The sequence below is a fragment of the Podarcis raffonei genome, chromosome 5 (genome assembly GCF_027172205.1).
Source record: "Podarcis raffonei isolate rPodRaf1 chromosome 5, rPodRaf1.pri, whole genome shotgun sequence".
Lineage (NCBI taxonomy): Eukaryota > Metazoa > Chordata > Lepidosauria > Squamata > Lacertidae > Podarcis > Podarcis raffonei.
In genome coordinates this window covers 78,652,896-78,941,253 of record NC_070606.1, presented here as the reverse complement: position 1 = coordinate 78,941,253, position 288,358 = coordinate 78,652,896, and the positions used below count along the sequence as shown (strand labels likewise).

At 43.1% G+C, this 288,358-nt stretch overlaps 1 protein-coding gene and 2 long non-coding RNA genes across 18 annotated transcripts; 2 read left to right on the top strand and 1 right to left on the bottom strand.

Annotated features, from left to right (window-relative positions):
• Positions 1-63,758: 63,758 nt before the first annotated feature.
• Positions 63,759-242,952, bottom strand: MBNL1 (muscleblind like splicing regulator 1). Of its 16 annotated transcripts, XM_053390298.1 has the most exons (14): positions 242,522-242,951; positions 206,303-206,489; positions 205,049-206,140; positions 109,163-109,333; positions 105,175-105,267; positions 98,658-98,765; positions 93,748-93,948; positions 88,074-88,331; positions 86,118-86,171; positions 84,980-85,133; positions 80,304-80,339; positions 79,363-79,457; positions 71,748-71,822; positions 63,759-68,020 (listed from the first exon to the last, which is right to left on the bottom strand). In XM_053390298.1, the coding sequence occupies exons 3-13, from the start codon at positions 205,220-205,222 to the stop codon at positions 71,766-71,768; spliced, it is 1,401 nt and encodes a 466-aa protein (XP_053246273.1). In that variant the 5' UTR covers positions 205,223-206,140; positions 206,303-206,489; positions 242,522-242,951; the 3' UTR covers positions 63,759-68,020; positions 71,748-71,765. The 16 variants fall into 16 exon arrangements, with proteins under 16 accessions (XP_053246273.1, XP_053246271.1, XP_053246274.1 ...); XM_053390296.1 differs by lacking the exon at positions 206,303-206,489; XM_053390299.1 differs by lacking the exons at positions 206,303-206,489; positions 242,522-242,951 and adding an exon at positions 218,014-218,034.
• Positions 241,578-242,345, top strand: LOC128414674 (uncharacterized). The gene is made up of 2 exons (XR_008330705.1): positions 241,578-241,794; positions 242,298-242,345. It is a non-coding gene; the product is annotated as an uncharacterized LOC128414674 (long non-coding RNA).
• A 103-nt stretch (positions 242,953-243,055) lies between the features above and the next one.
• Positions 243,056-269,377, top strand: LOC128414671 (uncharacterized). The gene is made up of 4 exons (XR_008330704.1): positions 243,056-243,209; positions 249,651-249,723; positions 256,993-257,126; positions 269,088-269,377. It is a non-coding gene; the product is annotated as an uncharacterized LOC128414671 (long non-coding RNA).
• Positions 269,378-288,358: the final 18,981 nt, after the last annotated feature.

Here is a 288,358-nt window from a genome sequence, read left to right as displayed (position 1 = left end):
TAGATTGGCTGCAGGCAAATCTTACCATGCCACCTTAAAGTAAATAGTCATTGAATAGAAAGCTTACGTGATCTTTGGATAAGGACTGCCATGAATGAACAACAACAATAACAGCAACAAATCAATTCAATTTAAAGAGGCCATTTGTAAATTATTTGCACTGTACCTTACAGTGGAGGAAATTGGGAAGTATGGAATAATAAAAAAAGCCCCACAAATGTTGCTACTGGAATAAATGAGTGGCATTCAATGCTTGGACTCCACTCCTACAACAGACCTTTGCTTGCACAATCCTTTCCCCTGAACACTCAGAATTGGCTCCAGAGGGTTGAGGGACCCTCTGGCAGGGAGGAGGAAAGGAAAGTCTCATTGTATGAGTCTTGCTAACTGTAAGCACTGGATAAAACCCTGTAATTTAAATGAGAAGTTAATGTGATGAGCTTTGAGAACCTTTCTTATTCTTGTGGTCAGAGGTGTTCCATGTTTCACTTTAAACTGAATGGCCAACAGAAGATGCTGTGGACTCAGTATGTCTTGGATGTCAGTAAAGCTTCTGACACAGCCGCCCCCCCCCCCCATGATATTCTTGCAGAGAAGCTGTTGAAATGTGGACTGATTAAAAAATACTCATTAATAGTTCCTTGTCATCCTGGGGTTCTGTTCAAGATATTTATAAATAACTTGAATGAAGGTATTGAAGGGATGCTCATCAAATTTGCTGATGACACCAAACTGGGAGGGGTCGCTAATGCCACAGAAGGCAGAATCAAAATTCAAAAGCTTAACATGAGTCAACTGTGTGATGCAGCAGCAAAAAAAAGCTAATGCTATTCGAGGGTGCATCAACAGAAGTACAGTGTCCTGATCAAGTGAAGTAATAGTACCACTTAGTTGCTTAGGGAATGCAGGTGGCGCTGTGGTCTAAACCACAGAGCCTCTTGGGCTTGCCGATCAGAAGGTTGGCAGTTCGAATCCCCGCGACAGGGTGAGCTCCCATTGCTCAGTCCCAGCTCCTGCCCACCTAGCAGTTTGAAAGCACGTCAAAGTGCAAGTAGATAGATAGTGTCAGGGAACTGCCATCGGAAGAACAGGAGGTGAAAGGGCTCACAGAGGTTGGGAGAGACTTATCAGCTGAGGAGGGAACCAGCAGGGGGAGAGAAGGAGCTCCAAGGGAAAGTGAGGCGGAGGGATGGCTCAGAGACACTTCCAGCGAAAACAGTGGGGAGGTTTCAGGACCTCCTATAGGGACACCCACTCCTCGCCGGAAACTGTCGCGCTGAGAGTCCAGAAGGCGCGTTTCCGTTAAGGAGCTTTTATGCTGGAAGAAATTCCGTAAACGCCCACTGTCGGATTCTACCAGCGACTGACGGAGCCATGCTTAAGGAGCTCCGTTACAGACAGAGGTTTGTGGACTGAGCCAAACTCTGAGGGACTAGGAATTTCACGCACAAGCAGCTCATCATCCCATCACAGATAGGTACCACTCCGGCGGGAAGGTAAGCGGTGTTTCCTTGCACTGCTCTGGTTTGCCAGAAGCGGCTTTGTCATGCTGGCCACATGACCCGGAAGCTGTCTGCGGACAAACGCCAGCTCCCTCGGCCTATAGAGCGAAATGAGTTCGCAACCCCAGAGTCGTCTGCGACTGGGCCTAACAGTCAGGGGTATCTTTACCTTGATTTTCCTTAGAAAGACCACACCTGGAATACTGCGTCCAATTCTGGGCAGCACAATTTAAGAAGGATGTTTACAAGCTAGAACGTGTGGCAGAGGAGGGCAACAAAGATGATGAAGGGTCTGGAAACTAAGCCTTACGAGGCATGCTTGAGGGAGCTGGGTGTGTTTAGCCTGGAAAAGAGGAGACTGAGAGGAGATATGATAGCCATCTTCAAATATCTCAAAGGCTGTTACATGAAGGAGGAAGCATGCTTGTTTTCTCCTGCTCTGAAGGGTAGCACTCCAGGCAATGGCTTCAAGTTACAGTGGTACCTCGGGTTAAGAACTTAATTCGTTCTGGAGGTCCGTTCTTAACCTGAAACTGTTCTTAACCTGAGGTACCACTTTAGCTAATGGGGCCTCCCGCTGCCGCCGCGCGATTTCTGTTCTCATCCTGAGGTAAAGTTCTTAACCAGAGGTACTATTTCTGGGTTAGCGGAGTCTGTAACCTGAAGCGTATGTAACCCGAGGTACCACTGTACAAGAAAGGATATTCTGACTAGCATTCGGAAAAACTTTCTGACAGTAAGAGCTCACGAGAGGTGGCGGACTCTCCTTCCTTGGAGGTTTTTAAGCAGAAGTTGGGTGGCAATCTGTCATGGATGCTTTAGCTGAGATGCTTGAATGGCAGGGGTTGGACTAAATAACCTTGGGTCCCTTCCAACTCTACAATTTTGTTATTCTATGGTTCAATGAGGCATTCGTTACATTCGTGATGAAAGGTCTTTCTATAGAATTGTTTAGTGTTTCACAACACACTCTCCGGTTTCTCAGAAGTTCCTGTGAAATGTTGGCTGGTGTTTCTTTGGCTGATGCTGCATGTGTCTGATTGATTTATATGCACAGTGCAGCACAAATCACAGCCCACAACCTTACAGTTCGTTCTTGCACTTGGCAATGTTAACTCTGATCCATTGTGACAGCTGATGAAGCAATAGTCAGATTTGTAAATGGTAACTGTAGTTAGCATGTACATAATGTATCACATTTACTCATCCCTTTAGTTCAAATTCATCTACAAGGTCTGACAAGCATTGCTTGTTTAGTGGCAGCAAATCTAAATAAATGTTTTCATGCTTTCATACATTGGAAATCGTGACAGACCGTGCAGCTTTGTAAAACCACCTTCTTTCCTTTTGCAGTTCCCCTCATCTCTACAGAATGGCCTTGCATTTCTGTAGAAAGCCAGCAAAAGTACCTTCCCCCAAATTCTCCATGCTATTTATGTTACTGAAATTTAGCGGTAGCCTGTGACATGTTCTTGGGAGCAGAGGTAAAATTCTCCTCCAAAGAAACCAGAAGATCCTTTCCCAATTAATTTCTGCTCACTTAATGTTGAATGAAACTCCATTCTTATCGGTGGTTAAAGAAATCAAGGGGTACAAGCCCATTGTTTCCTTCAACAATATGAAAATAATAGTTGTGTTCAAAAGATTTGGGAGGTGGACAATTTCACTGAATATTCTCCCGGGGGAAGACTAAAATTTTCTACCAGGGAGTTTGAAGAAGAATTTTTTCAAAAAAAATATTGTCAGATAATTCGTTTGAGAAATTTCAGCTCAGTATGTTGTCTCAGATGGTCTTGCTTTGCTGAGCAAGCTATGTGTATGAAATTTCACAACATCCCCAAAAAGCTGCCCTGTAAATGGATGCGCATTATAGCTAAACACATGTGTGCTGGGGCTTTACATGCAATAGAGAGGTGTAGTGTTGTGCCCTGTTCGTACCACCATTTATACGCTCATTATTAGCAGTTCATCCATGGGCAAGGGTGGCAGAGAGCAGTGCTGAAATTTCTGGGAATTGTAATTGGGAAGAGTGCTGTTGTGTTCATGTCCTCTTATGCAACAGAAATGTTTAGGAATCACATGCTCAACTAAGAACCATGTCCACAAATCAGATATGCATCCAAATGTACATCAGAATGATGATGATAGTATATTATTATTATTATTATTATTATTATTATTATTATTATTATCCTGCCCATTTGGCTGGGTTTCCTCAGCTACTCCGGGCAGCTCCCAACAGAATATTAAAAAGACAATAAAACATCAGACATTAAAAACTTACCTAAACAGGGCTGCCTTCAGATGTTTTCTAAAAGTCTGATAGTTGTTTATTTTCTTGACATCTGATGGGAAGGCATTCCACAGGGCGGGTGCCACTACCGAGAAGGTCCTCTGCCTGGTTCCCTGTAGCTTTGCTTCTTGCAGTGAGGGAACTGCCAGAAGGCCCTCCGAGCTGGACCTCAGTTTCCGGGCTGAACGATGGAGGTGGAGATGCTCCTTCAGGTATACTGGGCCGAGGCTGTTTAGGGCTTCCAAGGTCAGCACCAACACTTTGAATTGTGCTCGGAAACATTCTGGAATGCACCTCTGAGTATGGGTGCTCTTTATCCACCATGCTTTCAATGAGATGTGCATTCACATTCTGACACATCAAGTCACACCATTTCTAAGCACAAGAGCTGTACAGATATCAGGCTGTTTAAGAAAGCTCTTTAGATATTTTTATTTTGATCCCTATTTACTCATCAACTGTGTTATGGTCATTGTTACTGTTCTTTTTCTTCTTTTTAAAGGCTGTAATGTGATTCTAATATGTGATTTTATATAGTATTATGTTTGGTCAATGAATTTTTGTACGCCAACATGGGAGGGCAGTGTGTTCTGAAAGGCAAGTTAAAAATTCTTTCATAAATAAATGGCACCTCTGAAATTAATTAACATGACTAAATTTGGTCCGTTAATTTCAAGAGGTCTACTCTGAGTCCTTCAAGGGAGGGCCTTTTGTTGTTAGAGTGCAATTGGCAATGGCCCTTTGCTCAGTGGTAAGTAGGGTTGCCAGAAAATTTTGATGGAAACGAGAGCAGAAATTGCCAGTGTATACTTATATGTCCCAAATCTGGAGCGGAAATCAATACAGAGAATACTAGTAGTCACTGTTTTTCTTTCTTTCAGTCCACAAATGATGCATAATTGATTGTGCCTCTCATCTTTTGTGTTGCATTTCCATTACAATGAAATGAATTGGGTGGAAGAATGTAATGACAATGTATTTGAGATAACTAATTATGTAAATTATATAATTTCGCCACAGTGGATAGAAGAGCAAATGATGCAGTTTTGGGTAGAAAGTGAACTGCAGCAGATTGGAAACAGCACTGCATGTGAGATTACAGAGCAGAATGGAAAACAATCCTTTCTTCCATCCCTAGCACTAAAGCACATGTTCTGCATGCAAAAGAGCTCAGTTTCAATTGCTGAAAGCTTCAGTTGAATGGACCATGGAGCAGGTGGTAAGAAAGAGCTTAGCATGAGGCTTTGGAGAGCTGCTGTTGATCAGAGTAGACAATATCAGACTAAAAGGACAAACAGTTTGGCTTGGTATAAGGCAGCTTCCTACGTCTACTAATGCCTTATCAATTTCATCTCTATAATGGAGGGACTTTCCCAGACCCAAGGCAAAGGTGGGAGGAGAGCCTGCCAGTTTCATGGCTGATGTTGCAGCTTTTACATGCATTTCTCCAAACTTTTACAAGGTAGGCCTATAATAATAATAATAATAATAATAATAATAATAATAATAATAATAATAAATTTATTTATATCCCGTCCTCCCCAGCCGAAGCCGGGCTCAGGGCGGCTAACAACAATAAAATAGTACAACATTCTAAAATCATTTTATTATAAAATTAATTCAACTCAAATTGATGGCAACCGTTAGGCTAAAGTTCTGTGAGGATTACCAAAGGATGTGCCCTGACCAAAGGCCTGGTGGAACAGCTCTGTCTTGCAGGCCCTGCGGAAAGATGTCAAGTCCCGCAGGGCCCTAGTCCCTTGTGACAGAGCATTCCACCAGATTGGAGCCACAGCCGAGAAAGTCCTGGCTCTAGTTGAGGCCAGCCTAACCTCCCTGTGGTCTGGGACCTTCAGGATGTTTTTGCTTGAAGACCGTAAGTTCCTCTGTGGGACATACCAGGAGAGGCGGTCCCGTAGGTACGAGGGTCCTAGGAGGTATAGGGACAAACCCTTCTACTCCCCCCCCAACCAATATGTGTTTGAGCATCAAAGCAGTAAGCTTCTCTTCTCCAACTGGCTGAGAAAGACTCTGTTTTGCACATGCAGCCAATGATAATTTCTGTTCTGAGGGAAATTAAAGCAGATAGAACCAAACATAAGGCGTGGGGTTCTGGGATATTGTCCACACCAGTAGAACAACAATATCCACATTCAAAAAAATTGAAGCTGACAGATTTCCATGGCAGCCCGAGGATTCATTCAGGCCAGTCTTCACAATAGCCCCACAAATTGTGTTACTGTTCATCAATTGTATGCTGTTGCTTTGCTCTAATTTTCAGCGATGTCATGAGCCCAAATAGAACTGGCTACCTAGTCAACCAAAGTGCTTTCTCATGGGGTCTCTCTTGCTACATTGGGTCTCTTGTATTTATTCCTTATTTTTTAATGCAGCCCTGGGATATGTGGATCTTTTGTTTATTAGAAGCAGTAGTGTTGGTGCTGCAATGTTGCCGGACAAGGAGCACCAGAAACTGCATACAAATCAGTCTGACTTGTGCTGTGAATTAGCCCGTGGAATATGAGCCACTGCTTTATGGAAACACTGAGAAATATAGAAACCAAGCTTTGAAATTCAGAGATCTATAGTCAGTGTTTTTTTTCTAAAAAAATGTTTAGGGGTGTCCTCATTTTCCTACTCATATTGAAATACTGCCCCTCAATGAGGCCAAACTTAGATTCACAAAATGTTTATGGGTATGCATACCCCTGCGTAGCCCCCAGAAAAAAAGCACTGCCTATAGTGATCAGAAGCAGAATAAAATGGCTGTGTTCCCTAGTTCTGTGCTTAAAAAATAACTGCTCCTTTGGGTAGGAAAAAAAGCCCATAGGATATAAAAGGACCCCTAACAAATCAGAAGATGTAAAGTAAATGGCTCTGTGGTCAAGGGGGTTTAATTGCTAATAAGTGTGTCTGGAATTGCAAATTTGCTTGTCTTTTTCCTGAACAAAAAAGCTTCCAAACATAAGGAAGGTACTCCATCCCTTTGATTTTAGTTGTCTCCTTTGATTTGGTGCAGCGTTTTCTGGAAGCTCACATGCAGAGCATGACCATAACCCTTAAAGGTAAAGGTAAAGGGACCCCTGACCATTAGGTCCAGTCGTGACCGACTCTGGGGTTGTGGCACTCATCTCGCTTTATTGGCCAAGGGAGCCGGCGTACAGCTTCTGGGTCATGTGGCCAGCATGACTAAGCTGCTTCTGGTGAACCAGAGCAGCACACGGAAATGCCGTTTACCTTCCCAGTGGAGCGGTACCTATTTATCTACTTGCACTTTGATGTGCTTTCGAACTGCTAGGTTGGCAGGAGCAACGGGAGCTCACCCCGTTGCGGGGATTCAAACCGCCGACCTTCTGATTGACAAGTCCTAGACTCTGTGGTTTAACCTGCCACCCACGTCCCGGTAACCATAACCCTTACCTATAGTTTATTAAAACAAGCCAACTTCAAACCATGGTTTATAAAGTTGGCTTGTTTCAATAAAGTATGGGTAAGGGTTATGGTCATGCTCTGCATGTGAGCTTCCAGAAAATGATGCACCAAATCAAAGAAGGCAACTAAAATCAAAGGGGTGGAGTACCTTCCTAATATTTGGAAGCTTTATAAACCATGGTCTGAAGTTGGCTTGTTTTCAGCAGATTGAAATTAGACAGACCACAATTTGTTCGTGTTCAGACATAATGCTCAAAATGGAAGTGAAATCTGAATGCCTCCTCGTGGCTACACTAGAGCAGAAGAGCATGGGAGAAGCACACAAGGCTGAGGCTTGTTCGAATAATTATAAACCAGGAATGGTGAAGAAGAAGAGTTTGGATTTGATATCCCGCTTTATCACTACCCGAAGGAGTCTCAAAGTGGCTAACATTCTCCTTTCCCTTCCTGCCCCACAACAAACACTCTGTGAGGTGAGTGGGGCTGAGAGACTTCAGAGAAGTGTGACTAGCCCAAGGTCACCCAGCAGCTGCATGTGGAGGAGCGGAGACACAAACCCGGTTCCCCAGATAATGAGACTATCACTCTTAACCACTACACCACACTGGTGAACCTGGTGAACTCCCATCATCCCTGACCATTTGACATGCTGGCTGGGGCTGATGGGAGTTGGAGTCTGGTATAATCGGAAGGCTCACATGGTTCCCCGTCCCTGCGCAAAACCACAGTTTAGCGCTTTGTTCTAACAAGGCCAGTGAGTCCACAGCAGAGGTGGGAACCAAATCTCCGGAATCTCTTCAGATTCTTAGTAACAAACCCACAGTGACTGTTATGTGACCGGTGATCCTTGCCACAAACTTGGGCTGGATCAACTTTGTTATGAACCAGCAAGAGAATTCTTATGCATAGCCCTCCACTTATCCTCTTCCTTAGCAACAATGATCAGCCAAAGCCATTCTGCTTGAAGGATGCAAAAACTTCTCACCAACTATTTTTTTTTTGACAAAGCCACATTCTGAATAAGAACCCACTATTTAAAAAAAAAATGCAAAAAAATCAATCCAAGGGCTGCCACGCTAAATGTTTTAGACTTGCTTCTACACATCCTTTTCACTCACCTGCTCCTTTCCCCCTCTGTAGCTGCAAGGCACTTTTAAAAGAATATTAGTGTGTGTCTTCATCATCCTAAACTGTGAATTAGAAGTGAAGGGCTGTGGCACACATTGCCCAATTTAACAATTTGACTTGTGGTTGGCGAAAACATAAATGAAAGCAAGCATGAAACAGCTGTTGCCTCTCTCTTTTTGAAAATAGCCTGGTAGCAAAACTACTTGTGAGAGTGAGGCTGGCAGTGTTTGATGTTTATTTTTAAATGAAGTGGTTAAGAATATTTCCTAGGAATCCCATATTCCTTTAGGGCAATGCTGGGAATCTGAAGGTTCTAATTAATTAGCTATTAACTAGCCTTTCCAAATTCCTTAATATAGTTTTCATATTTCATGTGAGTGTAGCTGTGGGTTGTTTTCATGAAGTAAAACTATTGGCTGATTATATTTGCATATGAAACTATTGGCTGATTATATTTGCATATGAAGCAGTTCTTCACATGCAATAAATATGTTTTCTTTGTTTTTAGGTTACCTGGGAAGACCTCGTATGCGCAAGAGAATTTTAATTGCTTGCCATCAGCAGTTTTTATAAGCACTTGCAAACATATTCCAAACATCTAATGGTCTTTCATTGGGGCCATCATTTTAGTCACTACTATTTTTCTGTGAACTCACTATGAATGCCTCCCTTGTTCTCTTATAATGGCAATGGTGACCACCTGAGAGGTGTTGGAACTGAGTTCTGGTGCGTTCTGACTGAAAAAAAGCCCTGTTTTAGTTTATTTAATGCCTTTTAAAATGGCTTAAACAGATCAAACTGTTAAACATGGCAAAACCATGTCCCATGACTTTGTCATTCTACTCAGCAGCTCTGAATGTGTGGGCACAACTAGGTGTCAAGGGAATTGTCTGTGGCTATACTACCCTGAGCATGCCTTTTAGGAATAAGCCAGTTCAGATTTCTTTTTATTTATATGGTGGCAGGCACAGATCATAATGGCATGGTGAAGATGCATGGATTCACATGGTGGGCTGCAGGACATTCCTATAGCTGCCACCACAGGGAATAATAATTATATATATATAGACACACATACATACCCCGCCCATCTGGCTGGCTTTCCCCAGCCACTCTGGGTGGCTCCCAACAGAATATTAAAAACACGATAAAACATCAAACATTAAAAACTTCCCTGGTTCCCTGTAACCTCACTTCTTGCAGTGAGGGAACCACCAGAAGGCCCTCAGAGCTGGACCTCAGTGTCCGGGCTGAACGATGGGGGTGGAGACACTCCTTCAGGTATACTGGGCTGAGGCTGTTTAGGGCTTTAAAGGTCAGCACCAACACTTTGAATTGTGCTCGGAAAGATACTGGGAGCCAATGTAGGTCTTTCACGATCGGTGTTATATGGTCTTGGCGGCCAATCCCAGTCACCAGTTTAGCTGCTGCATTCTGAATTAGTTGTAATTTCCGGGTCACCTTCAAAGGTAGGAAGGAAGGCAGTTAACTGGCAGAAAACAAGCTCTGTACTCTGAACCACCTAGGTTCAATCCCCAGGATGTCCAGGTAGGGCCGTGAAAGGCTCCTCTCTACAACCCTGGAAAACCACTGCTAGTCAGGACAAACTAACCTTCTCCAACCTAGTGCTCTCCAGATGTTGATGAACCACAACAGTAATCAGACCCAGCCTTCATGATCAATGGCCAGGCATGAGAGGACCTGTCATCCAGCAACATCCAGTTGAAAAAGGCTAATGCTGGACCAAATGGGCCAATTTGGTATTAGTATAAGTTAGCATCCTGCAGGTTTTTGCAGTGGGCCTTGGGGCAAGTAGTTTGCATGGCATACTACCTTCATACCAAATAATGCTTCATATGCCCTCAAGCAGAATACTCTTCAAGGGAGTCACGCTACACATTGACTGGTGATGTCAACCAGTTCTCAGACATCAATCATGCCCATAGAAGTGGACAGTCCTACCTGAAACTTTGCCAAAGCATTGATTCACCAACACATTGCCTTCTTTCCAAATGCAATATTTAATGCCCGTTTCAAACAGAAGAAGTCTTCAATCTGAACTTCTATTTCTGGAAACTTGCATACACGAAAAACAGCAATTGCCTTGCCTAAAAAAATAATAATCCAATTTGATTTCTTATTAGCTGGTTTGCTGAGTTCCACAGCAGGCAAGGTAGGCAGGAAAAGAGTCCAAGAAATATTTAGTGACGTGAAATATATGAGAGAGGACTATTTCAGGAGCAGAAAGAGTAAAATTAGTAAAGGAATTAAGTGAAGCAGAACATTTGTGATGAATGAGGGCTTAGCTTAAATTTCCCATTTATTTGGGAGGATAAGTGAACAAGAATCGATACAAATGCCATGTAATCTAAATCACATATGAGAGGCCCCGTGGTACCTAATTTGATCTCATGTCACGAGGCAGCTCAATTATGCTGGCTCACATGACAAATATCACAAAATTCTGATAACATTTTGCATGAATTAGAATAAATCTAGTCTGATATTCCTTTGGAAGTTTTACTTTGGAGTGCTAACAAAGAAAGAAGAAATCAGGTGCAACAATAAATTAAGTCCAGATATATCTGCACTTGCGCATGAGAAAAAATTAATACAATAAGACTGAGCTCACTGTTTTACAAATGGGAAAATTAATTCAGCGGATAAGTCTGAAGTCTTGATAGAAAAAGAATATATTTTATCAAGACAAGATAAGGGTCAGATTTCAGAAGTTTTTTGAATACTTAGAAATTAGAAACTTTTAAATCTCTAAATTAAGGCCTGCTGATTTAGTCAGGTTATTGACAATTTGGGGAAGTGCAATCACATGGGGATGTAGGTCAACTAAGCTTTACTCAGAGTAGACCCAAGTAAAATTTCATGGAACACTACCCACATAGTCAATTTAAAGGTTTACTGCCAAAGACGCATGATTTCATTAGTAGCTTTAAACACAAAGGACAAGCTTTTAGAAAAGAAGGTACCGATACTCTAGTTTCAGAACGACAAAGACAGTATTTCAGTCAATCAAAACAGTATCATTTAGCCTTACTCCTGGGCAAACTTAGCATAAGTAAATTATTATATTGATAGTATGTAACACCAGCTCAATATAATAGGGTAATTTCTGTTACTAGATGTAAATGCTGAAATCTAGAGTCTTTAGGGTACATGTTTTACATATATGGTGGAGTATCGGTATGTACACTTGTTTTTGTTTTCACTTCTTAATTTTTTAATCCCTCTTTTCTTTGCGGGATGCTGCCATCATCATTCAAACAGGAGATGAGGTCACCATTGCTATTTCTACCCGGTCCTTGCTCCCATCCTGCACCTTTTTTGTCCATCCATGGTCTCTACCTCTACAAACCAGGACTCTGTTTTTGCTTATTTGTGAGTGAAGATGGTGGCTCGACAAAATACTCAGGGAAATTGGGCAGAAGCAGTTGACTGCATTGTCTCCTACTGACCCAGACCAAAGACCCTTCTGGTCCATCATTCTGTACCATGCGGAGAGGGGAGTTATTGCTTTTGTTTGTTATTATGGCATGTATGTTTGTGTTTTTATATTGTAAGCCTCACTGTGATCTTCAGATGAAGAGTGGCATAGAAAACAACAACAACCACACCACTCATAGTGGCCCACCAGGCACCCTTGGGCTGACCACAGATTCACAAAATTGTAGGGGCCATGAGAGTCATCTAGTCCAACCCCCTGTGGTCTTTTGCCCAACGTGGGGCTCAAACGCATGACCCTGAGTTTAAGAGTCTTGTGCATTACCGACTGAGCTATGCTTTCAGTCCACTTCATCCACAGCCATTCATTCTATCCAAAGTGTATTTCATGACTGATGACACATTATTTTGGGACAAAACTGGAGGGAAATCAGCAAGCTAAAGTAACATCACAGCAAGCGCGAAGCTGTCTCGGGATGCAAGTATTTCGACAAGCAGTTGTTGCAAAGGCTACACTCCATTGCAGAAATAACAAGAAGAGACTTGCCACGCGGGTTGCTTATTGAAAGACTGAGCATTCTGGTTCTCCTCCTGCTTGTCTAATTCCATCCAAGGGAATCCTATACTTAACTGGAGCTGTCAGTTAACAAGGATCTATAAGGAATGTGATTAGTTGCCCTGTTTTGAACACTGAACCTCTGATGGAGGAGGAATAGTGCCAGTAGATTGCTGTGTCTTGAGTCTTGTGCTCAAGACTGCATTGCTACAAGTTTGTGAAGCCTTAGAGGGATCAGCCATCCTCTGGCAATTATGTGCAGTTTTTAATTGCAGGCAGCATTCTTATTTGCCTTTCTGAAGGAGGGCAAGCGACACAGTGAGCTGTTGCTTTGAGGCACTGCATAATTCCTTTCTGAAAGGTAATTAGCTGGGGGTGGACATGACAGGAAGTGAGCCTGACTGAAGTCCTGGCACAGCCCACCCTGCTCTGAACTCTCCTTTAACTTTTACTTTGGCAAAGGTAAAAGTCTGCAGCCAAGCCAAGCATATGCAGCTTGTAACAATCACGCATGGTTGTTCAATCTTCCATGGGTCTGCACACTTTCAGGAAAGTCAACCTCCTGCTTCCTTTGAGCCTTTCTCCCACCAACCCATTTCTGAAGCTAGTTGTTCTCCAAGTTGTCCGTCTCTTTCACCAACTTCCAGTAAATATAGAGTTCCCTGAGTCATTGGATGAAACTGATTATTACAAACCATTTCAATCTGGTTCAGACCCCATTTTGAGACAAAAACCAGCCTTGGTTGCTCTGATGGGTGTTGTTGGCGTCCATCTGTCTTCGGAGACCATGGAGGAGTGTGCTTCTGGGGGTGAAGTCAAACTGCTGGAAGGTTGCAGCACCTGCTGTGGCTGTAGAGACCAATACCAAAGAGACATGTTATGTTGCAGCTGGGGAAGATGAAGGCATCTGGTTGTGCTACCATAGATGCACCATGGCATATCTTCTCCCAGCGCTCTCCCAGCAATCATTTCTCCTCAGGTCACTGCTATGGATGGACCCCTTGACCATCTGTCTCCAGGCACTGTGGTCATCAGCAAGGGGTTCCCATGTGGTGGGTTTGGTGTTGCCAGCCTTCATGCCACATTTGCCAACATATCTGTAACCCTCAGGAGAAAGACAGAATAAATTGATCCTGCCAGGTCTCTCAGTGGCTTTTGATACCATTAATGACAGTATCATCTTGGACTATCACAATGAGTTGTGGGTTAAAGGCATTGTGTGACAGTGGATCTGCTCCTACTTATGGCGTCATCCTGGCAGCTTTGCTGTAGAGTGATACAGAGTACCATCTTACCCCCAAACAGTATTTAACATCTACATGACGCCATTGGGAGCAGGCAATAGGAGAATTGGGATGAAGTGAATGGGACGATAACCAGAAGAGGTCATGCATAATAAGGACTAATAAACGGAAACTGGACCTGAGTAAGACAGAGACTTTGAGGCTGACCAGTCTGACACTTGACAAATTTGTTCTAAATGTTTTGCAACTCCTTTTGAAAAAAGTTCCGCCATTTTCCTCAGAGGCCCAGGTAACTTTGGTGGCAAAGGTAACCTATGAGCAGCTTTGGTTGGTACATCAACTGCACCATATTTCTTGGACAATGATAGCTTGGTCACTGTGGTCCACTCATTGGTAACCTCCCAATTTGATTACTGCAGCATATTCTCCATGGGCCTATCCTTAATCATCATTCAGGAGCTTCAACTGGTGCAGAGTGAGGCTGGCAGGGTACCCACTCCTTGCAGATATGACAGGGCTCAACTAGCCTGAGAAGTGTGTGCACACTCACTGGTGTTGCAGCACCTCTTGCACTGGCTGTGCTGACAATGATTCTTTTTGTAACAGAACTGGTGGTAGCTGTGGAAGATGAGACCTTCTATGAGGTTACTGAAAGCAAAGCAGATTTTTGAATTCGTATTAATTTATGCTAAGACTGTCAAATCAATATTGTGCCAGCATTTATGCACAGTATTCCTGCATTAACCTCAGCTGGTGATATAACATCCCTATGCAGCATTAAATGGAAGGCCAGCAGCGAGCTAAGCCCTTCTTGGCTAACTAGCTAGAAATTTGTCTTTTAAAGTCTTTCAAAAATGTGCAGTGAAGCCTGAGCACTAAATTCTTCATTATTTCCAACACTTATTGTCTTGTGGGAAAACCATTGTGTTAAGCAGACTCAATTTAACTGTAAATGTTTGATTGCATCAAATCCTCCTCCTAATGTGCTTGAAAGGTTTACGATTTGGGTCATTCATTATGCCAATTTTTCTTTAGGGTATTTTGTTACTGCAGTCACAGATTTGCAACCAAGTCCTAACAAAGGCTGCTTCAAATCCAGCAAGACGTTGTGCAGCAAAATAGAACATTATACAACTAAGCAGTGACTTAAAAAAATTTCAGTGCTTTGTTAACTATGATACAGATTCCAGGGCAATGCTGGGCTGTCTCTATTTTGCAGTGGAATTCAATCACATCCCAGCAAATTCAGGTTGGGATTGCCCAGGTGCTCCTACCCTTAAAAACATTCTTATTCAGCCATGCCTTTGGATCTTAATTTTAGCAGGGTGGGGTGGAGTTGGCTCTGTATTTTATATATTATTTGCTCATTTATTTTATATATATTGTTTATTTTCAGCTGTTTTAATCTTGTTTCCATTCTTATTTGCAACGTTTGTTTTTGTAAGTTGCTTTGAGTTTCATTTTTAGAGGGGGGAAACCCCACATAAACAGCAACAACCATAATAATGATGTAAAGTATATATAAAATATTCAGTTGGAGAATCAATGCATGTTTGATAGATTATAAATGACTGCAGAAACACGACGCCCATTTGGAAAAAATGCACATTGCCTTCAACAAATGATAAGACATGTAATTCTCACAGCGGCTGGTCCCATTCAGAGCAAATGTATAGCTTGGTTCTTTGAAAACCACTGTATCTCATTTGAAGAGAACACATTTCTTTGGACAATAAGACAAAGTGGAAGTCATTCATATTGCACATGACAAGTGATAATTGGAGAGCGGGGACAAGGAAAATCCATGTGCCCAAATTTGAAGGTGCATTAGAGATCGCTCCAGCTCTTTGTTGACATGACGGCAGAAGAGAAGGGGAACAATGAATAGCTGTCATTTCCTCCGTGTGTCCTGGGGAAATTGGTGTGACAAGAAGACAATCCAGCTTAGCTGTCAGTTTTATAGCAGGGTGTCTTAGTAATTCCCCACACCAGAAACTCAAAGGAAGTTGGAAATATGGGTAGGAATGAAGCTGGAAGAATGCAAGAGGAAGTTCTGGAATTCATTGATAAAAACCCTTCAGCAGCTCAAAAGTTGTGTGCTGCTGTTTTAAAAGGAAGACAAAAAAATTGCAGTTGATCGCTTGGGGATGCGGGGGGAAGGGGGAAGGGAGAGAATTTTTGGCCGACTTGAGTCATAATCCTTTAGAGATGAGCTCAAAGAATGAGAGACCCATGCATGCTTTTGTAGTGCAGGCTACCCCCGATTTGCGTGGGATTTGCATTTCAGGTCATCATGCTTGTCAGCAGAGCATGCATAAGCCTGCCCTGCCATGTTCTGCCCTCTTATGGGTCCAAAAACAGCGCATGCATGCATGGTGCTTTGAATACGCAAAAAAATGGTTGTTCTCTGTACAAATAAAATTCTTACCTTGGTGATGACTGATTTTTGTAGAGAGAGGAATGGTGCATTGAAGGGCCCATTGTAAGGTATGTCCAGAATGGCGCATTCCCCATGGTGCTTTTGCTTGCCTTGAACGAGATAAAGTGACTAACAAATTTAATAAATACTAAATAATAATGGTGTCTCTGCTGTTGAGTACCCGACCATCCTTTATTGGGGTGGAATTTTCTCCCAAAGGAATGGTGTCCCCCAGTAAAGTCTTTATTCCCGGCCACTATGAATAGATGGCAGCCTTGTTGACACTTGTATGGTGGACATTTTACCTTCCCCTTCCCTCTAATCACTTCAGTTTCTTCGCTAAGAAGCAGGTTTCCCCTCCCAGATTGCAGCCAATTCATCAGATCCACTAGGAAGGGAATCAGTGACCACCCACAAAGCTCTACCCCTTCACCATGGTCTTCCACGCTGGCTTACATTTTTGAAGGCATGGGACTAAAAGCATGGGTAGCCAATGTGATATTCTCCAGATGTTTCTGGACAACAGTTTCTAGCATCCCTGACCATTGGCCATGATGGCTGGGGCTGATAGAAACTGGAGTCCAACAACACCACATTGGCTGGAGTGTGCAGAACCAATGCTGCATAAGAACCTAAGAAGAGTTTGCTGAATTAGGCGGATGACCTATCTAGTCCAGCATCCTGTTCTCATAGTGGCCAACCAGATGCCTGAGAGAAACCCGCGAGCAGGACCCAAGCACAAGACCACTCTCCCCTGTGGTTTGCAGCAATGGTATTCAGAAGTGTTACTGTTTCTGACTGTGCATAGATTGTACGTTTCAACTAGTGGTATTGTCTTGTGCCATTCATTATAATCAAAGCTAGACATGGAAAACAAATAATCTCTATTCTGTTAATGGTATTACCCCTTTAACAGAAGACACCTTTGAGTGTCACATTCAAGAGCAGACAGAGGACGAGTGAATGGCTCCCAGTTCCTGTAGAAAAACCAAAGAGGGACTCAGGCATTCTACCTTCCTCATGCTAAGATGCCAAAGGTCTCCCACATTTGGTGTAGACACATATTTCATGGTGCCAGAGGAGAGATTTTAAATGTGTTTTTATTAAAGATTTTCTTAGTATGTGTAATCTCTCTCTCTCTCTCTCTTTTTCTCCAAGTAACATTTTTTACAGATCAGTTTCATTTGTTGAGACATTAGGAAGAAGAAGCTGGCCACATGACCCAGAAAGCTGTCTGTGGACAAACACTGGCTCCCTTGGCCTGAAAAGCAAGATGAGCAACACACCCCATAGTCACCTTTGACTGGACTTAACCATCCAGGGGTCCTATACATTTACCTACCTATGACAGCAAAACCGGAAGCCTTCATCTGTCCCATCTGTAATAAAACATCTCTCTCCTGTATTGGTCTCTAAAACCACAGCAGTCACTGTAACTCTCCAATTGTTCGACTTTACTTCTGAAGGCATACTCTTCCAGAGACAGACTGATGGCACCTTTGCAACTTTTTGCAATATGGCCTTTTCCTAAATAGACCACTGAAGTCACTTCAGTTAGCTTTTTTTTCATGCGGTTAAGAAATATCTTCCAAATGTCATCTTCCAGTAATATCTGCTTTGTGCCCTTACATAGAGACCAAAGGTATAGAGGTTGTGGTACCCAATTTCTTTCTGCTTGAATTAATTTCCTTACAAATATAGCAGAATAAAGTCCATGCTCAAATTCAAATGCATAAGTGAGGTTGAATATGCATTGCATGTATTTCATTATATTTGCATTGCCTTGGGGCAAAAAAAATAAAGAGAAGCTGCACACAGTTCTAGAAATTAATATTATTGGGAGATTGTCCAACAGTTACAGGCCTCTGATTCTTGTACCATTGATTATAATTAGGCCATGTGTCAGGTGTGGGAATAAAATTCCCAGTGCTAACAGTGGTGATTGTTTAATAGATTTGCAGCTATTGATTCTGCAAATATTTGGATACCACAGTATACATTTGCCAGCTGGGCTTTTGTGCAAAGAAGTATTTACATTCAATGGCAGTTTAGTTGCTCTTAATGTATTACTATGTTACCCCAGTGCCCTGCCTATTGGAGAAAGGAGGATGAGAGGAAGTTTCTCGTTCATCTCTCTCTCTCTCTCTCTCTGTCTGTCTCTCTCTCTCCCTCCCCCTCCCTCTCCCCCCCCCCCCGCATCTATCTACCGTATTTTCCCCTCTATAAGACACCCTCATGAATAAGATGGCCCCTATTTTTGGGGACTCCAGTTTAAGAAAATGGGGGGGGGGAGATGGCCCCCATGTATAAGATGCCCCCAAATTTTGGACATTATTTTTTAGGAAAAAAACTTAGTCTTATACACGGAAAAATATGGTATATCTGTCTGTATCTGTTTGCTGCCATGATCTTATGTGGTATGTAAGTATTTTTAACAACAACAAATAAAAATTGAACAAGGCAAAGACCTTGCACTAATGGGATGGCTTCATTAGATACAGCCCATTGTGTTTCTTTCCCTGGACACACCAAAAATTAGTTACTTTTTCATTTGGATTGATGTACTAAAAGTACCCACTTCCATCCCTCTAATTCAGGTATGGGCAGACTTGATGGGGTTTTTTAAAAACAGAACCTGAATATCTACCAATAAGTGGCTGCTTCTTTCAAGCCACATATGCCTTGCCAATTGCTGTCTGAAAAGCCTCACCAATTATATGCTAAATCAGACACAAAACAAAATGTATATGTATAATGCCTACAAATGTGTCAAGCCCTTTGCTGTATTATATTTCCATAGCACAGATTTACAAGTGCGTTAATAAATCTGTATTTCTACATAATTGCATTGTTATATGTATCTGCCAATGTGCGGTTTGCTTTAGAAAATCTGGAGGCTATGTGTATAATATTATATAAAAATGAATGCATATTGTTTTACAAGAATTGTTCTTTTTTTTTAGTAGAACTGGGTTTGTGGGGATCTCATCTTGCACTGAGATTAAGGAGCAAGACAGAAATTAGGGAAGAAACAACACTGAAATGTTCAGAAAACCCTATTTCTGTTTGTTTGTTTGTCTGTTTGTCTGTCTGTCTGTCTGTTTGTACTGTACTTCTTATTTTGATATGCTGACATTAGTGATAAAGAACCTAGGAATCTCTCCCTTGGCTAATTCCTTCTTCAGATTAAAGGAACAAAAGGAGAGAAAAAGAAGGAGAGTGACAGAGCATGCACCACATGCCAAATCAAATGAAAAAGGAGAAGCACATTTATATATTATTAAAACCCTGAATCGCTGACTGATAAAATGTGTCTCTGGGTTACATTTCACTACAAAAAGCATAGCAAATGAACTAGAGAATTACCCCTTCCCCCCTGTTATCTGGATTGGCATTCCAGAAAACACCTGCCCATCAGGGAATAAGATGGTGTCATGCATAAATTCTGGTCTTATCATGATTATGTCATCATGTCAGATGGCTCTAAAAGTGATCAAGAACAGCCACAATTATACAGGGTGGAAAGCAGTTGTGGCTTTTATGCTGTCAAGCTAGGCAACCTTTCTCAACCTGTGGGTCCCCAGATGTTGTTGAACTACAACTCCCATCACCCCTAGCTAGCAAGGCCAGAGCTCAGGGATGATGGGAGTTGTAGTCCAACAACATCTGGGGACCCACAGGTTGAGAACCGCTAAGCTAGAGGAAAAGGGGAAACTGTTTCCATTTGTCCAAGTCAAGGATGAGTAACCTATGACATTCCAGATGCCAGGACCGGCCCACCCATGCGGCAAGGTGCAGCAGCTGCCTCAGGTGACAGAATCCACAGGGGCAGCAGATCCCAACATATAATTTTATTCAGAGCCGGCCCACCCATGAGGCAAAGTGAGGCGGCTGCCTCAGGCTGCAGGGTCCATTGGGGCAGCAGATCCTGATGTAGATCTTTCTCCCCTTGTTCCTGATGTAGATTTTCCCTCACCCCTTCTTCCCTGGCAGGGAGAAGGACCCCATTCTACGGTCCGCCTCAGATGCCAAAATTTATTGGGCTGGCCCTTCCAGATGCTGTTTAACTCCCATCAGCCCCAGTCAGCATGCCTAATGGTCAGAGATTAGTTCAACAACATCTGGAGAGCCACAGATTGCCTATCCTGGTAGTCCAACAACATCTGGAGGGACATGATGTCTTAGGCCATCCCTGCCCTGTCTTGGACTGTAATAGAAGTGTGTGTGTTTTTCTAGTCTGGTGAAATCATGGTGTTGTGCATTCTGTTCTGAAAGTAAGATCTAATGTCGATCACAACAGGAGAAAAGTACTCATTAAAATTTAGTTGGCAATGAATTCTTGCATCTCAGCTGAATGTAAGATTATTTATAATGGTAAGTCAGTGCTGGAGATAGATTTTTGTGGGATGAAGTTTTGTATGCCAGGGCAATGATTATGGAGCATGGATGAGTGGTATCTTGAAAAGACATCAAGAATGATTCCATTATCTGATTCTGATTCCATATGGTCTATACGCAGTTACCACCATTATAATTAGCTTCCTTGAATACCTACTGAGCACTTAAAATTGTTTTGCTGTCTTTCAAATCCTGTGCCCTCCGAACAGCCTGTGCTGATCTGCCAAGGCTTTTGCAGAGGAGGTTCGTTGGAGTGTAATTTGGCAGGTAGCCCAAATAAACTTGGCAGAATGGGACAATAAGATGCAAAGCAAGTTTCCCACTCTCCTCTTTAAAGAAATTCTCTTTAAACACAATCTTCTGACATTATAATAGATTTTAGGTCTTGCTGAACAATATTTTGTGATGTGGATAAAAATATGCACTCAAATGGGACTCTGTGTATTCTGTACACCCTCAGTTCTGAAGTGCAAAATATGGCATCTGGTGCAAAGCTTGGTATCTTCAGACTCTCAGTCTTGAAAGAGAGAAAGAAAAGTTTCAAATACTTATGGTTCTGAAGGAAAGCTTATAAACGCATGTGCAGTGTCTGATAAGGAAACTCAAAAGCAAGCCATGAGTTAGGCATCCATTTGACTGATCAAGGTGGGACGCATAAGATGATTGGTACCCGCATACCTCCTCAGAGAGCCAGTGTGGTGTAGTGGTTAAGAGCGGTAGACTCGTATTCTGGGGAACCGGGTTCGCATCTCCGCTCCCAGTGGTGTAGTGTGGGGGGTGCAGGGGGGGCTGGCCGCACCGGGCGCAACATCTGGGGTTAGGGCAAATCCACGGGTTAGGGGGCGCAAATCCATGGGTTAGGGGGCGCAAATTACTTGCCTTGCCCCGGGTGCTGACAACCCACGCTACGCCACTGTCCGCTCCTCCACATGCAGCTGCTGGGTGACCTTGGGCTAGTCACACTTCTCTGAAGTCTCTCAGCCCCACTCACCTCACAGAGTGTTTGTTGTGGGGGAGGAAGGGAAAGGAGAATGTTAGCCACTTTGAGATTCCTTCGGGTAGTGATAAAGCGGGATATCAAATCCAAACTCTTCTTCTTCTCTTCTTCTTTATCACCCTACTTTAGATACTATTTCCCTCTACAGGCAGCTGGTTTATTCTGTCAGCAGAATTTAGGCTTAACTGGCAGATATCCATAGATGCTTTATAAGAACAGGATGAGATCTTGACTGAGCCCCTTCCTTGGGTTCAGAGATGAAGCAGGTGATGGCCCAAGACAGTGCACCCTCAGTGGTGGCACCTCATTTCTGAAATGCTCTCCCCAGGGAAGCTTACCTGACACCAACACTAGGGCATAATCCAAATTTCCCCACTGTGTTGGTGGGGCTTTACAAAGCAGCAGAGCCACCACTGAACCAACTTTCCTGCCCCACATGGGCCTGATGCTGTTGCACAATGGTAGTAAGACCATACTGGGATCCAGTGGGTTCATCTTAGCCCATCCCCCTCCCTGCCTGCTTTTGTATGTAAGTTTGTTTGGTTGTTGTTCCAAATTTTATCAGTTTCAACTGTTTTAGCTTGCTGCTCTGTTTGTTTTTTTACCTCAGTGTTTTGGTCTTGTTAGGCTTAAGGCATACTCATAAGTTGTTGTTAAACAGGAAACAAGTTATTTGTCCATCTAGCCCCCCTCTTCACCTGGACAGCCCTAGCAGCCTCATGTGGCAGTGATACTGGGAAGCTGTCACTGGACAAGTGATTGGGCACTGCCCCTTTAAATTTCCCACAATGCCCAAGGATTGTGGTAAATTAAAATAAATAAATAAATAAATAAACCATTTTTTTATTTATACCCTGCCCTTCCCGGTTCAGAAAGCTGGGCTCAGGGCGGCTAACAACAAATTTAAAACACTTAATTGATGCAGCAAAAAACAGCATAAAATACAGTATAAAACGTGAATAACAATAAATTCAGAATTCAAAAATCAATTTAGGGGGGAAATCCATCCAATAAACATTAGATGATCACCAGGGCTAGCTGGCTAAATTAGTTCTAAAATTAGTTCTATTTGGGCCAGCAAGGAGACCGGGGAGAATTAGCTGTGGGATCCCAGAGCGGGTAATCTTCATAAAAAGGAGAGGGCGGGGAGGAAGGGGAATAAAAGATCAGGCTAAGTTCAAATTGAAAGCCAGGCGGAATAGCTCTGTCTTACAGGCCCTGCGGAAGGAAGTTGAATCCTGCAGGGCCCTGGTCTCGTGGGACAGAGCATTCCACCAGGTCGGAGCCATCACTGAGAAGGCCCTGGCCCTGGTGGAGGATAATCTGACTTCCTTAAGGCCCAGGACCTCTAAACTATGATTATTCAGATAGACACAGCTTCTAGGAACACCAGACCCATGAAATAAAAAGCATTGAGGCTCTAGCAGCTGTCCAAGGATTTCAAGTGCTGATGTTGGGTATGACTATTGATGCATTCTGTCCCTGCTTCTTATCCTTCCTTTCTTTGAGCAAACGGTATTCATTCTGTCAGAATTACTTCCACGGCAACCCACAAAGCAGAATTCCTGCACAGGGAAGTATTGGGCTCTTTAACATTTGTCCAAAGAACCAAAAATAAATTTGGAGTCATATTTCATTTGGACAGTGTTTGCTTTTGAGCCAAGCTGGCAAAGAAGAAGCGGAAAGAGAGGTCTTTGCTACTTGTGTAAATTCAGTTGCTACTCATGGATTGTTTCATAGGTCACCTGCATGCAGAAAAACAGAAACATTACACGTCACCACATTCCATTAAGGGAATGGAGAGGCTGGATGTGTGGGGTGGGTTGATCCTTACTCACTGCATGAATCTCTTCCAGAGCAAAGACTAATATCCATGACAACATACTCTGCAAGCTAACCAAAGAAGGAAAAGAGGTGGGTACTGCTAGCCCTTTCATGCTTCCATCAACCACTTCTTTCAAATAGTGCTTTCAAAGTATTTTTGCTTAGAGTGTGCATAGCCCAACCCAAGTGTTCAATTTAATTACCGTATTTTTCACTCTACAGGATGCACCCGACCATAGGACGCACCTTGTTTTAGAGGGGGAGAAAAAAAAATCTCCCCCTCTCTGCTCAACATCCCTTCAGCGAAGCGGCAGCAGAAATGGAGCCCCTTCCATTTCTCCTCCCGCTTAGCTGAAGGGGCCCTGCACAGCTATCCCTCTCTGCTGAAGCCAGGAAAGTCTTGCTCCCGCCAGCTCGAGTTCCTGCTGCACTCCAAAGGCTTCAGGCGGCTATCCCTGAAGCCTGGAGAGCGAGACGGGTCGGTGCGCACCGACCCCTCTCGCTCTCCAGGCTTCAGTGAAAGCAACGCGTAGCCTCCGGAGCGCGGAGGGAGCGCTCCCTTTGCACTTCGGAGGCTTCGCGTTGCTATCGCTGAAGCCAAGGAGCCTGCATTTGCTCCATAGGACGCACACACATTTCCCCTTTATTTTTGGAGGGGGAAAAGTGTGTCCTATAGAGCGAAAAATACAGTACATGCAGTGGCGTGGTGGCCTGAGGTCACAGGCGGTCAAAGACGCAGCACTGTTTCTGCAGGGTCCCTGTAGCAATCATCGTGAAGAGGCAACTGTATGCTCCAAAATCAGTAGCTTAGGAATGCTGAAAATGCAAGGTGCTTCAGTATCGAGAGGAAATATATGATTTTTTTTGCTACCTACAGACCTTTTCTTTGTCACAAATAACCAGATTTCACTGCTCATCTTTGACCATCCATCCATCCACCCCCTAAATTTTTGTTTTAAATATTTTGTTTCAAAAGCATCCTTGCCCTACTCCCAGGAAAATCTCCATAGCTTTTTAAAACCGATTAAACACATCATTCATTATTGTTCTGCTTCACATGGCAGGAATACATTGGCATAAAACAGGGGATTTAAAGCTGTCAAACACAGAATCATGTATACTGGAAACATCTAAAAGTTAAATTATCTGGTGTGTTGTTTCAGCAGAGAATTTTTTTGTTTAAAATATGCATTTATGAAAGAGAATGTTGTGATAAGACATGTCATATATGTGGTTAAGTGAACAAGACAGGCTGCAATCCTAACCTTACTTACCTGGGTGTAAACCCCATTTGACTGAATTAAACTTACTTCTGAGAAGATGGTTAGAATTGCAGCCATAGATGGTTTTGTGATTGGCCACTAGTAGGGGTGTCAGAGAGTTCTGCCAGAAGCAGAAATGGGAGCTGAAATCTCCACATTTTCCATGATCTTCTGAAGTTAGGAATGGAAATCATGCAATCAAACATGTGCAGCACTCACTATTGTTGTTGCTTTTAGTCTGCAAATGTTTCATAAATAATTGTTTGCTGCATTCTTTTTATGTGTTCCTTTCACTGAAATGCATTGAAATTAATTACATCATTAATTATGTAATTTTCAACCATAGTGGATAAAGAGTAGAATAACAGAGGTTTTAGCATAGTGGATTCAATGCTCATCGCAACCAACCCAGTATGGGAGGGAAAACATTACATCCCTAGCCACAGACGACTTCATTATCTCTGTTTTTAAAGTGCTGCCAAATTCTTTGTTTTTGCTACAAAAAGCTAAATGAGAAGACAACAGATTTTTAAGTATCTGTTGGTGGCTGAGACATGCATGTCTGTTATGTGTGTTCTAATATAGGTAAAAATACACATATTTCCGCATCAGCTGATCACGAAACAGGAGAAACTAACAACAAGTCCATTGCAGCAGAACAGAAAATGCCACAGGAAAGTGTGAATGAATATCAGAATGGACCGAACCACTTTTGTACAACCCTAGAAGCGGCAGGTTGGGACCGACCTTGCCATTTTCCTAACGAAAGCTGAAGTTTAATTAATACTGTCTCCCTCATGGCTCTACTTTTGATGACAAAATAATGGTTAAGCTATTTGGAATCATTTCCTTGCTGCATAAAATATGCCCTAATTAGCTAAAAGAGCAACCAATTAGCGTGTAGTTTTCAGGAGACACAAAGTGGATTCTGTTGCTTAACTAAAAGAAAAACTGAGACGGGACCAAAGTATTAGAAGAGATAATGGCAGTAAAAGAAGAAGCTTTTAGTACATTTGCATAATATCCTCTCTCTCTCCCTCCCTTCCTCTATGTATCTCACACTTATTAAAAAGCAGATAGGTTTATTGAGCCAGGGGATCTTAAGGAACAAAGTATTTCAGTCCATCACTGTGCTAATTACCTGATGTGCTAGTGGCCTTTGAGGCCAGAGCACACCACAGTGTGCTGCTTCTTCCATCAACCCAAAACACTTCTGACTCTATTTCCAATCTCAGTGGTAGGTGGCATTTGCGTAGCACATGCTTGTTAACATTTCAAGTTACTCACATCAAATACTGCTTCTCACGCGGCAACCAAATTGGATGAAGCAAATGAGGTGATTCTCTGCTAGGGATAGACGACGGATCTTTCCATTATGCCCAATTTTGCAACCGATTTTGCTTACAGTGGTACCTCTGGTTACGTACTTAATTCTTTCTGGAGGTCCGTTCATAACCTGAAACTGTTCTTAACCTGAAGCACCACTTTAGCTAATGGGGCCTCCCGCTGCTGCCGCGCCGCCGCAGTGCAATTTCTGTTCTCATCCTGAAGCAAAGTTCTTAACCCAAGGTACTATTTCTGGGTTAGTGGAGTCTGTAAGCTGAAGCGTATGTAACCTGAAGCGTATGTAACTCGAGGTACCACTGTATTTGTTTCAGTGGTTCCCTCCACAAACCCTTTGCCAGTCTTGTGTCACTCTTCATAATCATCCAAATACAGGGCAACATTTAAGAATTCTTTTAGGCTAAATAGGATTGCTCTGTAAGGGACCAAATAATAGGAGTGTTATGTCGTGAAATGCCCTGGGATCTATGGATGAAGGGTGGTATACAAATTTAATAAATTATAGTAATAGGGTAAAGTGTGGTGGTAAATTTTCAAGGCGCTAAGAGGTTGTTGTAGTTTTTCTGTTCTTTGTTGTTGTTTTATATGCCGCCCATCTGACTGGGTTGCCCCAGCCGCTTTGGGCGACTTCCAACAAAATAACAAAACACAAAAAACCTTGAACATTTAAAAACCTCCCTGTACAGGGCTGCCTTCAGATGTCTTCTAAAAGTCAGATAGACGTTTATTTCCTTGACCTCTCATGGGAGGGTGTTCCAAAGGGTGGGCGTGACTACTGAGAAATGGTTCTTACCATTCAAGAAGCTGTAAATCTTATAAAAGAGGCTTCTGTGCCTTTAACACCTGCCTAGCACGCAGATATTTAGCAGGCGAAACTTACCTTGGCATGGATATGAAAGAATATGTTATATTTCAAACAATGTATCCTACACAGTGTATTCATTTTTGGGGTCATAAGTTGTTTTAAACAGTTTTTAACATTGTGTTTTATTTGCTGTAACCCGGCTTGGGACCTTGGGGCAAAGGGCAGGTAAGCAATTTAAACAGCAACAACAACAACAAATTTCAAAGCAGGCTAAGCACCCATTTCATATATTTTAAAGAAGCAACAAGATGCACCTTGGCAATGTGGAGGCGGTGAATGTACTGGTTTTGAGTAGGAATGGATGGCAGAAGTATTTATTTTTCAGGGCATTTTTAGGCCAGTGCCTCTTTCCCTCTTTTAAAAAAAAAAAGCTTTCACAATGTCTTACATAGAAGATCAAGTTAGACAGTCGAGCTCACTAATCTTAGCCCACACATTTATTTTTTTCTGCTGAAAAGTGTGGGGGGGTGGCATTTGAAGCAAAGGAGTGTTGTGCCAGAACGGACTGCCTTACCCTGCTATTTGCCACTTCTTCTTGACTGCAGCACCATCTCACCCAGCCCACCTCGGGTCCCAAAGCAAGCCCAGATGTCTTCTAACATGCCAGTGAGGAAAATCTCAGTGATATAGAAAACAGATATTTTTCTTCAGAATAAGGCATTTACGATAATACGATACAATAATTTTTATTGTCATTGTCCCATACAGAACAACGAAATTGAAAATCTACATCAGACATTCAGAAACAAACAAGCCTGCTGTCCCAGCCTGGTTAGCCCCCTGAAAACTCTGATACCCCATAATTAAATACAATAGACTACCGTAGAGACTACCTTAGTAAAGGGTAAAGGGACCCCTGACCATTAGGTCCAGTCGTGACTGACTCTGGGGTTGCGGCGCTCATCTCGCTTTATTGGCCAAGGGAGCCGGCGTACAGCTTCCGGGTCATGTGGCCAGCATGACTAAGCCGCTTCTGGTGAACCAGAGCAGCGCACGGAAATGCCATTTACCTTCCTGCCGGAGCGGTACCTATTTATCTACTTGCACTTTGACGTGCTTTCGAACTGCTAGGTTGGCAGGAGCAGGGACCGAGCAACGGGAGCTCACCCCGTCGCGGGGATTCAAACCGCTGACCTTCTGATCGGCAAGTCCTAGGCTCTGTGGTTTAACCCACAGTGCCACCCGCGTCCCGAGAGAGACTACCTTACACTGCGTTTAAAAGCAAAACCACATTTGGATAGAAACTGTTTCTCAGGCGACTAGTCCTAGTCTTTATAACCCTGTACCTTCTTCCAGAAGGCAGAAGCTGAAAGAGATCATTTCTGGGGTGCACACTATCCTGCACTATCTCTGCAGCTTCCTTATGGCACCTGGAAGCATAGATTTGATCCAAGGTGGGAAGAGTGCACCCAATTATTCAGCTCCCAAACCACTCACGTTATCCACTCTTAGTACCACAAAACAAAAAAAGTCATCTGCGGTAAGGATTGTAGAAGAGGGTCCACCTCCTGCTCTTTAGCTCATCCCACCAGCATCAAACATGCCTGAGTCAACTCCATATATTGCTAGACTACACCTACCCATCATCCCCAGCCATTGGCCCTGCTGACTGGGGTTGATGGTAGTTGAAGTCTGACAACATTGTGCTTTCCTACCTCAGTCCTGCAAGGCCACCAAGATAGCTAAGAACCCTCAACTGGCATCCTGTTTTCTGTTGAGATGCATGGTCCCTTCATGGAGAAAGGAGATGGGTGGAGCTGTAACTCTCCCCAAGGGACACACATGTTGCCAACTGCATCTCACCAGAGAGATTTCTAAATTATGCTGTCTACTAGACTTCAGAGCTGACTGAGCGGAAAACACGAACTCATAAGAGACAGAACCAGCCACATGAGATTCCACTAATGCCTTTGAAAAGGCGTATTTATGCAAATCCACACCTTTGGCAGTGATAGCTGTCCAAAGGGAGCTCAGAGAGATTACTCCGTGGCCCTACACTGATTTTACTGTCACAAATGTACAGACTTGTGCATGTGTACGGCAATGTGGGGGATGTCTGCTGCGACTTGGAGCTGTGATTGTTTTTCAAAACAAGGCATACGATGAGTCCTGGGGCTCCATTTACCCCTGTGACTTAATAACCTAGTTTGACTCTCCCTGACAATGGTTTCCTCCCTGCAACTGGAATTTCATGTTCATTTGTCATGTCCCATTTGTCCCAGCCTTAGTCACTGGAGTAAGAGCAACTTGTTTTGGATCATGGAGAGGCTGAAAGAAGAACTGATCTGCAGAGAAAGCAGTGGGGAGGGAGAGGATTTGCCAAGCCATCCTGGGTGCTCCCATCTTGAGTTATTTTCACTGGCCCCATCCCACTAGCATATTCAGAAGAAGAAACAGGGCAATATTAGCTTTCCCATTCTCAGTGCATTTGCATGCCAAGACAATTGTCTGACTCCCTTCTTACTTATTTACAGCAACTGTTGCTGATATATTATAGCAACCCACCACTGCTCTCAAATTAATCTGCCCACAGTGTGTGGCACCTGCTGGGGCTGATGATTAGGCCACTTTTCTGTAAACCACCAAGGTCTGTGAATGACAGGTCGGAAACAAGAAAAATGGCATTAAAACCAAAGCACGGCTAACTTTAAATAAATACATTTTAAAAATACTCCTGAATGCCAGGGGTAGAGAAACTTTGTCAGCCTGAAGGTTTCACATTCCCTTGGGGGACCTTCTGGAGGCTGCATGTCAGTTGTGAGTGAGGCTAAAGACCAAAATTGGCAGAGAAATGCTACCTTCCAGCCACACAAGTCAGAGGCTTCTACACACACAAAAACAGCCTTCACCATCCTCTGTCTAAACAACCCAGAGGCATTATCACACAGTTCAAGGACAAATTCTACCCAGGCAAAAGCATTCAAGGAGGGCATGGAGCAGAACCAATGAAGTGGGTGTCCTGGGGAGAAGAATGTGGCTTCATAAATGGGTGTGGTCCAGGGAAAGTCTCAAGGGCCAGACAGCCTTAGGCCTCCACATTGGACTCCTGGGCCTGAGGCTCTCTCCCCAGACCTAATACAATAAAAATCTCCATGGAGGTGCAGGTCAATTCTGTGTCCAGGGCAGCTGTTTATCAGCTCCATCTGGTATGCAGGCTTAGACCCTACCTGCCCACAGACTGTCTCACCAGAGTGGTGCATGCTCTGGTTATCTCTCGCTTGGACAACTGCAATGTGCTCTATGTGGAGCTAACTTTGAAGGTGACCCGGAAACTACAACTAATCCAGAATGTGGCAGCTAGACAGGTGACTGGGAATGGCCACTGAGACCACATGAAACCGGTCTTGAAAGACCTACATTGGCTCCCAGTACGTTTCCGAGCACAATTCAAAGTGTTGGTGCTGACCTTTAAAGCCCTAAACGGCCTCGGTCCAGTATACCTGAAGGTGCGTCTCCACCCCCATCGTTCTACCCGGACACTGAGGTCCAGCACCGAGGGCCTTCTGGTGGTTCCCTCGCTGCGAGAAGCCAAGTTACAGGGAACCAGGCAGAGGCCTTCTTGGTAGTGGCACTCACCCTGTGGAACACCCTCCCACCAGATGTCAAAGAGAACAACAACTACCAGACTTTTAGAAGACATCTGAAGGCAGCCCTGTTTAGGGAAGCTTTTAATGTTTAATAGATTATTGTATTTTAATATTCTGTTGAAAGCCGCCCAGAGTGGTTGGAAGTATAAATAATAAATTATTATTATTATTATTATTATTATTATTATTATTATTATTATTGAAAATTGTTGTGTCTTTTTTACAAACCGAGACTCATGATGATTTAAGAATGACCTACCACTGATCAATAACACCTCAGTCAAGAAGAAGCCACATGTTGCATTCACTGGACATACTTGACCTTAAATGAGCATCCCGGCAGTGGCCATGTCTCATGAATGCAAAAACAGGAAGTTGTCTTGGCTAGCTCATCCTCAAATATCCCTCTCCTTGATACACTAGTTGCTTATATGCAGAGAGTCCCTCCCCCCATGGTGAGCACTGAAAAACAAGATATGCCACACACTCCTCCAGGAATGGATGGCTCAGTCTATTTCTGCTTCATGTCAGGTTTTGCATGAGTTCATCAAAAAGTCTGTTCTCCCTCATTTAAGCATCCATCTGTGATTTCATTAAGAATGCACCCAAAATGCTGGTTTGATTCTGTTCCCGCCCCCCCTTAAAATGCACATTTTTGTACATGGATTTTTGTATATAAAGAAATTGCAGATTTGACTCTAAAATATGCATTTCTATACACATTTTGGAACAGTTTTCTACTCAAGAATTATATTGCAAAATTCAGAGACGTGTGAGCAGTGATGGATAACAGCATTCTAATCTGCATCTGTTCTAGAACAAGGGTGACTTCAGATGTTTCTGAACTCCAACCCCCACTGGCTTCAGCCACCGTGTCCACTAGATAGACATGAAGTAAGCTGGAGTCCAGCAGCATGTGGAGGGCCATAGGTTTCTCGCCTGTGATCCAGGAAGTGCAAATCAGACCAGTTTTTCTCTTTTAAGCAAACTGTGTGAAATTGTCCAGTAGATTTATGCCCTGCCTGCAATCTGAAATGATATGTTCCAGAATGCCACAATCTCATCCTGTGTCTTCTTCTTGCTTTACATCTGCAGTATGGAATCAACAACAGCACACTTTCTCCCAGAAGCTCAAAGGTGAGATAATGAAAGCTGGACCAGCCATCCTATCCGCAACCGACCTCAGAGGAGGGATGTAAGAAGGCATCAGAGGAGGGATGTAAGCAGGCAGCTTCCGGGTCATGTGGCCAGCATGACTAAGTCACTTCTGGCGAACCAGAGCAGTGCACGGAAACGCCGTTTATCTTCCCGCCGGAGCGGTACCTATTTATCTACTTGCACTTGACGTGCTTTTGAACTGCTAGGTTGGCAGGAGCTGGGACCGAAGCAATGGGAGCTCACCCCATCCTAGGGATTCGAACCGCCGACCTTCTGATCAGCAAGCCCTAGGCTCTGTGGTTTAGACCACAGCGCCATCCTGTCTAATGATGATGATGGTGATATTATTATTTGTATTCCGCTGTCAGGCTTCAGGGACTTGGCTTCCTTCCCCCTTTGCCTGTAGATAAGCAGGACAAAGCAAAAAGAGTCACTTACCATTTAAAGAGTCTTTCATGATCACAGCAAAAGAACAAAGCAGCCATTCTCAGAATGACAGTGTTCCCAATTAAGGTTTCCACCCACTTCCCCTCTAGTCACTTTCGTGTCTTGCAACCTGATCTCGCAACCACTGTGCTTTTTGTGTAGCCATCTTATCTGCTCTATGTGACCCTGGACTGATAGGCTGGACACATTCCAGCGAGACAGTCTGTTAGCAATCTCTCTCTCTCTTCCAGTTCTTCTTCACTTTGCTGTTCACCCCCCAGTTCATCCCAACTGTTGTCTTCAGAACTATGCCCCTCTGCAAACCACTGTTCCAAATCTATACTGCTCCACTGCTCCTGGGCAGCTTCAGGATCCTATTTAGGAGCAGGGCGAGGGGGAGACTCCCACTATTCCTCATCAGAGCATACTCCTCAGCCTGGTCTCTGACACCCGCTCATCTGACTGGGTTGCCCCAGCCACTCTGGGCTGCTTCCAATCGATATAAAAACATAATAAAACATCAAACATGTTTTGTTTTTTAAAATCCCTATACAAGGTTGCCTTTAGATGATCTTCTAAAAGTTGCATAGTTTTTTATCTCTTTGACATCTGATGGGAGGGTGTTCCACAGGGCAGGAGCACTGCTTCCATTCCACTGCAGACCAGCTTCCAACAAAAGCTACATTGCTCATCTCGCTGTCCGCTGTAGCAGAATGTTACATAATTGCAGAAGTAATTACATAATCATTGTATTATTCCACACCATTCATTGATGTGCAAAGGAAACGCAGTGCAAATGGTGGTTTGCGGGATGGGAGGGGGGAGTCTTCAATTACATATTGTTTGCAGATTGAAAGCAGTAACAGCAAATACCGACCGTATTTGCTGGATCAATTTCCTTTCCAGCTATGCAACACCGGCAATTTCAGCTCCCATTTCCATTTCTGCAAGAATTCTCTGATCTTCCTACCTGGAAGTAAGCCCCACTGAACTCAATAGAGCTTACTAACTGAGTAAATGTGTGTAGGATTGTTCTGCAAGTGCTCCTTTGGCGTGTGGGAGGAGGTGAAACAGGAAGACGGGAAGAAAACAGTTTGTTCAAAGCACATACCAAGATGCCTGAAAAGTGAGGCTCCAAAGAATCAAACTGCCTGCCTCTCGCAAGGCTCTGTAACCATTTGTTGCACAACCTCTCACTTCCGCCGAAACGTTGACCTTTACTTTATGTCAGCCTCTGTCACAATGGATGTAACAGATGGCACTGAGGAACTTAAGTCTTTCTGAAAAACAGGGCAAGAGAGGGAGGAGGGCTTCAAGACAGCAGTGTGACAGCTGAGCACTCAAATGAAAAAAAGAGAGAGCTGTTACTGGGATCTCTCAGTTACAACAGGCTGAGCTACACACTATGTTCAAATGGGTATAACAGCATCCCCATTCTGCTCGCTTTTAAAAGTGCAGTGGCAGCTCAGGTTACATACGCTTCAGGTTACATATGCTTCAGGTTACACACTCCGCTAACCCAGAAATATTGCTTCAGGTTAAGAACTTTGCTTCAGGATAAGAACAGCGGCAAAGCAGCAGCAGGAGGCCCCATTAGCTAAAGTGGTGCTTCAGGTTAAGAACAGTTTCAGGTTAAGTACGGACCTCCGGAATGAATTAAGTACTTAACCCGAGGTACCACTGTAAAGCAGTTTGGAAGAGGGGCATTTTGAGCAGAACAGCCTTTTTTCTAGCTCCAAATAACAGGCTCCCAGGTTTGTGAGGCTAAACATAGGACTGCCATACGTCCGGATTTTCCCGGACATTACCAACTGAACAACCTTCGGGTTTTTACTTTTTGAAATATGGCAACCCTCCTAAACACTCATTCTGAACGAGGTAGTGGGGGGAGAGAGAAAAACAGGCTGGGAGAAGTGGGGTAATTTGGAGCAAAGAGGTTGTGGGGAGGGGGAGGGGAGTACCCCTCCCCACTGCTATTTCTCTGCTGCAAATTCCCCACCTCGCCAATGTTACAATACTTTTCAATTATTGCTGGGATATGATATGGTCTGTTTGTGCATATTGTGTAGGGATACAGGAGCACCCAAAGAGTTATATTTTTGTAAGCATCTGGCTTGAGCGCTCACAAAATGCTCAGAGGTGCTTGCAGAGCTGCAGGAGAGCCAGTGGATGTGGCAAAGGCAGGTATTCCAGCTCCCCAGTCAAGTACCCCTCCATCCTGGAAGTGGAGTTTGGAAGAGTTTGGATTTGATATCCCGCTTTATCACTACCCGAAGGAGTCTCAAAGCGACTAACACCCTCCTTTCCCTTCTTCCCCCACAACAAACACTCTGTGAGGTGAGTGGGGCTGAGAGACTTCAGAGAAGTGTGACTAGCCCAAGGTCACGCAGCAGCTGCATGTGGAGGAGCAGAGACGCGAACCCGGTTCCCCAGATTACGAGTCTATCGCTCTTAACCACTACAACACACTGGCTCACCACACTGGAGACAGGAGTGGGATAATAAACCCAGCATCCCTGGTGGGAGGTCTTTCTCCTGGGTGGAAAAAGGATGCAAACAACATAACCTTGACACTGGGGATGTTGAGATACCTTCCCGACTCCCTGCTCAGCTGGAAAAAGCTGGTGCTGCTACTTTCACCACCTCGGACTGTCCTTTCTCCTGTCCCAGGTGAAAATATAAGAAGAGCCTGCTGAATCTGGCCAGTGGCCCATCCAGTCCAGTATTGTGTTCTCACAGTGCTTGCAGGTATATGCTTGGGCCATTGGCTCTTTGGGTTTTTTTTGGCAGGAGGGGCTGCAGAAGAATGAAGTGTAGAATTGAAGGTGGCAGTTGTGGGTGGCCTTTGGTGTTTCCATCTGGAAGATGGGCAGGGCCCCACTTGGTCTTGCAACACACTGGTCTTGCAACACACACACACACACACACACACACACACACTTTTAATATGCCCACGACATCCCTGGGAACACGCAGTTAGCCCCTCAATTTGTTTTAGCTGAGAAATGTCAGTAACAATAACTCATTTCCCCCCCAAGCACTCAGCTGTCGTCTTTCTGTCTCTTAGCACTCCTTCCTCTCTCCCTGTTTTTCAGAGAGCCTTAAGTTCCTTGACGCCATCTGTTCCATCCATTGTGACAGTAGAATTATCAAAAGAATACATCTGCAATTTTTTCTCCCTCATACACTTGAAAATAGCCGAACTGCACAAAATAAAAATAAAAACTTGCATATCAGCATCTTGCAAGTCACAGGCAAGCTATTTGGGAGCCAAGGCCATTTCATATATGTCAAGGCCAAAGCTGCCATGGTCTTTGTATAGGGAGGGGGGCATTATTCTTGTTTCTGAATTAACAAAAGAAATCTATACATTGTCTAACGGTATCCTAGTACTTATTTAATAACACAAGGCCCATTGTTGTGGCAGGTACGTGATGGGAAAGGGAAGTAAACCCTGGTGTGCAATGGAGTTTTGTGATGGTGTTGTAGCTTGCAGACCAGCTGCTGAGTCCTATGGACCTTGTGTGACACATTGGAAACAATGCCTAACATATATATATATATATATATATATATATATATATATATATATATATCTTACACACACACACACATATATATATGTAAATCATTTTTATTAGATTTTACAAATAAAAGTTTGTAACAATCCAAATACATTTCTATATATAGAGATTACTCCGAATCTTGAGAGTTCCCCTATGGGTCCAATTGTCAACATTTACAACTGCATATTATTCCAACCATATTATCCAACCATATTATCCATTTGTTACATTACAAGTGAGATTAAAATCCTGCTAATGTTTTCATCTGCTTGCAGTGGTCTTCTAAATAGATTATGAATTTTTCCCTTTCTTTTTAAAAAAGTTTTTGTGTCTTCTTGGTTCCTGAGCCTTCCAGTCAGCTTTGCCATTTTGGCATAGTCCATCAGCTTGACTTGCCATTCCTCTCTGGTAGGCACTTTGCACAAGAATATCAGTGATAAAAATGAATGTATTGCCAATAATTTTATTTTTACAGTCATACATCAGGTTGAAGTAGCTTCGGGATAAGTATTTTTGGGTTGTGCGCTGTGGCGACCCAGAAGTAACGGAGTGCGTTACTTCCAGGTTTCGCCACTCGCGCATGCACAAACCGTCAAACACCCAACCGAGCAGACCTGCTTCAGGATGCGAACGGGGCTCCAGAACGGATCCCGTTCGCATCCAGAGGTACCACTGTATTTCAGTTGATACCGGTGATCAGCAGTGCTGGACACTTCAAGGAATGGCAAAAAGATATCTCAAGATTTATCTGGCAGGGGAAGAAACCAAGGAAGCATTGCCTAGCTTCATAACCCCACCCATTGATCTGCTTAGACTTGTCTTGAATTATAGAATCATAGAATTGCAAAGTTGGACCAGACCCACAAGTATCATCTGGTCCAAGCCTTCGATGCAGGGATCACAAGTAAAGCATCCTTGACAGGTTACCATCCAACCTCTGCATAAAAACTTCCAAGGGAGTCCATCCCACTGACAAACTGTTCTTACCATCAGAAAGTTCTTCCTAATGCTTATTACAACACAGTGCCATAAAATCAGGGATAAAAACAAATTAAATGTGTTTAGGGTTCTTCTAGAAGCCGGGGGGGGGTGTATGCATCTGCCTAGGGATGCAGAGTAACAAATTGGGGCAGACCTTCTAACTCTGTCAGCTTCCTTCTCACACGAGGTTGTATTCTGGACAAGGACACTGCCTAGGGGTTGATTGGGTTTGCCACTGTGAAATTCTCTCAGGGCTGCTGGCTCCTTCTCATTAATACAACATTTTGATTTAATGCTCGGTTGGGTGTTTAAAAAAACATGCAAGCGGAATTGCTTATTTTGCCCATCAGTGCTATGGCACACCTGTCAGAATCTCCTCTCCCTTCCCTGGCTGGTAATTGGCTGCTGCACAACTGGCTGCATAGCAACAGGCAACAGATAGGGATGCTTCCGTTACCTGCTTTCTGCCTGTGCTGAAATCATTCAGGTTGTCATTGGAGTGAAGCTTGGCCGAGGGAGATGGCTCTGATAGTGCGAATGCTGCTCTAACCCTGGGATGTCCTCCTAGCTTATCCTGCCAACTGAATGGCTGATTAGAACATCAGCCATGACAGGTGTTAGGCACCACATTCCAATTAGGCCAAAATACCTATTGGGGAATTTATTTTAATGAGATCTTCATCTCACCCAAGCGCTTGTTCTTTTGCGAGCCCACGATCAAAAGAATTCATACTGAGCAGGTTGTTTTGCCTTGGCTTTTGAAGAAAGCAAGCAGGGAGGGAAGGCCTTCTCAACACCAACAGATCATAATGCAGGGCTTGGATCTGGCTTGCATCATCATCATTCTTTATTTGCATAATTAAGGAAGCAGAAAGACTAACAAGCAGATGGTAAGTTTTTGAGGTACATTTAAATAACATGACTCACCTTGACGGGAGCAAGAAGGCCTGTTTCAAGTTGGGTGCAAGTTAAAACTTTGATAGCATGCTTTCCTGGCATAAACAAGCTCAGGTGCTCAGGGCTGCTTGCTCTTAACTTCTTTCCTTTGCACATTTCTATTTAGAATAGTCAATTGCTTATTGTCGTCTTCACAAACCAGGGCTTCCTTGCCAGTCAACATGATTTCAATATAAAACCAAACCGTGAAACTCTTGATATCATATGCTATGCATAGTAGGCAGTTTTCCAGATTAAGACTGGGAGCTGCGCTGTGTTGTGCTTTGTTGAGGTGCCCGGTTAATGAAATATAAGCGGCAAACAGTGGTGTAGCAGAGGAGGAACGTGGAGCAGTATAGCCTCGGGACTCCAGTGTGGTGTAGTGGTTAAGAGCGGTAGATTTGTAATCTGGGGAACCGGGTTCGCGTCTCCGCTCCTCCACATGCAGCTGCTGGGTGACCTTGGGCTAGTCACACTTCTCTGAAGTCTCTCAGCCTCACCCCACAGAGTGTTTGTTGTGGGGGAGGAAGGGAAAGGAGAATGTTAGCCGCTTTGAGACAACTTCAGGTAGTGGTAAAGTAGGATATCAAATACAAACTCTTCTTCTTCTTCATTTTCCCAAGCAGGAGGGATGATATCACCCGCCAGGATAATTCATGGACTGGACCCACCTCGCTCTGGCAACTGATTGAGGCAATAATGAGGCTTTTAAGTTTTACTGTTGATTGCGTCCTATTAGCATGGGGACGGTTGGAGAGTAAAGCCAGCATCTGATCCTAATAAATTGGGTTGGATGGTATGCGTTGCTGCAACCCCAGCACCATGGTCCTGATTTCAGTCAGGTCTTAGGTTTAATCCCTGGCATTGCCAGATAGGTGTCAGGAGCGAGCCAGCAGTAAATCACACTGTGCCAGTTAGAGTTGACTCTTTATTAGCCAAAACATGATACGCACAGGAGTGTCAGGCTGACACAGTCCCTGCCTCCCCACAGCTGCCCAAGTCCCACCCTCTCCAGGGTCCCCCCCCCAGTCTTTGCTCCTCCCACTTCATGCCTCTTCTGGTTCTGGGAGACCAAGAGGGAGTGGACCTTGTCACAGCTGGAGGGGGAGACACCTGTGACTCTTCACCAGCCTGACTCATCTCTGTCTCTTGGCCTCTCCCCTCCCACCCTCCTGCTTCAGCTTCTGCCTCTTATTCTGAACTTCTCTCTGCTACTGCCTCTGATTCTGAACTTCTCTCGGCTACTGACTTTCCCTTCTCACTAAACCCTGTTACCTCTTCAGCTTCTGATATGTCCTCTTCCCAGTTTTCGCCCTCTTCTCCCGCTGACCACTCATCATCCCATCACTCCTCCCTAAGCTCTGAGCCTTCTTCCCTTGGGGGTTCCCCAGCTGGTGCTTCCCTCCATTCTTCTGTGACCAATCAGTCCATGACAGCAGAACTGAGCAAGATTCCTGTCTGAAACGCTGGGGAGATGCTGCCATTGTGAGATCCAGTGTGGTGTAGTGGTTAAGAGCGGTAGTCTCGTAATCTGGGGAACCGGGTTCGTGTCTCCACTCCTCCACATGCAGCTGCTGGATGACCTTGGGCTAGTCACACTTCTTTGAAGTCTCTCAGCCCCACTCACCTCACAGAGTGTTTGTTGTGGGGGAGGAGGGGAAAGGAGAATGTTAGCCGCTTTGAGACTTCTTCGGGTAGTGATAAAGTGGGATATCAAATCCAAACTCTTCTTCTTCTGCCATTCAGTGTAGATAATGAGCCAGATCACGCTTCCTCAAACTCAAACTGTTTTGAGACTACAATTCCCAGCATCCCTGATCACTGGTCCTGCTAGCTAGGGATCAGGGGAGTTGTAGGCCAAAAACATCTGGAGGGCCGAGGTTGAGGAAGCCTGAGCTAGATGGACCAATGATCTCATATGAGTTAAGGCAGCTGTCTACGTTCCTTAAAACAAAAACTACAAGAGCTATGATCATGGATCTCCTGCCATCACTGCTACTCCCCCTCCTCAAAAACACTGCTGCTGCTGAAAGGCTAATATACAGCCCTGCCCTACCTCAAATTATTATCCAAACCTGGGCCTGACCTCCATCCTATCCATGGCTCTCCTGCCTCTGTTTCAGCTCTGGCTCCTGATCTTCAGCCTTTATGACCATGCCTCTTGCCTCTCTCCTGTGTGCCTGACCCCACCTTACCTGTGCTGGATTCAGACTGCATGACAGCCTGTTGGAATCCAGGCCCAAGGCCTGAGAAGACCTCTCTTTATATATCACATCTTGACTTTCCCAAAGCACAGCATGACTTTTCGGCTTCAAAACGAAACCCGGGATAAATAATATAGAAAATAGCTGGCATTTCCTTTGAAGAATTCATCAGACGGTGATCAACTGCATCATAAATTCTTTCGCATGCAGGTAAAAGGTGAATGCCATCTCAAGTTAAATGCCAGCTTCCTCGCTGGAAGTATAACATATATTGACTTCATGAGATGTTAAATTTGAATAAGCTGCAGGCTGAGTTTTTGCAATAGCAAGCTCTGATACATGCCCTGCAGATTGCACAATGTTTCCATGTTCTAAGGAACATAAAGATTTAATTTGGTCGAAAAGTGTCTCTGTTTATTAGAATTATTTATTAGAATTATGGCAGGCCATGTTATTAGACTGAAACTGCATAGGAAAGACATGCCATTTTTATCTACAACTCATCAATAGATATGCCTAGGGTTGCCATATGTCCAGATTTTCCTGGACATGTCCGGAATTTGGCCATCAGGAACTGCATCAATTTTGGCGATTTCTTGGGGAGGAAATAAAAGCTCAACAGCTTTTCTGGCCGAATTTTCACTGTTTGAAATATGGCAACCCTACCAAAGTGGGTGGCACCTCCAGTTGTGGGATGGTGGAATTACCTGGGGGATGCTAAGAGGCAAGAGGGTGGCAAGGGGGCACTGAAGATGTAAATGGTATCACTGGATCAAGTTCATCAACTTGTTGTTGTTGTTGTTGTTGTTTAGTCATTTAGTCGTGTCTGACTCTTCGTGACCCCATAGACCAGAGCACGCCAGGCACTTCTGTCTTCCACTGCCTCTCGCAGTTTGGTCAAACTCATATTGGTAGCTTCGAGAACACTGTCCAACCATTTCGTCCTCTGTCGTCCCCTTCTCCATGTGCCCTCCATCTTTCCCAACATCAGGGTCTTTTCCAGGGAGTCTTCTCTTCTCATGAGGTGGCCAAAGTACTGGAGCCTCAGCTTCAGGATCTGTCCTTCCAGTGAGCACTCAGTGCTGATTTCCTTAAGAATGGATAGGTTTGATCTTCTTGCAGTCCATGGGACTCTCAAGAGTCTCCTCCAACACCATAATTCAAAAGCATCAATTCTTCGGCGATCAGCCTTTTTTATGGTCCAGCTCTCACTACATCACTACTGGGAAAACCATAGCTTTGACTATACGGACCTTTGTTGAATTAATTAAAAGAAATAGATTCAATTGAAATTGGAACAAATGTATGATTGTTTACTCCTTTGAACTTTGTTGTGTTCTTATCTGAATCATGCTTTTTATAGGGTAGGCTATGGGGCACTGGGGATAACTTTATTAAACCAAGTTGTGGGGTGGGGGAGAGGAAGTGGCTCAAAAAGAAAAAGTTTGGGGAGCCCTGGTCTAGACAGTTCAGGATTGATTGTAGTGGATCAAATGCAGCCTTGCACAGACACCAGTGTAAGACAGAGCAAAAGGAGGAATCAAGGAGCATTCTATAATTAATACTGTGTGTTGATATGGGATGAGAAATGAAGTTGGAGGTGGGTGGTGGAGCGATCGCTTGGGAGCTCATTACTGGGTCTTAGATGTGCTTGTAGAACTTGCAGTCCTCTTTGATATCTCAGAGACCACAGAGGGGGTTTAATCATACTAGGGTGACACAACATGAATTTCCCACCTGGCTACTGCGTACAGGTTAACCACGAAAAGCTAATCAGGAGTTCTGACAGATGGGATTCTAAACTTCTCTGTTGATATTGATTCTTCTTTCCACAGAAATGGTATTTCTCGCAGACCTTTTTATGTAGACAGCCCTATATAGGTTCATCAGCCGATCGTTTTAATCATTTTCTACTGTTTATATGGTGTTTGATGGTTTATGGTATATGGTATATGTGCGCTGCTACGTTGTACAACACAGTGCGATTTGGAGGCATATACAAACTTCTCTAAACAAATAAATCAAGCCTGCTTAATTGTGGCTGAGCTTAACATCTCGTAGCGTCAAGCATTTCCAACTAACTTGCAATCTTTTTCTAATTTACGTGGGACAATAATAATAAAATTAAAATAAAAAATTGGCTTCTCCTGTCAGATAATTATAGCATGATATTCAAACCCCCCCCACCACCCGGCCTCCTCTGGGCATTTTTCAGTATCGTTCAGATTTTTGGCAGCGTGTCAGCAAAAGCACCATAGTCAAATTTCCCCAGTTCGAGTACAATTCAGCAGGAAAGAACCTACTTTGTTAGAAAGGGATTAGACTCTCTACAAAGGGCCCCCCACAACAAAATGTGTGCAGCGTGTGCTTCTTCTGCTCAGGTTTGCAGCCACTCCACTCCACTCCATTCCATCTCCCCTGCTTTCCTTTTTTTTTTCTCCCTCTCTCTCCAACAGTCAGTCAGCATTCTGTGCCCACTGAGCATGCTCAGTTTTCGCAGGGCTGTTCCCCCACCCCTGCCTTTCTTCTGCATTTGGAATTATGTAGATTGGGATCAACAACAAAGGTCCGTATAGTTAAAGCTATGGTTTGCCCAGTAGTGATGTATGGAAGTGAGAGCTGGACCATAAAGAAGGCTGATCGCTGAAGAATTGGTGCTTTTGAATTATGGTGCTGGAGGAGACTCTTGAGAGTCCCATGGACTGCAAGAAGATCAAACCTATCCATTCTTAAGGAAATCAGCACTGAGTGCTCACTGGAAGGACAGATCCTGAAGCTGAGGCTCCAATACTTTGGCCACCTCATGAGAAGAGAAGACTCCCTGGAAAAGACCCTGATGTTGGGAAAGATGGAGGGCACAAGGAGAAGGGGATGACAGAGGACGAGATGGTTGGATAGTGTTTTCGAGGTTACCAGCATGAGTTTGACCAAACTGCGAGAGGCAGTGGAAGACAGAGGTGCCTGGCGTGCTCTGGTCCATGGGGTCACGAAGAGTCGGACACGACTAAACGACTAAACAACAACAACAAAAAGATTGGGATGGGCACACTTATGGCCAATCCAAGCTATATTAAAACCTTCAATTTCTCCATTTATTTCCATAGGCAGCTCTCAGCTCCATCCCTGGCAACATTTAAAAATAGCTTCTCAGTGTGAACCAGGGAATGGCCTATACAGTGGTACCTCGGGTTACATACGCTTCAGGTTACATACGCTTCAGGTTACAGACTCCACTAACTCAGAAATAGTGCTTCAGGTTAAGAACTTTGCTTCAGGATAAGAACAGAAATTGTGCTCCGGCGGGGCGGCAGCAGCAGGAGGCCCCATTAGCTAAAGTGGTGCTTCAGGTTAAGAACAGTTTCAATTTAAGAACTGACCTCCAGAACGAATTAAGTACTTAACCCAAGGTACCACTGTACAGAAAATGAGGGAGCTCTCTGTAGCCTTTAATATCTCTGTGGTTGCTTCCTCCACCATTCTTTTCCAGCAATCCCATTTTATTCCCCTTCCCCTCAACACCTGGTTTTCAGTCCTGTTTGAGAAGTGAGGTTCTCCCCTTAAGTTTTCTTGCCTCCCAGATATCTATTTACTTATTACACATGTATATACCTCCTATATAATTAGGTTCTCTAGGAGGTTTACAACAACAATACTTTTCCTTCTTCATTTTGGTACTCCTGCAAACCTTGAGGTTACCCTGAATTTGCTGATACCTCCCTCATGTGGAGGGAGGTGGTATGGTTGTGGCTACAAGGGAAGATTCTATCATTCTATCACTATTACACACCCTCCAAGTGTCCCTATTTTCCAAGGACAGTCCTGGATTTACAGATGCCATCCCAGATTCTGATTTGATCCCAGAATGCTCCGCTTTTCCTTAGGTCATCCCTATTTTCATTGGAGAAATGTTGGAGGGTATGTAGTTATGCAACACCGAGACACCAAAGACATCTGAAGGCAGCCCTGTATAGGGAGGGGGGGTTGGTACGCACGCTGAGACCCTACCTGCCCGCGGACTGTCTCGCCAGAGTGGTGCATGCTCTAGTTATCTCCCACTTGGACTACTGCAACGCATTCTACATGGGGCTACCTTTGAAGTTGACCCGAAAACTACAACTAATCCAGAATGCGGCAGCTAGACAGGTGACTGGGAGCAGCCGCTGAGACCACATAACACTGGTCCTGAAAGACCTACATTGGCTCCCAGTACGTTTCCGAGCACAATTCAAAGTGTTGGTGCTGACCTTCAAAGCCCTAAACAGCCTCGGCCCAGTATACCTGAAGGAGCGTCTCCACCCCCATCCAAGTTTGTTCTGAGTATAAGCTTTCGTGTGCATGCATGCGAAAGCTTATACCCAGAACAAACTTAGTTGGTCTCTAAGCTGCTACTGGACAATTTTTCAATTTTTTAAATTTTATTTTGACTGCGTCAGACCAACATGGCTACCTACCTGAATCCACCCCCATCATTCAATCCAGACACTGAAGTCCAGCGCCAAGGGCCTTCTGGCGGTTCCCTCACTGCAAGAAGTGAAGTTGCAGGGAACCAGGCAAAGGGCCTTCTCAGTAGTGGCACCCACCCTGTGGAACGCCCTCCCATCAGATGTAGAAATACACAACTATCTGACATTTAGAAGACATCTGAAGGCAGCCCTGTTTAGGGAAGTTTTTAATGACTGACATTTTAATATATTTTAAATCTTTTGTTGGAAGCCATCCAGAGGGGCTGGGGAAACTCAGCCAGATGGGTGGGGTATAAATAATAAATTATTATTCTTATATTTAATGTTTTATTATGTTCATATATATGTTGGAAGCCACCCAGAGTGGCTGGGGCAACTCAGATAGGTGTGAGTATAAATAATAAAAGTATTATTATTGTGATTATTCTTAGGATGTCCCTAGTTTCATCAGGGAAACGTTGGACTGTTATTGTTTTCTTTTGTTTTAAACAATTTTGTTACATATACAGGCTACAACCACCTTTGGAATGGCTGTAGGAATGGAATTGAATTTCTTTAGGATAGTATTCCACGTCTCATGAAGCTAATAGAGGCGATGCTATTCCAGAGCTTTTCTTCCAGATGATATTGTTTCTCCTAGCACAAAGCCATACAATGGATGCTAGGAGGCTGTCTGGAAGTAAATATATTAGAATTGGAAAGCTCATTGCCTAGAGGAATGGAGAGAGTCAATGAAGGATAGTCATGCTTATCTGCACACTTTATTATAGTCAAAAGTGGTATTTTCTATATTCTGGTGAATATATCATATTGCCACCGTGCTTATTACAGCGCACAGCACTGTGTTCTGTAAACAAATATAATCTGATGCAACTAAATAAATTGCTCTTCAAGGGAATCGGGGCTTGTCATGTGGATTGAATTACTGTGCCAGAACAGTATTAACTCTACTGCTACTAGCCTTTATTGGCATAAGTTAAGAGAGTAAAATCATAAAATCATGCAAAGCCATCCAAATACATTGATCCAAGCACATACAATATATAAAAGACTGGTTAGCCAACCATTGAATAAATCAGGCAACTTTAGATTTAGCTTTCAAGATCTCAGCTAAGTACCCTGAAACTATCTTGGTAGTTTCGGGAGTATCATCCCTCAGCAAATATTGGGATACTCTTTGTAAATCGATATTTTGAGCTGTAAGGGTGTCACTAGGAGATCTCTGCAAAGGGTGTCGAGAAGATGGCAATCCAAAATTATGTGATGTATTGTACCTGGTGTTTTCTTATGACAGGAACAGAATCTGTTCTGGAAGGGTTTTTTTTAAAAAAACACCTTCCAAACAACAAATGCATTCACCTCATCTGTAGATGAGCAGCATAAAAACTCTGTGATGCGATGGAGTATCTAAATTATAAAAGTAATTAGGCATTACTCCATGGTGGGGCTACAATTCTAAGAAAGCAGATGAACATACAAAAGGCTGGGAGGGGTAGTTTTTTTATTTCATGATCTAGCAGCTTCTGCTTGATGAGAGATAAGATTTGTGACACATCTGATAAGAAGGGAATCCCGGTTTTCCTGCATTTGAGGGTAATATAGAAAACCATGTAGAATTATGTGTATCTCTCAATAACGACGTTAGTAAACTTTCCGGGTCTGTATTAAAATGAATTTTTAGCCAGTTTTCAAAATCATAAGAAGAGTTCTGCTTCTGTTCATACCCTCCTAACCATCAAGGTGAAAAACTGGGACACATGTTTTCCAGGGCCACACTCCAGTGCACATGAGATTGTGGCCCCAAAAGACATGTTTTTGTCATAGCTGTGCTCTCACAGTACCAAAAAATGCAGGTTTTGAGGCACCGCATGAGATCATGGTCCTGAAAAAAAGCATTTTGGGGTGCTGTTTCTCACACAAAAAACGAGGTGTCCCAATGGACATTTGAGAGGTATGTGTGTTCTTATGGTGACCCCAACAAGATGCCTATGGGAAGTCTGAATGCAGGAACTGAGGGCAGCAACACTCTTCTCAGTTGTAGTTTCCAACAGATATTCAGAGAAATGCTGCCTCTGGCAGTGAAGATATAACATTGCCATGGCTAGTAGCCATTGAGAGCCTTCTTGTAGGACTTTTCCAGTAATATTACTCTTCCATATGGCTGCCTCTTCCCTTACGTTACTAGAGAATACTAGAGTTGATAAAGGAACTTGGGGGAGCAGGATGGTGAACTGTGGCTATGATGCAGTTGCTTCAAGCTGCACTTGTGTGTGCTTGAGTTTGTGAGCAGCAAACTATACAAGAAAATTGAGGCCCATGGGAAAGTCATGGACCACATTCATGGTAAGGATGGGAGAATCCGTCGGTTTTGGTTTCTCTCCGTTTCTTGTTTTTCCAACCTTAAGTTCAGTTCTCCACATTCCCATATTACTGTAGTTTTTTAAACATTCTCATATTACAATTTTTTTAAAGTACAGTGGTACCTCAGGTTACATACGCTTCAGGTTACAGACTCCACTAACCCAGAAATAGTGCTTCAGGTTAAGAACTTTGCTTCAGGATGAGAACAGAAATCGTGCTCCGGTGGCGTGGCGGCAGCAGGAGGCCCCATTAGCTAAAGTGATGCTTCAGGTTAAGAACAGTTTCAGGTTAAAAACAGACCTCCGGAGCGAATTAAGTACTTAACCCGAGGTACCACTGTACTCATCAAAATTTATTTGCACAAATATTTGCATTTTTATGGATGCTTTAGTCCAGTACAGTGGTATCTCAGGTTACATACGCTTCAGGTTACAGACTCCGCTAACCCAGAAATAGTACCTCGGGTTAAGAACTTTGCTTCAGGATGAGAACAGAAATGGTGCGGCAGCAGCGGGAGGCCCCATAAGCTAAAGTGGTGCTTCAGGTTAAGAACAGTTTCAGGTTAAGAATGGACCTCTGGAACGAATTAAGTACTTAACCCGAGGTACCACTGTATATGCATTTTTGTAGATGATACTTAGCTGGAGAACTTCATTGCAAGTGACTTTTGAAAGATAAGTGTGTTTCAGCTCTCCAATAGTTTCTGAAACTGTGAATTTTTTGCCAAAGGGTAAGACTAAAGTGTTTGTTTCTCCTCATGAGAAATGTGTAGCAGAGGCTCTGCATGCAGTTTAAAGCCCTGGAAAAAGGCAAGTTTTAAAATGTGATAGGAGCCTCAGCCTACACAAGGAGAGGTGGAATCTTCAAACAGGAATCCACACTCAAGGTTCTTTATAGAAAATACTAGCTCATGTGACACTCATTGGCTGGAGTGGAAAAGCAGAAGATATACATGCAGAGGCAGATGGATCAGAAGAACACAGGGAAAGGGTTCTAGCGCAGTGGTAGAGCGTCTACTTTACATGCAGAAAGTCCCAATTTCCAGGTTCAGTCCCTGGAGATCCAGGCAGGGCTATGAGAGACTCCGTGTCTTAAATCTTGGAGAGCTGCTGCCAGCTAGATGGGTCAATGGGCTGACTCCACAGAAGGCAATATAGATCTGGAACATGATTATGCAAGAGACAATCAGGACTGTTCAGTTTTCTTCCAAGTGCAATGCAAGGGGAAATGAATATTCAATACAGCTCCCAACACACAACACATCTTCTTTTCATCTATGTACAGTGGTACCTCGGTTCTCAAACAGAATCCATTCTGGAAGCCCGTTCAGCTTCTGAAATGTTCAAAAATCGGGGCATGGCTTCCCATTGGTTGCAAGAGCTTCTTGCACTCAGCGGAAGCCAAGCTCGGGTTCCAAAAAAGTTCAAAAACATTTATTTCTCAGTTTTGGGCATTCGAGAACCAAAACATACGACAACGGAGGTGTCCGGGAACCGAGGCCAACTGTGTGTGGAGAAGTGCAACCTCCCCCAACTTTGTGCCCTCCAGATGATGATGATGGTGATTTATTGAATTTATATATGGCCCTATACCCAGGGGTCTCAGGGCAGTTCACAGAATAAAATCAAGATATAAAACTACAAAATACATAATCAAAATAAAAACAATAACACACACACACACACACAAACATTTTAAAAGGGCATAGGATGTAAATCAGATTGACCAAAGGCCTGGTTAAAAAGGAACGTTTTTGCCTGGCGCCTAAAGGTGTATAATGAAGGAGCCAGGCGAATTTCCCTGGGGAGAGCATTCCACTGCAGAGCCACTGCAGAGAAGGCCTGTTCTCATGTTGCCACCCTCCAGACCTCTCGAGGAGGGGGCACGTAAAGGAGGGCCTCAGAAGATTATCTCAGGGCTGGGTAGGTTCATATGGAACGAGGCAGTCCTTGAGGTATTGCAGTCCTGAGCCACAGATGCTCTAGACGACAACCCCCATCAACTCCAGCTAGTGTGGTTAAATGATCAGAGATTATAAGACTTGTAATCCAAAATATCTGGAAGGTGTTGGGTTGCAGGAGGTTGCTCTAAAGAAGGGGAAAACGAGATGCTGAGGTGGAACTAGTTATAGGCTTCAATTGCCTTAATGCAGAGATATGCACCTAGGCATCTGAGCATATGTGACCCCCAAGAGGTGGACTGCACTTTTCAATGGACAGCACCAATCATCTCCTGATTGGTTAAAGGTAAAAGGTAAAGGTACCCCTGCCTGTACGGGCCAGTCTTGACAGACTCTGGGGTTGTGCGCCCATCTCATTCAAGAGGCCAGCGCTGTCCGGAGACACTTTCGGGTCACGTGGCCAGCATGACAAATCTGCATCTGGCGAGCCAGCGTAGCACACGGAAACGCCGTTTACCTTCCTGCCAGTAAGCGGTCCCTATTTATCTACTTGCACCCGGGGGTGCTTTCGAACTGCTAGGTTGGCAGGCGCTGGGACCGAGCAACGGGAGCGCACCCCGCCACAGGGATTCGAACCGCCGACCTTTCGATCGGCAAGCCCTAGGCGCTGAGGCTTTTACCCACAGTGCCACCCGCGTCCTGTTCCTGATTGGTTAGGGAGTTTTAAATGCCCACACATCTTCTCATTCTCTCTTATGAAGGCTTTTATAGGTACTCTTTGCATTTTTACATTTGACCACTGCCATCTTCTTATTTGAAAGTCAAGTTCACTATTGAATTGCATTATGTTATTGCACATTTAGAATATCCCGTGTTGAGACTTCAGAAAATTATAATGGGAGCTCCATGGACCAGCTTCAGGAGTTGAACAATTTGTTGCAGCATGCCTAGGGAAAAAAATCACCTTGTTGAAGAGACTGGAGTCTGATTCCCCAAGGCTAGTTATCCGGAGTGCAAAACACATTCAGGAATCTGGAGGCAGACAGATTTAATTGCTATATCTCAACACCTTCTCCGCATTTCTCCATTCTTCATTTACTATTTTTAATACTGGGTTATATCTTCACTGATTCATTTTTCCACTTTGCAACTACTTTATGAGGGTGGCTGATCCGTTTCTCTTTCCCTTAAAACTACCAACACAGATCATTTGGCCCATAAAATCATCATTTTCTGCGAGTTCTGACTGGTATGTTTAATTCCTCTGGGCTACATAGTAGCGTGAGCACCAGGTGATGTAATCACTTTCCCAAAATTTGCATGCATCTCTGTTCCGTGCTGTTAGTTTTCCCCTAGAGCCTTTCAATCTCCAGCCGTGCCAGCGCTGCCTCTGTCCTCCGCCTCCACCTTGATGCTGAAAAGAAAATGAGCCGTGTGTGTGTGTGAGAGAGAGACACTTTGTGCAATTGGCCAAATGCTCCTTTTTGTGCAATCCCTGTCCATTTAATTTGACTGGGTGCCTTGCAAGATAGGCTGCAGCCAAGATGGGGCCAATGGGTGCGCTGCCTGCCTGGAACACTTATTTGCCCAACGTGAAATTGGTTGCATGAAATTGGCTTTTTTAACTCATGAGATGACAACCTTTAGTTAATGAATGAAAGCTTGTTTTTAAGAATGGGAACAATTCTGGGTTGTTGTTTTTTAATGTAGAGTTGCTGGTGCTCACCCTCAGCCAGCCCACCACCAAAGTTACAATACAGTGGTACCTCGGGTTACAGACGCTTCAGGTTACAGACGCTTCAGGTTACAGACTCCGCTAACCCATAAAGAGTACCTCGGGTTAAGAACTTTGCTTCAGGATGAGAACAGAAATCGTGCTCCGGCGGCGCAGCAGCAGCAGCAGCAGGCCCCATTAGCTAAAGTGGTACCTCAGGTTAAGAACAGTTTCAAGTTAAGAATGAACCTCCGGAACGAAATAAGTTCTTAAGCCAAGGTACCACTCTAATGCTCGAATGCCACCCACCTGGCACAGTTCTGTTCACTCAAGAATACTCCTGACTCAGGGTGGATTTTTTTTTCAGGGTTATAAACACACTTATGCTTAAGTCACACTGAACAACAACAAAACCTGGTAGCCATTAGGTAAAAGGTAAAAGGTAAAGGACCCCTGAACGGTTAAGTCCAATCAAAGGCGACTATGGGGTTGCAGCACTCATCTTGTTTTCAGGCTGAGGGAGCCGGCATTTGTCCGCAGACAGCTTTCCGGGCCATGTGGCCAGCAGGACTAAACCGTTTCTGGCACTACGGGACACCATGCCGTAAGCCAGAGCACATGGAAATGCCGTATACCTTCCTGCCGCAGTGGTACCTATTTATCTACTTGCACTGGTGTGCTTTTGAACTGCTAGGTTGGCAGAAGCTGGGACAGACCAACGGGATCAGGAATCTGTGACCTTCTGATTGGCAAGTCCAAGAGGGTCAGTGGTTTAGACCACAGTGCCACCTGTGTCCCAGTAGCCATTAGGACAGCCTGCTCAACAGGGAAGTGGGGAGTAACTTAAAATGATATCGGAAAACTACCATCCGGGGGGGCAAACTAGATGCTACTTTAATTCTCTATTTGACAACAGGTGGGAGCTCCGCCATAATTTAGTAAATAAAAATAATAGTTTCTCTTCAACCAGCCATTTGGCTGATTGACATTCTATGGCCTTTTAAATGTGTCTGTGGGGGGGGGTATTGCTTTTGTGTTTGTTTCATTATGCATTTTGTGTTTTCATTTTGTATTTTTATGTTGTGAACCTGTGGTCTTTGGATGAAGGGCGGTATACAAATAGAAGAAGAAGAAGAAGAAGAAGAAGAAGAAGAAGAAGAAGAAGAAGAAGAAGCCTTAAAACTTCACCTGAGGATGGGGGAAGGTTTTCCACTGGCTTTGCACCATTGGAGGAGAGGGTGAAATCTTCTCTCCCTACATGCTGATGTCTCAATGAGAAATGAAGTGGTGGTGGTGACCCTGAACTTGTACCTAAATGAAGGCGGAAAATAGCAGCAAGCTATGTTTTTAGTGTAACGTGTAATTTAAGATTACTCTTAAAACCCCTTATTAAATTGACAACCGCAGTGGCTAAAAGGGTACCCACACCACAAAATATTTAAGGATGACAAAGAGTCAACCCACACACAAAACCTGTAGGGGGCACACACACCCCAACACACATATAACCCTGCCCTGCAAAAAGCAATGTACCCATCACACCTAGCGAGGAAGATAAGACAACAGCCCTGAGACCCATTAAAGTGAAGGGACCCGTTGCAGCAGGAGGCCTTGATGAACTGAATTCACTAGAGACAGGAAACCCCACGGACGAAATGTGGCCCGGAAGTCAGCCTCCGAGATGAGTCCTCACGTTTTAGTCCCCATAAGAACCTCTCATTTGTGTGTAGTAAAAAAGAAGCAGCAAAAACATATCTGCCCTGCTGGCTGTACAGATCAGATCTAATAACAATCAAGCAGCAGGCTTGCATGTTTAACTAATGAAAACATCCATGAGTTAAGAAATGAACCTTTACACAAAGAGGGAGAATACAGTTTGTGCTTTGCTGAATCTGTTCCGTCACCAGCTGATTTGCTAACTATCAAAAGTTTCGCACCATCACTGCACAAGGTCCTGCTCCAAAGTGCTTGCAATCCACACTTTGCCAAAGGGCAAGACAAAAGCCCATTCTTGCTAGAGGCCTTGTTTGTTTTTCCATGTGACACAAGTGTTGTGTAGGCTCCTCATGCCATTTAGAACCAGGAAAATGAGGGTTCTGGAAGGTGTTTACACCAGTAATGAATGTGCTCATCTCCACTACTTCCTCCCCTGCAACGCTGCTCATGTAGGGATGAGGGGAGTAAATGTGGGCTGAAGCTTTACCACTTCAGACTACAGCAGCGGATATATATGACAAGGTTCGTACATACAGTGGAACCTTGGTTCTCGAACTTAATCCATTCTGGAAGTTTGTTCAACTACCGAAACCATTTGAAAGCCAAGGCGCAGCTTCTGATTGGCTGCAGGAGCTTCCTGCGCTCAAGCGGAAGCCGAATTGGACATTCGCTTCCAAAAAATGTTCAAAAACCAGAACACTTACTTCCAGGTTTTCAGCTTTTGGGAGCCAATTTGTTCGTCAACTAGGCTGTTTGAGAACCAAGGTACCACTTTACTTACTTATTTTAAATGGCAAACCAATGTGGCGAACTGATTTTAAGATTAGAAAAATGAGAGACTGAAGTCGACAGATTTTGCCTACCCCTATAAATAGGTGTAAGCGTAATCAGAGCCTAAATGAGGAATTGCTAGTCTCATCCAAGCAGATCTGAACAGAATGAATAATTTGATTTAGTGGTATCCCCAGTGCTTTTTTTCTGGGGGACACAGGGGTATGCATACCCCTAAACATTTTGTGAATCTAAGTTTGGCCTCATTAGAAGGCAGTATTTCAATATGAGTAGGAAAATGAAAGTACCCATAAACTACTTCTTTTTTTAAAAAAAGCTCTCATTGGCCACCTCATGAGAAGAGAAGACTCCCTGGAAAAGACCCTGATGTTGGGAAAGATGGAGGGCACAAGGAGAAGGGGACGACAGAGGACGAGATGGTTGGACAGTGTTCTCGAAGCTACCAGCATGAGTTTGACCAAACTGCGGGAGGCAGTGGAAGACAGGAGTGCCTGGCGTGCTCTGGTCCATGGGATCACGAAGAGTCGGACACGACTAAACGACTAAACGACTAAACAACAACAACAACAAGGAATACTGGGAAGCAGGGAATATTTGGCTAATATTTCATTTTTTCTGCTTCCATTTCTCCCATTCCGGACACAATCCTTCCTTCTCCTTCTCGACATGTTTCCTATGTTACTTCGCTTGGCGTACAAGCAGGTACATTGCTCACCCAGCAACTCCTGGCCTTATTCTGGTAAGGATTTGAGTGCCAGGAAGTGACAAGTGTAATGACAACCTTTTGTGATGTCAGTCTTTGAACTCATAAAACGAGAACCTGACACGAGTCACCGAGCAGATGGCATTGAATCCAGCTGTCCTGCTCCTGAGCTGGGTGGGAATGACCTAGAAGGAAAAGATTCCACAGCCAATTAGAATTCCCTGGAGGAGAGACAGGTCAAACTCGTTAGCTGCTTCACTGCTTTCTCTCACTCTGCAAGGTTAGCCCAAAGCCTGCAGTCTTAGCATATCTGAAAGTAGATTCCCACTTCCTAGATGATTCCTTCCCCATTTCTATACTATTGTCCCATCTCTCTTCACTGGCTGGTGTTGGCTCACCAGGGTTCAGAAAAGGAGAATAAGCCTTATATCATGGATGCTTTAGCTAAGATTCCTGCAGTGCAGAGGGTTGGACTAGATGACACATGGGGTCCCTTCCAACTCTACAATTCTATGAGACTCTCCCTGACATGCTGGCTGTTGAACCTTCTCTACGGGGAAGACATGTGCTCTGCCCCTGAGCTACTTATTCATTGCTGTTTTACCTGCCAAGGGTGGTAAACGAATTAAAATTAAATCTTAGCATGGAGAGAGCTGGAATGGTGTTAAGGGTGTGAACTAGAATGCCACCTCCTCAAATCTCACGTTAGCTGTGATGAGCTCCCAAAGTGGTTTTGGATGTTTCCTTCTCTCGGCCTCATCTGGAACCCTGAAATATACTCAGAGTCGAGAGTGGATTTCATGCTCTTCATTCAGCTCATAGTGGTGAGGAGGAATGAAAGTTCCCCCAAAGTATCTGCTTTATATACATTATTTACACAGTGGGCTGTGCGTGATTGGCTAATTCTGGGATTCTCCTGTAGGCCAATCAGGTTGTGGATTCACTTCCACCTGGAGCTGGATTGGGTGGCTCCTGCGGACCAATCATACTGCTGCATTGTTCTAGGACCAATCAGACTGCTGCATTTTGGATCCTATTCAACTCAGTACATAACAAACCCAGATCCTGCTCCTTCTTTATCACAAGTCCGCTCACCTTTTCCCGGTGGGCGGCATTGCGGCTGGGCAGCCAGGTCACAATATCTTACCGGCCTAAAGGGCGGAGGGATGCCGCCTCTCCCCTGTGTCATGCCGCCTGCGTCATCATTGCTGGGGTTTGTTTCCCCCTATGGAAGAGCCCCAGCCAATCAGCTTTTGGGGTGGGTGTGGCCACGGGCGACTTAACTGCAATGTGGCCAGCTGGCACCCTCTCTCTCGCCCCATCGCCAGATCACCCAACCCACCCACCCTCTTTTCATGCATTGCTCAGATACGACCTTGCTATGGACAATTGTCAGTTGCCATATTGTTGGGGCTGGGTAGGAATTTTTCCACTGGGCAAATTGGCACCTGCCATTTGGTTTTTGCCTGTTGTTGTTGTTTAGTTGTTTAGTGTGACCCCATGGACCAGAGCACGCCTGTCACTCCTGTCCTCCACTGCCTCCCGCAGTTTGGTCAAACTCATGCTGGTTGCTTCGAGAGCAGCATCCAACCATCTCGTCTTCTGTCGTCCCCTTCTCCTTGTGCCCTCCAGCTTTCCCAACATCAGGGTCTTTTCCAAGGAGTCTTCTCTTCTCATGAGGCAGCCAAAGTATTGGAGCCTCAGCTTCAGGATCTGTCCTTCCAGTGAGCACTCAGGGCTGATTTCCTTCAGAATGGATAGGTTTGATCTTCTTGCAGTCCATGGGACTCTCCAGAGTCTCCTCCAGCACCATAATTCAAAAGCATCAATTTTTCGGCGATCAGCCTTCTTTATGGTCCAGCTCTCACTTCCATACATCACTACTGGGAAAGGTTTTTTGCCTACCTAGTAGCAATTGTCACAACTTTTGTGAGGTTAGGCACTGGGTGACCCTTTGTTTGGTTGGAGGGGAGGTTGTGGCCTTTGCCTGCCCCTCCTCAGTAAGGTTAAAAGGGATCCGGGTGTGAATACCGTCCGAAGCCTGGACGTGGGTTAGGGCCATGTAACAGCTCCTACAGGGACCCTTTGGGTGCCCTTATTTGATGTAAGTCATAGGGCACCCCCTATTGGTGGTTTACCCTTCTGTAAACTTGCTGAAAAAGGGCAGGAGTCAAGATATAGCTTGGCTTCACCCCAATGCCTAAGCCAAACTGCTCACATCTGTAACCAATAAAGTTGTGGCCTGTTTGAACCCATAAACCCAAATGCTGACCTTTAAAGCCCTAAATGGCACTGACCTTTAAAGCCCTAAACGGCCTCGGCCCAGCATACCTGAAGGAGTGTCTCTACTGAGAGAAGCAAAGCTACAGGGAACCAGGCAGAGGGCCTTCTTGGTGGCACCCGCCCTGTGGAACGCCCTCCCAGCAGATGTCAAAGAGATAAACAAGTACCTGACATTTAGAAGACATCTGAAGGCAGCCCTGTTTAGGGAAGTTTTTAATGTGTGACATTTTAATGGTTTTTTAAGCTTTGTTGGAAGCCACCCAGAGTGGCTGGGGAAGCCCAGTCAGATGGGCGGGGTACAAATAAATTATTATTATTATTATTATTATTATTATTATTATTATTATTATTAATGTCTGTGTGTTTTATTGTTCTCCTGGGAACTTTGTGGTTCGGGTGCCTTGTCATGCAATCTGCAAATTACAAAGCGGACAGCATGGACCAATTTTCAGTAGCAACACAAGCATATCTCCACCTCCTCTGGCCCAATGCACTGCTTGGATGCAGGTGTATTTGGAGAGGTGCCCCTGATAGGAAGGTGTTCAGAGGATCTTATTTCCTAGATACTTGCTCCCACGGAGTGTTCTCCACGTACTGCCTCAAAACGCACAGAGAAAGCAGGAGCCGGGTGATTATTGGACAGGCATCAAGCCCCAGGCTTTGAGGTGGCTGGGATCACAGCCATTGTGATTAGGATTAAGGTGCCGAACCGCAGAGCTGCAATCAGCAGGTGGTAATCATTATATAACTTTCTCAGATATTGTTTCCATTAATTAGTAGGGCTGAAATCCCAGCTGTCTGGAGAAAGGTTTTCGAGAAAACATTTGCTCATCTTCAGGCAACTGTTTTCACGATTAGCAAACCATAGCCATCCCTGCTAAATCCCCAGGCTTTCAAAGCAGCATATTAATGAGCACATCTCGCTCGAGTCGTCTATGTTGAATTCAAGAGGGAAAGAAAAGTACAGTGGGCTTGTATAGCGACCATCACCATTGCCGCTCGATGTAAGCTATTCCCATTCTAAGCCTAGGAACACACAAAAGAGCTTAGACTTTTTAAAAAGCATGATGGGAGTGCGCACAATATATGCATGCTTGGATGTGCATGCTTCTTCTTCTTGATAATTATAAACTGGGCCTGGATTCTGACTGGAAATTGCCATGCGTTACTGAAAGGTGTTAAACAGCAACAGATCTCCAACAAGCCATTTCTCCTCACGCATTTTAATGTTTGCTCATGGCTCATCATTAGGAAGTAAACTAGAGGCTCTGATTTTTGACTGTTAGATGTAGGCCTGGGTTAAAAGTTTTAGGAGAATTTTGTGGCTTTAGAACACCCAGGATCTTCTACATGCAAACCCCACTTTTTGAGGGGGGGGATTGTAGGGCCGTCTGCCCTCTGCCTGGAGACCTCTGCGATGTTTGTGAAAGATCCATTCCCATCTCAGGATTCGTACTAGACTGGTGGGACAGAAGAGATCCCAGAAGGAAAAGATCGGGAATCTGCTATATGCATGGAAGGAACCAGAACATGACACCTTGCAAACTTACTGCATTCAGATTCTTATTTCTAATTATGCCAGACCCTTTACATAGCACAGTTGGTAGAGCTTGAGTTTCTTAATTTCAGGGTCATGGGTTTGAGCCCCATGTGGGGCAAGAGATTCCTGCATTGCAGGGGGCTGGACTAGATGACCCTCATGGTCCCCTCCAGTGCTACAATTCTATGATTCTAAGAGCCACCAGATGGCTACCACCAATCCCACCCGTCCCCAAAGCCTGCAGAAACACACACACACACACACACACACACACTCCCCCCTCCCAACACCCCAGGAAGCCTTCCCTCAAAGATACCTGTTGTCAACCCTCTGGTGCACACGGCTCTCAAGCAAGCAAGGCAATTCATAAAGGAACCTTTCTCCAGTTCAGATGTCACATATTACTAGCCCAGAGAACGTGCATTAAAGCAGGGGTGGGGAGCCTGTGTCTCTGCAGATGTTGTTGGACTACAACTCCCATCATCCTTAAAAGGTAAAGGGACCCCTGACCATTAGGTCGACTCTGGGGTTGCGGCGCTCATCTCGCTTTATTGGCCGAGGGAACCGGCATACAGCTTCCGGGTCATGTGGCCACCATGACTAAGCCGCTTCTGGTGAACCAGAGCAGCGCACGGAAATGCCGTTTACCTTCCTGCAGGAGCGGTACCTATTTATCTACTTGCACTTTGACGTGCTTTTGAACTGCTAGGTTGGCAGGAGCTGGGACTGAGCAATGGGAGCTCACCCCGTTACAGGGATTCGAACCGCCGACCTTCTGACTGGCAAGTCCTAGGCTCTGTGGTTTAACCCACAGTGCCACCCACGTCCTATCATCCTTAGGCCATGCCAGCTGAAGCTGATGGAGTCTAACAGCATCTCTTACAATGACACATTTAATAGTAGATAAACTCTGGTGTTGGCAAAAGAGAGCATGTAGCACCATTCCATGAGCATAATAGCCTGAGCCTCCTCAGCCGATCAACAATCCAAAATTTCCACAAACGCCCTCTTTCCTCGACAAGATACGTTTTCCCTTTTTATGTTCAGGCACATTCCCAAATCGCACCACATTCCGATGCTGACATCTGCTGGTACAGTGTGTTATGCCAAGCTATTTCTCATCCTAGAGAAGATACGATGACAGGCAAAAATCAGTCTGCTTTGCAGTTGCAACACTCAATTTACACAAGCCTGATTGCCTGTTTACTTATTTTTAAAAAAACATCAATAGATAGTACTGTGGTGGTCTATTTGATTTTTGAGAAAAGCAGTAAACAGCTTTGCAAATACTCATATGCTTTTGCAATAGAGGTCAAATCCAATCAATGCTGCTGGAATACATAAACTGGCAAAGCAAAATTGTGTATGTGTATTTTGTTTTTGTTTTTTAAATTAATCTGAAGGTCTTGTTAAATGACAGTCCTATCCTATGTTTACAGGTCATGTTCCAGGTTTTTGTTCTTTCTAAAAACCCTTTCTCTTCTGTGCATGCCTTTGGCATACAACACTGGAAAGGTTGGACAAATCAGAACGCCAGTTCTAAATCTGCAGAGCAAAGGGCAGGAGTGTGATTACTTGTCTGCTGTATATGACAAGCACTTTTCCAATTGCTCTGTGCCTCCTGTTTCATGTAGTGCTGACCCAGTTGGAAGGTTCAGCTCAGAGATAATGGGTGGATCAAACTAGAGGAGGAAACTGCACTCAGCCAAAAGCAGTTTTGCTGTAATCTCTCTCCATGCAGTTGTTTTTTCAAAGCCTGCTTTGATTCTTTTCTTCCTAAACGATTGGAGCAGAAGAAAAGGCAGGGACAGATCATTTGGAACTCTTTTTTCAAAATAGGTAGCTTTTAAAACAGAGACTTTATATATCTGCTAAATACATTTCTGTCTCATCGTCTTGTTGCATCCATCCTTTATACCCTCCTCCTCTAATTTTATAGCCTCCTCCATTGCTGCAATTCATATTATCAGGCCCTCAGGGCATATGTTGCACTCTTAAAACATGGGCTTGTTCCGCTTGTGCAATTATTTAACTGAATACCGCCCAACACATTCAGAAGTTGCATTGCTTGCAGTAAATAAATGTGCATTTAGTGTATTAAGCAGTGAATAAATGCTTTGCTGCTCAATGGGGCTTAATCTGTACTGCATTTATATTTGCAGCCTCAGGCACTGTATATATTAATGGTGCTACAGAAACAAGTAACACTTGATTGGAATTCTGTGGGGTTGCCATGTGAGGATATTAATTTCAGTTTTACTATTTTTATTATTGTTACGCTGCTTTGTTTTTAATAGGCAAGATGGGGTAAAAATGCAAGAAACCAGTCAAACTGATCTTTAGACAAGGATGCAAGCAGTTCTTGTTACCTGCAGATGTGGCACTAATAAAAGGTGGCAGGGATGTTGCAGTGGAGCTGCAAGACTTTAAATGGGTTGGAATGGGGCTCACATGAACACAACAGAACCATAGTACTAGTTTAGCTCTAGTTAATGCATTAAGGGAGGAAGGCCATAGAGTAAGCAGTCCTGCCAAACTTGACTAGGTCACATCCCCTCACCTTGGGAAGGTTAAAGGTAAAGGGACCCCTGACCATTAGGTCTAGTCGTGACCGACTCTGGGGTTGCGGCGCTCATCTCGCTTTATTGGCTGAGGGAGCCGGCGTACAGCTTCCGGGTCATGTGGCCAGCATGACTAAGCCACTTCTGGCGAACCAGATCAGCGCACAGAAACGCCGTTTACCTTCCCGCCGCAGCGGTACCTATTTATCTACTTGCACTTTTGTGCTTTCCAACTGCTAGGTTGGCAGAAGCAGGGACCGAGCAATGGGAGCTCACCCCGTCACGGGGATTCGAACCGCCGACCTTCTGATCGGCAAGTCTTAGGCTCTGTGGTTTAACCCACAGCGCCACCCGCGTCCCAGTTGGGAGGGTTACCCAAGCCTTTCTTCATTCTCTTCCACCATGTGCATCCAGCCAGAATGGATGTCTGAGCTAATGCTCCGAGCTGAGACCACATGGCTTTAGCAAGCCATCTTTGTGTTTCTCTACAAACAATTTAGAAACTCTTTACCTTTTTGAAACTAAGTTAAACTGCCTGTCTTTTCTTGCTGCCGTATGAAAAAGCACATGACTTTGACCTTGGGAAAGTTTGTAAGTAAACCATTTGTAACTTACCAAACACGTGGTCTCTTTTTCTATGCTAAGGGAAGCTTTGGAAGACACTTAAAATGGGATATTTTAAAGATCTGACAGCCCATATTTCCACCCTTTACTTTCCTGCATGTTTTCTGATTTTAAATCCCTGCTGGGGCGCTGTCACCAAGAGAGCATTTGCGCCAAACCTGGACCTAGGCATCCAGGGAATTCTTCATTTATCCTTCAACCAAATTATAACAAAAAAACCGAAGGGTGCCTTGGTGGTCATCTAGTCCAACCCTCTGTGGTATGCTGGTTCTGCAGCACAGGATGCAACAACATCCCTGGCAGATGACTATCCAGCTTCTGCTCTCCAGCAGAGCTCACTACTTTCTGAGGCAGTCTGTTCCAAGGGCTCAATTTGCCTATCACTTTAAACCCCAGTTAAGCTTAACTAGAGTTTAAAGGTGAACTGGGGCACAGGGAGGAAATTCTAGCCATTCCTGCCACGCTACAGGGAGCTAAGCCACAGTTTGTAATAGTCTGAACCCAAAATTTTGGTTTGTTTCTCTCCAAATTAACAATGAGCTGCAACCAAGATTTCCTCATAGCTGACCGCTTGCAGTTGGGTTGTGGAGAGAAACCATAATCCCTGGGTTCAAATGTAGCATTAAGTCAATTCATGCCTTAGCTCGCAGTAGTGGAGAAGGAACAAGCAGCCGCAATCGTCTCCTTATGCAACAGCACACAGCAAACTCACCTTGAAACCATAGTTAAGCTTAACTACGGTTTAAAGTGAAGCGCAAATCGGCTAATTGCCAAGCAGCTTTTACCATTAAGATATTTTTTCCTTATGTTTCGCCTTCTCCCTTGCCGTTTCTACCAGTTGGTGATAACCCTGTCCTCTGTAGCAACAGAGGAAAAGTCTGCTTCATCTTCTCTTCAGGTAAATGCACTTTGGGCAGCATAGAACTGGCCCCAGAACTGTAAATCTGTGCTCCCATATAGAATACATGTAACAATGAGATTGCAGCAATGGACTTACCTGCCTTATTTTGCACAGGATTTCTTCATTCCACAGTCCAGTGAAGAAAAGCGTGAAACAAGGGAAGAGGGAAGTGGAGTGTCAGCTTGGTTTTAACAAGCAAGTTCCCTGAAACAGGGGGAGCTCAAGGAAAAGGAGCGAGGAACCTTTCCGTCCTGGTGACATGACTCCCCTACTTTCATGGGCCAACTTAGGCAGGACCACCCACCTGACAATAATCCGGCACATGTCAGGTGCTTGACAAAGGTGCTGGCCTGCAAGTGGGGCAGCGGGGGGAGGGTATAGTTTAAAAGCTTTAGCTCTGTGCACAGTGCTTCTCAAACACCCCCAAAACAGCTGATTTGTCAGGCATTTGGGAAGCACTGCACAAGGCCTTTGTGTGCACTGGCAGCTGCCAGTACCTGCAAAGCTCACTTTGGCCAAGTCTTGCCCTCATCTGCTCCACACCTGACCTTATAGATGATGTCAGGTGTAGGCAGATGGGGATGGCTTTACTGAAATGGCCTCATGAGCCAGGTGAGGAGGCCTGGTGGTTCAAATTTGGCCCATGGTGCTAGAGGCTCCGCACCCCTGGGCTAGGCTGAGCCCTCACATGGCTACCTACCTCAGAACTCCTTTCGTCTTCCTAATACTCCATTCAAATGAGAAAAGATAAGCATGGTATATTGAGAGCCATTGTGGCGCAGTGGTCAGAGTGTTGGACTAAGACCTGAGAGACCAGGGTTCAAATCTCCTTTGGCTGCTTAATTGTCTCTCAGCCTAACCTACCTCACAGGTTGTTGTGAAGATAAAAAGGGAACCATGTCTGTTGCTTTGATCTCTGGTGGAAAAGATGGAACGATAAATGTCAAAATAAAATAAACCAAATGTATGATGCAGCAATATATGCAGAATCATATATTCAAGGCCAAATGCATTTTTTATTTTATTTTTTGCAGATTTTCAAGAGGGGTTGAAACAGCGAATAATAATGGGTGGTGCTTAAAGACCTTTAGTTTTGTTAAACACTTGTCCAAATTCTTTTTTTCTTAATGCCTGGATTGGCAAGGTGTTTTAAAGCACGTCAAGGGCCTCCATGAAGACTTGGCTTTGCTTCTGACATGACCCAAATTTCTCTGAGATGCCACACTTTGGTGACTCCAACGCAGACCACTACTAGAATGTAGTATTTACTCACCATTTCAAATGAGGGGTGGGGTGGGGGGTCCGTGACCTTTCCGGAGTGTCATGGAAGGCAGACGGGGTCATAGATGCATGACTGTTGGTCAGCAGTTTTTAGCACAGGTATGGGCCATCCTATTCCTTCCACCAATAGGGGTGTGGTGCTCCCTTTGGCCATTTGACTGTGCTATAGCAGCTCAGTACAGGTAAAGGTAAAGGGACCCCTGACCATTAGGTCCAGTTGTGGCCGACTCTGGGGTTGTGGTGCCCATCTCGCTTTATTGGCCGAGGGAGCTGGCATACAGCTTCCGGGTCATGTGGCCAGCATGACTAAGCCACTTCTGGCAAACCAGAGCAGCGCACAGAAACGCCGTTTACCTTCCCGCCGGAGCTCTACCTATTTATCTACTTACACTTTGACGTGCTTTCGAACTGCTAGGTTGGCAGGAGCAGGGACTGAGCAACGGGAGCTCACCCCATTGTGGGGATTCAAACCGCCGACCTTCTGATCGGCAAGTCCTAGGCTCTGTGGTTTAACCCACAGTGCCACCCGCATCCCGTAGCAGCTCAGTACTAAGGAATATATTCAATGCAGCGCTAAGGTAAGCACTCCATCACGGCAAAGATTTCAGCTCAAGAAGAGATTGGTCAGCTCTGGTGTGCTTGGTTTTTCTGAATCAACTTTTTAACAGAGAGGGTTTCTTCTCCCCTTCCCTCCCCCCCAAAAAAGAGAGAGATACATTTAGAAAACATATATATATATATATTTAAAAAGTATACCCTTATTTATTATACTTGTTACCTGCCCTTCATCCATGAAGGCCACAGCAACAACAAATTTAAAAGTACAATACAGTGATACCTCTGGTTACGTACTTAATTCGTTCCGGAGGTCCGTTCTTAACCTGAAACTGTTCTTAACCAGAAGCACCACATTAGCTAATGAGGCCTCCCGCTGCTGCTGCGCCGCCGGAGCACAAGTTCTGTTCTCATCCTGAAGCAAAGTTCTTAACCTGAGGTACTATTTCCAGGTTAGTGGAGTATGTAACCTGAAGCATATGTAACCTGAAGCGTATGTAACCCGAGGTACCACTGTATTAAAACCCAGATTACTATCAAGGCACTAAATATGTAGCTCAAGTGTAAAAAGGTAAAGAGCTGATGTAAACCACACAATGAAGGTCCCAAGTGAGCCTCAGTGGGGAGGCAATTCCACTACGTAGGGGGCTGCCTCGGAGATTGCCATCTCCCAGGCTGGCACCCTCAAACTTCTGAGGGCGGTGTAGATACCAAGAGGGCACCGAGAGAGGATGCCACATCACCCTCCAGCTTAAAAACAGCAAAGAAGATACTACAAAAGAGAAGTTTTATTAGGGCAATTTAACTTTATTTATTTTTTTCTCTCCATACAGCTAGGTCAACTATAGCAGTAATAATAAAATAAGCATAAAAACAAATTACGGCCCAGGACAGAGTACATAATTTGGAGCAACTACCAAGCAAATTTAAGTCTGTGATTACATAATAGTAAAAAACCAAGCACACCTGTCCTTTCAGCAGATGAAAGTTGTAGGGGTTGCGAGGAAGTGCAACGTGTCCTAATTCATCGGTGTGAATTATTACCAGAGAGAATCCAATCCAATCGTTTTTCTCCCCAAACCCCCCACCCCGGCCCCTTCACTTTGGCTTCGTATATATTACACGGTTTCTCAAGTGCTTTAGGTTAGAAATGGTTAATTTTGATAAGGTTTTTTTTCTTTTCTTTTCCTTTCCACCTGCTAAAAGAACAGGATCACTACAGCAATAAAAATAATTACATAACGACTACAGCTATGATGTTTTGTTTTGGTTTGCCTGTTGACGAGTTTTTCTTTTTAAAACATTTTTGTGAGCATGTGAAAGTCAATATCGGTTTCTGTTTGTGTGTGTGTGTGTGTTTATTTCTGTGTGTCGGTGTGTGAATAATAAAACTACTGAAATTTGTCAGAAACTGTTTTGAATAGAATATATATCTTTTATATATATCTATATCTATATATATTTTCTCTTTCTCTTTCTCTCTCTCTCTTCGATACTTTAAACATGCAGTAGTTGTCTTGAGTAATGTACGACATATCTGATCCATGATTTCCCTTTAATGGTTTGAAGTACCTGTTTGTTTGAAATTTTGTTTTCTAAAAAAATAATTTTTATTTATTTAGTAATGATCTTCAGGCAGATTTGGACCAGTGCAGCTTTTTTTTTTTAAAGGCCCCAACTGCTCTATACATTCAAAGCACGATGTCACTTTAAACCACTGTGGCTTGCCCCAAAGGATCTTGGGAACTGTAGTCTCGTACGGGTGCTAGGAGTGGTTCGAAGACCCCTGCCCCCTCACAGATTCCCAATGGCTTTTTAAACCAATCCTCAAGGAACTCTGGGAATTGTAGTTCTGCAAGGGAAGAAGTGGTCTTCTAGCATCTCTCAGCAGCCTTAACAGACTACAACTCCCAGGAATTTTCAGCGGAAGCCATGGCTGTCTAGAGCACAGTCATAACTTGGATCCCGAATGCCTTGGTACTCGGACGTTTTGGCTCCCAAACGCCGCAAACCTGGAAGTGATAGTTCCGGTTTACAAACGTTCTTTGGAACCCGAACGTTCCGACGGGGCTTCTGATTGGCTGCAGGAGCTTCCTGCCGCCAATCGGATGCCGCGCTTTGGTTTCCAGATGTTTTGGAAGTCGAGCGGACTTCTGGAACGGATTCCAAGGTACGACTGTGGTTCAATAGGGCTTTAATTGTACAGTGCAGAAGGGTCCTTAGTCACGAGAACTGGGAACGAGGGCCAATCTTTCCAGCAGAAAGAATCCTGGCAAACTAGAAGCTGTTCACATAAAGCAAAGCAACTTTTTTCCCCATGGGGTTTGGAGTGCTAACTCTGTGCCACTTTTTTTGCAAGCAATTTTGTTCAGCCTGTCTTTTTTTATTTTTTAATTAGCCTTAACAAAACTCCTTGTATTTATAGACATTTTTATTCAAAATAAGATCTTACTATTATACAGGTTTCTCTCTCTTTTTTTTTTTTTTGACTATATACAGAAGTGCAAAAGGTCAACCTTCCTCTCTATACTTTCCCACATGCTAAATTGCAGCATAATCAACCCTCAAGAGTTTGCACACGCACTCATACATATTATAATTCTTGTTATACGTAAACTTTTGAGTATTTGGATTATCAACAAAAAGTCCCTTGATCTATTGATTATGCAGCTTATTTATAACAAGGCCTGATATTCAGGGATTTCAAAAAAATATTTAAACAATATTTTAACATTTGAAATGGATACAGTAGAAAATAAATTTTTATTCTGATATCTAGGAACTAGATTTTTTCTTTTATAATTACAAACAAAATAAATCATCAAAATATTACTCAGTTGTCTGCCAGGATCGTTGCAATAGCAACAACTTAACTTCTTACTTAGCAATGATTATATAAGATATCCATATAAAAGATCTTTGTTCTTTTAATGAAAACTAGACAAGAACTAACAATGACTGATATTCTTACATTGTAATATTAAATCAGTAAAATATAAATCATTTAGTTAACAATAATACGAATATTCATGACACTACATGTAAATTCAAAACTGCATATGCTATGAAGAAGAAAAAAAACTTTTTAAATTTTTTCCGTATTTTGAAAAATTCATTAGTTAAAATCTAATAAAACAAAATTCTATAAACTGAAATGGCATTCGTCTGGTAATAGAAAATGAAAATGATCTAATAAATGTAAGAAATAAAAACTACTATTTTAACAAGGAAAAAAAATAAGTAGTATTCTCTAATGTAAGTAAACTACAATAACATGTGAAGTCACCTATACTTTCTTAACACGACTGAAATTACATTGGTATGGGTTTTAACCCGTAATGTAATAATCTAAGGCTTTAATAGATGTACAGTACAATCAGTAAAATCAACACATCATTCTTTTTTTTTATTTTTAGAAAGCATCTCTCAAGCATAAAAACCTGCAAGTAAACTTGGAAGTACGGAAAGTTCTAGAACTGAACTCTCTCCTCTTCCATTCCATAAACTACCAGTGACCTGGCCCCCACCTCAGCAACCCTTTAGCTTTGCTGAACAGAGCAAAATATATCCTTTACTAGCTGCAACATCCAAACCACAAAAAAGATTTCCTTTGGATGAATCCATTCTTGAAAACTTGAATGCACATCTATGTTTTTTGTTTCATTTTTGTAAAGGCTTTCTAAGGCTATAAGCAGTTAAATCTGAACAGAAGAAATCACATATAAAATTCATCCCAATATTTAACCCACCCGATACCTATTTCTAATTAACATCTCCATTTATCTCATTGTTTTGGTTTCTTTTTTAAAAAATCGTGCATCTGATGTCAGTGCTTCTCTCATGATTAGAGTCACTATTTTTATTTTTGAAGTGCGTGACTTTGAAGTGATGCATTTGAGAAGAAAGCAAAAACCCATCTCCTCCAACACTTTTAGAGTCTCTTGGACTTCTGACAGAGGTTAGAAATTTGAAGCGAAATAAAATTCCTCAAATGTTTTGCAAACAGTGTCTCAGAAATGGCTTTTCCCTTTTTTTTAAAAAAAATGTATATTGTCTGTTATATGGTATAGTTTGCATAACTATTATTATGGATTATAATAATTTATATAGGTTAATATATCCAGTATGTGTAGGAATAACCTGGGTTTAAGACTGGTTTTTGCTTATTTTAAAAATGTGCTGCCTACTGTTAACTAAGGTAAAACTGGCCATTTCTGAGACAGCTTTGGTTTAAAACAGAAGGGGTGCCCTTTGACTGATTAGCAACTAGGAAAACAAGCAAAATTAAAAACGTGGCTCTTAAAAGTAACACTGCAGAAATAATACTCTACTTTGATTACAGTCTATGGCACTTCATGAGCATCATTAACAACATGGTACTTAAAGCCATTGATGTGCTTTAAAAATATACACAGTTGTGGTTTATACTTGGCACATTCATCTCTGTCAGATACCTCTTTTTACCACTTCTTACAATCTATTACATTTAAAAATATTAACTCTTAAAAGCAAAAAATGAAAGGAAAAATAAAAATTATACTGTGCATGCACGCTCTCTCCTATAATGGCAATTTTAAATACAAGGTGCACCTTTCGTTATTTTATTTTTTTTGTAAACCTTGAAAGAAATAAACTTACTTAAAAAATTATATCTTGGTCTACAGACGTACCAATACATAATAGATCTATGGCTACATCACAGTCTGTCTTTTCAAGATGACGTACATGATTATGTAGGAAGGAGTCTGCCAGCGCATACCTCTGCTGCGTATGCGCTGCTTTACCTGTGTGCTAGAAAAGATAGACAATGCTGTAGTCTTTAGACAATATGATCACCCCAGCACAAATATCTATTCAATGTACAAAGTATATAGGCAACAGTGTGCAGTGGATTTCCGAGTTGTCATTTCATCTTGTTAACATGCAATATGTGGATGTCTTACTGCTGAGGAAATTTGGGTGCTGTTATCTGACGGTATATACATTATGGCTAATGACCTGTTCCATTTCTTCATTCAATCACACTGTCCTCTTTTCTTTTATATGATCTGTGGAAAATAATGAAGAGGGTGGGAAAGGGGTCGCCTTCGTTTATTCGACACCTGCAGCTATTTCCCCCTCTACTTTTCTTCCATGCAAGAAAGAAATACCATGACCACCACCCTCAATGCTATTCAAATATGACAATGACAGCCCCTGAACACTTCTAATCCAAATGCACTGAAATACGACATATGATACTAATTATTTAATGAGGCATTTAAATCAACATTGATTGCAAAATCTGCGCTGAGTTAAAAGGGGAAGTGATGTGCAAAGTTTCCCCCTTTTAAATTTATTTAGCTTTGATACTCATCAGCACTTGCTAAACACCTGAGCACAAACCAGGATATAGGTAAAGGTAAAGGGACCCCTCGCCATTAGGTCCAGTTGTGGCCGACTCTGGGGTTGTGGCGCTCATCTCGCTTTATTGGCCAAGGGAGTCGGCGTACAGCTTCCAGGTCATGTGGCCAGCATGACAAAGCCGCTTCTGGCGAACCAGAGCAGCGCACGGAAACGCCATTTACCTTCCCGCTGGAGCAGTACCTATTTATCTACTTGCACTTTGAGGTGCTTTCGAACTGCTAGGTTGGCAGGAGCAGGGACCGAGCAACGGGAGCTCATCCGTCGTGGGGATTTGAACTGCCGACCTTCTGATTGGCAAGTCCTAGGCTCTGTGGTTTAACCCACAGCGCCACCCATGTCCCAACCAGGACATAACTAGTACTAATTATTATTTGCCATTTTTTTTATCTCACATTTCCCCCCTTTCCACCCATACTTATCCTGGATGGCTTTAAAAAGAGGAAGAAAATTCACGGAGGATAAAGCTATCAATGGCTATGAGCTACAACGCCTTTGCTCTCTCCCTTCTCTGTAAGAGGCAGCATGCGTCTCTTGTACCAGTTGCCTAGAATCGCAGGTGGGGAGAGACCTGCTGCTATCAGGTCCTCTGGGCATCTGGTTGGCCGCTGTGAGAACAAGATGCTGGACTAGATGAGCCTTTGGCCAATCCGGTAGGGCTCTTCTTATGTTCTTAGGTGTTTGAACCATAGCCAGACTGAGGAGCAACAATGGCAGCCTCCACCCAGCTGGTAATATCCTTCTGAGCTGTGATGCAAACTGGGCCCAAAGGGAGAGTGCAAATAGGGAGAGTTTGCAAGGGTGCTTTGGGGCTTGGAGTGCTGTCTCATGGTGTACGAAGAACCGAGAGACATGGACGGCGAGGGAGCTGCTGCGGCGATCTGCAACACCAGCACCATGTTGGTCTTCCTGCCTGAGAACGTGAGAAAATACACCTGCAGCAAGTGCAAGGTGGTTGACTGGCTGGAAGAGAAGGCGCAGCAACTTGAGGTCCACCTATCCAGACTTCGAACTACTGGGCAAGATGAGGGGTTTCTCTATAGAACAGAGTGGACTGTCAGGGAACAGCGACACAAGCGGGGCGGCCCCTAGGGAGAAGGAAGGCCGCCCTTGCAGGAGACAAACGCCTGGAGGAACGTGACACACAGAAGCAGGGCTGTCAGGAGCCATGCTGTGTCATTGGAGCTGCAAAATCGACCCCGGATGACAGTTCTGGGCCAGAGGAGCAAGAATAGCAGTTGCAGACCTCAGAATACACCCAAGTGGCTGTGGAAGGTACAGTGTACAGAATGATTCCTGCCATTACCAAGAGTGACAATTCTTGCCTTTTATTTTATTTTTAGGTGCCTGCCTTAACAGTGAAGTAATCTGCATTTGAAAGGTCAACTTTCTTTGAATGGCACTTTAATTGTCATGGAGCCTGCTGAGAAGTGTAGTTTTTTAAGGTTGTGGGAACTGTAGCTCTGTGAGGTCACTACCACGAAAAAGCTTCAGCTCCCAAGATTATCCATGCCAGTTAAAGTGGCCTCACAGCGCTGTCATGTGAATGCATTTGATGTCATGGCAAAACTTGAAGCAGGAAGAGGGAAAAGTTCTGAAGCGACTTCCATTTCCACAGCAGGCGTTGCCCTTGAAACAGGGATAGGAGATGGCAGAGGAGCTATTACCGGCAACTTAAAAATAGTCTTGTTGGATGAAGACATGATGTCAGGCAGAACCAGTACTGAACACTCCAATCACAAATTTAAATTAAGTGCAGAAAGAAAGAAAAACTCTCTTCCAAGCAGACAGGTGTAGTCAAGTGAAACCTTTTCTCACAGAGCAGAAGGTTAACTTGTAAAGACCTGACATTCAGTAGCTGGAGCTGCAGTTCAAGATTAATTTATGCAAGTGGATGAGTTTGTGGTCTTTGCCTGATCTCTCCTGACAGCCGGTGTCACAAAAGACACACACAAATTCAATATCACTTCGTAATTTGTGCAGGGGAGAGACTATCAGCTTGATGATTCCCAGTTCTAAGTCTCACACAAAAGGAGACTAAGGCCTGCACCTACTGAAAGGACATGATTTTTTTGGTGTGATGACAGAGGCAACTTGACTTGCGGCTATTATGGACCATGCAGGTTTAAACTGCATTGAATGACAGCTTGAGAGTCATTCATGTGCTGCATGATCCACCTTGCCAATTGGATGCTTATCCCTACAGAGACTTTGGGGCGGAAGGAAACTGTGGCAGTTAAAGAAAAATCAAAGGCTCCTTGATATCAGCCATTCCCTTATTAACCATCCTTATGTAATCATTAAAAATGACACCTGCACGGCACCTGGAATTTATGCAACGTTCCTTTAGGACATACACGCAAAAGCTTAAATCTTTTGCAGTCTCTGTATCTAGTAGTTAGACAGTAGGGCATAGTACATTATCCAGAATTTATGGGATTTTGGATTTGTATTCATTTTTTTAAAAAATGATACTTTCAAATGCCACTTACAACTAGCCTGTGTATATAGTAAAAGGTAAAGGGACCCCTGACCATTAGGTCCAGTCGCAAACGACTCTGGGGTTGCGGCGCTCATCTCGCTTTACTGGCCGAGGGAGTCGGCGTACAGCTCCCGGGTCATGTGGCCAGCATGACCAAGTCGCTTCTGGCGAACCAGAGCAGCGCACGGAAACGCCGTTTACCTTCCCGCTGGAGCGGTACCTATTTATCTACTTGCACTTTGACGTGCTTTTGAACTGCTAGGTTGGCAGGAGCAGGGACCAAGCAACGGGAGCTCACCCCGTCACGGGGATTCGAACCGCCGACCTTCTGATCTGCAAGTCCTAGGCTCTGTGGTTTAACCCACAGCGCCACCCGTGTCCCGTGTATAGTAGATGACAGGATAAAAAGTGTGAATGGACTTTCCCCTTCAGACTGCATGGGTGTGGGCATCAGAGGAAGGTGAGATTTTTTCCTCCAAGTACAAAAATTACCTGCCCTTGGTAAACCAGAGATGGAATCCTATGCACGTTTAGGAAAATGGGAAGCTAGCCGCCTTACATCAAGTCCATGCAGTTTGGCACTGACTACACCGGCTCTGCTTGGAGATTGAACCTTGGGACTTTCTGGATATAAAGCAGATGCTCACCCAAAAAACTACAGCACTTCTCATTTACCTGGGTTGACATTCAACTCATTTGGGTTTAGTAGGCATGCATAGGACTGTGTTGCAGACACCACAGAGGAGTCCTAGCTTAGTCTGCTCTCCGGCCTGCTGTGGGTATTACATCCAAACTGGGCTGCTAACTTGGTTCTTGTTCCAGGGAGGAGAAAATGCAAATCCAGAATAGCACTATCAAAATGCAATAAAAAGCACACTTGAGAAACTTACTGTTTGATGATTATATGTCTACATCTGTGTAACATACTTGTGGCTAGTCAGATGTTCGGCAGATATTATGGGTATCTATTGAAGAACAAGAAAAGGAATGTAACCTGTGAATAATGTGTTCCACAAGAATGCATTATTATTATTTTTTTACTAACAGCTCAGGTGAAAGATGGTGGACTTCTATATCGAAACAGCAAGTTAACAAAAACACAGGTATCAATTTAAATAAAAATGTTTTGTTAAGTAGTATATCAACCAATGTTTAGTAATGATTACTGATTGTTTAGAAAGAAGGATAAAATTAACAGTTAAAAGTTCATGCAGTGCAATAATTTCAAAAGTCCTTTTTGTTGGCCTACACATATTTATACAGTTTGGGGGACTTTGCCTAACTCGCTGTGGAAAAATTTGGCAACCTTTTGGCCCATGAATTTTGCACGCTCAATTTTAAGATACTTTGAGCCAGATTTGTTTTGTTTTGTTGCAAATCATTTCATTTTCTGGTTAAGCTGCGCTGATATTCAAGCGAAAGGCATATCGGAAGGCAGAGCTGGAATCTCCAACAATCAGAATATCCACTCCAGAACTGAACTGGAATAAAATCTCAAGCACATAAACTAATCATGCACCTAAGAATGTTTCCATCTTTGTACTGAAACACACAAACACACACAAACACATTTGGTGGGGAGGGGCACATATCAAATTTAAATATCTTCCTAAGAATAACCTCCTAATAAGGTTCTTGGATTTATTCCCAATATATTATTCTCCCAGCTGGGGTGGGGGGGTAGTATGTCTTCCCCAGATTCCTAAAGACTCCATTTTTGGCAAGTAAACTTAGCAAAGCAAGAAAGAGAACCATCTATCTCTATTCTGGTGTCACACCTTGGAAATGGCTTTCCAATGCAGATCCACCTAACTGTAGTCTACTAGCAAGTAAGGAGAATCCTTTGTTGCTGGCAGATGAGTAGCGGGGACTGTTTTGACTTACTGATTATGGCCTGATGCTGACACTGTCTGGATCATTTTTGTGAATGGCATTTCTGCTTTAAATTTTATAAATATTGCCCCAAATGCCTTTGTGCAGGGGAAGTTATTTATAAAAATAAGGCTGCAATTCAAACCTGACTTACCTAGGAGCAAGCCCCAATGAATTCAACAGGACTTACTTCTGAGTAGACATGGTTAGGATCACACTGTCAAGTGTCTTTAAATTGTGGGTTAAAAGTATAGAATTGTTAGTATCCATATTAAATTTCTCCCACAAGGGTCTAATTTTCCATAATATGGAAAGTAAGGCTACCTGGAGTGATATTTTAGATGTATTTTGTTATGAAACATAGCGTTTTGCACCATAACATACACAGTTATTCTCTCTCTTTCTCTCTTTGCCATTTGAAAGAAAGTCTTCAAACGGTGCATAACTTGGGAGTATCCCCCCCCTAAAAATCAATACTTTGAACTATAGTTGCAACCATTAAAACAAACTCAACTTGGTGGGATATGGATTGGTGATTATAACTGGGCGCTCTTCTTTGTTGACCAGCAAAATGTCTCACTGAAGGGATGAGGTGTTGCTCTTCCGCAGCTGGCAGTGGGAATCCTGCACAAGCTGGGGGCGAGAGCCATTGAATACAGGAATATGCAAACCATGAATGGCCTGGGCCTTCCCAAGATGTGGTCTGAACAAAGGAGCGTTTCTTTGCACTTCAAAGCTAGGAATGCAAGAAGCTGCCTTATCCTGAGTCAGACCATTGGTCCATTCAACTGAGTATTGTCTACACTGGCAGGCAGTGGCTTTCTAGGGGTTCAGATGCCAAAAGATGGCCTCTGGGACTAAACCTGAGACAGAACTACGTCCCTTCCTCAAAATGAAGTCTGAATTGGCTCAGAAAGGATAAAGAAGGACCTACTCACCAGATGCAAGGTTCTGCACTACGGTACAGTGGTACCTTGGTTGTCAAATTTAATCCGTTCCAGGAGTCGGTTTGACTCCCGGAACGGTTCGAAAATCGGAAGCAGCAGAAGCTGCGCCGGACGTTCGGATTCCAAAACATGGAACTCTCCCTTCCAGGTTTGCGGCATTTCGGAGCCAAAATGTCCAAGTACCAAGGCATTCGGCAACCAAGGTATGACCAACTACTCCCTCAAGTCTGCAGTGTATAAACTTCCCGTTGGCTGTTATTCAAGTATATATGCTCTCCCCAGGGAAGTTCGCCTGACGCCTTCATTATACACCTTTAGGCACCAGGCAAAAATGTTCCTTTTTAACCAGGCCTTTGATCAATCTTATTGACATCCAAACCCTTTTAGAATGTGACTTTTGCGGGGGGGGGGGAGTTATTGGGTTACTGCTTTTGGTTTTATTTTAAACGTTGTGGTCTTGTTGTGAACCGCCCTGAGACCTCCGGGTATAGGGCGGTGTATAAGTTGAATTAATAATAATAATAATAATAATAATAATAATATCCACCAGACAGGTCAGGAGATGGGAGACGAAGAGCTGTGGCACATCTTGTAACTGAGTCCCACATCCCACCCACCAAGCATGACTAACTGTCCCCTATCCACAGACTTGTTCTTTAGGTGTACTGTATACATTTCTACAGCACATGAGTGTGCACGGAAACATGTGCCAAGTGTAATTGAGCTTCTCGTACCATTTGTTTTCTACGGCAGCAGGAGAGGATGTTGCACCCAGCTGTGTAGAAGCTTCAAGAGCAGTGCTGTTGAAACAGACCAAGGACCTTGAGCACTGGCAAGTGACGACGGAGGGGCCAGTTCTCTTAAAAAAACAACAACTTCTGCATGCATGCACATTGCGGGAGGTGGGGGTGGGCGGGCTATTTCTGGTGGCGTTACATTATGTCAACAATGCTTACATACTATATACATATATGGCTCATATATGCATATACTGAGGGTTGGGCTGCGGAACTTGGCTGCAGTGCGTTATGAAGACCCAGAGAGATACGCATGAAATGGTCAGATTGCACAACGAAAACAGAATCTGGCTTGGAAAATGCATGGGGGTGGGCGGTGTCTTTTAAAAATACAGAAAAGTTACATTATCATCTGTGGGAGGGAAAGAGGATTTTGCCAGAGGTTTTACATTAATGATCCTAAAAGACATTTTTTAAAAAATATATTTTTAAAAAAGATGGCTGAACTGTTTATCAACCGATTCCTGCTGAATCGGGGGGGGGGGGGATTCCTGATATACAGTCCTTTGTTTTGCTGCTTATGAATCAATTATAATACAGTGGTGCCTCGCTAGACGAAAAGAATCCGTTCCGCGATTCTCTTCGTCTAGCGGTTTTTTTGTCTTGCAAAGCAAGCCCATTGACAGCTTAGCGGATTAGCGCTACAGCTGTCAAGCGGCTTTTCGCGATCAGCTGTTAAGCGGCTTATCAGCGGAACAGCTGATAAGCGGCTTAGCGGCTTAGGAAAAGGGCGAAAAAACCGGAAAAAACCTGCGGGGGGACGCAAGATTTTTTTGTCTTGCGAAGCAACCCCATAGGGAAATTCGTTTTGCGAAGCGCCACCAAAACGGAAAACCCTTTCGTCTAGCGGGTTTTCCGTCTTGCGAGGCGTTCGTCTTGTGGGGCACCACTGTATTAGGATTTGGGGCCATTGCAAAGGCTGTGGCAACAGTCCCATGTGGGGGCTTGTGGGGGCCCTTCAGAATGGGCAAGTCTATCAATTCCAGTTTTTTAAATTCAGTTCTCCACATTTCCACATCAGTTTGCATTTTTTTTTAAAAAAAAATCCTCATGAAAATTCACCACCATTTTAGTGCGAATCTCTCCTAACGTACATGTTTTTGTATATTGTATATTTTTATATTTTCCATACTGTAATGAATTTCCATGTGCTATTTTCATCAATATAAGCATTTTTATGCATGCTTCATCCTAGTATATGCATTTCTGTACACAATACTTGATGGGAGCACCACACTGCAAAATTCAGAGAAGTGTGAATTTTGAAGACTGGTTGTGTTGCAGTTTGCACACTGTCTGGGAATGTGCCAATGTGGCTGCTGTTTTCCTTTTGGTCCTTAACCAACAGAAAGGGCACACACCCGAGGTGCAATTTCCCACCACTCCTCTTTCACTGACATTACTGTGTGGAGTCTTGATGAGGTTGGAAGCAAGACATCTCACCCATCTGTATGCTGGAGATCATCATACAGAAAGCAGAAACAACAGTTGCCATTTCCAGAGCACATGCGCAAGGAGGTGCCCTGTGCAGAGGTCTGTATCCATGAGCCACTTATGCTGAACTTTTAATTTTGGCATAAGCAGTACCCTATCTGCGAGAGGCTCATGGCCAGCCTTTCAAGCAATATTTGAGAGAAAAATGCTCCATCCTGGCTGGAGGGGCATTTGGGGTGAGTGGCAGAGACGAGATGGGACAAGGGGAAGACTTGCCCCTATTCCAAACTCTGCTCAATTGGGTCACACGACCATGTGGACCCACCTGATGTTACACTGCCAAGTCTAAACTCCATTTTAAAAGCTTGCTCCCCCTCTTGAAGGCCAGTAGCCCTGCTCCTGAATGGAGTCTGGACTACGGATAAGATACAGCTGCATAACTTACACCTAATTTACATTGGCTTCCTATCGTTTGTACTGCTCTGTGAACTTCGTATCCCTATTCCGTTAATTCTCCTTCGTGCAATGCCAACTGTGTGCGTGGGGAGGGGCTACATCAGGGGAGCGCTAACTGGACTGACAGCCTCTGTCTTGCTTGACAGCAGACGTTTGCGGCAGGGACCTTGCACCGCATCCTATTGAGAACCCTGCATGATCAGTCTATGCTGCACGAGAAACCAACACAAACAGCCCATTCACCACAGACATTTAGCAGTGGGCGGCTGCAGGAGTGGGTCATCGGGAATGCAACAAGGGCGAATGGGTCTAACAAGCATACAGCTGCCTTTTGCCCCTAAGATTGGAATTGTTCAATTGCGAATGTCTGAACAGGGCTGATCAGATCCTGCTTTCCTATACAGTGGTACCTCGTCTAGCATCTGCCTTGGTGAGCACCCATTCCGCCGAACGTCCACAGCAAACCCAGAAGTACCAGAACGGGTTACTTCTGGGTTCACCGCTCGCGCATGCGCAGAAGCACAAACCGCTCCGCGCGCGTGTACAAACGTGGCACTTTGTCCAGTGTCTTTTTCGGCCAGCGACCGCGACTCCAGAATGGATCCCGGTAGCAAAATGAGGTACTACTATACAGAAAATGTGAAGCTGTACAGGTGAGTGGGAGAGGAACCATTAGCAAATGTGCATGAATCTGTTGCCATAGCACCTACGGTCTTTGTAACCACTCAGTTTCAACTAAGGCATGAGCTGTTTTCTGCAGTCCCAAGGGTATGCTTGCTTTTAGCTCCCAACCTTTCGTCTCTCAGTTATTCAACAGCATCCAGTGCAAAGCTAAGTGAATCTCAGTCTAAGCAGGTGGGTTGCTGAACCCACAACATTTTGGAAGATGAGGGGAAGGATCCCCCAGGAATGGAAAAAGTAACTCTTTTTACACATGTAAGGTTCAGGCATGGGGAAGGCAGAGCATGCTGGCCAGCAGCGTTTCATGGATCATCATCAAGTGTTTTGGAAAGGCTATGGCCTGTCTTGATGATGATTCCCTAGAAATCCTTTTATACAAATTCTCCAGTGCTCAGGTCCTAGTGTAGCTGCCGGTGTGATCTGCCTTGAATTTTCCACTTTCCACGCAATGCACTTATCAATGCAAGGTGCAATGCAAACTAATAATGCATTTAGGAAGGAAGTGAAAGCTGGTTCATGTTCAAACACTCTAGTCTTAAAGGGTGATCCTTCAGTGTCTGAAAATGTTCACAGACATGTTATTTTGTCAAAAAAGGTGGGGGGGGGACAGAAATACAGTGGTGCCCCGCAAGACGAATGCCTCGTAAGACGGAAAACTCACTAGACGAAAGAGTTTTCTGTTTTGGAGGTGCTTCGCAAAACGAATCTCCTATGGGCTTGCTTCGCAAGACGAAAATGTCTTGCGAGTTCCTGCGGGTTTTTTTTCCTTCCCCCCCCTTTTTCTAAGCCGCTAAGCCGCTTATCCGATAAGCCGATAAGCCGCTAAAAGCCGCTAAAAGCCGCTAATAGCACTAATCCGCTAATCCATCAATGGGCTTGCTTCGCAAGACGAAAAAACCGCTAGACGAAGAGACTCGCAGAATGGATTCTTTTCGTCTTGCGAGGCACCACTGTAATGGGAATATATACGCAGCACCATCAATGCCACCAATTCTTCTGCTGAGCACCTGTGGAGCAATGTGGTGCAGTGGCAAAAAAGTAAGACATCTGCATTTATGCTGATTCATGCACAACAGTAGGGTCCTGCGCATATCAGGGCTGCAATTCTAAACTTACTAGGGAGTAAGCCCCCTGAATATTGCAGGACTTCTTTCCAAGAAAAGATTAGAAGGATTGTATTGCACACCATGCTCTGTGGCCCAAGAGAATACCCTTGCCTATGCAAGATGTCCAGAATCTTTGTTCTCGCATTGGCCAACCAGATGCCTATGGGGAGCCGTGCAAGCAGGACCTGAGTGTAACAGCACTTTGCTCACTTGTGTGGCAAACAGAATGGTTTAATCAAAAAGCTGACGGTCTACCATTCATGACCTATGAACTGTGTGCTGCGTTGCCCTGAAATATTGTCTATTTAATCGTTAAGCATCTGCGCAAACATTTGAATCACTGGCTGTGTAATTGATGGTGGAATTAAGACCTATGCAAATGGATAAATCACATACTTAAATTTGAGTCAGATTCGATTCTAAATTTGATATTTGAAGCGCAATAGTTTTATTACTTACTGGCTTGTTACCATGTTTCTGTTTGTTGTAATTATACTGTCCAGGCAGAGAGGCAATTGCGATAGATTTCTAAGAGTAAATGTAATCTGGGTTGCAATGGACATGGCTGTCAATCCCCTGACTGATTTGAAAATTGAAAAGAAAGCCGGAGTGCTAGAAAGGCTTAAGCATTCAAATTTTGATAGCCTTGGAACATTCCAGCCATCAATAGTAATGATTTTATTATTACTGCGTCCCTGACCCTTTACTCCAGGGATGTGGGAACCTGTGGCCTTCTAGATTTGGTTGGACTCCAACTCCCAGAATTCCTGGTCACCGGCCATGCTGGCTGGGGTGAGCGGGAGTTGGAGTCCTATCCAGACTCTAATCCATCACTTAACAAATGCTGGTAAAATTCTACTTACAACAAAACAAAGTACTGTAGCCTTGGATTCCTTCTATTACCAAGCTCTCTGACTATTCTAAAAACAGATGGGGAGGCAGTGGGGTCCTTCCTATGCTGAGTAATTCATGAGAGGGACTGTGTCAAATATTTTAGTACTGGAAATGGAGGTGCAGAACCTTTCTGAGCATGGGCAAAAGGCTAGTTAAGCTATGCTGCGGATCTCAGGGAAATGTGTAGGCCAACAAGAGGTACGAACGAACAAAAAACGAAACAGAACGAAAGGGGGGGGGGACGGACAAAACCCCATGCTTCTGAAAAGCACTGATTCTGAGTTATGTTTTAAGAAACAAAGCTGTAAATTAGCAAACCTGGTTGGCTGTGGCTGCTGTAGCGAAGGGGACGCTTGTGGCAGATGTTGCTGCTGCAGACACAGTGGTGGGCGTACCGCCGTGCACCATGGGAACTTTCGGGAGGAAAATCATATAAGCAAACATACAGGAGAGTGTAGCAGTATGGGAAACCATGGCAACAGGTGGCGGAATCGTCGAGTATGGTATTTATATCAGCAGATAAGCCGTGGGGACGAGATATCACCACCAGCAAAGTGACATGCAATCGCAGAGCAAAAAGCGGGACAACATTCCGGAGAGCGAGGAAGGAGGGGAGGGAGAGAGATGAAAGAGGAGGAGGAGGAGAGAGGAGGAGAAACGCTTGTTACCATCAAATCACGGGAATCAACACAATCAAGCTCAATTATTTCAGTTCATAGGCAACCAACAAACTTGACGTAACCCCCTTTCTTTAACATCCCACGACAAATATTCCGCCGCCACCACCCGTCTCTCCCTCCCCCCCTTTTTTTATCCTGCCTTGAAATTCTAGTTCTGGATTAACTTGCACGAAGTATATAACCGAATGTTTTCTTTTCTTTTCGAAAGAAAGAAAGACGCACAACAGTTTCTAAAAAACTGGAACTCAGAGTCCAGTCAAAATCCACCAGAGCTGCTAAGGAGATTGTGGCATTGGGGGGTGAGGTTGGCGGTGTGGGGGGGGGGGAGACAGGGCAAGGGGGGATGTGTCACACAGCCACCTGGTCTGCTAAAGGGCTTCTAGGATTTCTGAGTCAATTAAATAGAAGCAAGTGCATTTAATTGACGAGTTGTTAGTGCAAGGGGAAAGGGGGGAGGAGGGGAAATGGATTGGCACAATAGCTACATGTTAAAGACCCAGCAGTGGATTTTGAGAGTCTGTGAGCTGCTAAACAGATTTTTTTTAAAAAAGATAATCAAGAAACAAAGCTGGCACCTACCAACACTTGTAGCGGGTGTCATGCACAATATTGAGCCTGCCCATCATGCATTGCAACAGGAAGGTGGATTTGCAAAGGGAAAAGAATTAAAACAACCCATCACACGTGTAATTAGGAAAATCTCATTTGAACAAAGAAGAAAAAATTGGTTATTATGGGAAACAGTGGCATGTAACCATCAGCACAGTCAACTCAAACAGCAAGGTGGTGGTCAATTAGAACTAGTCTGACATGAGCAGGGCAGGAGGAAAAGCAGATTGAACTGTGTGCTGGCATTTTGATTAAAATGAGCTAGGGCAGTAAGGGTAATGAAGGCTCTAACAGCATGAGAAGAAGCTTGAGTTGTTGGTTTTTAATATCACCAATTTTAATTAATCCATTCCTTACTAAGTGCGTAATGCCTGCTGGGTCTCAAACCAATTTCCCTGAAAATTGGCTTAAATTATTATTCTTGTTTTTAAACCTGCAGAACATTATTGGATTGTGATACTTTTCACTTGTACAGAGATCTAGTGCCTTGATTTCAGATATTAAATCAGAACTACAAAAGTTTGCAACACTGCATATCAGGCAGGTGCCACCCTAAATGCTGGCACACGCAGGATTTCTTAGGATAATTTAGGGGCGCCATTGCGCCCCTGTGATTCTCTACATATGAGGCTACATGCACACCTAAATGTAGCATTGGCCCCACCCTTCAACGGATGCACATTTAGTGTGATGTCTGCAAGTGGAAATGCACCTGTGAGAGCAACGCACCCTTCAATATATGCAGATTCAAGAGTGATCCGAGCTTAATGGCATCTATGTGTGGACAACTAAACACACAAAGGTGTTCTATACTGCTGAGATCCACACTAATTGTGGGTTCTGCATCTGGGGCTGTGCGAAAAGAGCATGCTGTCAGGATGGAGGCCAACTGTTCTCACTGCCCCCTTAGTAAGCAAAAGATGTGCTGATACTTTCTGCAAGGGGAAATGTCCTGGATGTTACTCTAGTGCCCTCTGCAGATTTTTCTAGCGGTTTTGCAACTAAAGAAGTCAGCGGGAACAAACACGTGCTGAAATTACGACAGTTATTGGGAAACTGGTTTTAAATTATATAATTATCTTGTTTCTGTTGCATACAATTACCACTACCATACAAATGAATTATGATATTAAAAGTTGCTTTCAAAATTTTAACTACTAAAAAAACTTTATAAATGACGAGTCACTATTGTGTGGCATTATTAGTACTAATCTATTTTGAAGGTATTGGGCTAGATCCAGACTAAGTTGAACAAAGATCCTATTGAAAGGAAGGGGACAAGTTTGTCTTGACTTAAATCCTGCTGATTGCACTGGGAACTAAGTCTGCTTAAGTTAGTCTGGATGCAACACAGGATTAGCCAGTGATATGGGCCAGTTGGTTTTTTCGGATGGATATAGCTTAGCTGCTTTTCTCTGAACTTAGCAGGACAACATGACCCTCTCTCCATTGCTTGTGTGCATGCAAACACACACATCTTCTGTGAGTGGAGTTTTGCTGATGGAGAGAGTGCTCCTGGTTCCTGCTAATGAAAGTGAGGATAAAATTTTGGCCAACACCCCTTCGCTCTGTGGCTCTGAAAACTATTCCACAGCTTTGGGGGGGGGGGACCCTACCCTCTTGGCCACTCTGACAGGTGGTACAAGTGACTGCAAAAGGGAGGCAGAATTGGAGAAATTAAGCTTCACTTCTTTTGTTAGTGGAGGTCAAAGCCCTTGCAGTCACAGAAGGAATATTTCTATGAACAAAGGGCATTGGGTTGAATCTATTGCAACTGAAAGGGCATAGTGTTTCCTGGCTCACCTCTGCCTCCACTTCCCTTGTGTTTATTCTTTAATTGTCCCTTGAGATTCAGGCCTATCTTCTTCTTTTGACAAGCATAATGTGCACATATTATACACCATCAGCATTATCTGTATTATTATTATTATTGTTGTTATTTTTATGCCATTTTCACCTACATATTATTATTAGTTCTATAATCTGTACATTTAATTTACTTGTACATATGTAATGAAAAAAGCATTTGCCTTTCTTTATAATTATTTCCTGAAATTTAACTACGCATGCTTTCGGTTTTAATCTTAGACTGACATTTTAAACCAACACACATTCTTGCACAGGGTTTGCAGCAAATGAATGTAAGGCAGCAATGAAAACCTATGGTGCAAAAACTGGCAGGTATGAAAAAAAAAGACAGTTGTGTAGGACCCCTTTGTTTATCAGTGATTAAAAACAACAACCCTGTTATTTACATTCATCACCTTGACTTCAAAAGGTTTAATTCACTAATCAAGGTGTAATTCAAAACTTGCTAATTCAAACTTTATCTTTCATTTTTTTCCAGCTCAAGACAAAGTTTGATTTAAAGTAGTAAATGGGGGAAGAAACCCATTAGAGTCCCTCAATATTTCTCTAGCAGAATTTAGCACACAAAGAGGTATGTTCTCATTAGGATACGAAACAGGTCATTTCACACGACGACATGTGAAATAGTGCCAACATACCATTCCATATATTTATCTCAATAAATGCAGTAAGAGACCACGCAGGCCAGATCTTCCCAGAAGCTAATATTACTGTTTCACTCCTGCTGAAGCACTGGGAATCACAATGGAAACCTAAGCGAGTTTTTGCCATTGATTTTAGGCGGAGCAGAAATGGGTCTAGCAAGGACTCAGTACCCTTTAAAAGAGATTACGTATGACTTTGCCATCCTCACCTGAACACGTAATCATCAGTTTTATGTGCAGCGTTTTGCCCAAAGCACCCGCTCTTGTGCAACTTTTTACATGAAGTCAATGATGGCGTGGGAACATCTTAGCAACTTCTCATGTGTTACTTGCATGAAGGGACAACACAAAACACAAAGGGGCTATGGAGCCATGTGTTTAGTCCTGCTCCTGAGGTCCGCTCCTAGCCTCTCATGTGTTTATTATTATTATTGTTGTTGTTGTTATTTTTATGCCATTTTCACCTACATATTATTATTAGTTCTATAATCTGTACATTTAATTTACTTGTACATATGTAATGAAAAAAGCATTGAGAGCCAGTGTGGTGTAGTGGTTAAGAGCGGTAGTCACGTAATCTGGGTAACCGGGTTCGCGTCTCCACTCCTCCACATGCAGCTGCTGGGTGACCTTGGGCCAGTCATACTTCTTTGAAGTCTCTCAGCCCCACTCACCTCACAGAGTGTTTGTTGTGGGGGAGGAAGGGAAAGGAGAATGTGAGCCGCTTTGAGACTCCTTAAAGGGAGTGAAAGGCGGGATATCAAATCCAAACTCTTCTTCTTCTTCTTCTTCTTTAGGGATGAAACATCTGCAGTGGCGAGCCTTTACTACCTGTGTAGCCCCTGGAACTTAGAACCCTGTGTGACTTAGAACCCTGGAATAACCCTGGTTATTCCTTGGCATGTAGGGGTGCAAGGAGGCAAACAACCCTTAAGTGGGATGTAATGGTCAACTTCGCAGTAATGTTTAAAGCGGGCTTTAAATAAGTGTGGAAGTCAAGTTCATGGCATGCTAGAGTGCCACCCTCCTTTGGGGGGAAAATGGACTGGAAAGCGGGTGGCAGTGTCTCTACTAACAGCCAGCACAATGGGGGCCCCTGCTCTTGCCCAGGTACGCCACAAATCCAATGGCTGATATCTGTAACACTGGCCATGCTTGAGCGTTCTTTCTGGGGTTCTGTCTCAACTTTCCCTTCCTGTTAGGCAAGGTGGTTGGGCGAGTGGATTAAGGGAAATTCGTATCTTGATATGTATATGATACAGTAGCATTGACAAAGCAACCCAGTTCTGCCACTGATCCTTCCGGAAGGGATCTTCCCAATGGACTCTCCAGTTTAGTTCCAACTTAGGGATCTCAGGACATAAATTCTAGGAGCACAAAAGCCCCTGAGTGGCTCTTCTTTCAGACTAAGTGGTGGTGGAATTTACATTCTGAATTTGACTTCCTTCAGCAAATGTTTTGTTCTGGATTGTTTTATTTGACGTTTCAATGTGTCGTAAGCAGCTTTGATATTTTCCCCCTTTAAAATATCAAGCGGTATAGAAATGGATAATAATAATGGTTGGTCTCGCTCACGATAAAATCAACGGCAAAGCTCCAAAAGGTTTGTGTCTCTCCCCACCCCCCGATAAACAATTAAAAAGGTTAATGGGTCTTGTCTTCCATAATAGGCCTTAGAAGGCGGTTACGACATACAGGAGTGATTTGTTACGCAGTCTAGAGCAAAGGGGTCTTACAACAATTTTTTTTATATATAAAAAAGAACCATACCAAACAGCTGAAGAGAGGTGAAATGGAGGATTAGGCAAAAGAGGCACAAGGGGAAAGACTTCAAATGCTGTTTTTGAAACGTAAGATCACACACTTTGAAGATGCAGATTGTCACATTAGGCCAGAAAGCACCCAGACACCTTGCTTTCAAGACAAACATATGCAGAATCTGCAGTTTAGCAGCAAGACTGTCTTCCTTCCCTACTCACAAAGGGCCAACCCTGGGGGGGATCTCTTTTCCTTGGCTCTCTAGCTAGCAACTAATCCTTAGCCTCCGAGGTCTGCTAAGATATGGGGAAGTCCTCCTGAGACCTTGGCTTGTGCCTGGCTCCCGCGCGGGCAGAGGGAAGCTGATTCACTTACCTGGTGGAAGGAAGGCTGTATGCTGTTGCAATTGCATGTTTGCAAGAGCCTGCTGGTATTGGAAGATACCAGTATTAAAGACAGCGGTGGCACCATTGGTTTTTTCAAGCGCAGGCCTCTTTGGTAATGGGGGGAGTACAGCTTGAGGAATTCCCTAATGGAGGATGAGTATAAGATAGCCCAGTTTTTTTTTTATATAAAAAATAATAATGATGAAGAAAATAAAAAGGAAGGTGGGGATGGAGCAGGGAGAGAGAAAAAGAGAGAAAAGAAACAGAAAAATCAGTAGGAGGAACAACCAACAGGCACCACCTTTTTAAAATATATATATATATCCTTGAGCAAGCAAGCAGCGTAGCGGACTTTACTATTCAAGGAAAGGGCAAAGCTGAAGATTTAAAGTAAGGAATATTTGCCCTCCAAAATATGGCATTGTGTAGTGACAGTGCTCGAGATCTATACACTAGCATATTTCTACAATATAAAGCTTCAGGTTTCTAGTAAGGAGGCAGCAATACCGGGGGTGGGGGGTCGGGGTGGGGTGTAAATAAAGAAAGCTGCACTGCTAGCTCCATGAGAATTGACAAGTAAAAGCCATGTTAAAGAGAAATCTTAACAGAGTGAATGAAACAGGTTAATATAATATTAGAAGCTTACTCCCGCAAACCCCAAAAGTCTTAACTACTCATGCAAAAATAAAAATGTACCATTCCATGCTGGTACTTCTTCATTTTTTAACATTGCATTACAAATGTTAAATCTACTTTAAGAATATTGTTAAGCCATGCCAACCAAACCGATACAAATATATATATATATCTCATATATATTATATACATTTCTTTATATATAAATATATATTTAAAATCCCATCTTACTCCCTTTAGAAACTGCTATAAGGTAGTTAAACTGAATGTGGGGTTCCTATATCCTAGGGGACATGGGCTGAAAGATTAAACGGCTCAACTTCCCCATGAACAGGACCAGGAAACCACACTCAGTTCTTTCTCCCCTTTGAGCTTCAGTTACTTTAATAACAGGAAATAAGGAATATTTACTAATAGAATTTAATTTATTTTTTTTAAATGCATCTACAGTAAAGCTACATGCCAAGCTAAAAGGTGAAAGGTCATAGTACCAGGTCAAAGGTTGCCTCGAGGGGTCGCTTCAGTGATTTGACAGCCGACTGAGTCTTAATTAGCAGGCAGCGAGCACATGATGGCAATGGGCCAGTGGGGTTCAAGCGCATTAACATAAACAGCAAGCAGAGGTGCATCATGGGGGCAGCAGTGCATTTTTGGGTAGGTGAGAAAAAACAAATAAAAAACAAATCATCGGAATGCCATATACAACGAATAACAAGACTAAGCATGCACAATAAAGGCACTACTGAGTTGTTATTGTGAGGATACACCTCTAATGTAGTTAATTACAAACAAGATACTCTATAACAGGGGGAGAAAAAAGGGTGAAGGAAGGAGAAGAGAGTGAGAAAGAGTCTGCCTTCTGTATTTTTGCTCAAGTATCCATTAAGCGCAGGGGAAAAAGGCCTCTCTCCTGTAGTCCGGCAGTGTGCTATGAAGATCACACAACAACGTTTCACATGAAGTAGTATTTTAATGGTCAAATCATGTAGCTATGTAGGAAAAATATACAGGACGACACTAACAGCTAAGCAAAGAACGGAGAAGGGGCCCATTAAAATAGCTATTTTGGCTTGACAAACCCCGCCATCACATTTTTAAGCAGTGCGCGCACTGACCAATTCTGTTCCCTGCCCCAGTATGCTGCAGTTTAGCTACTCCATGTTATGGTTAGCTTCCCAGTTGTGCAATTATTCGTTACACCATAGTTATGTTTAAGAGAAACACAGTAATAATAATAATAAAAATTATTTCAGGCCCCTCAATTCAAGTTAACAGTCTTGCTGTTGGGTGTGCCTGCTCCTAAGTAGTTCCAGATCCTATTGCCACCCCCTCGCCAATTAAATCATATATTTTAAAGTTACTGTGAAACCTCATACACGGAAAGAAGGCCCAAACCTGAAATATTTAATGCATATCTATTCAGTGACGTGTACGTTTTAGACAAGCAATAATTGGAATATGCATATATATTTCTCAGGGTGTGTCCAAATGAGCAGAACTCTGGATGTTACTTCTCTGCTACCAAGACTATTATTTGTGTGTCACCCATCTGAAACTCAGGCTTTGTCCTTCATGTGAAATGTTGCATTTGTGCCCCTGCAACAGAGGACCCACAACAGCTCCTAATAAGATTGTTTCCCCCACCCAGCAAAAAAAGGTTGGAGAGGGACCTTGGTTTTGTGAAATAGTTGTGTTCTGGAATCATGAAATAGCCAATTATGACCCGTTATATTCAGGAAGGAATTAGCAGACAGCATTTACAAGGCAAATAAGATGCACAGGGAGGGTCGTGCAGATTTGTCATCAGGGAAACAGAAATAAAAACTCCAATGAAGAAGATGGAGAAGGAGGAGGAGGAGGAGGGAGGGGGCATATTGTGCAGGAAGTGAGGCAAAAATAAATAAATATGTACCTCTTTATAAAGGCATATTATCTGTTGAACATAGCACAGGAAATGAAGCAAAAGGAAATGGCAGATCATGAGATCTGATGAGGAATGCACCAACTGCTTGTGCAATTCTTACGTCTGAAATGCTGCAGAAAAAACTGCCGATATGGACTGATCCTGACAAGCATATACATGCATATCAAAAGCTATAGATGGGCAGGTATAAAGGGATGTGCGTTACCATCACGCTAAATGCCTGTCTGTGGGTATATTCACAGGCACATGGCTAATGTTATGTACATTTGGGTACACACATATATACACAAGCCATGTACACACGGGAAAAACTCTATGATAATTTCCTTTTTTTCCTTTTTGAAGGAGAACCTGAAACTACTTAAGAGCAGAAGTGGCATCACATGCTTGGAAGCTTACTGGAATACGTAAGGAATGGGATACCTGAACAATAATATCTTCAGCAAGGAGAGTTAATACATTAATACTGTCCTGCAGCTGACAATGTTACTGCTTTTGCAATCATTTCTTTCTTTGGACTCACCATGGCTGCTGCAGTAGCTGCTGCCTGAGCAGCTGCTGCTTGGTTGACCTGGTACTGGGCAGCTTTTATCTTAGCTTGCAGGTGTGCAGGAGGGTGGAAATATTTGCACTTTTCCCTTGAGCATCTCCCTTTGATGTAATCCATGCAGACGGTAACGGTGTTGTCATTGGTATCAATCATTGCACTGTCGGCAGGGTGAGCGAACCGGCAATCGTTTTCTCCTCGGTTACAATTGCCACGCTGGTACTCTCGGCATACCTGTGGAGGGATTCGAAAGCAAAACCGAGTTACAAAAGCTGATCTGGGAAAAGTGACCTAGATCACTTTGCAAGGAAACGTCAGGTGCACCCTGACAATTGTACATTGTCCCACCTTGTGGCGGTTTTAAAAGCAACTGAATCCTATGCGTTTTAAGTCCTCATATTGTTCAAGGAGAAAAAAACAAGTATTTCTGAGGCTGGATGGCCATCTGTCATGGATGCTTTAGCTGAGATTCCTGCATTGCAGGGGGGTTGGACTAGATGACCCTGGGGTTCCCTTCCGACTCTACAATTCTATGATTCTATGCTGCAAAACAATTCCCCTGACCGCTGCCATTAAGCAGCTATTAAAACTTCAGTTTCTTTTGAGTGAGATTCTTTAGTTGCAATCAGAAGTCTAGCAATCTGCTTTGCCTTATGCAGGTTATAACCTTCCTAAATGCAAAAGCAGAATTAACAATTTCTAATTCAGCCAGTTGCTTTTAGTTCTAGCTTTGAGGTGCATGACCTTTCCACGCATTTTTTTTGTTCCACCTAAAGCTTTGTCAGCACACATGAGCAAAATATATTAACTCTGTTATTCCACGATTTTACCACACGAGGGGGCGCAGACACATGAAATGCTTTTTCAGTGTCTACGTTCCCTCCTTCCCTGTCAAAGTCTGTTCTGTTTTTACAGTTTCTCACATCACTTCGCTGCTGCTTTCTTTCACTAAGGCTGTACTCACGCATGCAGAAAGGCTTAATATTAAGAGAGAAGGACATAAGGCAATGTGAACACCTGAAACCTTTTTCCAATTACCTCAGGGACTTTTAAAAAAAAACCAAACCTGTGAATTGTGAATTGGTGCTAGATGAAAGTCAAGCAGCAAGGGGCAACAACATCTTTAAAAAGTGTGTTTTCCCACCTCGAGCCTTTTCATTTTAAAAGCAAAAAGAGCAATGGCTGGCCGCAAGGCAAATAGCAGGCAGGCAGGAGCATGTCATCATTTAACTTCAAATGGTATCAGGTGATAAGTAGCCCGGCTGGTGCATCCAAACCTCGCCACCCTGCCCTGCCCTCTCATTATCCTGGTCCAAGGGAGCGGTGTCCTTGCTAGGTCAGATTGAGGGCCTCACACCTTCCCTGCTGGAACTCATGCACCCCCCCACTTCTGGGCCTAGGACAAAAACGAGCATGGCCGATGCCCGTCTCTTTTAGTGCCAGAGTGAAAGGCGAAAAGAGACCTAAGGGGTTTCTCTTCACATGAAACATCTGAGGAAATTCAGGGGGAGCCAAAAGAATTTGAGAAGACCAGGGAAGTTCTGCACATCTCTTGGTTCCTGCTGAATTTCACACCATGAAATTTTGGAGGCTTCTTCTCAGGTGGTGCGTTCAGGGACTTCTGAGGGAAGCCAGAAAAGCTTCAATAAGATCTGATATATTTCTTTAGGTGGGGTTTTTTTTGGGGGGGGGGTGGTTTGCAGAATCCAAATGACTTTCCAGTTGGGAAGGTTTGGATTGTTGTTGTTGCTATTATTATTATTATTATTATTAAAAGCCCTTCACCCTAAGGCCTCAGGATGAGTTACAACATTAAAACATAATATTTAAAACAGTCTAAAACAATGAGAGGTGGGTTCTAAAAATATACACCTCAAGTTTATAAAGCCATGGTAAAGCCAGTGTGGTGTAGTGGTTAGGAGCGGTAGACTCGTAATCTGGTGAACCGGGTTCGAGTCTCCGCTCCTCCACATGCAGCTGCTGGGTGACCTTGGGCTAGTCACACTTCTTTGAAGTCTCTCAGCCCCACTCACCTCACAGAGTGTTTGTTGTGGGGGAGGAAGGGAAAGGAGATTGTTAGCCGCTTTGAGACTCCATAGGGTAGTAATAAAGCAAGATATCAAATCCAAACTCTTCTTCTTCTTTGGCAATCATTGGAAGCTGTATAAATGAAGGGGAGTTGAGGAGTTCCCCAATCTTGGGGCTGCCACTGAGAATGCCCTCTCCCCTCTTGCACTGTAGCTTGTGAGGGTAAAGAAACTACTAAGAGGAGCCCCTCTGCTGATCTTAATACCTGCAAGAGTCTGTAGGGAAGGAGGCAGGTCTGAGTCACCTAAATTCTATAGACATCGTGATTCAGCAGGATAATTATACCTGAAATGCTTCCAAGGTAGTCACACTCGACTGCTACAGAAGGGATTTACCAATGCTGCTTTTTATTTAATGCATACCCTGCTTTGCCTGCACGAATCTCAAGGTGGTATATGTGGAGCTCTCAGGTGGCTTCCTATCCAGGCCCTGACCTACTTAGCTTCAGCAAAGCTTTTATATCACCTGACTTCCGAGTGTGTGGACGGCACGTGTGTCAGTATCTAGAGAGTGGGAGCAGCCAGGGAAGCTCCTTTGCACATATGCTCCCCACAGGTTATGAACAACAGAACAGGTCTGTAGACTCTGATTCCGTGACTCAGTTCACTCCTGTGAAATGGGAACAATAATGAGATAACTCACAGGGCTGTTGTGAAGGTGGACTGGGCAAAGAGTGCCCAGCGTTAATGTGTCTGGGAAGGGGTGGGGGCGCTGAGGGGGCAATCGGATCCAAAAATAAGAGCTGCTGCCTATTTATAGTGGGGAAAGAGTTTTATGACTGTTGAACAGACAGCGCTGATTCATAACCAAAACAACGGTTTTGAAAGGCTGGCTAAAAACAGCGGCAGCAAACTTCCAAAGATGCTGCAAAGACGTTTTGCCCTAGAAGGACAAAAAAACCCTCACTTAGCTGGTTGGCTGACAGCAGTTTTGTCTTTGGGAGCTACAAAAATGACAGCGGAGCCAGCAGAGTCCCACTTCGCCACTTAACACACAGCAGAACAGGAGCCCCGCTCTGGAGAGAAAAAAGGCTCTCTGAACTCCGGCAAAACAAACAGCAGCAGATCGAAAATCGCCTAATTGGCCTCGGAAAAAGAAAAGAAAACCACCCCTAGCCGTTTCTCTTTGGTTTCAGCTCTTTCCTCCAAAGTCTGATCAATGCACCTGTCCCTCCACAGGCCTGGCTCATACTTTCAGCTCTCCCAGTACCCAATCAGCGCAGCTCGCCACCAGCAAGTCAATTATTTAATTATTTTTTATAACAGGGGCTGGTGTGGGAAGGGGAGAGATATATGCACAAATGGAAATTAACTAGACTGACCTGGTTCAAAACTGAATGTCTGAATCTACGCCACCTTACAAGAATGGCATTTACCACTTTTTCGTGAGTGGAAAGACTGTTGATGGATTTTACTTGCAAGGTAAAACAGCAGCCTATTAAAGTTGTGGTGTTAAGAAGCATCTTAGGGCATCAGAGAAGGTGGTACCGACTCCATCCTCCGTTACCTCCTTCCAGACCAGTGGTATTTATTTATTTATTGTCCCTTTCTGTGTGTTTTAAAACCCATATATGCCATGCAAAGCAGGACTTTTTTTCCTGGATTTTCCTGGATTCCGCCCCACGCCCAGGCTCCAAATAGTCTAAAAAGGCTGTGCAAAATTTCACAGGGGAGTTCAGTGATGCGAGCACATGCCTTGAGTGCAGAACAATCTCTGACATCACCATCTAAAAGACCTCCACCTGAGACAGAGGACAATTGCTGCGATCCAGAACAGACCATACTAGGCTAGACAGGCAAAGAGTCTGACAGGGGATAAGGCTGTTCCCTACATCCACAGTGTTATTATTTTTTATGTATGTTAAAAAGTGATTCTGAGAGCCTCCTTTTCTACCCACTTTTGGCAGCAAGCAGAAGGTAATGATCTTACCCCAGAGCACAGGGAGACTTTATAGCTGAAATAGCACAGATTACAGATAAAGACCCAGACGTCCCCATGCAACTAGCCAATTTCTCCTCACAATTCACAAGTAATAAGGTGCTACTTTAGAGATTTTCCTTATGGGAATTTTTGAGAAATTGAAAGTTCCTTCATGCAAGCAACTTTAGCAAAATCAGTTTTCTCCCTCTGGCTTTTTTTTAAAATGTACGTTGTACAATTTTTCTTGCTAGGTAAGAATCAACTTTTAGAAGCCAGGAGGAAAAGGAGAAACAAATGGGAACTCTGATGTGAGATGGAAGAATGGGGCACTTCAGCAACAATCTCGGGCTACATAAAATGTGGATGTCGACTGCTTCTGCAGCTACAAACCAGGATCTGAAACCATGGTTTGAAGTGGTTTTGAAAAACCGTGATTTCTACTGCCTAGGGAGGAGTGTAACCTTTCACCTCCACCAACAAAACCATGGTTTAAGCCAGTTTGCAAACCCTGTTTGCAATATGACAGTGAATAATATCCACCATGGGGGAGGGTTTATAACTCAGAAAGCTAAACTGTGATTTTTTTTGCTGCATTATGATTTTGTTTGCTATGCAAAGGATGATTTCACTGGGATAAATTAAGCCAACAGACCATGGTTAGCACTAACCATGATTAAGCATTATGCCTGCATCCATTTAAGGACAATTCAGATAGTGCCTAGACTAGCATGAAGAAGGCTTCATTTGTAACTCAGTTTTTTAGCGCAGTACCAAGCTGCAGCACAAGGCTGGCTGAGGGCCCACATCGCCACGGATGTCAGAAGATGCTGAAAACTCCTGTCAGACTCCCTCAGATAAGGAATTGTTGAGGGCAAAGGAGAGTATCTGCTATAGCAGAAGAACATTTGTTAGGGATGTAGCAAAACCTGATAAATAAAAAATATGAGACCTCATACAAGATTCTGGCAACAGGCATAGAATGGAAATAAGAAAGTCTGTGGAAAATATGCTGCCATCCTGGTATGATGGTAATACTATTGATGCTCAGAAAGTTTTACTTCCTCTAGAGTGCTCTAGACTGCAGTGTATGGGGCTTAGGGAGGGATTATATTCCACCCTTGTCAGCCACGAACTCCTGACAAATATTCCCATTTTACAGATGGGGTACTGAGGGTCAACAACAGTGACTTGGTGAAAATGTGTGAGGGAAGGCGTATAAAGCGATTTGCACCCTAAAACATTTGGAGAGCTTGGTAACAACCCCTCTCTCCAAAAGTGCTAGATTTTCAATTCTGGATAATCATTTTTTGAAAAAGCATTGCTTATTTTGTCAATTGCCAAAGATTAAGGAGGGGTAGTTGGTGCCTTCTCCTGCAGAAATACTTCCCCAAACCCACCAGCGAAACAGAATAGCAGCAGGCTGCAAAACAGGCTCATAATATCATTTGCAATTGCCCAAGTTATGCAGACACAGGGCTACATTATTACATCACCGTCTTTGCAAAGGATGTTCCCCAGGGTCACAGAGCGACGCCTTTCTCGTGCAAGGCGTTTATGGGGTGTTACCACTGCAAGACTAAACAATGCCGATCTGGGTGGTCGGAAGCTTTGCAAAGGGAAATCGTAACGTGTCGTTTCCTACCTCCAGTCTGTCTGTCCTCATTAGCTTTTGTGCGGCTGCTGCAGCAGCAGCAGGAACTGGCATGCCAGGATTCCCCGCAACCAGCATTGGCCCTGACGGCAGGATCTCTGCTGGGACCAAACCAGGAGAGACAGGCCCCAAGTAGGGGTTAAAGGCTGTTGAAGCATTGGTGGCTAAGCTTGGTGCAACTGAAAACATTGGCTGGAGTGGGGGGGGGGGGAAGAGGAGAAAAAAGAAGTAAATATTAGTCAGAGCATCACATCAATAACACTATACATACAAAGCCATATTTGAGAAAGTGAGCCTGCGCTCTTTATCATTATATTCAGAGGGACTTGCACACATTGGATTGGACCCAGCAGTCACCTCTATGAAGAGAAAGGCTGCTTCTGCTCATGGAAAGCTTTCGATCCAGTGTTGATCCCACTCATGGAAGTATGTGGAGGTTATTTTTGCTGAATCTCCCCTTCCCCTACAGAGACTCCGCCCCCATTCTGGCTGGCTCTTCGGCTATTTTGGGTGGTAGACAAAGGACAACCCAGTCCATGGCCAATAGACCTGCAGCCTCCAGTGAGCTGAAGTGATGGGAGGCGAGTGCAGGATAGTCACAACTCACTGAGTGCCACCAACCATGACACAGATGCTGCATTGGAGAAATTTGCACTGCACTGACCGGAGGTGCTGGAATTGGGTCTGGTCTTTTAAGCCACTGTTTTTAGCCATGACTTTGGTAAAAATCGGGAAGAGGCCGGGAATGGAATGAGCACTGCTCACCACTTAAAACTCTTGTTGCTCACCACTTAATGGCACCCGCCTGTGGCACACAAGAGCCGCTTCCCAGTGGAGTTCTGGTGGTAATGGGAACAATGGCATACAACGTGAGTGGTACAGGAATACTCACAGTGGCAACATATCACATCACAGCCTGCCCACCCCTGCTTTTTAAAGGGGTTCCTACCCCCACTATGATCCCTAGGACAAAAAAAAAAAACTGCGAAGAAAGTTGCAGTGCAGACAAGGCCTTGTCCCATACTGTAATTTATTTATTACTCTACTAATGCACCCCTCTTCCTCCTGCTGGAACCCAAAGCAATGATATTTAAACACAATTATCATAAAAGTAATTAAAAAATTATCAATGGAACAATAGCCTTTTCAGCGCCAAAAGGGCAGGCAACAAAAACCTTATCTGTTAAAACGAGCAGCTAACATTTTAAGTTGATGCCTAAATGCTGGCAGTGTGGGACAACCGTATCTCAGGATATGGGTTACATTGCGGGGGGGCGTGTATAGCTGACAAACAAGATCAGGGCACAATCCCTCCTCTCCTCCAGGGAACAGCTTAAAAACGAGTATTCACGTGCAACACGCTCGCTCCTTTAGGGAAAATGCTATACCATTCAAAACAGGCTGTTTCCTCAACTCCTGGACCCAGGAAGTGCCTAACCACAGGACCTCCATTTTAGCAGAATTCAGACTGAGTTTGTTGGCCTCCATCCAGCCCGTCACTCTCTCCAGATACTGGTCCAGCACCTGAACACTCCCTCCTGATTCACATGTCAACTGCATCTTGAAGGCACCACACTCCAAATACAGCAGTTTCATATAGAGATATCAAATATATGACAGGAGTGGGACATGTGGGCATTTATTTAAAAAATAAGAAAATGGCTTTGTGGGGCCAAGTAGAGCCATGTGTGTTAGGTCCACAGGCTAGACGTTTCCACTACTGGTCTGGGCCATTACTGTCTATTCTGACTGGCAATAGCTCTCAAAGGCAGAGAGGGAGTGAGATCTTTCCCAGCTCTGCTACTTATTAATTGGAGATGCTGCAAATTGAATCTGAGACCTTCTACATGCATGTGCTTCATCCTTTGCTGTGGCCCCTTAACATCATGCTCTCAAGTAGTTCCTTCCTGAATATGCCATCTTCTCCTTAGGCAATCGATACTGCCCACAGTTTAGGGCTGAAAAGGAACTATTCCCATCCATCAAAAGTGCATCGTTTTCTAGTGCTTGATAATAATCAGACTGAGGCTTAAGAGAAGTACGTGGGACAGGTATAGAGGAAGGAGCTTAATGCGAAGGATGACAAAGCAATGGTGTGATCAAAGGCTAAGTCAGGAATGGGTAGGCCAGCTCAACACCCATCAGTCCCTGCCAGCAGAGCCAATGGCTAGGGTTGATGGCAGCTTCTAGCACAACACTATTTGTAAGGTTGCAGGTTTTCTCTTCCTGGGATAAATGAAGACATGGAATGCGAACAAAGCTGCTGTTCTGTGACAACCCCCCCCCCCCGCCCCCTGATCCAGCTTGTCTTCTTAATGTTAAACATTATTTTCCCTACGAAATACAACAGCCTCGCTGCCTCAGATTTTTCCTACTCCCATCAGTGGAATGTTATACGAGCCCTGTTCACATCGCCACATCCAGGGAGCGCAGGAGGAACTGCAATCACCACTGGGAAATTTTAAGAGGTGCCTTTAAGGGCAAGGAATAGGCTGATCAGCTAAACTGCTAGCTCACTGGGTCACAGCCAATACATTCAAGAATCAACAGCTATGGTTACTGCTATCGATAGGACGTCCACAAATTTAAATTTGGGAAGCAGCACCCAAAATACTTTAAGTTGCAGTATTTTGCTCTTAAAGGGAGTGGGAAAAAGAAACCCTACTGGTTTTTCCTCTATTGTAAGCCAGCAATCTAGGCTACCTAAACCAGCCTCTGCTGCTGTCGCTATTTCTGCCACACTCCCTGGCTTCCTATTAATGGACCAAGTGGGCGCCACTGTCTGTGATTTGGCCTCTGTCCTCCCATGTGTACCTGCCTGTGTACCTACCACCCTCCCTGCAGTGCAGACGAAAGGCACAGGAAGTAATGGGAGGGACACATGTAGAAAATACTGTTGGCTACCCAAGCCCAACCATAATGTGTAGTCCGCTGAATAAGCCTTAGAGGAGGAGGAGGAAAAAGAAACATGCTCCTAGACTTGGCTACATCCTTAGCATCCACCAAAAGCCACTGCTCAAGAATAAACAAAGAAGCATTCCTTGACAGTTACAGCGACTCTCCCCAGCCCTCCATCTCTGGCTGTCAGTGAAGCTTCAATGGACTAAAAGGCAAAGTGAGATTTGGAAGCGTTTGAGGTTTAGTAATCAAATAAAAAAGTGCAAGCAGGACTTGCAGGTAAAAATGGAAGTTTCCAATGGCCCAGGACAGCATATCAACAGCCTGACTAGCCTGGGCCAACAGCTGAAGGGATGCAAACACCTTGCAAAACCAGGAACCAGATGAGCTGTCAAAACACGCCTTCTCTATTTTCAGCCAAAGCTCTTGCAAATCTTCCCAGTTAGGAACTGGGAAGCACTGGTGCTTGTTCCATGGGCTGTAGCACCAGGATCTTAGGTTTTCCAAAGTGTGGCTGCCCATACCAGCACATCCAAGAAAGAAAGACTTGCACTAGCACAGCACAGCACTGTAAAAAATTAGACCCTAAAAATGAACTCAGTTTGATGGTGTGTCTGTGTGAACAAAAAGGGGAATTCAAGTTGTTTGCATAAACTGAAAAGCCAGCATTTCCAGTAATGCAGCATATGAAAGAAAACACTTACTGCCCATATTGACATCACTTCTCTTTCTCTGCACTGAGGAATATTTAATAATAATTTAAACAACATTTCCCTACGGTACACAGTCAGATGGATAGGGCACGATCAAGAAAGTTAGCGTGCTGCAAGAAACGCAGAGAAGAAATAGGAACTCATTCATTCCGGTTCCAATGTCTGCTGAGTCACTGTGTGCTTAGTGGCCAAATCGCTAGTTAAAATTCATGTCCTTGACTCCCTGGTGATAATGCAATGTCATCTTGCTTCATTTTGCATGGAGGCTGCTCCAGTATAAAGGATATTTTATTTTATTTTAAAAATTGATGCCTTGGTTGTAGCACAACCAGAAAGTCCTCCCTTTCTAAAAGAGAAATGCTGGTGGAGGAGACACAATGCCTAAACACTCTCTTCCTGGGTCCAGAGCAGTGTACATGTTTTATGCTTCTTTACTTAAGCCACCATTCCCAATATTCTTTGCCCAGGATTCTCAGGTTGGAAGCACACACCTGCGAGTTGGGCACTGAAGGAGAATTCCCCAACTCAGTCCGGCAGTGGTCTATGGTAGCAGTCAGTGCAATGCTATAGCTCAGGGGTGGGGGACCCTTTTCAGTCTGGGGGCTTCATTCCCTTCTGGGCAACCTTCTGGGCGTTGGATGGGATGGAGGCGTAAGTGGGTCGAGCAATCAATGGAAAGTTTACCTTTGGACAGTAGGGTAGCTTCAACACATCCCTTTGTACCCTCCATTCAGAGAAGCAAGAACAAGTTCCAAGGACACATTCTGGTCGGGGGGAAACATTCAAGGGGTTGGGGGTACAAGGCAGGGCCAGCCAGTGGTGCAACTGACCTGGGAAGAGTCCCAAGGACCAGAGAGAAGCTTGGAGGGTCACATTTAGCCCCTAGGCCTGCAGTTCCCTAACTCTACTATACATGCATGCTCAGAAGTAATCTCCATAGAGTTCAATGGGTCTTATTCCCAGGTGTGTATAGGACTGCAGCCTTATAAGACATCCCCCCCCCATTGGATCCATAGTAAACAAAGCAGCAGACCTAGGAGTCATCACAGTATGAGAGTTAGGATAAGGGGGCAGTCGCTAAACTTGCAGGCTGCAAATTCCTGTCGTCTAAAGACCTGGTGAAATGGAGACATTCATCCTGCAGGATAGTCAGCCCAATCTTGAACACTATCCCAGGATAACAAACTGCACACAAACCCCTAGGGTAATAGTGACTTCTGTTCCCAGATCTGGGACACACCTGTAACCGAAACATACATTTGGGGACACTTTTTTTTTTTTAATTGTTACCATATATTTGTATTGTGGTAGTGCTGCTGTTGCGACCCATCTTAGATCAGTCTGCGACCCGGTAGTGGGTCCCGACCCATCAGATGAAGACCATTGGTCTAGGGCTCTCTAAAGTACAGGAAGTAGAAAAATGGACAATTGTGATAACTCACGTAAACAAAGGAAGATTTCCTCTAAGGGTGCATAGCAAAACTGGGAGATTTAAAAAATTTGTTGTTGGGGGGGGGTTGGGGGGGAGTGGGGTGGTGATGTAAATACACCCTGGCCTTGTAAATTAAGTAGCTGGTGCCTATTTGAATCAAAATGTTTGCAAGCTAGGTCTTTTCAGAGCTCATTGCCACCTCTTCCCTCCCAGTTCAGTGGCAGTGAAATGGCTGCTGGGAAGCTGGCGCTGTGTCTCTATTCCACTGGGTAAACTGTTCCTGATGTGCTGACAAGCTTTAAGTGTCTGTGGCAGAAATATTTTAATATGAGAATATGTGGCCCTTATTGATTGGCTTTCTTTCCCAAAGCTTCATCTCCATGTGCACCTGAACTTTGAACTCATCTGTTCGATCTGCCTTATTATCTACCAAGATCCTATAAAAATCAATTCAGGGTCAAACCACATGCGCCATCATCAACATTTAATGTGCATGCTTTTTAATTCTTTAAATCTTAGCTGGGGGGAAGAAGTATTGGGTCCAAAGCATGCGAGGGGCGTTCACCCTGTTTAGGGAAGCTTTTAATGTTTAATAGACTATTGTATTTTAATATCCTGTTGGGAGGCGCCCAGCCAGATGGGCGGGGTATAAAAATAAATTATTATTATTATCATTATTATTATTATTATTCAAGATGCTACAAGGCTCAGAAAATAAACCAACCAATGGGTGCTTGCTTCCTGGGGCTAATCCCAGTTTCAGAAATTAAGTGGGAGGACCAGGGCAGTGGATGTCCACATCGTATCTTTTCCTCTTCATGTGATGGCCCCAGGACTGTTTGCCATCTGCCCAACTGATAGTTAAAGGATATGCACTTTAAATTCTTGCATGTGTTTCATGTAGCTTTGCCCTCAATGCATGCAAACAATCAGTGCTCCATGTGCTACTATGTGGCATTTTAGCTTAGTACGAAGACTATAAACAGCATTGCTATTGCAGCTGCTCCTTGTAGTAAGGCTATACTCTTTGAGTTGTTTTGCAGGAGGTGAAAAACTGTTAGAGCCCATGGATTTTATTATAGTAGGAAAGAACAGCCCCACCCATTCCACAATGAGTCATGTTGGAACGCATCGCGGCCTACGTGATTCAGGTTGAGAACATGACCTTTTCAACTTTCTAAAGCTATCTTCAGTGCTGCTGGACTTTAGGGCGCAAAGGTGTGGCCCTTCTCAGTTTACACTGCAGCCGATCTCAGATTCATCGGCTGCCACCTTAGAAAGCTGAGAGTAACCCAGAGCTAACTCAAATGAGCAGGAACCAAGTCCTTAATACATAAATAAATGCTAAAGAAAGAAACTCATGGAATACTCTGTACCATCTTGAATAAACAAGGTTGGAGCACTTATTTGAAGGCACCTCAACTTCAATATTTCCTCCCATGCAGAAAGCTTAAAGGTAAAGGGACCCCTGACCATTAGGTCCAGTCGTGGCCGACTCTTTAGGGTTGCGGTGCTCATCTCGCTTTATTGGCCGAGGGAGCCGGCGTACAGCTTCCGGCTCATGTGGTCAGCATGACTAAGCCGCTTCTGGCGAACCTGAGAAGCGCATGGAAACGCAGTTTACCTTCCCGCTGCAGTGATACCTATTTATCTACTTGCACTTGACGTGCTTTCAAACTGCTAGGTTGGCATAAGCTGGGACAGAGGAGCGGGAGCTCACCCCGTCATGTGGACTCAAACCGCCAACCTTCTGATCGGCAAGTCCTAGGCTCTGTGATTTAACCCACAGCGCCACCCGCATCCGTGTAGAAAGCTTACATGACCGCAAAGTCTAGAAGAAACTTTCATTGATGGGGCTTTCTTTCCATGTGGAGGAAAGTTTGCATGTAGGAGTGCTTTCAAAGGAGGACTCTCTCTATGTCCACCGTGATCATGAGTTCTTTATCTTAAATCAAAGTGGGGAATGGCAGAATGTTAGATGCATGGACCCTAGAGAAATGACCCAAGTAGGGGTCAGGCAGACTACAGGTGACCCAACTAAAGCCTACTTGCTATTAAAAGACACCTGAAGGCAGCCCTGCTTAGGGAAGTTTTTTAATGTTTAATGTTGTATTGTGTTTTTAATATTCAGTTGGGAGCTGCCCAGAGTGGCTGGGGAAATCCAGCCAGATGGGCGAGATATAATAATAATAATGAAATAATAAAATTTTATTTATATCCCGCCCTCCCCAGCTGAAGCCGGGCTCAGAGCGGCTAACAACAGTAAAATAATACAGCATTCTAAAATCAATTCATTATAAAATCATTATAAAATTAAATAATAAGTTATTGTTGTTGTCAGATGGGCGAGATATAAATAATAAGCTGCTGTTGTTAAAAATCCAGCTACTTAAAAGGCACAGCTAGATAGTTAACATGACCCTCTTACCTTCGTGGGGGATGGATATGGGGTTTTTTTTAGGGAACGGGTCTTGTAGCGCTTCTATTTGTTTCCCTTTTTGCTGGAATAATCCGAAATCAAAACGTGGAGCCTGCCACTGGACAGGGAAGTAGGTACTACTTCATCTCTCATAATAGCACCCCGACCCCTTTGTTTGGTCCCTGAAAACCTACAGCTTTCCTCCGACTAAGGAGGTGGGGTTAAAGAGCCAGACTCCATATTGGCTGAGTATCTCTTTCATGATTATTACAAATGTCAGAAACCCAAGAGGCAGGAAATGCTTCCAGAGACAGCAAGCAAGGCAAAAAAGCGAACAAGAGAAGCAGCTCAAGAGTGCAATATAGAAAACAGACACTTTGCAGAGACATCTAAGCAGCCTGGAACGGAAGGCGTGCCTTGCTGAATTTCTTTTCTAGTTTCTAGTGAGGTGTGGGGCTGTATGTGCTTCTAGGCACTGATGCCTCTTTCTCCTGGAACTTCCTTTATAGACAATGCATTCACACAACTGCACCCACATCCCCCAATGCAGCGCCAAAAATAATTTGATTCCTTTTGTGGAAAAGGGGAGGTGGACGAAAAGCCTTGACAAAAACAATAATTACTTTTCAGCATCGTCAAGGAGAAAGGGCAGAACGGCAAAAAGAAACGTAGGTATCTTATGAAAAACAATCGTACACCCATCTGTACTTTCTAAGCAGCCCTTGAATAGATAAAAATATTATTTACTGCATGAAGTCAAGCACAAACAATGGGAGATCCAGGGGTGCTGTTTGGATTGTAGGAGTATCTGGGTGCACCATAAGAGGCTGCAGATAACAGGGTCTGGATTATGAAATCTCTCCTACATCTGCACAGTAATAAAATCAAACTGCTGTGGCACCGAGAGCCTCGCTGGAAATACATCAGGAGCAAAATGTAAATTAAGCAGATTTTAATTGCATGCAGCCAACATGATTTGCATATTATTTTCAGTCGTGAGTCAGATACCAAGCTGTACATGGTGGACCTCCTGCATTTCTTCTGCGCCCTTGTACTTAAACTTGCAGCCACCCACAGATGAGAAAAGTAAGGAAAGGGTTTTCACTGTCAAATCGCTTTGGGATGTTGCAATTCATAAATGAAGCAAACAAGCTGGAAATAAACCAACTTTCTTATTTTGCAACCTTGAAAACATGAGGCTTGCTTTAAAAATGAAACTGAAAGGAGGAGGGGGGGATTCACGAGTTCCTAACATGTAACCTTTACACACGGACAACAGCTCTGACCGTAGAGGCAAGCGACCTTCCGAAGGAAATGCTAAGGTTTTGGAACGAGGAGAGAAGGATGTACCACATAAATAATTGATGCATTCCTCGGGCTATATATATATGGCACAAACTGTCTCGGCACATGACTTAAGATGTTAGGAGACGCATCGCTGCCCCTGCTCCACGTCGCTTTTGCCACTCACCCAGACCTGCCGACGGCAAGGAAAATCACGCCTCAGCCCGGTGCCCTGCCCTGCCTTGCGCCTCATTATCAAGGCTGGCATTGCCGCCCGTCTGGTGGGCTCCCTGACTTTGCTTCTGTGCCTCTTGCCCACCCACTCCTCTCTCCTTCTCTGGCAAAGGCAAAGAGCAGCAGCCACCGCAGCCGGCTGTAGCTCAGTGGTCCCAGGTCCCAGGTTCAATCTGCAGCATGGGAAAGGATGAAATCTGGGAGAGCTGCTGCCAGTCAGTGTAGACGAGCTAGGGGAACTAATGGTCTCTGACTTTGTATAAAACAGGATCCTATATTCCCTTTCCCTCTGGGTGGCAGTGAGGACCGGAGGTCAGAGGGAAAGTGATTAGGCAGAAGGGAGGTGCAGGGAGGAGGACCGCGGTTCCTATTTGCATGGAGAAGGCAAGGAGGGAGAACGGGGCTCTCTCTAGCCACCCTGTGGGCTGCAGAGCACCCATATGCAGCAATAGCCTCCTCTGCTCACCTGCTTGTGCTCCCCAAGTATGGTAAAGGTAAAAGTAAAGGGACCCCTGACCATTAGGTCCAGTCGTGGACAACTCTGGGGTTGCGGCGCTCATCTCGCTTTACTGGCCGAGGGAGCTGGCGTACAGCTTCTGGGTCATGTGGCCAGCATGACTAAGCCGCTTCTGGCAGCACATGGAAACGCCGTTTACCTTCCCGCCGGAGCGGCACCTATTTATCTACTTGCACTTTGACGTGCTTTCGAACTGCTATGTTGGCAGGAGCAGGGACCGAGCAACGGGAGCTCACCCTGTCGCGGGGATTCGAACCGCCGACCTTCTGATTGCCAAGTCCTAGACTCTGTGGTTTAACCCACAGTGTGTAGGACCCTGAATTTAGGCATGTCTGCAGAGGGACAAACACACAGCATAAGATGACCACGAAGGGATGCATTGCAACCCCCTGGCACTTTGCCATCGGTCATTCTCCTAATGGAAAGACCCAGAAACCAAGCTGGGGGGCTGCCATGCATCCCTTTGCGGTCATCATACAAACAGTTCTATCACTTGCTTTGGGAGCCAGTGTGGTGTAGCGGTTAGACTGCCGGACTAGGACCCGGGAGACCAGGGTTCAAATCCCTAGTTGGCCATGAAGCTGACTGGGTGACCTTGGGCCAGACGTTGTCTCTCAGCCTAACCTGCTTCAGAGGGTTGTTGTGGGCAAGAAATGAGGTAGTGGGCAGAGAACCATGTTTGCCACCTTGAGCTCCTTGGAGGAAAAGGTTGGGATATAAATAAAAACAACTGGCTTGCTAAATAAAATACAACGCTGTAGCTAAAAAGGAGGGAGGTATACCAGCCATCTGGGCACCTACTGGGGACAAAGCCGTTGCAAAAACAGGTCCAGGTGCTCTCTGTGGCACCAAAGGAGAGGTGACTTGCCCTCATCCCTGCCCAGGGCATGTGAGGCAGCGGTTAACACCCAGTCAGCCAGCACAGGACACCTGGAGCTCCCCTCCTGCCCACCTCCAATCCTCAAGATTTCCGGGAGAAGCCTTTGTTTTTGCTGCCTCCCCTCCATTCACCTCTGTTGAGATAGAAATCGTTCTGCTCCAACAACTCTCGTAAGTGAAAAGCAGCAGCCAACATGTCGCAGAAGCTGCGACTGGCTCTGAGGCCCCGACTGCCCTCTTGCTGCTTTCACGCCAGGGCGCGGAGTCCCGACTGAATGCCGCTGAAGCTTTGCAGTCAAACGCAGATGCAGGGAGACTGGTGTTAAAACATCACCCCCTTGCTAAAACAGGGACTTTGCCAACAGAAAGCCAGCTTCCCTCTCAACAGCCCTGTTAATGCAGCAAGTGGAGGGGGGGTGGAATTTAAACCAGCCTCTCGCTGAATCTAAGACTTTGCCTTCTGTCCATTTTCAGTGCTTTTGCTACCTAAAGGCCATACCTCCTTTCTCCCACTGATAGATTTTAAATAAATGTTCAGGGCTTGGCCTTTAAGGACTTTGCTTCCCAGATTCTGTCATTATTTTTCCCCGTATTCTGCATTTGTGTTTCAAGGTGCTGTCTAATTTCCTCCTCTCGGTTGGCATTGTACTGTTGTTGTTTTTTACTCTGCTGTTCAACCATGTTGGCATCTGCTAAGGCTGACTCGGACTCTCCAGACTCTGTCCTTTAAACCGATCTCGTCATTCTATTCCTTCTTCTGAAATTTTTGCATGTTGAACTTTCTAAGCAATTTTCATATGGATTGAATTTTCAGATCCTGGGCAACTCTGAGCATTATATCAAAGGTGACCCCCCCACCCCCTTAATGTTGGCTTTGCAGTGAACTGTTCTAAGACAAATCAATCATCATAGCTAGAAATGCTGGCTCTTTGTCACGATATGAATGCACATTAAACCCGTCAGTATGAGCAACTAACATTCTAATTGGCAAGAAAACCCTCACAAAGCAGAAAGAAAACCCAAAATCATAATATTTTCTCACCTTTAGTGTTTGGTATTGATAAATGGAATCAGTGTCGATGAAATATGGAGATCCCTCCCCCCCTCTTTTTTGGAATGTCTGAGGCATATGGTTCTATGAAAAAATAATAACAGTATCGAGTTAACTAATTAAAACAATTAAACTAAGTCATCAACAGCCATATTCGGTAAAATAGTAAAGATAAATGACCGATACTTTAGATCTAAAAAGTGACGGAAAGTTATAACTGTGCAATAAAACAACAGTACCATTTCTTGAGCGCAGGTATAAATCAAAGGTTACATAAAATGCTCTGATGACAAGGAAAATATTGTGCAGACCTTTTTATTTGGATTAGCAGTTATGCAAGTCAATACAAACCATGGGAACAGAGAAAAAGAACTGTGGGAGGGTTGGACTCAGCCCCGCTTTCTATAGGTTGCTAATCTTTTCTCTATACTTTAAAAGTGCCCTGGTTGCTTTTTCGTGACTGCCTGGATCTGACGTTTCATAGCCAAGTGACGTCAGCCGCCGAAAAGTGTGTATTTGCTTACACACACTTGCACCTTGCAAGCAGCTTGCATGCGATTCCGGGGTCACTTCCAGATGACCTGTTTGCTGAGCATTTGCTCTGATTTGTTTGCAGGGAGGGTTATGAGTAAGCAATGGTTCTCACCACTTTCCTGATTTCAAAAAGTCAGGTTTCTTTTGTTTGTTTTTTGATAAATGGGTTTGTAGCGCTAGAAGACCAAATCCACTTTAATTGCACAAATCCACTGTAATTGCCATTAGGCTCTTGAATCGCTCTTGCAAAACAGCAGCAGCTTGGAAGTGGCCTTAGCTTACTCCCCGGGACCCCCTCCTTTTTAAAAAAAAAAAGCATTTTGCAGCAATTTGCATTGTCCAGGGAAGGGAAGTCTACGACCCTCCAGATGTCCAGCGGAAGTAGATCCCAAATGTTGTGGCAAAACTCCACAATGAGAGCTGGACTCCAAAAACACCTGAAGGAGTACAGATCGCCCACCCCTGGAATAATCTACAACCAATGCTTTATGTCTGTAAGAATTTTAGCAGAAATGTAAGACAAAGTTATGCAGGAGCTTTGGACAAGGAATCATTACCAAGTTTTAAAATACTGTTGTGCATTTTGCTTGGATTTTTTTGTAAACCACCCTGGGGTTTTGTTGCTTGCAACCAAGCAGTATATATATTTTATGAAATAAAATTACAGTGGTACCTTGAGTTACAAACGCCTCAGGTTACAAATGCTTCAGGTTACAAACTCTGCTAACCTGGAAGAGTTACCTCGGGTTGAGAACTTTGCCCCAGGATGAGAACAGAATTCATGTGCTGGCGGCGCGGCGGCAGCAAGAGGCCCCATTAGCGAAAGCACACCTCTAGTTAAGAACGGTTTCAGGTTAAGAACGGACCTCCAGAACGGATTAAGTTTGTAACTAGAGGTACCACTGTAATACTGCAAGGTAACATCCATCCACCCAACAGTAGTCCTATGCTCAATATCCAATTATACTTTTAAACTTCAAAATAATGCCATGGTTGTCATTAAGGTAACTTGGGTAGTGATTCTACATTAAGCAGTTTTATATATGACAACACGTCCTATCCAGATTTCCATATTTCTTTATATGATGGGCTGAGGAGGCTTTTCAATCCTGCTCTCTGCTGCAATGTAAACAATATGGAGGTGGGCTTGTGGGCTGAGCGGCAGAGCACATTTGGGCTGCCCCAGTGACAACCCCCCACATCTCCTCTCTCGGGTAGGAGGGCTAGGAGAAACCACTTCCCAAGACCTTGGAGAGAGCCTGCCAGTCAAAACAGGGCAGTTTTGGACCAGGTGGACCAAGGATCTACTTCTGCATAAGGTGTACATTTGTACATTCAAATTTTGCGGTGTGTGGGAATCTCACTATAGAAACGCCACGATGAGATGATCTCCAGTTAACTACAACCTTTAGTTAACTAAACACTCTCTTTACAGACAACACTATTTTCAGGCTGTGCACATGTTGGCAAAATTTGGCAAATCCAAACATGGTCCATTTTATTATCAATCAGACTGTGCTGCAGTCACAGTGCAGATTTCTGTTAGGTTCTCTTTATTATCACTTTAAGGAAAACATGATTCAGTTTACTGGTACTGCCCCAGCTAATTTGTTGATCCTGCAATTATTATTATTATTATTATTATTATTATTATTATTATTATTCACAGAGGACTAAAACCAGGCTTTCAGATTTGTCTCTTAAGCTGACTGCACTGCTGCCTCTTTGTGAGAATTCAGTGCTGGAAAACATGAAGCATTTATCGCTTGGCCCACAAATCAGATAAATTGAGGGTACTTAAACTGAAACTGGTTTGTGGGTGAGAGCTCCAGATAGTTATTTTCTACCCGTTCCCCCCCCCCAATGTCTGATAGCTCAATCTCATACATGTTTATTCAGAAGTGAATTGCACTGTGCACAGCGGTAAATGTGCAGCGCACTGCAGGCTTCCTAAAGCTCAGTGGGCCTGAAAGCATTTTCAAGGTGGAGCTGTTAAAACTTATGATCTCTAAGTCACACCAGCCAACAAAGAGAAGATTATGAGCTGACATCAGCGTATGGGACTGAAATGAAACAGGAAATTGGGGAATCACCCTCCCCAAATACCCTCTTCCCAAAGGAAGAGGTAGCGCTATGGATTAGAACCTGTCACTTGAGAAGTTGCCCCTTGACAAGCATGGGGGCTGCAAATTGCAACACTGACTCTCCAACTGTGGCCTCTGCCCTTGTTAATTGATGTTCAAAGCCCAAGATGTACAATATGGCACCATGGTGGTTAGATGGTAGCTATGCTCTTTATCTCTTCTTCTGCCTGGGGAAGTGCTGTAGCTCAGTGTCAGAGCATCTACTTTGCATGCAGAAGGTCCCAGGTTCAATCTTTTGGCATCTCCTGGACAGCCGCTGCCAGTTAGTGTAGACAGCACTAAGCTACATGGGCCAGTGGTCTGACTCAGTATGAGGCAGCTTCTCATGTGGATCCTGGCCTTGGTCCTGTATACCTGAAGGAGCGTCTCCACCCTCATCGTTCTGCCTGGACACTGAGATCCAGTGCCGAGGGCCTTCTGGCGGTTCCCTCATTGCAAGAAGCAAAGTTACAGGGAACCAGGCAGAGGGCCTTCTTGGTAGTGGCGCCCGCCCTGTGGAACGCCCTCCCATCAGATGTCAAAGAGAAAAACCTGACATTTAGAAGACATCTGAAGGCAGCCCTGTTTAGGGAAGTTCTTAATAACTGATGTTTTAATGTATTTTTAACCTTCTGTTGGAAACCGCCAGAGTGGCTGAGGAGACCCAGCCGGATGGGCGGGGGAGAAATAATATATTAAAATTATTATTATTATTATTATCATGTTCCTGTGCTTGCAGAGCAAGACAGCATGGCATTCCACCACGAGAAAAATCAGTGGCGGAGTTATAGAGGTTTAGGATCTTCTCAAAAGATGCTGTGTTTCAGGTGTGTGAGAAATTAGTTCCTCTGTTCCCTCTGTGCAAACCACTGGGAGGGTTATCTTGAGTAACTGAGGTTGAACCTGCTTGGAGATACAGCTGTTTGAAGTTCAGGGGCTCAGTTTTGATGAACCCATAGAGCTACGTGCCAAAAACACATCACACCAAGCGGGCAGGGCCCACAGCTGCAGAAGGTGGGCAAGGTAGGTCTTCGAGCTGACCCAGTTAACTCTCCAGATATTGTGGACACCAGCTCCCACCACCGATGAGGCTGGGGATGATGGGAGCTGTCATTCGTAGTATCTGGAGGGGACCAGCTTGGCTAGCCTGGCTCTCCATATTGCAGATGCACCACCCTGAAGTCTGGGTGAGCGATTGCGTCTATCAGCTAATTTAACCTATACTGAGTGCACACGACTGCATCTACAACTGGCAGAAAGTAAGACTAGAGCACAGACAGTGCACTGGGACACAAGAGAAGAACGGTCCAAACGATGCTCACCACTGGTTGTAACGGGGCACCAGGCATCATGGCATTGGCTAGTTGCATCTGCTGGGCCAGCATGGCCATGTTCTTCTGCTGAATCAGGTTATTGCGTCCATTGATCTCCAACTGTGTTTTTAAGTGTGGCGGTGGGTGAAGGTATTTGCAATTCTCCCTTGAGCATCGTCCCTGGAACACAGCAAAAGAGAAGAAGACGAATTAGACTTGTCTGCTATTGATTAATACATTTAATTATTCCGGGTGAGCTATTTTGAGGCACAAAAACAGCTGGAGGAACCTGGGGCCCTTCAGACGTTCTTGAACTCCAAACCACGTCAGCCTCAGCCAGCATGGCCAGTGGTCAGAGATGATTTAGGCAGTAGTTCGATGACCTAAGAAGGGTCAGAGGTTCCTCACCTCTGCCTCAAAGTGCTGCTTTCCAGCACACTTTTTTAAATAAAAAAAGAGCAGCCATATACCACAACGAACTGAGCACAATTCCCAGATGTCAACATCACCATGGAAAACAACCTAACATTGGCGTACAACCAGCAACTGTAATTGCTATATGTACCGCCACCATCTGGGAGAAATAGGGCAGATCATGTCAGATGTCCAGTTGAATCATTTTCTACTAGATGAAATGAATCTGTTTAAAAAGAAGGAGAAGATCACCACGTTCCTACTATGATTTAAGGCTGCACCACTGTGGTGCATCCTGAAGATGCCTAGGACATTCCAAACAAACAGTATGTGCCTCTACTACTCAGCCACAGCCCTTCTTAAATAAATGGGTATATTTGTACAGACATAGTAAAACTTAGATTTGGTGTGCTGCCTCTCAAAGCTACTTCCTAATAATGCTGGTGACAAGACTTCATGGAAAGGTAAGGGAGAAAACATCTTCCGAAACACACTGAAGTAATGTCAAATTTGGATTCCTTCTAAGGCAGGCATGGCCAAACTTGGCCCTCCAGATGTTGTGGGACCACAACTCCCATCATCCCTGACAACTGGTCCTGTTAGCTACGGAGGATGGGAGTTGTAGTCCCAAAACAGCTGGAAGGCCAAGTTTGGCCATGCCTGTGCTAAGTCCTAGGCAATACCCTTGTCTTTTAACAGATTAGGTCAATACACAACAAGGCCTCAGCATGCACAACTAGGAGAAGGACAACAGCCCAAATTTTTCAGTGGCACATAGCACTGAGTGTTGTTCATGTGCAGATTTTGTCTGAATTAAAAGGACGGTGCCCAGGGCACTGCAGAGAATGATGAAACCTTGAGTAATATTAGCAGCAGCAATTAGCCATTGACTCTCTTGAGTTTAAACATGACACTGCCAAAGAAAATCCCCTACCCACAAGCACAAGTTTCAGGTTTAAATTTAACCGCTCTTCTGGGTAATGCCTTTCTTTCATTAACGAAATAAGGTATTTTTCTCATTCAGCTAAGAACAACGCCTTAGAACAGAATGTCCAAGTCCCACCTCCCATTCCGAAAACCTTTCAGAGAAAAAAAATTAAAATAGAACAACATATGACGGATAAAAATGAATTGTATACAGAACCTTCCGTCGAATTTAATGGTCAGTTTCATACCTTCCATTTATTGTAACAAGATCGTCTCTGTAACTCTATATGTCACTGATCCTATTCTCTGTGACCTTTCTAAGGATATAGCAGAGCAGAACGGCTTGTATGGCCCAATCCTGCACAAAGAATTATTGAACCTCATGGGGCTTGCTTCCCCAGTGGGCTGCACAAACCCCATTCTTAATTTTACAAACCCTACAGTATTCAACAAGACTCAGTCCCAGATAAGAATTCACGTCAGTGTAGTCTAAAGCAGATGTCATGTCACAATTGTCAATAATTTTCTGGAGACCACACGCTAGATACTGCCCAATGCAAAATGAAGAGAAACGTCCCAACTCCTGAAGGCTGCTATGCTTCTATGGGCTGAGGCCTGACTGACCCATACTGAACCCGGGGTGGGGGGGTGGGGTTGTCACATCAAAATGGGTGTGGCCAGAGTGCAAAAGTGGGCGTGGACAATCACCTTTTTTAAAAAAGCATATATTTGGTCCTTCACTGCCCAAACTGGGGGTCACAGAGACATTTGGGCATAAGGGGGGGGGGTTTCTGAGACAATGATCAGTATGTACATGTATGGGTGCGCATATATAAGTGTGTGCGCATGTGGTGGGTGAAATTCAGAATCATACTTTTCCCATCGTTCTGCCAGTGGAAGCATCCCGGCTTTCCAGGTAGAATGATAACCTACACACTGTTGTGGGGGTTCTTCCAATACCACTCCTGAGCCAATTTCAGTGGGCAAGGGTTTTTGGGGGGTTGGGGGGAGGCAGCCCCACTGGACAAATGAAAGTTCTGTGCCCAGGGCTTCCATGGAGGGGGCTGGTTAAGTGGGCCTCACTCCATAGTTTCAAAAGAATTTAAACAGATAAATTCTGTGGGGCCTTGGCGGGAACGCAAAACCCTTTGCCATTCAAGCAGAAGAGTGGGCTGGGATGAGTCAGTAAAAGGAGAGAGAGAGAGAAAATGCGCAAGGAGGAAATATTGATGTAATGTAATGTGTAACATCGCCTATTCCATACTGATACCACCCTTCAGTGTTACAGTTCTGCCCCTGTCTGCCCCATGGTCTCCTTCATTTCCACGGCAGGCACAGACAGATTGCAGATTGGCTGAGCTCAGGTCCCTATTTGACTTGTGGGGATTGACTGAGCTGAATGAACACATCTGGTCCCTGAAACAGGCCCTCTTCAGACGCACTCTCATCTTGAAAAACAGCAATTAGTCAACAAAATTAATGTTTCCAATGATCACGGTTAAATGTATAACGGTAGAGTCTATTCTCCCAGGGACACGCGAAAAACAAAGATATAAAGAGGCACAAATTTCTTCTTGGCAGAACAAATGGCTTAATCTGAAAGGTTCCAATTCCCTTCTTTTCCGTAGTAATCAATCCAAAAAGCAGCCGTGGCAGTGAAAAACAGAACCTTAATTTAAGCAAAGGGCTGCTTGCATCAAGCTTTGCTTTGCTCTCCCCACCGCCTTTTCTTAAAAAGAACAAATTAATGCAGTACAACATGCCCTTATGTTGTACTTTTGCACAGAAAGCTACAAAGCTTCTCCTTGTTATAGGTCTGCCAGTGATCCCACCCAAAGCTCTCTTGTGTCAGTGTATATGATTTATTTCAACCCATCTGCCTCTGCTCTCAGCAGCCAAGCACACATGACTCTCATTTCTGCAGCTAGCCAGTTGGCATTTGCATAACACAGTATGTTTGATGACGGGATTTTACATAATTCTCGAGATCTTGTTGGGGGTTAAGCAGCAGCAGTAGAACAGTCAATCAAACCGACTGACTATGCCGATATGCCTTTCAAAACACATTCTCACCATTACATTGGAAACCCCAGTCTGGATCAACCCAAGGCCGTGAAATGTGTCAAATATGGAGGAGGTTTATCTAACATCATAGAAGAAATACAGAATGGCCACAGCATATTGAGGCAGAGAATGCGGGAAGTCAATAGGCACTGCACTTAAAATAAAAAGCAGACTTTCTGTTTAGGGTTGAATGTGGGACGCAGGTGGCACTGTAGGTTAAACCACAGAGCCTAGGACTTGCCGACCAGAAGGTCGGCGGTTCGAATCCCCGTGACGGGGTGAACTCCCATTGTCTGGTCCCTGCTCCTGCCAACCTTGCAGTTCGAAAGCATGTCAAAGTGCAAGTAGATAAATAGGTACCACTCCGGCAGGAAGGTAAACGGCATTTCCGTGCGCTGCTCTGGTTCGCCAGAAGCAGCTTGGTCATGCTGGCCACATGACCCGGAAGCTGTACGCCGGCTCCCTCGGCCAATAAAGCGAGATGAGCGCCGCAACCCCAGAGTCGGTCATGACTGGACCTAATGGTCAGGGGCCCCTTTACCTTTTATGCAGCGTGGGGGGGGGAGTGTACCAGACGTTGAGCTAAACAGGCTTAGTGTGTGCAAAATGGGAAACCTGAATTAGCAGGTGAATGAAGCAATTAACTTTTCAACAACAGAATTTACTGTAGAGTTCTACAGATAGTCATTTCTCTACTTTGAGAACCATGAGAAGAACCTGCTGAGGGACCTTCTGATCAGAAAGCCCAAGAGGCTCAAAAACAGTGAGTCAGATAAACAAGGCCAAGGGAACTTAAGAACATAAGAGCCCTGGATTAGACCAAAGACCCATCAATTCTAGTATCCTAGATCAAAGAGGGGCTGTAGCTCCTTGGTAGAGCATCTGCTTTGCATACGAACAGTCCCTGGCATTTAGACTCCAGTTTGAAACCTTGGAGACCCTACGACTAGTCAGTGTAGGCATACTAACCTAGGTTGGCCAGTGTTCCAGTTCAATATAAGGCAGTTTCCTATGTTCCTAACCTGTTCTTCACAGTGGCTGACTAGATGTCTGAAAAGTCCCCACACAAGTGCAATAGCCCTCTCCCAATACGGCTCACTAACAGCTGATCCTGAAAGTATTCATAGAATTGTAGAATTGGAAGAGATCTCAAGGGTAATCTAATCCAACCCTCTGAAATACAGGAATCTCAACCAAAGCATCCATGACAGATGGCCATCTAATATCTGCTTCAAAACCTCCAGTGAAGAAACAGCCCGCCACCTTCCGAGAGAGTCCATTCCACTGCTGGACAGCTCTTGCCGTCAGAAAGTTCTTCCACAGCCATAAAGACTAAGAGCCCTCCATGAATTTCTTCACATGTGTGAATTCACTGGGCAGCAAAAGAGCACTATAGAAGCAGCAGGGACAGAAGGGGAATGATGGCGGATCAGAGAGAGGAGGCGTCTGAGAAGGACCCCCCAAGTTATCAGACAACCAATCACATCAGCACCAGAGAGTTTATATATCACCAGGGCTATTATGCAACCCTGAAATATATATATTTAATGTAAACGACCCTAAGAGACCAAACACAATTTCCTTGCCAGGTCAACTCACACATGCACACTTTTAAACCTAATGCATTTTCATGCATTCGTACTAACAATTACTCATGACGGTTTGTTGTCAGTGTGCGGGTGCGTGTTTAAGCCCATTTTCCACCCCCCATGTGTACCGTTAGCCTATTTAAATCAATGCAGATCTCTGGCAGAGAATGCAGCTCCTCTAGAATTCATCCACTTTGGCACAAAATCTATGCGATTCCTGCAGTGTCTCTCCAGTGGCAATAAAAAAAATGGCCTAATTAGCTAAATATATCATCTAAATAAGACAGGAACAAATATACAAGTTGATCCCAGGGAGATAGGATACAGTCTGGACCGGTAAACTAAAATAATCTCCTTTCAGCATGAAACTCATTAAAAAAGTTGGTTGGATGAAAGATAGTCCACACCTGGTGCTGATTCTCTGTTTCTATAAGATACAACAGCCCTATCAGGGCACTGCACTCATGGTTAGCACCAAGACGCAAGCCAGAAGTGATACCATGATGAGTAGCCCCTCCTTCTGGCATCCACATCTGTAATGCAAATGTCTGGAGCGAGGGGGGCTAGCCTGTACACATATAGAGTTCCATGCAGTTATGGAGCTCTGATTGTTCAGAGTTACAGAACCAAGTGGAAACTTTTATGTGCAACCGCTGAGGATCAGTGCACTGCTTGATAGCAAAGCTGGTTAGAGTGCGGTGTTGATAGTGCCAAGTTGCAAGTTTGATCCCCGTAAGGGACAGCTGCGTTTTCCTGCACTGCAGGGGGTTGGACTAGATGATTCACAGCATTCCATGATCACTGCAGATGGTGACAGCAGTCACGAAATTAAAAGATGCCTGCTTCTTGGGAGAAAAGCAATGACAAACCTGGACAGCATCTTAAAAAGCAGAGACATCACCTTGCCGACAAAGGTCCGTATGGTTAAAGCTATGGTTTTCCCAGTAGTGATGTATGGAAGTGAGAGCTGGACCATAAAGAAGGCTGATCGCTGAAGAACTGATGCTTTTGAATTATGGTGCTGGAGGAGACTCTTGAGAGTCCCATGGACTGCAAGAAGATCAAACCGATCCATTCTGAAGGAAATCATCCCTGAGTGCTCACTGGAAGGACAGATCCTGAAGCTGAGGCTCCAATACTTTGGCCACCTCATGAGAAGAGAAGACTCCCTGGAAAAGACCCTGATGTTGGGAAAGATGGAGGGCACAAGGAGAAGGGGACGACAGAGGACAAGATGGTTGAACAGTGTTCTCATGAGTTTAACATGAGTTTGACCAAACTGCGGGAGGCAGTGGAAGACCGGAGTGCCTGGGGTCCATGGGGTCACAAAGAGTCGGACACGACTAAATGACTAAACAACAACAATGAAAATCACAAAAAATAGGGGGAAGGAGTAACTTTCAGCAGTGTTTTTGCTTTCCACCACTGGAGGGCGCTCTAGGCCCATCTGAAGACACCTCTCCAGCCATAAAGGAGTGAATCATATGTGCAAGTCTGGATTCTATGCATGGTCCCCAGGAGGAGGGGCTACTTGGTGAGGAAGAGGAACCTGCAGCTCTCCAGGTGCTGCCAGGGTCATAACTCCCATTATTCCTGACCATCGGACCATGGCTGCCCGGGACTGGTAGAAGTTCGGAATCCAACAACAACTGGAGGGGTGCAGGTTCCCCATAACTGACCATAGGTTACAGCTGCATAATAGCTGATGAACGAACAGTTGGAATCCAGGTATGTGTGTCGCCAACTGAGATTTGCAGAATTTGACACGTTCCACTTTTATGTATGGAGATCAATTTCTTCTCCTGAGCATCTTACACATATGCAATGGGTGGCTACTTAGACCACACACTGAGGCTGGCGGGGGGTGCTCTGAGTCAACATAAACTGGACGGAGCTTGGGAACCTGAGAACAGTGGCCCTTCAGGCCAGAAAAGTTTGCACGAGCCTTGAAAAAGCAAGTACCTTTGCAGCTTTCTGATTCAAGGTGTTTGGAATTCACAGGGAGGTTGGAGTGTGGGGGTAACACCCTTCTGAAGAATATGCATTAACCGGTTTTGAGCTTTTTCCTAGAATTCAGCACCACCCCACAATTACTCCAGTGAATGCAAAACCTACCCAAAGCTAAGCACTTTCAGACCAAGCGCACTGTTGATTTCTCTCTTTCGACCTCAGGTGATTCAAACTTCCCCAATGAAATCAGTGTGATTTACCGGTAACTTTACCTGGAACTTATATGCCCTTTCTGCATTGTAAAACATGGCTAAATATGCCAGCTGTAAGTTTTAGGTCCACAAACGCACACACTTTCTAGGTCTCCTAAGAACAACAGGACTGGGCAGAGGACATTTGCCACCAACGAACAATGGACCAATCTGTCAATTTCAGTTTCTCCCATTTTTTTCTACTTCACTCCATTTGGCATCAGTATGCAAACTTTTCTACAAAGAAAAAAGAACACACGAAAATTTGTGTGCATTCTTGTGTGCTTTTCTCCCAATATGTGCAATTTTACATGCATTTTCACTTAATGGAATCAATTTGAATATACAGTGGTACCTCGGGTTAAGTACTTAATTCATTCCGGAGGTCCGTTCTTAACCTGAAACTATTCTTAACCTGAAGCACCACTTTAGCTAATGGGGCCTCCCACTGCTGCCGCGCCGCCGGAGCACAATTTCTGTTCTCATCCTGAAGCAAAGTTCTTAACCCGAGGTACTACTTCAGGGTTAACAGAGTCTGTAACCTAAAGCGTATGTAACCTGAAGCGTATGTAAGCCGAGGTACCACTGTACTATTTTCGCTAATCTATGTGCTTGTGTGCACGCTTAGCCCCAATATTGTAGTGCCAAACTGGGAGAAATTCTGGAGGCTAGCTGAATTTCAGTTTGCTCCTTGTGTGAATTAAGTAGGTTCTGCAAAAATGTGCACTGAACCAATTTATCCCACATCCCTACCGCCAACGTCCACCCCTGTGAAAGAATCTTACTATTGTGTTACTACTACCTTTCAGTTTTCAGTTATTGTCATTGGAGCCTGTTGTCGATACATGAATACTGCAGGTAGGCAAGTACGTAAAAATGTACACATACAATTTCAGGAGCAGTACAGAGTAGGGTAAACACTGGGGGAAACTATGCAGCAACAGAGATCGACTGGCATAATCATATGACTGGATAACAGCAGCCAGAGTACTCAAAACATCACATGATGTGCAATATTTGCAGAAGGAAAGTATCAATTAGAGAGGCCTGTTACTTTCCCCACACTTAGATATAACCATCAAAGAACCATCAGCAACAAAACCCCTCCTGCGCTCATACTGGTTCTGCTAGTAAAGGTAAAGGTACCCCTGCCCGTACGGGCCAGTCTTGCCAGACTCTAGGGTTGTGCGCTCATCTCACTCTATAGGCCGGGAGCCAGCGCTGTCCGCAGACACTTCCGGGTCACGTGGCCAGCGTGACAAGCTGCATCTGGTGAGCCAGCGCAGCACACGGAACGCCGTTTACCTTCCCGCTAGTAAGTGGTCCCTATTTATCTACTTGCACCCGGGGGTGCTTTCGAACTGCTAGGTTGGCAGGCGCTGGGACCGAAAGACGGGAACGCACCCCGCCGCGGGGATTCGAACCGCCGACCTGACGATCGGCAAGTCCTAGGCGCTGAGGTTTTACCCACAGCGCCACCCATGTCCCACTGGTTCTGCTGGGCTTTTGCAATTATAACTTTTCTGTGCTAAAGGATCTGAAAAGACTGCCCCAGATCTCCACGTCATGCAACGGGTTCTGTTCAAAGGGCTTGAACTCTACAGATGCTGGGATCTGCCGTGGGAGCCATGGAAAGAGGAAACCCAGAGGTAGCTTCCAGGTTCTGAATCTGCCACGCATGCCATTCTAAACCAGACTTCCTCAACCTGGTTCCCCCTCCAGAGGCTTTGGGTTGCAATTGCCATTAGACTCAGCCAGAAGATTCAATGGTCAGGGGTGATGGGAGAGGTTGCCTTCTTGTACTGGCTCCAGGTGGAGGAAAGGCAGCTCCAAACAGTATACTCATCTAAGTAGCTAAAATCCTCACACTATTTTTGGGCGGATTCAGGCAGCAACCATTTTGCACATGCCCCATTGGCGCATGGCCGCTAATGCGCAGGTCCTTTCGGACCCGGAGGAGGGCAAAAGGTGGGTGGTGGGGGTGGAGCGGCTTATTGTCTGCTCTGCCAACGCACACAGGAACCCCCCACTTGAAATGGTCACCACCTGTATAGCTATAATACCCATCTCTATCAGTGAATAAAAGTACTGGCGATGTGTGCGGAGATACATTTATTTGCTTTCCTCCTATTTCTTAACCAACTCCCCATCCATTTGGAAAGCCCCCCAGGTGTTTCAGCAACAAATCGGCAAAAATGTATTAGCAGCACTTCGGAACACATAACATAATCAGGTCTATAAATAAAACGCCCGCATGCAAAAGCAGCGTCGGCAACAAAGTGCTTGTCTAAATAAATGTTTTAACTCGGTTTTGTTTTGGATTTTAAAATTGTGTAAGGGTGGGGTCTGGTGGGCCTTCCAAGAGAAAGTGTGTCTATTGAAGGGAAGGTGACTGGAGGAAAGGCAGTAGAGATTCTATTTCACAGCCATAATTTCCATACAAGACTATATATATATATAAAGGTAAAGGTAAAGGTACCCCTGCCCTTACGGGCCAGTCGTGTCCGACTCTAGGGTTGTGCGCCCATCTCACTTAAGAGACCGGGGGCCAGCGCTGTCCGGAGACACTTCCGGGTCGTGTGGCCAGCATGACAAAGCTGCATCTGGCGAGGCAGCGCAGCGCACGGAAACGCCGTTTACCTTCCCACCAGTAAGCGGTCCCTATTTATCTACTTGCACCCGGGGGTGCTTTCGAACTGCTAGGTTGGCAGGCGCTGGGACCGAAAGACGGGAGCGCACCCTGCCGCGGGGATTCGAACCACTGACCTTTCGATCGGCAAGTCCTAGGCACTGAGGCTTTTACCCACAGCGCCACCTGCGTCCATATATCATCATTCTGTTTACAGAACAGGGACAACCCAGCAAAGGTGTCAACAATTAGAAAAGGAGAGGAATCTCACACATAATGCCTCACATTTTTCTGAGGTGTCTTCCATCCAGAGGGAGGAGCAGAGCAATAGGGAAGGAGAATCAGTGAAAAACTGCACCCCCTGAAACTTATTATTATTTTTTAAATTTGTACGCCACCCCCTCACCTGAAGATCACAGGGCAGTTCGCCACATAAAAATACAGAACGAAAACACAAAATAAACCAAAAACAAACCAATAACATTCCCCCTACCACAAACACATTTAGAAAGCTGTAGAATGCTCATCAGCCAAAGGCTTGGGTAAAGATAAATGTTTTACCTGGCGCATAAAGATATTTAATGAAGGTGCCAGGAGAGCCTCCTGTTCTTAACCTGAGGTACCACTTTAGCTAATGGGGCCTCCTGCTGCCACCGCGCCGCTACCGCACGATTTATGTTCTCATCCTGAAGCAAAGTTCTTAACCCGAGGTACTATTTCTGGGTTAGCGGAGTCTGTAACCTGAAGCGTCTGCAACCCAAGGTACCACTGTAGTCTAAACTAATCCATGGATCACTGGATCCAGTCCACTGAAACTGTTCTAGCTTCACTCACATTTTCTCCTGGAAGGCACTTTTAATTCCAATTTGACTCTTGCTTTGATGAAATCTGGATACAATGGGGGTGGGGGTGGAATACGTATCACTATACCGATGCATTTCAAGCAACCTTGCGCATCCCTCAGACGACCTTCTTCAAAAAGCAGCTAGCCTTCAGTGTTCAGTTTAATACAGACCAGAAGAGCAGGGTTTGAGTGGCAAATCTATTATGCAGTGCATTATTCTAGAAAAGGGAAGATAGGGGGGCAGGGTTGGAAAGGAAGAGCATCTTATTTTAAGTAAAGCAGCTGCAAAAATAAAAAATCTCCCCCCTATCCCAGCACATTTAAATTCCACCTTTATATTACATTAATTAAAATATAATTGGAATTACACATGGCAATCTAGAATCTGGATGACAAAAATAATATAAAGGAAGTGCAGAATTTGTTAAGAAGGAAAAAGCTGCTGTGGTCTAATGGATGGCATTCTATTTTTATCCTGCAGAGAAGCTATCACACTGCAGGTGTATTAGCAAGTTAACATTTCTCTTTGGGCTGCAGCCACTGCAGAGAGACGCAAGTGGCCCCCAAACCTCAGCTGTGTCACGTAGGCAGGTTTTTATTATTATTATTACAGAACATAATATAGTTCTGGAGTCGTTAAAATCCCCAAAGATTTGCTGCTTGACCTTGTTGGTTTATAGGTTTCAACCTTGACTTTTAATAATGCAGTGGTTTGGTTTTGCTTTTTTTTAGTTGTTGTTTTATTTTGCAACGAACAAGTAAATCAAATGCAAATAAGAATTTATTTATTTTTAAATGTCTTAATTCTCCAACATATCAATCGATTTTTTTAAAAGGTTACAAATACATTGTTTGTTGTTGTTTGCCAACAGTTTAGAAGTAAAGCACTCAGTCAAGCAAGGTGAAATGAATGTTTTGTTCTATGGAACTCCAATAAGTAAGCTTAAACGGGAAAAGGAATAAACATATACAGTGGACCCTCTAGTTATGAACCGCTCTGGATATGTAACTTTAGGGTTACTAACGCGGCAAACCTGGAAGTGTATACTTCCAGGTTTTGCTGTGTGCGTGCGCAGAAGCGCTTAATCGCGCCACATGTATGCGCAGAAGCGGCGCCTCTGCCTATGGACTTTTTGGGTTCCGGACGGACCCCCGGAACGAATTTAGTTCATATCCGGAGGGTCCACTGTCCTTAAAAGGATATAATGCGTAGAGTGGAAATATATGGGTTGTTGTTGTTGTTGTTTAGTCGTGTCCGACTCTTTGTGACCCCATGGACCAGAGCACGCCAGGCACTCCTGTCTTCCACTGCCTCCTGCAGTTTGGTCAAACTCATGCTGGTAGCTTCAAGAACACTATCCAACCATCTCGTCCTCTGTCGTCCCCTTCTCCTTATGCCCTCCATCTTTCCCAACATCAGGGTCTTTTCCAGGGAGTCTTCTCTTCTCATGAGGTGGCCAAAGTATTGGCGCCTCAGCTTCAGGATCTGTCCTTCCAGTAATATATGGGTAGGGGTCCCCAATTCAGAGCTGAGAAGCACCCTAACACCCTCAGAGATATACCCTCAATACCCCTGTGAAACTCCCTACTGCCTTGTCCCTCCTCCCAGGGGACCGCAGCAGTTGCAAGGAAGAAGAAAGAAGGATATGTTTATCTTTCTCCTTTTACTTCCTCTTCCTAAGTGGGACAAAGAGGAAATACAGAAGAAGCAGAATACCTAATTGCTACTGCCAGTAAGCTAAACAAGCAGGTCCCATCTAATGTAAATTGGCCCATGTGTTTCAGAAGTGGCTATTGAAAAATCTGTTGGCTGTTTAGAATTATGTTTATGTGCTTTGCTTTCAGAAAGGCATTCATAGAATTGATCTGGAGAAGATCAAGAGGAGCTCCATTTTGTGCTATAAGGCTTGATTCCCACCCGCCACTACAGCCCTCTTCAAGGGTTGACACTCCCCATCCCTGGAATGGCAGGAGATGGAGCACAGAGAGTTGCAGTGGGAAAGGTAAATGGGGAGAATTTGGCAGTTCTCCTTTGTGCGGAAGCGCTTTTCTGTTTGTAGAAGCCATCTTTGAATCCAAGCTGTATACAGTCATACCTCGGGTTACAGACGCTTCAGGTTACGTGTTTTCAGGTTATGGATGCGTCGAAACCCGAAAGTACCGGAATGGGTTACTTCCGGGTTTTGGTGCTTGCGCATGTGCAGAAGCGCTAAATCGCGCTTTGTGCATGCGCAGAAGTGCCGAATCGCGACCCGCGCGTGCACAGACGCAGCGCTGTGGGTTGCAAACGTGCCTCCCGCACGGATCACGTTCGCAACCCGAGCGTCCACTGTATTTCTCACACTGGCACGCAACCCGAGGTAGAAATTTTTTAAAAATTACCCTTAGATTCAACCGGCCTGCATTATTTTATGATCTGCTTGTTTCATAAACCTGATAAGACTGCTTGATTGTGGGGGGGACAAGACACACACCTCAAAGTGGTTTACAAAAATGATAATAGTATTATCACTAAAAAAATTACAACCATAATTTAAAACATACGGAAAGTTTAAAGCATAATAGAATACAGTGGTACCTCGGGTTAAGTACTTAATCTGTTCCGGAGGTCCGTACTTAACCTGAAACTGTTCTTAACCTGAAGCACCACTTTAGCTAATGGGGCCTCCTGCTGCCGCCGCGCCGCAGGAACCCAATTTCTGTTCTTATCCTGAAGCAAAGTTCTTAACATGAAGCACTATTTCTGGGTTAGCGGAGTGCGTAACCTGAAGCGTATGTAACCTGAAGTGTATGTAACCTGAGGTACCACTGTACACTAAAACAAATTAAAACTCACACGAACTTTCTAAACATCTGGGTCAGCTTGCCTAAACAAGAATGTCTTTGGTAGGTACCAGGGGGGAAAAATACAGTGAAGACGTCCGCCTGATTTCAATAGGAAGGGAGTTAAAAACAGTAAAGTTTAGTGGTGTGGGTATTATGTGGCACCTGTAGCAGTGCCAATTCTGCCAATCGAAGAGGCCGGGTGGGTAAGCTGATCTCGTAGGTAAACTGGACCCAAGATGTGAAGGGTTTTATCATGACTGTTCAACCAGTCTCTCTCTCTATGGCTTATTCACAAGGCAGTCAGAGCTTATTGGTTGAAATGCTTGGCGAGATTTCAGGCAGAGAAATACTGCCTTCATCTGTAAGAAACAGCATGCCATTTTGTCGTACATAAAGCAAGACTTACTTCTGCGTTATGTAATTGGGCTCCCTTATGGCAGATCGTAATTGCCCCCTTTTTATTACGCCACTTTATAACACTCCAAGTGCTTGACTTTCTGCAACAGGGCTACACAGATAGCGCTGCGCTTGATACTGCAATTAGCCTCTGTGCACAGACTATTCATAAATATATACTGGGACGGGGGAAGAGAGAAATATGGAGTCGTTATGAACTCCGCTCATGCCAGCTGCGGCCGTTCCATACGTCTTCATAAGAAGGAACGTGAAAAAGGAGAGGGGAAAGGGCAGATGACTATCATATGATGTTTTGCTTCTGCTGCCATATCAACAAAGTTCAGGCCGAAAGCCGAGGATCTGCTAAACCATTTGATTAGGGCACTGTGACTTCTGCAAGTATTTCAGATTGTTTTCTGCCGCGGCAGAAGAAATAATTCATTGCAATACTCCCTCCGGCCTGCTACGGCAGTAGTTTTCCATCATTTTCTTTTTTTGGATATTGTGTCCAAGCTGACAGGAAGGAGATCAGTTTTTATGTTCAGCGGCAGAACAGATTAATATAATGACCCCACATGTTCCCCACCCCAAAACCCATCCACACACACACACACACACACACACACACACAGTGGTCCCTCGGGTTAAGTACTTAATTCGTTCCAGAGGTCCGTACTTAACCTGAAACGGTTCTTAACCTGAAGCACCACTTTAGCTAATGGGGCCTCCTGCTGCTGCCGCGCCGCCGGAGCACAATTTCTGTTCTCATCCTGAAGCAAAGTTCTTAACCTGAAGCACTATTTCTGGGTTAGCGGAGTCTGTAACCTGAAGCGTATGTAACCTGAAGCGTATGTAACCTGAGGTACCACTGTATCTATAAATAAGCACAGCCTGAAAGAGTCACATTTAAGGGCATCAGCCTAATAGTATCCACTTCGTAACTACTACTATATTTGTACCATTTTTATCCTTGTTGTTGCTGTCCTTACTTTATTCAAAACAGGAGCCAGTACCCCAGCAGCTCACACTGGTCCATTGTTGGATTTAAGTCTCGTACTTGTGGGTGAAACACTTATTTTTAAGGACACAAAACCACCAACATCTGAACGTGAACCTCATAACACAGATGTGGCATTTGCAAGAGCCGAGGAAGGCTGCAATCCTGTACACTAGGGATATGTAAGTATACAGGATCGTGCATTCCCTTGGAGTATTCTTTAGGGGGACAACACACCAGGAGTGGGAAGGGCTGGTTTGCACTAATCAAAAGAAGGATGTGCCTCTCTCTCTACATCTGTACCCTTTTTCTCATTTGTCTTTCACTCCTGGCAAAAACCACCCCCCTGCAGCTAAGTGTAAGAGAGCCAGTGTGGTGTAGTGGTTAAGAGTGGTGGACTCGTAATCTGGTGAACCAGGTTCGCTTCCCCGCTCCCCGCTCCTCCAGATGCAGCTGCTGGGTGACCTTGGGCTAGTCACACTTCTCTGAAGTCTCTCAGCCGCACTCACCTCACAGAGTGTTTGTTGTGGGGGAGGAAGGGAAAGGAGAAAGTGAGCCGCTTTGAGACTCCTCCGGGTAGTGATAAAGCGGGATATCAAATCCAAACTCTCTCTCTCTAAATGTTTTATGGGTATTTCTTTTCCCCCATTGGCACCATATATTAACCATTCCCTCCCTAGCTGTGTCTCCTGCCCCAGCAAAAGTTTTTATGGTAAGCCTGATAAGGGATGTAGCAGAATTCCAAAAGAAAAGGGAGCAGAATTTGCCACTGTTCACTTATTCATCCTGTGATTGATGTTTGCTATTGTTCTCAGTCTACAAGCTGTTACTTATTTAATGGCATTTCCTCCATTTGCACTGAAATTAATGGTGTGGAATAATTAATCACTTAAAATCAAGCCAAGAGCTGAATAATGTAGTTTTTGTCGGAAGCTGAACTGCAGTGGAGCAGAAACAGTGTTGCATGTGGTGAACATGGGTCGGAATGGAAATTAATGCCTTCTTACATGCAAGATCCAAAGTCATTTCAGGCCAAATCCAGGCTGGAGGAAGGGTGGGGGAGAGGAATTACTGCTATATTCATGTACCTGGGAGTAAGTGCCACTGAAAACTTAACTTTTACATGTACAGGGCTGAACACTGTTAGGTGAATTTGAATTTATTTATTATGGTTGGAGACTAGCTTGTCGCTGTTTCTGGAGAGGGCAGCCAAAGATAAAAGTAAGTCTTTAACTTAGACGAATAAAGGCTGTAAAACTTCTTTCACTTTGCAATATTATACTACAGCTGCACGCCTTTAAACTTCTAAGCCAGGCTGTTGAGAACTCAAATCCATAAGAGGAATGTTATTATTCCCAAAGATCAAAGTTATTGGGTGTCATTTTGTAAACACTGTGGAGCATGGAGCGCATAACATTATTGCAAGCTTCGTACGAGGTTATGATCCTTACAGTGGTATAAAAATAGCTAAAATAAACAGTCCCAGCAAGCAGGCGCAGCATAAACTCTGAAAACTTCAAAAAACAGCGCCACTCGTTCTTTTTTAAGAGGGACAACTTGATTATCCCAAAGTGAAGTATTTCCTGGCTGAACTATGCTTCATTCAAATGTAGCTCAGATGTATATATTTGAAGAAACTCTGCGGCTGAATTAGGTGGGGGAATATCTTAAAATTAAACAGCTGCAGCATACTGTGGCTGCTTATCCCCACTGCACCCCCATTTTTATGACACTGCAGGGGCACTACCAGACTTACAGAATATTCACTATACAGTTTTGGACTGTGTTTACACAAAACAAACTGAGGGTTTGTTTTTTAAGTTTCAAAAAGGCAATTGTATAGAATCTTGTTTTCCATAAATCATTGCCATTATAGTATCTCTGTGGATTTTCACACACACGTGAGAACTGCCAGAACAAACATGCTGTTTATTAAAAGAGGCGAAACACTATTTGAATAAATCTTTCTTCTTCTTACCCTAGGGTAACAAATTCAACCTCTTTGCTCAGGCAGAGTAACACAATTAGCCACTAATATCATTTTAGGGAGCTGTCTGAGATGTCTGCATTAATTCTGCAATTCTTTTAAAATTATATGGCCTGGTACTCCAAAATGTTGCAGCCGTTTGAATTATATTTAGCTAAACCTGCAGATGTATTCCCACTGTAATTAATGTGATTGTTGTTGTGGGTGATTCTGTTGTTCCTATGAATGAAGGGTCGTAGTTCAGTGATAAGAACATCTGCATTGAATGAAGAGGGTCCAAAACCTAATTGCTGGCTTCTCCAGCCAGGGTTGGGAAAAACCTGGGCTTGGCCATGCCTCTCCAGGACTTCAATCAATGTTGACAATACCATGCCAGAGAAACCAAGGGTCTAATTCAGTAAAGTAAGGAAAAGGTAAAGGACCCCTGGATGGTTAAGTCCAATCAAAGGCGACTATGGGGTTGTGGCGCTCATTTCGCTTCAGGCTGAGGGTGACGGCATTTCTCCACAAACAGCTTTCCGGGTCGTGCGGCCAGCATGGCTATACCGCTTCTGGCGCAACAAGACACTGTGACGGAGCACATGGAAACGCCGTTTACCTTTCCGCCGCAGCGGTACTGATTTATCTACTTGCACTGGCGTGCTTTCAAACTGCTAGGTTGGCAGGAGCTGGGACAGAGCCACGGGGATTCGAACCACCAACCTTCCGATCGGCAAGCCCAAGCAGCTCAGTGGTTTAGACCACAACGCCACCCATGCCAGTACATGGTCCTGGCTCACCAACCAGGACAACACCGAATTCAACAATTAGAAACTTCAGTGGCAGAGTTATAGGTAGGGCATTGGTACATGTGTTCACATGGATGTAGTCTACAGCTGAAAGTAAGCTTCAGGAAACTCGCAAGGATACAGGTATACCATTGTGCTGTGAGTGACTACTATGGTAAACAATTAGATGGACCTATCTATTAGGGATGCATGCCGAGGATTGAAGTCTTTTTACACCAAGAATGGGAGGTGCTTGCGTCCTGCTTTGGCAAGCTTGAAACAGTGGCTGCTTTTTGAAAAAGCTACTGCAGACAATAGAAAGGAATTCCTCATTCACTCATATATTTTTTCAGCAGAGAGGGCCTACAAAGAGGCGGTGAGAATTATTCTGCAGGCAGGGAAGAAGCATTGCTCTCGCTCTGAACTGGCTTTCTCTTTATGCCAGATATACTAGTCTGCTTACTTATGTGATAGTGCATCATCAGCATGTAAGCTACCCCACCCCCCAATTGGATGGGTTCACATAGTTAGCAAAAGGAGCCCCACTTTAAAGTAGCGGTGCGAAAGCTGCAGCAAATTAGGCAGGGAAGGGCATTAAAATAGCAAGCAATTCAAAAAGTAAGGGAGCTGAATGCACCATTTGGTGGAAAGGTGGGATACAGATCCAATAAAACAGACAAATAGACTTTCCTCCACCACCAACAAAATTGTGCCCAAAATATTCTTTTGCGAACATTCAGCAAAAATATAGAAATAATAACAACAAATGCTTTTAAAACACACCAATATTGACCTTGTATGTTCACATCCCTTTAAATACGAGCCCTGTTGGCGCCATAGCTAAGAAAGTGCTCCGGTTTGAAGCGAAACACAATGCTTTCAGATAAGTCTATAATGTAGAAGAAATCTAAAATCAACCAGGAATAAAAGATGCATTTTGTATTTCAACAGTTTCAAAAGCATTTCTTGCTATTTCATCAAGCAATGCTTACAGGGAAGAGGAGCCTTTTACAAACCTCCTGCTAAACCATACTGCTTTAGCAACTTAATTCAATATATGTACATAGATAACATAAGCTGTCTAGGATAATAATTCTGTCATTTGCATTTTAATATCAAAACTAGAAAAGTGCATTGTTTATAGGCAGACGGGATTACTGAGCCAGATACTATGCCTTCATGGAGCTATGCTGAGCTACATGAGTCAAAGATATGGCTCATTGATTTCATCCTTTTCTGACTGCATTAAATCAAGTAGTCGGAGTCTCAGACTCTCTGCTTGAAATCTAAATAGCTCCAGCGAAATAAGTGTTGCTTCAAATCAGAAACGAACTTCAAGCTTAGATGTTCTGCTGGTGAATCTGCCAGCAACCGGCACAATACCCAAGATAGGGATGCAGGTGGCGCTGAGGTCTAAACTATTGAGCCTCTTGGGCTTGCTGATCAGAAGGTCAGCAGTTCAAATCCGTGCAACGGGTGAGCTCCCATTGCTCTGTCCCAGCTCCTGCCAACCTAGCAGTTCAAAAGCATTCCAGTGCAAGTAGATAAATAGGTACCATTGCGGCGGGAAGGTAAATGGTGTTTCTGTGCACTCTGGCTTCCGTCACGGTGTTCCGTGCCACAACCCCATAGTCACCTTTGACTGGACGTAACCGTCCAGAGGTCCTTTACCTATTTAATTTACCTGCTGAAATTTAGTATAATTTACCACATGGACTGGGGCGACCACAGAATCATTTCTGCCACTCCTAGCACCAAGTATCAGTGACCTGGATTGCAAGAGCACGAATTCACAACACGTTGGCTTGCTTTGCATAATGGTACAGTTCAGGGTGCAAACTCCCCAAAGATTTGACCACACCAGTGGAGAGTGTCCTATACAGAAACGGCCCCAGTGACCCTCCATGGGAAGGATGCAATGTACCTCCTGGGCAGCTGCAAAGAACACCTGTACACATCCACTCTTCTTATGGCTGCTGTATTTTATTAAGATTTTAGCTTACCTTGTACTTAAGTCTCAAAATGGGTTGACTTAAAAAAAACAAAGCATTCTAACAGTTCTGGTGCCTAATATGTACAAAACTTCTAGCTATCTCACTGAGATTAAAGCAACAGCCATAATTATGCCAGATGCAAGACACGCACACAGAGACACAGACACAAAAACACACACACACATACAAAATAGTTGGGTGGTGCCATCTAATCAATGCATCAAATTTGTCAGCTTTGCTCCCTCCCTCAAAGCAGTATTGGAAAATATGTGTCATATCAGACTATAGATTTCTTTTCTGCAAATAATAAAGTAACACATATGGATAAACATTCAGTGGTTCAGCTGATGTGGAAGCAAGCTTAAAAGACTTGTTTTAAAAAGAAAAAAAACCAATGTTCAAATGAGTATACATAGAAAAGCAAACAGACTATGTAACCTAACCCCTGTGCCACTATGGTTAAACACCAACAACAACAACAACAACAACAATTTTTTTTTGGTATGGTGCTTCAGTGTCAAGTGGCTTCTGGCTGCCATATTTAATTTAATTTAATTTAAATATATATATTTATATATATATATAATTTTAATAAATTTGCCACATTTTCCTTCCTGCAACGCTGTGGAGCACCACAAATTCTAGGGCATTGGGGGAGGCAAATGCAATAGAGTGGCCCAAAGCTACTAGGTCCTGTAGGGATTGGGTGTGTGTGTAGTATACCTGAGTCCAAGGCCAGCAATGGGGTGGTGGGGGAGGTCCAGCAGGCTTCATCTTGTTGGAAGGAGCCAGTGGAAAGCCCCTAAATAGGTCGTTTGAAGGGTACAGCAGGGTGGGACTGAGCTGGCCTAGGATCTTCTACCTCCTTAGTCAGTCTCACTGCCATCATCACCTGCTGGCATTGGGTTTACTGCAGCAGTGGCTCTTCAGTGCCCTGTGGGTAGGAGGGGTGAGTCTGGATTGTGCCCTTATTTAAGCTGATATGGCAAGGAGTTTACAAGTACCAGTAAATTTGTAGGGATTTATGCAGGACAACGAAATGACATTGGCTTGTGATAGGAAAAAGGCGTTAATGGTTTGTCTTCACCTAACAGTTAATGACTTTTTACTATACAGTGGTACCTTGGTTCTCAAATGTAATCCGTTCCAGAAGTCCGTTCGACTTCCAAAAATGTTCGAAAACCAAGGCACGGCTTCCAATTGGCACAGGCACACCGGAGACAATAGCCAACAACCGCCTCAGACATTCGGCTTCCGAAAAATATTCCAAAACCGGAACACTTTCTTCCGGGTTTTCAGCATTCAGGAGCCCATTTGTTTGTCAACTAAGGCGTTTGAGAATCAAGGTTCCACTGTATTTCTTTTTATTGTTTTGGGAGAACAATCAAGTGTTGCCAACGAACTCTTAGTACCTTTGTCATCTCTTATGCCATGGGAAACACTGGCAGTATGTTCTACTGTTTGCCAGCAGAAGGCAATTAAAACTAGCTTTAAGGAAACAGAAATACTTTGGCAGCATCCTTTTTGATAAATTCAATGCGATTGTAAATGTGTCTTAATATTGCAGCCTGGGGCAACCATACAGCAGCAGGCAGCTAAAACAAAATACTGGCAGTGGTTGATAGCACCAACCTGCTTGAACAGTGGCACAAAGGTCAGCAGAACTACCAGCAAACTCCCAATATTGAGAGTGTTGTTTTTGGAGATTTGCCTTCCTTCGGAGTCACAAGAAATGCCATGCGATCCAGGATGAGTGGAATTTATATGCCTAACGTCAAGCCGACATTGCTGAAATAAATTCAGATAATTCTGTTTGTTTAGCATTAAATAAACACCATTGCAAATGTGCTCTCAGTAGACCCAAGGGCATTGGTGCAGTCATCAGAACAAAATAAGTGATATATGGGAAGAAGAACAGTCGTCTCAAATTCACATTGAAAGACTCGCAGCATGCATACAGATATATCTTCAGGAATGACTGTTTTTTCCTTGCTTCCCCACTCCAAACCCCACACCAATGCCTTCACAGCAAATTTGACTGGCATATTTAGCAACTGTTTTTATACCAATTTCTTACTTTCCTAGTGGTGAGCAGAGGGACACTTCTGCCACACATACACCAAGCTTGGTGTAATGGTGGTTTGGGTTGCTCAGCAAGACATTGCAAATTAACTAGGTATTCAGGATAGACTAGTGGCTGGCAACAGGAAACCTCTACGTCAAAGAAAGCCCTTGAATATGCTCACTTACACCCTTCAAGTGGTTAAAAGGACCTTTTAAGCCACAGCCAACCATAGACAGGTTAATGGGGGAATTGGATTATTGCAGTCACTCATTTTAAGCTTTTGAAAAGTCATTACACTACTCTAAGGCTTCCAGCCTCAGACAATGATGACCACTCTGACAATGGCAGATGGGTGCTCTGTGCTCTGCTTTAGATCAGCCTATCAGTCGACTAGTGGGATGGGGGTGTCGCTGTGGGTTAAACCACAGAGCCTAGGACTTGCCGATCAGAAGGTTGGTGGTTCGAATCCCCGTGACGGGGTGAGCTTCCGTTGCTCTGTCCCTGCTCCTGCCAACCTAGCAGTTCGAAAGCACGTCAAAGTGCAAGTAGATAAATAGGTACTGCTCCAGTTTCCGTGCGCTGCTCTGGTTCGCCAGAAGCAGCTTAGTCATGCTGGCCACATGACCTGGAAGCTGGACGCCGGCTCCCTCGGCCAATAAAGCGAGATGAGCGCCGCAACCCCAAAGTCGGTCACAACTGGACCTAATGGTCAGGGGTCCCTTTACCTTTATCAGTCGACTAAACAGAGAAGTTAATACTTTTATTGCTACTTAGGCCCTAAGAATTAGTACCTTAATAAATTAATAACAGCAAGACGATAGTGAGACACATCAGTTCTAGAACATGTGAGAGACAGACCCGGTAATTCCCAGTGGCTCAAACAGAAAAAGCACAAATCAACGTTTCTTGGAAGATCTTCAGAAAATCCCACTACGATGCATGAGCAATGCTAGTATATTCACCTAGCCTGGCAGTTTTTCTTCTCTGCATATCAGCTGTATCTTCTGTTCTCCAGCCCAAAAGAAGCTTCCTTCCCAGATGACCCACTGTTTACACTCTTATCTCCCTGCTAAACCTTATCCAATCTATTGCAAAATACATTTCCCCCAACCCTCTCCCTGTTCTCCTCCTCAGACACTTCATAAGGCTTCACTCTTCTTTGTGGAGTTAAGCTGTTAAGAGGCTTGGGGGGTGATGGCAAAAAAAAATTAGAGGTTTTTCCACCCCTTCCCTGGAGTATTAATTTGATAACCAGCAAGTATAAGTGATGGACTTAAATCTCATTACCAACTACCTAGTGACCTAATTACCTGATCACTACTGCAAAAATCTATGGCTGGGCTAAAGGTTCCAGGAGGCAATTGTCCAAATTAAAAACAACACCACAGAAATAGTATCAACTGCCCTGTAACAGCACATAACAAAACAGCCTTCCTGGAAGCATGAACAAATGCACCCAGAGAAGCAAGCGAGAATATGATGGATTGAATATGGATTGAATATGGATTGAATGCAGGGAGGCAGTGGAAGAAGGGACCTTCCCAGTTGTGGCATACTCTCCCCAGAAAGATGTGCCTGGCACCATCATTATCAACTTTTAGGCACTAGGCAAAGATGTTCCTGTTTAGCCTGGCATTTGGTTTTTACTGGGATCATGGCTGTGGAGAGGACTTAGAAGATTTATTGCACTGCCCTCTGTATGCCTTCCTAGAAAGAAACTGTTATCTTGTGTCCAATGCAGCGAGTGGCCTATACAGGACATAGGTGTCCACCTATTTAGGTGGCAACCATTTTGTGTGGGGGTTCCATTCCTGGCCCCCATGGACTTTGGCAGAGCTTGCATAAGCCTGCTCCAACCCCCATTCTGCCCTCTTCCAGTCCAGCATCAGCAGGCACACGTCAACTGGGCACGCACAAAATCAGGCTTCCTCAACCTTGGCCCTCCAGATGTTTTTGGCCTACAACTCCCATGATCCCTAGCTAGCAGGACCAGTGGTCAGGGATGATGGGAATTGTAGTCTCAAAACATCTGGAGGGCTGAGGTTGAGGAAGCCTGCACAAAATAGTCACCGCTTGCAATTCATCAGAGGTTTTTAAACAGAGGTTGGATGGACATCTCCCAGTGATTCTTCAGATGTGATTCCTGCACTGCAGAGGGTTGGACTAGATGACCCTTGGTGTCCCTTCCAACTCTACGATTCTATGAATTACTTGTTATCTGATGGATATGGGTATATATCCTATCAAGCTGCACTATTTTCAGCCGCAGCGAAGGAAAACCAAGTAAGGGAGCAGCACGTAAAACTCAGCTGAGTTCCAAATCACCTGCCATTACAGGCTACATGGCACTCATGAGGAATACAGTCCAGCTTGCAAGTCTTGTGGCAAAATAATTAGAATAATGTCGCCTTGGTGGCTCAGGAAATAAAGATGCTCAATGGCCCAGTTTAGTGTACATCAACAAGCTGCTATGAGTTGTCTCAACATTAGGTGGTCCAGAGCAAAGCTGGTGTGCACTTGCACGTACGTTTATACACCTGCATGAACTGTTTAGGGAATACAGTGGTACCTCAGGTTAAGTACTTAATTTGTTCCGGAGGTCCGTTCTTAACCTGAAACTGATCTTAACCTGAAGCACCACTTTAGCTAATGGGGCCTCCTGCTGCTGCCGCGCCGCCGAAGCACGATTTCTGTTCTCATCCTGAAGCAAAGTTCTTAACCTGGGGTACTATTTCTGGGTTAGCGGAGTCTGTAACCTGAAGCCTATGTAACCCGAGGTACCACTGTATAGTGAACTTGTCCTTTGAGAAAAGTCCTAGGGGCATAGATAGATAAAACCAGCCATTTCACAACGTATGCCATAAATGTCTGAGGGCTGTCATGCACACTTGAGATAATTGCTCCCTTCAAATCTGGGCAGAATTATTAGAGTTTACATTTTTCTCCCTCTTATAATTCTAAAAACCAGGGCTACCCAATGAAGTTGATTGTTGGAAGGTCCGGGGCAGACAGAAGAAAGTACTCATTCGCACAGAGCACGGTTAAATATGCAGCTGCCCCATAAGGGAATCAAACCTACGACCTTGGTGTTACCAGCACCATGCTCTAACCAACTGAGCTATCCAGGTAGTAGACGCCAGGAACACCAGAGTCCGGCAATAAAAGACCGATTTGCAGTTAGCCAGTGCCTAGCTGCGGTTCCAACAGATTATGGCATCCAGTTCTGACTCTGATTTTTAAAACTACAGATTTTCCAGGACGGTTTATTCTGCTGCTTTGTACCGTGCCCTCCATGGCTTCCCACAGCTTAGTGATCTTGTCCCATACCGTGGCAAACCTTCTATCCAATGTTTTCTAGATGGCCATCTGTTTGAAGTTCCCCTTTCATCTCCCTTCCCCGCCGTTCTGTTGGGTTTCGTTTTTTTGCCTAGCGTTTTGCCAAACCTCGTTCTTGTTTAACTTATCACATTTCATGGGCACTAGTGAAAATTGAGGCATTCTTTCATCTCCTCCATTCACAGCTCCACCAAGCATAATGTTATTGCAATCGCCCCCCAAAGAAAGACACCGTTCTAGCTGTGCTCTAGCGGTAATCGTGTGGGCGTGTTGGCATGTAATTTAATTTGTTCAAATCAATTTCAGCTGAAGGGCACTGGGGGAGGGGGGCAGAGGAAACAATGCATGAGCCTCAGTTGTTAAATTCTTTGTAGACTGTGGAGGAGGGAGGGAGGATGTCTAATTTGGGAGGAGAAAAGCCTTTGACCAATCACTGAAGTCTTGGCGTTATAAAGATTCTGTTAGATTTCTCTAAGCAGAAAGAAGACTTCTCAGGTGGTTTTGTTTAGCAATGTGCTGCACCTCTCTCTGTTCCCTAGGAAAACTTGGGGACAACCCCTTTGTCTCATAACTAAGACTCTGTAACACAAATAAATGCATGCCAACCCCCAACCTCCCAATCCTGCCCCCCTTTCCTTCCTTCTGCCAATTGGCACAAACCTCTCCTCTTTTACTTTGGAAAGTACAATGGATCCAGATGGCACTGTATAAATAATAAAACATAAATGATAAAATGGTAACCATAAACCATAAAGTAGGGAGACAAGAGAGAATTTGTAAGGGGCTTAAAACTCTTTAAATTGTTTTTCATGCCATAGGCTACTAATATGTCTTTCTGTCTGAAATTGTGACTACAGTCCCACACAAAACTCCTTCGATGTGTGGTCTGGAAGTTAGTATAAGTTGTACTAGTAGACTGGGGCTGTAGCTGAGGATAAATATATAAATTAAGGTAATTAGCAGAACATCAGTTTAGAAGATATTCAGGGTCTTCTTGGTTTATTTGAATAATTTGCATCCCACCTTTTAAAAACACCTCCCTGTTCCCCGCCTCCGCGAGACGGCTAACATACATTGAAAAAAGTCAACACCATAAACCATGCTTTGATGTTGGATTATGTCAAACAAACCACAATTTACATTAACCACAGTTTGTTGGATTTGGACCACACAACAAGCCATGGTTGATAAAAAAAATGGAAAGGCTGGAGCTGAATTGGAAGGCAAGAAGAGTGGAGGAGTGTGCAAGTCTGAGTTGACGCATGGCCTATTCCTGTGATGATAAGCTATGGTCTAAACACTGCTGACATTAACATTCATGTAATCTGTGATTAACATGCATACAAAGGAGATGAAGTGGCAGGTACATCATGCGAGGTACTCTGCTCATCATTATGGCACAATGCATGCAAATTTTTACATGCAAGGGGTTGGAATTTTACCCCAATTCCAACACTATCAGCATTCAGTATTTAAAACAAGATTCGGCACCTGACAAGATCTGTGCTAAGGTAGCTTTTGTGAGATTACGTCTTGGCACCAGAGTTGCAGTGTGGTTGCTCTGGTAACCAGTGACGAGGTAAAGGAAGCAGAGATTCTAGGTGAGGACTACAGCGGGAATGAAGAAAAGTCCGTGGGGTGGGGGAATGGGATGGTTAAAAAGAATGCCTTCTAATTCTCCCTTGAAGTGGAACGCATGTGGGAGAAATGTGAAAAGGCCAAATTACATCATCTAACAGAAAACAATATAGTTTAAGGTTTCCTACTAGAGAAAACAAATGGATTTTTTAACTGTGCACTTAATATATTTTGTATTTACTTCCAGGGCATTGATCAAGGCGATAATGGTGAGTCTGGAAAATGTCATTGCTTGTGGAGAAAAATAAAATGCTTATGTTCTCTTATTGTGGAGTCTTTGTGCTTTGACTGTCAAAACAAGACAACCATACTCCCTGAAGAGCAATCTCTTTCACCTGGTCTTCTGAAAGAGACTGAAAAATGTTTAGACAAAGATATTATCAAGCCGACGTATTCCAAAAACAGCAAACTTTAGAATTATGAGGCCCTATGTTTATTGCATTTTGAAAAATGATGTTGAAGACTCTTTTTTCTTTTTGCCAATGTTACCTTTCCCTCAATGTGATTTTTAAAGAGATCCACAAGCAGAAGCCAACTGGCATCTAGTAGTCCTTGCAGATCTGTCATTTAAAACTTCAGAAAATACTTTTTTTCAGTATAGACCTTCTCATAACTGGTACGTAATATTGTGTATAAAATGGCTGGCTGGCTAGATAGCTAGATACATGCTTGCATACATACAATGGTTTGGATTCAACCTAAGGTAGTTGACTTCTCTTCAAAATAAATAATGGCCAAGTTATCCCATTGATTTCAATGGAGCCTTAGTTCAACTAACTTTGGAAGCACTTCTAAGCCCTGGGTGGCGATGGCAGGGGGCGTAGGATGAAGTGCAGGCCCTTAAGCACCACCCTCTACTGGCAGAGAGGAACACCACTGATAGGTGCTCATGTTAGGTCCAGAATGCATTGAAACAGGGCACTGTGGGGGCAGGGGCAGAACTGGGCAAGCCAAGGAGCCCATTGCCAGGTGAAGGATCCAATCTGAGCTCATTTGCTGTGTCAGTCTGGAGCCTGGTGCAGCCCAACCCCACAAGAGCCCCAGATGCCCACTTTCCACCCTGAATGGCAGGAGCACAGGGGCTTCAAATGCAGTGGTGGTCCCACCTGACCTATGACGCAGAGGCTAACAATCTGTGCAATGTACTCAGAGGGCGATAAGGCTTCAACTCTGTTTTGGGGAGTGGGGAGCTGCCAGAATTATCTTCAGGACCCTCACTGCTCGTTTGATTCGGAGAAGGTTTCCCACAGTACCCTTATTTCTTCAAAGCCAGCAGAACAAGAAATCGACCCTTTACAGGCAGTCGGCTTCTCCGGGAAGGAGGGCTGACTGCAACATGGTCCTGCCAAAACATATAAGGCTTCCATTGGACCTAGGTGCTTGCAAGGACAACCGCTCGTAAAGCTAACTGCAGGTTCTGCAGGTGCCTTGCATGCCTGCAGGAACACAACTGGATTTCCCCCGTGCACCTTGAGCTCACAGAACAGAACACCCTGCCATATCACACTATGCATTTGGCTGGGACTAGTCCTTCACTTGCACTGTAGGGCAAATAAGACCACAGCATACCCAGACCGTGGAGATGGGGCTCCAAAGCATACGCCGGCAATGGTTTTGCAACCGACAAGCGCTTTGCTGGCAGAAGATTATTTACGAAGGCAGAGCGTGCAGAAATACCTGAGTCGGCTGAAGCCAGCTCCTGCTTATTTATTGCAAATCAGCATTGTTTACACCAATTAAGCAAGCGCAGAGATAATTGGCGTGGGCTGATTAGGATCCAGGAGGCCTGTCTCCAGTTTGCAATTGCAGATAGGGTTCCCCTTGGCAAAAATCTCCAACAAAAGGAGTCCTCAATGAAAACCACCTTGTTTTCTAGTGTAAGGCAAGCCTCTTTTGAACCGTTCTGGGCTGCGGGGTCGAAGGAACGGCTTAAGACGCAGGAAAGCGGTGGGAAGTCAATGAAGATACGTGTAGCAATTTATGTCCTGGTTGTCTTGTAAGCAATTGAAGCTGCCTTTCTGGACAACCTGCTGTTCCGCCCTCTCCCGCCTACTCATTACTGTCATACCACACACACACACACACACACACACACACACACACACACACCCCTCCCTCTTGTTTGGTGCATTGTATCTAAATTACCCAGTGACTGACAGATCAATTTCACGTCCCTGACAATCACATCCTGCACATTTTCAGCCTATTTCCTCTGACCAGAGCTTGGCCCCGGCAAATAAGGGAGCTGCCAGCATCCTGTATGTCAGCCGGGCGATTCAGACAGACTGCAGCGGCTGCTGTCTAATAACGTGTAATACAGCTTGAGAAGCGATAGAAGAAAGAAAGGAGGGGGGGAAACACAACAACACTGTGTGTGATGCTGCAGACAAGCACTTCAGATATCCATGTCTGACACAGCTTGCAGAAAGCGGCACAGATGTTTTGCAGATTAAAAAAATAAAAAAATGCCCCAAAGCAGCTTTGTTTTCTACCAGTCTAAGTGCAAGAGAGCATACGTGCTGATCATGTCTGTCCAGTAGCCGAGCGGGAATAGGGGAAGAACAAGACATTCTAGGCAATAGCGTTTACTGTTAGCAACTGCGCTGAGACCAGTTCCTGTGTATAATTGGGTCGGATCTGAATCCTATGAAGCACAGTGACATATATTAACCAAATCCAGCATTTCGCCAAAAAAACCACACCCAACAACCCCAGAACAGAACCAAGCACTTTTCCGCATCCTCCTCCTTTAATCGGATTCAGTGAATGGAGCTGCTAATAGCTTTTAAGATTTTATTCACAGGCTTTAGGGAAAACTGTCTGTGACTTCTCACCTCCTTTCTAGTCTACTCCAAATCTAAAATCCAACTTGGGTGGAGGGGGGAATGCAAAGTAAACAATGTCAACATGTAGGAAGGATTAAATGTTCTAATGAACTGAACGGTTCAATCCTATGCATGCTCACACAGAAGTACCATTCACTTCAATGGGGCTTGCTCCCAGGCAAATGTGTATAGGATTGCAGCCATGATTACCTTTCACAATGTCCAGTAAACCTAAAATGGCTGCCTCGGACACAGCTGCTGTCTCTAAAAATAGGAAGCATCACAGTGTTTCTGTTAATTAAGGGCAGAAATAGGATCCTCTCTGCCTGACAATTGTTTTGCATTAAAACTCACATGGAAGATAATTGATATCCAAAAATAATGGATATTGTTTCTTTAATTAAGAGGCAGGAAAGCTACCAATCACCAGTCATTAAAGCAATTACGTACAAACTTTCCTCACGGATTACAATATTTTGTACTGTTGTTGTTGTTTTTGTTGTTGTCACATGTTTCATTTTACTTCACATCTTCAATGTAATCTGCAGTTACATCAACTCTTGACATTTATCAATGACAAAAACAGGCTGCAAAAAGTAACTCCTGCCCTAAACTGCGATGCATAGCCCCATTAAATAAAATACATATTATACTATGGTGCCATTTTGCTGTACTGGGCAAATACTAGAATTTGGGAGACAAGCTTTGTTTTCATGCCCATTAGTAGTGGAATTGATCGCTTTTTAATGAATATATTGAAATATTAAGTTTTGCAAAAAGCCTTTTATTCGGGGATTTGCATGAAACACTGACGTTATAGCCAGACGCCACACAAGTTGTCAACAAACATCTCTTTTAGGTAGTTGCATTTTGACCACAACGACCAAATAGTTGTGAGAAATCAGACTTCGAGTATGTCCTACCTAAGGAAAAGGAAAGGGTCGAGGATAGCACAAGGAAAATATATGCTATCGATCACCAGGTTTTTCAGGCACCAAACCTTAAAAGTTATTTAAAAATGTGTAGTGGGACATGTCAGCAGCCAGACTCCATGGAAGCAGCTCTGCGCCTGTCCTAAATCCCTATAAAATATTATTCTATCATTTAACCTGTACATTTCCATCGGTAATTCTGAAGGGTATGGAGAATTCTTACCACACACAGCTCAGAACAGATCTGAGACTTGCCACATATCTGCCTATCATACGCTGAAGACAAGGTGAATATATACTCTCAAACAGATAAGTAAACTTCAGTAAGCTTTGAATAAGTCCCAGAATGCCCTGAAACATATCTCTTTCCATTTTAAACACACAAACTAATGGGAGAACAGAATGTCTGAGTGAGCTATTTGCATGCCGTCAAAAGATAAACAAGACTTTGGTCTCCCGATTCCCAGTCCTGTGCCTAAATTGCAAGATAAATATTCGTCATCCACTTCACAAAAGAGAAATACACAGACATGTACAGAAGGAGAAAACATGTATCCACCCCCCACCCCCAGAATATAGGTAAATAATACTTGGGAACTGAGACAAAAGGCAAATATAAATGTCTCTTGATTAAGGTATTGATAGCTGGTCAAGCTTTGTTATTTCAAATATTTCACATGTATATTTCATATACTGAAAAGCCACTTTCCTACCAAAAAAAGCCTTTAGCTGTGGGATCCTATGCATGCTTACTCAGATGCAAGTCCCACTGAGTGCAGCCCAGACCGCTCAACAAAAATAGTACAGTTCAATGATGATGATTTGACTTATTAGCTGCTTTACATGGAAGTCACATAGCAGCTTACAAAATAAAATACAATACTGGTAAATGTTTCAAAATCAATACCATGCAGCATGGAGATTAACACTTGAATTCTTGGGGGGAAAGGGATGCCATTGCCTGGTGCCAAAAAGATGTTAGTGTTGGGACCGCGCAAAACTCCCGATGGTGGTTGTTCCATAGACGGTAAGTTTGTGCAGGATCAGAAGCTAAATAAGTTATTTATGGTTAATGCATTAGTTATGATACGAAGTACAAAGACTGTTATGGGGGCAATTATGGGGAAGAATGAGCAGGAAGAAGGGGGATGTCCCTGATTTAACCCCACCTGTTAAATGCATGGGCTCAGCTATACAGCTGCAAAACATTTGAAGTGTGTTGCAAAGTGCATTATACAAATATAACACTAGATGGCGATGGTGAGCTATGGTAAATTCAATATATTTTTCGGAACTTTTTTTTTAAAAAAGCATTTTCACAACGTTTTTTATATGTGTCTAGATTCCACCCAAGTCTCCTCTCAAGCTGCTGTTTAAATCGCCTCCCTAGCTGAAAGCCAACCCACCTGGGGAAGGGGCTAATTTCAGTGGGGCCTTTTACAGGAGACCATTGTTGAGCATGAAGGGGGAATAAGCATTTCTCCCATGGGTCCTCCATTGCTAGTGTAGTCTGTCCTCTGTTCCTGCAGTCAGGCTATCTCAGCCAACACAGGTTTGAGAACCCAGGTCTGCTGAGACAATGCAGAAACCATGTGTCAGAAAGCTAAACTTCAGGTAACCACTTCAAGCAAGGCTTGAAGTGTTATACATTCATTTACAAGAAGCCTTAGAAATAATCATTCCAAATCATGCACATCATCATGGGAACAAGGAAGTATGAGCCGCCCAACAAAACACTGTGCAGTTCAAAAATAAGTCATGGTGGTATCAAAATCACTAAGAATGAGACTTTTCCTCTGACTGTATGGTACATTAATGGAATCAGAGGCAGAGTGCTTTAAGCAACTCTGCTCACCGAAAGCTTGGCTTGGGTTTGGAAGCCGCCCACGATCAACCACTTCTTTGCACTCACAGTCATTTGCTCCTAATAGCTGCTGGATGACTAGCGTGAAATGAGTTGGACAGGTGTCCCTTGGAAAAGAAAACGAACGTCACAATTGCCATCGATTGGAGCTGCTCTTTGGCAGCCTGTACAGTGGGAACTATTCAGTACCCGGGCCAGCTATGGATACCAGATTCCCTATCTAGAAAGCCATAGGCATGTTGTCGAAAGGAAAGAAGTGTGCTCTCTTAACAAGGCAATGAATGAAAATGGAGGCACGCGGCTGCATTCGCAAGGTGCAACAGGCAGAGAGGAGGACAATTTTGAAAGATTTGTATGTGAGATATCGAAAGCTAACCCAGTTATTGTGCCAGAAGTTTCCAGATTCAGAAGGACTACTTAGGGGCAGGTTCAGGAACATCAGTCCTGCAGGGCAAATGTGGTACTTCAGCCCTCTCTATTCAGCCATCTTGCCCTTCCCCCAAACCATGTTTTTTTCCTCAAGCCCACACCTCTCACTGAACATGATCTCTACACTTCTAAAAGGACTTTTGCCTGGCTAGAAGATGTCATTGAACTGTGATAACATCTCTTGCATGCCTAGATGAAGATTGAAGAGGTGAGTGTATTGGGGGCAAGCGGTACAGAAATGCATTTGCTCTGCCCACATTATTATTACAGTGGTACCTTGGGTTAAGTACTTAATTTGTTCCGGAGGTCCATTCTTAACCTGAAACTGTTCTTAACCTGAAGCACCACTTTAGCTAATGGGGCCTCCTGCTGCTGCCGCACTGCTGGAGCATGATTTCTGTTCTCATCCTGAAGCAAAGTTCTTAACCCGAGGTAATATTTCTGGGTTAGCAGAGTCTGTAACCTGAAGCGTATGTAACCTGAAGCGTATGTAACCTGTGATACCACTTATCTATCTATCATCTATCTATCTATCTATATCTATCATCTATCATCTATCTATCATCTATCTATCGTCTGTCTATCTATCTATCTGTATATCATATTCCTTATCTGCCCTTCACACCATGAGGTCCCAGAGTGGGTTACAACAATTTAAAATACAGTATCAATTAAACAGCCTGGGCAAGTTTGATCCCCATATGGGGCAGCTGCATATCCCTGCCTTGTAGGGCGTTGGACTAGATCAGGGTTTCCCAAACTTGGGTCTCCAGCTGTTTTTGGACTACAATTCCCATCATCCCTGATGACTATGGATGATGGGAGTTGTAGTCCAAAAACAGCTGGAGACCCCCAAGTTAGGGGAAACCCTGGACTAGATGATCCTGCCTACTGTAGTTATTCAATTAACTGCCTAACACTTGCTTAACTTTTGGCCACCTCACTGAAGTCACTGGAATGCTGCTATTAGGTCCCTAGCAAAACTGAGGCGTGGATTCAGAAAAGGAAAGAAACTGATAAGCCATACTTAATTTATTTTCCTAACATATATAGCGACAACGACAAAGAGACAAGCTAGTTTCACGGTGCTGTTAAAAGCAACAGTGGGTTTATTAGATTAAAAGAAGCCCAGGCACTAAAATTAGAAATACATCTCTCCCAACCAGCGATCGGTATGTAAAAGGTGTTCTACTCAGCAAAGTCATGTTCTACCAGTGAAATTAGAAGGATCTAATCAGTGGAAACATGACAGTAATGGTTGAGATTTCCCGATTGATGTAATGTTTCTCATTTATAAAAATCAATTCAAGTCAGATTGACTTGCAGATTGCTTGAGTTCTGATGCAGCATCTACGCTGTTCCTAGGTCTCTGCTTCTCTGCAGATACCCAGCGGGCCCAGAAGGCATTTAAGTTCCCTTAAATCCTCAGATTATAGCATTTTATGAAGGTTCCAGTCAGCCGTATCATTCCAAAGATCTCTGTGTAACAGTGGTTATTCCCTGGCAACTGAACCACTTCTTCACTGATCATGTACATAATGGAGAAAATACTGATAAATGGAGAGCTACATTGTGGTTTCATTTTCCTCTTCCCATTACTCTGGCACCTTTCAGAAAGCTGACAGGACATGCTGCAGAACCCATTCGCAAAGGGTCAGCAAACTTAAAGCACAGGTTTGAGTCAATATCGCCTCAGAATTCATTGCCAAGAATTCCGAGTCCTTTAGCCTCTCTAGAACGTCAGATACTAAGGCATACACAGAATATATTTTATAATAAGACCAGTATTGGGCATAAGACCAGCAGGGCTGTTTCTTTGACAGCAGGGCTGTTTCTTCTAGAAACTTTTCCTAACCCCCCCAGAAGTACTTATATAAATTCTTACTTTACTCCCCTAGTCCTTTTACACAGAAGTCCCACTGAGTTTTTAAGAGGACTCAGGCTATGTATATATTAACCCATTTGTAGCAAAAAAAAAAAGTAACTTTTATCAGTTTGGAATCATTCATACTTGTCCTCAACATGCTACTTAAAATCTAGGTTGGGTCTAGATCCTGACACCCACAAGAGTGGGTGTAGTTGCTTGTGATGTGCTTGAAAACTCTGCCTTTGATTACTCATGCCTTTTATGCCCTGCACATGCGCCCAAGGTGAAGGAAGAAGGAAATGGTGATGGTGATATTGGTATACACCTACCCACAACTTCACTGGGCAGGTGCAGTTACCTCTTTTCTGTTTCCAGGACTGCCAAAATGGGCACACTGTGGGGTAATGTGGAATCCACACTGAGCTTTTTATTTTTGGAATGAAACCAATTTCTCAAAAAGTACAAAAAATATGCAGAAGATTCTAGACCAGGCTTTCCCAAATGTGGTCTCCAACTGTTGTTGGACTACAACTCCCATCATCCCTGACGACTGGTCCTTCTAAGCTAGGGATGATGGGAGTTGTAGTCCAACAACAGCTGGAGACCCTAGTTTGGAAAACTCTGATCTAGTTTGTGTGCGGACTATGTGGGAAAAGCATGTCCTCCGTGTGCATTGGATCTAGAATAAAAGGCCGCGTGTACACAGCCTTACTTGCGGTACTTACTAGGACTGCAACCTCAGGGATATTTTTCTCACTTCTTGATTTATGCCCTCATTTGGTGTGAGTATTGGCAGAGTTACAGCTATATTTTCTAAAGCATGAATAATTGAACATTGCCCACTGCAACCATGCCAAAAAAAGAAAATAAAAAATTAGATATAACAGCAGGACGTGTGGGCTTCCTACGGGTAGCAAGACTACATTATATTTCATTTTGAATAAACAGAAGTATTTCAGCGCATCAAAGCCTCTCAGTATATCATGAACTCACTATTTGTACTAGTAAGGTTTTCTTTTAAATTGCAAATTAGCCAAACCAATCTATCAGAGTCTCCTTTCTGGCACACTGTTTGCACTGCAGTAATTATTACGCTGATTTAGCTATGAGGTTTATGTTTTCTAATCATTTTGTTGCATTCGTTCAGATCCAATATAATCATAAAATAAAATAAACTGACCGCCTAATGACATCTTTGAGTTTTTGTAGCATCTCCCCCATTTAGAAGTCTTCCAGTTATTTACTGTTTGCACAGTGATATATGAGAATTTCTGATAAGCAGGAATACAGTACCACTGTTCTGAGACATTACTAGTACAATCCTACACATCACACAAAAGTTATCCCCAGTAAATTCAATGGGACTTGCTCCTAGGAAGTAGGCTCAATGTTTTAAAAATAAAAGGTACCTAATAACACAGCTGCTCCGGCGAACCCTTTAAAGAGTTACTTGAAGAAAACACAACCTTCTTCACAAGGAGAAATTTTATTTTTCACTTCCGTAGCAGAAAGTGCTTTGCACATGCAAGCGAATGGTCAGTCCCTATCCAATCTGTGTGTGTTTGGAACAGGGCAAAGTTTACTTGACTGTAAACTCCTCACACAAACTAGCTCATTTTGTAAAGGGATAAACTTGAACTGAAATTTCTTTTTAAAGTTGAACTAGAACTAGTTCCTTTTAAAATAAACTTTCCAAGCTCTGATTTCATATTATTTGATTGAATCCAAACCATAAAACCATCTTGGGAAATGTAGTTTGTTAGGGGTGCTGAGAGTTCTTAGGGGACCCCCATTCCTGTCACAGAGCTACAATTCCCAGGGTGGTTTAACTATCAACCCTTCTTGCACTCGGGGAAAGGGTGGTGCTCAGCAGTCATTTCTGAAATTTTGAATCATGTACTGAATGTTACTGTTGGATAGATTTGTTAGTTTTTTGTTTTATTTATACACTCTTGTGCTTTTGGTATGGTTATAATGATGACAATGGTTGCTGAAGAAGTGTGCACGCACACAAAAGCTCAAGAACAAACTTAGTAGGTCTCTAAGGTGCTACTGGACAATATTTTTATTTATTTTTATTTCTACTGAAATTTTAATGTCATCATTTTGAGACATTTTGAGCTCAACTTTCTTGCTGGAAAAAGAGGAAAACATTAAATGAAATTAAACCTGTCAGGGAACTGCCATCGGAGCCAGGAGTGGAGGCAAGGCTCCCGAGCGATGCCGGAGAAGGGCCCAGCAGGGAGAGAGGGAACTCATCTACTGGGGAAGGAAATCAGCGTGACACCAGGGAGAAAGGGGAGCAGAGGAGGGCTTCGGAGAGATGGCTCCAGGACTCTTCGCCAGAGACCAGCGGGGAGAGCACAGGTCCTCCGCTGGCCACACCCACCCTACGCAGAAGACTTCCGCGCAGGGAGGCTAGGCGGAGACTTGGCGTCAAAGAACTTTTATGCTGGAAGAAGTTCAGGAAACGCCCACTGACGGATACTGCCAGTGACTGATACAGCCGTGGAGTCAGGGCTGTGCAGCCAGGGAAAGGTTTAACCAGGCAACCTTGCCAAGAGTAGCGGCAACTTACGCACGAGCAACCCCAATTCCCATTACAAAACCCAACCGAACTCTGTGAACTGTAGTTCTGGGAAGGGAATGGGGGCCTCCTAGCAACTCCCAGCTGGTGCTGTGGGTTAAACCACAGAGCCTAGGACTTGCCGATCAGAAGGTCAGTGGTTTGAATCCCCGCGACAGGGTGAGCTCCCATTTCTCGGTCCCAGCTCCTGCCAACCTAGCAGTTCGAAAGCACGTCAAAGTGCAAGTAGATAAATAGGTACCATTCTGGCAGGAAGGTAAACGGCGTTTCCGTGCACTGCTCTGGTTCGCCAGAAGTGGCTTAGTCATGCTGGCCACATGACCTGGAAGCTGTATGCCAGCTCCCTCGGCCAATAAAGTGAGATGAGAGCCGCAACCCATAGTCGGCCACGACTGGACCTAATGGTCAGGGGTCCCTTTACCTTTACTAGCAACTCCCAGCATCTTTAACAAACTACAGTTCCCAGGACCCTTTGAGGGAAAGTCATGACTGTGACAGTGATATAATTGTGCTTTATATGTATGGTGCAAGTGTGGCCACAGAATATAGGACCGGAGGATAGTTTATGGTCTAATCCAACTCTTTGTTTGATGCTGGAGGCTAAGAGCTTACAGCATCTGCAACCTGACTTTCCAGCATCTGTCTGAAGACCACTAGTGAGGGGCAACCCACCATCCCTTAGACCAGCCTTTCTCAACCTGTGGGTCCCCAGATGTTGTTGAACTACAACTCCCATCACCCTGAGCTAGAACTCTGGGATGATGGGAGTTGTAGTCCAGCAACATCTGGGGACCCACAGGTTGAGAACCGCTGCCTTAGACCCTTGGTTCCATTGATAAACTTCTCTCACTGCCAAGAAGTTTCTGCTAAATGCTCAGCTGGAATCTGCTGTAACTTAATCACATTATATATAAAATCCTGCCATCTGTGGCAGTAGAGAACAAGTCTTCTAGGTGAATGCCCTTCAAGTATTTAAAGTAATAATAATAATTTAATTATTTATACCCCACCCATCTGGCTGGGATTCCCCAGCCAGTCTGGGCGGCTTCCAACAGGATATTAAAACACAAAAGAAGGTCAAACATTAAAAACTTCCCTAAACGGCGCTGCCTTCAGATGTCTTTTAGAAGTCAGATAGTTGTTTATTTCCTTGACATCCGAGAGGAGGGTGTTCCACACGGTGGGCGCCACTACAGAGAAGGCCCTCTGCCTGGTTCCCTGCAACCTCACATCTCACAGTGAGGAAACTGCCAGAAGACCCTTGGAGCTGGACCTCAGTGATGATGGGGGTGGAGACGCTCCTTCAGGTATAATGGGACAAGGCCATTTAGGGCTTTAAAGGTCAGCACCAACCCTACTGTGTCGCCACCATTACCCCCCTCCCCTGATTTTATGAGAATTACTGTTTGGCTATTTTCCAACCATCTTGCAGACTGCTAACGTTTTGATAAAAACACCTCCCTCTTTGAGCATTGATTTAAAAACAAAAAAGCAAAACCATTGGGGGATTACACATAGCTCAGCACTTGGCAACCTGAAAAACAAAAATCTAGAACCATGAAGTTCAATGGCTAACGACCTGCGTTAATCTATATGAACCTTACCCGGAGTATGTAAGAACTAACAGTTTAAGAGTAAAAACAGTCACTCGGCTTCCAGATCAAGCAAAAGGACATGGCAAATTTGATTCATTTATCATTAAAGCTTCGTACGGGTCAGCCAGTGAGAAGCAGTGAACAAAGAAATACTGTTAAAGGCTCAGCCAGCTGCAGGTAGTGATCAGCCCTCTTTTATCAACAATTCTACCCACTGTCTACAGTTTAGCTGTAAATTACTTCACTCATTTAATGGTCCAACAGCCAGCTGTTTCTATTTAGGTTGTTGCTGCTGCTGCTGTTGTTGCTTTCAATTTATAAGTCAAGTCACATTTATTGAATTTAGCCGTGGGCTGTTACAACATGCCTTTATTTCACGAATCTTTTAATTCACCCGTTTTTAAAAGAATCCCTTTACCAGTGCAAGCAGGATCGCAGTAAAAACTGACAGCCATTATTTCTGCTTCTGAAGCAGTTTTGCTACTTGCTCTTTTCAGAGCATCCGTAAAGGGAGACAGAAGCTACAGGTGGGAGATTGGATAAAGGAAGATACAAGTTATATATGGGCATTCGTTGCAAGAACTGGTGTGCTGGGCTTTTTCGTGTCATTTTGGCAGATCCACGTCTTCATTTCCTCTCTGTCCTTATTCCACTTGAATCTTGGAAGACTTTTTAACTGCAAATTTTGCCAAGTTGGATTTTGATTCCTCGTGACTGGTCATGTCATGGGAAGCATATATCTTCTTATTCCTCCCAAAAGAGCCATTATTTTATGAGGTGTTAAACAGCAGCAATACAGTCGTACCTTGGAAGTTGAACAGAATCCGTTCTGGAAGTCCGTTCGACTTCCAAAACATTCGGAAACCAAAGCGCGGCTTCTGATTGGCTGCAGGAAGCTCCTGCAGCCAATCGGAAGCCGCAGAAGCCCCGTTGGATGTTTGGCTTCCAGAAAAAGTTCGCAAACCGGAACACTTACTTCCGGTTTCATTTGGGAAACATTTGAGAACAAAGCTGTTTGAAAACTAAGGTGCGACTGTATATAGACATTGTCTTACGGATTTTGTAACATTCTACTGTGGTGGGCTTGATGTGTGGCATTGTTAAGACTTTCAGTTCTCAAATATTACTGCACTAAAGGGACAAGAAAACTCGGAAGAAAAAGTGGGAACGGGTTACAATGGACACTCGGGTTGCGAACGTGATCCAAGTGGGAAACACGTTCGCAACCCACAGTGTTTGCAACCTGCAGCGGTGCACCGACGCATGTGCGGGTTGCAATTCGGCACTTCTGCACATGCGCAAAGCACAATTTAGCGCTTCTGCACATGCACAACCGCCGAAACCCAGAAGTAACCCATTCTGGTACTTTCGGGTTTCGGTGGTCCGCAACCTGAAAAAACACAACCTGAACCGTCTGTAACCCGAGGTATGACTGTACAAAATAACTAGGAGGCTTTTATTGGCATCCCTGTGAGCACTGATTCGATTCCCTGGCAAAACTTCAGATGTGCTAGTCATACTGCAGATTAGTATCTAACAACCCTTCTATATTTGTGTCACAAGATCTATTACATGCGCCTGCGCATATTGGGCACTGCAGTGTCGCACAGGGGTCTTCTCATCACACAGCTGTCAGATATGATCTGAAATCCAGGAAACTGCCAGTAAAATTGGGGCTGGGTCCCACTGTAAAAAAAAATCCAAAATCCAAGTCATTCCATAGATGGCAATGGGAATGTGACTCGTGACGTGTGGCTGATAATACACACGTATGAAATCCTGAACAATATCTGTGCAAGGCATTTGAGCAACTTAGCATTCAGCATCAGAGCTGCTAGACTGGAGTCGTGGTTTTTAACCTATCAAGCAGCCAAATCAAATCATAGCCACATAGGTATGGATTATGGCTGAATTCAAAAATGGTTGTCTCTAATATGAGATACTGCAATAGCAACATTCACAAGCCCCAAAACAAAACAGAACATTCACTGTCCTTTTAGGTATTCCTTGCTAAAATGGAGCACTTTAAACTCAAAAATTCAGCTCTGTGAAACAATGCCAACAAAATACGAATACACTGTAAGGTCATTACAGTAGCAAAATGTGCTGCTCCTTGTAGCTTGGAATGAACTGATTAAATAATCAGTCCTGGAATATGTTAATGACAAAAAGGGCAAATAAATATATTGTAATAATTTAATATGCCAAATAGACATTTTAGCATAAACTGTCTTTTTTTTTAACTATACAAAATCAATTTCCTTCTTTACAGTTTGCATCTTATTAACTATGTTGTTTCAACAGACGTCTGTGTTGTAACCAACCTCACAGCTGTGTTTGGCTATCTTTCTAGTAGGTCTGTGAAATGCTTTTTGTGTGTAAAAAAAGAGTGACTTGAAATCAGTTTTTTGGATAATACTCTGTAATCATCTGTAGTTTGTATCCCGAAGCTCCAAAAGAGCTGAACAAAAGACGATGTAAGCAGATCCTCATTTTTCAATTGTTCTTGCCATAACACATTTATGGGTCTGAAACTCTTTTAATGAAGCACAAAGGATGTTGCTAGTAGGGAAGGACTAGTAAAAGAGATGCATGTTCACAATAAGTGAATTAAATGTGCAAAGTGAATATCTGAACACGCCTACTCATCAACAACAAAAACTGCATATATATCTACATAGCTAAATAAATCACTACATGTATGGGCAGTAAATTAAGAACAATGATAAGCTGTGGTTGGCTGCAGACTCATATGTGTATGATCTACACATCGGAAGCACATAATTTCCAACTCAGTGTCTTTCTTTGTTGGGTTTGATTAACATGTAACACTGCAGTCTGTGCATGCTCATTCTCTGTTAATGTTCAAATTCCCTGCTCCCACATAAGGTGCTAGTGCTGTTGAGGTGTTCAGTTATGTTGCCTCTAGATAGCTTAGTAAGATGCGTGGTTATCCTTATTTGTGAGAATGGCCAAACTCATTGGCCCACACAATGCCTTTCGACGCAGGGACCACAGAAAAATATTGATTGCGAAAGGGACTTCAAAATGCCAAGCCAGGGATCGCCTGGTAAGCAATGCAAAGTTCTCTTATTATTGCTTTGCAGCTAGAGTTTGTAAAACTTGCTCAGCATTTGATAGCATTAATTCATTGTACTCAGCAGTGCAGTAAGTCAGGTATATCATCAGATTATTCAAACATTTTTTCACACTAGGTTTTTTTATTTTTATGGAACATTAAATACTGTCCTGGCACTTTATATGCTTGCCTTTATGTTACTCATGTAGTAAATTTTTAGCTGACATATATCAATGTGCTATATTCCAAAGTTGTCCAAAAGGGTTTGTTCTGGAACACAGTCCTAACAAAAGCTCCAACCCAATTAGGGGCTTTTGTGAAGTTCATGGAGTTCCACATAGCCTAAGCTGTTATTCTAGCCTTTGTTTATTTTGGGGATCACCCATGAATGTGATGAATGCCTGTTCTACCACACTATACATACAAATAGCACATGCCCTACAGCAGGGGCAGCCAAAATGGTGCCTTCCTTATGTTGATGGGCTGCAACTCCCATCATCCTTGACCACTAGGCTGCATTGGCTGGAGCTGAGAGTCCAACAATATCACTTTGCCTACCCCTTACCCTAGAGATTCTTGGTCCCTGGATGGGCTATACAGTGGTACCTCGGGTTAAGTACTTAATTTGTTCTGGAGGTCCATTCTTAACCTGAAACTGTTCTTAACCTGAAGCACCACTTTAGCTAATGGGACCTCCTGCTGCGCCGCAGGAGCACGATTTCTGTTCTCATCCTAAAGCAAAGTTCTTTACCTGTGGTACTATTTCTGAGTTAGAGGATTCTGTAACCTGAAGTGTGTGTAACCCGAGGTACCACTGTATCACAATGGAAAGGATGTCAGCAACCTAGTCTTTCCACTGAACGAACAAACCTAAAGTTCTGAGCACCGTGCAAATTTTGTTAGGGTCCGGTTTAGCTTTGTGCTTTGGGAGAGGGCATGCACAGGAGATTATTATGATTTCTACAGTGCTATTAATATACATGGTGCTTTACAGAGAGCAGGTTTGACAGGTCCCTGCCCCAAGAGGCTTCCAATCTAAAAATATACACAGGGAAGAAACAGAGGAAGGGGAGAGCAATGGCAGAAGGGGTGACAAGACAGTTTTAACTTTTCACACGGACAAAAAAAATTACAACGAACTAAATGTCCTAGAATTATTCGTAGTTATTTATTTATGCCTTTTAAAATATAACTAAGGACTAATGCACACGTTTTGCTATATATGAATCAGAAGACGGTCATGATTTCTTGGGAGATTTTAGAACAATGGGGCAGGAAGAGACCTAGTGTGGGATCACTTTTAGTTTTGTTTACTGTATTTTAAACCTGTATGTTGTATTTGTACTATATTTTTGCTATAAGTTGTAATGAAACCATTCTCGGTAAAAGTAATGAATAAAGGAAGAATAACAATTATTACTACTTTTCGTGGTTCCGGAAAGGCCATGCACAAACCACACATTTTTTTTCCATTTTTTTTTAGGGAATTGATTGAACAAACTTAATTAAGCTCAAGAATATATTGCCAGGTTCAGATCCTAAAGCATGGGCCAAAGCGCTGTATGAATTTCTTGAACACTATGCAGAAGAATACATTGCATTCTCTTTTAGAATTCACGCACACACAAAAATCCTTCTCATCCGAACAGTTACGCCACAACACTGCTCAATGCAGATAGTAGTTCTCAGCTAGAAGGATCAACTGTTCCCCTCTGTAAAGGCAGGGTCTTGTTGAGAGGTGAAAGTATACAATTTAACATGCATCAACAGGAGACAGCTAAAATAATCACTTTTATCAGCTACATAACTGCAGTGGCAGCCCTAGACTTACAGAGACTAATGCTAGGGCTTTGATCTGGTGTGGCTTCACACTATAGGGTGGTCTGAAATTGCTTCACCTATGTGCATTATTCTTCTTCTCATCTGCTCAAAGTACGATACTGTAAAGCCATGGCGCTCTGAACCTCCTCTCTTCTGCCCCTACTGCTGACTTTGGGACCTGTAACCATGTCAAACTAATAATAATAATAATAATAATAATAATAATAATAATAAATTTTATTTATATCCCGCCCTCCCCAGCCGAAGCCGGGCTCAGGGCGGCTAACAACAATAAAACAATACAAAAGTACAACACAAACAACACTCTAAAATAATTCATTATAAAATTAATTAAATTCAAGCCACTGGCCACCATTGGGCCAGAGCTCCGCGAAGATTGCCGAGGGAGGGAGTCAGGCTGCGCCCTGGCCAAAGGCCTGGAGGAACAGCTCTGTCTTGCAGGCCCTGCGGAAAGATGTCAAGTCCCGCAGGGCCCTAGTCTCTTGTGACAGAGTGTTCCACCAGGTCGGAGCCACAGCCGAAAAAGCCCTGGCTCTAGTTGAGGCCAGCCTAACTTCTCTGTGGCCTGGGACCTTCAAGATGTTTTTATTTGAAGACCGTAAGTTTCTCTGTGGGGCATACCAGGAGAGGCGGTCCCGTAGGTAACTACCATCTTGCAGGAGAACAAAACCCTATTGTAAGTATTTTCAACAGAAAGGAGCTGAAAGGAGACAAAAATGTGAGGGACACAATCTATATTACCCTCTGAGAAAAAGAGAGAGAGAGAGAGAGAGAGAGAGTTGAGTGGGTGCGTACAGCTAATCTACACTGAGGAATGGCCTTAACTCAACATGCTTTGAATACTCTCCAGGTCCAGAATTCAGTCCCTGACATCTTCAGCCAAAAGGATCTGTTTGAGGTGCAAGGTTCTCCTCTGCCCGAGACCTTACAGGACCATTACCAGCTAACACTGGTCTCCAGATGAACTAATAGTTCCAACCTGGTATTTAATTATATTTATTATAAATTTTATAGGCCACTTTTCTTCTCCAGCTTGACTTGATCCTAGTTCTTCATTGCCTCCATGCATCAGAGCTCCCACATGAAGCAACACAGGAAGAGCAACTGGCTATACCAAGGAACATAGCACCATCACTGTCCAGACACCCATAGCATTGCTGCGGACGTACAGCTACAATGACAGACTTCCACACAACTTGTAATTCTGCCTGATTAGGGCTACAGGTCACATGGAAAATATCCATCCCTGTAGACAGTTCGGCTGTTTGTGCTGATGCTGGAAGTCGACTATGAGGTCCAACTATGCTTTCTGCTCAGGTGCTGTTCTGCATTGGAGTTTCAATGCCTGAAATGGGTTTCTGTCATTGACATCATTGCAAGCGTATGTCAATTGCTTGTCCCCACAGAACCCCACACTGACCACTTGCCCCCTGCCCAACCTGTTTCCTTTTCATAAAATAGTCTCTCCTACACACTCTCTTCTTTTAGATGCACTTCTTCCTGTCAGGAAGATAACTAATGTACTGGGAATAGCTAACATCTGAGCCCATCACCACGATCCATGTAATAGACAACTCAGGTCATTTGCAAACTTTAATGTCTTGGGAGATTTAGATTCTGATGGCATTTTCAATTTTTACCTCCAACACCAAGGGCTATCAGACAATTAGCCTCATTCACATATATTTTGTCTCAGCGACAACAGTAAAAACCCAAAACCTAGCCTTGGAAGCAAAAAACATGCCTGGAAATTCATAGTGCCCCCTCTTAATAACAGCTGCGAGAATTATTCAAAAGAGCCCGCAGCAAAACTTGGAAAGAATGCATGTGCTATCGTTCCTATTACAGGTAATTCAAAAAGCTGTCATTCTTTCGATTTCCCAATAACCAAGGAACAATTGGCACTCCTTCAAGAAAGGAGATATTGGATACCTGAGTGAGCACTGGAACGAAAAAATGGGAAAATAATAGCATTTAGCATTTGCATAGTACACTTAAGTATTTGAAGTATGCCTTCACACGAATAATCATAATCTCAGCAATCTTTTATAAGGCAGTCTAGTATTATTATCCTTGTAAAGCAAGGATAGGAAAACAAGAGGCCCTCCAACTGTGGCTGGACTCCAACTCCCATCAACCCCCCATCCCAGCCAGCCCAATCAATGGTCAAGGATGATGGGGGTTGTGGTCCACCAGCAATATCTGGGGGCCACAGGCTCCCCATTCCTGTCTTAAGGCAAATTCAAGGCTGAGAAAACAGCAGTTTCCTTGAGGCCACTTCATTGCTGAAGTAAATTTGAACTGGGCTCATCCCGCTTTTCAATCAGCACTACATCCTGGTAATTTCTGAACTTGCGGGAATGGTGCTAGTATTAAATATTAATAATAATAATAATAATAATAATAATAATAATAATAATAATAATAATAATTAATAAATAAATAAATAAATAAACAACCCTTCCTAAAGTCTTGGAAATTAAAGTGGTTTTTGAATGGGATTTTGACAAAAGGAAAGTTTTAACAATAAAAAACACACAATTCTGCATAACTTCACAATGTTGTAGGAGTCTACTGATTTATTTCTTTATTTAAGCCAGAATCCAGAGAATTGTACAACTAATTGTACACATCCAAGAAGGCTTTTGGCTCATTTTTCTCTACAAGCAGTTACCAATACTCTTTTCTGATCTCTTTTTGGAGGTCTGCAATTCAAAAATAAAAAACCCCACTGGACCCAGTGGATTTGCCAAAAGCAGCTCTTTAAAGAGACTATTTTTATTTAATGTATAATATGTTTTGGATGCCATGGGGGTAATGAGAACATTGTATACTTCAGCATCACCAGAATATAACCAACTGGCCCCAATCCAACACAGAGTTATAAGTGTGCTTGAAGCTTGCTTAACCCTTTGTTGGATTATGGTCCTGGTTTTTGTTTTGGGGTTTTTTTTTGGGGGGGGGGGTTATGACTGGGTTGTAAAACAAACTCCGACCAGATGTCTGGAAATGCACATCTGTTAGGAATTGTGCAATAAAGCCAACTTTCTGAACCGAAAACATATTGCTTCAATAACAACCAAAGGTTGCTACCTAACTATAAGTCACACACAGTATATTGCCAAAGTAAACTGAAAGCAGCAGCTATGTAGGAAACAGAACATCAGGGGACCAACAGGCACTATCTCAGGCATGGTGTGGAAGAAAATCAGTGCTTCTGTGTCTGCAGGAAAAGCCAAGTAAATAACATTCATAGATGTAGAGCCATGGAAATATATATTCTTACACTGAACATGCTATAAAGCATATTTGTGCTCTGTATTTTTCAGTAATACAACACCCCGCCCCTGCAAAAAAGCTAACTTTTATGGTAGCTTACTTAGTTCATTATAGCCATTTCCGTTCACCCAGTAAAAATGACACAAGATTTATAATTCACATTACACAGCCACATGTATAAGCCCTTAAGGTCCATGAAACATTTGGAGGAGCAAATTCACTGCTGGTACAAGTCAACAGTAGGCTACAAACCTCAACTCTTTTTTTTAGCCCATTGCAATTTCTGGAAGAAATAATTTGTGCAAAATTGTTATTATGCACATTGTCTCGACTGTTCTGTCTCACGCGAAAAAGAACAATTTAAATGAGCGTTTTGGATTCTATTTCCCCCCATGGAAACATAGGGGTGTTGGGCCCTTTTAAATTGCCAGCGATTTCAACAGGAGAGCAGAGCCTGTGTTTTCATATCCGCTGCTTAAATCAAAGAGACTTAAGAATTCATATTGGTTTGGCTGGATGGCACCTTGGAATTTTAACAGAAAATTTCAAAAACTGAAAGTTTCAAAAGCTATTAAGGCTGCAATCCTACACACACTTGCCTGGGACAAGCACCATTGAACACAATGACATATGGGTAAATATGCCTAAGGATATTCTAAAATAACACAATTTCTATATATTTTAATGAGATTTTACCCCCAGGAACCTTGTGTCTAGAATTGGAGCCTGTTTCATTTATTTCAATAGGGCAGCTTTAGGCACAGACTAAAATCAACAGGATTTAATGGTACTGAAACTTTAACTAGATAGTGCCCCGAATAAGCAGCCATCCGAATGAAACTAAACTTTAAATGCTGCCCCCATGACCAATTATTTATGCTTTATCTGCATTTAGGTACAGAAAAGCTTTCAGTTGTGTACCCTTTTTCTTGCCCAGTGTAAGCATTTTTTCAAATTTTCAAACACACATGAAAAAATAAAATAAAATAAGAACTTCAGACTTGGAGATCAAGATCGCTTCTATGTTATTCTGATTTATAACAATACAGTGGTACCTCTGGTTAAGAATTTAATTCGTTCTGGAGGTCCATTCTTAACCTAAAACTGTTCTTAACCTGAGGTACCACTTTAGCTTATGGGGTCTCCCGCTGCTGCCACACGATTTCTGTTCTCATCCTGAAGCAAAGTTCTTAACCTGAGGTACTATTTCTGGGTTGACGGAGTCTGTAAGCTGAAGCGTCTGTAACCCGAGGTACCACTGTAGTTAAGTTTTCCTGAAGTACCCCAACTGAGAAACGCTAGAGAAATTAAATTTTTCCAGGCTGCAAATTATCTGCCTATTTTAATATTCTTTTTTTAAAAGCCTTAATTCTAATTTTATTTCATAACAGAAATGGCAATGCCAATAGGATAGCTGACAAAGCACTGACTTTAGAGAAAATCCGCAGCAGCCCCATCCATGGCCATCTTTGCTTTAAATTTCAGGTTTTAAATTTATTTTATTTATTTAATGTTTATTTTACCTACTTGATTGTAAAACAAACAAACCCTCAAAGCAGCTTTCAAAAATATAAAACAAGAAAATAAAGAAAAAATGACAACCACACTTTAAAACATACAAAAGTAAAAACACTAAGAGAAACAAGCTCTTGGCTGATTCCATGACAGAACACAGTCATACCTCGGGTTGCAATCGCTGCAGGTTGCGAGTTTTCGGGTTACGGATGCGCCGAACCCTGAAGTACCGAAACAGGTTACTTCCAGATTTCAGCACTCGCACATGCACAGAAGCGCATCACCCGCGTGTGCTCCGGGTTGCAAACGCTGCGGGTTGCAAACGTGCCTCCCGCACGGATCACGTTTGCAACCCGAGGTTCCACTGTACAAAGGTTGTTGGTCGTTTTTGCTGTTTTCTTTCAATTCAGCAGTAGATCTCTCCCAATTTTTACCCTCTTTCCCCTTTCCAAGAAAGTTGAGGAAAGCTAGCTCAAAACATGCAACTACTTCTGCGTTTTTACATGTGGACCCTGAGACATCATCGGGGAAGGAAGAATTTCTTAGCAGAAAACTGCCATCATATTACCACCAGAAGACTGTGTACAAATAATGTTACTTAAGCCTGGAATCCTAAAAACAAAGCTAGAGAGTAAATGTCATCGGATACAGTGGGACTTACTTCCAAGCTAAGAAACATATCGTTGCATTGCATGCCTGCAAAGTATTACAGAAGGCTTCTCTAACCAGGCGCTCTCCCATTGTTCTAGACTACATCTCCCATCAGCCCCGGCCAAGGAGTTGTAGTCCAAAACATCTGGAAAGCACCAAGATGCTTTACACCATTCCCTGGAAGGAATCCCCAATGAACACAGAGACCTATGCCCAAAATTACACTACAGAATACCATTCACCAGCCACCAAGCATTATGGTGTAAATCTGCACTCTGATGGCAATCTACCATTGGAAACCTGTGGGATATGCATATTAAGCATATGGAAAAGTAGGAGGGGGAGAGGTCACGGAAATTAAATGAATGCGTCCTAGCAGCTGGGTTTGAGAAGTCTTGCTCCGAGTGCAGCAATGTCAACAGAAGTCTGAAGCACGACTCTATGTAGCTCTTCCTGATTTTAATGAAATGAGGATGGAGAAAGGCAAAACTATGAGGTGGCCCTCATTCCCTTTTATTGGTTGCACACTCATCCTACGATGTTGTGCTTCAGAAACCTGCAGCCGTTCCAACTTAAGACTTTGTGGCTGAAGGATACTAGCGCACACTTGCCTTTCTATACCAGATGCTGCACACGGAATCCTGTAAAAAATGGTTTTGTACCAATACAGGAGGGTATCATGGTCCTTTTCACTAGATATGATACCAGCCTTGGTGCTTTCCTTCATTGAAGAAAAGATGATTTGATCAGATATGAGAATCTGTCAATGTATCAGATTGTGCCAAAGACCCTCACCTTGAATCTTACAGTAAATTGAGCTGAAATATCATTATCTGAGAAGTTAATGGTGAAATGCTGTAGTCACTGAGAGTTGGCCCTGTGTCACCTAAACACACTAAGGTTTATTTATTCCTAAATTCCAGTATTTCAAGTTATTGTAAATTGCTCTTGGAAGTGGCAGGGGCAACCCAATCTAACAGCATTCTCATGATGTAGGAACAGTTGCAATCTACCTCTTGCCTTTGAAAGAGTTAGATCATTATTAATATTATTTTACTATTATATATAGAATAAAAGCAAGATTATAAATCAACCATTTTCACTTGGTTGTATGCACACAGAAACTTTGTGCAGAAAAACAACAACCCAAAGCAGCTTTCAAAGTCGAAACGACTAATTTTAAACCAAACACTCATTAAAAAACAAACAAACAGCATTCGATGTCAAATAAATGCATTAAATAAAAAGATATTGCAGATGTGGTGGTGCCGTGACTTCAATTTGTCTGCTGATGAATATGTAAAAGTTGTTCAAATAAATCAGCACTTAATATTCTTTTAAACCAAGGCTTATTTAAGTTCTTTTCTTCCAACCAGCCAGCTTCATCCCTTACCTTTGACAGGGAGGACAAGGCTCCTTGCTCTGGTAAAAATCCAGAAGACAGCCGTAACTCATGTCTTGACTCTCTTCAGTACAGCCAGATGCAAAGGATGCCCAGGTCAGCAGCTTTTCCTTGGTCAGCCAGAGGATAGGCAGCAACAGCAGCAGCAAACTCAATAGAGGGGGCTCCTTGCACTCAGAAGGCTTGCCAAAGCATTCTTGGTTACTATGCACACTGATAAAAGCTATTTGTATGTTTACAGACAAATTGCAACCACCATTGCTTCTTCTACGCTTCTGCCTAAGCTCTTTGCTGTCCCGAAAGGTTGATGGCAGAAGCCTGCAAACCCACATTTCTTCTACACTGGCTGAACTCCATTGAAGAAGAGCAAATTTGATTTAAATGAACAGCAAAGGCAATGCGCTGTATGCATGTAGCATAAGCACATCGGTCATGTATCAAGGGCACACGTGGTACATGCTTTTAAACGTAAGCAGAACAGATGCCTTGTTTACACAGGCAAATGCACCTTCCCCTGCCCATATTATGAATAAATTGGACCTAACATATTTTGTTTCACAAGAGTCGCTTAAGGCAGTCTTTGGTTAGATTTGCAAAAAGGCAAAGGGTGGTGAACACTATCTTGTAATACATACACACTACTCCGCAGAGTGTGCTATAAAACTCAAGTTATTTTTAAGTCTTGGGAATGACTGCTTAGGTCATAAGCATCAAAGCAGACCTGTGAGTCACTTCTGCATGGTCACCCTTAGCATGCAAAAATAACTTGTTTACGCTGATGTTATATTATCCCCCTGACATTGCTGCTCAGCTAGGTAGTTAGCAAGGGCCTCTCCAAAAATAAATATAAATTATGAAGAAATGGGTCACTTTTTTATCCCCTTGGTCAACACGCAGAGAAGAAATATAGGTCACTAAGAGCCAAGTATAGCTATCAAATCAATCTCTGTGCTTTTTCACACGCCTCACTTCCACTAAAACGCGAACAACAACAAAAATCCCAATACTGTAGATGGCAGGCTAGAAGCAGCAGACAAACTGTGCTCATTACCATGCTATTTGTGTAATTTTGTGCAAAGACAGCATAGCCGTTCTTAAGGGTGTTTTTGGAAAATATTAGCTGAGGTAGGTGTAATTCCAAGCCATAGTTTAGTCGTGGGTGGGGCCTTCCAGCTGTTGTTGTTGTTGGCCTCCAACTCCCATCAACTCCCAGCCAGCATAGTCAAGGGTCAAGGACGATGGGAGTTGCAGTTCAACACTATCTGGAAGGCCACAGGTGCCCCACTTCCTGGTTTAGGCCGAGGGAATGTGAATTAACACTAGTAACATTAGGGTCTGGTTCGCCAGAAGTAGCTTTGTCATGCTGGCCACATGACCCGGAAGCTGTATGCCGGCTCCCTCGGCCAATAAAGCAAGATGAGCGCCACAACCCCAGAGTCGGTCACGACTGGACCTAATGGTCAGGGTTCCCTTTACCTTAATATTAGGGAAAGGAAGTCACTGGCGGAGGAAGGGGGCATAGGGGGTGCGGTCCCCCCTCGTGCGATGCTCACCATGCCACCACCATGAGCGGCACGCCATGCCCCCAGGTGCACCACATGTGAGCCAATCTGTGTGCCGGAGCAGCTAGCTCTGCCTCTGAAGGAAGTGTGTCCATTTCTGATTAAAAAAGCATGTTATAAGTGCCATGGGTAGTTTCTACCAACTATACACCCTGCTATCCCATACATCCATGTAGCATTTGCCCTATTTGTGTTTGGAGTAGGGCTTTTTTTTCAGCCGGAACTGGCCGGAACTCAGATCCATCACCTCTGAGGTGATTGCCATTGCCATTCTAGGAGAACGAAAGAGGTGTTCATGGTGACTTCCTACACCTCTTTTTCTAGAAAAAAATAGCACTGGTTTGGAACATATGTGCTTGTCCTTGATAAGCGCGAAAGAATGGGGGATACTTTTCAAGCAGTTCTGAGTCTATGCTCCATTGTCCCACCGGAGCCATTTTTACATGATACACAAACAGAAAGAGTATATAAAACTGTGAAAATGATATATATGAGGTATTAACTTCCAAAGTTTAATAATCTCTTCAGGGGACTGGGCGTTTGATATTTTTTCCCCTCAGTGCCCCCCCCCCTTCTGCAAACTGAATTTATATAGAAAAATGGTTTCAGCTGAAGACGTAGAGAAATCACTTCAGCTAAATCACACATGGGTGGACGCAAAGTCTGCTACCAATAAAAATTAACTGATGGAAGAGGCTTGCAGAAATACAAAGGAGAAATAGCAGGGAAACTCTGAAGAAATCTGCTGGCAAACAAATCTGACTCAACATGAAAAGAATATTGGGGGAAAATCTGACGGAGTGGAATAACAGGAAGCTTAGTCAGTTCTGGAAGAAACAAAAAATAAAGAGTGTGTTCTTTTGTGAGACAGAAGTAGGAAGGGAGACTACTGTACTTTAAACAAATCGGAGGGATTGGCAGCCACAGTGCTTGAAAAAAGAGATTATGAACTCAATGGGATGGTGACCATATTAAAGTAAAATGGATATCTGGCTGGAATATGATATGAAGCCACAGAGCCCAAAGAGTACAGCTGGTATAAACAAGAAAACAAAACTTGAGGAAGTGTGTCCATAAGAAAATAATAAACTAGATGGACTGGTCTCAACAGAAAAAAATTCCCCAAACCACTCTAAAAATCCACAATTAATCATTCATTCCAATTTTTTTCTTCTCCCTAATTCATTTAATTTTCTAAAAGGACACAAGGAAGCGTTTGACGAAATTAAAATGATGTTTTGAAGCAGATCAAAATGCTAAGTGAAATAAATAAATGAATAAATACTTAACCTTTGATTAGCCTGCAATTGAGTGGGGAATGGGCTTATTTCTGTGACAGTTACAAATGCCACCCTCACACATGTTAATAGGCATGCAAATAGAGAATCCCTTTCCAAAGATTAATCAGATATCAGTGAGATCTTAATTAATATCTCAATTCCTTCGGCATACAAGCTTCTATATATAGAAAGAGGTTAGTCTTCCAACAAAATGTGCTTCTAAATTATCTCATCCTTCTCAAATGGATCCATTGTGCCAGATATGGGGAAGCTGTAGTCCTTCTGGTGTTCCTGGACTCCAACTCCCATCAGCCTCAGGATGCATAAGCAATGGTCAGGGATGATGACCACTGCCTATGCATGCTCTCTACATGGGTTCTATGCTATGGAATTCCTTTCCAAGGGAAATTCATCCCATATCCTCCCTGCTGATTTTCTCCAAACTGGTAAGAATGCCCTATTTAATTACGAAAAACTCCTTCCAGTAGCACTTTAGAGACCAACTAAGTTAGTTATGGTGATTCCGTGCCCTGCTCTGGTTCGCCAGAAGCGGCTTAGTCATGCTGGCCACATGACCCGGAAGCTGTACGCTGGCTCCCTCGGCCAGTAAAGCGAGATGAGCGCCGCAACCCCAGAGTCAACCACGACTGGTCAGGGGTCCCTTTACCTTTACCTAAGTTAGTTATTGGTATGAGCTTTCGTGTGCACGCACACTTCTTCAGATACAGGCATGCACACGAAAGCTCATACCAATAACTAATTTAGTTGGTCTCTAAGGTGCTACTGGAAGGAATTTTTTAATTTTGTTTCGACTACGGCAGACCAACACGGCTCCCTACCTGTAACTATTTAATTACGGTTTAACACCTGAAAGCTGAAGCTGACCACTGTATCCCACTTTGGGGGGCTGTTTGCTGTGATCTTGCTTTAACAGTGTGTTTAAATTTGTAAACCACTGGAAACTATTTCATGATATGTGTGCGCGTGCGCGCGTGTGTGTGTGTATAGCACGTAAGCTTCTCATACTGATTCAAATACATAACTGGATTTTTTAAAAGTATTTTGTTTGTTTGTGAGGGCCAGCACATGTACCAATGCAAACTGTGAAATCACTGGGGTTAATAATTGCAGATTTCTTGCTCCAACGACATCCCTCTGTGCCTACTCTGGCTTTCTGGTTTTGAGGAACAGCTTTTTAGGGGAATGCAAAGTGCCAGAGGATGGATGGATGGGAAGGGAATAGCTCTGCAGCACTTGAGGAACTCCGTGTGTGGAACTTTGGATCTAGACCAATGGCAACACTGGTGGCAGGGCAAACAGCAAACAGCATTTCAGCATCAGTCATTAAAGGTGCAAAGATCAGTGCTCGTTAGGGCATAAAATACACAGAAACAGTTTATAGGAAATGGCAAGGGGCGGGGGGAGACTCGGAGATGAGCTAATACATTAAAAATTTGACCCTCTTCAGTAAACAGGAGTTGGGAACATTTCAACAACCCAGAGTTAAGGGCAGAATGAAGTATAAAGATTAAAAACAAAACAAAACATTGGAAAACAATGAAAGAAAGATGTAAACTGTATATTTAATGGGGTTTTGTTCCTTTATGGCTGCTGAGAAAATAACAGTAGGGCTTTAATTAGGGGAGGGGAGTTGATGGTCTTATCTAGGCTTGTGAGTGAATTATATTTATTAGTTGCTGTACATTGCCCATCAGAGGCACTGAGGGTCCTAAGGAATGGACCCAGGTTATGGTCTAAAAGTACACTGCGCCACCACCTTGCTGAAACTAAGCAAGTCTGGGTCTGGTTGACTGACTTCTTGGGAACCACATTCAGGATGCCTTGGGTTCCATGACAGAAAAAACCCGACAAGGTATAAATACTGGGCTCTATTGAATCGCACCCTGAAGATTTCTCAGACTGTTTGTGGAAATGGTCTATCTGAGAGAATGGAGAGCAATGTGGTCAATGCCTTTAACAGGGGCAGAGGCAACACAGCCTATCATTCCGCAATCCGGTTCTCATTCAAAGTGGAAGCTAGAGATATTGCCAGGCTTGATCTCTGCATAATTCCCAGTACTCCACATAACTCAACAGGTTTCAGGTGCTGGAGCATCAGAGGCCTAAATGATGCTTGAGATTAGCAACCTCAGTTTCATGCATCTCTGCCACATGTGATGGTAGGGATGAAAGAGGAGAACAGGGTAATTTCTCACACAAAAATGAGATTAGTAGTACCTGAACATTTCGGCTCTTATCTCAAACTTCTTATTATTATTGTAATAGAAGTTGGGGGTCATGGTTCATAGACCGGGGAGGACAACTCATCTCTCTTACATGGATGGGCACGATGCTGCCACATCTATCTTGAAAAAAAGTGTTTAAAGAGCTTTAAAGTATGGATCTGTGCCTTGAAACACTGCACAAAAGGAATTCTGGATGACCTCTTATCCACAGTGACATTTTTATTACAGAAAAACGCATTGCGGGGATGGGGAACCTGTGACCTTCCAGATGGACTAGCGCCATCCATCCAGGAGTTGCTATCCAGTGATGGCATATAGAGAGCCACAGATTGCCCACCCCCAATGTACTGAATCTTGGTCCCCGCCCCCCATGAACAGAAAGAGTCCTTCCATACACCATGTATACTAGGTGGAGGAGAGAGAGAGAGGTTCCAATCTAAACCAAAGGCGCTTTATTCATAACTAGGCACTCCAGGCATACAGATAACTTGCAGGAACCTTGTGACTGACTAGTCAAGTTTCAAGCACTGCAAGTGAGAGCCAGAGAGATGGAGAGACAGACAGACGAACACAGAGAGAGGAAAGGGGACTTCGCTATGTGTGAAACTATTGATAAGGGTGTGAGAGAGACGTTCATAGATTTGCTGCTCTTGTTCAGCTGTTAGAACGGAACCAATCCTTTAGTTTTGCTGGAAGTGTGGGATATGCTGAGAAGTTGTCATTCAGGTGTAAACATGTAATACTCAGATTCTGTGAAGATTTATTATGAAATGCATAATGCTTGCTTTTCCTGGATTTTATTCCGAACACAGTATGTTTATACCGTAGGAGACACTGTCCAGACATTACACACTTTTTATAAGGTGCTGGGAATCTTTTCTATACAGCAAAGGTGTCGGTGGCCTTGTGCACATGCGTTGTTTTATGGAACATTTGCATTTTATAAACTAACTGGTTACAAGTCTGAAGGGCTTTTTTAACTTGTTTATTACATTGTTACATTCTGTTAATTTTTGTTAGCCATCTTGATTTTCTAAGAGAAAAGCAGGAGAGATTAGTTTTTTAAAAACAGACGAAGTGTATGCAATTTTTACTGTACCGTTAGCTGCCTTGAGTATAATATGGAGAATGACAGACTATAAAATGAAATAATGACAACATAGCCAGTGCCCTAAGCATCTGACCTTCCATGCAGTTATCTCAAAAGATATCCGTTTAGCTTCAACGACACAGTTCTGAAGTAACTTTTTTTTTAAAAAAACTGGGCTAAAAAACTCGGAACTGGATTTGCCATTGCATTCTGATGTCAGGATTTCCAAATCCTTTACACCATAGTTTGTAGGATCAGAATTATGCCAACATGCATAGGATTCAAACAAATAAGATCCAGGCATGGGCAGGATCAGAATCTCACGTTCTCAGATCAACTTATTTATTTGATTTTAATGTAATAGGGCTAATCCTGTTTTTGTTGCTGATTTGTAATACTGAGTGGGTTTCATTCAGCTAATTACCCTGGCTCTCTGCCTAACATATGGTGCAAAATATCACTCAAATAACTTTTTCAAAGAAGTATTTTTTATTTTTATTTTACTTTATAGGCTAACAAACTGTACAAATAATTAAGTTTTATACACAGTCCCACTGGTGACCCCCATACATTCAGTGGAGGCTCCAGGCAACTAAAACTTCTTAGTGACTTAATACAGGACTATCTACATAGTGTATGTGTTAATAACCACGCTGCAAACACATCAAAATTACTTTTGACATGTGTGATCAAATCCATCAAAATTAAAAAAACAAAATAAAGGCTCGTTGCATCTATTAGTCTAAGCCTTCTAGCTGCGCAGGCAATTTTCACCAAGAATGCAACTGGCAGGGATGGATACAACTGCAGGCCAGATAACAATTTCTCTGACTGCCATCTCTGGTTGTAAATAATTAAAGAAAATCTGGATATGTCAGTACCTACTACACATTACTCATAGCATGTAGTCTGGGCTGCAATAACACCTGCTGAGGGGCAAGGAAAGGCGAGCCCTCAAACATTCAAGCCCAGCTTGTGGGATTCCCAGAGGCATCTAGAGGGCTGCAGTGGGAAGCAAAACATTGGACTCCATGAACCTCTGGTCTGATCCAGCCAGGCTCTTCTTATGTTCACATGAGATCATTAGCCAGCAGCACAATGTTAGCTTTGGACGGAAAACTAATATCCTATTATCATTCGAAAATTCTACACATATTGGAATAAAAGCAACGGCATGGTAAGTATATAGCCCCGCTTGGTTTAAAACATAAATTAGCTTTTCATTATCAACTTGTAACTCACAAGCCATGGCTGTACCCTGGATAAGCTCCTGTGCAATTACAATTATTGGTATAAATTCAATAGCAACGGCCAAGTCATTCACATCTGAAAATTGGCTACAGAGCTCTGCACTCGATTGCAGCCACCGCTCCCATTATTGGCAGTGCCTATCGGCGTTTTCATTACAATGACTTCACACAAGAGAGTGACAGGATATCTGGTAAAGAGGATTAATAAATCATGTCAGAGGTGCATGAAACGGCAAGTTTGCCAAAGCTTCCCACTCCTCCACATGGTGCAAGGGCCACAAAGCGAATCTAAGAAATGCAGTACAGAGACACTCTTAGAAGTGTTCAGAAAACCAAGGCAGAAAAAAGGAAGGAAAATGAGCTTGCATCTGTAAACCCAAGGCAGTTCTGCTGCATGCTTTAACCCAGTTATACATTTTCCCTACTCTGCATGGACAATGCCCCACGTTTCAGACACGTGTCAATTGTTTGATGCTTGCAACAAAAGAATTTCCACATCTTATCCTCTCAATTACAACACTTTCCAACAGAGCCAGCTGCAAGTATGTATAATAATCAAATGCAAAACTATCAAATTATGTACACGGCATGCGAGAGCTGCAGCTAACAGCAGTGTCATACAACCAATAGCAGAACGAACCCCAGCACTAGGCTAGCCAGCCACGGAATTAATTTTAAGAGTCCTGTATATTCCTTAAAAATCAGGTGTGGGGAAACTTTGGCCCTCCAGATGTTGCTGAACCATAGCTCCCATCAGCCCCTGCAAGCATAACCAACGGCCAGGGATGATGGGAGTTGTAGTCAATTGTCAGTTTGATATCTTCTCCTCACATGAATGACTCTTAACTGTGAGGTGTGAACCATCATAGAATCACAGAAACCTAGAATTATGGACCAAAAGCATCATCTAGTCCAACCCTCTGCAATGAAGGGATCTTTTGTCTAATATGGTGCTCAAACCCAAAGCCCACAATCAAGAATCTCATGCATTACGGACTGAGCCATCCCTCTCTTGCCACTGGCATGTCCTCTCTCACCCTCTCTGATGTATAAGCAACATTTCAGCTGCACAAGCAGGGGTCCCATACTTTCACTCATCAAGATGTTCTGGATCAATTAAGGGTGCTTTTCTCTTCGATGCAGGAAAGGGCAACAGTCTCGCCAGACACAGTCTCACTGCACTTTGAAGATGCTCAGATCGCCTATAAGTCTATGCACAACAAGGACAAAGACTCTGAATTGAAGAGGGGGACCTGAAAGATTTCCTGCAGATGTACTGTAGACTTTTGATAGCCTCTCAAGTTCAGTGTGATGACAGAGACAAGACCTTTCTCCTTTCCCCTCAGGGAAGGGTCACTGCCACATCCAAATTAGGTCCCGCTAGCAAAGCCTGGGCATAAGGCCGTAACATGTAGCTGCTTTACTGTGTCCGACTGGAGGGGCTGTGGTCAAAACTACAACACCAACATATATTTCTCTATAGTATTCAGGGCTTGCAGCTAATCACAGTACCAGATTATATACAACTATTTGCTGGTGCAGTGCCTGAAAAGAACTAAACTACTCAAAATACAGGGTGAATGAATGTAAACCTCAGAACAGGTTACCACAGTGTAATGGTATTTGTCCCAGCAAGGCCTAAAGCAATGATTAACATATTGAAGGGTGCCCTCCTTCAGGAGACAGAAGTTCCTGAGTATTATGCTTATTAGAGGGACGCAGATGGCGCTGTGGTCTAAACCACAGAGCCTAGGGCAGGGGTGTCAAACTCAAATTCATCGGGGGGCCGCATCAGCAGTTTGGTCACCCTCAAAGGGCCGGTTGTTCAGGCAGCCGTTGGATCTGTCACATCACAGGATGGCATGCGCTCAATATAAAAACAAGTGGAGGTTTCCTGAATGCATGTAAAGTGGAAGTTTCCTGTGTAGAACGGCCGGCGCCGCTAGAGGGCAGACGTTCTCTGGCTTGTAGGCTGCCGCGCATGTGCTGAAGAGGCGGCTTTCTTGTGTCCCCCCCCCAAAAAAAGCGAGAATAAAAGGTGAAGGCTGGGGGCCGGCGGCAGCTACACGGGCCACACGACGAGGTCTGGCGGGCCGGATTCGGCCCGCGGGCCTTGTGTTTGACACCTGTGGCCTAGGGCTTGTGAATCGGAAGGTTGGCAGTTCGAATCCCCGCGACGGAGTAAGCTCCCATTGCTCAATCCCAGCTCCTGCCTATCTAGCAGTTCAAAAGAACGTCTAGTGCAAGTAGATAAATAGGTACCGCTCCGGCGGGAAGGTAAATGGTGTTTCCGTGCGTTGTTCTGGTTTGCCAGAAGCGGCTTAGTCATGCTGGCCACATGACCCGGAAGCTGTCTGCGGACAAACACTGGTTTCCTCGGCTTATAGAGTGAGATGAGCACACAACCCCAGAGTCATCCGCGACTGGACCTAATGGTCAGGGGTACCTTTTTTATGTTTACCTATGCTTATTAGAACACCTCTAACGTTTGTTTGTTTGTTTTCTTTTTAAAAAATCCCTTCATCATACATTATTATGATCTGATCCTATGCATTTACTTGGAAATTGGCCCCACTGAGTTCATCAAACCTCTTCGGCTTGCTGACCGGAAGGTCGGCGGTTTGAATCCGTGCAACGGGGTAAGCTCCCATTGCTCTGTCCCAGCTTCTGCCAACCTAGCAGTTCGAAAGCATGCCAGTGCATGTTGTGTTAAGTTGTGGGTGAACATATCAAGACGACACAGCGATTCTTCAAACAGCTCTTGTTTATTCACAGGCCAGAACAGAACTGAACTGAAGGGTTCAGCCAGCCTGCTTATATAGAGCTCCACTAGAATGCAACAGTAACCATTTTCTGTAACTATCCAATCACTGAACTTCACTTTCGATCCCTTATTTGCATATGTGGACCTGAACTATCTACAGTATCCTCCTGCTGGCCCAGGGTGAGAACTTCAGTACATAACATGCTGATAAATAAGTGGGAAGGTAAATAGCATTTCCGTGTGCTCTGGTTTCCATTGCGCCAGAAGCGGTTTAGTCAAACTGGCCACATGACCCAGAAAGCTGTCTATGGACAAATGCCAGCTCCCTCAGCCTGAAGCGAGATGAGCGCCATACCCCATAGTCGCCTTTGACTGGACTTAACCATCCAGGGGTCCTTTAGCTTTTTACCTTACCTAAGTTTAGGACCACTGTTATCTCTTGCCATCTACAAACTTCTCAGCCAAGGGCACAGAATTTAAATGGATAATGCTACAGATAAATATATCAGTAAGTCATTCATTCCATCTTTTCTTACCCTCTCTCTCTCTCTCACACACACACACACTTTTAAACACTAGTGGAAATGAGTGAATTGCATTATGCTGTCAATCGACTGACAAGCAGAGAACTGACTTAGAACTGCCTTTCCACACAAAGCGCTTTTCCAAGCCTTATTACCCATTTTGTAGATCAATATTTCACAAAGACAACCATGCACTATAGATAACTGTCTAATCAGGCTCTTATCTGGTGAGTAAGCACACTTTTCAGCTCCACTGAAAAGGCCTGCAAAAACTGCTTATCGCATGAACCGGTGAGATAATATAATAATAATGGAACAGAACAGCACCAGTAGGCTGGAATACAAAATTGAAATAAAGATAAGATTTAAACAATTCCCAAGACTGTGATCCGCACCTCTGTAAATCTGGAGCAGCTGCATAAAAAAGACCAGGCATGCTACTGTAGAGTATGCTGCTTCATGAGGACATCCATGCCAAAAGATGTTGTTTTAAAAAATACTAAAGGTATAAATATAGCATCCAATGTTTCGTCTCTTTACTAACAAGAGTGAAATGGAATATTCATGCTCATCTCTAACTCCACAGTGAGTTGATAAGAATGTTATGCTCCGTGGTCTCAGGGTTGGGCCTCTAAAACAATACATGCCAACATGCCCAGCCCCATTTCCAGCGCTGAGGAACACAATAAACAGCCTCTGGCATCTTCTCCTTCAATCATCCACCCAGTGCCAAACTAGACACCACTGAGGAAGCCATTTTTGTCCCTCTTAATGTCAGTCACCCTCACATATAATGCAGAGGTGGGATCTATTTATTTTTTATATATACTCAACAGTGCAAACAGAAAGCTGAACCCTCCCACATAATAATAATAATAATAATAATAATAATAATAATAATAATAATAATTTTTATTTATATCCCGCCCTCCCCAGCCGAAGCTGGGCTCAGGGCAGCTAACAACAATAAAACCTACAGGAGAGGGTCATCATAGCTCAGTGGCTTTGCAAGTGGAAGCTCCCAGATTCAATACAAGCTATGCTGAGATGGAGGAACCTGTGGTCTGACTGTTTAAGGCTGCTTCCTATATGCTCTCCCGCACCCTGTTGCATGAGGGTGCTTTTTCATTACAAATTGCAGGAAGGCTTTGAAGTGTGTTCAGCTGAACACATTCAGAAGGGCCTTTCAGACATTCCTGCTCACCATGGGAAGAGTAGGTAGAGGCAGGTTTTGCTTGCACACCATGACACCTCTCCACTTTCAGCCCTCATACATTCAGCAGAATGCCTGAAAAAAGCTATTAATTTGCGTTTTTATTTATTAATTTATGGCAAAGCTTTTGCATATGCCTCAAGATGAAGAATCAAATGATTCTATCAAGATGATAGAATCAAAGAACTGCAGAGTTGGGAGGGACCTTGAGGTGGTATTTGGTGAGCTATGAATGGGTTGATACATAAATAAGAAGGAACTGAGTACGGAGGTAAATGAAACACTGCTGACCCTTGCAACAGATAAAAGGAGAACTGGGAATTGCCTAATGCCACATGTTATTACAGAGTCTGCCAAACGGTTGGGACACTTGAAATTCTGAGAAAGTGCCATTAGGTGTCCTTCACAAAATGGTTGCTATGAGGAGTGGACGTAACACAAAATGGCTGCCGCACCTCAAAGTGCATAAAAAGAGACACGACCCCCCAAGACAGTGCAGGCATGCCCCCTGCATCAGCCCTCCATTAACTGAAAAAGGCAACATCATCAGTGACCACTGTATGCACTCACAGAGAGAAGCTCTTCCCAACCCTCACCTGATCAGAAAAGAAGGGAAGGAGGCTGTCCAGGCCTAGCATCCAATGAAATGTTCAAGGTGGTGTGTTCTTGTAGTAGAGGCTGAGCCAGTGCAAACAGGTACAGAGCAGGGACAGCAAACTATCTCTCACACACTGTGAACTTCCAAGGGGATATTGAATCTTTGCAGGCCCACAGGTGCTGCGTTGACAACCCTTGTGCTATTATATTTATTGGGAACGCTTGGTCAGGGTAGAGCTGCTCCATAGGTATAAACAGGGAACTAAAAGAGCTATTTATCTGCAAGGATCATGTTTGTAAACTTTTCTTCAGTGGTTAACCAGGGAACAAAGAGTGCTGTGTAAAAGCTGTAACATGTGCAGCTACCTAAACAGAAGCATCCCTACAGAGAAAGACATCTGCCTGAAATTTGGTTAAGCAAAGTTCTTTTTTTCAAAGACAGCAGAACTTCTTGAGGAGATGAAGAGACACATTAACCCTAGACCAAACCTGGTCATAGATGCCCAGAAGATGCAAAAACAAGAGGAAGAGCTGTTGCTTTGGTAATTTGATGTTCAGAATTTTAAAAACTCAAGGTGCTCTTTGTAGTCTTTTCAAAATGGGAATGGAACAAGCATAATTCATAAGGATGTTGTGACCATTTTGGGGGGAGCATGCATGGCCACAGGAAGAGTGTGTAGACTTTCCATTTATCCCTCTGAAGGCTTACCAATGAGGCATTATGAAATGCAGTTCTTGTATAAGACACTCAAATATTATTGCTAAAGAGATGCGTTAGCCTACAGGCAAACACCACAGGAGGGGGGGAAAGTCTATGCCAGCAGAACCCCAGAGTCCTGTGAAATGGTAGATTCCAAGTGATTCATTGATGGTGGTGATGATTGCATTGCCTTTCATCCTGGAGAACCCCAGGGCCATGCACAATATGATAAAAATATATATATAACCAGCTATACCAGCCAATTAAAACACTCCCCCCCAAAAACCCATACTAAACTAAAGCAGCAACTCAACATAGTAAGCACAATACCAAAGACTGCTACAACCTAGGGCAAATCTGTATCCCAAAAGCGTGCATGAACAAATAAATCTTTAAAAAGTAACAGTGTGGGATACAACCATACTCCCCTGGAAAGAGAACTCCATAATCAGGGTGCCTCCACCAAGAATGCTATGCTTGTGCCACTGTATCATGGGGTCCATGCTCTGCTGATCTTAGAGCATGAGGTCGGTAGTTAGACAGGAAGGCTCCTCTTGGCTCTGCACTGGCAGATGTGTATAAATTAGACATGGTATTGAATTCTATTTTACTATGAAATCTGGTAATGGGCTTGCTATAGTAGTAGATTTCCTGTATTGACAGGAAGTTGGGTTAGATCACCTTGGTGGCCTCTTACAACCCCATGACTCTAAGCAGAAAATAATTTGTTGCTTCTTCTGTACGTACTATTAATAGTAAGCAAAAATCTAGCCAAAATCCATCACCTTTAAGTCCTACAGATGTTGAAGAGAAAATTGAGCACATGCTTGTATCTCTTCAATTGAAATCAATGGGACTTATAAGTGGTGTGTCGTCCCCTCTCATTCCTCCACCCCATTATTTTTTGGGGTATTCCATTTACATGTACGTAAGAACTAAATAATTGGACCAACTAATAGCTCAAGCCAAATTATGGTCTATTCAACCCAAAGCAGAGAATTTACTTGCTGGCAGAAAGAGAGAAACAATTGCAAAAGAAGACTCGTTTCCATTTACAGCAACAACACGGTGCCAAAAATATCTAAATAAAAATGTGGTAGATTCTCACAATGATAACCAAGGGTACTGGCTGTTCTTAAGCACTGTTTAGTCTCCAGAGTCATGAAGCACTGAAAACTGTTTTCATCTTACTTGTGCTAGTTATAACATATGGTCTCGACTTTGAACAAACTTTGAACTGAACTATAAGTGGGTTAATTTTGGCTGGACTGTGCCCAGTATATATCGCCAGCTGGTAGTTAAACCCAATGACTGCATGTCTGAAAATGGGAGACAATAAAATTGATACAGTGCTGCCATGGGTATCTTATGCGATTGAGAAGAAAAACCGCCTGAGCCAAATTTTAACCTGGTTCTCTTTTTGGTGGGTATGCCGTAATATTGTCACATTAGCCAAACAGGAGGCCTCCTTCTGGCTGAGCCAGTAGGAAAAGACTGAAAACACCTCTCAAATTCAAGTTAATCTCTCTCTCTCTCTCTCTCTCTCTCTCTCTCTCTCTCTCTCTCTCTCTCATTTTAAATATCCTAGCCAAGGCTAAGTATAAAGAAGGAACATGAGGCCCTTCAAGGTAACTATTTATGGGACAAATATACCCAGTTCAGGAGGAGGGGTAGGAAAAGGGCAGATTCAAACCCTCATTTTGAAGCTAGTTGAAAACCTGAAGGAACAACCCACTTATTTCCGAAATATATCCCTTATATTTTAATAATAATAATTGTTCCAGTTTTGCAGTTACAAAAATGACCGAAACCTAACTTAGCAGATGCAACATGCAGGCACAAAAGCAGCATGCAATAAACTAAATATGTGAATATTCAGTAAAAAGAAACTGTCTTTTTTTGACAGTTTTGCAGTAAGACATTTTGCCACTGTGAGATTGAGGGGGAAATAGCTTTCCTTTGTGAAGCATCCAACCGAGCTGCCGAAATGAAATGTAACATTCAAACTAAGTGGCAAGGATTAATAAAGAGACATACTCTAGATACCAATGGTGGCAAGGTACTCTTTGGGTCTGGTGGTTGAGCAGTACACAGAAAGACCAGCAGTAGGTAGAGCCAAAGACAGGCAGAACTACAACCTAACTGGTTGTAAGTAAGAAGGCAGGCAGGTGGGACTGGCTGGGGACAGGCTGGGATTGATGCAGCAATGCCCCCACTTGCTCTAATGGACCTTCCTCCACAGCTAGATACTGAAATTAAAGCAGAAACAGAAGTTCAGTTCACATGTGACTTCAAGCCAGGCTCAATACTAGTTTCCAAACATGGTTTGTATGGCAAGTATAAACCATACTTTGCCAGTTCATGTGAAACTGAAAACTTTGATTAGTCTCAAGGAGGAAATTACAACATATGAGCACAACAGCGCAAAGTTTGGCATTACATGTGAACCAGCTCTCTAGGAAGTTATGGGGAATATCACCAATGAATAGAAGCCAATGTGATCCGGTTACACTTGGATAACTTCAACCGGGTAACTTGAGAAGTATTGTTTCAGAAAGTTGAAATTTGGTAGGTTTGCCTTTACATGTGAGCTAATTCAGATTCCTACCCCAGCCCAAATGCTCACTTGTGTGCTTTGCGTAGTAGATGCGGCATAGTTTATGTAGTGTCACTGTGTAGAGTGGCTGGGGAAACCCAGCCAGATAGGCAGGGTATGTATGTATGTATGTATGTATGTATGTATGTATAAATAAATACTATCTCAGCATTCGTGTTGTCACTGCATGTTGATTGTTGCATTCTGTTTATAGAGAATATGTGGATTTTGTCCGTGAGTGACATTGCAATTGATTTATTTCTTCTTCTTTTCTTTTGATAGAGCTACAAGCTTGTGAGGTAACACAGGGTTCTGTCATGGGCACTGAAAGGATTCTGTCAGTGTTGCTACGCAAGCTTTTGTTTCTACTGCTATCGTTCTTTATTTTGCATTTGCTGAAGAGGTAGCAATGTGTTAGGTTACACTAGCTCTGGCATAATACTTGCTTATGTGATGGGAGACACAGGATCACTCTATAAGAAAATGAACAAAGTGTTTTGAGCAATGAGCAAAGTCAAAATGGTACGGGAGATTCATAGAGCTCCTGGTATTTATACCTGTTCCCACTAAACTTGAAGAAAGGCTCATTTAACCTACTTCTAAGCAGATATGTAATGGGCTGCACTGTATGTTTGAGTTATAGAAGACATGGGCAGCTTCAAATTGGATCAGGGTAACAATGATAAAAAGGCAGGGAGGTGGGAATTAAGCCTTCCTCCTCCCTCACATGTATCTACATCACCTCCCACAAATCTACTATTTGCCCCAGTGGGGTTGGGGATTACTTGGGAAGTGTTTGAATGATTCAGATTTAGGAAAAGGAAAAGGCAGAGGATTAAATTCCTCTTTCCCTAGCACCATTGCTTCAATCCCATTTAGTGCCATGCACAAACCAGTTGCCATTAAACAAAATTTAAAACATTGGGAAATCACGGATCTCCCACATTACATGTATATAGCTCTCAGTATCATCATCAGTATCATCGTTATCTTGTAGCTTATTACTTATCAGAGATTACATAATTGTTACTTGAAAATTAGAATGAGGCAACTCCACACCATGGAATAACAAAACTGCTGTTCAGGCATGGATACAGACAAGTCTGAGATCCTCAAAGGAAGTTGATCCTTGACTTTCCAGAACCACAAAGGCCACATTCTGATGTTACTTAATGTGGTGTGTATTTAATTGCATTTTTTATTGCAAGGAAAGGAACTGCTGCAGGCTTTTCGTTAATGGAAACAGCTGCAGAAATCAGCTGTTTCTGTGTTGGGAAACAAACAAAGGATTCGGATTGTATCAAAATAATACAAAGAGAAGAATTACTGACCACACAAACACAAAACGCAAAGATTTACATGCTGAATTCTAAGGTATTGTTGGATGCGGGGGGGAGTAATGCTGAAATTGTAAAAATATTATAAAAATGCCACCACTACCCTTCAATTTTTCTACCAAAAAAGACAGAAGAAAATTGAGGATAGAAGATAAACGATATATCTTAGAAGCCATACATAACACCAAACGTAGGAAAATATGTAGGGAAATGCTTTTCAGAATAAATTTCTAACAGATGTCTGCAGCAACACTTTTCCATTTCACAGAACATGTGAAAAAGATTAGCAGGTTCATGAGGTTAACACACGGAAGGAGGGGGGCAGAAAAGATACAGTTTAACTGCTACCCTGATTTATCAACAATATTTGAAACAAAACTACCAGGATACTAAAGCTATACCATGACAAGTACATGGATTTGTGTGTTTCTGTGCGTGTAGACACACACACACACACACACACACAATTGCAGTTTTCATGTTCAGCAACACAGTACAAATTCTAAACCAATTAAGACCCTGTACAACACAACAAAGCTAATGAAAATAAATGCAGCCATCTATTATTTCTGTCTGTGCCTGCCTCTGCAATGCGATTTGCAAGCTACTGTGTCATTGACCTCCATTCTGCTCTGAATGCCTAAGAGAGAAGGAAAGACAATGTTGTCTGCATTCAACCAACATCATTGGCTTTCTGCCACACATGCAAAATAATTTCAGGAGGAATCGCATAGCATTATGCACCAGGTACTTTATGAGTTGGAGCCCACCAGCTCCAGGAACTATTTCTTTTTCACTGCAACTTCTGGATCTTTCCTTTATACTGCAGCCAAAAGCACCTATTTGAAAATAATAATACAAAAGTATCTCTATTCTACTTGGGAGCAGAATGTCAGGATGGTGTTAACAGCTGATTCTGAACATCTTACGACAGATGGCTTGGTGTGACACCTACACTAAAAAATAAATTCTTTAATGAGCTCAGCATATGAAACTTATTGTTACAGAAGTGGTTTGTTCATTTTGGAGGCTGGTGAACAAAGGCCTAATGTGGAAATATGTGCATACAGAGAGAATAGCTCATTGGTAGAGGGCATAACCAGGCAGATCTAAAACTTCTGTTAAGCTATCAAGGTAAATTTCTGTTGATTTCTATCCTGCTATGATATATACCGTTGATTACCACTTTTATTGATTATGTCCAGCGCCTATTAGTAGAGGAAAAGAAGCAGGTTCAGACTTCTCTATATGTCATCAGGAGTGTCAAAGCAAGCAGCACAGATCAAATGTTCATTGGGCAAGACTCCCATGTGAAACAATGTGTGTGCAACACGTTTGGGGCTGGAGCCAACCGTCTCCTATAGGGAGGAAACAGGCAGGGTAGAAAATGGAAGACTCACCTTCCACCATCTCTCCCTGGTGAACAATTGACTGAAACTTGATGAAGGGTGGAGAAAATAAAGTACAAAAGCCATAACGCTTTTAGTTATTTATTTCTGGAGCATTCGGGTGTATCTGTAGATCCGGTGAAGTCCCCGCACTCATTAATAATAATAATAATAATAATAATAATAATAATAATAATATCTTTATTGTCATTGCCCCCTCTCGGGGACAACGAAATTACTTGACTGCTCCATAAAAACACTAATTAAACAATACAGTATAGTACAGCAAGGAAGATTAGATGACTTTCAAAGTCCAGGCTTCCCATTCAGGGCCGAGATCGCTTTGGAGAAGAAGCTGTTCTTGTCTTCATCGTCCTGTATCTCCGTCCCAACGGCAGGAGCTCGAAGAGACAGTGACCAGGATGTGATGGATCTTTTACTATGTCCAGTGCCTTCCTATGGCACCTTGTGGCATAAATCTGCTCTAAGGTGGAGAGTGGGCAGCCAACAATGCTCTCTGCTGCCTTAACAACTCTGCACAACCCCATCCTGTCCTGGGTAGTACAGCTTCCGTACCACACAGATAAGCCATAAGTGAGCACGCTCTCAATGGCACAGTGATAGAAGGCAAGCAGCAGTTTCTGCGGAAGATGGTTTTTCCATTTGCGCAACCATGTAGTGCCAGGTAACTCATTCCATTAGCACAAGGATTTAGAGTTGTGTAATGGAACTGTCTCCCTCTCTCCCCACTGTGCACCCCCTAAATCTGCCCTGGGGCTTCACCAGACCCTCCAGAGCAGGAGGGGGGCAGAAAGGAATTCTGTTGCACTAAGCATAACTCCTTTCACTCATTGAACAAGTGCATCAGATACTGCCCAAAACTTCCCCTCCCATTCCTGCCCCCACCACATTTTTTTGAAAAAAATAAATCTGCTCTAGGGGTTCTCAGATTTCGTCCGGTTCTCCCCTATACAGTGGTACCTCTGGTTACGTACTTAATTCGTTCCAGAGGTCCGTTCTTAACCTGAAACTGTTCTTAACCTGAAGCACCACTTTAGCTAATGGGGCCTCCCGTTGCCGCCGCACCACCGGCGCACAATTTCTGTTCTCATCCTGAAGCAAAGTTCTTAACCCAAGGTACTATTTCTGGGTTAGCGGAGTCTGTAACCTGAAGCGTATGTAACCGGAAGCGTATGTAACCCGAGGTATCACTGTACATCCAAGATGAAGGCTGTTCTGCAAACTATGCAAAAGCCAAAGCGTGTGTGTAATTGCAATGTATGTAATTCATATTCATGTGCGAAACGTAAGTTAAAGTTAAGAAAATCCCTGTTTTTAAATTTAAAACTACCCCCGGACATAGGAAATTTTAATTCAGGCTATAACAGATATGGCGTAGAACAACAGGAGATTTGGCGGGTGGGGGAAACAGCTTTTTGCTGGACTCAGATAAGCATACAACTCTGAGGATGTTTATCTGACATTTATCACCAAGGGATAGATCTGGAAATCACAAGGACCAGGCTTCCTTGTAAGGTTTATGAGGCTTCCTGTTCTCGCTCAGAAAAGGAAACTTTTCATTATGGAAATCGGTTTCTCTCTTTCTCAAGGGGGAAATTTCACCCTGATACAAATAAAGTCTGCCCCACTTAGATGATGCTCAAAGCATTTATGAGGCAGGCCTGCCCCCACAACAACAACAAAATGTACCTCATGGTGTTTTGATATTCTACCACTTCAACAGTCAACTTCTGTCCTTAGAGAACACTTTTTTACTAACTACGGTATTCAATATTTGGGTGTGCAAGCAAGGTTTAACTTTTCTGTTTTGTAAGTATTTTTATGCACTTTGGGGAGCTCTGGTTGAAAAGCGTGATAAAAATCTACAAAATAAATACAATGAATGCATTAGTAAAATACAGTGGTACCTCGGGTTACATACGCTTCAGGTTACATACGCTTCAGGTTACAGACTCCGCTAACCCAGAAATTGTACCTCGGGTTAAGAACTTTGCTTCAGGATGAGAACAGAAACTGTGCTCCAGCGGCACGGCAGCAGTGGGAGGCCCCATTAGCTAAAGTGGTGCTTCAGGTTAAGAACAGTTTCAGGTTAAGAACGGAGCTCCAGAACAAATTAAGTACTTAACCCGAGGTACCACTATAATGAAATTATGAAGAACATTTCTATTGCCTCAGTCTAGGTAAAAAAAATGAGACTGTTTTCCCAAGCTTCTGGTTCATTGACATGCTGATCTTTAGTTAATTTTGCTGCTGGTAGTTACATTTAACTGTCTGCTATTTTATCTGTTGTTGTTTTGGTGTTTGATACTGATTTAAGTAAATGGATATATACTAATTCAAAGCTGCTTTGAATATATTTCAGGGGAAAGAAGAATTTCTATTATAAAAAGTACATGTGTGGTCTAATGGAGCAGCTAAGAGCAAACAGGGGAATTCTCACTTCTCAGAAACTCATCTCTGTCATGAATTCTCTATGTGGCCTTTAGAGAACAATCCTCAACATGTCTACTTATATACACTTCTCTCACCTTAAAGAGCTATTATAAGAACGGCAATAAGGCAATACACACAAGGTGTTTCGAACATTTACAAATGCTCTAATGTACAAATAAAAACAATTTTGACTGCATTTGAATCATATTGGTTTTTCAAAAGAATATGTAACCGCCCAGAGAACTTGGTTAACTGGGCGCAAAACAAATGCCAATAAATACAATAAACAAATATGTTTATTAACTATCATCACCACACGTTCAACGAAAGCACCGCAAAGCAGGAGCATAATGATTTTCAGCCAGGTCACGTCAAGCATCTTTCCCACCCTGCATCTTAACTGGTGTCAGATGGATAATAGGCCACAGATAAAGTCTAGTTAGCTGAACAAGATTGAGATAATACATATTAGGGGAAACAGCTAGAGGACATGACAGGAACTAGGCCCATGTGCCTCTTAATGGGCACATCTGTCATCTGTTTCATAACCCTTAGGTATTGTTGGCTCCCCGGCGACTGCTGCAGTCCCAGAGAGAAGCAGCTGTCATGATTGTTTCCATCATTTATTTGCACTTGGGAAGCAGGTTAAAGCATATTGCCTTCTTTTGTCTCGAACTTCCCCATTCTTATCCTGCCTTTTGAGAGACTGCAAGCAGATTTGCGCTGGTACCCTTCTCCAGAAGGCTGCACCTTTAAATTGCTAGCAAAATGAAATAAAAAACAGAACCCCTGTGCTGCCAGTCAAAACAGTAATGGCAGCCCCACGGACAAATAAAAATAAAACAGAGCCTTCTGAGGCGAAGAGCTGGCAATCTGAAGGAGGGAGCTTCCTTGGTGAGGGAATTTTAGTGGTGGTGATGGAGAGGGAGGGAATCTGATCGATCATCAGTCCAGATCCAAATGCTTCCGCTCCAGTAAGGTGAATCAGGTGGGATATATTATATGTGGGCATGACAGATCCTATACAACAACAACAACCTGCGACAGGCTTGATAAGCAGTTATGAGGCCTTGCTGTATTCATTACAAAACTATTCCACCTTTAGTGGGGTGCACTGAACAGCTTTCAGAATTAGCGTCGCAGGAATGTCTAGTCAAGCTGTGCCTCTAGTGACTAGTCATGGAAGAAAATTGGTGTGTGTGAGAGAGAAGAGAGAAATCTCTTGCAGCAGCCACACTGTTACTCTATGTTTCTGCAGCTGGGGAAAGACCGCTATAACTGTCAGTAGTTGCTCTTACAAACAGATTTATACAAGATACAGGTCACTGGAAAAGCTCAACCTGGGGTTTAGGGATCTGAGGCTCAGGAGCCCAATGCAGCCACCAGATCTTTCTCTACCCGACTCTCATGTCTCTCTCCAGGCCACACGCATCCCAGTGACCCTCGTTCTCTCCCCAAAAAATGTTTTTGCCTGTCTGGAATGTGTCCCTGAACTCTGATATTGCATCTTGCTTCCCTGGATGGAAGATAGAGAAGGATGTCTCTCTGTGTGTACAAACTAGCCTAGCATACAAAGGTAATTTTTTTTACATTCATTTCGCCTCCCACTTTTGGACTTTCTTTGTATTTCCCCCTCCCCTCCCTCTTTCATTTCACCATCCTTGAGAAATGCTGCCATAAAAATAAAAATAAAAATTGCTCCAAGTGTGAATATTCCTTCTAACACCTTTTGCAGTGGAGGCTGCTGCAAATCCTTCAAACAGAAGTGAAATCACACTTTGTGGTTGCTGTCAAATGTTCTTCCCAAAGTCTCATGTGAGCTCAGTATGGGAAGCGGAGAGGGTAGCTCTTGAAAGTGGAGAATATCGATACACTACTACAGGGTAAAATTCATTCGCTTTATTCGCAGTGTTTCTTTTTTTCTTTTACATCTAACAGTCGCATTGCTTCTTTCATGGATTCCTCTCTCTCTCTCTGATGTACTTGCATGTTTTATTTATTTACTTATTTTTTAGTTCTGTTGCTGCAGATTTTGGTATGGTTTGTCAAAGTTGGTGATCTTTTTTATAAAAAAATAAAAACGTAATTCAGCAAGAAGTTTGGTTATTTAAAGTTAACTTAAGTGTTACTATTAAATTCACTAAAACCTCATAACCTATGTTTTCCTGTTAAAATGTAGCTTATTTTGAAAAGCCTATGCAGCTACCCAGCACTGCATTCCTTGTAAATATCAATCACTGCACTTTCAGACAAACATCTTTACAAGCCTAATTTCTCGCTGAACCTGCAATTCAGCATTAAAAAGCTACTAAAAGGACAGGACATTAAGTGCAATATCAAAAAAAAAAACCCTGCAACAGCTCTTGGATGGTTTTCCAAACTTGTAACTATGAGGAAATCTCCACACAGAAGATAAAATGAAGATAGAAGAGGAAATGTGGAGAGGGCAGGGGGAAAAATAGTCTCTCTCTCAAACTGAAGCCAACTTAATAGGGAATACAACTGGCCTAGACTAGGTATACCGTGGTAATCTGGAATTTCTAAAGTAGGTACAGTGGTACCTCAGGTTAAGTACTTAATTCGTTCCGGATATTTCTGGGTTAACAAGAGTCTGTAACCTGAAGCATATGTAACCTGAAGCGTATGTAACCCGAGGTACCACTGTATTGTAGTTTTGCTAGAGTAGATAGATGATTCTCCCAAACCCGTTTTTGGGTGTGGGGGGAAATTTATTGGTGATTGCATGCACGAGGGGTCAAGAATGGGGATGAACACCCAGGTCTGCATTCTACTGAAAGCAAAGGCTTGAATCTGCATTTGAATGTGCATCTCACTGAAAGTTATACCCAACATGCAGGACTGGATGTTCATTCTGATGTGCATGATTTATTCCCATTTATTCCTAAATGCAAGACACTTCGGAGATATCCTTAGAAACTGTGCAAGCAGTGGGGAATATAAAACTAAATTCCCAGTTTATATTGTGCTTCCTTCCTTCCAAAAACACTTTGTTCAGCTCCCTTCCATCCAAAGATACTGAATGGAAGAAGCAGATCCATGAAACCAAGGTACCGTATTTTTCGCTCTATAGGACGCACCCAACCATAGGATGCACCTTGTTTTAGAGGGGGAGAAAAAGAAAAAGAATTCTCCCCCTCTCTGCACAGCGTCCCTTCAGCGAAGCGGCAGGAGAAACAGAGTCCCTTCCATTTCTCCTCCCGCTTAGCTGAAAGGGCAGCTACCCTTCAGCGAAAGGAACCCGAAGCTTTCGGAGGCTTCAGGCGGCTATCTTTGAAGCCTGAAGAGCGAGAGGCGTCAGTGCGCACCGATCCCTATCGGTCTCCAGATAGCCTCGGGTTCCTTTCGCTTGTGGGGCTGGCGGTGGGGAAAGCAGAGCTTCCCTCACTGCCAGCCCCAGGGAGCAGCGGGAAGGCTGCATGCAGCCTTTCTGCTGCTCCCCAACCTGCTCTTTGGGGAAAGCCACCGCCAGCCTCAAAGAGCCTTCCCGCTGCTCCCAGAGCTTGTCAGGGCTGGCAGTGAGGGAAGCCCTGGTTCCCCGCCCCCCAGCCCCAGGGACCACACATTCGCTCCATAAGACGCACAGATATTTCCCCTTAGATCTTAAGAGGAAAAAAGTGCCTCTTATGGAGTGAAAAATACGGTATATGTTCACAGAGCTGCCATATTCATGGGGACAGATGGAATATGGAGGAACTCTGGCTGCTCAGGTTGAAATGACTGGAACTACTTGAATCAGACAGGATGGGACAGGTAGCTTTCCTCCATATTAAGATGCCAGGACTGAGTGCAGAAAACAGGGGAAATGTATAGTCAGTAGGGACTGATGCAAAGGAGCAAGAATGTTATCATGCAGCTTAAACAACAAGCAGTTCCTCAGTTGCCTTGGTGGCCAAAGAAGAGACAATAGTCTCCTGGCTCTAACTTTGTGTTGGTTCACATCTTCACAGAATACGCCAGGCTCCAAATCAGACACAATTTTCATTTTGCCCTCTCCAGAAAACCCAGAACAAGGAGCAAGATGCATTTTCTCAATCAAGCACTTCAGTGCCAATTCTTAAGACTTGCACAATGTCAAAATCCGAGGGATTTCCCCTTCTGTCAGGGGGTCAGTTGGGCTTTTTGTCAGTTTGTGTGGTCTTGCAAGTGGAGCTTTCAGTTCTACTTTTGCAAATTTGCTTGAAGTGGTTGGGTTTCGTTTTTGCTAATTTCATTTTTAGCCTGGGTACACTGCACTCTATTTGAAACCATGGAGGGCTGCCGAAGGTTACATTTGATTCGTTCTGTTTAGTTTCCCTTTTGTACTAAGAATATTTTCTCAAGTGAAGCTCCAGTAATGCGAGGCCTGACAGAGTTCCCATTCCGCTAGTCATGCCTTTCCCTGCAAACAGATCTGGGTTATCATAAACATTGGTAAAAGGAATGGTTCTTAGCAGCAGGAGACAGTATGTCCCCAGTTACATACAAATTAATCAGATTTTATAAATATTAGAACCATAAAGGCTTCAGATGTATAGAGAAGCTTACAGGACTGTAGAAAACTGCCTTATAATGTGTCAGACCATTGGTCCATCTACCTTAGTATTGTCCACACTAACTGGCAACTGCTTTCCAACAAAGATATCTCCCAGACCAACCTAGATATGTCAGGAATTGTAGAGTTGCAAGGGAGCCTGAGAACTATCAAATTCAACCTGCACCAAGCTCTAACCAACTTCCCCCATTGATTTATAGCATGGCTGGGTGAAATCACAATCACAGTCCCACTCCTACTATCAACTTGGAATAACTTTGGAATATGTCGAGGAAACAGGTGTGAATTAACAACGCAATCCTATACATATGTCTACTCAGAAATATGTGGGGCTACTGGAAGGTAAGTAGGTAAGTATGAGATTCAACTATATGAAGGAGGGATGGGGAACCTCTGGTCCAGGAGATGTTCTAGACTATACATACCATCATCTCTGAACACTGGCATGCTGGCTCACCTGAAGGCCACAGTTTGTAGTCATGTGTGGCTTGGGCCCAGGTTACCTGAAAGATGGTATTTCCCTATGCAAACCTGCCTAGGTGTTAAGATCCTTGGGTGAGCACCTTCTCTTGGGCTCATCGACAACAGAGGCACAGTTGCTGTTGACATGAGAGAGAAAGAAACTTTTCTGTGACTGCTTCCGTATTGCTGAATTCCCTACCAAGAGACGTTAGGCTGCCTCCCTCTTTTTATCCTCTGAAAGCTAAGGTGCAGATAATAGTCAACACTGGGCTGCTGTCAAGGCAAACTGTACATTAATGCTGGCTTTAAATATGTTTTACTGTAATGTATTTTAACTATCATTCTTACCTAGTTTTTATTACATCATAGTTTATAAGGATGTTTTTAAATGCTGTGCCTTGAATCCCAGTTTGGGAGAACACAAATACAGTTAGTTAGTTAATTAATTAATTAATATAATAATAGGTTCTCCATTCCAGATATCAGTTATAAAGAGCAGCAGTACTGACATGGCTCCTGACAGCCAGATATCTGTCTATGTGGTCAGTGAATATTTTTAGAGCATTTTTTTTAAAAAAAACAACAACACCCAATGTTCAAATTTAACTACCACTGGAGCGTTTGCCATTGTGCTCCTCTCTACAGTCATGCCAGGTGGCTTGACAGGGTGGATTTGGCGGTAACTTCTATTTTAAGCTTATCTTGCCGTTTCTGTTTCTCAAAGCTGTGCTACCAAGCCACGGAAATAGCAAAAAAGAAAAAGAAACAAAAACAGAAAACACCTCTCCCATCTCATTTCAGAACTGCATGGGTTAAAAGGCTATTGAGCTAATATTATTTGCAAGTCTGCTTTCTCCACAAAGACAGCCATAGTCTGACCCTGAACCCAAGTAAGCGTTTATTGTTGTACCTCTTCTGATTGTAAATCAGAGAGCATAAAAGAGGACTTAATGGGGGAAACATGACATTACAGAGTGTAGGTAGCCTTGAACCTACCTTGATTTAAATCCAGCCACCAAGTGATAGTGGAGAGCACTGAACTCCCTCGTGGGGAGAGAATGTCCTCCCTAAAGGAAATTTAAGAGTCTACATTTGCTCTAAAGAGACCTCTTTAAGCTTATGTGAAGTTTCCCCTGCAAAGGAGTGGAACAAAAATGCATGTCCTCAATTAGTTGCTGTTTGTTCTATATTTTGCACCAGGTTTGGGTTGGATTAAACCATCTTCCCCAGCAGTTTTTCCTCTCTCAGGTCTTCTATCTAGTGTAATTACATAGTTTTATTATTATCATCATTATCACCACTTGCAAAAGACAACAAATGCATAGATAAATTCGTGCAATATTACGACTGCCTATGGGCACTTATTTGGGTATCAGTCTCACTGAACTCAGTGGGACTTGTTTCTAAGTAAGCCTGCATAAGATTGGAATGTAGTTCTGATTTTCTTTTGCAAAAAAAGGGGCCAAACCTACCATGACAGTTGTACTCATGTTTGCTTATGCACTGTGGGGTAGAGGTTAGAGTACAGGACTTAGGGCGTGGGAGACCCTGGTTCAAATCTCCACTCAGCCATGAAACTCACAGGATAACCTTGGGCCGAGAGCTGGACCATAAAGAAGGCTGATCGCCGAAGAATTTATACTTTTGAATTATGGTGCTGGAGGAGACTGTTGAGAGTCCCATGGACTGCAAGAAGATCAAACCTATCCATTCTGAAGGAAATCAGCCCTGAGTGCTCACTGGAAGGACAGATTGTGAAGCTGAGACTCCAGTACTTTGGCCACCTCATGAGAAGAGAAGACTCTTTGGAAAAGACCCTGATGTTGGGAAAGATGGAGGGCACAAGGAGAAGGGAACGACAGAGGACGAGATGGTTGAACAGTGTTCTCGAAGCTACCAGCATGAGTTTGACCAAACTGCGGGAGGCAGTGGAAGACAGGAGTGCCTGGCGTGCTCTGGTCCATGGGGTCACGAAGAGTTGGACACGACTAAACAACAACAACAACCTTGGGCCCAGTCCTTGTCTCTCAGCCCAACATACCTCTCAAGATTGTTGTGAGGGCATGAGGAGAACCATGTAGGTCACCTTGAGCTCTATGGAGGAAACATGACAAATAATTGTACCAACAACTACATAAAATATGCCTGCCCCATTCACATATAAAATGATGGGTGATCGTAGGGAGTCTAATACTACCAAAATTTGAAACCACTCAAGGAAAAGGGCTGACAATGATAGAAGCAGAGGAAAGTAACAAGGGGAAGGGAACAAAGTTAAGCTCCCCTCACCTGAGCTAGCCATTTTTGTGGTCATTTAAAAAAATAAATATAAAAATAGATGACTCCCCCATACACAGACACACACAAAACCTGGTTCATATATGAACAGAGTGCAAATGGTGAAACACGGATTTATTCAGGAAAAAGGATTATTTCTTCTCTCATCTTTCTCCAGTTTTTAGACTCCTCCTTTTATTAACTCTGTGGCACATAAAAATATGTAAGATTATATTGGTACCACATCCAATCCGGCCTTCAGTCCCTGAAACATTGGTTTATGCAGGAATACAGGTTTAAGGAACGTGAAAATCTGATTTCTTCTCCTTGACTCGCACTTTCATCTTCTCTAATTGTCAGAGTCCTCATTTGAGTAACTCTATGACCTAGAAAGCTAGATAAAATTATCTTGGTACCTGCCCTATGAAACCCACTCAGCACAAGTGGCTTAATTACTTATAACCATTTCCTTTTTAACAACCTATCTGCAACGTGGGTCATAAATTAATAGAGCTGTCAGCCCTGACAAGCCACCAAAGGATTACAATCTTGCCATGGCATTATGAGTGGCTCTCACTGGACTGAATACAACCGTAGACTTATCTTTTAAAAACATGTCTGGAACGGATTAGTTTAGCACATGGCAAGTAGATGAAGCGTTACAACAGAGTCTGCATCACTCCGAGATCTCTGACCACTTCGCATTTAACAGAATTAATCTGACTAGGAGTGTGACCAATTTGGCTTCAGAGGATGATAACATTAAGTGCTTGGGAAATAACATCTAAAAAATTCTAGTCTGGAATATGAAACTAAATGCCCAATTCAAGTTTTTGGAAAGAGCAAATAAATCAGGACATCTGAAAAGCAACATGCTGTATTTTTTGAATCAGTTTTGGAATTAAAGGAGTCACAATCCCCTTGACTTGGAACACAAATATATGCCAGAAAAATGTATGCTCTTAGCTCCAGTCTCCCTGTTTTGTCACTGTGCCCTTCAGCTGTTCCTTCATTACAAGCCATCTTAATATCTTAAAGGCAGAACCATTTGTCTTACCCATCCCTCAGTCTTTAAAAACCCTCCTGCTTTTATTTTTCTCCTAGTTTTTAACTATGTCAGCTTTGCAGTGTCATTTTGTTCGGAAGTTCAATCTGTAACAGCAGGGAATGCTGTTTGTAACAAAACTGCTAATGTTTTCAAATGTAAGTGCTTAACATCCAGTCACAAGGAAGAAAAACAACTTCTGTGATTATTATATATAACCAGTGTGATACAAATAGTATTATTCTAGGGAAGCACAGAAAAACGAAAAACGAAATGCATTAGCCACAGAATACAGTAGCCTATGAATTTCAATTCTCATTTTTAATAGTTCTTATATGTGCCTGGTGAAAACCTCAGAACCTGTAGGGATTTTTGAGTGAGATTTCCAGTCGCCACGAGGTCAGGACTCCAATCTTTCAGGAAGCTCCATTTTCAGCAGAAATATTCTACTAAAGAATAGGGAAAGAGTTCCAAAAACTGGGTGCTGCTACAGAAAAGACCCTGCCTCACTTAGCCATCTTCTTCACTTTTGCAGGTGGAGGCACCTGAAGATCACATGAAGATGCTCTTAACATGAGTGCTAGTCATGATGGCTATATACTACCTCCAGATTGAATAGCATGTTTCTGAGGACCAGTCACTTGGAAATAACAGCAGGAGAAGGCCCTTGCCCTCAGGGGTACTTGCCCTCACAGTTACCCACTGTGAGAAACAGGGTGCTTGATTAGATAGACGTTTGGTTTGATCCAACAGCATTCCATTTATAATCCATTGGCGTCTGCACCATTTCTCCCTTCTTGCCCCTCTCTGTGACACAGAAAGGATCTTGGAATAGGAATAATTTCTACACGTCAAAGAAACTTGCCCTTTTTGCAGCAGGATATAGATACATGTATTATCACAGAATTTACAAACTTTTATTATTTCTAATAAATAAATTAATGCAGCATTTGAAATTCATTCAGTTCAGAACAATTAATGGATCTATTTTGTCACTAAACCGTTGCATTTTTATAACATTCCAAGCGCAGTTACTAGGTTACTCGCTATTGCTACGATTTTGCTGCTGAACGATCATATTTTTTTACATTTCCCGTGGAGTCCCTTGATGACTTGCACAACATTCTGCGCTTCCAGATTTCAAGGAATGAAATCTGCTCCTATAACGATGCACCCAACTCGAGCTCAGAACAAGTTGGAGAAAACAAAGGGGGCGGGAAGGGGTTTTTTTTTGGGGGGGGTATCCAGATCAGACTCAAATGTGATGAGTGGAGCGTCATCATCGCAGCTGGGAATATTAACTCTGAAAATGGAATGTAGCAATTCTTAGTCTGGTAAGAAGGGGTCCACACAGCAAAAGTCCCTGCAAAATTCATGATCTAATTCTAATGAAAATGTGTACCCTTCGGCAACAGAATAGTGCAATGGTACAAGAGCGTGCATGCTTAGATCACAATCAATTTGATCTGAAAGATTGTCGGGGATTTAATAACACCCACCCTCCAAAAATAACAAAAGGTGTCTGTTCCTCTCTTTACAATTATTTTAACCTTACCGAGGCTAGAAATCCTGTGCTGCTGAACATCTTTAAAGAGTTCACACAGAGAAGCTACTCGCAAATTACCATAAGGTTTCATTCTAGCTGCATGATTATTAGTCCAGCACTAGTGATCTGATGAAAGGCACCAAAGCTTATTAATCAATTCACAAAGGCATCTGTTTTGGCTACTGTGAGAACAGGATGCTGAACGAGATAGGCCTTTGGCACGATCCAGCAGGGCTTTTCTTATGCTCTTATCTATCACTCAGCTGGGGAACGCCATATTAGCTATTAGTAGCGATGGGGGAGAAGTTTGATTCTGTTCACATTTAAAGGCAAACCTATCTAGCTCACGCTTTCCAAAATAATACATGAACGGGAACAAGGCCATCCTTTGAAATCCTTGCTCCTCCAGCCAAGGAATGTGTACGAAAATACATCTATTTAGAGTAGAGTGTGCATTTAAATGCATATATTCGTTAAAATATACAAAAATGAATTGTTTTAGAGGGAATTATTTTGCAAGTATGTGCATATTAGGCAAAGCTCCTTACAGAAAAAGTGTGTATTACAAGAAATTCACGTTAAAATATGGACGGTAGAAAAACCTCACGGTTGATTACAAAACGAAAACTGTTTAAAAATGAAATAGTGTGTGTATATATGCACACACAAATTGATTGAAACAGCAAGTAATTAATTAAAACAGCATTAAAATTGGTTTATTTATTTATTTTTTATTAAATTTCTATACCACTCTTCATTCGAAGATCACAGGGTGGTTTACAATATAAAATATGCTTCAGTTTCATCAAAGTGAGGTTACGGACTATGTTGCCCTAGCTCCATTTAAGAAGTACATCTGATTTGCAAATGGATTTATGGAATTTCTCTTAAGTTCAAATCAGTCCAATCAGACAATGTTTTTAATTCATAGGGAAACTGTTGCATTTTAAGTATCTCTTTTGAAAGTTATGAGCACGTCCTCCTTTATTTGAGTTCATTGGACAGCAATTTTAGCAAGAATATGGAGTTAGAAGGGATGCTTGCATCCTTATGCTTAAGTCACACTTGGCAGAAAACAAACATTTAAATAAAAGTACAATGTCTCAATATGTGCTCTCTTTTTCCATTTAAAGGAAACAGTAACTAAAGCGGAGCCTATTCTTATTCTGTTCTCGAAAATTATTTCAACATGTGTCAAAAAACCTCAAGAGACTAACCTAACAGTTTCAATGAAAATTTGCTTGATATCGTAGGAAGCAATATTTGCATAAGCAAACTGGTAAAGAAATCTCTAATTTACCTGAACTGGTTCATACTATATCTGTTAACTCGAGAAGCATCCCGTACCTTTAACCACTGCATTTGACAAACAAGTTACTTAGTCCTGCACACAGAGCGCTTATTATATTCCACTAGACAAAACCGATGGGAGAAAACTTGCATTAATCGTACTCAAGACTGAAAGCAAAGGAATTAAAAGTCGTCATTATTTAAGTTACTTGTCTATTCATATCGGTTGGCCTATTCTGAGTAGGATTTCGGCAGGATATCACTCAAAAGTTGTAGCAATGTGATCCACGCATTTTATTTCATGCCTGGAATCCCCCACAACATTCCCTGTATAAAAAGATGAAATGGTAGCTGGTTTGAATCAGGGCTACAGCATGTATTTATGTGGGTGGGTGGGTGACTTGAGGAGGGGGGCTTAAACCTTTCCCCCATGCTGCTTTCTCACTGGAAAAACACACACAACTGCTGAGCTGCTATCTGCCGCCAAAACTGTTGTGTGGAGAAAATAACAGCTTCTGGGGGCATAGGGCAGTTGAAGATTGAGGGGCCGGGGGTAATGCTCAGTGGTGAAATGAACAGAGTGAATTTGATTTAAATCAAATCGATTTAAATAATGAGTCAGTAAGACTTGATTTAAATCGGTTTTTTAAAGATAGACTCATTCTTGCTGGTATAATCTTAATATTTACAACCAGATAAAGGTTTCATTTTTGGAGTAATAAATTTTCAGAGTAGTTTTTACAGTTATATCAAAAATTACTGATTTGGTTGTACTATTAGAAATACATAGACAGATAACTGTGAAATTATTGTGAGGTTTAATAAGTTAACCGTTTGCATTTGGAGAACTTTTCTGCTGTCCTTTATTGGAAGGAGAAAAACAATCATTTCCCTAATAACAATTTAAAACAATTTATTTAACTAAAACAATAACATTATGTATCCATGTTTGTTAACTGATGTGGTTAAACTTTTTTTTTAAAAAACAAACTTAGACTGAGTTTTAGCACTTAAAACTTAAAACGAATCCTTATTTCCTGATGAATAGCCTTTGGACTATTTTGCAACTTAAATAGAAATCTTTAGAAAGATTTCTCCTCCAAAAGCATTTTATTTTAGAAATCCAATTTAAGTGTTAAAAAACCGATTTAAATAAAAAATAAAATTCCGATTAAAATTTTTAAAAAATCTGATTTAAATAAAAAAATCTGATTTTTTATTATTTTTATTTTTAAAAATTGATTTTTATCCACCCTGGAAATGACAGAAGCACAGTCCCATAGAATTGTAGAGTTGGAAGGGAGCCCAAGAGTCAACCCCCTTGTAATACAGAAACCCTGCCCTCAGCTGTCCCTGAGTGTGTTTGAACCACCAATCTTCTGGTTAACAGCCAGATGCACTTATTCATTGCCAGGGATGAATCCCTATTACCTCTGCCCCAAACCTAGATCAAGGCCCCCACACTGTTGCTTTTTTAAAATGAGAAGCATGGAGAAAATCCCAAGCACATGATTCAAACACATTTTTTAACCTAGCATATTATTTGACTGAAGAACTGTCTTTAGTGCTTTGTTTTGCCAAACTTGTTTGTTTGAAGGCAGTCTAGGTGGAATTTCAGGGCCTTGCCCACCCCAAAGAAGTGTTTGCGGACTTTTAAGTGGCTTAATTCTGGGATAGATCCAACTCTATCGCAGTGATTAGCCTTTGGCAGATTTTAAATTCCTCCTGTTAAAGGAAACAGCATTATTATTTAAAAGCCGGCGTGGGGGGGGACTGCGCTCCATATCTGGCATTTGTCCACCTACGTGACTAATTGATTTGGCTTAAGCGTTGTGTCTTTGAGATTCAGCACAAATTAAAAATAGATCTATTTCTATAGGGTCAGGTTACAGATATCAACTTTGCTCTTTGCTACTGGTGGACTGGGAGTTCCCATTTCAGCACAAATGCCACCACAGAGTACACTGGGATGTTGTTCTGCCTCCCCAAAATGAATATATGCTTCCGATTTGACAAGTTTTACTCCAGCAAAATTACTTGCCAGTGATGGCTCCTTCTACCAAAATTACAAGAGCAAACCCAAACCTCTCACTGGCCTTCAGCAAAATCAAACTGCTGATGATTTTGGGCTAAATAAACTCAGAACCAAACTCTTAGAAAGGCAGTAAGTTACTATAAAGAGTTAGTATAAAATGTCCCTCATAAGCAGTAACATTTGAGTATTGTATTACCTCTATTAACGGCTGTTCTAAAGCTCTTTGGCTGATTTAAGGACTCATGTATCACATACAGTATTCCAAGCTGAAGAAGCACTTGTTTACCTTTAAATGGGGGTGATCAGACAGCCGACTGAAACATACCTATAGATATTTGGGTGAGCTGCAGAAGATTAGTGAGGATTCCTGACTCGCCCAGTAAATTAACAATAGCAAAGGAAAATCCAAGGCAAAATAATAATAATCAGCCATGCCTAACACTTTACCGACTGTGAAGACTCAAGCTCTGTTTACCTGTAAAATATAAGCATTTAATGGTCATCTTGGCCACGTCTTTGTGCAACTCTGCTGGCCAGTTTTGTTTTGTTTATGAAATTTATATTTTGTATTTCATCACAGATGATCTCAGGGCTGGTAGCAACAATTTCATTGCAATACTACTACTACTACTACAACAACAACAACAACAACCACCACCACCACCACCACCACCACCACCACCACACACACACGAGAGAGAGAGAGAGAGAGAGAGAGAGAGAGAGAGAGAGAGAGGAGGGTGGGGGAGGAAGCCATTATGAAAACAGTAAAATTACAGAACACTACTTTGTCTTTCCTATCTGTCCCGACACAGGTCAAAAATAATCATGTTGAAATGCAGGAAGAAGAAAAGGCCAAAAGGTGGACAACATTGCCACCAGACAATTGGGGAGGTGACTGTATCCCAGAGCAGGGGTGCCAATGCTAAAAAGGTTCTATAACTTCACACAATTATGGTGTCATCAAAACAAACTCCATAACTGATCTTAAAATACAGACAGGGAAATACAGGCAGAGGCATTCCTTCAGGTAATGAGGTCCCAAACTGTTCAGAGCTTTATACATCAAAACTAGCACACTGAATTAATCTCTATAATGAACAGGCAGCCAGTATTTAGTGTCATAAGGACAGGCTAATATGGCTCTGTGCAAAAAGGTTCAACAACACTCTAGCCACTGCATTTTGTACCACCTGCAATATCTGAATGGTATTCAAGGACAGATCCACCATACAGAACTTGACATATGCTGAACCGACAATATTCATGCGTCGTAGGAATCTTGGCCAGGGCAAGATAAGGAACAGGCTTTGACTTGATGTTACCAATACGATGCATGGAGGAGATGCAAGCTGGCAGCAGCCATGACATCTTGTTAAACCCACAGGGCAAACAGAAGTTAATACGACTCACTTATGCTTGATGGCTTGACACTGCAACCCTAAAGAGAGTTGCTTGGAAGCGTGTCTTACTGGAATCAATGGGACTTAACTTCTAACTGAACGCAACTAAAGACTGTGCTGTTAATCAGATTTTCCTTCCCTTTATTTGCTCAGTGTGGCGCACCTGTAGGTCATGCTAAACAAGACCTATTTGAAAACAGATGCACTGTGAAAGAGCATCAAAAATTGATATTGCACAAACATCTTGTGTTAACTACGTATTGGTTCCCGTTTCTCTTCATCACTTGTATCTGAGATCCAGCAAAATAATAATAAGAGTGTCGGCTGTTTGCTGGAATTTCTGCTATTTAGGTTCCTACCATTTTAAGTGTATTTGCAATAAGTGATATACCATATCCCCCTTTCCCCCCGTCTTTTTTGCTCTCAGTTGTCTCTTTGCTTTTCGCCCTGGGGAAGTTCACACTTTAAAATAATTCAGTCCTAAAACTTGACAGCAAGTATGCTAGCATAAGCTCAGCCTTTGTATTTTTGTAATGATGTGGACACTGAGAACTTAAGAGTCGACAAGCTTATTTCACGCCTGCAGTGTGTGACATGGTTTGGGGTGGGGGGAGAGATAAAGGAACAGCTTAAAAACTCAGCTGACCATGTTTAGTTTGAAGGAAATGGGTGGAGGAAGCTCTATATACTCAGCTGATTACCCGTCACAGTGTGTTTATCTTCTCTCTTTAATGCACTTGTGAAGCAGAAAGGACTTGCAAGATGTAAACAGAAAAACAAGAGACAGAGACACCAATATGCTGACTGCTGGTGCATGCTGTAAATTATGGAATCCAGCTGTCAGCACAGTACCCAACATGTCCTTTAGATTCCAGATTAGTCATTGTTTTGTTTTGTCTGAAACTGATAACTAACCTATATGATTTTAGGTTCGCCCTGCCCTTCCTCCAAGGACTTAGGGTGCCATACACAGGTCTTGCTCCCCTTCTATCCTGTAAGGTAGGTTAAGATGAGAAATTGCGACTAGGCCAAGGTCACCCAGCAAGATTTACAGCTACGTGTGAACCTGGATTTCCCCCGCACAACAGTTTAACCGCTATAATACACTGTCTGAGGCACAACAAAGACATGGAAATGATTCCCAGTGGCTAAAGGCCTTTTTGTGTCTCACTTGTACCTCAATATCCCATAAAAACCCATCTCTCCCTTCCTGCCATACGCACTTGTTTGGACAAGCGATATGAGTTCTGATTCGAAATGCCCTTCCCTGGGAGCAAACTGCACTCAAAATAATGGCACTTATTTCTCAGTAGACATCAACAGGATTGAACTGTTTACCTTGTGTGAGCAGTGAAGATGCTAAGGAGGAACAGAAAAAGTGGACAAAGAATATGGATATCCATTTTCCTCCACAGAATTTATTTTATGTACAGTGCTCAGAGCTTGTTGCTGATAAGAACTACACAACTTTTAGAAGACATCTGAAGGCATCGGGAAGTTTTTTATGTTTGACATTTTTTTATGTTTTTATATGTGCTGGAAGCCACCCAGAGAGGCTGGGGGAACCCCGCCAAATGGGTGGGATATATACAATAAAAGTAATGATAATAGTACACATACAAACACCTTTTTGAGCCTCCCAGTGCAACCGTTATACACTTCAGATTCCTTTCTGTGTAGAGCCTAGGAGAAGCAAAAATGAACGTAAAGCTAAAGAGCAAGGCTTGGTTCAGATGGTCAGGAAGTTACTTGCACTTTTAACCAAATAGGGAAATATATATCTCCACGCCCCAGTTATGTAGTCTATTCCATTCCTAAAGTGGAATAATAACAGCAAATTTATCTGAGATGCTGGAAGCTAGTCAGCTGCCAACCAAAATGGTGCCACCTAGTTAAGTCTTTTTAAGTAGCTTCTACATGACTCTCCAATTTGTCTGACGCCGCTCTCAATTCAACTTTTGCATACACAGTATGATGGCCATCATGTGGTGAAAATCACACAGACTTCAATAAAATTCAAGCATGGGTAACAAAGGTTTAGCAGTTTAGTCCTAGCAAGAAATAATTTGAGGTCCGTAGGTAAAAGTGTTCCTGCACGTCGGAAGAGAAAACAGCAGTTAGTCCCCTGGGAAGTAACAAGGTAGACATTAGAGTGAATGAAGCTTTCAAATGTTTTAAGCTGAGGCAACCTGAGTTTTAACGGGAGGCAATTCCTGCTGCAGTTCAAAGAAACAAAATCACGCTTCCACAATTTGTTTCTTGACCGGCAACCAAATAAAGCTTACGCTAACATGAAATTAGGCAAAATCAAATAGTTCAAATTTGTTGCTTCTTTTCATCCCACAAAACTTACATAATTTGAAACGATATTTTAAAAGGGATCTTCTTCCTCTGAGAGGCTGAATGCGAATATTAAACAAGCTGACCTCAGGAACTTATTGTGCTAGATGGAATTTTCTACCCCACAGCTCGGTCCCTTAGCCACTTCGCTGAGGGTAACCAACATGGGGCCCCTCCACATGTTGTTGGGACTACAATTCCCATCAGTCCCTGCAAGCACGACGTTGGCTATCCCTGCACTATGCCATACCAGCCAGTTCAACTACAGAAACTAAACCAATTAGCAGTGCCCCAGGCATAGGTCTTTTCTATCTTCTTTATGTGATCTTTCCAAGTGGAGATCCCAAGGATCAAACCTGGCACGTTCTACATGCAAAACATCTGTTCTACCATCAAGATAGATTCCCTCCCTGTTGTTTTTTATCAATAATAATAATAATACTAATTTATTTATACCCCGCCCATCTGGCTGGGCTTTCCCAGCCACTCTGGGTAGCTTCCAACAAAATATTAAAATACAATAGTCCGTCAAACATTAAAAGCTTCCCTAAACAGGGCTGCCTTCAGATGTCTTCTAAAAGTTTGGTAGTTGTTGTTCTCTATGACATCTGGTGGGAGGGCATTCCACAGGGAGGGGGGCCACTACCAAGAAGGCCCTCTGCCTGGTTCCCTGTAACTTGGCTTCTTGTAATGAGGGAACTGCCTGAAGGCCCTTGGCGCTAGACCTCAGTGTCCAGGTACAACGATGGGGGTGGAGACACTCCTTCAGGTATACTGGACCAAGGCCGTTTAGGGCTTTAAAGGTCAGCACCAACACTTTCAATTGTGCTTGGAAACGTACTGGGAGCCAATGTAGGTCTTTCAAAACCGCTGTTATGTGGTCTCGGCGGCCGCTCCCAGTCACCAGTCTAGCTGCCACATTCTGGATTAGTTGTAGTTTCCGGGTAACCTTCAAAGGTAGCCCACAAAGAGCTACCCTCTATTCATTTCCCTCTCCCCCCCCCACACACACTATATACAGGGTGAGTCCTTTAAAAAAGGCCCCATAGATACAGAGTACACGTTCCACGGGGCCTCTTTTAAGATTCACCCTCTGTTTGTGTGTGTGTGTGTGTGTGTGTGTGTGTGTAGGTTTCAGTAGGTGGCCATCTAAAAAACTGCATTTTTATCTTTGAACCAAATGCCCCTGGTCCATAGAGAATATGAAATGCCGTGGTACCTGGGAGCATAGCCAAAGACTGAAACAGCACAGCTGAAGGTTCTGCCATTTCACAGGGTCTCCTCAGAAAGTGTTTGCTTTGCCTGCTACAATATTCTAAAAATAGCAAAAGCATATTGGGCAATATCCATCTTGCACTCAAATGCAGCTGCTAGACAAGAACTACAAACATTCTGCCTTACCTTGATCACCTTTTATCAGATGGAGAGCTTGCTAAATGTTTATTTTTTTAACCTAAACAAGTCACATATATACACACCCTCTGAGTAATAACTGGTTTTCCCCCCATTAACACCCTCATAACATAGGCACGCTCAAACCTTCAATGTCCTTTCCAATATGAAAGGCTGCTAGCCTTTAGAACTAATTTACTATTATTTTCATATGCATTTTAGAGGTGGTTAAATGTTTTTATAACTGTTTAGATTAACAGTTTTGTAACTGTTTTTCCTACTGAGGTGTTTGTACAGAAAATATACCTCACATAAATGTAATCATCACCAAACTTTTTAGTTCATGATATACAACGTATAGCTTATTTTGCAATATACATCTTATTTTTACAGAAACGTTTTACTTGCTATTCATTTTCAACAGTTTAAGTTCGTATTATTATTTTTTTGCCACGAGGCAGAAAAGACCAGACTGACCTCAGAATACAACCTCGTTTTTTCCCTTTAATTGCCCGAAAGCCTGCATAATAAATAACAACGGTAATCTTTACTTACATTAAAGCTAATTACAAACAGGGGGTGCAGGAGTATTTATTTTCCTGCTGGGAGTAGGGCAGAAATTCAGTAACAATCCTGGCCTATAAAGGAGTTCAGAAAGATTCTGAGGCAGGACAAAGAATAGACTGTAAAATATTAAAATGTTTACTTATTAAAAGCTTGGCATTGCCTGCTTTCGACTCCCATATGTCAGACATCTCAAGGTGCATGCTAGCAATGTTTCAGCCAATGCCATTCATGCTTTAGCAATGTCCAGATTAGACTACTGTGATACCCTCTACATGGGGCTACCTTTGAAATTTCAGCTTGTGGCGAGAATATGGCAGCCTGCCTGCTGACAGAAACGGATAGGATCTCTCATATTTCACCTATTTTGAGACAGCTGCACCGGCTGCCAATTCGTTTCTAAGCCCAACTTGAAGTGTAAGTCCTGACCTTTACAGTCCTAAACAGCTTAGGTCCTGATTAATCTCAGGCAACATCTTCTCCTATTACACACACACACACACCTTTTCAGGGTGTCCTGCTCCAGATTCTCTCTTACGGAGAGGCTAGGTTAAGCCTCTACAAGGAACAGAGCCTTCTTGGTGGTAGCTTTAATGCTCAAACGTTCTTCCAAAAGAGTTCAATTTAGCCTCTCCACTGCCATCCTTTTCAGAACAACAGTAGACTTTACATTGCCATCTGTTGAACTAGTTTTTGTTGTGGTTCATTAGGATTTTATTAAATTTTATTTGCTGATTACCTTTCATTTTTTCGTAAATCACACATCACTATAAATAATCAATATGCATATGAAGACACATAACTTGGTACAGGTTACCCCACTACTACCTTGTTCCATTTGGTGGAAAACCTGCTCTGCTAAACTATTATGGAGTCATGTAAGTTACATGAGTGTGCTGAGGTTATCGGTATCAGATAACCACTGATTCCTCTAGTCCACTGATGCCTACATATTTTGCTGGTCACTAAGGTATTGGCCAGATGCCATGATCAGAATCTAGGACCTTCTATATATACAGCATTGGCCCAACCACTGAGCTCTGGAGCTTTCTTCATAAATTGTGGGACTCTACCCACAGGGAGGAGACGAAGGGCTCTACAATTTAATCCACTGATCTGAGATTGATAGCCGCATGGATCAACCCCAAGAGACAATTCTTAAGATTTAACATTTCAAAAGATCCTGCATTAAGGTGAAAACTCTGATTTGTAATGTTCTTGAAAGAAATCTTCTGATTCTGTTCCATCGTTTGAAAGTATACTCAGGCTTAATTAACATATGTGTTAGCACACTTGCCAAGCTTTACATTCCCCCTCCTGGATATATATATATATATATATGCACATGCCAGTAGGGAGTCATACATGTGATGCACTAACTAAGCAAATGAGTGAAAGTAATTTGCTATGGTGTTAAAATGGGAAGTATCTGGGGATTGCATCTGTCTTCAGGATTTTGAGTCTTCCAAATAATGAGTAATCTCCAAGGGTCTGTGTTTATTACCAATTTATGTCAGAATATGCTGATCGAGGTTAAATGATAATCTTATTTATATGAGAGTAAGAATGCACAAACACATCTGTTGGATTCACAGCTTTTCTGTATTATAGCACAGTTGCTTAGAGCTTGGCGTTGATAACGCCAAGGTTGCAGGTTCGATCCCTGTGTGGGACAGCTGCATATTCCTGCATTGCAGGGGGTTGGACTGGATGACTATGGACTATGATTCCATTTATTACATTTGCAACACATCTTTTAGGAAAACGTCTTAGAAGGTGGCTTGCAAACCCGAAAAAAACAATTTTTTTTATGGTGAATCAAAATCAAAATAAAGTCACACTATATTGTTGTGTGTATGGATTTTCAATTTCACCAGACTCTGCATTCTGGGCATGACAACTCTATCATTGCTTACTAGGTGCTAGTTCTAGGGTGGTTGTGGAGCCTCAAGCAAGATACCACATCAACTTCCATGCATGGTGGGAGCTTGAAAACCAGAATCCACTCCAAGAAGTCAAGCTGAGGTCTCCTTTGCAATTCCTCCTCACAACAGCACACTTGTTCCCATGAGTAGACAACTCCAATAAGCAGTTAAACCAGCCTTGTGAATAGTTCCATAAAAAGCAAAATTTCATGATCAAGGGACATAAAATGTTTAATTATAGTTTGACTGCAGCTGCACACTATTTGTGGCCCAACAAAATTTTCATTTTGTGTCCTATTCAACGTTTTAAAGCAGGTGTGAGGAACCTCTGGCCCTCCAGATGTTGCTGAGCTACAGTTTCCACCATCCCTGGCCATTGATTATACTCGCTGGTGCCGATGTGAGTTACAGTTCCTCAACATCTGGTGGGTCAGGTCTTCCCCACACCAGTTTAAAAGTTTCCATGCTTAGGCATCGAGACATCATCCATCCTTGCCACAGAAGACTGAAGTCCCCTTCAGGCTCAACAGGGGAGGAGGGAGAAGAGATGCTGTTATCTGAACTAGCCAGATGTTTAACTGATATTCAATCACGGTCAGACCATTATTTAGCACTGTCTTGCCCAAAAATGACAACTAAACATTTCGTTTTGGTGACTGTAACATTGGTTTAAGAAGCCATTTGGAGCCTGGCATATATATCTGAGTTTCTAACACTGAACTCAACCCTTCCCTGTATAGTCTGTTGCTTTGTATTGAAAATCCACGTTTTTAAATGGCTGGGAGTATAGTCCGAAGGCACTTACCTTGCTGGTGCTAAGAACGCCTGAGCCTGGGGCAAAGGAAGTTACCTTATATAGAGTCAGAGCAATGCTCCATCTATCTCAGTACCGGCTACACTAACTTCCAGCAGCTCTCCAACATTTCAGGCAGGAGTCTCTCCCAACTCTAACTGGAGATGCCAGGGACCTTCTGCAAGAAAAGTACGTGCTCTACCACTGAGCTACAGCCTTTCCCCATTCCAGAACACCGAATGAATGGAAGACACCCCAGAAACCACACGTTTCACCTTGGGTTCCGTAACGGATGAGAAGTGAGATACAAATATGAAAAAACAAATCACTTGTTTTATTCCACCACTGTAAGTTGCTCCAAGAGTTTCAGCAGAACTGAAGGGGAGGATATACAATTTTATAAACAAAAAAATATTTGGGGGTGGGGAGGAAAAGAACAAATTCTCTCGTAGTTTGCAAAAGCTTCCAGTCGGGCAAAAGCTCTTGAAACAGGTTTGGAGCAGGGCTGGTGAGAGGTGGCATGGCACAGTCACCAAGACCCAGATAGAGAAGCTTGGAGGGCCACATCTGGTCATGGGGACTGACACGCCTTACCCGTGGCCTATGGCTAAGGTGTAGTACTGAATGTCTTTCATCTGCCCTTTGCGCTGCATCCCTCAGTCATTGCAACAACAGCTTGCACAATGGTCCCCGTAATCAAATGAATGGAAGTTACCTAGCAGCAACGCTTAATGGAGAGCTTTCCTGATCCTTAAGAATGGCTATGGTTGCCAAGCAGCAGAACAAAACGACAAATCCTTGGCTCACTAGCTTTGGCAACCAAGGCTCCCAGGGCCAACATATATTTGTGCGCTAGCTATGGAGCATCCGAAAACAGCAATAGACAGATAGATAGGCAGGCAGGCAGATGATCATCACTCCAACATGGCCTATGTGACTGACAAGCGGTATTACAACGTTATTCTACAGCAAGAAAATCTAAGCTGACCTTGAGTGTGATATGGCCAAATGGCAAGTCACAACCCACAACATGCCTTCAGCCGCCAAAGGAAACACAGAGCAGAGAGTTGACTTTTCTCACAGTTCCGGCGACTGCTGTCCAGTCAGTATGAACAAGTCCAGTCATAAACGAGGCAGAGCTGAACATTTGCCCCTTCGCAGCCTAATTTCAAGTCCAAATATTTGGCTGGAATGGCAGCCCTATTTCATTTTAAAACAAGCAAACATACATTTCTCCTTCAACTTCCACTTTGTCCAGCTGTAGGTTCATCAATTACAGGCATCACTTCTTTAGACATTACACCAGAGGCAGGAAAAGTGTGTGTGTGTGTGTGTGTGTGTGTGTGCGCGCGCGCATGACTCAACCACGTATCAATTTCTCACTGCTCTGTAACATGCAAAAGCCATCCTGGCTCTCAACCAGATTCAGAACCCTAAATGAAGCCTAAATACTTGCATTTAAATCAGTTCAGTTCCATTTAAGTCAATCAGACTAAGCAATTTGAAATTCAAGCCCTTTACCTGCATGGACTGTGGCATGTTGAGGTCAAGGTGCATTGAGCGTAAGCCTATGTATTTTTACTTGGAAGTAAATTCCACCATGTTCAATGGGGATTACTCCCAGGTAAGTGCATGCTAGACTGAAGCCCTAATCTGTATGCTCAAAGGAACATATGCCTTATGCCAGACCACTGGTATACCTAGCTCAGTATTTCCAACGCTGAATGGCAGAGACACTACAGGGTTTCAGACAAGGAACAATTCCAGCCATACAGATGCCAGGGAGTGAACTTGAAACCTTCTGCATGCAAAGCAGATGCTCCACCACTTAGCTACAACCTGTCTCCCAAATAAACAAGTCTGGGATTTCAAGCATGGTAAACTAGGGCAGAAGATAAGTCTCAAGCCTGACTGATGAAAGCAGGGACATATTTGAAAACAGCAATTCTAGACATCATCCATTTTCCTGAAGCAGTAATATATCCATAGAGCATTAGCTATAGTTCTCTTTCATAAGTGCGGAAACATGGTTTTCAAATCCAATATTTAAACAGGCGATCCTTTCATAAGCTAAGACTTATACAAGTGATCTTTTAATTAAGATTTTTAGTGCAATGTTAACGAAGGAAATTCTCAGACTTTGTGACTGCTGACTACACACAACAACTATCTAGGTATGCTCTCAGCACCAGGCAATTGTTCAGAAGACATGGCCTTTAGTTTGAGGACTCTAATTTTTTTCACTTTAAGCACACACAGAGAATTATCCGTTGATTTTTTTCTACAAAAGAAAAAAAGCAGAACCCTTTCATGTCCTAATGACTAATAAATTTATTGCAGTAAGAGCTTTCAGAGTAGATAATCCCAGCCTTTAACAGTTCAGACCTGAGTCCATCTTTCAGTCTAAACGTGAATTGTATTTGCTTTTTGCAGTACTATGGACTAACACTCATCTGAGGTGCACAAATGGTGCTTCTTAACATTCCAACTTAAAGATACACTGTAATTCTAAGGATGAAGGAACTATAATAAACTGCAAGAAAACAGAGCCTAGCCCTTCTGAAAAACCCCACACTCTCTCCCTGCCTTAAAGCATAATTATTAAAACCACAACCTCATTAATAAGATTAAAAAATAGCATCCTTTAAAACTCAATTGCTTCAGTGATTACAACTGTTTCAGTCATTATTTCTGTCTTAGCTTTGAAAAGAATGATAATATTTACTCACTTTCAATGAATCAAAGCAGGCGATTACTCGTCCATTTTCAACTTGGCAGCTTTTCGATGGATGTGCAAATTTACATTCCGTATCTGGACGTGAGCAAGTCCCTCTTTGGAACTCACGACACACTTCCAGTGTTAGCCATTTTGTGTCCCGGATTGGTGTGACACTTACAGCCATGTTTAGATTTTTTTACAGGTAGTTAAAATTGTCAATGAAACAAACAAATTAAAAAAAAAAGGAGAGAGAGAAGAGGCCAAACTGATAAGACTGGAAACGCTGAAAAATGCCACCTCCAAAATGCTTCCCCCAAAGCCCCAAAGCCCAACGTTAAAAGATGTAAAGTTGTGTTGTCGCAACAGCAAGGAATAGATTTCCCACTAGAAAGTCACAGCGCAAAACTGTCAATCAGAAGAGGGGGGTGGTTTTGGAACTTAAGGTCGTCAGAAAAATGAGCATTTAAAAGTGTGGCCTGGAATGAGCCTTGTGCTCTCAGTAAACCATTCTTGAGTGCCAAATTGGGAGGCCAAAATGCAAGCAGCAGAACGTGGGAGACCCTTCAGCAGAGAATTTCCAAGCTGCTCTCAGGAAAAAGTTGCCTGAAAGGAGAATCTCCACACGGCTGAATCTGCAATTGTTATTATTAATTTTATTATTGAGATTTCGATTTATTCAATTTTTTTGGTGTGGCGCAATTGGTATCAATTAGTTTGGCACAGACAGATGCAGCAGTTTAAAGAGATAAATCAAGGAACGGTTTATTTTGCTCCTTCTCTCTTTGATTTTTTTTTCCTTTCTGGCAGAAGATTATCTCACTTTTCCAGCAAACTTTTGTTGTTGTCGTTATGCTTAATATTTCTAAAAGAGTAACTAAAGCAGCCTAGGGCAACGCCTGATGCTTAGAGCTTTTTTTTCTCTCTCTTTCTCTTTCTCTTGATTATAAGTAGAAATGAGGGGAGGGGTGGCTGGGCTAGAGGTGGAGAGTGGATGAGCTGTCGTCGCAGTCTAGCTGGCAGCAAGCAAGGCAAAAAGCAGAGTCTGCTCTAGAAGCGGTTCCAAGCAGCAGAGACGTCAGGAAAGGCACTTCTTAGTACCAACCTGTAGAAAAAACAGATACGTTAAAATTTACCAAGCAGCACTTCACTGATGTCTCACAGCATAATCACGTCGCCATGTGCTCCTCTCCGCCTTACTACTCTCTACACAGCATGATTCCCCACCCCCCCTTCTCGGTCTCAAAACAAAACAAAAAATACTTACAGTGCAGCATATTGCAGCCGGCCATCGTGGGCTTATTAAAAAGGGGGCCGTTCTGCCCTTCTGAAGCAAGGCATGATGATAGGGAGATAACCAATCACAGACAGTGTTGCAGCAATATTCTGGGCAGAAAGCCAGTCGTGTGGGCTGTCTTATGAAAGGTCGCGCCTGTCAGACGTTCATTGCTATGCTATAAGCAGAGAAGACGTCCATCAGATGCGACTTTATTCCACTGCAAGAGGACGACCATGTGGGTTTTGAAATTTACCCAACATGCAGCGAGTGGAATAAACCATGTTAGCTGGGGTTTTTTTTCTAAACAGCTTCCAACTCCAGCACCAAGTGCTTGCAGCGTCCAGGCAGAGGAAAGGGGGTGGCCTGCAGAGCAAGGGGGGGGTGGATAAAAAGGAAAGCAGGAAAAGCAGCAAGCTTCCCAACTGCAGGTCACATTTAGGCTGCTTTTCTCCCCGCTTTGCATCGAAGCCCAGCAAGCCCAGAGCACGCCTACTGTATCTGACAGATGAATATAAAAGGGAAAGGGGTGTTCACAAATGGTACAGTCTCCTGACCTATCCAGTTCACTTCCTTCTAAACCATAAGCCCTGCCTCCTCTACAGAAATCAGCTCGACTTCTCTCTCTCTCTCTCTCTCTCTCTCTCTCTCTCTCTCTCTCTCTTTTTTTTTTTTAAACTGCTGGAGAACTATTCCGTTCAGTCAGCACATAGCCTGCTAGTAGATCCCAGGCAGGTTAGGAAGGAACAGAAATACCTTCAATACAAAATACAAGCCTAGGAGGTAGGAGCGGTGGGTATCTTCAGCCTGCCCAGCCGCCTCCAAAGCCAATCTCGGAGGGGATAAAGTGATTCCATAACCGTCACCTTAAATATTAAGCAGGCAATCTGGTTTAAAGCAACACGATACGCTTCGGGTCGACACTTAAAGCGATAGCGTCAACAAACGGCCTACGGTTTTCTGAGGCTCGTGTTCACACCAGAACTCAGCTCCCTAGGGGCTCACGTCTTAAAATGGCTTCTTTAAGAAAGGAGTTTGCTTTGCACTATTACTAGTCAGGATACTCTCCGCCAGAAGAAGAAGGAAAAAAAGACAGACAGAGAAAGAGAGAGAGATGAAGATGGTAATGATTATTATTCAGAGAGGCAAACAACTGCGGTATTTTTCGGCCCGTGGGAGAGAGAAGAGCTGTTGTAAATTTCATAAACCAAATTAATCTGACGGGACTTTCACAAGATTGCACGGTTTTGTTCCAGTTTAGTTAACTCTGAAAAGCAGAGGGTGTTTTCACAAGCGTTGAATTTGTTCCTTAGGATTTGTTCTCTCTCTCTCTCAGAAAGCTTGGAGCACCCTTTGCCTGCCTGATGAAATTCTCTAAGCATGGGGGGAAAGTGTAGTGATTTCTACTTGCGGGTGCATATTTTATTCCTTATGCATGGAAGTGCCTTTGTAGGTATACTTACATCAGAACCTAAAGATGGGATCGGCAAGAGGCAAGCCCAGAACCAAGTCCAGCCACCTGCAGCCAATTCGCAAGCATGAGAAATGTATGAAGGGGCAGCTCCTAGCCACACACCTGAAAGGTAGTAGCAGAATCCTGGCCTGAAGAACTGGCTTGCCATGTGAGCCACTACACTAGCTTCCTGGGAGGTGGGTCACTGTTGCATGCTGGGAGGAACAGGGACGAGGCAATGTGGAAGTCTGTGTGGTGTAAACACACTGGCAAAGCCAATCCTGTGTTCCTGCTGGTGCATTTGCACCGTGCTGGCCTTGTCCGCCCCCCCCCCCCTGTAAGCAGCAGCAACCCGCCTCCTGGAAAGCTAGCATAGGGCCTTCAAACAACCAATCTCCCGCTCTTCTTCAAGGGGCCCCTCCAGTAAAACGAGTTAAGCACTATTCTAATAAAAACCAATTGCCATGCCATCTTTTCCCCAGTACATCTACGCAACCAAGAAAACGGTGAACATACTAGTCTTGCCTAATGCATAAGGCGATATTCAAATTTCTTCCACCATTCCAGCCCTCAGACATTTCAGTACAGTGCTAATACGTAGCTCAGTTGGTTAAAGCATGGCGCTGATAATGCCAAGGTTGCAAGTTCGGTCCCCGTAAGGAGCAGCTGCATATTCCTGCATTGAAGGGGATTGGACCAGACGATCCTCAGGGTCCCTTCCAACTCTACCACTGTTTGATTCTATGTCTGCTCAAAAGTAAGTCCCACTGAGTTCAGTGGGGACCACTGCCAGGCAAGTGGGCAAAAGATTGCAGCTTTGCAGTGCGACTTTATACATGCCTACTAAGTAGGGACGTGGCTGGCACTGTGGGTTAAACCACAGAGTCTAGGACTTGCTGATCAGAAGGTCGGCGGTTCGAATCCCCGCAACAGGGTGAGCTCTCGTTGCTCGGTCCCTGCTCCTGCCAACCTAGCAGTTCGAAAGCACGTCAAAGTACAAGTAGATAAATAGGTACCGCTCTGGCGGGAAGGTAAACGGTGTTTCCGTGCGCTGCTCTGGTTCGCCAGAAGCAGCTTAGTCATGCTGGCCACATGACCCAGAAGCTGTACGCCGGCTCCCTCGGCCAATAAAGCGAGATGAGCGCCACAACCCCAGAGTCGGTCATGACTGGACCTAATGGTCAGGGGTCCCTTTACCTTTACCTTACTAAGTAGTAAGATTTATGAAGTTCAAGGTGCTTAAGTACACTCTTCCCTAAGTCCCGCTGAACTCAATGGGGCTTACTTTTAAGTAAACACATATGGGATCCTGCTCTTAACCTCTTATAAAGACAAGGAATCAAAAAGATAAAACAGTGAGACTGGGAGATTTTTAACCTTGCTGTCTTTAGTATTTTGATTTCCTGGAGCAAAGTAACAAGAGGAATGTTGGCCTCTCTTACAGTGGTCTCCCACCCCCCACCCCACCCCATTTAAAAGCCATAATTGCAGCACTAACCAGCTAGGACACAGAAATCCTCTGTGATTAGGTGCAGAGCATGCCGCAATCAGTCTTGGCATGTTATTGGAATTCGGTCTGTGAAAACACCACCCCAGTTCCAGATTCATCAATCCAGAAACCTCCTTCAGTCATTCATCAGTGGAATCACCATGCCACTCTTTAAATGCTCTTTGGAAGAGGAGATAAAAATCTATCTTTTCCCAAAGTTACAGTGTGCAAAGTCACAAGTGATCAATATTACACGACGTGAGCAAGAGGTTTCTAAAGGAATAGCAATTTCTGGATATATATTTTTTTACATTTTCTAGCAATCCTTTTTTGTTCATTATGTCTACTGCTGTGGAAATAATTACTTTCTCTTTATCCCAAAATATGCTATAAAACACATACAGAAAGATAGATATACTGAAAAGAGAAGTGTGTTTTATGGTTACCTGCTTATCGCCACAATAAAATATGCCATAAATGGTTGATCGCAAGAAACTGTGTATGTTGTTATCCATTTAATAAGGATCTCCAACATTTCTGTAGCAAGATGCTGAATACTAAAATTAACAATGCACAACCTTCTACTTTGGTATTTACCCAAGTATTTCATGCAGCAAATGGATACATACTGCATGGATATATGCAGCTATGGCAAAGAATTATAGGGCAAAACCAACTCCACCCTGTTCTTTGAACAGCACAGCACATTGTTATTGATCTGCAAATTCAAGGTGCTGGTGTTAACCTTTAAAACCCCTAAACAGATAAAGATAAAACACAATGTTATACTACTAGCTTGTTTAATGTATTAGTCACAATACAGCAAAATGGTAGCAACATTGTTATTAGTTGGTGAAGTTGTTTCAAAGAATGGTGGTGTTATTATTTATTTTTGCATTGGGGATGTTTGTTATCAATAATAGCAGTAGGGTTTATTTATTTTTAAAAATAAAAATAAATATATGTTCCTAAAGAAATCTATCCCTTATTGAACTGGGTAAAGGTAAAAAAAGGTAAAGGACCCCATGACAGTTAAGTCCAGCCAAAGGTGGTGCTTATCTCGCTTTCAGGCCGAGGGAGCCAGCGTTTGTCCACAGACAGCTTTCTGGGTCATGTGGCCAGCATGACTAAACCGCTTCTGGCGCAATGGGACACCATGACAGAAACTAGGACCCCCTAGGAACTACAGCTAGAGCCTCTAACCTGTTTAATACTTCTTCACAATGAGGTACACCACACACCACTGTATTGTTTTAAGTGGCTAACAGACAGGGTGGGTGTTTGTTTTTTCAAACAGCTATTACCTGATTGTTCTCTTTTTGCTGGTGTATCTGTTATGCCTTCATTTCATTAGCTATCTTGGGATTTTGGGGGGTTTGATGTCCCCATCTGTAGTTTTTAATGGGGATTGCCATATATTTCATTACTGTCAACCTGTTTTTTGTAAGCCGCCACCCTGAATTTTCTTTGAAATGGAGGGAACGTATAAGATTTCAAAAACATAAATGTTAAACAGTGACAGTAATAGAGGCAACAGCTTGAACATATCCATTGAGGTTCACTGACATTTAGTGCTCAATCCCATATGCCTAAGAATACAAGACAAAAACTATACTAAGCAAACTTAGGGTCTAACCCAGGATTGAGTAGCATTTGGCTGTGGATGTTGTTTGATTCCAGCCGCCATCCTCCCCAACCAGTCTGGCCAACGATTGGAGATGAATGGAATAGTAGTTCAAAAACCTGGATGGCTGCAATATAGCATCCCCTGCCTGTTCTAGTCCAATACAGTGGTACCTTGGATTAATAACTTAATTCGTTCCGGAGGTCCCTTCTTAACCTGAAACTGTTCTTAACCTGAGGTACCACTTTAGCTAATAGGGCCTCCCCCTGCCGCCGCCACGCGATTTTTGTTCTCATCCTGAGGTAAAGTTCTCAACCTGAGGTACTATTTCTGGGTTAGTGGAGCCTGTAACCTGAAGCGCCTGTAACCTGAAGCGTCTGTAACCCGAGGTACCACTGTATCCTGTTCCCAACACTGATCAACCTCCAGGATGCCTACAAACTTTAAAATTGAAATTGATTTCAAACATTCAGCTACAAAAAAAATTATATCCTAAGTACTCAAAGTGTGAGGAGCCTCCACTATTTTATAAGCTGCTCCTCCTTGACCATATCCCAGCTTCCTAGTTTAGACCATGTCCTTTTTCTGCCTTCTGCCTCTGAGCTTGTTGCACTGATTGGTTGTGCCGGTGGACAATTATACAACTCCTTATTTATTTCAGGGACGCGGGTGGCGCTGTGGGTAAAACCTCAGCACCTAGGACTTGCCGATCGCATGGTCGGCGGTTCGAATCCCCGCAGCGGGGTGCGCTCCCGTCGTTCGGTCCCAGCGCCTGCCAACCTAGCAGTTCGAAAGCACCCCCGGGTGCAAGTAGATAAATAGGGACCGCTTACCAGCGGGAAGGTAAACGGCGTTCCGTGTGCTGCGCTGGCTCGCCAGATGCAGCTTGTCACGCTGGCCACGTGACCCGGAAGTGTCTGCGGACAGCGCTGGCTCCCGGCCTATAGAGTGAGATGAGCGCACAACCCTAGAGTCTGGCAAGACTGGCCCGTGCGGGCAGGGGTACCTTTACCTTTACCTTTATTTATTTCTGCACTTTTAGCAAGCACTGGACCTTTTGCCATGAATCCACTGCTGTGTAGCCTCCTCCTATCCCTTCTAGATTCATTTAACCTGCCCCTTCCCCCAGCCTCGGAGGAAAATGAGCACCAAGCATTTAAGCTGTCTCCCCTTGCCTTGCCTTTATCATCCCTGCGATGATTTGAACACATTCCACCCTCCCCGTCCCCAAGTCTCACTGGGGCAAAGTTTCAAAACCCTTGAACTGCAAATATTTAACAGACATCACTGAGAAGTAAGTTCAAGGTTCTGCTACAGGGAAGATCTGCTTCCAGGCTCATTCTGGCCTCAGTTTAGCAACTTCAGTGAAATACACCAAGAAGAGTTCTAAAGGGCTTAACAAAGCCCAAAGAGGGTATTTAAAAGAAGTCTAAATTAGCAGGATAAAGGGCAGTGATTCACAAGCTTGCTTTAATCTGTATGAAGCAACTGTCTGCTCCTTGCATGCTCCAAGTGACTGCAATGTTTTGATTATTTCCACCCTCTCCTGCTCATAGGGCTATGTTTTCACATAAGCAGAGCTTCTGGGGTTGCAAGGAGGAAGACGTAAATAAACATTAACTTGGGAGAATATGAGCTGGGTAGAGAAGAATTAAAGAGGGTCATGTGGAAAGGGCATGAAATTATACTAGATATACTTCACAAAGCCAATTTCACAAACTGGCCCTGATTTTTTTTCCCCATCTGCCCTTAACACATCTTCCCGTTTTCTTTAAAAAAAAGAGAACACCAAGGCAAATTACTGCCATTTAAAGAGCACTTTAGCCCTAAAAATATGGGCACGGACGCTGCATTATTCTGCTGAATATCTTGACTAAGCATCCGGTGACATTTTTATATCAGTTTCCTAAATCAAAACACAAACCTTTATGGGCAGTATGTCATAACAAATATTTTGCTCCCCTGTTATATGTAGGAGTAAGGCTTAAATGCTTGAACAGGAATAATTATGGGCTGAAGATTATGAGACTCTGAAAGTTATGTGGAGAATTGTGACAGAGCCTGGACAATGAATTCTCTAATATACACCTTTCCAGGTATATAATATTTTCCACCAAAAGAAAAAGAAAAAAAGCTCCAGATCATTAAACTTTAAATTAACAAATTTGTGGTCAATATCACACCCAAAAATATCAAAATGTAATGGAAGTAAAATAGGAATCTATGTAAACCAATGGTTGCGCTCTCTAGGTTTTCTTACTGTTCTGTTTTTACAGGCTTTATCAAAGTAGTAACTTCAGGGCAGGGGGACTGAACTAAGAATAACACTTGGCAATTTTTAAAGTCAGTTTTTCATTATTTTAATATTTTCCAATGACTTGTATGCATTTTCACTATTTGCTTATGCATTCTTCTATTTAACACTAGAAAAAGACTTTATCCCAAGTAATCTCAAGAGATGGGCAGGGTTGAGACAACAGTTCTCTTTCTTGCCAAATTCTGGAATATTTGGAGCTAAACAGGAAATATCACAAGGATATTTGGGAAGAGGAGAGTAGGCAGAAAGTGAAGCTGGTAGGTAATCAAAATGCAATCTGCAGTCTACGGATGGGGGATAAATTTGACTCTGTTCGCTTTAAAGTCACATTGATCAAATTCACACTTTCTGAAACAATATGAGAACTGAAATACTGCCGTCCTTCAAAATTCACACTTATCCAGATTTTGCAGTGCCGCTGTCCAACCATTCAACATTTACAAAAATACATATATGAGAAAGATGTGTGCATGAAAAATGAATATATTAGTGAAAATAATATTATATGCATTGTACTGGGAGAAACTACTGGCAAGCATGTGCACATTGGTCAAAACTGCACATACAACATGCAGTTGCTATGAGAAATTCACACAAAGTTGCTGAATAATTTTCATGAAGATTTTTTTAAGGAAATTTTTAAAAATCGCTCCAGAGATCTGGGGAGCCGAATTTAGGACTGGGAAAATGAGAGCCAAAAAATTTCAGAATCTACCATCTCTACTCCAGTCATGTATAAGAGGCCTGCCTGACCAACCAGTGTTGTTGCTGTTTACAGTCCCATACATACAGCAAATGTAGGAAACCAATGGAGACCTCCATGGGCCACCATACATGGCTACGTCTATCCTGCAAGAGTGGCAAGCTGATGCAGCTCACCAGTGGAGAGGAGCCACTACACTAGCTTCCTGGAAATAGTGCCACTGCTGCTTGAAAAGGGGAGGCACGAGATGGGCGGCAGGAAGGAGGTAAGGGTTTTGCAGGCACACCGGAATGAGCACCATCTTGGTTCTGACTACCCAGCCCTGACCTCCCAGTCTTCTCACCCTTACCCTGCTCCCTCCCGGGTCCAGGGATGCCACTGCCGCAAAGCTAGCATTGTGGTTCCACCCCACCAGGCAATCCACTTCTGGTGGGAAGCTGTACAGCATGGGTAGGCAAACTAAGGGTCGGGGGCCGGATCCAACCCAATCACCTTCTAAATCTAGCCCATGGATGGTCTGGGAATCAGCGTGTTTTTACATGAGTAGAATGTGTGCTTTTATTTAAAATGCATCTCTGGGTTATTTGTGGGGCCTGCCTGGTGTTTTTACATGAGTAGAATGTGTCCTTTTATTTAAAATGCATCTCTGGGTTATTTGTGGGGCATAGGAATTCGTTCATATTTTTTTTCAAAATCGTGAAGCTGAGGCTCCAATACTTTGGCCACCTCATGAGAAGAAAAGACTCCCTGGAAAAGACCCTGATTTGGGGAAAGATGGAGGGCACAAGGAGAAGGGGACGACAGAGGACGAGATGGCTGGACAGTGTTCTCGAAGCTACCAGCATGAGTTTGACCAAACTGCGGGAGGCAGGGGAAGACAGGAGTGCCTGGCATGCTCTGGTCCATGGGGTGACGAAGAGTCGGACACGACTAAACGACTAAACAACAATAACAAGTCCGCCCCCCCCCACTAGGTCTGAGGGACAGTGGACCAGCCCCCTGCTGAAAATGTTTGCTGACCCCTGATGTACAGCCTGTGTCAGGGAATCTCAGAAAGAATGTTGTTCCTAAACTATACAAGAAAATAGAAATAATCTTGCTCTCTGGGGCTTCAAACGAGTAAGGAACATAACTGAAACTTGTTTCCAGATTTTTCCAGCCATTCAATTAATCAATTATTCAGAGGATTACTAAATGGAGAGGCTAAAGAATTAGCACTGAAAAAATTACAAACATCAGCTACAAAAGGAAGATTTCACTTTAAACTACGCTCTATTATTGCTCCAAAGAAATGGATTCATTTTCATATTCTCATTACACTTGTCATCAAAGGGAAAACACATTTGAGTAGGAACCCTCTGTTTATGCTTCGTATACATGCATCCATGGTTCCGTAATTGATTTAGCAGAATACTGGTTGTTTTGCTCCATGGGAAGTCAAAACACACATGCAAGGAAATGTACAAACAGCATTCATTTAATGCAGCATTAATCAGCCTTAAAAATTAGAAAAGCAAGGAACAAAAGGAAGTCAAAAGTCGTGAACTGAATTGCAGATAAAAAGAAAAATATGTGGAGTGTTTATTAGCCTATATAGCTGGTGGGCCTCATACTGGCTTTTGAAAATGCATTATGTTACTGTCGCAGTATCATAGTGGGACTACACTTCATAATCAGCTAGTAGAAAATATTGGTCAGCTAGCATCCAGCCCGAATCTGTAAAGTCCTGCTATTCACCGGGGACTAAAACCCATGATGCCCACTTTGCACTGGGCTGCTGGCAAAGAGGGATGGCAGTATTACAGAGTTTCCCGTTCCACCTGCCAAGCATGTGGGAGGGCTGATGCGCCCCTGGTAACAGCCCTGCCAGCAGCAGCCCATGGAAAGTCCGGAAACGGGGAGTGCTAGGGTGGGGAAGGGGAAGAGCAGAGCTGATCTAGGATCCACTGGATCCCAAGCTAGCCCCACTGCCATCACACAATTCAGGAAGGTGCAGTGATTTCCCCGTGTTCCACTTTCTGACCCAGCCAGCATCAGCGGAAGGCTGCAGACAGTGGTCCTAGTGCTTCATTAAGCAGCGGCCAGGGTTTGAATCCCACCCTTTCACAATAAGGGCAGGGAGCAGGAAGCCTGGGAACCAAAAATATACTGTATTTTTTGCTCTATAAGACTCACTTTTTCCCTCATAAAAGGAAAGGGGAAATGTGTGTGTGTCTTATGGAGCGAATGCAGGCTGCGTAGCTATCCCAGAAGCCAGAACAGCAAGAGGGATTGCTGCTTTCACTTCGCAGCAGTCCCTCTTGCTGTTCTGGCTTCTGAGATTCAGAATATATTTTTTCTTGTTTTCCTCCTCCAAAAACTAGGTGCGTCCTTGATTTTCTATCCTAAAAGCAAAAACAAAACAAAAAACAGCCCAACTGTGCTGTGTTTTCACCCCGATTGATTGGCAGCCCTGCACAGAGTTGTAATGAGATAGTTTTTATGCATGCATTTCAAATGCTTTCTAAAAGGCTCTAAGCTTCGGCGGTAGCGTGAGCTAAAGTTCCAATCAGATAAATAAAGTGTGTGGTAATTACTTCACCAAGCAGCAAGAATGCAGTCAAGAGATAGGTGACAAGATAAAATTAAACCATGAACCACGAGGACAGATGGCTGGGCTTGGAACTACCGGTACGTATTTAATAAAACAACGCCACACTAGATGAAAACCATCTAGCACCGTATTCCGATTATCAAGCTGGCAAACAAACAGGAAATGGCAGGGCTTGTCTCTCTTCCGTTTTTTGTAGTCATGAAGTTTGCAATTACCTAGTTCGGTAGACAAACTGTCAAGCTCAAACAACACCATTTCTACCGGAAGTTCTTCTCTGGTCCAGTATGCTAAATGAGATCTTGCGCATGCACAATCAGCATTCGTCAGACCCAAGCCAGGTGCTCAGGCTTTTAAATATGCTAACCTTTTATTTTTCATGGATTATGTTTTTATCCAGGATATACAATATTCTGTGGCAAAATAATACTGAGAAAACTGATCTAGCTACTTCACTGAGCCACCAAGATTCTGTGCCCCTGAATATGATTTTTTAAAAACATACACAAAGAGAGAGAGCGAGAGGGGGGGTGTTCTCTATTGCTTTGTTGCTTGTCCTACTGATCTACAGTTTACTAGCGATTTTGTGCACCTCCAACATGTCGCTTGGATAATGCACTAATGCAGCAAAGTGCTATGGTTCTATGGTCAACACCTGCAAAAATATCGACGCCCCATTGGCTACTGCTATTCTACATGAGCATTCGACATTCAGCATTTGATTTTTCTGTGGACATGCAATGTTTTTCAGGATCTGACAGATGACATGCAACTGCAGCAGCATTTGACAAAAGAAGCCAGGAAAAATTTGAATGTTGTTGTAAAGGTTCAGCTCCGGGACGTTAATATCGAATGTTGATGCAAAAATTCAAAATCGCAAATCGCGGTTGAACATTTTTATTTCCCCCCCTCCCTCAAAATTGCATTTCAGCACTCATCTTGTACAGTCAAGACGTGATATGCACATTTTAGTTACGAAACGTTGACAACAGGCTCCAAAATTGGGTAATTTGTCCCCCTGCCTCCCAAAATCAATAAATCGCAGTTCAGTACTGATCTAGTACAGTAAAGTAGTGCCACACAACAGGATTACTGAAAGTGAGATCAGTGGAGTAAATTCACTAGACCAGAGGGTTCGCATTTTGGCAGGGCAACTTTAGCAGGCAGCACATGACTCCGAAAAACAGTAAAAATATTTTAAGAATGTTTTGAATACACTTGGGACTTTCTTACTAAAGTTTTGTTCTACAGATGTTCAAAACCCAAAGGGCTCATTAGCAGAGTTTGTAAATTAGTCAGGCCTAATCTGCAGTGTGAAAAAATCCATAGAAGCTATGTGAACGCCTGGACTGAGATATTCTCACAACATATAGTGAGTAATTCCAAAATTGTTCACCAACTGAACACAGTATGTTCTTGTATTATACAATGCTACATAAACCAAGCAAGCTTTTAGGCCGAGCTGTTCATGAGACACAGCAGTCATGGAAAAAGCACTGAGGAAGTGAAATAAATTTGTTACTCACTTTCACAGGCAAAACCTTTTGTTTGGCTAACCACGCTTCTGAATCACCTGAATCCTAGAAGAAAACCTCTTAAGTAATCCGTAATACATTTGGTTGAATGCAGACCAAGAAAATTGCACTGATCTCCAACTAAGTCATTCTCATGTAAACAGACTCGATATACATTATGAAAGTACAGATTATAAATATTTGAGTGGTGCCTCACCGGCCTTTTTACATGTGTTATTCTGTATTTTATTGAAGCTTTAAACTATTTCATTATATTTTATCCACTGCATTTGTATTATTATCATTATCCGCCTTAAAAACAATTTAGTGGAAGTGGAGTTATAAATTTAATAAATTAAGGAACGTCAAAAATAAACTTGCATAACTTATAAATGTCAAATGTCATTCACAAGCCATGCTGCCTAATTCTGTATCACTGCATTATACTTACACAAATTTTGCTGACTCATCCTCAAGGATGCATTAAAAGCCATTATTGCTCTTCTAACTTAAGGCCCCAATAACTGCCCAATGATCCCTCAAAACGAAGCTTAAAAACTATTGCTGACTTTACGTATAATTCAAATGCAGCCTGACTATAAAACTTTACACTGGTGGGGCCCAACATAGCTTAGAGACATCCTGCTTCTCTGTGTTCTGTTAAACTTGCTCATATTGGCAAAGAGAGCGCATCTTGTCAGTTGCTGCATATTATGAAATTCCCATCTTATGGAAATTGCCAGAGCCCTAGCCTCAAAAACAATCCATTTAAGGAGGGCCCAGTTTAGAAATACGCTAGTCTCTTACATTCATATTCTTGCCTTCCTGCCATGATAGAACCCAAGGCAACATACATGCATGAGTGTCATGCCTTTGCAATTCATTCTCACAATGCCCCTTCTCTGCTCCCAACTTGGGACACTATGACTGAAGACTTCCTGCGTTAACCCCAACCCTCTCCCATTTCTCCTGAACGAACCAGAAATCCACGGTGACCGGGATCAGATCACATCTGACCAGCTCTTAAACCAGCTTCAAGATCCTAGTTGGCTCCAGCCCTGGCAAACGATGGAATTAGATCTAGTAAACCCAGGCAAGACTAGAGCAGAAGAGAGAAAGAACAGAACGCATGGGCAAAAGGCTTAAACACTTCTCAATTTAATAAGTCATGTATACCTGAAGGAGTGTCCACCCACCTGGTCCAGCCCGAACACTGAGGTTCAGCTCTGAGGGTCTTCTGCCGGTTCCCACACTGCAAGAAGCGAGGTTGCAGGGAACCAGGCACAGGGCCTTCTCGTTAGTGGCCTTCCCATCAGATGTCAAGGAAAAAACAACTATCTGACTTTTAGAAGTCATCTGAAGGCAGCCTTGTATAGGGAAGTTTTTAATGTTTGATGTTTTTGTGTTTTTAATATTATGTTGGGAGCCGCCCTGAGTGGCTGGAGCAATAATAAATAATTATTAATATCATTAATTATTATGTACATCCTAAGCAATCCAGTGACTAAGGTTAACCCATCTTGGACTTTGGACTTTAATTGAAAGGCAGAATATGCTTTGTTTAAATAACTAAGTAAATAAATAAGCTGTAGATCTGTTATAATGCAGTATAGTTTGTTTTAGTTTTAAATAAGTGTTGGGATTTGCCCCAAAGCTACATAATATACTTTTTAAATAATGCACTGGCATTAACCCATTGCAGGGCTGGGACTAGCAGCTAGTCTGATTTATATGTCTCAAAAGTCCTAAGAATGGGATTCCCCCCCCCCCCCATTTGCACTTAGAGAGAGGTGTAATTTTTCCTTCCTCATCCCTGACCAGAAAATGAAACACTCTGAAAAATGTCAGCACAGAGTGCTGGGTGGATGAAAGACTTGTCATTTTGTAAATCTGCCAAGATAGGGAGACTGCATGCAGGAAACTACCAAGTCAAGGCACAGGGCTCAGCTTAGCCTTCTCTTTGACATGCTATAATCTCGACGGAGCTTGAGGCTTTTCCACATTCAGATCTGGTCTACACATGGAGCAGAATGAGGTGGGAATGAATGGATAGGCTTTAAAGGTAGCACCAGGTTTCAGGTGGGAATCAAGTTTTAGGTCTCCCCTACGTCACAAACTCCCTGTAAGTAGGACACTAGCACAACAGGCACCAGGACAGATGAGAACAGCTCTTCCTAGTGTTCTAGTGTTGGCTATCGGAAGGGTTTTTTAAAAAATAAAAAATAGTAATAATGGGAGATTGTACAAAAATGGCATTCTAGATGATGATGATGATGATGACTACACCCCACCCATCTGGCTGGGTTTCCCCAGCCACTCTGGACATCTTACAGCATATCTAATAACTTAATAAAAACATCAAGCATTAAGAACCTCCCAATATAGGGCTGCCTTCAGATGTCTTCTAAAAGTTAGGTAGTTCTTTATCTCCTTGAAATCTGAAGGGAGGGCGTTCCACAAGGAGGGCGCCACTACCGAGAAGGCCCTCTGCCTGGTTCCCTGAAGCTTCACTTCTCGCGGTGATGGAACCAGCAGAAGACCCTCAGGGCTGGACCTGAGTGTCTGGGCTGAACGATGGGGGTGGAGACGCTCCTTCAGGTATACAGTGGTACCTCTAGTTATGAACTTAATTCGTTCTGGAGGTCTGTTCTTAACCTGAAACTGTTCTTAACTAGAGCCGTGCTTTCGCTAATGGGGCCTCTTGCTGCCATTGCGCCACCGGCACACGATTTCCGTTCTCAACCTGGGGCAAAGTTCTCAACTCAAGGTAACTCTTCCATGTTAGCAGAGTTTATAACCTAAAGAGTTTGTAACCTGAGGCATTTGTAACTCGAGGTACCACTGTATTGGGCTGAGGCTGAGCTCGGAAATGTACTGGGGTCCAGTGAAGATCCTTTAGGACTGGTGTAATATGGTCCCAGCAGCCACTCCCAGTTACCAGTCTAGCTGCCGCATTCTGGGTTAGTTGTAGTTTCCGAGTCACCTTCATTCTAGCCTATTCTGGCCCCTCCCGACATTTTGGACTAAAACGCCCATCAGCCATGCGCAATAGTCAGAGATGATGGGAGTTGTAGTCTACACCATCTAGAAAGCACCATGATAGCTACCATGAGCTCATTTTCCTGCCTGTGCAGATTAGACCTCTCCCGTGCAAAATATCCCACTCCACTGCATCCTGAATTGGCACAGTCCGGGTAGAAGAGAATGCTTTACCATTTGAGTCATTGATGGGAATTCAGACACCTAGCAGCAGAATTTCTGGGTAACCTGAAGATTTTGGGTGCCCAACAAATTATTTTGGATCAGTGATATTCTGCACATGCAGCCAGAAATAATCCAACACTTACAAGTGTTTAAACTATTCCGGTCACTTCTCTTACTTGGGTGAATCCAAGTGCTTGGATACTCTTCCTTGGAGTATTTAAGTGTTTTGAGAAGCTTACTTCCAATTGTGGTTCAAATTAGTTGTTAAAAATAACATCGCACCCTTTCCAATCTGTTATTGTCACTCGATGTAATTATAATAAGTTTGGGGAAACTGCAAACATGTCTCAGCAGCCATAATATCATTACTATGGAAACACTAACAAGGACTAACAGTCTTGGAGGCTTTTTCAATGCATACTAATTTAACTACCCATTATCTGCAATGGAAACTTGTGCAAGTCGATGTTTTCATGATACTGAGTTTCAGAATTTTTGTTTCTGCAATGCACACTTAGTAAGGAGCATGTGCTAACTTCTGGTGCTTACTTCACAGTGGACCTATGAGTGACTTAGTGGAGAGTTGCATATTACAGTCAGGATCCAAAGAATTAAAACTAGCACCTCAGCCCCAATTCAAATTTAGATGTGCGTCCCTCAAACACAAGGTCCTAGGTGTCACAAACACTATGTGTTTTGCAAATCGTTTTGAAACTCAGGAGTAGTTTCAAAAGCAGCTTTGTGATATGCCATGGGAGCAGATATTGTTCAAAGTGAAAAAGCAGAGGGAAAATCACAGTGGCTGTACACAAGTCGCTGGGAATGCCAAGAGAAGTTCCCGGCCTCTACTGTGATGGATGTGGGATTAAGCGATTCAAGTTTACTACAATTCAGAGTCATGGATCAAGAATTACACAGCACCGTTGTTGCATCTGCATTATGATACATGCAGCTGAAAAACTCAACATTTTGCAGTAATGTTGTATACAAGTCAGGTCTGATGAACTTGCTTTTAAATTCCATCAAATTGCTCAAAATAATAAATGTTTGTTGTTTATTATTTAAAGGATTTCTACCCCAACTTTGAAGGCAACCCCCCCACACAATAAAGCAATGCCAAAAGAATTAATAAATCATAAAATCACATAAAATCAAATACAGTGGTAACTTGGGTTAAGTACTTAATTCGTTCCGGAGGTCCGTTCTTAACCTGAAACTGTTTTTAACCTGAAGCACTACCACTAATGGGGCCTCCCGCTGCCGCCACATGATTTCTGTTCTCATCCTGAAGCAAAATTCTTAACCCAAGATAATATTTCTGGGTTAGCAGAGTCTGTAACCTGAAGCGTATGTAACCCAAGGTACCATTGTAAACTGTTTACTAAAAAACATCTGCCCAATTAATGAGCAGCAACAATACTCTCTTAGGAGTATTGAGTATTAGAGTTAGGGTTCTATACAACTAAGTAATGCTTACCCCTACTGAAATAAATGGACTTAAGTTAATCATGACCACTAATTTCAATGAGTCTACTCTGAGTATCACATAATTGGATATAACCCTGGGAGGAAACCACCTTCTAATCCTAATCCCTGCCATATTATGGCCAGTCACAGATAAAATACTCCTGGCCCTTGCCAGGAAATTGCACAATCTCCCAAAGAAATGTAATACCTCGGTTTTCGAGCGTCTCGGAAGCCGAACGATTTGGAACCCGGATGCCGAAAACCCAGAAGAGAACGCTCGCGTTTTCGAACATGCCTCGGAAGTCGAACGGCTTCCAAGGCGCTTTTCTCTATTGAAACTGCCGACTGCCCATTGTGCCTCGGTAGCTGAACATTTCGGAAGTCAAACCGTCTTCCGGAACAGATTATGTTCGACAACCGAGGTTCCATTGTACGTTGTTCTTATAGCATTGCATCCAATGTTGCATGAACAGAAAGCAGCTTGCACAACTGATCTTTCCTGTCCCCTCCTCTCTCTTGCACTTGCCTGAAAATCGCCCCTACCCTCCCCCCCCAAAAAAAACCTCCCCAGCGGCTTTGTGGTCCCTACCAGATATCCTGAACTATGTCATTCAGGCCTGCAGTGGGATGGGAGAACCACTGAAAAAGCAGTGGGAAAATGTTGCACCGGTGGAGTACAAAGTCCATCCCTTAGTCCCATTGTAGTTCTGGATGACACAGTCCCATGATGTGAGATAGCCCCTTCCCAAACCTCTGAAACGGCTTTTGGGGATATACTGGGGACTATATGGGGAGACAGAGAACAGAACACTCTATCTGCCTGCACAATATTAGATCATCAGGAAGGTTTCCCTTTTTTCAGATGTGGGTACAGCAGACAAATGAGCAAACATGAGGAAAGCAAACTGTCTAGGATGAAGCTGAGATGTGTGGAGCTAAGGATAAGATGCAAATCTGCGAGGGCTCGCAATGGAATTTTTGTAGAGGATGACCTGACTTATCCTGTAATTCCGCTATCATGCACCCAATTTGTAGCAGGACATTTTGGACAAGGATCAGGCTTATTAGCCATTTATAGACCCAACAAAACCCATGAAGATATACTCAGGGAGGCTGTAATCTTTATTTGTGAAAGGCTTACGATGAGACTATGATGATAGGAAGCTTTTGATGATAGAAGGTTTAATGACACAGTTATTATTCACACAAAGCCAGGCCAAAGTTTGTTGGAATATGCTGATTTCCACTGGTACCGGATTAAAGTAGCAGGCAAGGAAGCTGATCCTTAAAGCTTTTTGGAAAATGTATAACTCTTCCTTCTGAAAGCACATATGAGTCGCTCTAACACATAGGATTCCACTCCTCCCTCATGTAATACCTGCTGGGTGGTGTTATAGCTTTATTGGCTGAAACAATAAATATTTAACAACCCATACGGAAGAAAAGGGCCGTGGAAAGATGAGTCAAGTATAAAATTGCTTTAAAACCTAAATGTAAATTAACAAAAGGCCCCAAGGACCTGAATCAGAAGTAAAGGTGGCACGTCTTTCATATATATATTACAAAGGCAACATTTGCAGATGTATAACTTAAGCAATTTACCATTATGGAATGTAGAACACAGCAATGGCAATTTATCTAAACGCTGCTTTCAGAAAACCCAATTGCACATTCACAATAAGTTAATAGCACAAATCGCATATGTGAGGAAAGGTACATTTCAGAGATCTGCTGTCCTGGGACCACTTATGTGAGGTTAATCCTGTACTTAATGGTGTGTAGCTGGGAGATGACTTTCCAGAGCTCAATGTGGAATATTTCCCCTCCTGCAATTCTATAACGCTCGGAGTTCACTAGCAGCAGGAGGACAATTTGGTAATTTTTTGATCCAGGAACAAGAAAGCACTATGTAGACAAGCATGAACTAGTCAGCGTCTCAGTCATGCCACAACACTGAGTTAGAGAACATTAGTGAGCAGCATCTGACTAGTTCAGATATAAGTGGAATTTGGTTTCATGTGCTGCAATAAAGCTTGGATTCACCCTTCCCCAGTCTACCATTGGAGATCAGAAACAAACAACAGTTCCCTGTGAAGCACAAACACAAGAAACTGTGGTTGGTTGGTTGGTTTTAACCAGCCTTCCCCCTCCATATGTTCTGGACTACAGCTGCATTAGCCCTGACCACTGCCTATGCCAGTGGTGGCCAAACTTGGCCCTCCAGCTGTTTTTGGACTACAACTCCCATCATCCCTAGCTAACAGGACCAATGGTCAGGGACCGAGGCAGCTGGGAGTTTTAATCCAAAAACATATGGGGGGCACCCAGCTGGGGAGAGCTGATTTAAACTCCAGTTAATGAAATTACACTAGGAATAAACCATAGTTCCAGATCCTGGCTTGTTCTCTCTAACCATGGTATAAACCAACCACAGTTATCCAAGGTCACATGCAATGGGATACCACAAGAGTGGAGAGAGGAACGTGAGCCCAAGATTTGCTGCAGCTCTTTCACACGGTAGGAAACTGTGGTTTCTTGTTACATGTGAACCAGGCCAAAAAGCCACAGTTGCCAGCACACCTTGTAGTCTAATAACTGAGGCACGAAGACACTCAGCTGTACCTCGCCACTCTTGTACCTATTGGATAATAATGATGGCTTCCTCTACAGGGTTGTTGTAAGAGTTATTTAGTCAAATAATATTAAACAAGAAAAGTAGACTTTTTACAGCAAACCCAGGTACGGTTGCTTCAAAAATAGCATTCTTTTTTCCCAGAAAGTCTGCCTGAGTCACCAGACTTCTGATATTCTGCAGCATCTCCCCTGGAAAACAATACACAACCTATGAAGCACCCAGATGCAATTAATTCAAATAACTTTTCCTTCTCCTGCAGCAGTTTTATTAAGAGAAAGAACTAGATTTTCTTCCAGATCTGAGCTTGTAGGCGTCACTTGCCTCCTCACTTTACGCAGCAAAGGCATATCTATTGTTATAATAAAAGGAGAAACTATTTATAGCCGAGTTATCCAATGCTCTTAGCATGTTCTTCTATCTTCACAAAAGTGTTCACATTTAATAGAAAATCAAGTGCTGCAGTTCCTACGTAAATTATTTCCCTTATGAAAGCAAGGCTTCCCTTCCACACCTAACGCAAAATGGGTTTATTTTTAAGCCCAAGGGCCAAGCTCCAAAGGAGTGCGCAGAAACCAAGGTACTGCAGTTTTTCCTCTTCTTGGTCAAACAACCCCAGACAGGAACACTTTGTTGAATGTTCTCCTTGCCCGCTTCTATTTTGCAAAGCAATTGTGAGACCATGCCCAAACCTGCTAGAGCTATGACTGATTCCCACAAGCACCTGTGATGTTACTTGATGTGATGTGCCCACTGTGGAGTAAAATGTCTCTAGGTTCTGCAGGGACATCACCTACCTGAGCTGCCTGATGAATCCCCCTGGTCTGCTTGGGGCTTGAGCTGCTCCAGCACGACAAGATAAATCTTTGCATCATCAGCACACATTGCTCACCTCCACATCAAACGTTTAAAGCACTTGTACAGCGCCACCCACGTTAAAGATGGCTTTAAAAGAGAAATGGACAAAATCATGGAGGAGAGGAACACAGCCATCACCTTCACTGTCGGAGGTGGTATCCATCTGAATGCCAGTTTTTAGAAACCACAGGATGAGAGGGTGCTGCTGTGCTCCAGTCCTGCTTCGCACAGGCATCTGGTTGACCACCAGGATGCTGGACTAGATGAGTCCTCTGGTCTGATTCAGCAAGCTCTTCTTATGAACTCATACGTACTCAGATCACTAGCTGTTTACAAGCCTGGCAGTGACACTTCTCCACAGGCTAAAAAGGAAATTATGACTTCTCTTCAGCGACATGTGCAAACATAACACTGGAACCTATCGTGAAGCAATGAAACCACGTGAGCCGCTCTTCCAAGCTAGCATTGTACAAACTTTCCCTACCCAAATATTTCCTGCCTGCATGCCTTCCGTAAGCACTTGGCACTCAACCTTGGCCTTCTGCATTTTCGCACTTCAGGCAACCCCTCCCTTTATTATATAATTAAATAATCTCCATTAACATCACTACTGGCATTGCATCAGACAGACGTTCCAACTGGTAATTAAATCCAACTTCTAAACTATAGGATACAGAGGAAAGCAAAATGTTATATTGTCAGCATGTGACAATAACGTAAGTGGATCTCATCTTTACATGACGTATCCTTAAGGATCATCTAGAAAGCAATTTGTTGAATTAAACAGTTTGGACAATCTTCCGTATGCACGCAGAATATTATTTTTTCAGATTGCTACCGGCTGCACTACTGACATTCCCAGTAGGTATGAGTGGGAAGAGTCCATCCTGTCCTTGCAGAACAAGTGGATATAAAAATTATGGGATGCATTGATTATGCAAACATTAACTTGTCAAGTCAGAGCAGCTCAAGGCCAAGGTAAACAAAAAAAGGAATAACTCTCCCCCTTTCTGTCCTATGTTATTATGCCCTTACAATATTATTTTCCTCCTTGCCAAGATTTATTGAATGAAGATAACAATGGTTCTACCATGTTCTCCCTCTATATAAAGTCAAACCTTGAAATTTTTAATTGTCTTTACCTGCTTCCATCTATTGCTTGAGTGACTGTGCATTAAGTGTTTAAAAACATAACCAAATGTCATTTGATTCTTTTCTCTCTCTCCTTAAGAAAAATAAAAGGCAAACCCTTGAAAAGTACCTAGTTTTAAGCTATTTCTAATCTAGGGTACTCAGTGCAGTTACACCGCGTAATATCCAAAGTTTGCGGCATCCTGCTGAACATTCATCCAATGGAGATTCAGCAGGAAACATTGCTTTTCCACTTTTAATAGTGGAATAGCTGCTGTTTGCTCTGGCATAGTTAGGAGTGAATTTGAAGCTGACTGTCTGCACCTTTGGTCGTGTGTCGCTGTTATGAGAGAGTGCAGGGTTTTCTTTTCAACACTAATGGCAGGTTGTGCCCAAATTGAGAGAGGTTCTGTGGTGGTTGTCACGCTCCATACACATCCTTGGGTTCCTCCAGTTATGAACATGTTGACACACTGGGCTATAGATATAGGACACGATATAGATTTTCATCTTTGGAAAAACTTTGGAAGAGTGATCTGAAATTTACAACATGTTATTCCTTGAAGGAGAACTACCTGAAAATGATTTACAGATGGTATCTAACTCTGATGAGACTTGCTAAGATTGGTAAGTCTGAATCAGGTAAGTGTTGGAGATGTAATGAGACTGAGGGTATGTTCTATCATATGTGGTGGACCTGTAAAAGGGTAAGAGAGTATTGGGAAATAATTTATAATGTGCTGAAAAATGTGTTTTAAAGTACTTTTTTTTAAAAAAAAGAGTCCTTTTTGTTGGGGATTAACGCAGATGGAAATTTCCAGGTGTCAAAAAAGGCTATTTATGTATGCCACTACTGCAGCTCGTGTTTTGTTAGCCAAAAATGGAAAACGAACGAGGCCCCAACCAAAGAAGAATGGCAACTTAAACTGATGAAAAATGTGCAGCTTGCAGACCTAACATATAGAATAAGAGAACAAGAAAAACATACGTTTAAGGAAGATTGGAAAATGTTTATTGACTATATGGAGGGAAATTGTGTATATCTGAATATACGGGCAGCATTAAGATAAATTCAACAGTGTAAATAAGTTTTGATGGATGTTATAACAGAATATCGAATGGTTTAGTTTATATAAAATATGCAGGGATTTATGTTGTGCAAAATGAACCATGGAAAGAGAGGAAGGGAAGTCATTGATATTTTAAGTGAATATTATAAAATGTAAAACAGAAATTTAATAAAAATTATAACAAAAAAGAGAGTTACGAACATGTGTGTATGAAATTGAAGCACAATAGTCCAGAATTCTAATCTTGTGGGAGTATAGATTAGAAGAGGAACTGCATATCCGCAAGAACTATGGATAACATGGTTATTGCGATGAATATTTTTTTTCTGCAGCTAATTATTGCTGTCATTAGCAGAACTTTGCCTCAGTACCATCCTCTCCATCTGCCATAATTCTCCTCTGAACCAAGCTCATAAACTGGGAGGCTCACACCATTCAAAGGTAAGTGGCAGAAAACAAATGTTTCCCAAACTATGCTCACCCACCCAATCCCCTCCACAAATGAAAAGGTTGAGGATCCATTCTGGATCTTTCACAAAAGGCGGATCTTTTGCAGTAGGAGAAAAGGCCTTTTTCTGGTACACTGTTCCGGAATACTAGCTGAATAATGACAGCACCGTGTGGCAGCATGCCAAAAATCCCCACCTCCCTCAGAAAAGCAAGAAAGAAAAGGAAAAAGCAACTAAATTGGTAAGTGCAGGAAGGTCCCAGCTCTAGAAAAGGAGGAAGACAGAAGGAATGCAACAAATTATGCCAAACACAATCCGTATTGAACACTGTAAAATAAGAACAACTCCCATGACAATCAGTGTTAGTATCTAAATATCAGCAATGGATGAGGAACACCAGGACCTCTCTGAAGAGCTCAGGCTTACATCTGGTTGTGTTCTTCCATATTTAGCACAACATGAAACAACTGTAATTTTCTAAAGGAAAATTAAGCACAGGTTAATCAGTGGAATCACAAAGGGCTTTCCCCTGAAATGACATGGGGATTAGCCAGGGAGTGGTGAGTCTGTGGTTCTCAAGATGTTGGTGGACTGTAGCTGTCATCATCTCTACCCACTGGGCATGCTGACTGAGGTTGATTGGCACTGGGAATCCAACCACATCTGGAGGGATGCAGGTTCCACACCCATTTCTCTAAGCAAATGTGCTGATGAGTTGGGAGTTACATTTACAAGAGACAAAAACCTGTTGACCATCATTGCCAGCAGAAGTGCATACAGACTTAGGCTCAGCAATGAGCTACACTTCCATCAAACTCTTTTGAGGTCAACTCAGCACAGGATTAACAAGGGCACTTAGGGTACATTTTTAATAATATTTTATTTATCTTTCAGGAAAACGACAGGGACACCGTCTAAACGTTGATATTACTTTGTCAAATCTATGGCAGATCTAAGGCATGTGACTTATTACTTTGTTATTCTCAGTGAGCTAAGCAAACAAAACTTAAGACTCTATTTAACTTCTGGCACATGGAAGTCTGAAATTCTAGAAACAAAGTGTCTTTATACGCAGTACAGAAAATGTGTTGCAGTAAGATAAAAGAGCACACTTATTTTTTAAAAGTAGTGCAGTCTACAGATAGGTTGCTTTAATTAACCTGGCGCTAAATTAATGAATGGTTATATTCTGAAACCTGAAACGACTCTTTTTTGAGGCAAGCGATATATATACACTGTCAGTCAAAACATTTAAAAAATACAAGAAACAAAAAGAAATGAAAATATTAAGAAATTTGCCTAGATAAATAGATTGTGGCAAATGTCCATAACACAGACAGTACAAGTCTTCAGAGACTGCAACATAACCCACAAACCATGATCCACAAACTACAAACCATGGTTTGGGGACAATTTGCATGTTCTCAAAGGGCTCCGTGATATTTTACCCAAGAGGGTCAGGTTACTATGGAGAACTGCTGTTTGTGTACTGATATAGCGGCAGATTCCATTGTTCATGGTAGATGATGAACATACGACTACGACTACCAATGGGAAAGTACGAAGCTATCCATTCTCAGGCTGCTTTGAGACCACACTGAGTCCAGCCTTCTTGCAAAATGTAAATTGGTCCTTAGTTTTTAAAAAATCAAAAAGGGTCTTGAATTTGTCGATTACCAATTTATCTCTAGCATAACCAAGTAGGTTCTAAATGAATAATGTATCTTAGTGAGTGTCCAAAATTTGACGAATACTGGATTTATGTGCAAATATTAAGACTCACCCCCAGATGAATTATGCTGTGCCTGGGGAGAAACTATTGTCTCACTTTTGGGACATGAAAAGCAAATGCTGACAATCAGCATCTAGGTGCCTGCCAGCATCTACCAGCATGTTTCTGAAATGTCAGACATTTGCAAAATTTGTCTGGGATTGCCTGCATTCATGTGTGAACAACAACATTCATCCATTTTTGAGCACTCACTGTAATATCTACACAGATATGCACAAGAAACAGGCAATTGATATGCTGATGGGCAAACCATGTTTATACATACACACACAGAGGAACATAAAAGAAATGGTGTGATACTCCCCCCTGAAAAGTAATGGCCTCATTCAGATGTAATGAGAGGGCGCTACAGGGAGCCTCAGCCATGTGCAGTCTCCCGTCTCCTCCTCTTCCTCCAGAACAGCTGCTAGGAGGCATTCAAACTCACTTCCATTTTGTATTAGCTGCAGCTTGCTGTGTTGCCCAAACCCACAGAAACTTGTTGCTAATCTTTAACTGCGGTTTCTTGAAGCATGAAAACGTCAAGCCATCGTTTACGAAGCTCGTTTGTTTCAACTAACCATAGTTAAACCAGGTTGAGGGTTCAAGTGACACATTGGGTTCATCGAAAATGGAAGGAGAAGCCCCAGATTTCTCCATGGCTGCACCAGAGTAGGGGACAAATACAACCCCTGTGATTATGAAATAGTCTGTCATGTGCCAGGAGGGGAAATGAAGCCAGGAACTGTGGCATTATTGACTCTGAATGGTTATAAACTTCGTGGCCGCACTATTAGACATGTGCATGTGAGTGTGGCAATAGAATCACACGAATGAGGTGGGCATGTTTTTTAAATACTTGAGACCTTAATGGACTGATTTCTCTGTCCACGTGACTGTTGCTGCTATAGCATGGGTTTTTATTTATTAAGCCTTATTTATTAAGGAGGGAGGAGTACACAAGTCCAAGATTTGGACCACTGAACATTAAACCATGGTTGGTGCTACTTCCAAACACAACCGAAGAGTGAACAGGATATTTGCTTGGTTTCTGCTCTTCCACATGACATGAAGGAGAAATATTGTTCCAGGTTGCTAGCGGAACAAAGTCCCAGTGTCCTTAATGGCAATAAAAGAACAGACAGATTCCAGTTCATTGCGGCTCTCACAAGGAAACCGCCTGAGTTTGCCAAATTATTTAATTGTTACAAAAATAAGGTTTCTAACTCGGTAAAGGTGAGAATATGCAAGTCATCTCCTGCATCTCAGCTGCAGGGCAGAATTGATGAAAGGAAATGAGGAATCATTCGAGTTAGACTGCACCAGCTGAACGGTGACCAATTGTATGCAAATGATATGACACAGTTTTAAGGGACAACGTCCAGCAGCACAAATCACCAAAGATATTTTGCAGAGCAAAACTTGACTCCCATGTAATAATGATCTTTGGAAAACATAGTTTTTAATTTAATGTAAATACCATAAGATTTTGATTTTGACACACAAGAAAAAAGTACATATAAGATAAGCTCTGGAGAACAAATACTTATGGTGGCAACAACTTTTAACCTAAAATGTATTTTTATTCCATTTTTTCACCTTCTATTTCTCCTCAGGAGAATGATAGTGGTGGAGAAATGAACTAGCTATTCTAGTCATCAGGAGGCGTTAAGGCCTGTCTACCTAATCACAGGGGTTATTTGCTACATTTTCCTGCTACCTCTCTATTAAATTTCACAACAGAAGCTTTTACATCTGAGCATATAAAAAACAGAAATCCAGAGGTATATTTACACAGGCAGCCGATGTAATGGCGGCTAATGCCATACACCAGAGAAGAAAGCAATGCAGCTTTTCTTTGCAAGTCTCCTTTTAGCCACAGTCTGCTCTGTGCAATAATGCATCCCTTCTGAGCAGCTCATATTTCAATCCATATAAACTGAGTTTCAATCCATAAATCAAGTCTGCTCCCAGAAACCCAAAATAGTAGCCACAGTAAGGCTGTTATTAGTTAATGCTGCTTCACAAACTGTCCACGTACTGAAAAGCAAAACAACACAGCTCCTAGTAATTTGGACAGTCCTGCAATATTTGCACACCCCTGATGGAGCTTTCCCATCCCCTCCCAGTCCACTTATTCAGGCCATAGCTAGAAGTAAACAATCAGTTCCAGAAATAAGGGGATGCCATTGCTTTTGAGTTTCTCAGGCCACCAGATCACATTCCTGTGCATAGGCTATGAGCTGCTTTTCCCATGCCCATCCACAAACATCATCAATAACAAAACTGTCCAAAGCCAATTTGCAAAAAATTCAAAAGTCGCTCTGTCATTGAGGGAGAAATTCTATACACAAGAAGCTGCCTTAGAGCAAGCCAGTGCCAATTAAGCCAGCATAAAGTTACACTCAACATCCACCAAGCTCAGCTGGGAGGGAGGAGATATGCTGGCATTTTTTTATTCTATGTCCGGCTGAGCTGAAGGTGCAGGAGTTAAGCCAATGTAGCTCAGCTGTGCCGGGAGATCCACTGGATCCTAAGCCACTCATCCCAACAGGGATCCTTGCTGCAGGAATGCTACCTGAGGCTGCAGTCGTAATAGGCATTCACATGGGAGTTAAGTCTCAATGAACTCAATGGGACATCCTTCTCATTGCAGATACGCTATTATGTTATTTTTGGATTATAGGTGACTAATATTTTATATAATAGCATGATTCCTGCGACTGTAATTTGCTTTAACTATTTTTATTCTGCATTATAAAATGCTGCAACCCTCCCTGGGACCTGCTGGTAGAGGCTAGATAATAACAAGTGTGTATTTGAATGTGTTTGTGTATGAAACTGGTCTTGTACAGTATTTCATTTCTTTAAAAATCTAATAATTAGTATTATCACCAATAATAATAATAGGATTTCACTAAGTCAGGTAGCCTTTCTTATGCACAAAAATGAGGCTGAGATTCCCCCCCCCCCGCCCTTATTTGTGCCATATCAAATGAAGATTGACCCATGTCGCTAAAAGCCCAATTCACACTGTGCCATAGAATCACAGAACTGTAGAGTTGGAACAGACCACAAGGTTAATCTAATCCCACCCCTTGCAATAATCTTTTGCCCAACGTGTGTCTTGAACCCACGACCCTGAGATGAAGAGTCTCATGCTCTACCGACTGATCTGATGAACCCGTTCTCGCTGAAGAGGATGGGAGTACATCCATACCACAGCGGCAATGTCACTTAGCTCGGTTATATACAGGTGATACTCAGAAAATTAGAATATCGTGGAAAAGTTCATTTATTCCAGTAATTCGACTTAAAAGGTGAAACTAATATATGAGATAGACTCATGACATGCAAAGTGAGGTATGTCAAGCCTTTATTTGTTATAATTGTGATGATCATGGAGTACAGCTGATGAAAACCCCAAATTAACCATCTCAGAAAATTAGAATATTAAATGAAATCAGCAAAACAAGGACTGCAAATAGAGCAATATTGGACCTCTGAGAAGTAGAAGCATGCATATGTACTCAGTACTTGGTTTGGACCCCTTTTGCATCAATTACTGCCTCAATGCGGCATGGCATGGATGCTATCAGCCTGTGGCACTGCTGAGGTGTTATGGAAGACCAGGAAGCTTCAATAGCAGCCTTCAGCTCTTCTGCATTGCTCGGTCTCATGTCTCTCATCTGACTCTTGGCAATGCCCCATAGATTCTCTATCGGGTTCAGGTCATGGCCAATCAAGCACAGTAATCTCACGGGCACTGAAGCAGTTTTTGGTACTTTTTTTTATAAATTTTTTATTAAATTTTTCCATAATATCTCCAATCATACAATTTGCCAAATCACATATTTTGACTTATTGAACCTCCCTCAACTCCTCTGACAATCATCCGTAGATAAATTTCTATCTTCACATTCCTTAATTATAATATCGCCTTTAAGTAAAATTTTTCTATCCTCATTTACATTCTTGCAATATTCCTTATTATTTCACAAAGCTTCTTTAAAACACACTAGCGTTGTTTGTTCCTCACATACAGTTTTCAAATATTCTCTAAATTTTCCCCAGTCCTCTAGGAACTTCTGGTCTCTTTGAAGTCTGATTTTTCCAGTTAATTTATCCAGTTCTGCATAGTCAGTTAGTTTTGTTCTCCATTCTTCCAAAGTCGGTAGTTCTTCTTGTTTCCATTTTTGGGCCATCAATATTCTCGCTGCTGTTATTGCGTACTGAAAGAGTTTACAGTCTCTCTTATTTATTTCATTTTTAGTTATTCCCAGTAAGAAGGTTTCTGGTTTCTTTACAAAGCTATATTTCAGCATTTTCTTTAACTCATTATATATCATTTCCCAGAACCCCTTCACCTTCTTACACTCCCACCACATATGAATAAATGTACCCTCTTTCTCTTTACATTTCCAACATTTGTTACAGATTTTGTACATTTTTGCCAATTTAACTGGTGTCATATACCATCTGTACCAGGTTTTGGTACTTTTGGCAGTGTGGGCAGGTGCCAAAGTCCTGCTGGAAAATGAAGTCAGCATCCCCATAAAGCTCGTCTGCGGAAGGAAGCATGAAGTGCTCCAAAATCTCCTGGTAGATGGCTGTGTTGACCCTGGACTTAATGAAGCACAGTGGACCAACACCAGCTGATGACATGGCTCCCCAAATCAACACAGACAGTGGAAACTTCACCCTGGACTTCAAGCATCTGGCATTGTGTGCCTCCCCATTCTTCCTCCAGACTTCCTTCCTCCTTGGTTTCCAAATGAGATGCAAAAGCTGCTCTCATCAGAAAAGAGATTTGGGGAGTAATGCCATCAGCTGGTGTTGGTCTACTGTGCTTCATTAAGTATATTAGTTCCATATATTAGTTTCACCTTTTAAGCTGAATTAGTGAAATAAATGAACTTTTCCATGATATTCTAATTTTCTGAGTTTCACCTGTACACAGTGTCTAACCCTTGGAAGCGGGTTGAGACATCCACATTACTGTGGAAGGAAGAGCTGCTCAAAGGGTTTCAGCACATGAGAAACTTCACAAACCTAGCATGCTTGAAAGCATACTTGTTTGCCACATGTTCTGTTGCAAGAATGCCCTGGAAACTTTTTTTATGATGAAGCAACCTGCAAGCGCAATGAATAAATAAAGGGTCACGGAGCCCACTGGATAACACGATGTGAGAAATGATACTTCAAACCTAGGATGGCTGCAAAACAGATTGCAGGACGCAGCAGGTGGGATTCTCTGAAAGCCCAGGTTTCACACAAATGCACAAGCCTGTTTCACAGTGTGAAAATGTAGCTGTGACGTTCGTGTAAGCATTTGCAAACCTGATCGGCAAACCTTATTTTTATTTTATTTTATAAAACCAAAGTGTCCCTCGATATGCATATTTTTAGGATGGATTACACAAGAAATGATAAAACGAAGAAACAGCACCACCAACATCTTATCTCCTTCCCCCCATGTTCAAAAGCAATAGAACAGGGAACCAACACACCCGTAATCCATATAGCTAAATGCATGCAGAATCTAGAGCAGCATCTCTCAACCTAGTGCCCTCCCCCCGCCATGTTCCTCGACATCAATTCCTATCACCCCTGACTATGAGCCATGCTGGCTGGGGCTGATAAGAGTTGCAGTCCAAAACATCTGGAGGAGACTAAGTTGGGGAAGACCAAACTAGAGTGCAAGACTAGGGCTTAAATTGCTTCTCTGCCATGAAGTTCACTGGGTAACCTTGAGCCAATCGTGCGCCAACCTTGGATGTCACTCAATGCTTGCTCATTTTTCTATTATTGTTGTTGTTGTTGTTGTTGTTTTTAGGTCATGATGGGCTGATCTCCTTGGGGACAACAAGTGGGAAGAAAAGTATTTCAAACAACCCACTTCACAGGGCTTGGATAGTGGGGGAAGAAGTACCATGTGTGCCACCTTGAAGTCAGTGTTAGAAATTAGCCAGGAGCCAGGCATGTTTTGCTACTGGCGCGGGTCTAATTATGATCACATGGAGATCTCTGGAGGCTAGGTTGGTGACTGACATCTCCATCTGGCTGGCCCCTCCAAGTTTCTTAAGCAGGTAAGCAGAAGAGCTTATTTATTGCATTTATTTCCCAACTTTTCCTCTAAGGAGGACATGGTTCACCACCCCACTCCGCAGTTAATCCCAACGACAACTCTGTTAAGAGGCTGTGACTGGCCCAAGGTCACCCAGTTAACTTCCTGATTTGAACCCCAATCTCCTAGGTCCTAGTCCGACACTCTAACCACTGCACCAGACCATCTTCCTGGAGTACCTCTTCTATGGGGTAGCTATATAAATGAAGTAGGTAAATAAATATGGAGAAAGCAAAGTGTCACTTAGAGAAGGGTCTGAAATATTTTCCTTGAAGGTTGAATTTGTTTTATTCTGGGTTGTTTTATTTGATGTTTTAATGTGTTGTAAACCATGTGGAGACTTTTTCTTTAAAATATAAAGTGGTACAGAAATTAAATTAATAATAATAAAATAAAATAAAATTCCAACTGCAAAAGTCACCTAGACATTCTGTTGTGGCAACCATAATCTAGGATTCAGATGCCATTTGGCAAACATATATATATATATATATATATATATATATATATATATACATATACATATACATATACATATATATATATATATATATATATATATATATATATATATGAGAGTTTCAAACACAGCTATAAAGTGCCAAGATATGAAGGATTACCAAACCTAGTTCTGCAACCCAAAGGGGCCTGTGAGCATCTTGAGCTCCTCAAACAGCCACCACATGGGAAATGGCTTTTGAAGCAAAAAGATGCTTTTTAAAACCTGTTTGCAATATGGCCTTATGGAGTCAGCCGAGTCTGCTGTTCAAAAGGAGGTGACATTAAAAAATTCCAGTGGGTATGTTCAAACTTCTGTACGTTCTTGACACAGCTCTAAGGATCCTGGCCTTAAACTCTGTGCCTCATAGAAGCCAAGAAATACTTTTCAAATATACAGAGCCCTATACTGCTATAATCCTAAACATGCTCAATAGAACTGGGCAGTTCTATCTGTATATATCATTATTATTATTATTATTATTATTATTATTAATTTATTTATTTATTGAACTTATATATTGCCCTGTAAACTTAGGGATCGCATCGCTCCATCCCTCATGCAAACACAATTCGCAACCCGCGCAACAAACAAGGCCCAAAGCCTCTGTCTATCCAGCACTTCAGGAACTCAAGCCAGTGGAGATGTTACACGTTGCATAATGATCTGCAGCATGAGAAGAAAAAGGTCAGCAAAATGCCCCTCTTAGGTTTACACAATAAATGACTGATCTCTTCTTCCGACACCCTGTTTAAGAAATGGATTTTCAAGGATCTTCTCAACCTTATCAAAATGATTTAACGCAGAAACACTCCATTGCACGGTACTCTGGCCTTAATCACTCAAGAAGGAACTGTTTAGCAGCGAATACGTAAAGAGGTGCTCTGAAGAAACAGTAATTCTAAATAATAATGGAATCCAATTAGGGTGCCTGGAACATTTATAGGATAACCTGGTTTTATACGTTCTCTAGAGTTGCCAAGGAAAGAAGGTGACTGTGATTTTCCAATTGTCTTCTACATTTCCCCCCACCCTGGTACCGGCTGAAAAAATCTTAGGGCCTCACACTGGTCCTCTCGAAGATGCAGTAAACGTGAACCAACAGGCAAAAGCATACTTTTATCCCAGAAATTTGAGAGTGGTGCAGAGATGTAAGCTCTGAATCAGTATGTGGGAGGCGCAAGTTTGAATTTCTTTTCTGTCAAGGATCGTTTGTGCATTGCAAGGTGGAGTATGTGTCATCTGCACAAAAACAGGGCAAATGTTACATGAAATTTGCATGTGATGATTTATAGGTATAGATGTGAATTTTCAGAATTGCTATTATTTAAATTGAAATGCAATGCACCGCACAGCAGTGGGAAATAATAATAATAATAATTATTATTATTATTATTATTATTAATTATTTATACCCCGCCCATCTGGCTGGGTTTCCCCAGCCACTCTGGGCAGCTTCCAACAAAATATTAAAATACAATAGTCCATCAAACATTAAAAGCTTCCCTAAACAGGGCTGCCTTCAGATGTCTTCAGAAAGGCTATGATCTGATATCCTGTGTGCCTGATCTGTCTTGCTGACTCCTGATGGCCAACTTCAATGCCACTCTTGTTCTCCTCTGTCACCTTTAAGCTGAGCTTGCACCAGACAGCCTGTCAAGTAGACGGCTTCTTCAAACACAGGACTGCCTTCTGTAAACTCTAGCCACGGAGCTGCAATGAGGTGTTCCGAAATCTTGAGGTACCATAAGAACAAAAAAATAAGCACACTCATCCACATATTTATTCATTTTTTTTAAAAAAAAAAAACTTCCATTAAACTCCCCTTCTGAATTGGGCCTTGAGACAATTGTCTAGTTCAGTCACCACCTTGGGCTGATTGCTCAACCATGGTTGGGGGAGATGGGCTTCAAGGCTCCACCATTGCCCTTCTTCCTCTTCCTACATGAATCCCTCCTTTCCTAGCTACCACAACATTTGAACCACGCTACCTCTGGTTACCACTGCACAAGGTCGTTCCCCACAACCACCTCAAAACAAGGATCAGGAACCCAGTTTCAAATTCTGATTTGAAAGTCAACTAGGACCAGGAGCCAAAGTTCAGGGATGAGGGCCTTCCAGATGTTGCTTCATCCCTAACAACTGGCCATGCTGTTTGAGGCTGGTGGGAGCTGGGCATCCCACAAGATCGGGAAGGCCACAGGTTCCACACTCCTGCTATAGTTAATCTGGGTCAGATGTTTCAGCAAACTATAACTCCTTGTCGCTAACCAAAAAAAGGGAAGAAGGGAAAGCAAATGAGAAGCCAGGGGTGGCAGAGGAGAAGGAAGGAAGGAAGAATCAGAGAAGCCCACAAAGCACTCCAGATATCTAAATTAGGCCAATATTGAATTGTTATCACTGCTTTTGAAGAGGGCTAGAATTTAATCTGCTTTTCAACAAAAGCACCCTCTTATGCGGATACAATAAAGGAAGAGCACGCAGCTTATCTTCTACCTATAATTAATGTGCACGGTCCTTTTATCACTTTCCCCCTCTTCCTCCACCCACCTTTTATTCTCTCACCTTTGACCTATATCAAAATTTTATGATCATTCCATACACATTTTGCCACATTTCCTTGAAACAGCACGCCTGCAAGTCTCTATCAGCTACTTAGGTAGCCTGATCAGTCCTTTTGCCATAAATGCTTAGCAAGTGAAGGAGCGCTACCAATTTCTGCAGCAGCATTAACTATTCTGCTATTTATGAAATCTCACAGCACAACTGGATAGGTGTCTATTCAAAAGTAAATCAATAGGGCTTATTCCCAGAAAAGGCAGTCTAGGACAACAGCCTTGGTATGTGTTTATTGTAGTTGGAGTAGACAAATTACTCCTATTAAAATGTCTACTCACAGGCAAGCCCCACCGAGTTCAATGGGACTTACTCCCGGGTAAGTAAGGTATAGGACCAAGGCCTAAATAAACATAAGGAACAAAATGCCTCCAAAATCAGATCCGCTCGCAAAGACACTGTGTTTATCCCAAAACACCCTATGTGAGCAGTTGTAACTGTATTTCCCAAAGTAATTTCCAGACACTGCTGCCCAGGTGTATGAGCTCGGATGAGACTCCCTGAAGTTCTCTTTAGTCATGGTGGGGCAGTTGTAAGATTTTGCAACAGGATTGCTCAGTCTCCTTTATATACAGGCCACTGAAAATCCCTTAAGCAACACCATTCCCTCCCCCCACACGCATCTAACTCTGAATTCATATCTTCCCTACTGCAACAATTAACCGATTATACTGGCTGTTTTCACTTTCCGTCTTTAGGACATGTTCAGATGATTGACCACATGACTTTTCGTCCACATCGAAAGGTTTTCAGCTGTTGTGAAAATCCTTGCGAACTGACAGATAGCTCTCCTTTGCCCTGCCTGGCGATGTACTGCTTAAAAAATTGCAATACGCAGCCAAGCACCAGAGGAAATAGGAGTATCTTGGAGACTTCGAATTATATTCCTAACTGAACAGTCAAGCTCTATCTAAAACACTGATAACGATTCCTCAAAACATGTAAACATTTGTAAAGTCAGTATATATAACCACACAAGTTGAATACAGAAAGCCCGATGAAGAGGCCTAAAAACCTGCAAACTAATGTTCTCCTAATATAGAATATACAGACTCAGTATTACATTATATATAATGTATATATTCTCAAGATGAGTATGTATTATTTATCTTGTGAACTGCCCTCTGACCTTTGGATGAAGGGAGGTATACAAAGTTAATTAATTATAATTAAGATGGCACAGTTTTGATAAACTCACACAGATTCTCTCTCTCTAAAAAAAAAATTCCCTTAAGAGTTTTGATCACTTTAGGAATAACCCATGTCTGCCAACAATTCACTTTTAGGATTTAAGAAGCTCTGTATCTACCAGGGAGTGAACTGGCTCTTTCTGCCTACCTGTGCCAGTTAACTACTTTGGAGACAAGACTGTACACTGCACCACAGTTAACATCCCCCTAGAGAAACCTGAATCATAATGTTTTCTCATGATGCAGTGCTATTAACAAATTCCTGCCCATTAAAGGACACACAATCTGATCTCTCTGTCTCTCTCACAGACACTTCTGGATTTAAAATATAATCAATAGGATGGGTTTTAAAATGCTATTTCATTCCTTATAAAGGCAAACATGCATATATCAAACTTCAGTTACTATGTGCCACGTACAGTTGAGCGCTGGGGAAATTTGTGTTGTTTATTTTATAAAAGCAAAACAAAACTTCCCCACCCTTTGGGGAGGGGGGTTTCCTGCCCTACCAACTTGTGCAAAAGCCCAAAGATCCCAAATGACAGCGCCTTCCATAAAAGGAAGCCCAGCCAGAGATGGCACCCACCATTTATGTGCAGGAGGCGAGAAATTAACCTCTCCGCAAACACATTTGGCCCACTTTTCAAAAAGGAAAGTGAGACTGAACTGGCGGGCGAGTGAGTCTACTACCCTTTCCCGAAAATCAGGATGGGGAGGAAACACCTTGCAAGGAAACCAGCCTCAAACCCTGCTGGACCTTGTGGCAATGATGGCTTGCGGTAGGTAGCTGGGGCTGTGAAATGGGAGGGTTGTCAAAGTCCCGTGGAGGAGGAGGAGAGAGAGCCGGTGCCCGGTCTATAATAAGAGGGCATTGCAGCACACAGCCAAGTTCAGGGGGGCAATTTAAGCTTGGAAGAAAGGTCAAGGAGTGATTGGGAGGGAGACCTTTCCATGCACCTGCTCAAGCCGGTGTCTCCAGGCTTCCGTGCGCGCGCGCGCGCCTGTCTCTCTCTCTCTCCCTCTCCGTGTGTGTGTCTGGTTACGTGCGTAAAAGACTGCAAAACTGCACGACTCTGCAGAGCGATATAGGCGCGCACGCACGGGCAGGAAGCGGCTGCTCGAAGCAGAACTGCAGCCCCTGCTCCCTTCCTTTTTAAATTAAAAATTAAAAAAATCTCTGAGGCGCGATCGGAAAGCCTTGAAGTGTCTAGGGGGTGGGGGAGTAGAACAATATCCCTGCACTTCTTAAAATCTCACTTCCTCCCTCCTCTCCTTATTTTAGCCACCACCGGGTGTGTTGTTTGGAAAGCATGGTGTTTAAATAAAAATTTTTAAAAACCCCACTACCACCACCTCTAGCCCCGATCTGCCAAAACCTGAAGGATCGGCGACATGTCACGACGGCGACAACGCGATCGTCGAAAGCCAGATGGCGATGATGAAAGAGAAGAAGGAGAAGAAAAAGGCGCGGGGTTAAAAAATAAAATTAAAACACGCTCTTCTTACCTCTCACATTTCCTTCCAGAGGCAACCATCAGATTGTAGACAGATCGACCAAGGCATTGTGGGGGATTCGCGAGAGAGGATGACCAAGAAATTGGGAGGAGAAAAAAACACCCAAAAAAAAAAGAAAAAAAGAAAAGGGGGGAAAGGAAAAAAAAGATGGGGACTTGTCACACGCCTCCGTCACAGTGGCATTCTCGTCGCCCCAATCCTCATGCAACTGCAGTGCAAAGGGGGGGAAGCAGAGGAGAGCGAGCGAGCGAGCGCGCGCGCGAGAAAGAGAGAGACAGTTGCCGACGGCTGTGCGCTGCACACTCTTATCTGTAATGTCTGGTTTCCGCTGCTGCCTGCAACCGCCCCTCCTCCACGCTGCAAAAAACCCCGACCAGGAAGCGGCTGGGCGTACTTTGTGGAGCCTGCAAGAATGCACACGGAGGAAGGAGGGCTTGCATTTAAAAAATAAATAAATGTGTACGTGTTTTAATTTGGGGAAGAAAAAAAAAATCCGCCCTTCCGCGCGGGGTTGCCTTTTTTTTTTTAAGTAGGAGTAGAAAAGGGAAGCCAAACTTTTTTCTCCTTTTTGCAAGCTGCTAGGAACTGGCAAATCCGGCCGGTACAGTGGGGGGTGCAAAAGCGGGCAAAGCGGCGGAAAAGGCGCCCTCGGGACCCCCTAGGAAAAAGCCTCGCCTTGGTATCTTCCGGATTTCATGGGTGAAACGGAGAGAAGCGAGAAAAACAGCCTCGGAGTTGCGCCGCCAGTGCGGCACATGCGGAGGGCTCGCTCCGGGGAGGGTCGCGCCTGGGCCGGCGTGGGATTTGCGTGGCGCGCGCGCTGGGAACGGAGAGCCCGCAAGGTTAAGGTGAAGAGCCCGCAGACTTTGCAGCACTTCGCTGCGAGGTTACTTAAAATTCTCGGCGCGCTTAAGTCGCCAGACGCCCGCTGCTTCCTGGCCTTTAGTTCCAGACCTTCTCGGTCATTGGTGTGTCTTTATTTGTGGCACAAATGCTGCGTCTGAGCCAAGATGCTCCTTGAGCCAAATGGCAGATGACTCTACCATTCCTGGCTGCCGCTGGCAGGGTGTGGCTGCATGACTCAGTTCTGCATATGCACGCGTCCCTGCACCTGGAAAGTTAGCAGCAAATCATTTCTGCGCTAGTTTTCTAGGCGCAGGGTGGTTATTGCTGCTGTTTTAATGGGAGATTCGTTTCGTGTGTGCTGGTAATCCTGGGTATATTCATATGCTTTGTAAAAATATTACTTTGAGGGCTTTTCCGGCCAACTTGTTTATTCAGCATTTATCCTAATTTGCTTCCACAAGGCCCACACAGTGGCAAGACTATAAGCATTTATCCTAATTTGTTTACAAAGTGGTTATCGACAATGAGCATGCATTCATCCTGATTTGCTTGTGGGGTGTTTACACATCTTCCCATTCTTCCCATACTTCCCAATGCATCTTGCATCTCGCTCTGGAGGGTAGGACTTGAAACCAATGACAAAACAATGGACCCAAATCAATGGATTTAAGTTACAAGAACGGAGATTCCAATTTAACACCAGGAAAAACTTTCTGACAGAGCTGTTCGTCAGTGGAACAGACTCCCACGAGAGGTGGTAGACACTCCTTCCTTGAAGGTTTTTAAGCAGGGGTTGGATGGCCATCTGTCACGGACGCTTTAGCTGAGATTCCTGCATTGCAGGGGGTTGGACTAGATGACCCTGGGGTCCCTTCCAACTCTGAGTCTATGATCAGCCTGGATAGCTCAGTTCGAGCACGGTGCTGATAATGCCACAGTTGCAAGTTCAATTCCTGTATGGGACCACTGCATATTCCTGCATTGTAGGGGGTTGCAGGTGGTGCTGTGGGTTAAACCACAGAGCCTAGGACTTGCTGATCAGAAGGTCGGCGGTTCAAATCCCCGCAATGGGGTGAGCTCCCATTGCTCGATCCCTGCTCCTGCCAACCTAGCCGTTCGAAAGCACGTCAAAGTGCAAGTAGGTAAATAGTTACCGCTCCAGCGGGAAGGTAAATGGTGTTTCCGTGTGCTGCTCTGGTTCACCAGAAGCGGCTCAGTCATGCTGGCCACATGACCCAGAAGCTGTACGCCGGCTCCCTAGGCCAATAAAGCGAGATGAGCGCCTCAACCCCAGAGTCGGTCACGACTGGACCTAATGGTCAGGGGTCCCTTTACCTTTAGGGGGTTGGACTAGATGATCCTCAGGGTCCCAACTCTACAATTCTATATTTCACTGACACTTTCCAAACAGCAAAGTTTTTGTTTTGAGTGGCTTTATCGCATTAGGGTGACTGAGCCCTTTATAATCCACTTCGATCATGCAAACCTAACGTATGCACATGATCAGCTTAAAAAGCAGCAAGGTCGCTCTTTTTCTCAGTTTGGATCGAAGCTGGGTTTTGGGGGGGAAAGGCATCAACATGCAGTATTACATAAGATATGATGGGAGAGCTGTGGCTTGTGGCTAACGAGTGTAGACCACTTTCCAAACTAGAAGTGATAGGGCACTGGATGCAGAGTTAACAGTATTGTGTATACAGTCACAGCCTTCAGGCCCCCTGGGAGTGAGGCAGTGGCTCTAGCTGAAACTCTTGCATCTTATTTGTGTAGTGTGGGTGGGATTGTGAAGGTCCCAGGGGGACAAAGCGAGCAGGGGTTGGGGGTTTCAGAAGTTGGATGTGCATCCTAGCCGGTGTAAGGTTTGCATTTTCAGATGCAGAAAATTCAAATACCGATCTTCAGTCGGTTGGTGCATCATTTGTGAAAATGGCATCAGATGCCCTGATTTAGCACATTCTGCTCAAGCCGCACAGTACTATTTATACTTACTGATTCTGCACCAATCCCATAGGAACCTTTAGGGCACACACAGGAGAACTGAAAGAGAACTATATGAGGAGCAGCAGATTCCACGTAGTAGAAACATGCAAAAATAAAATCAAATCTATGCGATATTAAGCTTGCCCCCTTCCTGTTTCCCAATAGAGCATTGGATCTAATATTATACCCAGAGTAGACCAATTGAAATGCATGGCCACGATTAACATGTGCATTAATTTAAATGGGTCTTCTCTGTTTTGGGAGCATGCCCATTTGATAGGGAAAAGCTGCCTCTTTCGCTGCATAAGATTTTCTCTGGCTTACCTAGTTAACTTCCATAGCAACGAAAACTCCTACAATTAATTTCTACTGATGCTTCTTGGTGACAGAACACTCACCTGGAGCTGCAGGTTCAGATGCAGAAGTGATCCAATCTACTACCCAGCCAAGTTCAAGATGTTGGTACTAACACAGTTTGGGTACTATACAGTTTAGCACAGGGTTACGTGAGAGTCCACCTTATCCTTTATATACCCAGTAGGTTGCTGTGGTCTGCAAGAGAGCTTCTTCTGCAAGTTCCAAAGATCTCAGAAGCCTGCTCCACAGTAACTTAGAGCAGAGCTTTCATTCTGGCTGTTCCTGTTGCTGTTACGTATTACATTCATATACCATCCTTCACTCAAAGATCGCAGGGTGGTTTAAAATGCAAAATGAAAACACAAAATACGTAACATAGCTAACAACTCCCCCAACATATTTACAAGGCCATAGGTCATTTAATCAAGCCAAGATGTGCTTGAAGGGGAATGTTTTTGCCTAGCAAGCCTCCCTGTGGAGAAAGCACATTCACAAATGGGGAGCCACTGCAGAAAAGGCCCATTCTGTTTCAGAGCATTTGTGTTGAGAAGTGTCAAACACCCTCTGTGTGCTTTTGTCCCTGCCATGAATGTCTGTTTTGTATTGTTCTTGTTTTCTTCAAAATCTATCTTCTTTTTTTAAAAAAGCGTTTTGGTCTTTTTCTGTTTTTGCTGTATATTGCCTTGAGTTGATTGTGTAGGAGGCGATTAATAAATTGATGATAATACTACTACTACTAATAATAATTTATTATTTATACCCCGCCCATCTTACTGGGTCTCCCCAGCCACTCTGGGCGGCTTCCAACTGAATAGTAAAAACAATACAGCGTCAGACATTAAAAACTTCCCTAAACAGTTGTCTTTTAAAAATAAAATAGTTGTTTATTTCTGGTGGGAGGGCGTTCCACAAGGCAGGCATCACTACTGAGAAGGCCCTCTGCCTTATTCCCTGTAACCTCTCTTCTCTCAGTGAGGGAACTGCCAGAAGGCCCTCGGCGCTGGACCTCAGTGTCCTGGATGATGGGGCTGGATGATGGGGGTGGAGACACTCCTTCAGGTATACAGGACCAAGGCCTTTTAGGGCTTTAAAAGTCAGCACCAACACTTTGAATTGTGCTCGGAAGTGTACTGGGTGATGGTGATGATATCTGAGGAACATAGGAAGCTGTCTTAGACCAGCCAGTCATCAACCTCAGTAGTGTCTACACGAACTGGCAGTGGCTTTCAGTGGTGCCAGGCAGGGGTCTCTCCCAGCCATACCTGGAGATGCCAGAATTGAACCTGAGACCTTCTGCATGCCAAGCAGGTGCTCTGCCGCTGAGCTGCACACCTTCCCAAATAGTTGTGCTAAGCTTCACTTCGTGTTAAAGCAGACTATAGGAATCTGCCTTACATAGAGCCAGGCTGTGAGTTCATATAGCTCACTCTACCCTGGCTGGCAGCAGATCTCCAAGGTTTCAGGAAAGGGTCTCTCCTCTAGTCCTATCTTGAAGAAGCTTGGCATTAAACCTGGAACCTTTTACATGCAGAGCATGTGCTATAGCACTGAATGTGGGTTCGAGTTCCACTTTGGACAAAAAGATTCCTGCATTGCAGGGGTTGGGCTAGATGACCCTCATGGTCCCTTCCAACTCTACAATTTTATGATTCTATGAAATTAACATTCCAGGCATCATACAAATAATGGGAGACGAGGGTGGTAGGATTCTGGAAGACACCACTTCAAATTGCAAGGTCTGCGCCATTTCTGGAAGTGAGTCCAGGGCAAAAAAAAATAAGCTTCTTCCATGTAGCAAACTAGCACATCACAGAAAAAGCTTAAGTGTTGGCCTAAGATAAAGATTCAGTGCAGTGGAAGGGAGCATGCAGAAAATAAGACCGCCTATCTACAGCCTCAAGTGGTACAGTCCAGAGTTTCCCCAAGCCATTCTGCATAATGTGTACATAGAACTGACCCAAGTCTGGTTATGGAAGCCATGATTGTACAACCATTAACTGGAATTGGTTTCCGTGCAGCTGCAAGCTGACTACAGAGAGGAAACTGAGCACAGACAGCGTAAAGTAAGCTTCTAGGACCTCTACAATGACAAATTAAATACCAGTGCCCTGAATTTAGAAAAGGCCATCCTGACTGCTCGAATCTGACTAGTCCGTGTTTAAACAGAGTGCCTTTTCTGCTGAAGCCTGCTTGTAAAATCTAAGATTGCGGCCACTGTGAAAAGGAGTGCACTTGTCAATAATACCAGCTATGTGTGTTGGGATTTATAATGTGCTCACAATCAACCTGGTGCTCTGAGCAGAATGGCACAGATCTTCTTATCTTTCCATATACCTGAAGGAGCATCTCCATCCCCATCGTTCTGCCCGGACACTGAGGTCCAGTGCCAAGGGCCTTCTGGTGGTTCGCTCACTGCGAGAAGCCAAGTTACAGGGAACCAGGCAGAGGGCCTTCTCGGTAGTGGCACCCGCCCTGTGGAACACCCTCCCACCAGATGTCAAAGAGAAGAACAACTACCAGACTTTTAGAAGACATCTGAAGGCAGCCCTGTTTAGGGAAGCTTTTAATGTTTAACAGACCACTGTATTTTAATACTTTGTTGGAAGCCGCCCAGGGTGGCTGGGGAGACCCAGCCAGATGGGCGGGGTATAAATAATAAATTATTATTACTATTATTATATAAGCGTAGTGAGTTACTGCCTACCACAATGATTTTAGAATAATCCAATAGGGATACTAACCAGTTCATCCTTTTCCCCTTTGCACAACCGATACAGACACCCAACAAAGCCATAATCAGAGAAGACCCATTGAAATAAATTGACTTTGTTTATACCAGCGGGCCTTCTCTGATTATGACTAAAGGTGGGTTTCATCTATACTGCACATGTGCGTGGATGCGTACACTTCTAGAGATAATATTATGGAGTCATAAAGTCATAGAAATGTAAGAGTTGAAAGGGATCCAAGGGTCATCTAGTCCAACCCCATGCAATGCACAAATCACAGCTAAAGCATCCATGAGAGATGGCCATCTAACAGGACATACCTAGCTCTCACCTCAGCAGTGACCTTGAGTGTACAGCCCATCTTGTTACCTGCCAAATATTTTGGACTACAACTCCCATCAGCCACACAGCCAATGACCATTGATTATGGCAGCTATGGTACAGCAGCATCTTGAGGACTCCAGTTTTCCCTTTACTGATGTGGGAGAAGGCAGTCCTTGCTAGAATACTGTAAGGCCAGTAGTGGGGTGGCAAATTCAGAAGTGCAGGATCCCTTCATTAGGTCACAGCCCTTCTGAGCTGATGCAAAAATCTTATAGTTATACAATATTAATAATTAGGGACGCATTGCAACAAGCACTGCAGAACTCCACGAGTTGCCTGCCTTTCAGTTAAATCTCCTATTTTCTGTGCACATACACAGGGAAGTGATTTGCAGAACTCAGTATCTTCTTTTGTTGTGTTTTCTGTGAAGTCCCATTGTGCATAACAAACCTTGCACACTGTTCTCTTGAAACTGAAGCAGCTTGTGTTTTCAGTGTTCTTAAATGTAAGCTTTGGAGAGCAGAGTGGTCAAAAAGCTCCCCTTTCATGCTGATTGGGCAGCTCTGAGACTCTCAAGACACAGATTCTGCAGGGACTCTGTGAAGAAATAATAAAGGGTGTTTGACCCTGCTAGCCCTCTCCCCACATGACCTTGGATCACTACCCCACTATCTTAAAACATACCCCATCTCACAGATTTTATCAGTGACAAAGCACATTCTGCTTTTATTTTATTTTCCTTATGTTTTCAAAAGAGACCATTCCTTTAAAGCTCCAGTTTAAGGCCATGCATGTCTTTCTGACTGCACAACTATTCTCTTCTTTTGTTCTGAACGTCAAAAATCACTCTGCATAATTCAACATGGACTTCCCTTTCCACCTAGTCAAGCAGCCTCTTATATTGGCTGGAAAGATCTCTTATAGTGACCTCTACCTCAAGAGAAAAAGAGAGCACAGGTGAGAGTTTGTTTTCCCATTAAACGCTGTTCTCATCCTCGCACAGAATCACTTTGTCTCTCCCAATTTAGTCCCCCTAGATCTTTACTAAATATGCCAATAGCTGCCTTGAGGTCATCTTGGGGCAGAGAGGAATTCTTCAGAGAACGTATTAGAAAGAACTAGAGGGGAGGCAAAAGCCCCACTATATCCTGAAGGTGACCTTGTACTCAAAACTGCAGAATGACCCACCCCACCAGCATCAGACATTGTACAGAAAGCTGGAAAGGGAAAGCTGCCATGACACCGACCTACGAATGAGTCATAAGGAGTCAAGCCACAAAGAAAATAACTGTCTACGCAGATGAATATAATATTTCAGGAGCTTCTGCAGCCGTCAAAAGCTTGGCATTCTAAACCACAGAAGCGAGACTTCCTCGCACCCTCCCCTCAACGTCACAGGCACAGTGAAGTTCTGTCTCGCTCTCAGTCAACATGGCAACATAGGCATCAACACCAAAGCATAGCACTGACGAGCTTTTGTTTAGTTCTGAAATAGCACCACCCCCAATCCAAAGGGAGCAGCACGTTTTTAAATGTTAAGATCCCACCAGCCAGTTGTTGGGCATCAAACAGGGAGGACGTCAACATTTTGAAAGGTCTCCATGCATGTTTTGTGAATCGAGTGTGGGACCTATGCTGGCCTCTGGCACCCCTAGCCCCCAGCCAGCATCAAGGACGATTGGAGTTGTAGTTTAGCACTATTTGGAAGGACACAGGTTCCCCATGCATGCCTTAGACTGAACCTTTGTTCCGGCAAGGCTCTTTCGGTATTATGCAATCCAGTTGTTGGACTGGAGTGGGCAACCCCATACATTGTACCCATTTACTCATGGGATTGCTCTTTCAGCTAAGGAGGCACACATCTTCTAGATGCATTTGCCCCCAAATGGATTGGGGCATCTGTTTTACAAAGGGAGGGGAGCAGGTGTCACTGTGGTCTAAACCACTGAGCCTCTTGAGCTTGCTGATCGGAAGGTCAGCAGTTCGAATCTGCGCGGCGGGGTGCGCTCCCATTGCTCTGTCCCAGCTCCTGCCAACCTTGCAGTTCGAAAGCACACCAGTGCAAGTAGATAAATAGGTACCGCTGTGGCGGGAAGGTAAACGGTGTTTCTGTGCACTCTGGTTTCTGTCACAGTGTTCCGTTGCGCCAGTAGTGGTTTAGTCATGCTGGCCACATGACCTGGAAAGCTGTCTGTGGAAAAAACAGCGGCTCCCTCAGCCTGAAAGCGAGATGAGTACCACAACCTCGTAGTCGTCTTTGACTGGACTTAACAGTCAAGGAGGTCTTTACCTTTACTGTTTACCTGTTACAAGTGGCTTGTGCAAGCTACTCACAGAACGGTCAAAACAAAACAAAGCATGCAATCTAAGCTTTAGATGACTTTAGGTGTACCCAGCATCAGTCATACTCAGGGAAACCCGCTGAAACTAAAAAACACAACTAACTTTGGTCCGTTCATTTCAGCGGATCTACTTTGAGTATAACCTATTGAATATTAACTATATATCAGAATTATAAGACCCAAAACAAAGTTTTATACCGCATACATTGGAAGTTTGTCAACATTTCAAATTCTGAATCTGAAAGCCACAATATTTTGTTTTGTAATTTGACTTTGATTACTACTTCTTTTAAAATGTTAAAAAACAAATGAACCCTGTGTTACTATGATACTGCAAAGCACTGGGCCTTTTCTGATACAGCTACCAATGTTACATTTGGATACAAATAGAAAATGCCACAAAATATATTCTCACCCCATGAACACTGGTTATTTCTGGTGAATATCCTATCTGCTTACTTACCAGGCAAACTGGGTTCAGTACTCTTGCAGGAGCTGCTCAAAACTACTGAACTTTATTTAACGTTCAAATGCTTCTATAATTATAGTAAATGCACAATCCAGGCTCTGCCTTCATGAAAGAGAGGTACTTTCTGTATTTGAAGCAGCTGCTTATTTTAACAGGATATATAGTATCTAGAAACACACTACCTACTCTGTATTATACCATCAGAAGTGAGAAGCACACATCTCCAACTGATAGCAAGTTTATTGACCAGTGCTAAATTTTGCACTGTTCAACAATGAAGACTGCTTTGGAAGAATCTGGGAGACAGCCATAATAATGAAATAAACGTACCAAAGGAAAACTTCAAGCAGTAACTAGCAGGGCAAATTTATTGAGAAATGGATTTTATTTATCCAATTTTGGAATGAAAAAGCAAGAGAATATTTATCCATATCACTCTTTCTCCTGAATATAATAATTTATCATTGTGAAAATCTCTCTCCCCCTCCTTCTCTTCATTTCCCCTTTACATCAGACTGTTTAACTAAACTACAAAAACGCAGGGAAGGAAATTATCTGAATTTTTAGTATGCATGAAAAAAAGAACGTGCAGTTGTTTCTGAGCTTTTAAAATAAATAAAGTATCTGCTTGCTTCCATGTACAAACTGAAGCAACAGAAGTTAACTCCTGTGGTGAAATATTTCACGTGATGAAACCCTAAAATATACATTGATTTTGAGGCTTTCCTTCGTCGTCGTAGCAGCGCCTCAAATTTTGACTTTGCCAAAATTGATTTCCCAAGTCTCTTGTTAAAATACTGCAAGTCACTGTTTTAATAAAGAGAGAGAGAGAGAGCAGGATAGTTCAGCCTTAGCTTTGCATCTGTTCCTATGTTAAAATTATGCTCCAAGCAGCTTGTAAGCAGTGAGCAGCTTGTCTCAAAATGTTACATTTTGTCCAAACAATGTTTACCTCCCTGAGACTGCAGAGTTTTTAAACAGGGCACAAATCTATTTTCAAAGTGCAATTCAAAGAGGTTGTTTTGTGTTGTTGTTTTTTTCTTCCTCTTCAAGCCCACAAACTTAATTTGGAGTTGGAACTACAGGGAGTAATTTGGAAAATTGTTGCCTTATGGCCAGGGCTATAGTACTTTTTATATCAAGTCTCCACTACCTTTCTGCAGGTGTAAAAACTTGCTGATAAAGCATCACCAGCCAGAGCAGCAAAATGAAATTTAAAGCAGACTATATGTGGCCTATCCCATAATAATTGCAACATCCTTATTAGTATACAATGGGCAAAATTGGAATCTTCAGTGCAGGTGAATCAAAACATAAGAATATAAGAAAAGCCTGCTGGACCAAAGCTAGATCTAGTTCAGCATTCTGAGAATGATTTTTGAGAAGAGACGATCAACCCTTACACAGTATTTCAGCTGCAGCTACACCATAAATTTGTATAACAGCAACAATGTTATGGGCTATTTTATTTTCAATTCCTTTCCTGGTGATCCCTAGCTCAGAAATTCTCTCTCTCTCTCTCTCTCTCTCTCTCCCTCCCTCTCTTTACAGCTGGCATACTGCAAATTATGAAATAAGCTATGACCATAATATTCCAAAAGCTCTGTTGTTTTGAGGGACATCTTTAAAACTCCTTTAAGTTAGCTCACTTTCTTTAGACGAGGGGCAGCATCCAGTAATCCGGACTGCATCTGATCTTGTTTCAACAGTGGTTGTATGCTGACGGTAACTAAGTGCAGTTCTAGGTGTGTTGTAAGAAACAATATCTGAAAACCCAATATATCTCCCCCCAACTCCTATACTGCTGTTGCTGACCATAAGAAGAGCCTTGCTGAATCTGGCCCAAGGTCCATCCTATCCAGCATCTTTTCCTCAAAGAGCCTACAAGAATGCTGCCTCTATCTCATTGCTGTCCCGCATCCAGCAGCATTGGGTACCAACTGCAGTTTTGTACTTTGACAGGTGTTTCACTTTGAGTACTTAACAGCATAGGGTTGTTACACATATCCCAGGGCAAGAAGCCCATATAACCAGCTGTGTCTCTCTGTTGAGCATCTCATCACATTCTTGGGTCACCAGGAAGGGGGGGAAGATGCAGTATGTCAATGGACCCTTAAATTATTAGATGAGGGCTTTTGATTTTGTTGTTCTTAACAGTTCTTCTTGTATTAATTATACTGTATTTCAATCAATAGGGACGCGGGTGGCGCTGTGGGTTAAACCACAGAGCCTAGGACTTGCCGATCAGAAGGTCGACAGTTCGAATCCCTGTGACGGGGTGAGCTCCCATTGCTCGGTCCCTGAAGAAGAAGAAGAAGAGTTTGGATTTGATATCCCGCCTTTCACTCCCTTTAAGGAGTCTCAAAGCGGCTAACATTCTCCTTTCCCTTCCTCCCCCACAACAAACACTCTGTGGGGTGAGTGGGGCTGAGAGACTTCAAAGAAGTGTGACTGGCCCAAGGTCACCCAGCAGCTGCATGTGGACGAGCGGAGACACGAACCCGGTTCCCCAGATTAGGAGTCTACCGCTCTTAACCACTACACCACACTGGCTCCTCCCAACCTAGCAGTTCGAAAGCACGTCAGAGTACAAGCAGATAAATAGGTACCGCTCCGGCGGGAAGGTAAATGGCTTTTCCATGTGCTGCTCTGGTTCGCCAGAAGCGGCTTAGTCATGCTGGCCACATGAGCCAGAAGCTGTACGCTGGCTCCCTCGGCCAATAAAGTGAGATGAGCGCCGCAACCCCAGAGTCGGTCACGACTGGACCTAACGGTCAGGGGTCTCTTTACCTTTATATCAATCAATAAAGAGATAGGTACCTTTGCTATTGTTTTATTTGCATTTGATAATATTTCATAATTGTTGTGCTCCTACTGGGGAGTTTTGTAAAAGTGCATCGCTCTTTACAAATATAATGAATATATATTCAACCCACAATATTTAAAGAACATATATTCAACCCACCATCAAGAAACTGTTAGGCAGCCAAACGAAAGACAAGAAATTGGATGAGGCAGGTGGCTCTTCAGGCGTGAGTGAACTAGGCGTACACAAACACACACAAACACACATCTTTTGCCACTTTCCATGAGTTGGAAGGTGAACTTCTGAAGTGGAGAGTGTCAGGCTCTTGCGAAAGATCCATACATGATTCGGAACACTGATCATCCAAATAAGACATGGAGCTTCCCTGAGTACATGAGGCTCCAAACTCCAGAAGGTTGCCCTCCAACTTGTAGAGGGTGATGGGGGCGCCAATGGGGGGGTGCTTATGATAGAATCATAGAAGTGTAGAGTGAGGGTCATCTAGTCCAACCCACTGCAATGTAGTAATCTGCAGATGGCCTGCAAAGGGGTCAAAACCGTGACCTTGGCATTATCAGCCCCATGCTCTAACCAACTGGGCCCGTTCTTTCCCATTGGTTTTACATGCAAGTAGAATTCTTGAAGAGATCTTGCCTCTTGTAGTATATCTTATTTTCTGTAATAATAATAATAATAATAATAATAATAATAATAATAATAATAATTTTATTATTCATACCCCGCCCGTCTGGGTGTCAATAGCACCCAATATTTTTAATGCATTCAGTGCTATGCTGTTACTATCTATTCTGGAAGGCCAACAAAGATAAATAAAAACATCTGAATGATATCAAGAAATCTCCCACATGATAGTAGCTCCCGCAGTAACTGTATGAAGGTCTCTTAGAGACAGAATAATAAATAGCAACTCAGTACTTAAAAAAAAAATGATCTACTTCAACTTTGGGGAGGGATTTTCATCTATAACTTCAGCCCAGAGTTTGATTCAATTTGCCATTATTTGTAGGCCTTTAGAATTAAGTTAGAATCCAAGCAAAACAAACCCCTGTGAACCTTGCAAAGGACTCGACTGCCTAACGGGAATGTTTTGACTGCTCCCAGAAGCTGCCTTAATCAACCCAATATATTTTTATGCTAATTTTATTGAGGAGGAAGTACTTAAACATTTTTTTGTGTGCTGTTAGTGCAACGTGAATTCTTTGGTGAACAATGGGTGTGCTTTCTTAGACTGCAAGAGCATGCAAGCATATAAATAGCATTACAAAATTATAGCTATTTCTTGCACCACACCAGGAACTTTGCCTGAAAATAGAGTCTCTGCGCTGTGGGCAAGGTTTGACTTGTATATTTGATTGGGCTCCAGTCCCGTAAAAAGGTACACCTGATAATAGGGCAGTCTTTGTGAAGGAATCTCTCTGTCTCGGCAAGCTCACTCTATTTAGGGCCAATTTGCTGCAAAGGTGTCCCACAGCATGGGGCCAGCAACACTAAATGCTGGACTTACAGTAGAGTATCTGTAGACACAAGGGACAACTAGCAGTGCTTGTCTGGGTGAGCTCAGTGATCAAGCCACGCTATAAGGACTCAGGTGGTCCTTAAGATATTCTGGATGGTTCAGGGCTTTGTATGTCAACACCAGATCCTTGAGCCTTGCAGTCGAAGGGCAATTGAAACCATAGCTTTGAATTCTGCATGTCAGATCTCTGCCTATTTCTAGATTCAGTCCCAATAATGTCTCACTCTATTGCCCGGGGAGGCTCGGGTTCAATTCTCTACTCAGCCATGCGTAACACTTGCGCCAGCCAGTCACTTAGCCCAACCTACCTCACAGGCTTGTTGTGAGGATAAATTGGGGAGTGGAAGAAGCACCTACGTTACGTTGCACTCCTTGGAAATAATAATCATTTTCTTTCCATTGCCCTGAATCCACCCTGCTATCACTGAGATCACCTGGAAACACCCAGGGTTGGAAATAAATACTATTATTCTTTGTTAAAGCGCTCCACTTTCCTCTCGCCCTTTCATGTAACCTCAGCAAAAGGGAGTTTGGAAAATAACGTTTGCCAAGATCATAAGTAGTTCAAGCCTTAAAATGCAATGACACGCTTTTCAAATGTAGAACATTAATTGCACAATTTTTTCTCCTTTCTAAATCCTTTGTAAACTTGAATTACTAATTACCTGAACGTTTTTTATCAAGTCAAGTGATTAAGACTGATTGTCACCAACTTACAAACAAATGGTTGAAATCATTAGCTATCATTATTGCAGGAAACAATTATAGCGAACACTATGTAATCGAGACATTTGATGAAGTATTTTTTTTTAATCATTATTATTAGCCCTTGGGTTCATTCAGTTGTAATGGTATATATATAATAAACAATTTGTACTAATTCAGGTCAACATCCTATCAGCAGAAACATGGGGAGTTATCCAATAGAAGTGCTGTAATTTTTATTTCTTTAAAAAATTAGTAATTCTAGCAGTATGTTGAGTCTGTGAACACTGCTGAGACATTCACTGTTGGCAATCTATTTCATATCAGGAAATCAAATCATTATTAATGCGATTTTGATTAATTTCAGATACCATAGATTATTACCTTCTCTGAGGCACCAGGATGAACATCTACATCAGTCAAGTGCCAATTAACCAGGTTGAGCCAGCAGAACCCAATAGGCCCCCACTGTGGGTCAGCTGTCATGACAATGGTTTTAAGGTATTATTTCTTCATAATTTCTTCCGCCACATTCACACTATACATTTAAAGGCTTGCTCTGCCAATATGTTTGCAAGACACCTTGTACTATGGAAACTTTTGAAACCATTTATTTGGAAAGCAGCATATAATCTTTCCAACTAAATAGAGAAGATGGGCTTTGCTTTGGGTTTTTGAAATTTTCCCTTCAGGTGCATTTAAAAATGGTACCCTCTTCAGTAAACGTAAAAAAAGGTAAAGGATCCCTGGATGGTTTGTCCACAGACAGCGTTCCGGGCCAGCATGACTAAACCATTTCCGGTGCAACGGAACACTGTGACAGAAACCAGAGCGCACGGAAACACCGTTTACCTTCCCACCATAGCGGTACCTATTTATCTACTTGCACTGGCGTGCTTTCAAACTGCTAGGTTGGCAGGAGCTGGGACCGAAAGACAGGAGCTCACCCCGCCGCGGGGATTCGAACCGCCGACCTTCTGATCGCCAAGCCCAAGAGGCTCTTTGGTTTAGACTACAGCACCACCCCTGTCCCTGCTCTTCAGTATGCAGCACTCATTGCTAAGGTGATTTCCAAAGACCCTCTGGGAACTGCAACCTATGTCTTTCTTCCCTTCTTTGACCCCAGCACCCCACTTGCAGCATCACTGCCACTTACGGATGGGGATGGGTGGGTGGGTAAGACTGGGGTGCAGGAAAGTAGCAGGGGTTAGTTCCAGTGTTGTCCTACAGCCCCTCCTGATTTAATGACATGTCCAGTTTGTCTCTAAGCCTATTGCCTGGAAATGGTTGAGATACAAAGGGCAGAGTGCTTCATTATGTGAGGCTCCCGGGTTTTCCCGCTTTCTGATAGCAATTGTTGGTTACCCAGGACAAGGAAGGCACTCTGAAAGTCGGTGCACTTCAATGGGAATCACAAGGGACATGAGCTCAATCAATGAAATCTTTATTACGGTCATAGACCAGCATAAGTAGGGTGGGGAACAATCATTTGGAATCTGTAAAACGTTTTGGAAAGCTAAAAAAATATTAAAACAGAAGGTATATCTAAAAGACTTTAAGAATCTAAAAACAACAACAACAACAACTAAAAGAAGGGTCAAGAACATTAAATGGATATGGAAGAGCATAAAAGGTTAGTATATAAAAAACTACAACTATCAGTTTAGAGAGCACTCTGATGTGAGTGTTCATTAAATCTAGTTTGTGGCACAAATTTTGAACGCTGCTGTGCAGAATCTGGCAACACTGTATGTTGTAGCAGGGTTGGTATCTGACAGCAGCAGTGGGGTATAAAATTGTCCTGTGCACCCTGGGTACTTATGGAGTAGTGGGGAGATGAGGCTAATACGAATGTCTCTATAGTATAGGCACTGGAGAAGCACATGCTCTGTTGTTTCTGTTTGTCCAGAGCCACAGGGGCACTGTCTCTCTAAGTAAGCAATCTTCTTGTAGGACATGAGTTCTGCTGCACCCACTTCCTGCTTGTGAGATTACCATTGTTATTGATCTGAGTTGTCACTGTGAAAACAATGCTGGACTACGTGGACCTTTGGTTTGATCCAGCAAAGCTTACATACATTCTTAACGTTTTCACAGAGCTGATCCAAAGGGCACTTTGTGCTAATTACGACTTCTTCTTTTTGCCACAGAGGTGGAACTAAAGGGGAAGTAGCGAAAGGGCAGAGCAATTATGTCCCCTTGAACCTTATAGGTCCACAAATGTGAAAGCAGCTATTCACCGAAAGATACTGTTGTATTGTAACCAAGGAAACTGACTGCAGTTTGCATATTGCTTTTTTTTTTTAAGGACCAACATTTTATTTCGCTTATTAAAAATAAAAACAAAGGAAGTGCTTTTGTATTCCATGCCACTTCTCTTAATTGCAGTGTAACTTTACACAGAGTTTAAAAGATGTAGGTGGTGTTGCTCCGTAATGGCTGTGTGCTTTAGAACAAGCCAATTAAGGAAGCTTATCTTATGACCCAGCCGCTAATCCAGCCACTGACATCTGCCCTACAAGAGAGACTTACACCAGCCAACTGACAAGAAGATCAGTAGACGTTCATGGAAACTGTGTCATCTCTCTCTCCCTCCCTTTAAGTTTGGCTTCCTCTTCATATGTCAACAACTGATAAACTCTTGCAAAACCAAAACTGCTACCAACTACTGAATTAACTCCCATTGCAGAGCAGGTGCAAAGCCTCACATTTCGTCTCAAGATTTTGCAAGCCACACGCTCCCCCTAACAGTGAACTGAGGTGGTGAGTGCCGAGAGAAATGGGGCCATTGAGAAAAAGGGGGAAGTATCAGTACGCGGCCGGGAAACCCCAGTGCTCTTGCAAAAATACAAACAAAACAACCGCCTTAACCTTCATCCCTCCCCCTCCTGCGCGCCAAAAAACCCCCTAATTTGGGAGTACTGATTATTCTCAGGAGCCACAAGATGTTGAGTGTCAGTTGGAAACGAAAAACGAAACTGGAGAGGGGAAAGGGAGAAATTCCCTTCCTTGAGAGCTTATAGTTTCCTGGGGACTAACATGGATGGAGCAGACATGTTGCAGAGTAGGCTCAGGAGTGGCTGGTGGGGAAGCCAGCTTAGCCTAGCTGCTGCTTTGCGTTCCAGCATTACAACGAGTAGCTATTGCTATTGCTGCTTTTGGGGCTAGTGTAGGGGCTTTGCAGTGTGGTGTAGTGGTTAAGAGCGGAAGACTCGTAATCTGGGGAACCAGTTTCGCTTCCCCGCTCCTCCACATGCAGCTGCTGGGTGACCTTGGGCTAGTCACACTTCTTTGAAGTCTCTCAGCCCCACTCACCTCACAGAGTATTTGTTGTGGGGGAGGAAGGGAAAGGAGAATGTTAGCCGCTTTGAGACTCCTTCAGGTAGTGATAAAGTGGGATATCAAATCCAAACTCTTGTCAGTATGCCTGCAATGCCCTGGCCTTGCCACTGCCATTCTATACCCCAGTAGGATGCAGTCATGCCACTGTTAGGAGGCCAGCACCATGCCACCATACCGCCATGCCACCAATCCAACCCACCCTGGTAAGGATCCACTGTGATATGTAGTTTCAGAGCCCACTTCGCATTTATCATCCTTTCTTTGTGCTCTTGCTACCACACAATTCTGATGAACTCCATTCAGAAGTGGTTGTTTCCCACCAAATAACAACAACTTTATTATTTGTACCCCATCCAACTGACTGGGCTGCCTCAGCCACTCTGGGCAGCTTCCAACAAATATAAAAACACAACGAAACGCCAAACATTGAAAACTTCCCTATACTGGGCTGTCTTCAGGAGTCTTCTCAAAGTTTTCTCACTATTTATTTCCTTGACATCTGATGGGAGGGCATTCCACGGGGCAGGCGTATATATATTTGCATGGCAGAGTGTACCATAAATGTTCGCCCATGTTAACCTTTTAGAGCCCCATGCAACAAAACAGAAACTCTTTTTTTTTTTTAATTAAATATTTATTAGCATTTTCAAGAAACAAACAAGAACAAAAAATAAACAGAACAAAAGAAAAATACAAAAATACATAACAAAATTAAACAACAAAAGAAAAAAAGAAAAAACACATAAAGTTACTAATACTTATTGTTCTTAACCTTATTTCTCAAACCTCCTCACACCTCCCCTTCTTGTATTCCAATTTAAATTGTCAGTTCAGCAAATCCTTAACTTATTTCTTTACCTTAACTTATACATTTATTCTAACATACCATTTTTTACTTTGTTTCTTTTTTCCATTTCCTCCATTTATTTTTAACAATCTTATTTTCAATTAATTTAAAAAAGAAGAAACCAATTTTACCTTATTAAAAACACACATCAATACTTATACCTCATTAATTGTTCTTAAACCTTTTTCCTAAAGTCGACCAAAATTTCCCTTCCACGATTTACCCAATTTCCTTACCACTAATTAAAAATAAAAAAAGAAAACAAATTATCCTTATGTTCCCTTTGGATTCCCAACCTCCACCCACCCTTTTCCCGGTTCCAGTCCCCGACCAATGTCCATCAGTCTTTATATTATTTATTTAGCCTGGAGACCTCACATCTGAGGCCCTTTTATCTCTCTCAGTTCCTTTCTGCCGGTCTCTTTGATGGTCCTTAATGTTAAACCCCAAGTCTCGGAGGGACTCCGGCCCAGCAGAATCCTTGTTGCTTCCAGCCAGTCTTCCATACTTAAAAGCAAAGCCTGTGGGGGGCTCCAACTCTTGTTTCAAATTTCTTACAGATCCAGATATCCCCAAGGCTCCAGCTTTCACCTTCCGCAGATTTGAAATCCTCAGGTCTTCAGATCTCCTCCAAGGGAGATCTCTCCATTTTCCAGGCTCCCATTCAGACCAGGCTTTCCACATCCAATTTTTATTGTCCTTTTTTATCATCATGTCAGGCCTCATATTGTAACTCTCCTTTAACTCCTGCACATCTCCTGCTTCTCCTTCATTTTCTTCAAAGACTGCACCTTGCTCCATCATTTCTGCACTTTCAGTTTCATTTATTTGTTCTGTTAAGCAGGCTTCCTGTTTCAAGTCCTTATCAGGCTCAAAACTGTTGTTTACTGACCAGTGTAGTAGTGATACCTTTGTAGACATAACATTGTATTCATCTTTCAAGTTTCCCAAGAGAGCGAGTGTTCTGTCCAGTTCTGCTTGGAATTTACGTACTCCAGTCATTTTTGTAATGTAGTATCCCTATTACCCCTCTAGGGGGATTTTAGTTCCTTAATGTTCCTTTCAGCTCAAGACCAAAAGTCCAGTTATTTTGTATCAGCCCTCATTGTTTTCAACAAAGTTGTACCAAGTGAACCAGCAAAAACAGCAGAAACAATGTTCTCTTTTTCCAGCTGGCTACTAGCTGACTAGCAGCTCTCTTGACAGCTGTCAAAATCTTCCATGCAACAGACTTTCTCTTGGGGCGTTCCCGGGTCTCGGGGGGGGGGGTGAAATTCCAATCCCCAGATTCTTTTTATCCTCCAGTAAATCCTTATAGTGTCAAAACCGTGAAATCAAGATCTTTTCACTAAAAAACAGGTTCTCTCGACCTTAGTTGCCCAGTCCTTTGCTTTAAATTGTTTACAAAGAGGGGGGGGGTGACTTCCTTTTTAGCCCCTTCCCGCTCGTTCCAGATCCAAAATTAAATTTTTTTAACGTTCCAATCTCCGTATTACTCACGGGTTTATATTTTAGAGTCCAATCGGTCTTGGAAGAAGTTGGCGCTCTCTGTCAATGGCTTGCGGCTTCACTCCGTAGGCGAGGGAGTACTCTCAGCACCACGCCTCACCCTGCCTCCGTTCCGAAGCCTTTAAAAAGGCTCCGTCGCGGATTGGGGGGGCGCAAATGGTGCCCGCCGAGTCTCTGTGTTCACAGGCATCCGCGCCTGTGATTTTAAGGGTCTCCGCTTCGCCGCAGCGGCCAGACCCAGACACTACGGAGCCGATTCCCTCCGGAGCTCGGAGGGGATCCGCCATTAAACAATGGCGCCAACCCGGAAGTCCCGCAACAAAACAGAAACTCAAAGGGCAAACAATGTTGTTACAGTCTTGATGCGGAAGATGCCTCAACATAATCAGTACCTGCATGGGAGAGGGAAGTGTAAGAAGTTCTGAGCTTCTCAGGAGAGGGGAAGTGGGATCCATGCTTATTGGGGACTTGAGTCCAACTGAATCAATGAGACTTCCTTCTATGTAGACATGACGGATGGGTGTATCTGTCAGCTTTCAGTTCCTCATTTTTGAAGTTTGTAGTTCAGTTCATCGCTTTTCTGCATCAGTCTGCAATTTTTGTTTAAAGTCATCATGAGAATTCACCAGCATTTTAGCATACTTTTCTCCTACTGTAATATGCATATTTTTGCAGGTAATTCTGTTCTCTCCCACACACATATACATATGATGTGTATGTTTTGACTAATAAACACATTTAAAGGCACGCTTAGCTAGACATATTTTGGATAGAAAACTGAACTGCAAAATTCACAGAATTGCAGATCTGGAAGGATAGCTGTGCTTTCATTCACACACAGTTTTGGAAAATGCAAATTAGGTGGGTTCCTATTAAAACACAAGCTGAACCAAATTTCTTCCCCATTTCTAACAGACATGACTACAATTGTGCAGTAAGTTCAATAGTATAATGGCTGCCAACATAGCCCAATGTATGTCTATGCAGAAGTCCAACTATATTCAACTTCCTGCACCAGGAGGGCACATGGTAGGAGGGATCTGGGCACATAACAATTAAGTGTTGTTGTTGTTGTTGTTGTAAAGGTTCTACAGGGATCTCCACCACCAGATGATTGACCCAAATTAATGTATCTTGTTTGGAAACTATGTGAAACAGGCATAGAAGAGTAACAAGATGGCGGCAGTATTTTTTGCTGCAAACTTTTGGCCATTCAAAAGAGAGGGAAAGAGTGGATGTTACAGCAGATTTCTGACTCTCAAACTGCAGCATGAGTTGGCATGGAAGCAGGAGTCTCTAGTGTCAAAACGCTGGCAGGAATTCTGCAACCTCCTGGCACATATCTTGTCCCTTTATTCAGCGCTGGAGCCAAAAATGCTAAGTAATTACTGAAAGGTTACAAACATTAGGCTCAGTTATTAGCAGAGACTCCTAAAAACTATATTGCTAGCATTAGATCTACCAAAAAAACCTCTCCAAGATAACCTTTCATTTTCTGCCTCTGGAGAAATCTCCAGAATCACCTTTATTTTATTTTTTTGCAAGTTCAATTGCCCATGAAACTATATCAAGGATGCGTCAATGGAAACAATACCATGGGCAGAGAAGGCTCAGTCCTAAAGGACAGGAAAAAAATAACTTTAGCCTTAATAAAGTTAATGCTGAATTATATGGAGAATTATTTATACAGAGAAGCTCAAATTCCCAGCATTTATGGAAAAGGATAATATTTATTTCCAGAGAGCTTGATCTCAATAGGAAGAGGTAGTGATGGGTTGCTTCACACAAAGCTCTGGCTGTGTACAATCAGTGGTCCAATTTAAGCACTGGCTGGGGGCCCAAGCAGCTCAGATGGTTCATCAGGGCTGTGTCTCTATTCACCAATGTGGTCACTCGACCCATTTTAGTGGTCTAGTTTTCATAGATCTATGGCCCAGGGCATTGCTTTCTGGGTAAATTAAAACATCAGGCAGCTGCTGCACCAAAGACCTGGTGAGAACCGCACCTGGAATACTTAGTCCAATTCTGGGCACTGCAATGTAAGAAGGATGTTTACAAGCTGGAACGTGTGCAGAGGAGGGCAACCAAGATGACCAAGGGTCTAGAAACCAAGCCTTATGAAGAATGGCTGAAGAAGCTGGGTATGGTTAGCCTGGAAAAGTGGAGACTGAGAGGAGATATTATAGCCATTTTCTAATATCTCAAGGGCTGTCACATGGAAGAGGGAACAAGCTTGTTTTCTCCTGCTCTGGAGGGTAGGACTCGAACCGATGGCTTCAAATTACAAGAAAGGAGATTCCAACTAAGCATCAGGAACATAGCTGTCAACGTTTCCCTTTTTTAATGGGAAATTCCCTTATTCCGAATAGGATTCCTCGCAAGAAAAGGGAAAGGTTGACAGCTATGATCAGGAAGAACTTTCTGACAGCAAGGGCTGTTCGGCAGTGGAACAGTCTCTCTCAGGAGGTTGTGGACTCTCCTTCCTTGGAGATTTTTAAGCCAAGATTGGATGGCCATATGTCATGGATGCTTTATCTGAGATTCCTGCACTTTGGGGTCCCTTCCAACTCTACAATTCTATTATTCTGTGAGAAGGGCAGTAAATGATGTTGCTGCCACCACTGTGATAACAGTAATAGAAGAAGAAAAATATGCAGCTGCATTGGGGGACAAGGATTTGTGTGTTGGTGGCGATGGTCTTGTGCTGTGGGCCCCCTGGTACCAACATCTATTAATCAACAGTACAATACTTGGGTGAACTGCACCTCACCAAATCATTTTGCAGATATGCTAGATCGTCCACATTCTTTCAGGACTGGTTTAACTGCTTACCACTTGCAGTATATTTGATCACCCACCTTCAGGTTTCCTTCTGTCTTGTAAGGTGTTCAAACACATTTCCTCCAAGAGCAGATCCTGCTAGATGAAAGCAGAGTCAACGGCAGGCAGCAAATTCTACAAAACCCCAACTGCTACATCAAAAGCACCGGCTCTTTGCAAAAACTCAGGCTTTTCAGCAACTGAACTAAAACAAGTGTTGTGGAATCTGAAAATTTCACATCAGAGCATGACTCTTTGCAAGGTCTTAATTCAGCGGTCAGCAAACTTTTTCAGTAGGAGGCCAGTTCACTGTCCCTCAGACCTTGTGGGGGGCCAGACTATATTATTTGGGGGGGGGGGAATGAACGAATTCTTATGCCCCACAAATAACCCAGAGATGCATTTTAAATAAAAGCACACATTCTACTCATGTAAAAATACGCTAATTCCCAGACCATCCGTGGGCTGGATTTAGAAGGTGATTGGGCCGGATCCTGCCCCCGGGCCTTAGTTTGCCTAGGTAAAGGTAAAGGTAAAGGTGACCATTAGGTCCAGTCGTGACTGACTCTGGGGTTGCGGCTCTCATCTCGCTTTATTGGCCGAGGGAGCCGGCGTACAGCTTCTGGGTCATGTGGCCAGCATGACTAAGCTGCTTCTGGCGAACCAGAGTGGTACCTATTTATCTACTTGCACTTTGACGTGCTTTCGAACGCTAGGTTGGCAGGAGCAGGGACCAAGCAACGGGAGCTCACCCCATCGTGGGGATTCGAACTGCCGACCTTCTGATTGGCAAGCCCTAGGCTCTGTGGTTTAACCCACAGCGCCACCCATGTCCCAATGGGTTAGTTTGCCTACCCATGCCTTAATTCCTCCTCTCGTTAGTGGAATGCTCACTTACAATCAAGGGGTATCAGAGAATTCCAGTGGGAATTCCAGAAGTTTACATGCTTGTCTGTGGTCTGTGGTTCCATCATTCATGGAAATATGACCAGTATTGGCCAGAAACACACACAAGTAGCTCAAGTTTCCTGTCTGGAATGCTGGGGAATCCCAGTGTACTCCTTGGTGGCAAGGGGACTTCCTCAAGCAGCAGGAACTGCTTCGGCCTCCTCCTTCTTCTAAGAGGGCCTTGGTGGGCAGAAGGGAGAAGTGGGAAGTGATGGAAGACCCTATTCAATCCACACACCATAAGTAATCCCATAGGGGAGCTTGATTTTACAGTTTACACTGATGACATTCCTCTTCATGCAACTCTTTTGATGCTGAATGTACCAACAAAGCAGAACTACCCATCAAACATGGAGGCATGGATTATCTTAATGCTTTCTCTTTGAGCAAATACGTTAAGAAATTTATGGATTTATTTATGTATTTATGGGGTTGAAGCAGGAATCACTCATGCTTCTTCTCACACTACTTTGAAACACCTGAACCAGGGATATGCTCCTTTATACAGTGGTACCTCGGGTTACATACGCTTCAGGTTACAAACTCTGCTAACCCAGAAATAGTACCTAGGGTTAAGAACTTTGCTTCAGGATGAGAACAGAAATCGTGCTCTGGCGGCATGGCAGCAGCAGGAGGCCCCATTAGCTAAAGTGGTGCTTCAGGTTAAGAACCTTTTCAGGTTAAGAATGGACCTCCAGAACAAATTAAGTACTTAACCCGAGGTGCCACTGTAATCCCATTCTGCTTGCTTGTTGGCTTCCTGCTCTGGCCAGAAGCAACCGAATTACCCCAGTCATTTCTTATCTATCCTCCACTGCCTTGTAGGTTATCTTTGGGAGAAGAAAAGGCTAAGGAGTAAACCCTACACAAATCTGGACTGGAGTCCCTAAGTCAGTTGGATGGTGCCCAGTACACGTCATTTCAGCAACCCCTGCAGCCAAGCTGATGTCAAACATATGGCTCTGCCTTCCTTTGGACCGCATCAGAGAGGCCGAGAGAGGGGGCGGGTCTTGTCATCTGGGCAGCCCAGGACCTCCATACACACTTCCCAGGCCTGAGCTCTGAGTAGGTCACTTGAGTGCTGCTAACACAGCAGTTTGATTTCACCCTCGGAGGTGCACTCTGCTGTTGTTGACGGATGCCAACAATTGCATTTCTGCACCACCCCACATTCAAAGGAGTGAAACACCTACTTTCAGGATGTGCAAGGGAAAGTGTGGGGATTTATAACTGAGAGAGTTGCTGAAATGCACAAGTAGATTTCAAAATCTGGAAGTAAGGCATTATGTGTCCTTTCCTTCTCTGGAGATGTTTCTTCAAAGTATACCCCACCATACTCAGTTGTGTAGAGATAGCTGTTTTCCAGAATCGTGGCCTAAGGCAAAAATTCTGCATTCTCCTGGCACAAGCTTTGTTGTTCCTTTAATCAAAGCTGATCAGAAATGCTGAGTATTCGTTGAAGGGTTACAGACACTTCGATGACCTACCAAAAGAGCTTTCCCTAGCTTTTGTAGCCAGCACTTTAGTTGCTGGATAGTTGCCTGAACAAAAACTCTCAAATAATTAAATCTACAAGCCCCTAACACTTTGTGTACCAAACATTATCTATGGGAAATAATGGTCTGTTCAATTTCTAAATTCTAATCTAAGCCCTTGTTTAACTTGCTGTAAAAAAGGGGGGGAGCCAATTCCAAGTTGATTAAGACCCTTTGCTAAACCTAAGAAACTGGTGAGCTGAGATCCAAGTCTTGCAATCTTTACTTTCAAGATTGTCTCTAGAAGTCAAATACTATCTTCATTACCATTCAGACAGGATGTGATGGCCGTAGTGTTTGGAGGAGAGATGAGCTCCGATAAAAGAACCAGTATTTCCTGGGGATGGTGATGTTAAACATTGGTTAAACTGAGTAAGAGAGCAAGTTCCGTCAAAGTTTGTATGCTTGTGCAGAAAACCTCTCTCCTGCCTTGCATGTGAGAGCTCGCAAGCAGTATTTGATGCCAGTCTTTTTTTTTAATGAACTTTTTCTGCTGAACTGTTCTCCAAGCTGAAGCTCAGCTCCCTATCATTGTTTGTGTGCGTTAGAACTGTTTGTGCACTCTGTCTATCACATTTGTGTGCGGATTCTGTACCCCACATTGATCTCCACTCCTGTCAACAGCATGCATTGCCAGAAAAGATAAGAAATGAACAGTCCTTAATTTCTTATGTGAATATGTCGAAAGAAGAATGGCAGACGAAATTAATGGACTATGCAGAATTGGACAAAATGACAGGAAGGATTCGAAACCTGCGGGACCAGAGATTTACAGAAGATTGGAAGAAGTATATGAATTATTTGAAGAGCAACTGTAATCAACAAATTACGCTAGTAGGACTACAAGAAGTTTTGTAAGCAGAAGTATACAAAGTGTTACAATGTAGAAAACAATAGAGATGTTGGTTATGAGTTTGAAATGTAATAGGGAAAATAAGAAATGCATATTAAGAGATGAGACTGGAAAATTTTCAGACAGGACTGATGGAAGTAAAAAAAAACTGAATTTGATGTAAAAGCATGTTTAATTACTGTTAAAAATGATATGTTAAAAAACTAATTTTATATATATCTATATATCTATATATCTATATATCTTATGTGACGATGTCACAATGTTACTAAATGTCTGTCTCAATGTAAGAATACCAGGCCGAAAGCCTATCTAGCATTTGATTCTCATAGTAGTTAGCCAGATGTCTGTGTGAAGCCTGAAGGCAGGACATGAGCACAGTAGTACTTTCCGCAGTTGCGATTCCAAGCAACTGGTATTCAGGGACAGACTGCTGCTCACAGCGGAGGCAGGCAACATGCCTCTTCGATGCCGTGACTTTCAGAGTATCACTTGGTGCCTCGTTTTTTTGTTGCTGGGGAATATATGAATAGGCCATAAATCCTAGCATTTCAAACTTTAGTTGACATATTGTGATGGATTTCTTTTCATTTCTCCAAAATTCCCAGGGCCTTAAACAAATGGGAGTGCTGGCAGCAAATGTATACATACTGCCTCCTGAATAACATTGCTGGATAACATGAAGTACGCTGTCACTGCCAGACCTCCAACTGCAGTTCCAATGGGTGATATCCAGTATAAGCTGTACTCAGCAGACCTATGGAAATCAACAGACTAGGGATCATTAATTTCAATGGGTCTACTCTGACATCATTGGAACACCATCCATCGTTTATAGTGGCTAAGTTATGATCAGCCTATTTGGGTCACTTCAATGGAGCAACAAAAGCGCAATTATTTTTTTATTTTTTGAGGCCCCCCTGGAATGGCCTCATCCAGAATCAGAGTAATGTTATAATTAGTTAATTAATTAATTAATTTTGCAGGGCAAAAAGGTTGTGCCAAATGATCATTTTCAACAATTTTTAAAGATATGTAGAAATTGAATTAAGTGGCAGCTACCCGGTTTTCATGAACTGCACCTTAAACAAGTCATGCTCAAACTGTCTACATGTTCACTTAGCAGTAGCAATTCTATTAACAACGACTTGTGCCTCGCCTTAAAGTTCTGGGCCAGTTTATCTGCCTGACATGGTTCTAAGGCAGTGGTAGCCAACACAGTGCTGTCTAGACATTGTTGGACCCTAACTGCCAGTATCCCTACCATTGGCCATGTTGGCTGGGCCTGATGAGAGTTAGTCCAACCGCATCTGGAGGATACCACATGGATTACCTTTGCCTTCAAGGCATGCGTTGCCGGTGTTGTAGCACCATGGAGTTGGGTGTTCATATTCACACATAATATTCTTGGTTCCACAATCCCAAAGTTGGGTTCCTAGGCTCCCTTCTTTCCTTTATTTCTCCCTCACACAAAATGATTTCACAAAATGATTCTCGGTTCCACAATCCCAAAGTTGGGTTCCTAGGCTCCCTTCTTTCCTTTATTTCTCCCTCACACAAAATGATTCCATTTCCCCATTCCTATTTTAAACAACTTGCTGTCACGTTGCCAGTCGAATTTGCTCGTCCCTTTCCTCATCATTTGCCTCCATGCCTGGTGTGGTGCCTTGGACTGCTGGATTTGGACCAGGCTTGGTTGGCCTTAGTCCAAATTGCTCTTCAGCCATGAAACTTGGCCGTTGCACTCAAGTTCTGCTTCCCATGGGTATATGGCTGGCCAGTGTGAGAGCAGAATGCTGGACCAGATGGGCCTTTGGCCTGATCCAGCTGGCCTTTCCTTGTGAGGAAAAAAAAGACTATTGATGGCTACTAGTCATGACGGCATATGCTACTTTCAGAATCAGAGACAGCATGCTTCTGAATGCCAGTCTCTGGGAACATGAGGGAGGAAGCACAATTCTGTTCATGCCCTGTCTATGGGCTTCTCATAATCATCTAGTTGGCTCCTATGGGGCTGCAGCCTTTTCCCTGGTCCAGTAAGGCTTTAGGAGTATTATGAGCTTTGGCTTAGAGCTATTTCAGTAAGCAAAACCAGGCACCAAGCAAAGGTTGGAGGGTGCCAGAGTTTTATTCACTTTTCACTCTGAACATTTCCTAGCTATTAGCTATTTGTTCAAGTCCCATTAATCACTTAATGCACTAGTCATTTTCGACTGTTGAGTCATATTCATTCTCCTCGTGCATCTTCTTGTCAGAGTCTCTAGCAGCTACGAATACAGGCTGCAATTTTTGTGTGCACATCCTTGACAATTCCCATCGAACTCTGTGCGACATCCGAGCAAATAGGCAAAGGAATGTGCCAAATGCAACAACATTATGGCCTACACAGGTCATAATGAACTCCACAGGTTGTTTATGCCACTTTATATGGCAACACTGCAGCAAGCAAATTAACAGGGTCTTCAGTAAATTTTCCACAGTAGAAATCGGGGTGTCCCTGATCTGCCACCCTGAAGCAAGTTTTTCTGCACTCTGAAGACCCTGCTAATTTTGTCAGAAGCAGCAAAGGTGGTTTTTTGTTTTGTTTTCTAAGTAGACACAGAACTAGGGGAGGCAAGGAGATTTAATTCTCTCTTCCCAGCCCATCACCTTGACAAATCTCCTCAACCACCAGACTGGTCATTTGATGGTGAGTCAGAGGCTATAATCTCGCTCCCCAGCTAATGACACAGTTTGATGGAGAGGGGCTGTCTGTGTATATGTCCTGTGGGCTTGGATGTGAGATTATGTTTGTGTGGGGTGGCTATTCCTGCTGTTGGCATGTGCCCCCCCCCGAGGGGTTGGCCAAGTGTATGCCCCTTGGGTCAAAAAAAGGTTGGTCACCATTGATATAAAGCCTTCTCCATCGCTTTGGTGTCACGAGCAACCAAATTCATTGCTGGCACAGATTTGCGGCCTTATGAATTCCTAAGAAGTTGCTACCCCATTATATCACCTCCCTGGTCAGTGACGGGGGCTAGAAGGAACATTTTGGGAGGAGAAAGGGAAGGGGGCTTTCACAAGACGATTATGGAGGCTTCCTGGCCTCAGCACTGAAAAGGAGAGTTTCCCTGCATTTGATTTTCAATGGCTGGTGTCCTCCTGAATTTTATTTTATTATGTATTTTGTGCTCTCATTTTGTTTTGTTTTTTTCTGTTGTGAACCACCTTCTGATCTTTGGATGAAGGGTGGTATAGATAGTTAATAAAATAACAACAATAATAATAATAATAATAATAAGGCATTGGAGAAATTTAATCGAGAATTCTTTGAAACGGTTTAGAAAGAAAGGTAGTAATATTTTATGTATTGTCCAAAAAAGTGTAGCTTAGCACAGTTAAGATTCTTTTCACTGCTGTATCAAAGTTACAGCTTTAGTAGTAAATTTTACAAGTCCTACTACTTTATTTCTTTAATGTCTACCCTACTTTTCTACGAAATAATCAACCAGATTATGGAGACATTTTTAATAGGAAAATATCATGGAACAGAAAGCCAATTCTTTTTCCGTTGTCTCTCCTTATATAACAGCTAAGCACTTAACATGTTCCAGCCTTCCTTAGCCAACTAGTACATTTATTTTATGCCTAAGCCTCATCATAAACAATATACGTGGCGGCAAGGAACAGTTCTCAAACATCTGCTAAACAAGGGGAACACAGGATAAATCTTTAACACAAACATAGCTATACCTGCCTACCAGTGTTATCGATGGAGATGAAATCCAGGACCTCGAATTTATCTTCAAACAACATTTGCAGAACCAAATAATGCATAGCAAATGAACTAGTGATCTCAACTATCGAATCTTACCTTCAGTGTGCAGAAGGTTCATTTGCATCTACCACTGCAGCCTAGCAACGAACACACAGCATCAAGTCACAAATGTTTATGGTGCCAGTTCTTATTCATACTGTTCAAAATGTCTTCATTCTATTTCTAGGATATTTTAAACACTGATTATATCAAGAGATAAATGCACCTGTTCTTTTTCAAGCGGAGTCCTGTCTTGCCCATCACAGGCAATTGGTGGTCTATGTGGCAATCCTTTATTTTATTTTAAAAATAGACATTTGTTCATGCACAGAGGCAGAGCTAGCTGCTCTAGCACCCGGAGCGGTGCACATGCTGTGCACCCGGGGGTGTGGCGAGCGTCCCAGGGGGCGGTGTGGCGATCACACAGGGTCCCCGAACGTTTGAAAGACCTACACTGGCTCCCAGTACGTTTCTGAGCACAATTCAAAGTGTTGGTGCTGACCTTTAAAGCCCTAAATGGCCTCGGTCCAGTATACCTGAAGGAGCGTCTCCACCTCCACTGTTCTGCCCAGACACTGAGGTCCAGCACCGAGGGCCTTCTGGCGGTTCCCTCATTGTGAGAAGCAAAACTACAGGGAACCAGGCAGAGGACCTTCTCGGTAGTGGCACCCACCCTGTGGAACACCCTCCCATCAGATCTCAAAGAGATAAACAACTACCTGATATTCAGAAGACATCTTAAGGCAGCCCTGTTCAGGGAAGCTTTTAATCTTTACTAGGTTATTGTATTTTAGTGTTTTGTTGGAAGCCGCCCAGAGTGGCTGGGAAAACCCAGCCAGATGGGTAGGGTATAAATATTATTATTATTATTATTATTATTATTATTATTAAACAGTCTATTGACCCTTGTGCCACCACTGTGCTCGCTTCCCTGCTGCCACCAACCAGTTACTCTCTGGTAAAACACTGAGTCAAGTCTGTTGTTAAAAGTGAACCACAAAACAAGTTTATTTTACAAACATTGACAAGTTTATGGTTTCTCCGATAACACTGGGCAATAATTTTTTACTTTTTGAATGTTGTCTAGATTTCTACAAATGATTTAGAGTATTTTTGCACTGCTGAATCAGGAAACGGCATCCGTTTCTCTCCATCAGGTCAGGTTTTTATGCTATGTTGATTTGAAAAAAATCAGATCTTGTGACAAAATCGATTACATTGTTGTGGCATTATCAGCTGATTTTTGTCAACACATATCATCCTAGATATGTTTTTAAGAGAAAAAAATGTTTTTCCAACAACATATATTGATTACCTGATAGAAACATTGATTACTGTAAACTGAATGGTGGGCATTGATAAAGGTAAGTACACGTAAATTGCATGTTGCTTCACCATTTTTCAAACTTCAGGGCTTGAACTTACGTTTCTTGGAACTCCTGGAATGCTCAGCGGCAGGGAGGTCTCTCTTCAGAGTCCAACAGTAGTCAGCCATCATGACTGCATCCCAGCGACCCTGATAACTGGTCTCCATCTCTTTCATGTCCTGATGGAATCTCTCCCCCTGCTCGTCACTCATTGAACCCAGGTTCTCAGGAAACCGGTCCAGATGTGAAAATAGGTAGTGCATCTTGACGCTCATGTTGCAGCCCAGGTTTCTGAAAGCAGTCAGCATGTTGTTGACAAGTTCTGTGTAGTTTCTGGCCTTATTGTTGCCCAGAAAGTTCTTCACTACCAGAACAAATGCCTTCCACGCTTCCAGTTCCACTTCGTTCATTGAGTTTCTGAACTCTGGATCTCTGATGAGCTGACGGATCTGAGGACCGTCAAAGATGCCAGCTTTCAACTTCTCCATGGTCAATCCTGGAAAAGCCTGGCACAAGTAAGTGAAGCAGTCACCATCCTTGTCCAGAGCCTTGGTGAACTGCTTGATTAAGCCGAGCTTGATGTGCAGCGGTGGGAAGAGTATTCTGTCTCTGTCCTCCATCAACGAGGGTCGTTGATGACGTTCCTTTCTTTGCAAGGCACCAATTCCTCCTGCACAGGCCAGTCCTTCTTTGTGTAATGCTGAGCATGGTCCCTACTATCCCACATGCACAGAAAACATGGGTACTTGGTGAAGCCAGACTGTTGTCCCAACAAAAAGTTCACCATCTTCAGGTCAACACAAATAAACCACTTATGCTGATCATAACCAATTTTCTCCAGCACATACTTCACCACTTCATAGTTCTCCTTCAGTGTAGTCGAGTGAGCCAGGGGTATAGAGGCAAACCGGTTGCTGTTGTCAATGAAGTCTCCAATCTTTGGGTTCGTACTGTGGCACTCCAAGCTTGAGCAGAAGCTACACAATATCTGCACAGTACACCAAGTCCTTCTCTTCCGAGAAAAAACGGAGGTACTCTTGATGCCTGTTGTGGAAGAAGCTGATGCGAGCACTGTCAGAGAGGAGGTTTTTTCCCTTCAATCTGGCATTTTACCCCCACCAACTTCTTCTAAAATGCTCCACACAAGCGTACATGTGAACAAAAACGTAAAAAAACGACATGTGGCCATAGCTCAAAAACTTGACCTGATTGAGCAAAACCAATGTGATTTTTGGATTCAGCGCATCAGATTCATCCTAAATCATCTGACAACAAATTTGTTGTTGACCAGTGTAATATTCCTGTCAGTATCTTAATTTTAGTTTCTTTACCGGCCTATACCTTCCTAATACCTTCTGACTGATTATCTCAACTGTTGGACTGACTCCTCTTAACAAATTCACTCACTCTCTCACACCGGACTAGCCCAACTCACAGACTTATCTTCCCTCTCTCGTCTAACTCCAGACTGTCTTCTCAACCCCTCTAACTCCTAACTCCTCCAAAAAACCCTCTGTGCTTAAACCTTATACAGTTAACTCCGCCCCTTGGATTCCCATTGGTTAATCATTTTACAATTAGTTAACCCTTTCCTTAGGAACCCAGTATGATGTCACACACCTAGGAGGGCAAACGCCACAGTGCGGTGTCACCCCCCCTCAGGGATGACACCCGGGGTGGACCGCACCCACCACAACCCCCTTCCTCTGCCAGTGTTCACGCAGTAAAGAAAATCTTGATTGATCATGAAATCAGTTGATGAGAGGGTTGCCCGCTGTAGCAAGATGAAATTGTGGCATTGGACAGGCAACCAAGTTGCAAATTCTGCTTGGGTGGATTGAAGCAGCTAGACTGACAGTGGTAGCATGTTCTGTGAATTAACAGAGCGATCTGGAAAGTGCGTCTCTCCCTTGCCCACCTGCTTTTTCCATTCCCAACCTGCTGAAACCACCGCTGTTGCCATTAAAGAACTGAGGCAGTAAGACAAGCTATCCTATGATAGGTGACAAAGCCTGGGGCTTGGATCAGAATTGAGCACATGTGACTTTCCTATGCATTGCTTGCAGACCAGTGTCATGAAAACTCATGCACGCACACACACACTTCTGAGCCTCTTCCAAGTTCAGTACAAATGTACGCACAACACAAATAAATTAGAAAATAAAATATAAAAAAAATTAGGGGTTTTGGGGGGGTAGTAGGCTGCCACCCCTGGGCTGCCTGGCTATTTTAGAGCTTTTCTATAACCAAGAGTGTTCCCTCCCTTTAAGACCAACTTTAGAAAGGAGGCTTATATTTAGACAGCAAAGAGCTTTAGGTTTACTTTCCCAAAGCCCACAGGACAGAAAATTTAGCACAATCTTGTGAAAGAGCACAAGGGATAGCTTTAACAGCCATGTAGTCTCACACATGAGGAAGAAGAGAAATTCTCTGCATAAAAAGATTTTTTTTCCCCCGGTAGCAGGGGGAAGGCAAGAGAATGCTTCTAAGTGAAGCCTCTCACAGCCTTGGGCAGGGGTAGGGGTGGAAAAGTCCCCCTTTCATAGCGCTTGCAGAGCGACAGCAGGTTGTGAGATATTTCTTCTCTGTGAGAATTTGAGGGCAGCAAGAGCCACACAGCCTCCTGCTGCCTCACTAGAATAGAATAAACTAGAACAGTTTCTGTGCAAAAACCTATGCACTAAATAATGACTCACCTTGAGCAAAAATTGGTATTTATTTCGTTTATAAAAATATTTTGAAGTCTTTACAAGTTGAGATTATTTGTTCAGCAATCCCCAGGTATGTGTGTGTGTGTGTGTGTGTGTGTGTGTGAATTGTCTTTTGTACTCATAGGACAGCTTCAAAATTTGTTATTCGCTTTTTACCATGGCAACTCAAATCGATGACGTTTTAGACAAACAACCCCCCCACCAACAATTAAAAGTGGCATTTTTAAAACCCTAAAAAACAATCTGTTTTTTTTAAAAAAAAACAAGCTTAAAACATCCCCCCCCCAAACACCATTGATAATTAAAGGCCAAAGGCCTGATGAAAATAGAATGAGTTCTTATGACAATTATCTAACTTTCTATTAATCACTAAAAATGGAGCTTCCAACTCTGCAAATAATTCCATAAAGTTGTTGGCTGAGGCTTAATTTATCCAGTGACGCCTGGTGCCTGTTGGGGCAGAGGTCAGGGAGCTCAAGAGTTGGGTAAAAGCAGAGCCAATGGCAGACAGAGCCAACTAATTCTACTTTTGTCCTTCAAGGGCAAAACAGGCTAAGGAGGAGGAGGAAATTGACAGTCATTGTCACCTCCTAGACTGGTTGTAAGTAAGGAGGCAGGCAGGCAAGGGCAGTGCCCCCCTTGCCCCAATGCCTTTGGTTGAATTTATTTCCATCACTTTTTGCTCCTAGGTAAAGGTACCCCTGACCGTTAGGTCCAGTCGTGACCGACTCTGGGGTTGCAGCACTCAACTCATTTTATTGGCCGAGGGAGCCAGCGTACAGCTTCCGGGTCATGTGGCCAGCACTCTGGCGAACCAGAGCAGTGCACGGGAACGCTGTCTACCTTCCCACTGGAGCAGTACCTATTTATCTACTTGCACTTTGACGTGCTTCCGAACTGCTAGGTTGGCAGGAGCAGGGACCGAGCAATGGGAGCTCACCCCGTCGTGGGGATTCAAACTGCTGACCTTCTGATCGGCAAGCCTTAGGCTCTGTGGTTTAGACCACAGTGCCACCTGCGCCCCTATCCTTTTTGCTCCTATCCTTCCTCTAAAGACTCCAGGGCAGTGAGAATGGCTTCCTTGCCCCCATTTAATCTTCACAAGAACCCTGCAAAGCAGATTAGGTTAAGAGGTTGCAAATTACCCAAAGTTGCCAAGTGAGATTTGAGGCTGGGTGGGGAAGATGACTTCTCTGTAGCAATGCTTAGGGATAAAAGAGACATGGTGCTTTCCACATAATTAGTAATTGCATAAATTCAGCTGGCCACCCCCTGCACCTGGTAAATAACTGTGAAGAGCCTCAGTAAGGATCAGGAATGTGGCATCCTTTGCCCCTGCCATGACGCCAAGATGGAGCCATTCCTGGCAAAACTGCTATGTGCCCCGGTCCCTGGGAAAGAAGCTGGCCCTGTTGCAAAGTGGGCTTCCCTCCCATTGGAAAGTGAGGCATTAGGAGTCTCCAATTTGAATTGTGAGTGTGGTAGGGACAACTGGCTAAAGACCCCCCCCCCAACCACACAGGCCTGATCTGCATTAAGGGCAAGCATGGCTATTATTTACTTTACTTTACAAAACAAAACATGCACCCAATGACTAATTGCATTAACAATGTCACATCTGTTTTGATCCTTATGCATGTGGCTGGTTTGCCAAAGATCAGCCTAATATCCAGGCAGCTTACAGCTTCAAGTCTGCTTAGCTTCAGCCGCAGAGCTGTGTCCTGGCCGTTCAAGCCGTTTTCTGAGCCCTTCTTCCCGATGTGACCCTGTGACCAATGGCTTATTAGTTAGTGCTAATATTTATCTACACGTCGACTCCCTGGCTCAACTCACATTGCCTTCTATGTCTCTGATTTTTAAAAAAGGAATAATTTTGACAAGCAGGTGCTAGAACTGACTGTTGCCCCACAACCGAAGTGCATAGAAATGATCTTGATTACAGTCATACCTCGGGTTACAGACGCTTCAGGTTGCGTTTTTTTGGGTTACGGACCGCCGAAACCTGGAAGTACTGGAACGTGTTATTTCCAGGTTTTAGCAGTCGCGCATCCACAGAAGTGCTAAATTGTGCTTTGCGCATGCGCAGAAGCGCCGAATCACAACCCACGTGTGTGCAGACGCGCCGCTGCGGGTTGCGAACGTGCATCCCGCACAGATCACATTCGCAACCCGAGCATCCACTCTATTTAATTCCCATACTGCGCAATATATTTCAAGTATCTCTAAGCAGTGTGCAGAAAACTGTCGCAACAACAGGCACATAAGCAAGATATTACAAAAATACAGTTACATCTAATACAAAGTCACTAATACACAAACACAAATCAATATCATTTTCCTTCTGACACACCCTCCCTCTCAGCCTCAGGTTCTCACCCAGACGTCCAAATAAACTCTCAACTCACCCACAAAAGTCTTGCTACAAGAAGAGTTCCTGGAAACGACACACATCACTCTAGACTTGCTTTCTGTGAGCAGGCCCAAAGTGACTGTTACTTCCTCAGGCTTCCCACAGCTGTGCAGCATTTGGCTATACTCTCCACCCCCAGTTCCAGGTGTAGCAGGTTCTCTTCTCCTCCTTGATCACCACATAAAAGAAATTTAGGAAACCTGTGAATAATCAACACCACTAGAAGAGCTTAGCACGGAACAACAACCCAACACCCTTTCAATTGTGTTTCTGGAACAGAATTCTTCGAGCAAGGTTTTTATTGTTTCCTAATGATGGAAACATAAATGCAAGTCAGTACAAAACACGTTGGGTTCCATGCATGTGACACAGAACAGGCACAATGTTGTAACAGCACTTAGAGTTCTTCTGAGTGGAGCGTTTCAAGTACAGAAGCATAAGATCAGAGTGAAAATCTTTGACGGCCAAACAATACAAATCTCGCATATTGTATAAGTGTTCTTTTCTAATGCAGAAATAATCAACAGTGTGACACACACACATCACACAAACACATGTTTTTGCTTTGGTTGGTTGGATGAACAACATAAATCCCAAGATGGTGTGGTTGGTCCCTGAGACACTGGTGTTTGGGCACTTGATAGAATCACATAAATATGAGCCTTCATTCCTCCTCTAAAAGTATATTTCAAGCCCTCAAAAACACAGAGGTTGGTATGAATTTTTTTTAACAAAATTCCAGTTCTTTCTCTATGAGAAAGGCTCCACTGCCTATATAATTTGTCAGGTTAATCTTTTCCAAATAAATAACTAATATCGTTGAATAAGGGCAATATGTTTGCAACTGATATGCACAAAGAGGTTAAGCCATAGAGTAAGCTGTGCTGCCAGGCTTAGCTCACCTTGGGAGCCTTTGGTCCCCTTCAGTCTACCTGAGAAGCTCAAGGTATGAGAATGTCAGAGCCGCTTGCTCCAAGCTCAGACCACATGGCTCTCGCAAGCTACTTGAGTTCCTGTACCAATAATTTAGGAACTTTCACCACTCTGTAACGAAGCCAAGTTTTACTGCCTGTGCATCTTTCTGAAGCACATGAAGCTGACCTTTGGAGAGTTTGTAAGTAAGCCATTTTTAGCTTACGAGATGTGCGGTCTTTTTCTGTGCTAGGGGAAGTGGGAAACTTTCGAAGGAAATTTAAAGGGCATGTATTTAAAAACTCTAACTGCCTATATTTCCATGCTTTACTTTGCTGCATATTTTGTGATTCTGAATCTCTACTGGAATTCTTTCACCAAAGAGTACTTGCCCCAAACTTGGATCTTGGCATCAAGGAATTCTCCTTTTCTTCCTGTTTCTTCTTTATTGCACCAACATGTTGTTTTTTTCCTGTGAAGTAGTTAGGCAGAAAAAGTTGTTTCCTAGCAAGCACCATGCCTGAGCAGAGAACAGGGTTTCCCCCCAGCCAGGCCAAACCCAGCACTCTTTAACCATAATACCACCCTGTCACTCACTCAAATATTATGGTATATTAATATACTACTGCATGATGACATATCTTCCCTACATGAACATCACTCAAACACTAGGATGTCCCATTTATGTGGTTTTAGATTATTACTGTGAGCTTTCTCAACCTTGTGGATCCTCTCATTCTGAGTAATTATTTGTCTCAGTATCAGGCTATTCATTCAGCTGAAAGCAATGGGGAAAATCTGGTTTATAGATGATGATTAGCTCACATGGCTTCTGGATGATAGTTTATAACTTTGCTCCATGTCATGAAAATGCAAAGTTGGAATAGTATGAATAGTTTTAGTTCATAGCCCTTCTGGTAGAGGAGTGAGCAACATTATTTCTCCTGTTTGAATATTTCAGCCCTGACGTCCCAGCAAGTGAAATTCTATGCCTTCCCTTTTATGGGCTTTCTGCAGATCCCTGGCTCCGACTCTGGAGTTTGAGAGAATTTCTCAAGCAGGTTAATGTTCAACAGCTCGAGGTTCTTTCACCAAATATTTCACAAATTGACACACAGGTTGAGCGCAGATGACAAATAACAGAATGAAGGATTATTGTGAAAAATGTCAGGTTTTCACTATTACTGAAAAGGTCAAGTTCCAACATCTTGCTCCTAATCTGAACATTTTGCAATAGGCATGAAAAAGGAATACAGTACAAATTTATTCTGCGTCGCTCAGAAAATCCCTGCAAATGCTCATGTAATGTGCTCAAGTGCCCTAGTGCCTCTGATAGTAGCTGCAGAACAAAACTACTCTCTTCAGTGTGTTGGAAGTGCAAGTGGGGAATCATTCAGTTTGTAAATGAAGAGTTAATTTTTTTCAGTGTTAAAGTCTAGTAGCCAAGAGAGGGGGATAAGTAGTGGTGTTGTTTAGCAACTAGGCAGAGAGGCATGATGTTTGCTGAGGTAGCACATGCTCTGGCTGGATGTGCAGTTCTGAGGGAGTTTTCCTCTGTATGTTTGGTTGAATGTCTTCCTGCTCTGTACATGGCCCAAAGACAAACATGTTCCTTTCTCCTCAAATAATATACTTGGTTCAGTTATCTCAGCAAAGTGTTATCAGGATTTATTTTCTCTGCAGTCTTCATCTACGTTACTTAAGTGAATTTGCTAACATGGTATATCGCTAAGTATCAGTCCCTGGGAAACAACAGTAAGAGAAGACAATTGCTGCCTTGTGGGCTTTCTCAGAGGCACCTAGCTGGCAACTGCAGGAAGCAGGTTGATAGACTAGATGAGCCTTTGGCCTGATCTTCATATGTTCTTTATATTTATGAACCCCCAAACTGTTTTAAACTTTGCTCCAACATTTCACGTACAATATATTCTTCACTCAACTATTTGCATAGCTCTTCCCCAGGCAGGGCACTATAATGCTTGCAATTTGCCCATGTTTTATTGGTGGCTCAGCTCTTAGAAGCTCCTTTGTAATATTCAAGACTATTTTATTTAGTGGGAAAGGCGGATGATGATGATTTACAGTATCAGCTCATTGTAGATGAGGGCTGCAATTCCATGCACACTCTTTTGGGAACAAAATTAATGTACACGATGTGACTTACTTCTGAGTAAACATACATAGGTTTGGGCTGGACATTGGGAAATACGACTTTCTCAACTTTGGTCTCTCTCGGGTTCTTATTTTCCTAGTCTAAAGTTGACTTCACAACATTTCCATGTCAGTTTGCAGATATATTCCCCCCCCCCTAAATTACACAGATTTGCAAGCAACATAATGCTTTTTAAAAAACCAATATATGCATTTTTACGAACACTTTCCCCTAATACGCACATTTGCATACATTTTGAGGTTGGAGAACTGCATTGTAAAATTTTGAGAAGAGTGAATCCCCTCTGAAATGTGAATGGAACTGAATTTATTTACCATCTCTGGCCACCCATGTCCTGCAAAAACCAAGATATGTCTTAAACAATGGGTAAAAGGAGAAGTGTGACTTTTGTCTTTGCGAGGGAGGGAGAGATAACAGATGATTATATAGCGAAAGGTTCTAAACATGTTGTTTCCCACTGATACCAAGGACAAAACAGAATCCATATCCGGTGCCAAAATGTGGGCATTTTAGAAGCTGACCTGAATTATAAAATAACCCAACAGGAAATCGAAAATGCCATTCAGAACATGCAACTAGGCAAATCCCCGGGCCCAGATGGACTTACCTCCAAATACTATAAGATATTGAAGGAATACCTGACTCAGCCATTGATGGAGGTATGTAATCAAATTATGGAAGGGAAGGGGGCACCAGAATCGTGGAAAGAGGCATTCATCACTTTGATACCAAAATTGGAATCTGAAAAGACTCAACTTAAGAACTACCGTCCCATCTCACTCCTAAACGTGGATTACAAGATTTTTGCTGACATTTTGGCAAATAGATTGGAAAAAGTCTTAAATGGAGTTATTCATAAAGACCAAGCAGGCTTTCTCCCTGGCAGGCATTTGTCAGATAATACTAGGAACATTGTTGACGTTCTGGAACTTCTACAGACAAATTTGAATACAAAAGCAGTTTTGATATTTATAGACGCGGAGAAGGCCTTTGACAATATATCTTGGAAATTTATGAAGAAGAATTTGGAAGGGATGGGAGTGGGAAGGGCGTTCCAAAATGGCATAGATGCAATATATTCAGAACAAAAGGCTAAATTGATAGTAAACAATGTGGTGACAGAAGAGTTTAAAATTGAAAAAGGAACACGACAGGGGTGCCCCCTATCACCCTTGCTATTTATTTCTGTCCTTGAGGTTTTGCTAAATTTGATCAGGAAGGATCAGCAGGTGGAAGGAATACAGGTCGGAGGAAAACAATATAAACTGAAGGCCTTTGCAGATGACTTGGTTTTGACATTACAGGAGCCGGTGTCCAGCACAAAAAGAGTATTGGAATTAATTTCTGAGTTTGGTCGGGTGGCGGGATTCAAGTTAAACAAACAAAAAACTAAGGTTTTGGCAAAAAACTTGACACCTTTAGAAATAGATGGGTTTCAGAAGGAAACAGAACTAAACGTTGTTAATAAAGTGAAATACCTGGGGGTCAACTTGACTGGGAAAAATTTGAATCTGTTTAAAGATAATTATGAAAAATGTTGGTCTGAAATTAAAAAGGATCTAGAAATCTGGTCAAGATTGAAACTTTCCTTGTTGGGAAGAATTGTAGCAGTAAAGATGAATGTATTGCCAAAAATGCTGTTTCTGTTCCAGACCCTACAGATCGTGGACAGAGTGGAATGTTTTGGAAAGTGGCAGAGGGATATTATGAAGTTTGTCTGGCAGGGCAAAAAGCCCCGAATAAAATTTAAAATATTAACAGATGCAAAGGAAAGAGGGGGTTTTGCCCTGCCGGACTTAAGGTTGTATTATGAAGCTGCATCCCTCTGCTGGCTGAAAGATTGGTTTTTGCTAGAAAACACTGATGTCCTAGATCTGGAAGGGTTCAACAATGCTTTTGGGTGGCATGCATATTTGTGGTACGACAAGGTAAAGTCTCATAAGTTGTTTAAAAACCATATTGTAAGGAAATCTCTGTTTTCTGTCTGGACTAAATACAAGGACTTATTTGAAAACAAGACTCCGAGGTGGTTATCACCGATGGAGGCTAAAGCCACAAAAATACTTAATATGGGGGGTGGCTGGGCAAAATACTGTGAAATAATAGAAAGAGTGGGTGACACTTGGAGGTTGCAGAGCTTTGAAAAATTGAAAGGGAAGGTGCGAGACTGGTTTCACTATGCCCAAATTTTAGAGATCTTTAAAAAAGATAAAAAAATTGGTTTCCAGGTGGAAAAATCAAAATTAGAACTAGAATTACTTGAACCTAAGACGAAAGTGCTTTCAAGAATGTACAACTTGCTGCTTAAATGGAATACTCAAGATGAGACAGTCAAATCAGCCATGATAAAATGGGCACAAGATATTGGATACAACATTATGTTTGAGGACTGGGAAAGGTTATGGACCACCGGTATGAAATTTACGGCATGTAGTGCCTTAAAGGAAAATATTATGAAAATGATGTACAGGTGGTACATGACCCCAGTCAAACTTGCAAAGATATACCATTTGTCTGATAATAAATGTTGGAAATGTAAGGAGGCTGAAGGAACTTTTTACCACCTCTGGTGGACATGCCCGAGGGTGAAGGCCTTCTGGGAAATGATTTATAACGAGTTGAAAAAGGTATTTAAGTATACCTTTCAGAAGAAACCAGAGGCCTTCCTCTTGGGCATTGTGGGCCAGAGGATACCTAAGAAAGACAGAACCTTCTTTCTATATGCAACGACTGCAGCAAGAATTCTCATAGCTAAATACTGGAAGGCACAGGAGCTACCCACACTGGAAGAATGGCACACACAACTGATGGACTATATGCAACTAGCCGAAATGACTGGCAGAATCCGAGACCTGGGAGAAGAGGCTGCGGAAGAGGATTGGAAAAAATTTAAGGACTATTTACAAAAACATTATAAGATATATGAATGTTAAAAATTTGCTAAGGTTTGAGGTAAATATGCTTCAGTATTGAAATTCGGAGTTGATAGAAACAAAGTTAATGATTGAGAAAAGTTTTAATTTCAGAGTGAATAATTAGATGAAAATACAAAAACACAGGAAACAAGGTATTAATTTGCTGTTTATATTTATTATAAAGAATGCAGGGATGGAGGAGATGGGGAAGTCCAGTGGATGATGAAAAAAAAAAAAAAGACTTCGAAAAATGAATTTTTTCTTGTTTAATTTCTTTTTCTTTCTGTAAAACCGCTTTTGTTGTGTTATTGATGATGGATTTAGATTCTGGAAAAAAGCAATAAAAAAATTTATAAAAAAAAAAAATGAAATGTGAATGGAACTGAATTTATTTACCATCTCTGGCCACCCATGTCCTGCAAAAACCAAGATATGTCTTAAACAATGGGTAAAAGGAGAAGTGTGACTTTTGTCTTTGCGAGGGAGGGAGAGATAACAGATGATTATATAGCGAAAGGTTCTAAACATGTTGTTTCCCACTGATACCAAGGACAAAACAGAATCCATATCCGGTGCCAAAATGTGGGCATTTTAGAAGCTCCAGTGTCTCTAAGACAGACATAAACAATAAAAACGCACACCCTGGTAAGCCTGTGTGTGTGCGCGTGCGCGTGCATGCACGTGCATGCACATCTTTATATCTATATCTGACATGGTTGCTTAGCACAAAGAGGAATAAGCCTTAGAGACCTACTTGACCAGTGACACAATTTATTGCAAGGGATATTTTTTAAGGTGTGGCAAGCAGAATGTTGCCACATCTCAAGCCTTTTCTTCCCTCTTCAGGAAAAGGCAGCTGAATGTTATTTATTTATTTAGCAAAAGCAGGCCCTTTTGAATAAAACAAGTCCGTGACAGTGATCGACAGAAATTCAAGGCTAATTCTTTTCCAGGGGTCCTGCTCTTTCACATCACTTTTGCTATTATGAGGAATATTGTTCACGTTACATACAACGACCGGTTGCATTCCTTGTTTAGCAAAGAAATACCCCAGCAACAACCCAGAGGAGCTCTGAAGGTTTCATCGAGAAATAACATTAACTCAGTCTTTTCCTCTGTGGGACCTGCGTCGTTTTATGAAATAAGCAAGTCTTCTTGCCCTGAGCAGTTAAAAAAGATAAGCTAAAACCTGGAGGCATTTTTCTTGCCATGTGTTTTATTCCTATGCTAATAAACCATGTCACTTCGTGTTGTTTATTGAAAGCCTTTCTTCTATCTCCCATATTTAAAACTTCTAAATCTTCCAGTCACGTGCACTTCAGGGTTTCTTCTTATATGGACAACTTTCTCTCCCTTTCCCTTCCTCTCCTTTTAAAAAAATAAATAAATAATTACTCACTGCAGTAATGCTCTAGCTATGCAAGATTTTCTGAAAAGTCACTACTAAAAACAACTATTTGCTCTCCTTCGGGAGAACAGGCCAATATTTATTTTATTTCAACATTTATTTATTAATCCTTTGATTGCGCCCATGGCATAAAAAACAACAGCTCAGTAATCTCAAGAGACTATCTATTAATACCACTGGCTCAAGGAAACCCACAGGCAGATCAATCCAACCCACATCCTTACAATGGGGGCGGATTCCTGTTGGATTAGACAAAGGGGTCCCTCTGCCCAGTTCTCCAAGCTGAGCCAACCTCCCCCTTTTACCTGCCAAATGTTAGGATGGGCAGGAGTGTAGGCAGTGGTTTGCCTGCCAATGGTAGCCAGCAGAAGGCTCCAAACTGGGGCATTCTGAGGGTATGGGGGATCCAAGCTAGTCCAGCATGGGATCTTCTGGATCCTGTGCTAGCTGCACTCTCATAGCACAATGGCATCAGGCCTGATGCTGGAGCTAGTCCAGTCATTCCCCTCCCACAATGAGCAGCAGGGCTGAGAAGGCAGAATCGGCTCTGCAACCACAATAGATGGTATCAGTGGACACTCTGGCACCCATGGGCACCACACTGCTGACCCCTGCACTAACCAAATATTTTTTTCATGGTTACTTCTATATTTCAAAGTGACATTCTGCGGTTCAGGTGTCTTAAGTAAGGTGTCATATTGTGTCTAATTCGTGGGCTTCTGTGTAGACTGGATCTTAAGTCACTAGTTATGACTAATTAGAGAAGTCTCCTCTTTTGAAGTACAACACATCTCTTGAGAGTACAAGGATCCAACCCATTTGTCTGGTACTTCACTGCATACACCTAAATAGATTTGTATTCTCGATATTATTTCTATCTATCAAATGTTCATGGGTTGCTGAGGAAATGATTTGTGTAATACTGAATAGTGACTTTTCAAGGTTGCTTAGCATATAACACAGTGAAACAATAAAGAACTACACATGGGTGGCTTAAAAAGCAGTAATAATAATTATTATTATTATTATTATTATTATTATTATTATTATTATTATTATTATTATACCCCACCCATCTGGCTGCCAGGTGTGCATGCAGGAGCCAGGCCCTGTGACCAATAGGACTCTGCAGGACTGGGGCCATCCTAAGTTTGTTCTGAAGAGGCAAGGCGCAACCACACAGGTGAGGCCGATTGGTAACTCACAGCACCTGGTGGCAAGAGCCGGGAAGGGATATAAGGTCAGCATTTTCCCTTCAGCTCTTCGCCACAGCAACACATTCCCTGCCTTTCTGCGTTTGACTCCTTGCTCCTCGGACCCTTGACTTCGTGACCCCTTGCTTCCTGATCCTTGGACCCTTGGTTTCTTGACTCCTGGCTCTCTGACCCTCGCACTCTTGGCTTTCTGACTCCTGGCTTCTGGACTCCCGTTCCTGCTCCCACCCTGCCATCTTGCCCCCGGTCCCGACATCCCCAGCTGGGACTTCGATCACCCGTGAACCAGACCGTGACACTGGCTGCCTTTCCCAGTTTCCCAGTAACAATAGTTCAATTCACAAGCACAATTTATGTTGTTGCTCAAAAAATTAGAATCGTAGAATGGATTACAGCTCCCCCAACCCCTGGCCATGATGGCTGGAACTGATGGGATTTCATAGAATCATAGAATTGTAGTGTTGGAAGGGACCCCGAGGGTTATCTTGTCCAAAGCCCTGCAATGCAGGAATCCTGCCAACAGCCGTCCCTGGGTAGGCTTGAACCACCAATCTTCTAATTAACATGCTGCACTGACCCAGTGTGGCACAGAGAGCAAAACAAAACAAATTTCAGCTTCGGGTATGCTTGGTCAACCAGGACTTAAAATGTAAGAACATAAGGAGAGCCCTGTTGAATGAGACCAAAGGCCAATCTAGTCTACCATTATGTCCTCAAAATGGCTCTAGGAAGCCCAGAATGCTCATGATTCCCAGAGACTAGGATTGGAGGTAATGTGACTGAGCGGTGTTGCTTGGGTTCCCATTGGCGCATGTGCTTCCACCGACTTGTGTGCCAAAAAGTGACAGGGGCAGAATGGGGGAATCCCCATTTGCACATGTCCTGCAATGGAGCTCCCGTATAAGTGAAATGATGTGGTTGTTCAAGGCAGCTGTGAACCCGAAAATGTTGAAAACCACTGTTGTATGCTAAA

Excerpts from the sequence above, each read along its gene's own strand:
- MBNL1 (XM_053390298.1), bottom strand. The coding sequence starts at position 205,222 with ATGGCTGTAAGTGTCACACCAATCCGGGACACAAAATGGCTAACACTG. Across the intron at positions 98,766-105,174 it reads ATCAATACCAAACACTAAAG|AGAGCCCTAGACCAATGGTC; the intron begins GTGAGAAAATAT and ends CCTGTACTTTAG. Across the intron at positions 71,823-79,362 it reads CAGCAGCCACAGCCAACCAG|ATACCCATAATATCTGCCGA; the intron begins GTTTGCTAATTT and ends GTTCTTCAATAG.